This window comes from Bacillus rossius, chromosome 13, assembly GCF_032445375.1.
Source record: "Bacillus rossius redtenbacheri isolate Brsri chromosome 13, Brsri_v3, whole genome shotgun sequence".
NCBI lineage: Eukaryota > Metazoa > Arthropoda > Insecta > Phasmatodea > Bacillidae > Bacillus > Bacillus rossius.
Genome location: NC_086340.1, coordinates 47460337 through 47704129, shown reverse-complemented (window position 1 = coordinate 47704129; position 243793 = coordinate 47460337). Strand labels below are relative to the sequence as shown.

Below are 243793 nucleotides of genomic sequence, written 5' to 3'. Positions count from 1 at the left end.
TGTAAGACTTGGCAACATTCACTGGTGTATTGGATAAACCCTCTATGGGTAGGTGAGCATTTTTGCGAGGCAGACTCAAACACTGAAAACATCTTTCACTGATAAAACTGGCCTGGCTGGCAGAGTCTAGCAGGGCCCGAAACGTATGTGGGTTTCCACGCACGTCATGAATCTGAACCTGGGCTGTCGACAACAGGACTGTTGACACTGAGTGCACAGCACTACAATAGGTGACAGTGGATAATGTTGAGGTTGGATTTACGTCGTGTACAGTCAACTGTCCCTCTGCAGAGTCGGGAGCAGCATCACCTTGTTCATTCTCACAAGTTTCGTCCTCAAAATGTAAAAGTAAATGATGACGCGAACCACAAAGGCAGTTCAAACATAGTCTGTGTTGTCTGACTACAGAGTATCTCTCTGTTGGGCTAAGCTGATTGAATTTAGAGCACTTAAACAATGAGTGAGCACTGCTGCACATTTGGCAGGAGTGTGTCTCTGATTTGGCAAGGAAGGTATTTGCACTTTGGTATTTAGGCAGAACAGTACGAACAGGTGCAAAAGAGGGGAAATTTTTCTGCCGAGTGATCTGTGTTGTGGGTACCTTTCCCCTGGATGATATCACAGCCTCTTGAGCACGACAGTGCTTTTCCAGGTATTCGGTGAACTTGGCCAAGGATGGTAGGTCTTGACCGGTGAGTGTCATTTCCCACTGGGTTTGAAGTACCACATCTAATCTCTTGCAGAGAATAGGAAGCAATATTAAATCCCACTGACTGACTGGGACATCAAGTGCGGACAATGCTGCCACATTTTCCGTGATAACCGTTAAAAGATGTCGAAGTGATGCTGGTGCATCAGCAGATGCAAAAGGTGCCTGCAGAAGGGCTTCAACATGGACAGATATGATTAAGCGTTTGTTTTCATACCGATCAGTGAGTAATTTCCAGGCTACTTTAAAATTCACGTCTGTGATTGTCAACGACTGAATCAACTGAAGTGGCTCATCACTTAGTGCGGTTTTGAGGTACACTAGTCTCTCAACCTCAGTAAGGTTGGCATTCGTTGTCACAAGAGTGGTGAACAGGTTGGCAAAATTCATCCACTCCCTAGGGTTGCCATTGAAATGTGTGTAATACCCCAAAGTGTCTTAAAGAATAATTAAATAAGTAGGTTAAAAGATTTGGAAACTCTGAATACTGGGGCCCTCAAATAATAGCTATAAAAGTCAACATCAGAGGCGACACTAGGAGTAAACAAAGAAAATTTAGAGACTCCCTACGAACACTTGGGAGAAAAAGGATCGTTATTATATATTAAATAAATAAAAACAACTGTTACGTCTATAGACTTCCTTATTTTATTAAACATTGTTCTTTCTTTTTTTTATAGATTAAATTTTCCTTAGTAACATCTGTTTTTCATTGATAAGTGATCTTACTTAAATTCCTCACAATTACTCTTATTATATTATATTCTTTGAACTTATTTACTATCGGGCCGGCCCTGAATGTTTAACAAAAATAACAATACTTAAAAACATGAATGAAATCAACATTGGTAACTTTAAAGGTTGTACATATAGTCCTTGCAAAACATAACATAAATTTCTTCTCCTCGAACTGCTTTTACTGTCCGCTGTCTTAACTGGGTTACACTATTTTTTTTGAGTTCGTGAATAGAATAATAGAATTATGCGGGTATCACCCGGGGCTGTAGGTAGAAAGTGATCGAGGTAGTAGGTCTAAAGATGGTGGATTCTGCTCAGGAACCGACTCCAGAGGTTCTGGCAGAGGATTTTGGCTGCCCCAAACTTGGAACCCTGTCTGAAACAGAAGTCCAAATTCCAAAGAATTAGACCTGTTTCCAGACAGTATACTTAAATGGCGCAAAAGGCCAATAGAGGGAAATTAAAGGGGGAGATGACGTCAAGACTTACCAAAACAGGGTGTTTGTCCTGGCGCTCAGTAGAGGGCGTCTCGTCTCCGAAAACTCGAACCACGATTCGCGGTAGACACGGAAGTCATCATGATTAATTAAAAAATATATATATAAAAATACTAAGTTTCTCTACTTTTAACTAAACTACTGACTTGTTACTCTTAATTTTAGATAGGGACTTCATCCCTCTAGTCTGAGAAGACTACATAATATACGATGCGATGTCGATGATTCGCCGAAGATCGCAGTTACAAACGGTACCAGTCAGTCAGGAGGCGCGCACCGAAGTAACTTCAGCGTGGGGTATCGTCAGTATCATAAGCGCGGGGTCTCTAGAGAATGGGAGGGGGGTAGGCTCTGAGCCGAAAATTACCGAGTCCACCCGAAGGTGTCCGGCATAAAAAAATTAGATCTTACTGGAGTGACTGCGCGACTGAGGCGCTATCTTTGGTGGCGAGAAGAAGTACTAATAAATCGACTAGTGACCGACGAGAGTGTCAAGCTAGGGGGTAATGGAGTAACCAGAGGTGCCACCTAGCAGCCTGAGACATAAGGGGGAGAGAGGTTGTCATTACCTCCACGCGAGCGCTGGTGTCGGCGCTGCCGACGCCCACAAGTGGCGTTAGTGACCACAGCCGTCGCTAGATGTCGTTAAAGTCCAGAATCGTAACTGCGGCTGTCAAGCCTGAGATGGCCTTGACTTCGGTTAACATACCCGTGCGGTCGTCGCTCCTGGCTTCTCTTCTGAGAAGAAAGGGTGGGTGAGCAGGAGGGGGATGGATTCAAAAAGCGCATGGTCTGTGGGACGCAAGGCCCACGGGATCCTCCTGTCGTGTCTTGCTGCTAGTGAACCTTATACCGATTCGTGACAGAGTTAGCAGGGCTCAGCACTGCTTCACAAGCTGCTCTAGGCAAAAGTAGTCACGCGAAGAAATAAAGTTACCGGCCCCCGACGTGCCTGGAGGCGGGAGAAATATTAGCCAGAATGCTAGCCTAGCATGAGGCTGGGAAAGAAAATCAGCTCGCCTCTGGGAACAGAGGCTGAGGGCCTGGCCGTAAAGAAAATAAGATGAGAGGAAAAAAAATTTCCAAAAATATTTAAGATTACAAAATTTTAAATAAAACGTGCCTAAATCCCTAATACACGGCACATGTGGCAGCACTATTTTTGGTAGAGCAAAGTGAGAATTCCCGGATGAAATACTCTTTGTTTGCGCCTTTAAGTCTCTAGCCCTCTCTTCAATAGTGAAGGACTCCACGGCGGCCATCGCTGAATAATAGTAATTTTCAAATGAGATTATGCGAGCTACATGGGCTTCAGGATCGAAACCCGTAGCTGGGTCCACTGCAGCCTCCACAGCGAGATAGTCTGCATCAAAACCAGTTTTCACTGAAGCAAGATCACGAGCCGTTGCAAGAAATAGGCCCCTTTTATTCGGGTCCCCCGCCGCAGTGTGTGCAAGGTCCGCCGCACGTTTAACCCGGTCTTCAGCAAGTCTAAGGCGCAATAACGCCGACCGAACGTCTGCCATGATGTACTGTTATTGTGTCAAAACACGTAATCTTTATTCATTGACACAAAGAACTGTGACGTCACGCAACGGACAAAGGCAACTGCGGGATACGGCGAACAAGGCAGCGACAGGACACTAAAGGACAAAGGCAGCGACAGGACACTAAAGGACAAAGGCAGCGATAGGATACTAAAGGACAAAGGCAGCGACAGGATACTAAAGGACAAAGGCAGCGACGAGACCCCAAGGACAAAGGAGAAGAGGGGACAAACAAGGGAAAGGTCACGGACCCTGAACAATGATAAAGGACGGCGACCATAGGCGTGCCTACAGGGGGGGCCAGGTGGGCCATGGTCCCCCCTAATGTAATCACTCAGATTGGCATTTTCTCTAATGCGATCGTTAATATTCGTATATTCCTGGCACTGTGACACTCAAACTGTGCAAGTATTGCCAGATAAATAAAAATGCTTGCCAGTTTGTTTAACTTACAATCAGTGGCGGATCCAGGATTTTGGTTTGGGAGGGGCTTGACCCAGCTGAGGCTAGGCTTTGTCAAGGCAAACACTAAAACAATAGTGAACCCAAATGTTTTTGGAGGGGGCTTGAGCCCCTTAGCCCCCCTTCTGGATCCGCTACTGCTTACAATTACCTGGATATCATTATATTTCTGTTCATTGGAAAACAACTTAAAATTATGATAGATATTTCCAAGCTGTTGAGAGAAAGTTACCTTGACTTCTTTGCATGTTCGTAACCATAACTTTGGATTAACTTGAACGTAATTAAATACAGTAGAATGTTTCTAAAAATTTATTTTTGTAATCAAAACTGTTCTCAATTTGTTGAGTCTATTAAATTTTGTAATTGATTGAAAAAAATAGGATGCTTTGCAGGTTTTTAATATTTGTGTTTGTGATTGTAATCAGAACTTTGAGATAACGTTTGCGCTAACTTAATTTCGTAGAATTTATTACCATGTAAATGAAAATATTTTGCAGGTTTGTTAAAATGTGTTTTTTATAAGAACTTTATGATAATTTGAACATAATTATCTAAGTAGAATGTATTACCATGTAAATAAGAATATTTTGCAGGTTTGTTAAAATTTGTGTTGGTAATCAGTGCTTTGAGTTAACTTGAAAATACTTGAGTACAATATATCACCACATAAATCAAAATATTTTTTATGTTTTTAAAATTTGATGGATTGAACATTCATTTATTGTAAAACAAGGTCAGTTGAAAATTCAAGCTATTGTGGTTTAAAAAACATGTACCTTTTGAGTGTCGTCTGTGTCATCTATAATTTTAATTTAATTTTTTTCTTCGATAATTTATGTATTTCAAAGCAAAAAAAATATTTTAATAGGTTTGTTAAAGTTCTGTTGTCTGAATTGCTGTGCTTGCCTTCACTAAAAAGAAGTTCATTTCAAGGTAGATCTGGACTAAGTTATTGGAAAATTCGAGGGGGAAAAATGTGTAAGTACCCTTTAAACATTGTCTATGGGGAAAAAAACATATTTTGAAGATTGTAAAATTGTACGGATATAAATTTTAACTAGTAAACATATCTCGTTGATACTGCACAAAAATATAAACAAGTCATTGAGAGAATGTATTTAGGCTATTTAACATTCTAAATTCAGCTTCTGATTTAAAAATTTAGCAGGGCCCCCCCTAATGGAAATATCTGGGCACGCCTATGACGGCGACGTAATACAAAGGAGAGGTTAAAGTCACGGCGCGGCGCGGCGCACTCAGGACAAATACGATAATTTCCAAATCCGTGACAAACACAACAATAGGGTGCTTCACGTCTGATGCATTTACACGAGCAAGTTAATTGCATCAGAGTACAAAACAAATATGATCAATGCACTCCAGACGTGAACGGACCACACTCGAACTGAACGACGCATATCGACGCACGCCGACGAAGTAAACTAAACACCTACGAAACTATTTCTTGAGAGACTAAACACGCCGGCAAGATCCGGCCCGGAGGACCAAATGTTTTGACTGTGGAATGATAACACCATCTTCCTGACGGAACGACTTACCGCGGCGGCGCGATAACAAAGACTGACTAGTTGCCGGCACTGCCAGCTAGTGGCGCTACCGCAGCCAGTAGCGCGGGAAGTTCAAACACAGTCTTGATATAAGGAATATCTCAAAGTCCCAACATATTTACACAAATTTAAAAACATCACAAGTCCAAACATACACAACTCCAAACAAATACCTTACGGTAGCCCAATAAGAATGACAATATCCTTCGAAAATAGTATCTCTATACCTGACTTTACAGAGCCAAGTTGCAGTTTACTGTCTACTTTAGAAAAATAGCAACATACCAATACAGGAAGGTCCTGTATTCGGGGGTTTCTGACGACACTAGGGCGCGGGGAGAGAAGGAAATCATGCCGACGTCAAGGCGAGAAAACGTAAAATTAAAGAGGAAAATGTGTTTTAGACAGAAATATCTGAAAACAAAATACTCAATAAAAATAATTAAAATGAACAGTCCCATTTAAACAAAGCTGAAAATATTAGAAACCAACCTATTTTTATGAAGCTGGGTTGCTTACATAGTTTTTTTAAGACACATGAATGTAGATTATAATTTAGTATGTTGTATGATTAAAAATATAGCTAAAATTGTAAAAATGATCAATACTTACAATGTACATTAGAAACATAATCAAGAAAGAAAACAACTAAATTTTCAATTTTTTTAAAATGAAACTTTATTCTACTAAAATATTTTATATTGTGTTTAAATAAGGGTAAAAACAAAATATCTATAAAAAATTCAGGAAAAGCAAATTGTTTTTTAATAATTAAAAACATTATTTTTTGCTTATAGTTTCTAGTTCAAAAATCCTTTTACGAAGAATTTCATTAATCTTCAACAGCTGTCTCTCCGTAATCATGAAATCTTTATGTGACGAAGTGGCATCTTCATATTTTCTTTGGAGATCTTCTTGTTCCTGCAGAGTGACCATAAAACAAATTAAGCCTAGACAATGCTAACATCTTGGTTTCAGCATTGAATATAAATAAAAGTCTACTTATAAAAGTTGCCATGCCATAAGAATTTTTCATTGCAGTTTAGACTGCTAGAAGTCCTGCCTGACACGAGATGGCATTGAGAACGCCTCGTAAAGCTGGTGGTAATGTGCAGTGAGCAGGGAAAGTTATAATCCATTCATAATTCTGTCATCTTCCCTCTCTCGCTCTCTCTCGCTCTCCCCCCTCAAAAGCGGCGGCGGCTCCAGGGTAGGTCCGGACTGTAGGCCTATGTACCACAGGGAGTCCGGGCTCCACCATTATGATTAGGGGGAGGGGGGACCTCACCCCCATATCAGAGGGTGACCTGGGGAATTTTTAAAATTCGGTGCAAAATGGTAAGTTTTGTGGCTTTGTGAGGGTAATATATTTCTCTCTGAAGTCCAATATGCATAATATATTAACCATAAGATTTATTATAAACGTATGATTGTATGTCAACATAATACACTTTAATACCTATAAATGTCACAAAATTAATAGTAAGGATTAAACTTTGTGTTAATGCAAGGTGAATATTACAACACAACTCATTACATTAATGTAAAATGTTAAAAATCTGCAGGCGAATGTATATATTCATTTCATTGCCAACTGCCCTTTTTTTTTCCTTCAAATGATACCTAACATTTAATTTGAAATGTGTATTTTTATAAAAAGTCTTATTTCCAATTTTCAGTGTTGATAATGTTGGGTAGCCCGGGCCTAGCCGGTCTGCCCATTGGATCCACTGCTTGAAAGTAATGTTTGCTCGAGATATCTAAACTCATGACAATGAGCTTAAGGTATTATTTTTACATTTTGCAATTTATTTTATACTTAAATGGAAACTAATCGTTAACTATTAATTCTTGTGTTCTGCTATTTTAGCTGTGCTTATTTTGATTGTTATTCCAACATTAATTTAACAGAACTAAAATAAAATCTAAGCAGTGAAAATGTCGATGGCTTAACAACTTTCATCATAAAGTAAGCAACCAAAAATCTGTACATAGAAATCTAATAAAATAAGCTCATTATTTTAAGTTATTGTTTAAGATTAAATAATCTGTACAGAATTTGTTAAGTTAAAGCTGTTTCAGGAACATGTTAAAAATAATAATAAGTAAAGGACACTGTGCAGTGGTGTAGCGTTTGGCCGAGCGATCTGCTGGATGGGGATCCATACCCACTCGTACTGTTTATTCACGTTTTTTTATTGCATAGAGTATTACACTATTACCACAGAATTTAATTATGTCTAAACTGTTAAATTACATAATTGTCTGAGGTTTTGAATAAAATCACAGGGTTAATGTATTCAAACTTCAGGTGAACAAACAGAAGACAAATCTTTGCCATGGCCCTGGTGCTGTATCTTTAATAAACTGTTAAATCATACAGATCATTCTCAAAACATAGCTTGTCTTTGAAACGAGCACTTGAACTGAGAACTGGCGACGGCACGTTTTCGGACGACATCGTTTCTCGAGTCTTTTTCTTTTTCAGACATTGTGAACTTTTTGGTTTGAGGAACTCTTTTTAAAAATGTTCCAACCAAACCATTGTCAATAAGGTAACTAACTTTGCAAACACTACATCTAAAATATGTTTTTACTTTTCCATACACTTTGATCACCATATAGTCACATTGAATTATGGAGACACCAGTATTTTCATCTTGATCAGAAGTATCTGAAGAGGACAAAATCACTACCAGGTTGGACATTTACCTTCGTCCTTTTTTTCGTTGGTTTAGGGGTCTGGTCTTGCCTAAGACTTTGAAGGAGTTCTTTAAAGATCTTGTCAACAGCATTAGTGCATTCTTCAAGGTTGTACATATCCTGGTTTTTGTCTATACCAGTATCTGGAAGCATTGACAACTTATTATTGCAGTGTAGAGGCACCATCCTGCATTTCCTAAAAACTGCAGTAGCATTTTGTGCTTTCAAGGCGTGACACAAATTTTTCAAAAGCAGAGGAAATTTATCCTTGGGAACTGTTGCCTCACTTCTTCCTGGACCTTTCTTCCATTCATCTAATATTTGGTGCCAAGTAGTTTTAAGAGGACATAAAAATTCCACGTCCAGCGGTTATCTTGAAACAGGTTGACTGATTCAATGGACAGGTGCAAAGATAAATCGTCTCCAATAAGAAATTTCTACCCTTCGAGCTTTTTCAGATATGGGACAGCAACTGTAAGGACCCAATCCTCAAAGCGGAACGAATCCCATATTTCGTCCAATTATATCTCGCATATTTTGGCCCGCCTTCAGTCCAGCTTTGATATAAATGTAAAGCCTTATACACAACATAAGGGGGTAGTATAGTTCTGTCTGCAGCGGCTGCAAACATCACAGAGGTTGATGATTTTGAGGAGTTCATGACCCTTTGAGGACATTTAGTTCCCCTCCATGCGATTACCTTTTGTTTTCCTGGATCATCTGTAAGGTTGATCTTGTCATAATTTATTATATTAGATGGAGATACATCTCTATTTTGTTCATCGAAGTAACTGTTGATGGTGTATCCTGTTACCCTGGCTCTGAAGTATTTCATGTTTTTGGTCCTTTCGCACTGTCAATTTATCTTTGTGTCAATTCATAAATGATTCCACAAAATTAACAGCGGTGAGATTATCCTTAAATCTTTTTACTTCCTTCCCCCTTATGACCAGAAAGTCCTTTACAAGTCTTAAGGCTGTACAGTCAATAGAATAGCCCCATTCGCTGCATATTTCCGATATGTTTATAAAGAGTTTCTCTTCTTCAAAATATAAGGCAGTTTGTCCACCCTGATGTTTAATGTCGGGGCCTATTTTTAGATGTCTGTATAGTATACTATAATAAATCCCACGTTTTTCAGCTGCTTTCTGAAGGTTATACCAGATTCGATGTCAGAGAGGGCATTTTTTTTTATATTGACGCCACTCCCGCTGCCTGTCTATGTTTTTTAATTGATTATTAATGTTGAAAGTGATCTCAGGGGTTTTAACGGGGGTTCGGCCTCGTGGCTGCAGGCAGGAGCGCGTCGCGGTTCGAAACCTACCCAGGCTGTTCAGGCCACCCAGGACGCCTTATAAATAACTGGTAAACGATTTGACATGACACTGCACTTTATTCAGAACCGATACACTTATTGGTCCAGATACTGGCCGCTTCTGTTGTCTGACCGCTGCGACACGCGTATCTCTCTACGTAAACGGTACGCGCGACCAGGATAGGTTGCCAAGTGGTGTACACGGACTTATACAGTGGCCGATTATAAATGTGAAAGGTTCGGCGGATAGCCACAGATCTCCAGTGCTGCAAGAACTTCTACAGGCAGTTACGTTAACATGGAAAACAGCACACACAAACGGACATTCCAAAGTTATTTGCAATCTAACCTGTGGCGGACTATTGAGGTCCCTAAAATAACGTAACCCGGTACGCTGGAATCATACACGTTACAGTCACTTTCTAATTCGAAATTACTCGGTAAGATTGCACATTACAAGTTACACATTTACAGAAGATGAAAGTTAGAAGGCGTAAGTTAGCGAGGAAGAACTCGACACACGTTGCTAAGAGTCTTCGATGATAACAATTAAGTGGCTGTGAAGCCGAAACTGCGTAACTCAATTACGCTGTCCTTAATCTCTGAACACGAAATTACGTAGAAAATGTAAAGTTCCCTGTTGGGATAAAATTAATTAGTTACGAGTCGCACGAAATATCGTGCGACTGGGTGGGGTCGGTGCAGAACTGGTAAAAGGGATTTTAAAACTTACACTATTGCTGATATGTGGATGTAGCACGAAATTGAAGGCTCTGCGTTCGCGGAGCGTCCGACCCCTGCGAGCTCCCGACGGTAACTGAACTCGAGACCACCCTGTGGCCTCGCGCCTAAACGCGTGGAGCGCGGAAAAACAGATCCGGCCAGTTTTGGGCTTAAAAGACATGTTACACAATATATGATTATAAAACAATTAGACATAATTTCCCTTGGACTAGTTATCTTTAAATTGTTATTATTTAGTTGTTTTTTATTTAAAAGAATAATTGCGTATTTAATTCGGCGCATTGCCACACCTGGCCGGGTGCTGTCGTCGCTTTGGTGTTCGTCGCGGCACACGTTTACACACTCGGCAGACATCACGCTCGGGTGTGTTCGACGCACTTTAGAGTAAGTGTTGTGACATAACGGCCTGTACGAACCAGAGGGAGCACCGGCGGTTGGCATCAATATGCTCAGGACTGTATTTTTTGTAATTGCTTCCAACGATAGGATGCATATAACATAGCTAAATAATGGATAATAGGCTTTTATATAGTATTAATATGGCATACTAGATTTTTTTCTTTAAGTCTTGCTGTTGTGAGGTGAATAGAAACACCAGAATTGTTATGTTACTATTCACACCACAAACTTTAAAAACCTAACCTGAAATATTTGAAAATTCTTAGAGCTGATTTCGTTATGAGTAAAACAAAAAAAAACCCTTGTGTTTTATATTGATTCTATACGAATTTTCAATGCCATTAACTATCACATATAGATTAAATGTTTACTTTACCAAAGAAGTTCAAAGTAGGTAGGAAAATGTATTGAAAACTTTCGAGAAGACACTAGGGTAAAAGTCAACCTACAGTGCTGCCAAACAAACATAACATAATTTCCTTGTTGGTCTTAATGTTGCCAACCCAAAAGCAATACTGTTTACATATAATATCCATTAAAACTTATAGTATTCAAAGTATATGAAGTATATGAAGTTTTGTCTCTATTCACCCCATTGTACAGCACTGTTTAAGTTTAAAAAAAAAAGTTTTTTCAATCAAAATTTGTATAATTTTTAAAAGTAAACATGAAAATAAAAACACCAAAGGAAAAATTAAATTTTAGTTTACCCTTAATGTATAGATGATTAAGAAAATACATTATATCTATGATACAGGTGAAATTTAACAGACCAGCCTAAAGCATACAGCGAAAGAAGCCTTAAATGAAGAACATTCAGGAATGAAAGAGCTGTACCTTGATGTGCTCGTGCAGCTGAGCCAGAAGGCTTCGGGCGTCCCGCTGAGAGCTCGCTAGCTGAAGCTGGAGAGCATGATTAGCTGTAACACAGCACTGCACCTCCTCCTGCCACATAGCCACCTCCTGCTGCGTGGCCTCAAGGCGATTCCGCGTACTTGTTAACACTTTCTCCATTCGGGCCATCTCCATTTCGTAATCCACGCGCACAGTCAGTACAGCACGGTCAACAGCACGCATTGCCGCCTGCAGCTGAGTGTTCCTCTCGTGAAGCTGCACGGCGCATGCCATAGCCTCGTGCTGGGCCGCCCGCTGCCTCCGTAGAACCTCCTCAGCCGCCTGCCGTAACAGTCACCCTCCTCGTCATCTACCCGTCTCCTGGCCTCCACAAGTACAGCATGAAGTCATGTACACTGCTGCTGCCACTCGCCCCGCTCGCACTAGTACCTCCTCAGCCGCCTGCAGTACCAGTAACCCTCCTCGTCATCTACCCGTCTCCTGGCCTCCACAAGTACAGCATGAAGTCATGTACACTGCCACTGCCACTCACCCCGCTCGCACTAGTAGCTCCTCAGCCGCCTGCAGTAACAGTCACCCTCCTCGTCACCTACCCGTCTCCTGGCCTCCACAAGTACAGCATGAAGTCATGTACACTGCTGCTGCCACTCGCACCGCTCGCACTAGTACCTCCTCAGCCGCCTGCAGTACCAGTCACCCTCCTCGTCATCTACCCGTCTCCTGGCCTCCACAAGTACAGCATGAAGTCATGTACACTGCCACTGCCACTCACCCCGCTCGCACTAGTAGCTCCTCAGCCGCCTGCAGTAACAGTCACCCTCCTCGTCACCTACCCGTCTCCTGGCCTCCACAAGTACAGCATGAAGTCATGTACACTGCTGCTGCCACTCGCCCCGCTCGCACTAGTACCTCCTCAGCCGCCTGCAGTACCAGTCACCCTCCTCGTCATCTACCCGTCTCCTGGCCTCCACAAGTACAGCATGAAGTCATGTACACTGCCACTGCCACTCACCCCGCTCGCACTAATACCTCCTCAGCCGCCTGCAGTAACAGTCGCCCTCCTCGTCATCTACCAGTCTCCTGGCCTCCACTAGTGCAGCATGAAGTCATGTACACTGCTGCTGCCACTCGTCCCGCTCGCACTAGTACCTCCTCAGCCCCCTGCAGTAACAGTCACTCTCCCCGTCATCTACCCGTCTCCTGGCCTCCACAAGTACAGCATGAAGTCATGTACACTGATACCGTTGGTCGTACCTCTCGAGTTTGACCGCTCGCTGCCTTCATAGTACCTTATTAGTCACCTGTCATTACCAATCAGCTGGTCTCCTCCACATGTGCAGCAAGTTCTTATGTCCATGATTACTGCCAACATTAATATTCACATGCCTGTATTATGTACTATGTTGCTGGAGAGTTGGTAGCTTGCTGCTGGTTTGGATTTTGCCCACAGTGCACCTGTTTTAAAAGCAACTGCTGCATAGTATGAATTTGTTTTCTACAAAAATTCATAGCAGATACATAAATTAATGCTTAACATATTCTACCCAGAGATGGTGGTCACATGGGGAAAGTTCTAGAAGGGCTGTTTTGAATGAGAATATTGATTTGTAGTATTATTTTCATTCAGAGTTTACTTAACCCTTTCACTCTAAAATTTTTTTTATTGGGTAAAAAAATTATTGGCTATGAAATTCTTTTTTAAAATGACTTATTTACCCTAGAAATAGTTTCATAAAAACGAATATTTAATTTTTTTTATACAATTTGATTACGTCCATTGTAGTGGACATATAGAGTCAACCGTGACAATTTGGAGTGAAATTATTTTTAATGCTGCAAGTAAAAAAATTACAATAAAATCAGTAAACATACACCAAATTTGTTACAGACACAGAAAATTCAAGTCATATATTAGCATAAACACTGTTTAAGACATTTATAAGTGATATTGATCCTCAAATTGAGGAAATTACATGTTTATAATAATTCCATTTACAAAGGTTTTTATGCTTCAGACCGTGAACGCTGATTTGAAACATGTCCCGTCTTTTACAGAGCATACAAAACTGTACACTTATTACAATTACATTTATTACCCTTGTAATGTATAAAAATAAAGATAATTGTACAACAAAATTTTTTTTTCAGTCATTAGATACACGATCCATGGAAAACGTCTGTGGAAATTTCTTCAAACACATATTTGGCACAAATAAATTTACACTTATCACAAAAAATTCTTTAGCCAAAGAATAATTGTCAGTAGCAGATGATATGCACACTGAATATATCTTTCAAGAAAATTACACTCTGACTTGAAGATTTTTTCTGTAAATTTGAAGTCAAGTTTATATGAAAATTCTTGAAGCAGTTTCTTCCTTACACGAAACACAAATGAACTTTACATTTATCACAATAAACATGTGTTTTTCCAAGACATTTCTTTTCTTTACAACGTGTTGCTTCTTTGGCATCATCATACTCTGGCATATGATCTGTCAATTATTTTTGAACTTCTTCCAGTGGTCGCTTTTCAAGAGATTTGCACTTTACTGTTGGACTATCACTTTGCCTCGGGCGCCCTCGGTTTTTTGCAGAACCTGAAGTAGGTCTGTACATTTTCACCAGTGACTCGCCTAACCTCAACTTGAAATGTAAAAGATCAAGTAATTTCTTGTCATTTATGTGTTTGTTGTCCTGCTTGTACTCGAGCCATGAATTCACGATAGCCATGTCTATTGCATGGAAAACATACGTAGGGTCTACTTTCTACTCTTCAAGTAAATTCTGTAGAGTGAAACTAACATATCGTATTTGTCAACCCCACCCATGCTTTCATTGTACATTTTGACAAATTGTGGACGTTTCACATTTACATGAGATTTTTTAGTTTTGTCCCATCTCTTGACTTCATCACATTCACCAGTGCCGATGAAGTTGGATGCCAAGTGTACACTGCGGTTATCAGTCCATTTCACGAGAACTGCTTCTCCATCTCGACTCACAAGCTCTTCTCAAAATCCACGCCCTGTCTTGGCTGACTCTTTGTCACTCAAAAATTGAGGCTTACCAAACCTAGCGACACGAACAGTTCCAGCAATGTGTAACTTCTGCTGCCTGAGTTGTTCAACTAAGTTGTAGGTATGAAAATAGTTATCACAGAAGAGAATGTGATGCTCTTTTGTCAGTCTTATTGACAAGTGTATCACTATTGCTGCACAAAAACCAAATGTTTTCAGCACATTTGGGTCGATTTCAGTGCTACTACCCTGATAAAGAAGAAAACCATAACATAAGCCACTTTTCACACAAAGAACAAAGTTTTTTATCCCCCAAGGATTTGGCTTTCCTCGCATGAACTGTTTTGTCTGGAGTGTTCCTCGAAATGGAATCATTTGCTCATCTACACAAACATTTTGTTCCACATTCAACTCTAGGCAACGACAACGTACTGCATCATAAATCAGCCTGACTTTATAGAATTTGTAAGTATTATCGTTTGGTCGTTGCAAATTGTTTACAATGTGAATATGTGAACGTAGTTTGTAAAACCGATCTACTGTCATAGTATCTGGAAAAATGTTTACTTGTAGTGATTTTTCCCAGTACATGCTTATCCTGGGATACTTCAGACAACTCATGACTGCGTGCAACCCTATAAAAGCTCGTATCTCCAATTCATTTGTTGGAATAAAAGAAGTCCCTTGTTGGAGAGCAAAGATGTTGGTCATGGATGAAATAGTCGAAATGTCTTAATCTGAAATGTATCTACTAAAGTACTGAACAGGGGTCAATTCTGATATTCCACTATCACACACCTCGGAATCATTCCACTCAATACTTGGTGGGTCGAAAGGTCTTCGCCTCCACCCTATATCCTTTGTTTTGGTAAGTTGTTTGTAGGAGATGTAAAATCTCTCTGAGGAATATCTTCTTCAAGAGTGTTGTAGGCATTCTCCAATAAATCGAAAATACGTGCCACGTCTTTAGGATCCGACAGATTGAAACGTTCTGAAAAACAAGTAAACATAAAGTTAACTCTTCAAAATGTAGTAAAACAAATTATTCCTGTTTCTAAAATGAAATTTATACTAGAATTTATTTTGTAGACAGGTGTAATTATTAATTATACATTATTCATACATATATGTAAAGTTTTATAATATTTATTTGCATGTATATCAAATAAATTTCCATTCCAGTGGACAAAAGTATTTAAAAGGCTTGAAGGCGATTTGCAACTCTTCAAACGATATGTCCATTCTAATGGACAAACAATTTGAAGTCATATTATGATAAAACCTTTAGATTAACAGTGGTATACATATTTTTACAACTTCATTCTATCTTAGCAATGCAATCACAAATGATAAAACATTTAAAACCACTTAAAAATAATATTAAAAATGTAAGGACAAAATGATGATACCTTGTCTATTGCGCGCCATGACGACATGCAAGAGATAGAGTGGCCAGGCAGTTCCAACCTTCGTCACAAGATAGCACCACACGTCAGGTAGTGCGCTGGGTTGAATAAGGGTGCGTTCCAATACTTGTGTGGAGCAAAATGCCGCTTAGTTTGAAATAAAACTTCGTTCAAAGTTTGTGTCCATTACAGTGGACACCAGGAGTGAAAGGGTTAATTGTACTCTAATGAAGAGTGAGAATGTTTGAGATTATTTCCTTTAAGACAGAAAATTATTTGGAGTGCTTGAAAATTATTAGGGTATATTAGTGCAAATTTATCTCTTTGCTAGCATTTGAACACATTTTGTTAGAATGCTCGTGGTACCTAAGCAGTGTACTGATAATTGTTAAATGCAATAACTAACTGTAAAAATTACTAAATTATCTTAAAAACCTTGTGCTGGGCTGTATAATTCAATTATAAATTAAATTATTTATTCAGCTTTTAATTCTTTGTCCCCACAATAACATCCTCTAGGTTTTCAAATACATGTTACCGCCAAGGCTGCGTTCGAATGGTTGCCAATAGAACATGGCCCCAAGTTATCTAATAGTAGCTATCGTAACACCCAATTGAATTCGTTGCTTCACTGTGTATATACGTATCAACATATTTCATAGCGTTTTGATTTATGAACATTATCTTGTGATTATAAATAATTCTGTTAATTACCATCTGATATTTAATCCCTCGTCGCAGGTGTTATCTGTTAGGTTACATATCTGGAATTCAGTTTATTGATAATTTTAAGGTTCAAGAAATGTTGGTGGAGTTTCCACACTTTAATTTAACACAAACGTTCTGAATTAATGTTCGAAAAGACATGGTTTTATAGCATTTGGTAAAAATATAACCTTTTTGGTTTTTGCATTTATTATCCCATAGACATCAAATTTCTAAGATAAACTACTTAAAAAGTATAGCCATTCAAGTCAAATAAAAGCTTATAAAAATACGATACTAAATTTACTATTTAATTCTAATTTGGTGTTTTATTAATATTACAATATTTTATTTGATACAAGTATGTATTTGGCCCAGTGATATTTTATACTGAGATTAAAATATATAATTTTTTCAAACTTCCTTATATCATGTGTATGGAAAAAATGTGAGAAATGATTTTATAACTATAAAATATAATTAAAAATTATTGGTCATATTAAAATTATTACAGAAATTTAAACTAAATAATAAAAATTATTACTTATGTAATTGATTTTAACACTGATTTCGTCCGGCCGAAGGCCACCCTAAAGCCCGACCTGCAACCGCCAGTATCCGACCCCGCTAACGGAAAGCGCCCCTAGCCATGGCCCACCCGAGTCAGACGAGCGCCGCGGGACTTAGGTATTATCAACGCCCTTAACGTAATCGGCAAGACAAACCGAGTCATGTACACAGTAAATTCACTAAACTTTAATGAACCTGCCACTTTGAATTAACAACACCGTGCAACACAAGTGCGACGTAGGAGTGCCCGGGCCACTCACGTGTAGTTTTTTACTAAAACAGCTGTAAGTGCGCCCCTTGCGGCCTTCAGCCTGAATTCAATAGTGTAATATGTGACGTAACTCAAACCGCCCCAAATTAGCATTTATCATTCGCCGCTGGAGTAGTTATCAAGCAACAAATAGTCTCCAGTGTGACTCTAATAATTCAAACTTATTTTATACAAATTTATTAAATGTCATTTCTAAAACATATATATTAACTTAATCATTATGTTTTATTGTATGAATTTAGGGTCACTTAAATTTAGTTATTAATATAATTTTTTACGAATAACAGAACTTTAGAAACTCTGGCGCGACAGGGAGCTCACCCCTCCCCTCGCGCCAGGGCCAGACGCCAGTACAGCGCGACTCGCGGACCGGGATGGACGCACGTCCCACGGGGAGCCATCATCTCTTTGTCACCATTGAACTTCAATCTGGTAATTATAGTCAGACCCCGGAACCTTTTTTAAATACTCCCCATGTGCGCCCAGTCCTTTTCCGGTGTAGGGCCTAACCCAGCCGCGTCAACTTAACACGCCCCACACAACGCATTACGTGGGGCCGTGCAATATACGGTACGGGCCGACTCCCGCCACCACAGACTTTTAATTAATCGCCAAGTGCACAGGCACTGGCTACATCCAATCGTAGACGTGTTCTTAATTTAATAGCGAGCCGCGGTCCACACAGATGGGCCCGCGCGTCGCCGTTTACCAATTACGGGATTAGCCGACTCTAATCAAACACTCCCTCAACTGCGACTGGCGTGAGGACATAACGTTAGTGATGACGAGTCAGAGCGCCTAGTGTGTAATTGACAATGTACTTTATGTTAGGAAATTCGTGTGATTGTAAGTGCAGTGTAATTTGCCATCGTAATTAAACGTCCACTCCGCACACTGTGTGCGCGACGTGTGAACGACAGTGCAAAGCCGTGTACATTATTTCTGAACCTCACCAATCCAGTTAGGGATCAGCGTCCTATGCTGTGTAGGGCCAGTGGGGCAACAGGCATTAGGGATCCCTAGCATCATCACCACCGCTGCCGTTCCTAGTGGGCCATGCAGGGACTTTCGGACCTCACGACCCACCTCGTGGCTAACCACCGCGTTAGCCTGGCACCCTCCCGGACACGTTTCCCCGCAACAGAACAGCCTTCCCGCTAGGAACACCGCCGAGTCCCGAACACGAGAACCCGGGCGATGGCAACACATATACTGCTCGTTAAGAATTTAAGACAATGCCATTCTAACCAAACATTGTTTATGTTGAATTTAGAATAGCAGTAGGTCATGGCTTATGGGCAGTTGCGTCATTGTGACAAGAGGAGTTTCGTCCTTGTAATTTCTCTGACAAAGAGAAGTATCTCCTTGTACATTTAGCGAAATAAAATCAGGTACGAAATGTATGTTAAATGCTCTTCAATCAGGTGCAACACCCATGGCCACGGGACTTCTTTATAATGCATGTTAACCAACACAAGTACAGAATTGTCTTCATGTTCCGAATCGTCGTCATAACAATTCCAGTTATTTGTCCTATTAAAATACGCGAACTACACTATTAACGTATGATGTACCTACCTATTATATTCTCAACATAACCTAACAATTAATTTCAAAAACTTTTATGATATTAACAAATGTATAAAATCACTATTACCAAAATAACTACATATTCCACATTTTTAAAATATTTTTGGAGTTTAACATCAAATTAGTAAAATTTAGAGAAATAAACATTAACAAATATATGTTATGATTATTTGTAAACACTTCTGAACTGAATTTGTGATCCCTGACCAACAGCCTGAACCTATGGAACACTCGGTTCAATGTATAGTTCACAATGGCCCATGTTCACCTTTCAACAAGATATGTGTGAGGAGTCCATGTATGACTGAAATGAAAATTCTAACTTATTAGGTATAGATAGATATACATAATTATTGTTTTGTTGTTGCGCCACTCGTTGTGGCGACACTTGATGTAAGCGGGGGGTCGATCGGTCGGCTTTAAGGTGGAAGGTTAGTGGGCGCCACCACGTGGTGCGGCATGTGGACCCGGTGAGACTCCTAACTCAGGGCGTGACGTCGCCCATGTGAGACGTGATATTCCCCCTTGAAAAAATCTAGCACTAATTCCTGCCCGCTCTCAGCGTCGGGCACGCTTTTACCTACGCAGTGGGCTCTCAGGCGTCCCACACGCCGTCACACTCCACGTAGTCACACAGATGGAAAATAAAAGAAAAATACGTTAAATTCACACGCCTGATTTTTTCCGCTAATTCAGCTCGCACACGTACAGGGTTGAAACTGTACAAAACGCCCGCGGCACGAATCGGTTTAGGGGTGATGAGCCACCACGTGGTCACATATGAAATTACGTAGTACGAGGAAAAAGACCGAGACTGGCCGTAAACTAATTAATGAAGCAGTCCCCCGACCGACAGTAGCTCCGAGGACTAAAAGAAAGTGATTGAGACGAAATTAAAGTTAACAGAATTACTTGGCAGAGAAAACAAGCGGTGAGGTCCCCGGAGTGCTGATGTGTCTGCTCTCGGTCGTTGATCGCGGAAGTCTGGGGTGAGATCATGGCTCGCTCGAATAACATGGCGTCCTTCCGCCGAAACAATTGCCGTTAAAAGATATTTGCGAATTCGTGCCACGGGAATCTAAATTAACATGACAAGAATGCATTAAAAATTATGTGACATTTTATGAATAAAGAGAAAAGATTGTACAAATTATAATTATTAATATTTAAATTTAATTATTGTCTGGCTTCGGGTTTCCTCGGGAATGTCCGGAAACGCTATGATATTTTAATACATTATTTTAAATTAAAAGTACATAAAACCCTCCCGGCCGATCTGCCGTCACGTTGCACTTAGGGAATATAAAAACAAACAACACAATTATATATATTTATGTTCTTAGGGGTGCGGCGCACTGCATCTAAGCGCCCTCTTGCCGGGCGAACACACACGCACGCACACGTACGCACGGGTAGGCGGGAGGTTTGAATGGAGGGTGGATGGTGTTTGGGCGGTGGCATATTGGATTTAAAAGGGGCCGCAGGCCCGGACGATGTTAGTTTAATTTGTCAGGATGGTAGTCATCCTCATGAATTTGATCTATTGTATCAGGACATAATATAATTAAAATGTACGCGAGTTGTAAAGTTTTAAGTTTTTGAATTAAAAAGATAGTATTAAGGTTCACCAGTAGAAGCATACTGTAGCATTATGAGTATCCAATCAGATATAGACACGACTGGCTTTGAATATAACAAAAATATTTATAATTGACATACAAAATGTCAGCCATGTTGAATGTAGCATGTTGAAGGTTCACAACTTATATATTGTGTTATTAACAAACACAGTGGCGTAGCCAGGATTTGTGTATGGGGGGGATTAAGAAGCATGGTCGCCCCCCCTAATAAAGCGAGGGGTCCGGGGTCCACCCCCGGAAAAAAAAAGGGGATTTTAAGGTGTAAAATAGTGCTATTTTAGCAGTTTTGGGTACTTACCTTTAAATATTGTAATGGTAAAAATATTATTAATTTTTTAATAAAAAAATGTTTGAGTGATAAGGTAAGAAATTAATTAAAGATATTTTTATCAATACAAGTGCCTTGTCTACGTCCACTCAAAATCATAAATCATGCTCGAAGCTCGACAATAAAAAAAAAGGAATAAAAAGAGTTGGGTTTCGGCAGAACTGATCTATTCCTGGAAACAATTAGCTTTAGCTTGAAGAGTTACATGACACCATGTTGTTGTCTCAATTATATACACACACAGCGATCCTTTTTGAAGCCCAGTCCACACCTGCTTATAATTACCGCGCTGGTTAAATACAATAGGTGTAAGATATTAGAAAACTTGGGACCCGTCACGGCGTCACAACCTTATAGCTTCTGCTCGCGACAGAGATAGGGGAAGGGAAGGAGAATCGGTAGGGCTCGCTTACTCTTCCCCTCCAGTGCAGTGGCCGGTGATAGCAGTAAGACACCCAGGCTTTTAGCTAACATGCTTTCAGACAAGAAAAAATAATTTTGTTATGGGGGGGGGGGGGGTTAGGGGTTCTAACCCCCCCCCCCCCCCCCAGGCTGGGCCACTGAACAAACAATTGAATTTGCTTTTTGTAAGCCTGTGATTACTTCAAGTTTATTAGATAAAGCCAGGAGCTTATATATAGCATATGCTGTAGAGTATGTTTTGTTTTTATATACAAAGGTATAGCCTATAAAAAATATGAAACTGAAATAAAAGTTAATGGTTGTCTGTCAGTTTCTACTACTCTGACAATCATAATCATAAATAAAAAACTCTCCGGGGTAACAGCTAGCATTTAATTTATTTATGTATTTATTCTAACTCTTTTTTTTTAATTTGTAATCAGTATGTAACCGCTAGATTACGTACTGGGTAAAAGAGTACTGCTTGTTTACAGAGTCGCTGCAGGACAGACTGTATCACTCTGTACAAGAACATATGTTTTTAATAGAAATTAAAAATATATTCAAACAGTTAAAAATGTATTTTTTTTTTTGGAAAAAGGATAATTTTAATGTTTCTTATGATAATAAATAAAAAAACAGATGACATAATAATTTGATAGAATTTTTGTAAATGTTTATTTTATTCGTAATCTCACCTGAATATATAATTTAACTGTTTAAACATATTCAATTTATGTAATCAATAGTTTTAATTTTGCGAGAAATATTGAAATGTTAATGTAAAAAAGAGATCCTAGCAGGCATCGAACCCGATGAAAACTGAACTCATAGAGAGAAGCTGAATTAGATTTTGAATGTGACTGGGTAAATAATGCAAAAAAATATATGGAAAAAATAGAGTTTAAAATAACCTGTTTATTATCGATTTTACAACAAAGAGAAGTCAGAAGACAGCCACGCAATAACAACATGAAAAACATTTTGGAAACTAGTAAACACATAAACACAAAATTATCTTGCAATAGCACTTTTCCGACCAATATAATTTCATTAGAGCCGATGCAGATACTTGCTTACTTCCTCCCATTCAAAGCAAAGGCAAGGCGATGCATACCGTCGAAATTAATGTGGAACTTTACAAACCTGTTAAACAGGGCATAGGCCTATTTTAGACTGATCAAGAAAGATTAAACTCACTTTAGGCCAAACATGTAGCTATAAATTAAACAATTCTATAACTTTCTATTTTTTTAAGCAACTAACTCATTGTGTACATCTTGCTAGCTCTGTTAGTGCAACAATGTGGCCGAGTGCTTTCAAGTCGCTGGGAGACACACTCCCAGTTACAAGAACTCTGCAAGACAAAATTACCCCGCGTGCAAGCGTCCCTGTCAAAACACAGTCAAAACAGGGATGGACTACTTCGCAGGCTTCCAGTACCGGGTGGGCCAGATGTACGTGGGCCTGTACATGGGGCTGTTTATGGCGAGGTTTGTAAACACACCGTACCATACGAGCCAGCTGTGCCTTGGGTGACACAGACCCAGGACATCGCGGAGTGAGGATATTGTCACATACTCTCCACAGAAGACATTATAGTCTCGCCTAATTTCCTCAACAGGTTTACAGCTTTTAATCCTTCTGTTATGAGATAAGTATAACACATGAGCTGATATAACTATATTGCAACTCACTTAGCCCTATACTATGCAGTCCCAGAAGGACGTACACACAACTACCTATCACCAGAACAAATTCTAAAAAAAGCATAATTTTTCAAAATAGCTCAGAAGGTTATTTCCATACGTACAAATTTATAATTAAATTTTTTTACAAATATTAAAAATTTAAATTTGAATCAGCAAAGAAATATATCCAGTATTTATATTATAGTTTGTTTCCTCAGTTTAATTTTGCACAAATCTCATTTCTGAAAGCAAAATTAATTTACAAAATTTATAATTTTTATGTATGTGTCATGTTCTGAGCTAACCATGAATAATACTAATAATATAGGATTGTACATATTAAAGAATTCCAGGGAACCAGGTATATATTGTTAAATATATTTATTGTCTATGAATAGTAAAAAACTTCAAAACAAATAACACCACTGTCGTGTCCTGCATTTGGCCTCGGCCCCCTTGTGCGAGTGCTGCATGCTCATCCCTGAAACAAACATGGCTGCCCCGACACCGCAGGGTAATCTTATCTAATATATGCCCAAGCTAGTATCCTGTAAGATTGTAATGCACCCGGCGCCAATAGATGGCGCCTGCTGCAGATTGTAAGTAATTGATATTCATTGTGGCATTACTCAGGGAAGGAGTGGGTTTCCGCAGAGATCCTTACCCCAGAGTAATCTGGGGGAATAAAAATCAGGAGTATAGAATCCCGTGTGGTGCTTACTGCTCTCTCTCTCTCTCTCTCTCTCTCTCTCTCTCTCTCTCTCTCCGGGATTACGCCCTGGAATCATTCGCTGGAGCGGCCCTCGGGATTATGCTCTAGCATCCCTCTTCCCCTGGAGCGGCCTTGTGAGAATTACGTTCTAGGACCTTCCCCCTGGAGCGGCCTTTTCCTCCCTCCTCTTCCTTGATCCCTGCCCAGCAAGAGGACCAGCCACAGCCCCTCTCTGCCCGCCGGACTGCCAGACTATGGGAGCTGTTCAACAGTGACGACTGAGGACATCACCCCCACCTCAAGCCACTCCAGCACTGGACGCTGTTGCCGGAACACGTCACCACTATATTAGGTTCTATATGTCATAGGTAAAATTAACCAGCAAGAGGTCGAGAGTAAGACAGGCAGTGCGATGCCGCAGGCTGGTGCAGTGGTACCCGGTGCCAGTGATGGCGGCACTGAGTGGCGCTCTGGTGGTGTGGGTGGCACTGGTGTGGTTGGTGCTGGACGAGCCCTCGTATCCGCTGCTGCAGCTGTCGCACTTCCTGCTGCGCTTCCCAATGACGGTGGTGTTCCTGGTGGTGGGCATCGTGGCCGGGAGCTTCTGCGACGAGTCTGGCCGCTGCCTGTACCGCGCCGACCCCCCCGCCCCGCCGTGAAGGCTGTCTCCATCATACTCAAAAACGCTTTAGTAAATTGTGTAACTCGATAATAAATGTTTTTTAACATTGTTTACTCAAAACAGCATTAGGATAACCCTTTTGTGTGTAAACTGTATGTGTAAAAATTAAAACTGAACCATGTTTTGAGGAAAGGTGTTGTAAGTAAATATATGCATTAGTGCATATTGTTTGCAATGCTACCATATTTTCATATTGGAAGGCATTTAAAACACAGCGAATATTTTTAAATCAGTGTTATTGTTTTTGTTAAGCTTACACTGACACAAGTGGCTACATGCGAAGAGGAGCAAATGCTTGCTAGGCAGCAAGTATCTCAGTACACTGCAGATTCAAAGAATACTGAAAATACAATATCAAACTATGAAGCAGCAGTTTTACTTATGGACATGGCATGCAGCCGAGTGCAGAACACAAATTCCTTAACACATGACACTGCACGATCACCGCACGAGAGCAGAACACAAAGTTCCACAATCAACCACAACACTGCACGAACCACACTGCCTTGACCAACCCAATTGTAAACACACAGTAACTCCCCCACGAGCACACGATCCCTGCTGCTTCACATACCAAAATGAAAAACACAAATTACAGCAAATCGTTCACAAAACTGCACTATCCATCATAACCCGACCTGCCCGGGTACAGAATACAGAGTCCTGATAACACCCTACTCTGAATAATCTAGGAACCCAATTGCAGATAATACAGCACCGCAATCACCCAAGAAAATGCATGAAATACTACTCTGCCTCACTTTCCTTAGTGCAGAAAACACAAACCCACTGCACGATCCACACTATCGTCTACCTGTTTTAATGCATAATACACATAGTAGCTCACGACCAGTGCTGCCTCGACATGCCTTAGTGCAAACACTCTGTTCTGCACTCGCTCACGACACTGCACGATCATCACTGCCTCGACCTGCCTTAGTTAAGGTGCGTACTCACATGCGCCGCGGCTGCAGTGCAACACATTACGAACAGGTTCCGCGCGTTGTGGACGGTGCCTCGAGCAGCGCTTAGTGAACTGCGCGTCGGTTTTTACGATGTACACAAAGGGATTTTAAATACGTAATAGTAAACAGATGTAGGGATGTACCTATGTATCAGTTTTTAGGTACTGACGTCGTCCGACCGACGACCATCCCTAAGCCCGACCTGCACCCGCCAGTATACTCTCCCGCTAACGGAACGCACCCCTGGCCGTGGCCCACCCGAGTCGAGCGAGCCACCGAGCCGAACGGCCAAACCAGACATTATTATTATAAAGCACACTAAATCCGAGTGGACGAGAGACGAACCACACCCATTCCCCCTCAAACAATTAATTACGAATTTTGCGACCTTAAAGTCTCTTCCAGACGCAGTCATTTAGTTTTTAACGTAATGAGGTCATGCTTGGCGCGGCAGGGGCCGACGCGCCACCGGACGCCATGCCAGTTCCGCAGTTCTACTCGACTCGCGGACCGGGACGGACCTACGTCCCACGGAGAGACCACAACCATTGTCTTCATCGCAAGTAACGTCCGGTAAATATAGTCATTTAGCATAAACCAAACCTTTTTCTATTCACCTCTCCGTGCGTGCCCGGTCCGTTTTTTACGGTTCAGGACCTAATCCGACCGCGTAAACGTAAAGACGCCCCGCACCACACCTGGTGCGCAGGGTCGTTCTTCAGCATACGGCACGGGCCGTCTCCCGCAAACCACAGAACTTTCTTAAGGCCACGCGCCTTCGCGCGGACCACAAACCCGCAAGGGAAACTTCGCCAAGTTTAGTGGCGGTGCGTGTACCACCCAGTGGGCACGGCACCCGCGTAGAAACAATCGCTTACGGGACTGGCCGACTCCAGTCACCCACAAACTCTGTGTGCCACGTCAATTGTGCGCGCCTAATTTTCATTAAGTGTACTTTGTTAACGTAACTTTGCGCCACGTCATCTGTGCGCGCCTAATTTTCATTAAGTGTACTTTGTTAACGTAACTTTGCGCCACGTCATTTGTGCGCGCCTAATTTTCATTAAGTGTACTTTGTCAACGTAACTTTGCGCCACGTCATCGGTGCGCGCCTAATTTTCATTAAGTGTACTTTGTCAACGTAACTTTGCGCCACGTCATCTGTGCGCGCCTAATTTTCATTAAGTGTACTTTGTCAACGTAACTTTGCGCCACGTCATCTGTGCGCGCCTAATTTTCATTAAGTGTACTTTGTTAACGTAACTTTGCGCCACGTCATTTGTGCGCGCCTAATTTTCATTAAGTGTACTTTGTCAACGTAACTTTGCGCCACGTCATCTGTGCGCGCCTAATTTTCATTAAGTGTACTTTGTCAACGTAACTTTGCGCCACGTCATCTGTGCGCGCCTAACTTTCATTAAGTGTACTTTGTCAACGTAACTTTGCGCCACGTCATCTGTGCGCGCCTAATTTTCATTAAGTGTACTTTGTTAATGTAACTTTGCGCCACGTCATCTGTGCGCGCCTCTCTTGCATCAAGTGTACTTGGCCTGCATACTGTTACCCGAGAAACCAGTGCCACGAAACATTGAACATGTACCGGCCTGCACCCCGCAACGGACAAGTAGCCCTCAGGGGCATGTCTGTACTCAGTAATTGTATGGTGTGACGTCAATCCCTTGAATAAAGGCACGTCGCTACTACGGCAATCCCACGCATTCTTCTTTAACGTAAATTCCCAGGCAAGACCGCCGACGGTTCTAGCGGACCACGCTGAGGCAACGAACCACGAACCCTCATTGGTTAGACACCGAGCTAGCCTGGCGCCCTCCCGGAACATAAAACGTTAGTCAGACCAGCCACCCCGCTAGAACTCGCGCCCGGACTCGAACACGAGACAGCGGACGACGGCAGTACCTACTGTTTAAAATTTTGAGATATAAAAAATAAAAATGTTTGTGACAGATTGCCTGAAAACCACACATTCTAGGCCACTGTCGGCATGTGGGACACCGTAAGAGCCCATGTGAGTGTATAGCACAGCATAGCCAACCCATGGGAGTCGGGCGGAAGTAAGAGGGATATGAATCAAGTCTCACATGGGCCTAGAACGAGTCTCTGGCATGCTACCACGTATCCACTAACGAAACCTAGGCCACTATGGAGCTAACTTACATCAGTAGGCTGCCCTATGTCAACTTTATTCAAGCCAGGACAGATACAACATGCAAAGTCAAGAAATGGAAATAAATGACATGATAAGACAGAATTTTAAGAAGTGGTGCTGTATAAAGCAAAATCTGATGAAATTCAGTTGCCTTCCAATGCACCAATTTACTAATAGTTCTTGATTTTCTTTCAAATTCAGCAGGAACTGTGTCTTGCTGACTCAATAAAGAATCAGAAATTCGATTTCTAATAGAAGATTATATTTGACTTCGTCCGACCGAAGGCCACCCTACAGCCCGACCTGCAACCGCCAGTATCCGACCCCGCTAACGGAATGCATCCCTAGCCATGGTCCACCCGAGTCAGGCGAGCACCGCGGAGCAAAGGTAGAATTAAAGCCCATGCCCTAATCAACCAGACACCACGATTCCGGTACATTGTAAATTCAACGTAAATTAATGATAACATCACTTTTAATTAACAACCCCGTGCAAAGGAAGTGCGATGTAGGAATGCCCGGGTCACTAACATGTGGTTTTTTTATTAATACATTTGCGAGTGTTCCCCTTGCGGCCTTCAGCCTAAATTAAATAAAGTAGTGTGTGACTTAATTATAACCGCCCAATTTTTGTGTATCATTCGCCACTGGAGCAGTCAACGAGTGACGAACAGTCTCCAGTGTGACTCACATTATTCAAACTTAATTAATGTAGACTTGTTAAATCCAATTTCCAAAACGTATCTATGTATTAGGTTAATTATTATTTAATGTGTGAATTTAGAGACACTTTCAATCTCTTATTAATATAATAATTTCCGAATAACGGAACTTTAGAAACCTAGGCGCGAGAGGACGCGGAGCCCTCCCCTCGCGCCAGGGCTAGACGCCAGTACCGAGCGACTCGCGGACCGGGACAGACGTGCGTCCCACGGGGAGACTTCAACCATTGTCTGCATCGATTTCACTCCTGGTAATTATAGTCACGCTCCAAAACTTTCTGTAATTAACTCCCCGTGTGCACCCAGTCCTTTTATGGTGTAGGGCCTATCCCAGCCGCGTCAACTTAACACGCCCCACACAACGCATTACGCGGGGCAGTGCAGCATACGGCGCGGGCCGACTCCCGCTCTCACAGACGTTTGGTTAATTGCTGAAGTGCACAGGCACCGGCCACAGCGACTTAAAGACTTTTAACGAATTTCATAGCGAGCCGCGGTCCACACAGCTGGGCCCGAACGTCGCCGTTAGCAATTTACGGGATTGGCCGACTCCAATCGAACTCCCCCCCCCTCAACCTCGCTTGGCGTGAGGACTTAATAATAGTGACGGCGCGTCAGAGCGCCCAGTGTCAACCTAGTGTAATTTGTGTAGGGAAAATAGTTGAACTGTAACTGTAAGTGTAACTGCCAATTTCAATTAAACGTCCACTCAGCACACTCCGTGCGCGACGTGTATACGACAGTGCAAACCAGACTAGTGTGTGTTATTTGTGAATGTCCCCAACCCAGTTAGGGATCAGCATGCTATGCTGTGTAGGGCCAGTAGTGTATCAGTAGCCAGGGATCCCTAACACCATGACCACCGCCGCCATTCCTAGTGGGCCATGCAGGGGGATACGTACCCACCGACCCACCGACCCACCTCGTGGTTAACCACCGAGTTAGCCTGGCGCCCTCCCGGACACGTTTCACGTAGAAAACCAGCCTTCTCGCTAGGAACTACGCTGGATCTCGAACAGGAGAAACCGGGCGACGGCATATTTTAACACATAAATCATCAGAGAGCCACAAATTTACATCTCATAAAGTGCATGTAGTGTAGTGTTACATTGCTAAAGAATCCAAAACTTGGAATTTCAATCAAGATACTTATACCTTTATTTAAACAATTATCTTCACAATTTAAGAACTCACCATCAGATCTCTTTGTGGGACATGTTCCCTGAAAGCTACTCTATTTTCTACATATGCTCCTCCTAACATACACTTTGGACAACTGTAACATTCACTGTGAGATTTCATGTTTAACACAAATGATTTAGCAGGAGCATCACATATTAAGGCATTACATTACCACTATGGCTACATATTTAAATTCAACTAAATAATGCTAAAATTCATTAGCACTGAATGGCTTCTCAGTTCCATAAAATACAGTAGACTACCAAGTATCCAAGTGCTGATTAACTGTATCATATTTCACTTTCATATACCATAAACAAAAAAATAGACTATTTTTATTTTTGTGATCTATTGATGTGACACAGCATTTAAGTATTTGCTGTGATTGAAGACAAATGTTGCCAAACACAGTACATACACAGTCGGCAAGTGCAAGTGTGCATCATGAGCTCTGATACTGCTGGAGCCACGCAAGCTGTGCGTGCCCTTGTGAACCACGCTCTGGCCAGCGGCTGTGGTGACCCGCGCGAGAGACAACTGGCCTGCCTGGTCTCAAGGAAGCAGTTGCGATGCGCAGTGTTGTTTTGCAGAGGTGCCCCCCTCCCCCCGCCACGAAATTTTTTATTCCATTTTCTCAATGATTTACTCAATTATTTTATAATATTATACTTTTATAGTACTATATTTTATCACATTTTGCATTAATTAAAACTGATTTTCTAATAACAATTTTGGTCATATCAGGTAATATTTCCATCCTGAACCGACAGATGCCAAACTGCTTTTGTTGAGGAAAGAAGTGCGGGGTTGCCAATTTGATTTACAAGATCCCTTTCAATTATCAAAGCACCAGAAACGTATTTTCACATTAGAAGCTATAATTTTGTAAATAAAATATACATTTTTCTCGTCTTTTAACCACCCCCACTCCCCCTCCCTGAAATTTTAATGACGCAGTCTGCGTCGTTACCCCCCCTGTGTTTTGTCATCATCTTGAGACAGTAATATTATAATAAATGCAATCGAGTGGTACCTACTTGACATTCAACAAAAATTTTAAATGAATGACCAACCAGACAAAGAACAGCTGTCCCAAGAACATGGCTTTGGGGAACAAACCATACGTGATTTACGAAAGACAAACTGGCAATACCAGCTGCACGTTCAGCGCAAATCGCCAAGTGAGCACGTGAGCAAGACATTTTGGAATGGTTTGAACGGGACGCCATGCAGCTTGGTTTGGTTGCAACTGATGACATCGTTCAAAATATCAGTTCATATGCTGTTGTTATCAACACCACTTGGAAACATTTGAAGTAGATTTGCGGCTCCGAACCACCAAGCATAATTCGCCATTATTTGTTAACTCACTGGATTTGCAGACTCCGATCAAAACCAAGACTGTCATTGCGAAGAGCTTAACCAGGGCGACTTGTAATTTCAATATCAAACTATGAAAATAACCACAACTGTACAGGTGCAAGGTGTTAAGTTGTCTGGCAAACAATCTACTGTTATTTCCAAGTCTCCAGTCAGGGTGCTTTACGAAGATTGTGCGTCACGTCTGCAAGAATCCTTCGAGCCGATGTCCCACGCAAGCAACGCTGGGGCAGACACGGAGCTAGCCTCATGACTCCTGGACGATTACAACCAAACAGGAGCAAATAAGACTAGACCCATGCCAGGTTTTGGCACCAAACCGGGTATGATGGCAACAAGAACACACATGTTTATGGACAGTCAATAAAAATGACAAAATTAATATTCTGTATTTATTGCTTAGCTTCTAAATGTTACAACAATTACAAACATAATTTCCTACTGAACAAGTAGTGGTTTATTTTCAATCACACATGCACATAAAATATTTGTTTTATTTTGAAACAATATCACACAACTTATTTCATTAACTTACACAACAATGTTTGTGATCGCACGCCATGATGCCAGGAATGTATTGTTAACTTGAAAACTACAAATCATTTTCAACTATGCTACAAATATCACTTTAAATATTCAATTCATTAAATTTAAAGTCAGCATAAATTCAAACAATCAAGACTATTTGTATGATACATTGTAACATAAGCTGAAATTTCAGGTTAAAAATACTACCACATTACTGAATCAATTTTTTTTATCAGTTTTTCATTTTTGAAGAGAACACAAATACAGTAAAAACAAAAAGGTATTCACCAATGTACTTAGAAAAAATCACATAACATTTAATATTATTCAATACATCTAATTTTATATGTTAGTCTAAGCTAAAAAAATTTCTGTTCGAGTTATTGTCGCCAACTCTAAGAAAACACACAATACATATGCAATGTACACAGTAGACAGCCAGCCACCAGTAACTGTTCCTCCGTCAGTATCTTTGTAGATTAATAAGGTTAGTCCCAGTTCAGTTGGGTGCAGAATGGAAGAAAAGGTGGAAAATAAAAGTAGAATGCGATAAAACCAAATTCTAGTCTCGCGTAGGGCATTGTTTATTCCTTTCTGGGAATCGTTTGGACACTTTCTAGAATGCGGCCTTATTAAAATAGCATTAGTACTCCAATTTATATTGAAATCAGCTACGCATAATACAAACTGAAACATGTTGTAAATAAGGTTATTTTCACATTGTAAAATTATTCTTACCTATGAATAAAACTAAAAAAGAAAAAATTTAAAAAATGGCAAAATACTGATTGATATGCAGGAAAATGTAATATCAGAGATGTGTGAATATGGGCATTGTGTTCATACAGAATTCAATTATTTTGAACATATTACACATTTTATTATTAATAATCAATTAATAATTATTGTATACAAAAATTTAAGGATTCATTTTTTATTGATTCAAGTTAGTAACATGCCCACCAACAGCCTATGAGTTTAGTGATGGGCACAGCACATACACATTTAATAAAATTTGTTCATTTTTCAATGATGATAATGTTAAAAATTTAGAGTTTGCCAATTACATATGAGGAAGTAAGCTTTAAATCAATGAAGACTAAACAAATATTGCCACAAAAACCAAAATTTAAAAAAAAAAAAAAAAAAAAAAATTAAGAGCTCAAATATTACTTGCCCTGTAAGTTAAAAGAAATAGTGTATTTGAATATTTCTGAAATAACCACAAGCCCAAAAATTATTTTTAATTTACTTAAATTACCTGGTATTGTTTATTTAACTTATCTATATTAAGAGAATTGACTGGGTTAAATATACAATTATAAGATGCAAGAAAATTTCGACATTGCATACTCTCGTCATCTTCAACGCAAGCAACTGCACTGAAACAACATCGTACCACTGAGGATTCATGGTCGTTGAGAGCTATTTGGACACTTCAAAACCTTATCTCACTAGATTTTAAAACTGAACAGCATGTATTATTTACACTGCTAAATAATCATGCAGTAAAATGACATAAAAAAATAAAATCTCTAAAAGCGGTACTCCGAGGCGTTCGGGTAAGATAGCGAACAAGCACTGCCTTGATGGGACACAACCGTAACCTTACACACAGGCCGTATTCTAGAATGTGTCCAAACCGATTTCGGGAAAGGAAATAAACAGTGCCCTACACCAGTCTAGAATCTGGTTTTAGCACATTCACGTAGACTTTAAACAACCATCGATACAATTGTTCCGGCAAAAAATATTAAGAGATAGCAGCACTATAATATAAAAATAGAACAGTCTTTATATTTTTCCAGTAATTTTTGAAGTTGCAATTATTTATTGTTATGACTATTTTTGTGTATGAAATGTATTCCAGTATAGTTTCGCTATCATGAAGTTTAATTTGGTGCACCAACACGCTTGGTACCTCCTCCGATAATCACAAAAATGACTATACATGAGTTAATGGCACCAGATGCGGTTCAGCCATCTGGACGAAATCAACAAAAAAATGAGCTGTGCGCATGCGTGGAATTTGGGCAACAGATTGGCAATGGATGGGACAAATAAGGGACTGGCCGTGTCCTATCACACTCTAGGAATATGTTTAAGAAACAAAACGCCTTATTATTGTGTGCAACACCAGCCTAAATGATACTTGTGAGACGCAGCAAAGTGAAGTGACACACGGTGGGTCTCCTCCGACGCAGAAACAGAACAGGAGCCCAGCAGTCCACACTGTACGAGGCACATCATGTGGAGTGACAGTTCACACACATGTAACATTCATATAAAATCTAAACCACAAACATGTAAGTTAATATATATTTTCGAATAATGTTTACACTTATCACATTCACATGTGTCCAAAACACACATTATCTGTGTGCTATTAATATCAAAAATAACTTACATTACAAAAGACATTTTGTAACAAAAAAAATGTTTTAATGAAAGTTAGCCTGTTTTCAAACACTTGCAGATTTCATATGAAATGAAAATTTATTAATCACATTCAAATAAATAATGTGATAAAGTACACAAATAATTATTTCTAGCTGTCCCACAAATTATTATCGAAAATGTTTTGTCGCATAAGAAATGACCTACAATAAATACAAAATATGATATATGAAAACAAAAATGCATGTTACAGTAAATAAGTAGTATTTACAGTTTTAAAAATAAACACTATATGCAAGTGCTTGATTCTGGACCACTTACAGTTTAAAGAAAAAAACATAAAAACAATTTTTATACTATTAGCACAACCAATTTATTAGCAACATTAAATAATACAAACAGCATCCCCTTTGAAAGTAAATAAAGTTGAAAATATAAACACTAGCCTCACAAATCACAGGGACTCCGGCTAGACACATGAGCATTCAGCAGCCGCCTGCGAGCCACAACACTGAGTAGATGATTATCTTCAGTATAAATATCAAGGCTTCAGTAAACATCCCTACGAATATTTGAAATATGTAAGCGATTGAGAGGAACAAAACTCCAGAAATCTCCAACAGCAGACAGCAGACATTCGAAGAGAAAGTTGTTACCAACTGGTCACATTTCTTGGCTTGGTTGCATTTTCATTTTCTTTCACTATTTTATGAAAAATATAGTTGTGTTTATAATAATAGATGGCCTACATGTTTGTTAAAACCAAGAAAATTAATGTTATTTTATTTTTGAAAGTAATTTAACAATGAAATTTTGGAAAAATTTTTCTCATAAAGTCAGTGCATTTGATGTGTTTCGGGTAGTTTTGAAACAGTTATGATGCAGTTTGTGTAGGCAGGGAGTTAGTGCACTTGGTGTGCTACAGGTGGTTTCAGAACAGCTGCAATGCCTTGGTGCACACGGTGTGGGCAAGCTGTGGAAGCTTTGTTGGCTTATTCTGTTATTCCATGCCATGCCATGTCTCAATGGTTGGAAAGAAATAAATAAAGAAAAACCTCATTTTTATAGCAAAAATTAAGCACAAGGTTTTTCATGCAAAACAATTGACAAGTATGAAATAATAAATAAAACATGCCAATTAATACTGGAGTCAAAATGAATAAATAAAACTGACTTGTGACAGAAACATAGAATAAAGGAAGAATATGTTTAAATATAGGTTGTGCCTACTTTGTAAATCTTGGCGAACATAATAAACATAGTTGGTAACAAGACACAAGCTAAAACTTCAAGAAGCAATAATTATAAATATGTTCCTGGGTAGTTTCACTGTCAGTTTCATTTTGCTGGCTTAAGGGTCTTGCGTCCAACGGGGTTTCCCGTCAACCTTGTTGGATGAAGAGCGGACCTATGAAGTGTCGGAGCTGTAGTCGGCTCTAGTATCCGAGTGAAGCTCTCTGCAAGACCCAAAAAGGGCGTGTGATGCGAATATATAGCCTCTCCCGCTTACGGCAACCCATAGCCTTCCCGTGGCGCCAGTGTTTAAACAAATATGGGCAATTGCCGGGGGTGCCCACTCCTCTGACTTCCTCGGTATGTCGGAACGGGAATTCTGGTGGATCAGTAAGTTGGGGGTAGGTGACTACGACTTGCCCCTGCAGAAAGTCCACTGGGGGGTTTTGGACCCCCAAACCCTAGGTGGTGTCTCAAAGCATCGGATTCAAAGTGAAGAATCCAGTATGCATATGGAACAGCGAAGGGCGGCAGCGTGGCGGGGTTTCGCTCCCTGTCTGGGCACCCGGGCTCTGGCAAAGCTGTAACCTTCGGGCGGTGGATAGTCCAAGGGTCGGCAATTAAGGCAATCCATGGTATGGTGTTACCATACCTACCCGGGCTCTGGCAAAGCTGTAACCTTTGGGCGGGGGAAATGCTGATATTGAAGTACCCGAGGACATCCAAGTCCGGATTAGGGGGTGCTCTCCCGCTATGAGGCTGCCTGGGAAAGCACTATACCTGAAGATGAAGGGTGCCATGGGACTGATCCTTTACTGTGATAGTTCCCTGCTGAGATTTCCTCAAATGGCTCAGGATCAGGATTGGAGTAGGAAACGTGGTGGTTGTGGTCCTCCTATGCTTGGAGAACACTCCGAAGGGTCCCCGCCCTGTTGACGAGTGGAAGTGTTGAGCTACTTAAGCTCGGGTACTAGCCTGCTGAGCTAGTAGAGGTTGGATAGGCCTCAGCTGGATCACGAGTAACTGGGTGACCGAGGGGTCCCAGGGATGTGAGAGGTATGGTTCCGTGTCGTTGCTACTCAGATCCCTCAGAGGGGGCTGGCTCTGTTGGAGGTCAGAGGGTGGACGGCGGAGCTGGGGGTGTTTTGGTGGGGCCGAAGTTGGGATGGGTTCCCTCAACCTCTCGACCTAGCTGGGCACTCCCCAGTAACATGCCGCGATTGGAAATGGCGTATCTATTTCTCGGTTTTTAGAAACCCATGTCAGTCTCTGGAAACAGTGCTTGGCATGTAAAAGAACCATCTTTCTCCTGACCGGGATCATGCCCTAACGGGATTATCTGCCTGGGGGAGTTATGATGAATTTTGAGATGTGAATCTTTGAATCTTGTCAGTTTCATTTGGCACTCCAAAACATTTGGTATGTACCCTAATATTTTACGTAAGTGACTATGTGGGTATATGTTGCTGTACGTATGTCCGCCCTCTTTGTTCTACATTTCCGTTCGTCGATTTCCGAACTATTATCACAAAATTACTCTAACCGAATGATGTATAACAAAAGCTAAGATGTTTACACATCATAATTATAAATATGTATGTACAGTATCTAAAGGAAATTTTTTAAAAACAATAATTCTGATATTCATTTTCAGATAAGTAGTTACAGATTAGTTTATACACTTAACTCAAGTTTGAAACATTTTTTTATGACGTTAAAATTTAAAATAAACAACAAAAATTGTTTGGGTGTTAATTTTGCAAAAAGATGGAAAAACTGAAAACAAGTTGATTAAAATTTTTTATAATACCAAGTAACCTCCCTAAAACTGATAATATACGTAAAATGTTTAGTAAAACTTCAAATGTGAACAATTCTGCCTAGAATATACAGTCTTCACATCATCAGTAGAGCTCAGATTGGTGAAAGGTTTTTAAAACACCTAACTGTATGACAACATATGCTGGAAACAGGCTATTTGTCATGTTTGCCTGCCTGTTCAGCTTTGTATTTGTTGTCTGTGTGGTTGGTATTGTGGTAGGAAGACAAGCATGAAACCAAAATTACATTCTATTACATTCTAAAGAATGTGCTTGATAAGCAATAGCTACTTTTATATTAAGCTGGGATTGTCTTTGAGTAAGCAAGAGGTCACAAAACTTCTCCCTTTGCAAGTCAAAGTTTTAGAGCCATTCATAAATCATCTCTTGACGTCATCATCTCTTGACGTCGTCCGGGCCTGCGGCCCCTTTGAGCTCGATATGACACCGCCCAACCACCGTCTCAGTTAAAACCTCCCGCTCGTGCCTGTGTGTGTGTGTGTGTGTGTGTGTGTGTTTCTAGCCCGGCAAGAGGGCGCTTAGATGCAGTGCACCGCACCCCTAAATATATTAATTAATATTGTAATCCTTTTTCTTTCCGCCCCAAACAGTGTAACGATGGCTATGCATGTATGTGTTTTTAATTAATAACTTCATGGTCTTTTATTATTTAATAAGTCCAAGCACGAACAAGGACGCTCCCTAGCGGGCGACGGAGGAACTAGCAGGCAACTCATTTAAATCATGTTTTATGCTTATACGTAATTATTACAGACGGTCTGGACATGGAAGTAATTTAATAATTATTGTAAAGGGATTTATGTATTTTCTAATAGTAACCCGGGGCACGCTACAGCTAAATTGTAACGGTAATTGTGTTCGGCGCGAAGGGCGCCATGTTGCCACCTGCAAGCGATGAACTCAGCCCAGTCTCTCTCCCCCGCCGGCCGAGGGCGGACGTGTCTCTGCCTTGAGGCGACCACGTGCGTGGTTCGCCTCCTCACCTAATCGGATTCGTGCCTCGGGCGTTTTACAGTTGTATCAGTGGAGGATCGTGTAAGGACGTGTACCGTGAGTAGAATAAAAGCCAATTAACTGTGTTACGTGTTTTGTGTTCGGGGAGCCACGTGGGTCCTTAACCTGGTCAGCGGCGTGTGGGACGCCCTGAGAGCCCACCGCGGAGGAGAAGCGTGCCCGACGCTGAGAGCGGGCTTAGGTAGGGACAGGAGCTGCGTATAACATCTGGAGGGCTAATATCTCGCCGCACACGGGCCACGTAACGCCCTGAATAGAGTCTTTCAGCCGGGTCCACGTGCCCACTCATGTGGTGGCGTCCATTAATTTCCACCGATATTTTCACCACAACACCGGTACGCCCTCACTCTGAATAGACACACATTCCAGGACATGTGTGTTGTTTCAAGGTCAAAAATTCACGAAATGCACCTCTACATATGAGAAGACAGCAGTACCAAGTGTTACTAATGCCTTCACTCTTGACAAAACAACTGAAATTTAACTTTTTACTGCACTTAAGTATTTAACACTTTAACATATCTATCAGCCACACATACATCACCATCAGAACTTCAACTTTTAACTGCCGTTAGGGGCCGGAAAAATTCGCAATTTGCGATAGATGCGATTTTTTTGCGAATTTTGAGGTTAGATGCGATTTTTTACTAATTGTTGTTATAAATGCTATATTTGCGAAATCGCGGTAAAATTGCCATTATCGGGCGAAAAACCACTATAGAATGCAACAAAATGGCTTGAACACACATTCCTCAAAGTATTTTTTTTTGAAAATAGCCACCATAACACAATTACCGTAAACAATAGCTTCTGACAAGGCTTGTTGAAGGAATAAAATCCGAATCCTAACCTTTATTTATAAAACATTCCTTAACCAAATATCACGCATGATAGTATAGAATAAGTAATTTTGTAAATTTATTCTTTACGATTTACTCAAGATACCGTTGAATGTTGTTTAGAAAAGAATGTTCACACTACTTATCGACGCAGTTATTTTGTTTTGTTAGATCACATCACGTTCGCCTACGTTCGCCATTGCATCGTGTGTTGCCTGTTCATGAAGAGTATCTAACCTAACAAAACAAAATTTCCCGGGAAGCGCATCACGGAAACCAACAACCTAGAAAATATCTAGGTCGTTGACGGGATCGTAGTGAACTTGCAAAGATAAAAATGAAAATATTTTAAATGCTGAAAACTACTACAAATATTTTAGTACGCGGTTTTTTACATTCGTTGATAATCACTTTAGTCTTCAATTTTTTTTTCTGATCAATATTTTACATAGGGACAAATCATACATTTTGTGGTGCACGTTTAGCGTACTGAAGTTGGTCAACTCGAATCGTCAGTTTGTTTCCATCTGAAATTACTAGTGGTCAAACGTTTGTTTACAAATACCGTTTAATGATTTTGGTTTGTGTTAAAATTCGTCATAATGGGTATAAACACTATTACAACTTCTTGTATTGTTATGTAACTTTAATATCTTATGCAAATTTCTCAAAAATAGATGCTAATTTCTGGAAAATAGATGCTAATTTTCAACATCATAAATGCTAATTATGTAATAAATAGATGCTAATTTTTCCAGGCCCTAACTGCCGTACATATTCGACTACACCAACACGCTGAGTATATAAATAAATACGTACTTGAATAACGTTGCAAGGTAACAAACTAAATTATATTTACATATTCACACTGACACTCCAGGCTAGGCGCTGAATGCTGATGTCTTGAAAGTGACTAGAGTAAAACAATGGAGTATGAAATGTAATGTTAAGCGTACAGTAATGTTGGGGTTTAGTTGAAAAAGGCACAAGTGAAGCAAACTTAGTCCTGGATACTTCATTACACTTTAGATTATTTAATAATAATCTCTTAAGTTTATTTTTTAAAAAAAACTAAAGAAAACTTATCAATAACTAACAATTCAAAACAGCCAAGCACTGTTCCGACACTTTTGCTAATGTAAACATGAACACATATGTGCAAGTAATACTTCGTGTTTCGTTATAGTTGTTAGGCCATAAAAGTAACTCAGTAACTCATATTGCGGCTAAAAGAAGTCATAGTTAATTATAGATTCTTAACAAAACTATTACTATTTTGTGACTGCAAGCAGTCAAAGAAAAGTATCCAAGACTTGACAATTAGTTTCTCCAGCCACACAGCGTGCGAGAAGCTGTGCATTGAACAGCACATGCATGACTACCCACTGCTTTGTTCCAGGAACATGCGGACATGGTCATAAACAACTGACCACTTTACACATGAACATTACTGCCAATGACATTACTACAATACGGCCCAAACAGAGAACAGCTGACCTAGTACTAGTACGCTACTGTGTTATTTAGGATGACTTAGCCAGTACCTGATTCTAAACGCACTCACATGTGCAAAAAGTTGATGAATTTGGTTTCATAAAATTACAAATTTTCATTGGAACGAAGCACATGCTTCTTGCGTCGCTGTACAGCTGAGCGATTCCGTCCCCTCCCTTCGTCGTTTCCCCCTCTCTGCTACCTCTTCCGCTGGTTGGATTCCCCTCCGCATGCCCGCTCCTTCCCCTGCAGTGCAGCTCCAGCGCCCTCTATGTCGTGCTTGTAAGGGCCCGCGAGCTCTCGAGCAGTGTGTACTGGTCAGTATCAGCGATGCGATGACGGTAACTTGCATACTGTAACGTTACATTTCTTGCACGATGTGGCCGTGGGTTTTTTTTACATACATTTGTTACGCCCTTGTAAAGTTAACTTTAATCAGCCACGATGTTTGTTCTAGCCGTTTGGGATGTAGTCTGGGCATTTCCGTTTGTGTCTCGCTATACTGCCAGTTTTCTTACGTGGTTTGCATTGCCACTGGTAAACATACTTTTTCTTTACGCCACAAAGATATTGGCCGCCTTGTTTTGTTGTGGGGCTTTGATTAGTTTCATTTTTCTTGCTTGTTTTGTCTTTGGCCTTTAACGCCATAGGCGCCATTTGCTGCGCGAGCCAATATAGAGATTGGGCTAGTGTAATCTCTCCCCTGGCCGCACCGAATCTCCACATTTAGGGCCATATATTATTCGTTTTGATTGTCTAAATTGTTTTGTTTGTTTGAATCATTTTTTATATGGCCTGCGTAGCCCGCCAGGGTTTTATACTCCTTTAATACTGCTGTATTTTAATAATCTATTTTACTGTAACATATTCTATATTCTCAGTATTTGTTTTCATGTTGCGTTTATTGAGGTAACTTATCACATCATAACGGTTCTTGTTATATTTGTAACTTTCTTGCGGACTTGTTGCGATTGTTTTATTGCATCTTAATAGAGCACGCTTTGTTCACATACATTGTTATGCATGTATTAAGCATTTATACTCATGATTGTTATCAATAAAAAACAAGTTAACAAATGTGGTAGTCCTGTTCTATAACAACATTTCCACCTCTCCCTTTACTTTAACAGCTTGCCGTCTGGTCGAACCAGTGAGTCCACCGGGCTGCAGGAAGATAGTGCAAAATTATTACCATTTCCGTTAAACATACTTTGAAATAGCTCAGCACAAAACACATTAAGCACATTTATATTAATGGAAGCGTAAGCAGTACAGAAATAAATGTGAACAAGTCAATTGATTGGATGGAAAGGAATTTCTCCTACTACTACTGTACCCTATTGAAATTGCACCAGTATTGTAATGACCATAGTGCATCTAGCTTCAGTATGGTGGCTGGGTTGAAATATACAAACTAGGGTTGCGCAAATGCTGGTATTCTTTAATAAATATATATAAAATTAAATAATTGGTCAATATTTTCAGGAAAATGAAAAGAAATATTTTTGTTAGATTCAAAACTGAAGTTTTCCCCAAAATGATTAAAAGTTATTTTTTTTTCTGAAATATGGAAATAATATACATATATAGGCTAAGGTAATCGTATTTAAATAAAAATTATTTGTTGGCCTACTTTGCAAACTAATAATACTTGTAGAACAAAAAAAAACTTACCTACAAATTTCAAATCATAACTTCAGAACACACAAGTAAAAAAAAAAATCATACAACATGTGAAGCTGGCTACTCTTATAGCTAGTTTTAAAGTAATTTTGATTTGTAAGTTGTCATATATAACAGGGGTGCCCACAAGGGGGGGGTAACGACGCAGACTGCGTCATTAAAATTTCAGGGGGGGGGGGGGGGTGGTTAAAAGACGATAAAAATGTATATATTATTTACATAATTATAGCTTCTAATGTGAAAATACGTTTCTGGTGCTTTGATAATTGAAAGGGATCTTGTAAATCAGATTGGCAACCCCGCACTTTCCTCAACAAAAGCAGTTTGGCATCTGTCGGTTCAGGATGGAAATATTACCTGATATGACCAAAATTATTATTAGAAAATCAGTTTTAATTAATGCAAAATGTGATAAAATATAATACTAAAAAAGTAAAATATTATAAAATAATTGAGTAAATCATCGAGAAAATGGCATAAAAAAATTCCGTGGGGGGGGGGGGGGTTATCATTAGGTTAGGGGGGGGGGGGTTATCATTAGGTTAGGGGGGGGGGTGAGTCATAGTGTTTAGGGGGTGGGCACCTCTGTATATAATATGTATTTTTACTTTTGAAGTCTCATAATGTTATATATTACAGATCATCCTGTATGACTGAATAGGTATGATTTTTGATATTCAGTTTTCTTATTAGAAAAGAGAATATGTAACTCCTAACTATTAAAGTAAGCTTATATAACCAAAATTAACATTCTTAGGCACTCAAATATTAATTCAAATTGAAAAAATTTTATTTGATTGACTTTCGTTGAGAATTTATTATCGAAAACAGAAAAAGAACAGTCTCCGTGATTTAATATTCAATGCATATTTAATATGAACCAGCACCACTCTTCTGCACACACAAGGCAGGGATACGCAGTGACACAACCAGATGTTAAGTAACTAGTCTGCTAGATCAGCAGTGCTCAAAATGTTGCAGTAATAGACAAAACTAACTGAAAATATCTGCATAATAGCTACAGAAACCAAACAGTGGATTTCCATGCATATGCTCAAGAAGTATACTAATGTTATATTAGCAACATAAACTATTCTACCGTTAAAAAAAAATCTATTAGTAAGATACATGTCAAACTAAAATCATATATTTTATAACACAATTTATTAGCTCACCAAAAATAATGCAGCAGACACTGAACCTAACTGCAAGCCCAAGTCTATTCACTTTGGTTGCCTACAAAATAAAATTTAGTCAAGTGCTATCATAAAAAATAACTAACATAATAAAAAAAAAACTAAATTTTATAAAAATTTCAAAACATAATTTGCAATAAAAAGCTAAATTATTTTTCTTAAATAATAAAACATGTATTTACAATATACTCAGTAATATAAAAACATACTTAAGAATATATTCACAATTGAGTAAATTACTAAATTTATAACCAAGAGTTGTACAAAGAAATAGGTATAATAACTGACAAAAAAATAACAAACAACACAAAACAGGTACATTATTTAGCTTTTAGTATTAGTTAAGTAACAAAAGGAAACCACAATTTGGTTCAAATATTAAATACCTTCTTTTAATAACTAGGGTGAAAGAGTAATTAGCACATACAATTATTACTAAAGTATGATTACAGAAGAAAGTTGACAAAAGTCATGAGCATTACAAATATATACAAAACTAATAACAGTTATACACAGATATAAATTTATATTAAAAAATATAATATTAATTTGAAGATGCAAAGAAATAAAACAGATGAGCTATTTGTAAAATAATACAAATGAAAAATATATCTCAGTATAAATTGTAATAGGCCGAATGATTCCCACGACAACAACAGTAACAATGAACTACAACACTCACTAACAGTAACAGTATCATATGGATCATGTTCTGCACAAACTGATAGCAATTTTATAACAATAACCGTAAGAATACAAAATACATTTACCTGTCACAGAATAGAAAAATGAAGCTCATTGATTTTCTATGCTGATTCTACATAAGAGAAACTAGCATTTGCCACATATTTAGTTTACATCCGAACATGAACAGTTCAGGACATGTGCGTGCACTTCCCATGCACTGTGCACAAGCCAGCCTCACAGGGAAACTACAGACAACACCAAGCGCGACATTGGACCGCTCCGTCTGCGGCAGCGTAGAAGCACGAACCAGATCGCTCACTTACAGAATAACAATGTCTTTGTGGTGTTGCATTAAGAAAAAAAAAATTATGTTTGTGATGAGACGCAACGCGTGTGCATGTTTAATCACAGAACGTGTCCAAGGACAAAGTCAAGGTAGGAGGAAAGATGACAGTCAGCCCGCTCGTTCCGACAGGAGTCGTGATGGACGGGAATGGGATGGATGACGCACAACACACAGCTCAACCGAGCGCGGTACCTAGTGTCGACACCAGGCACTGCACTCCGACGCAGATAACCCCCGGGAGCTGTCTGCAGACAAGCGTTGCCAACTTCACACGACAACACACTCACCCTTCACCTTGCAACTGACAGGGCATCTATTGTTTGCCGAGTTACTCCGTCTTGCTGGGATTGGTAGGGCAAAAAACCTAGCACTCTGCACACTACAGAATTTTTTTAATATTGTAAACTTTACTTGAGTGCCCATATCAGCCTTAAATTTCTTAAAAAAATATTTTGAAAATGTTCCAAAATGACTCACAATGAAAATGAACAAGGTAAAAAAAATATATATTTGGCTCACAGAAGCATTTGAACTACATGACATGTATTATGGAAGCTATCACAATTAAAGGGGCTGAGCGAGCCAATACTAACACAAGGCTGTTGTTAGAACACAAGGTGTTGTTATAGCAATGGCTTACACTCAGTTTAAATGAACAACTAACGTCATAACGGAAAAAGGAGGAAGGTTTGTAAAGACCCAGGATAGATGCCTCCCAAATACTGGAGTTTACACTACATAAGACTATACTTTCATAGTATAACTCATTGACATATTTTAAGGTGATTAATAAGAATGTAGAAATTTGAGAGCTTAGGCTCAAAATTCACACACAATAAATATTTAAATGTTAGAACATTTTCGACAACAGAAAGTCATACTTAAAGATGTTTAATTTGTATATTTAAGTGAAATTTACAGACACTAAAATTTTGTAAGGGCTGCCGTTGGCTGAAACTTTGTTTGGCTCACGTATCCAGACCACACTGCGATTCTGACATGAGAGGGCGAGACGTGAAATTCAAAAATAAATAAGCAAAGCATTCAATGGAATTATTTCATCAAATTAAAGTACACATTCTAACGGTCTGCCATCGGCCTTAATGCAAGCTCTACATCGCTTCATGAGTTGGGCATACCAGCGCGAATGAATTTATTCTAACAGTTTCAATGATTCTTTGATGCTACTTGGCTGTGTTTAAAACAAGCGGTCAGTGTCGCATCTTTATAACATGCCGAGTTAGCATCGCACATGTTTTTACAGTACGAATAGTCAAAGCTACTCAAAAATGTTTTTTCTCCAGAAGTGTACCATGTTTAATTTTATTTTGAATTGTTATCAATAGTATGGTCATTTAAGAGAGTATTAAACAAAAAGAGAATAGTATTGATAGCAGTATCTGATAATTTGGTGCAAGATGAGGCTCTGTAAAGCCCCGTGCAGTAGCGAGACAGCCTCGACGCGCTACTGGCAGTGGAACGGACCTGGGGCTACCAGAGCGAGTGCGTGCGGTGCTGCCACTACAGTAACGGCACGGCACCGGCAGACGGCCCGTGCGCACGAGGAGCGAGAGGAACCGCAGCAGTAGCAACAGAAACGTACCCAACAGGAAGACCTTCACATGGCTAACCAGCGACTGCATGGATCCGGCAGTTTCAGAACAAGAAGGGTGGTTTTCACCAGACCACCGTTTCCGAGTGTGCAAGGCTAACTCCAAACATGTCAAGACGCAAAATTCAAATTTGCACGATACTGTTGGCATTCCCTACCACCCACTAAATTTATGCCATGCAAATTTGTAACAATCCTTTACAAATTAATACACATATACACAGTGAGAATGAATTTGAACAACAAACTTTGCCTGCAGGTTAATAATTACAAAATGAGTTGATGACCTCTATACTATTTATGGTCTAAAGTCCTTCCAGGTGTAGTATACGTTTTCTAAGTTGGGGCGGAAAACATTTTTATTGAAAAAAAAATATAGAGAAAGCATTTAAAAAGGAGCACTGAGAACCTAAATAATGTTTTACAACCACCGTGAATTTTGTGGATGTAGCAAAATTATTTCATTTAATTAATTAGTAGTAGGTAAAATCTTTTATTTTTTTTACATATTTTTGTGACATGTTACCAGATCAAGAAAGTAATTTTTCTACGGCCACAAAATTCCCAATGGTTAGAGAACATCATTTAAATAAACATACTCCAGACACTCAGCGCTCCATCTTAAATACTTTCTCTATTGTTTATAATGATGTTCTGCTCCAACTTCAAAGATGTATACCAGACCTGGGAGGCACTTAAGAGTTTTATACCAGGAGTCGTATGGAGGTTTTCATTTTATTTTGTCTTGATGAACCAGCAGACAAAGTTTGTTCGTCGAATTCAGACTCACTCTGTATACAAACCTATATTCGAATACATACTTATACATATACACGTGTGTGCGTGTGTCTGTGCATTTATATGTGTGTGTGTGTGCGCACGTGCGCGCTTGTGTGTGTGTGTGTGTGTGTGTGTTATGCTATTAGTGGTGGTATCAAAAAAAAATTCATTCAAAAACAATTTACATACCTACTTAATCACAAACCTAGAAGGGAGAATCTAATGGTTATTAAAGCTATCAATATTCATGGAACCCCGTAAAATTATGTGTATAAAAAGAGATTAATATCTCAAGTTAACAAACTGAAGCCACAAAGAAAGTTTAAAATTTTTTTTTTGAACAACACAATTTTAAAACTAAGATTACAAAGATTTCCTTTACTGATACAAAATGTATATTTTAAACTTTATGAACTTAATGATACTAAGTAAAAATGCCACCATATTGCCTTTACTGATACAAAATATATATTTTAAACTTTATGAACTTAATGATACTAAGTAAAAATGCCACCATATTAACAAGAATTAAGTTTTTATACTGTCAGGACACAAATTTTCCTATTCAAATACTGGTAGGAAAAATATTTTTATATGCAATAAGTTCGGTTGAATTAAAAACAAAATGCATAGAAAAACAAATGCCAAAAATTAAAAAAATGTATTGCAATACTTATTAATAAAATCTTACAAAAAAATTTTAAGTTTTTTTTTTAGTTATAACTATAAGTTGTTCAAAAAATATGTTTCCCATTAAATATGAAAAATTGTCAGAAGATCAAACACTATCAGTTTGTACCAACACACACCTATTTTTTACAACATGGACTACAGTATTCAGTTACAGGTTTACTGCATAGTCTTTGTATTACTAAATATGTACACCAATAACAACACCTTTACAATGTATATCTAAATATCAACAATAACAACATCAATAACAAATATACCAATATTTCCACACACATGCAGTATTCAGGCCACAGCATATCATGTTACACTGTTTCTAATAAGTCATGTATTTCTGTACAGTTAAACCAAAATATCAAAACTTAAAATATATATATATCAATAACAATCATATCAATAACACTGAAATAAATTTTACTTCTTTATTTTAAATAGTGAATTGAAATGATGTACAAAAATATGATATGATGTTTCTTCATAGAAAATATCTTAAACATACTTTTTCCATTTTATCTTTCATTAGGTTAAAAACATTTGCAATAATTTAAAAGAATTATACTAAATAAACCAAATTATTAAGAATACAAAATAACTATTGTTTGAAATATCACAATCCTAACAATATCCCAAATACTCTAAAAATGATTTTTTGAGACTAATTTGAACTGGCAATTATATATCACACTCGTTTGCCAGTATATATTTTAAAGTTTAATAACAAACAAAAAACAACTACAAATCTCCACATGAATTATTCAACAACTTTGTAACTCTGTTCGCAGTAAATGTTGGTAAGTTTTAAATTACTGAACTGTAGTTACTTAAGGAATAGAATTTTAAATATTGAATGAAGAAAACTATGACAATTATGATAAAGATACTACATTGATAAGTGAAGATTGAAAAATATATATTTTGTACAGGCATCACTATTGACATTTAGAACAAGACACAAAAATTATCTTTACAAAACCACAAACATTTATATTCAGTAATGAGTATTTGAACATGTCAATACACATATTTAGAGCAATAAAAGTTGTTTACAGGCTTAAAAGACACACATAACTGATCTGCAATACAATGAGTGAACACAATACATTGAAGATGTGACAATCATTAAAAAATTGCCAAGCTCAACACATTTTGACCATTGAATCACAAAACTGGGAGTTAATTTTACTTCCACAATCAGCACACACTATACAGTCAGTCACACAATAGTGTTCCAGTTGAGATATAGTAAACTTTATTAATATTAACAACGTAAAATACTTAAGTACTATTTTATACAAGAGACTAGAGTCCGTAATCACAATAAAATTTAGAATTTATATGCAAAATTTAAATTATGAACGTTATGATACAGTAGAACTTTCAACCTAACAGTAATCTCTCGACTGAAATGAAACATTGATCCGACTGAAGAACACCTTGTGGCTACTCCCGAGTGGACCCCGCACAGACGCTCGAGGTCTGAAGTCTGCGGTTCGCGTCTCCGTGCCAGTCACAGCACGGACGGCGTGCCACACAACAGGAAACAGTTGAAATGTTTGAAACCATTCTACATATTTTGATTATGTGAATTCAGTTTCTTGAGAGAGAGGTTTTTTTTCTTCTTTTCCAAACCGAGAACTAGCATTTGTAAAACTATAATACTAAAAACACTAGTGATTTCTATTCCATTCATCTTTAGTGTGTAGCACTAGTAAAAAACACCAACTATAAACTAATCTTTTAAAAAAAAAATATTAGCTAATGAAATATTTGACCCCTGGGAATCAGATCCCTATTAAGCTACAATACATTCTAGGATAAACTAAACTTGTTCAAAAGTTATAAAATAGGAAGAAACTAGGCTGATGCAGTTGTTTAGCACACTACAGATGCGAGTGCTGTACAACCTGCAGTGTATCGCCAGCCGGTGAGAGTGGTTGGTCGTATTAGCTCGTCACCACTCCAAGGACCCCGGGCCGGCACGATGTCCCAAAGCCGAGCGTCAACTACTTGGAAGATCCCTGGTTATAATAGCTCAGGAGAGACAATTCATTACTAGCCAAGGTTCAATATTTGCTTTAATTGGTAAAACAATTTTGAAAGCGATAGAAATTACTTGTTTGTAAGATTAAATTTTTATACATTTATATTACCAAAGAAATTTTGATAAGGTTTTATAATTTTATGCAACTGAAAAAAGAATTATTTTCTGCAGCATTAATTCTTATAAGACTACTTGCGTACAATCGTATTGTCCTGTATTGAAAGAAGAGTACCTATCTGAACCAGTTGTTGACTTTCCTGATGATCTATCGGCGGTTCGTAAACGGTCTCGCCGTATTTATCTTTTAGAAAATAGTCATGTCAATTTCGGCTATGTAATATTTCACCTTGATATTTTCTCGGAGTACGACAGCAGCAAATTGAAATTTATCACGTATTTTGACTATATTTTACATATCATAATTTTTTGATATGGATTCATAGCCAGTTTTGGATTCTACGTTTATTACACTTTATTTTTATTCTAAAGTTCTGATATTTTTAACAGATGTTTGACTATCGTTTTCACACTGAGTTGAATGCCATAAATTAATACAGTGAAACCTCGATTCTACGTACACTCATGGTTCACCGAAATTTGTCCTTACAACAGAGTTGTACGTACGAAACAGCGAGGCCAAATTACGTCCATTTGTGGCTATCCCCCCTCCCCCCCCACAATTTTTCCCACCGCTGCCGCGGGAAATGAATTGCCGTTGCCGTGTCCTGCTGCCACGGGAAATCACCTGCCGTGTCTATATATTATGCTGATCTATTTTCGATCAAAATTTTGACCTTTCTCCGCATACGGCATGCTATTTGCAGATTTTTTTTTTATTTTTTACTGTGACGCAATGCGTATGTAGCCCGTAAATTTTCCAGCAATTTAGTAGACCTATATAAGCTTTAAGTTGTCCCATTTTAACCTTACCAGAGATATGGAGTCACTGCGTTCATTACAACATTTTCCAAAACCTTTCATCTGGTCTCGAGATTTCGTCCTTGCTCAAGTATGAAAAACCATAGAAAAGATAGTAGTTGTCTACATCTGCTGTCAATCCATAATTGAAGCTTAAAGGCTTATATTTTATTTGTGAACATTATGATGCAGAAAACACTTAAAACTGTCATTTAGCCAGACACAGCGGTTAAAATTTTAAGTTAACTTTTCGGTGTATGAAAACTGTATTCACTTCACTTAGATGATATAAAATATACTTAAGTTAAAGGAAATTTTCATCCTCAATAGGTAAAGTTAAAACCAAAAAAAATAATACCTATTAGTAATAAAACCTAATAAAGCATTCCCTTTAAGTTTATTTAAGTGTGAATATTATTATTCAACCCTGTAACAGTATAGCAGATGGAATCTGCAGTCTTGGTTGCAAACCACCAGAAAGGAGCAGGAAAGGAATCTGCCTCTTCTCTAATTTAAAATCAGGTACTATTTTACTATTATTGGAGTAGCCACAAGTCAAATCTTTTCAATTGATCCTAAGCAGGATGTTATAACCAAAAAAGTTAAAAAATTTAGTGGTGAACAACATAAAAGTACTTCTAAAAGTTACAATGAATTGTGCTGCCAAAGCAGGGAAGTCGAAGGAACAGTCGCAGAGGCAGGAATGTCGCAGACAGCCGCCGTCTCTAGCCGAGGGGAGCGGTCAGCACAACTCGGAGGATCAGCCGGCTCCGAGTGAGTCCACGACACTTCCTTGCCTCTAACCACTGTTCAGTTATTAACAGCACGCTTCAAACAGGCCAAATAACAGTACTGATGAATTTCAATGTACTTGAAACACCAAGTTCAAAGAAGAAAATATTTTAAATATTTTCATTATAAATAGAAAGAAGATAATGTTCAATTAATTGCATATTTGTACTGCCAACACAACAAACAACAACAACTACGAATGTCAGCACATGAATCTCAAAAATGGACTAAATTAAATCTGTACACATTGCTACTGTGTATTGTTGCCTCTACGATACACAACACACACAGCCTCTACTTTACAATGTTGATTGTCTTCATAATTTCTTAATATTTACTTTGTCCACTAAAGATAGGTTATTTACAATATCGCACATCCCCAACTAGGAGGCCAGGACAGTACATTCGGAACCAGACGCAAGCAGTGGGACGTTTTAGTGTGATAATACAAGGACAGACATTAAAGGAGAAAGCACTTTCAAAATTATAAAATAATAAAAACCTCATATTTTTAATCACGTAATGGCCTTCCTCAGGAGTAAACAACTCTACTGTGTGGTACGCATTCCGTAGTGTTGGAACACTCAACTGTTTCTGATCAAATTTATGGGGTTCTATGTGAGAGTTTTCTAGTGTTTCTCCTTTAATATCCATCTCAATATTATCAAACATGTATGTTGTACCCAATGGGTATTTATAAACTTTTCTTTAACAATTTTAAACAGTCCTGTTTTATCAGTTACCTTATAAACAATAGTTAAAAGATAATAAACATTGAGGTAAAAAAAAAAAATATTACATGCAGTAACCATCACATGAAGTCAACAAGGAACTACTAAACCCAAAACTACGACATACTCTGAATAAAAAATAACACTTGTTTTATCATACAAATATGAAAACCCTTTTTTTTTTAAATGTACAAATACAAACACTTTCTTTAAATATATAAATATAATTCACTATCTTTAAAATAATAAATACCAAGGTGGTCAAAGTGATAATATGAACACTTGCTTTCTTATCTCCCTGAACTGTTGAGGCCCGCCAACCCGCGGACATGCGGTGCTTCACGGGACACCACGCAAGTGAAAGCTGCTCCGGATGTCAGAGTGATGTCTGTTTGCCGAGAGCATTCAAGAGTACGCTGAGGGTGGATAACTAGTTCTGTTTCCAGGTTTCGTTTCTAAACTTTATTTTTATAAGAGTGAAACCTGCTAAAAATGTTTTAGAATAATTTTAAATAACGAAACATCCAGGACAGATTATTCAAAGTACTCACAGAACTTTCTCCACCATATACCGTTATGATTAACTCTGAAATCCAATAGTTGCCCTATGGACAAAAAAAGATCGCTCGTCAGTCCACAACCTGGCTCTTGGAGGCCGCACTGCACTGCAGCATCGCATTCACGGCACAAACACACGCCTGGCTCGGCGGGCCCCTTTGTGCAAACTGTTCAACTTCATAACCTCAACCTCTAAAACAGTACACTTAAAAATAAGCATTACCAACTTACGTAAAAAAATTCACTAACCCGTTAGTGAAAAAAATCTTTCACAATTCAATAACTTCTTCTTAAATAAGCCAACTTGTGTAAACGTTTACTCTGTCAACCATAACAAAATGTGCTAACAGAAAACCAACTACAATGTGAAATGCAAAGAACAAGCAACTGCCTGATGTATTCATGAACACAACTTCATTTTTACCGTAATCTTGCTATTGCACAACAAGCATGAAAGATCACGTGACTTAAAATTAAAAAAAATAGGTACTTTAATATTCGTGACAACGCATGTTGGCAACCCAAATTCATTAGCATTTTGTTTCCTTGAATTGATTTACATAATGTACTGCACTGGTGACCTTCTCAGAATACCGTATACATGTCAAGTTATGATTTTTACCTATATTCACTCAAAATACTATAAAACAGCAAAACTGATTGTCCGTTTCATGTTCTGACAGCAGATTCTTGATGTGTCTGAAGTACGTAATTCACGGAAGAAGTGGAGATAAGTAGGAATCTGCATGCTACCAGAGTGAGTTTACGAACTACAGTCTACAGCACTCACTATGTTCTTGATAGTGTCTGCACTATAATACTGGGTGAACAGAGTAGTTACGTCACCTGTCAGATGACTGCTACCAAACTTCCAATATGCAGAAGGTAAGCGTGACACAAACATCTGCAAACAGTAAAATAATTAACCTATAAAACAAACACTACTTACAACAATAACAGCTGTACTGTCCATAGCATCTACAACGCTTTAAAGAACAGGGTATCAAGAGCGGAGCTGCCCCGACACTCAAACCAACGTGTTCTCAGCACTGCCGGGCCTTCCTCGCAGCCAATCAGAGGGCTCGAGCTGGCCAGATGCCGTGGCACACTTACTGTTGGCTTGCTCCCACTTCATTACAAATACTATAGAAGGCTCTGTGGTGCAGCCTTTTCAACTGTGAGTTAAGTGGCTAGTTCAGTGTTATGGCATGTGTAGTAGAGAGAGACACAGTTCTTTCTGCTGACATGCACTCCGACACTAGAGACGTCCAGTATGACCGGCACTAGGACAGACGTGTGAGCAGTGACCCGTCTCTTCATCGCCTGCTCGCTGCCGACGACAGTCACCACTCATCAGGACGGGACAAGAAATTGTTGCAAACAAAATATGTACACTGAAATAATGCCACAATAACAGCTTGACATGTGAAATTGTGATGACACTAGCTCATATTTACATTTTAAACCCAATTTTTTTCACCAGTTTCGGTTTTCAAACATCAGCTACGCAAACAAAAATAATGAATTCACTGTTAATTTAGTCTCGAATCCAGAAAATTAATTACTTTGGTTGGTTTTGTTTTTAAGTCATAACATATGTTGTGGCATGGATAAATGTAGCATGTAAGCTGCTTCTGTGTTGCTAGGTGGAAGCTCAATCTTCACTATCAATGAACACACCGTTGCACATAATCTCTTCAATTCTTTAAATATCCATGGAAATTAAATCTCATAGTTTACTGTTGTAGTCCATGGTATTTCTGGACACTGCCACCTCAGACCTACCTCGGATCTACCTGGGATCTACCTGGGACCTAATTCTGACCCACCTGGGACCCAACTTGGACATACCTCGGCCCCATGTCAGACCCACCTGGCACTGGCGTCAGGCCTACGGGACTTGCGTCGCAGAGTGCACTGACTTGATGCATGTCATGCACAGCTCTTTGCACCAAGTACCAGTGCCTCCATTCCCAAGGACCGAGTGCTAAAGGCCATGGATGGAATGTAGGGATGTGTGAATCCTTGATTTTCAGTTTGGTTTGAATCCGATTCGAATCCCTGGCAATATCTGAGATATGAATCCGATTCCGAATATTAAGCACAGAAAATTAAAAATAACTGATTAATTTAAAAATAATGTGTGTTCTCTTTTTTCTAACTGTAACTACTGGCAATTATTTATTACACTGAGATTGAAATGTTTATAATTATTTAAACTTAATTAATAATAAACACTTTAAAATATGAAAACCAAAACATATTTGATTCTCCAACTCAATCGTAATAAACTGCACGCCACAGGGAAATCTCAGTATTATAAACGTTTGAGCAAACGAAACCATTTTTTCTCCAATAAATAGCCAAGACTTTTTTTCTTGTAGGTATGTAATTGTTTTTAGTTTATAGTTAGCTATACGACGAAATTCGTAGATATAGTTTAAGCTCTCGAAATCTCGAAATTCTTTTAATGTCACTGTGTTAATTATTTAATTTACATATCTTTCTTTGATACATCATATTATAAATACTGATGTAATAGTAGCCTAATTTTATTTTTCACTGCTAGTATTTTTGAGCCGTATTAAATTAATTTATAACTTTTGTGAATATTCGTAATACTGTTTGAATTCATGTACGTACAACGATTCTGGGTTTGGGTAATTGTGGATTCAAACCGTACCCGAAAATATAGGGTACTCGCACATCCCTAGTGGAATGGCCTCAATTGCACGTGGCCATGTGTTGTCTGTTGCCGAGGGCAACTGCGCTAGCGTGTACAACGTGGAGCAACGGCATAGCACGACCAGTCTGGTGTTGCACCGAGACAGCGATAGTTTGAGAAGTAGAAGGCAAACTATTTCATATTGTACACCAAATAACATTACTTCAGAAAATTTTTTTTTGAGACTCACAATACCAGCTTTGCATCATGATGTCAATGACATGCTACTTACATTTAATTGTAATCAAAATGTTAAACTTAACTAACATTATTAAGTTCAATAACCAATAAGATATTATTTTTTTTTACTTTTTTAAAAGGTTTCAAAAATTTTATACAGAGAACAGTAGAACTCTTGTTATATATTACTTTCCTGCTCATATCATATTTTTTTTACAATCTGTGTATAACGTTAATGCAGTTCCTGCTTATAAAATTTGATTTCTACTTGGAATAGTTATGTTCCTACATTTACTAGATTTACAGAATTTTACAACATTGTGTAGTTTAACATGTTAAACCATTTACTTGAAACGTTACAAAAGTTTTTGTTTACTACCACTGCTATACCACAGATAGGATTGCATGAGAAAACAAAATGGCACCACTGGCTAGCACAGTGTATTCTATATACTGAAGGTACACACGAGGAACACTGCACACCGGGGCTGCAGTACTGTACACCGGACACGTGGTGGCCCTGGAGCCCTGAAGCACTGCCTGTTGCCTCGTTTCCTGCAGCCCCAGCCTCATACACTCACAGTTACGTACCTGTCGGCACCTTTCTCTGGGCAAAGAAAATAAATACCATTCTGGTGTGAGTTCAGGTATACGTACGTAGTTATACAATATTTTAATTTGTAAACCATTCCATGATGGCACAATAAAAAAACAAAACACAATTTCTATTGCTTATAGAAATTAATTTAGTTAGTTAGTAGTTAGGAATCCACAAAAACCCATGTTCAAGTGACGCCATCATGGGGCAGTTTTACAGTGTCAATCTTGAAGAAATATTGTTGGCCTTAAGCAAATTCATGCACAAAAAGTACCCAACAGTGGTTTTAACATCAAATTTATTTACATGGCTAGTTAAGTCCATCATTAAAAAGCTTTAAAACAGACCAGTGCTAGTTTGATATATCATGCTTATAATGTTTTCCAGCTTTTATATATATATATATATATATATATATATATATATATATATATATATATTTTTTTTTTTTTCATTTGGCCTATTGAGAAACATTATAACAGGATATCTTAATACAATTTGTAATGTTGAGAAAATTTTGCACTTATTTCTTCCCACAAACTGTCTTAAACGACATGAATCGTATTGCAGCAAATTATGTTTGAAGCATCATCGCTTGTTTGGCGAGCTTCGTGGCTGGAACTTTGTCGAGGCAAAGGCCAACGGGAAGTTAAGTAGTACGCAAGTAGCAAAGAAGTATGTCGACTACTTGGTTCCGTACGTTACCTACCCCAAAGAAAGGTGTGTGTTTAACAAGTGCTCTCACCTTTGGCTTGATGCTGAACAAGGTACTGGCTATTGGGTGACAGGAACGTCCGATGCCACGCCCTGCAAGTCCTCCTCCACTCGAGCGTAGCGTCCCTCGTACTCCCGCGCGAGCGCTGCCCACGCCTGCAACAGGCGCGCCGCTCCGTCAGCTGCAGCTACTTACTGTTCAACAAGGTTTTTGGCTAGTCATAAATTTTGACTTTAATCTTGCAGGCAATTATTTCCTATTTTGATTTATTATTATTAATATTTTCTGAATTTGTTTGGCTCTAACATGGATTTTTTAAAAAAATATTTTGTTTTTGATTATATAAGTTTTCTAACTGATGGCATACTCCCAAAAAATCAAATATTGTTTCACGCTATCACGGCATGGAGCAATGGTGTTCAGCGTTTCGAGTCGACTAGCGACAACTGATGTGATGACTAGGGACACAGCTGATCGTGTGTACGCCAGCGATAGATGCTCGGACAGACTCATCAACTGTCTTAAGAACACACCCTCTGGCTTTCCACTGCATGGCAACAACCTGTCATAACGTAAGCTCGTTAGGTCTGATTTCTAAGAAATATAAGGCCAGCAACCTTCACGAACTGACTACCAAGCCTGCATGCACCGACTACTGTACCACGTGTGTTACAAGCCAGCCAATTAATGGGAGGTGCAAAGTTTTTAAATAGTTCATCAATTGAAGACTTATGATGACAGAAATTAGGTTTCATGAAACCTGGACAAGGTAAATTTGCAGTGCGGTGTTGTACCAAATTTAAAACCCAATTTAACCAGGCTTTCATGTAAAATATGAGGCTGGCATCCGTCGTACATTGCAGCTTTGAAATTTGCACAGAATTGCAACTAGGAAAATTGCTTTCCATCGTTCACTAATTCTTTATAATACTAAAAAAAAAACCCAGGCCAGTTAGAGCTGACCTCACAGCTGCACATCTGTAGAGCACACACAGCGACCGGGACAGCCTGTGAATACACAGCACTCCTGTGGGGCGTCAGGACACAGCGAGGCATCATGGCCCGGTAAGGAGCAGCGCACCTGATACCTGCGTGCCTGTCCACGGCACAAGTAGATAGTAGACTGTATCTGCCCAAGACATACCAGAAAACTACATTATGAACTCCCTTTTCCCCCTACATTTCAGTGTTAAGACGGGAGTGTAAGGTGTGTTGCGCACGCAAGTGGGCAGAGCGTGAACCGAGACATCCAGGCAGCCGGAGGAGTGATGGTGTGGGCGTGACTAGCCAGGACGACCGACGCTCCGCTGAGCCCGGTAACTGCCCAGAACACAGAGCTGTGTGGGTGGAGCCCGTGTGACGGTGTCGTGGCGACACGTGCCGAAAGAAAACAGTTTGTTGCAGGGATACCAATACACAGAGAAAAGAAAATGTGAATGAATCAGAGTGTATTCCATTACTTCCAACTGCCTACAAGTCAAAGAAATGGAAGATGACGAATGAGTTTTTCCTAATCTGGTACCAAAATGGAACGCACCATATATGTATACATTTATTTCTTATGTTTGTATTCTTGTCTATGCTTCAAAGCATTTTTCTTCCAAAAATTACAATAAGTAGGGGGAGCACGCCGGTTCTGGGACAGTGTCAACAAAGCGACAGGTGCACCTGCACCTGTCGTGCACCTGTCGTGCACCTGTCCGACAGGTGCAGGTGTGACAGGTGTTTTTTTGACAGGTGTTATTCTGACAGGTGTTTTTCTGACAGGTGCATGTGTGACAGGTGTTTTTCTGACAGGTGCATGTGTGACAGGTGTTTTTCTGACAGGTGCATGTGTGACAGGTGTTTTTCTGACAGGTGTTTTTCTGACAGGTGTTTTTCTGACAGGTGTTTTTATGACAGGTGCTTGTCTGGGTTGGTGACGTCACGTGGAGGGTGGTTGGGTGTATTGATCGTGAGCCAACTTTGGTAGGATCGATATATCTCGTCGGGTAACTTCGGGCGTGTTCGTTGCGGCGGGGGAGGTGGAGGGTGAGGGGGTGTGTGTGTATGTTTCTAAATGAGGGAGGTAGGTAGCGCTAGTGTCGCTCACCGGAATTATTTTTACAAGTATAAAAATGTGAGGGGTGGCGACGGTTGGATTCGAACCTTCGTTTCTGGATCGTTAGTCCGTCATGCTAACCACAGGACCACGAGACCATATCGGAGAAAATAATTTCAGATGTTGTATATATATGCTTATAAAATATGTTTATTTATTTTTAAAGAGAAGGTATATATATATTTTTTTATAGTGCTAGTCGGCAAATTTAAAAACGGGCGGCGGCCATGTTTATTTTTTTATAGTGTTAAGCGGTAAATTTAAACGAGGCGCATCGGCTGCTATGCGGCCGCCATGTTTATTTTTTAATAGTGCTAGTCGGCCAATTTAAACGGCGGGAAATTTAAAAAAAAAATATGTATAGTGTCAGCTGCTAGTCGGCCGCCATGTTTTATATTTTTTTATATTGCTAAGCGGGAAATTTAAAAAAAACGGGCCGGCCGCCATGTTTATTTCAACATTGGAAAAAAAATAATAATAATTTCGACTGCTAGGAAGTAACCAGAACAGCCAACCTTGGAAAAAAAATTAAATCATATTATATATATGTATGACAATCGATTGCTGAAAGTCGCCATCTTGTAGTACAGCATACCAGGCCGCCGTCTTGTAGCATAGCACACCAGGCCGCCATCATCTTGTAGCACAGCATACCAGGCCGCCGTCTTGTAGCATAGCACACCAGGCCGCCATCATCTTGTAGCACAGCATACCAGGCCGCCATCTTTTTTTTCTTCCCCATTTATAGTCATTGTTTTTGTTTTTTTGCATTTCTCTCAAGTTTGAATATAAAAGAAAGTATTATTTCATCAGCCAATACTCTATGACTATACTAGTAGTAGTAGTAGTAGTAGTAGTAGTAGTAGTAGTAGTAGTAGATGCCAAATTTAAAAAAAAAAAAAAAACACTGAAGTGTAGCCATGTTTTCTTATAGTACTAGACCAGTATAGTTATAGTATTCTTAATTTGGTGTGTAGCATGTCTGTCTATAATAATAATAAATAAAAAAAGCTATAGGCATTACTTATGCTTATAGCATGATGATAAAAAAAATTATACTTTACGTATTTCAGCGAATTAAAACTAGGATGGGGGGTGTGGTGTGTAGTAGGTGAAAAATATTATAGTATGTATGGCGCCACCGGTTGCCGGCTCAAGATTGGGATTGACTAATCGATTGTGAGCCAACTTCGATAGGATCGATAAAAAAAAGTATGCTTATTACGTCACTTGTCATTTAAAAGAAAAGGTATTGTGCATTTATAGGCATTCTATATTTAAAAAAAAAAATTAGAATATATGTTTTCCCAAGGGGTGTTGGAGCCGCGCAGACGACGATGGCGCGTACTCCCAACGGCCCTTTCGTTCGTCCCCCCCTGTGTAATTTTTTTTATTTAAATAATGACTCAGACAGCCAGGTGTCCGCATAGGGGACGCCGCTCGCAGAGGGGTGCCGGCTGCAACCGAAGACAGCTTCGAACCCTTCGTCCCCCATTGTCATTTTTTTTATTTAAATAATGACTCATACACTGGCAGCTGTCCGCTCGCAGAGGGGTGGCGGCCGCCGCAGCCGAAGAGAACTGTATACAAATGTAATTTCTTCCAAAGTTAAAATATAACATTTTTTTCCCCCAACACTTAAAAAAAATATTACGCCTATCTGGTGTGGTAGTTACCTGTACCTGCCATTTGATTAATACCAGGTAAAAGTAACTTGTAATAATAATAATAATAATAATAATATTTAGCCATAGTCTCGTTTACGTAAATATTTCTGTTCAACTATAATGTATGTATGTATGTATGCATGCATGTATGCATGCATGCATGCATGCATGCATGCATTGTATTGTTATGCATGCATTGTATTGTTATGCATGCATTGTATTGTTATGCATGCATTGTATTGTTATGCATGCATTGTATTGTTATGCATGCATTGTATTGTTATGCATGCATTGTATTGTTATGCATGCATTGTATTGTTATGCATGCATTGTATTGTTATGCATGCATTGTATTGTTATGCATGCATTGTATTGTTATGCATGCATTGTATTGTTATGCATGCATTGTATTGTTATGCATGCATTGTATTGTTATGCATGCATTGTATTGTTATGCATGCATTGTATTGTTATGCATGCATTGTATTGTTATGCATGCATTGTATTGTTATGAATGCATTGTATTGTTATGCATGCATTGTATTGTTATGCATGCATTGTATTGTTATGCATGCATTGTATTGTTATGCATGCATTGTATTGTTATGCATGCATTGTATTGTTATGCATGCAATGTATTGTTATGCATGCAATGTATTGTTATGCATGCAATGTATTGTTATGCATGCAATGTATTGTTATGCATGCAATGTATTGTTATGCATGCAATGTATTGTTATGCATGCAATGTATGTATGTATTGTATGCAATGTATGTATGTATTGTATGCAATGTATGTATGTATTGTATGCATGTATTGTATGTATTGTATGCATGTATTGTATGTATGTATTGTATGCATGTATTGTATGTATGTATTGTATGTATGTATTGTATGTATTGTATGTATGTATTGTATGTATTGTATGTATGTATTGTATGTATGTATTGTATGTATTGTATGTATGTATTGTATGTATTGTATGTATGTATTGTATGTAATGTATGTATGTATTGTATGTATGTATGTATGGTATGTATGTATGTATGGTATGTATGTATTGTATGTATGTATGTATTGTATGTATGTATGTATGTATTGTATGTATGTATGTATGTATTGTATGTATGTATGTATGTATTGTATGTATTGTATGTATGTATTGTATGTATGTATGTATGGTATTGTATGTATGTATTGTATGTATTGTATGTATTGTATGTATTGTATGTATTGTATGTATGGTATTGTATGTATGTATTGTATGTATGTATTGTATGTATGTATTGTATGTATGTATTGTATGTATGTAATGTATGTATGTAATGTATGTATGTAATGTATGTATGTAAAGTATGTATGTATGTATGTAATGTATGTATGTAAAGTATGTAAAGTATGTAAAGTATGTATGTATGTATGTATGTATGTATGTATGTATGTATGTATGTATGTATGTATGTATGTATGTATGTATGTATGTATGTATGTATGTATGTATGTATGTATGTATGTATGTATATATTATTTTTTCACACAGCAGTTTTTTTTTTACGAGTAGCGCATTGCTACAAAAATTATATTAAATAGTACGTTTATTTTTCCAAACAAAAACAGAGTTTTAAACATTAACAGCAGTCTACCATGACCGCATAGTTCTTTACACGTATTACCAATTTTCTGCATACTAAGTTCACTCCATCAGTCTTCCAGATCGCTTCTAGAAATCCATGTTTTTACTGATTCTGGGAATCCCTTCCAGCTGACTAGATGATGTGTAGGAAGTCGCTTGTGGATTTTATTAATTAAATAAGTGTCTATATACTTCGTCACTTGAATTTATTGAGAATAAAAACCGCCCTTGATTTCATTTCCATCTTGATCAGACAAGTAGTATGTTCTAGGATAACTGTTGCGTATTTTTATCACCTTAAAAATCTCGTGGGACCAATTTACGGAATAACCTTTTGCAAATAAATCCTTATTTCTTGAGATACGTACATGATCTCCGACACTAGCTTTAAGTCGCCTGTGATCTATTTTTTTCACAACATTGTAAACCGTTTTAAGAAGAGAATTATCTTTCACCTCGTTGGGGCTCATACCGATAGTCCTATGAAATCTGCCGTTGTATATTTCCATAACTTTTGGTAAGAGCGGTAGCCATTTATAGTTTCCCTGAGCGCTCATTTCCGTAAACAAAAGCGATTTTAAACTTCTAATGAAGCGTTCAACTACCGAGGCCTTCAGCTCGCTGTTGGTTGAATAATGGTTGATTCCGTGTTCTTTCATCAATGTCTGAAATCTTCTGTTATAAAATTCGGTACTGCGGTCTGAGTGCACGTGAGTGAAACCTCCAGATTCCTTTAGAATACGTTTCATAGCTAAAGCCACAAACTCCGCAGTTTTTTTCAGTACCGGAACCGCGTAAGCCCGCTTGGAGTAAACATCAATCGCAACCAATATATATCTGAATCCTTTATTCGCACGGTGATAAGGTTGCATTTCCACCAAATCGATCTGTAAAAGATCGCCGAGACCATTAGTGATTACACGTCTCCGAGGAAAGACTTTGCGTGCGCTTTTGTGAAGTTCAAACGCAATACCGCGTCTGGCAGTCATTTTTTTTTACTTAATTTTTTTTTAATGTAGCCTGATTCAATGAGTTCTTCTAGTATGGCCAACACTTCATTGGAATGGCTCGTGTTCCCGGATTGTTGCGATGCAAGTAATAATCTAAGCCGATCACATAATTCATTTACCGAGTTCCAGTAAACATATTCCTTTCGACGATTTAAATCTAGTTTTTCAACTAAACCACTGCCTTCATGGGAAGCAATGACAGGACAAAGATCCTTAATGAGCCCGAACTTTTCATGATCGGTGTTTTTATATCGTTTAGATGACGCATCATTCCTCTTATAACACGCGCTAGTAGACCGCAGCAAGCGTGTGTATTGACGCAATGCAGCTTCTGAATACACCTTAGGTTCTTTCGAAAACAATAGCTCATATAATCCCGGCGAAGGTTGTATTAGTTCATCATCTATGCGAAGTAAATTATTAGGTAGGAAAAAAACTTCCGTATTTCCCAAGAACCAGCGATTCTTGCGTTTGTAAATTCCGTAGGTCGTATCGTTTATTTTAGAATTGAATGCGGTTAGGTAGGACCGGGCTTCCTCACCCAACGGCTCACGTGACGCAGCCGAGCGTTTACCGGAATGAACAATCAGTGGTAAATCATCATCATCATCTACTTCTTCACCTTCGCTGGAGAAAGTCTTAATCTCAGGTTTAGCGATATGTGTAGCGGTTTCTTTTTTCACCTCCGCCGATAAATTATCCGCGGCAGCAGAAGAACTCTCGAGACGCGATGTGATCGGTTTGAATACCTGTTCATTAACTGCATCCCGCGCCAGGCGCGCGCGTTTGGCCAGCAAATATTTTTCACGAACGTTTTGTATGACGTGATGGAGCTTTCTTGCTTCTGAAGCCATGACTGACTCATGTCAGCGTAAATAGAGGCTTTTATACATTAATTATGCCTTTGAAGCTCAGTAGCTGTAGTGGGTATAATGGGAAGCTCAACCGGTAGGGTAATATGCGGAAGCGGATTTGAAGATGGTCTTACACCAGACAAATTCACCGACTGACCTCTTAAAACCGGAAGCGATACAGATGGTACACCAGGCAAATTCATCGACGGACCTCTTAAAACCGGAAGCGATACAGATGGTGACTGTGCCGGCTGGTTTTCAGGTCTGTCCGCTAGCTTCCTTCCCAATAGTTTATACAATAGGTCTAGACGATTTCTCATTGCATTCAAGCTTTGATTAACGATATGTGGAAACTGAGAACATGAATTAGCTCCACTAACGAGACTATCAACTTTAGCCTCAAAACTCAATAGAGACTCCTTAATAAATTTAGCAGTATCTTCGCGTAGAGAACTCATCAAAGTATTAATTTGAAATTCCATACCGGACACTATTTCCTTACTTACAAGCTTCGGTTGCTCGCCCACGAGTGTTAAAAGCTCTGTAAACGTCGCGCGATCCGTGGCATCAACCTGCCTTAGGTACGCAGTCGTATCAGATTGTTTTTCGTTTGTAGACACCAAAGCATTTTTGATTGCTTCAAAGTGTTGTTTGTGTATATATAAATCCTCGTTGTGTTTAGTCAGAAAAAGATTCTTTAGCTCGCTAAAGTTCCTATTGCAACCACCACTTGACAGAGCCTTCAACAGCTCTAGAATCTTGGCAAATGACTCGCGTGTATCGCTATCTGCCTGACGCAAGTAACTTCCCATTCCCCTCTGCAAGTCACGTGACGAGCTAACGAGATCCTTCACATCCGTAAAAATAACTTTCAGCTCATCACTACTTACAGATACCAGATTTTTCAACTCGTTTAAAACTTCCTTCTCGGGTAAATTTCCTCGAATTTTATCTAAAACATCTGTACTCTTCTTTTCAAACTGATGTAGATACGTTAGCAAATTGTTATTAAGATCCTGTGCGTATGAGAGACTGTTTTTTAGTAGACCAAAGTCTTTTTCTAAATTATTCGCCATCGTACTAATTGCATGTGCGGTGGCACCGGAAGCTACATCTACGTAATTCTTTGTGGCAGCATCTGCCGCGTCACGTGGATCGCCTACACCGCGCAAACGTTTCCCGCCAACCTGACAGTGCCCATCTTCCGTAAGAGTCAGACATGACTGTCGCTGACGTTTATTCCCGCCGCTCCCAAATTTGGAGATGCCCAAGTTCATTCTTCACGAAGGTAACACTATGAAGTGATCGAAGCCACAGCGATAACGACCTTTTTGTAGAGGAAAATCCTTACCTATTACTAGGAAACCATAACCATCATTGCTATTCCAACAGCGAGCACAAACATCTTTAAATTTATTGAATGACATGTCGGTTGTGACGTGCTCGTGGTAAACATGTTGAAGATTTAGAAGATCCATTTTAAATAAAATTATCAAATTAGCATTATCCCGAACCAACTGTTTTCGGGTTTGGCTATACGTTTGAATTAAATAAAAACAATCGCACAATAAATGTCGCCCCATGGAAAAATACTTTTGAACTATTGCCTGTTTTTCGCACCCGATGTCATCGAAAATTATAATCGAATTGGGTAGCAATTTGCTTGGCGGCACTACCTCTTCATTTTCACGAAATAGAAAAAATTTAATACCTTGAACATGAGACAATACCTGCGCCAAACGTTTATATTTTGGTTGTTCTATGCTCTTGCTATACAAATAAATATTCTCGAAACGCACTCCGTTAGGATGTTGTATAAGCGAAAGTAAAATACATGTTTTCCCGCTGTTTGAAGGTCCGGCAATTATACATCTTATGGTATTCGGCAACAGCGGTCCGTGGCGTTGTTCCCGTTTGCTTATAAAATCATCGTGAATAATTTCGATCGGAAGACTGTCATGTTGAGGGATTACTTCCATCGTTACAACTGAAGCGTAAAAAGTATAAAACCGTCTTATTTATACCCCCCAAAGTCATTAAGCTGATATGCGTCGTGCTGGAAGGAGGGTGAAGGGTAAAGGTCTTATTAACCCTGCCATAAATAAATTACCTTTCGAGCTACATTTGCCAACTTATCAGTACTGTGGGCCCGGTACAAAACTTGAAAAACGTTTAGCACGCGGAGACCCAGGCAAAAATCAATTAGATAGAGCATGCAAAGAACACGATATTTCATACGCAAATAGTAACGATTTGGAGAACAGACATCAAGTGGACCGTATTTTAGCACTTAAAGCTAAACAAATTGCACAGAACCCTCAAACTAAGCTAGGTGAAAAGATCGCGGCTTGGAGCGTAAGTAAAATAATGAGTGTTAAGCGTAAACTAGGAGCCGGCATAAGAATCGCAAAGAAAAAAAATAAGAAAAATAAACGTGATAAAAAGGGCGGTGTTATACCATTTCTATTTCCAGCTCTGGCAACCCTCGGTTCTTTGATCGGAGGCGCAGCCGGAATCGCAAAGAGCGTGACAACCGCTAATAATCAGACTAAATTGTTGCAACAAAATGCATAACATCACAGACGTATTCAGGCCTTAACAAATCGAAGCAAAAATGGTGCGGGGCTTTTTTTACGACCATTCAAAGCCGTTGGAGGAGGCGTGGGAGGACGCAGCTGCCGCAACCGCCGCAGCCGCCGGAAGCGAAAGGGGGGAAAGGGAAGGGTGGGACGCTATTAACCCTCCTGCCACACGACCCCACGCGGGGAAGGGTCGCTCTCGCCGCAGCGACTAAGAAAGCAGTAAAAAAAAATGAGGAAAGGGTGATTTTAGCCTTGCCTCACAGACCGCTATCTACGGCGGATTTAGAAAATGCGGTATTCAAGTTGAAAATCAAAAATTTCCGAGGTGTTTTCATGAGAGATAACTTACCTTTAAAACCGAAACAGTACGAGTGCGGGATTATTAATCTAGACGTATCGACAGGAAAAGGAACTCACTAGGTTGCATATAAAAAGTCTGGCAGCACTGCGCTGTATTATGACAGCTATGGCGACCTCAGACCGCCTCCGGAAGTAAGAAAGTATCTGAAAGGCACGATGTTAAGTTACAATTACGATAGACAACAGACGATTAAATCGTGGAATTGCGGTCATTTATGTTTAAGATTTCTCGTGTCCGCGTATAAGAAGCAAAATAAATAATTTCAAACAGCACAGATACACCAGCCATTGACGCGTACAGTCTATACCAGAGTGCAACCTATCCTGGTGATCCATACTGTAGTGCAAGCTAACCTGAAATGTCAATTTCACTTATATTAACGGGAAAAAATTCTGAATTACGGTCCATATATTTTCCACTCCTTGACCTTACGAATGGAGAGTGGCAGATTGGGCTAATCAACTTTCAAACATACCATTCCATTCCGAACGTTGACGAAAAAAACAACAAATTCCGTTTTTCGAAAAACAATGGTCCTGTGTCTCAAATTATTCTTCCCGTCGGAAGTTATGAAATTTCAGATTTGGAAAGTTACATCGGAGATCTGTTACCACACGATGCGACATTTATTTTGAGAGGCAACCCTAATACATTGCAATGTAATATGCATAGTAATTACGATATCAATTTTAAAGGAAGCAATACGATCGGAAAAATGCTCGGTTTTGAACCTAAAATTTACGTGGCAGGTCGAATGCACGAGTCAACACAACCGGTCAATATTTTCCCTGTATCGGTCATACGTATAGATACAAATATTGTGGGCTCCCGCTATTTAAACAGAAACCTAGCTTGAGCATACACGAGTTTTACCCCAGCGTCCCGCCTGGTTATAAGGTCATCGAAGTACCTAAATCTGTCATATACGTTCTGGTGATCGTTAAACGAATACACGAGTTGTCTGTGAGGATAGTCGACCAAAACGGGAAGCTCATCAATTTTAGAGGCGAAGAAATAACGTTACGTCTGCATTTAAAAAAAATATGGGAGTGAATTACTTTGGCATTCATAAAGGCTCCGGCGGTTTCGAAGGCAGACCCAGTAGTCAGCGAGACGCCAAGCGGTTAACACGTAAAAATATACGCTTTCTCAAGAAACTAGGATTCAAAGTATTCCAAAATGGATTCCAGCATTCTCCAAGTCGACCAGCCAATTCAATTTGAAAATGATATCACGAAAACGGAAATACATAGCTACCGGCCATTCATTTCGGGTCCTTATGATTTAAATTCCGAGATACGTATCGCAATCCAGAATTCTGATATTTATTGTCTGCCTTGCAAAAGCCTGTTAAGAATCCGCGGAAAATTCGTCAAACCGGATGGCCAGGCCGCTACATACGCAAAAATTGTCAGAAATGGAATTTTACACATGTTTAACAGAATTGCGTACGAGGTAAATAATTTACAGATAGATGAATGTCGCGACGTTGGATTAGTCACTACGATTAAAAACTATCTTTCGCTAACGCCCAGTGAAAAAGCCGTTTCCAAGATGGCTGGCTGGGGCTTGACTGAAGACTATAGTGTACCCATTAATGCAAACGGCGATTTTGAAATATGCGTGCCTTTGAGTCGTCTCATGGGATTTTTCGAAGATTATAAACACGTTTTAGTTAACGTTCGACAAGAATTAGTGTTACTTGTTTCAAACTCTCAGAACAACGCGGTGTTAGACACGGCAGCGCAACCGTTGCCTGTGACACTAACACTCACGAGCATCGATTGGCTAATGCCTCATGTAACCGTTTCTACCGCACAGAGGATTCGTTTGCTTAAAATGGTTGAAAAAGGAAAAAACATAGACATTGCTTTCCGATCCTGGAGCCTCGAAACGTATCCGGCCCTGCCGCAATCTCAATCGGTACATTGGTCCGTGAAAACATCATTTAATACGGAAAAGCCTAGATATATAATAGTAGTCGCATTTCAAACGGGTAGGCAAAACAACGTCGCCGGTGATAAATCAAAGTTTGATCATGTTGACATTAAGAATGTGAAAGTTTTTTTGAATTCGGAATCCTATCCGTACACAAACCTGGATAGTAATTTTCCTAATGATAGCTATCTGCTGGTGTATAACATGTACGCGGAATTTCAAGACTCATATTACGGTCGTCAATCATCACCACTTCTCGATCCGGAGAAATTTAAAGATATGGCTCCTCTCTTTGTGTTTGATGTGTCTAAACAGAACGATAAGATGATTGGAGGAGTCGTGGATTGTAGAATAGAAATTACCACAACGAGAAATATTCCCGTCGGCACTCAAGCACTCGCACTAATTCTGCACGATCGATTGGTTTCGTATAACCCGAGAGACAAATCTATTAAAATTCTAATGTAACGTAAGTGATAACGCAGTCTTCCCTGGGACGTCATGCTGTATGCCAACCTCCAGGGATGCTACTCTCAGCACGGTTTCGTCTTAAAAGAGATAAGCATGGCTAATGACGAAGGGGAGATAATTACGAGAACATTTCAGCCGCCATACTCGTGGAATTACCTCCACAGAAATTACCAGAGAACAAATTCTTGGTTAACTAGACATTTCCACGGCATCCATTGGGATGACGGGTCTGTTTCCGTATACTTCGTTGCAAAACATCCTGTCAGGACACATCAGCGGAACCGTAATGGTGGCAGGCGTAGAGCAAAAAAGGTGGCTTGCAAAGTTGTGTAAAAAAGATGTTAATATTCAGGATGCTCAGACCGAGCTCGGATGTCCGTCACTGAAAGAACTGAATAAAATGTATACGCAAGATAATAGCCGTGCACGGCCCGTTACGTCACGACATAACGCCGCGCTGCTTAGGGCTTGGGCGTTGGAGCATTGCCAAGCGACGCCAGACCCTGCTTGCTTCCCCCCCGATACAATAAATTGAAAGCGTCGCTCGTGGGGAGGGGGAGCCCGGTGGGGGTGGGCACCCTCGGTGTTATAGCGTCGCTCGTAGGGATGGGGGAGCCCGGTGGGGTGGCCACCCTCGGTGCTATAAATGTAACGCGTCGTTCGTAGGGGAGCCTAGTCACCCTCCAAGCCACTCTTCGTACAAATGCAGTTTAATCCGGACACGCTGTATCGGGATGTGTTGCTCGGCTGCGGTCGCGTGAACTTCGAGACGGCGGACGGTCGGCAATGGTTGCACGTGTACACAGCGTTGGGACACCTGGTTCGCGAGGACGCAGACAAGGAAGTGATAGAGCTGCCTTGCACTCAGCAAAACTGCAGCGTAAGACTCCTACGGCCGGACACACACCTCCCATGCTCTCCGGAAACTCTGCTCGTCGAGGCCGCAGATGAGGTGGTGCAGGTGTGGCCCGGCCAGGAGCAAGGTTTTGTTGAGTTCGAGGTGCTTCGTCCCAACGGCACGGTGGTTGCCTGGAGTGAATCGTGTGATTCGTTCACACACGCAACATTCCTCGACGGGGGCAACCACTCGTGGAGTGTGCCGTGCAACCCGGACATCTGCGACCTGCACACCGCGGACGGCTCCGACGACGAGGAGGAGGAGGACGGCCGCCGTCGCGGCTAGACATCTGCCGCCAGCCGCCAGCCGCCAGCCGCCCGTCTTCGCCAGTAATAGCTCTGGTGAGTGACGTCCGCCATGTTCCCACCCATCTGGGGCCGAGACCCCATCAAGACCAAGAGGGAAAAGTCTAGACACATCCGCGGGCCGTATCCCGCAGGCTTAAGACTAGCTTCCGGTGAACATCTGGACGTTCCCATGCCGCTGTTCGAGGATGTTCGTTATTTAGATACGAACCCAGAACAATTGTCAGATGATGGTTTTAGTGATAATCAAAGTGACCGAAACTTCTATGACATTCCTATTTCTTTGGCTTCACGCCGATGGCGAGAAAAAGCGAAGAAACACAGAATAGCGGATCCTAGGTTAACTCACACTTTACCGCAGCTAATGTACGACTGCCAAGAAACTAGATATCTTTACGTGCATTCTAGCCTGCACTGTGTCGAATACCGTGTTAGATATTACGACATTGAGAAGGATTGTGAATGTCTGCCTGTATACTTTGAATCGTGTCGCGATAATATCCATTATCGCATGTGTTGGGATAAATCATTCCCATATACTACCATGAGACTGTTAACATCGTTTCACTGTGAAGATAAGAACTGTTACGTGCACTTATGCCATCCGCTGGCTAAACATCCAACAACCGTTGATGAACTCAGGACCTCTAGAGTTAAAAATGATGAAACTTTCATAGAGCGCTGTACCGGAACCGATCATTGTCGGAAGAAAACGTACAATGTTTTGTTGGGAGACGATGACGACCTGAACACACCGTGTGTAGGACACCTATGTCCTATTTACCGTGCAAAAGTAATAAAAGGGTCAAACTTTTCAGTGCCTAAATCATTACCTCTTGCGCCATATGTCGGATTCAAGCTATCGACGAAACGTAAACTTTTCTAAAAAAATTAAATAAATAAACCATGAACTGTTGTGAGTCAGCGTGTTGTAACACCCTCTGTGAATACACTGCAAGTTTATTTATGGAAGCCATACGTATAATTGCTAAAAGACAAACAGAGTCTCAGCTCAGTGTGGAGTGAGCCTCGGTCGAGTAAACATGTCGTTTAATCCGGGTAACCATTATGAAAACCTGTCTCGTGGTTTATCAATGGTGGAGTACTCAATCTGGAATAATGGCATCCTGAAGAACTATGTGGAGAGTTGTGACGGTCACTTTCACACTGTTCAGATTATAAACCCGGACACTAACGATTTACCCCTGGAAGTTAATCAGTGCAATTCGTACGGACGTTGTGCAGTTAATTACATGCGAAAATACACGCCATTGCCTTGCAGTGTCGACGAAGTCTACAATCACGCCTTGCAAATGCCAGAACTGCATTCACCCGACTGTGCATCAGCTATCATCGAGCCTGCGAAACCAGCGCGCAAGAAATGTCAGCGGAGAGTGCCCGCAACGTATGCACCGCGCAAGACTCGAACCCGAGACCTCAGCCATCTGGGACCCGTCAGTCAAGATGGTGATCACAACGTTCAGCAGAACCAGCACGAAAGAGACCTAAGCAATGCCAAAATAGCCCTACGTACTGTACTCATAGAAATGTATAACAAACTGTAAGTTTTATGACTTGTGCTTTATTAATTTAATACGTGGTTTTTGTGGAAATAACCTCTTCATATCAATTATTTGTTGTAATTTAAAACACACATAAGTGTGGTATAATATGAAAAGTTTTATATGTAATTTTGGACTCTGATTAAAGAGTCATAATATATATTTTTTAATTTAATACGTCGTTTTGTGAAAAAACCTCTTCATATCAATTATTTGTTGTAATTTAAAACACACATAAGTGTGGTCTATTATGAACAGTTTTATAAGTAATTTTGGACTCTGATTAAAGAGTCATAAATTATTTTTTTAAATTTAATCCGTCGTTTTGTGAAAAAACTCTTCATGTAATTTGTTATGTGTATAATTTATTTATTGTATGAGGAGTGGTTTGAAGAGTGACTTTTGAATAAAAACTGTAAATGTTATTACTTGTTATATTATTTGAATACTAGCCTGTTCATTGTGTTACTGGGGTGAGATCCGTCTGGAGGGAGGGGTGATAAGTTGTAAAAAAAAATTACCAGACGCAACGCGCTGCGGCGTGAGGGGTTCCCAGAGTAAAAAAAAAATGCTGGCAGCCATATTGCCACATTAGTTAAATATATAAACGCCACAGACTGTGAGGGGCCACAGTCTCTGATCAGTCGCCGCACTGCTGCTGCCGCCGCACTGCTGCTACCTCGACGAGCAGAGCTGCGCCTCCTGTTTTTTCCAGCAAAGGTAAGATAGATAGATAGATAGATACAATTTACTGTAAATGTATTTACTAAGCTGTTTGAAATGTTAGGATGATATTATTATCATCTTGTATGGAAATATTCTTTTTTTCATTTAACGTGAAAATAATATCTTACTAAGCTGTTTGAAATGTTAGGATGTTATTGTTATCATTTTGAATGGAAATATTCTTTTTTTAATTTAACATGAAAATAATATATTACTAAGCTGTTTGTAATGTTAGGATGATATTATCATCATTTTGAATGGAAATATTCTTTTTTTTTCATTTAACATGAAAATAATATTAAACTTCAACTTTCTTCACCTTTTACTACCACACAATGTTTTCGCATTTACCATCTATAATTTATTAACGTTTCCTACTTCATTAATACGTAAATGTTTTTTTTTTTTTTAGAAAATATTTCCATCTAGAGATATTCTCTAAAAAAAATTTATTTTAAAATCTTGCAAACGGATGGGAGATTTCGTGTACAATCTATCATAGTTTTCTGAAGAAATAAAATTAATTTAAAATTATTATGTCAAACCCGTACTCCATAGCTACGTCTACTAAATTTTATTCTTTTCTTTTTGTTTTAGCTTTGTGCTCACTGTTGAACGTAATTTCCCTCTCTCTCTCTCTCTTTCTTTATTTTCTATATCTTTTCTCTTAATATGTCTTCCCGTTCTTCTTCCCCCGAGGCAAAGCGACTCCGTCTTAATGAAGCTGGGCCTTCTATCCCTGACTCTCGCGATGGTGGGCGGGGGTCAGGGGTGGAGTTGGCGCAGGGGCCTGACGTCTTGCCTCGCCTGGAGGGTGTTACCTTGAACACTGCATTTGCTAACAAGATAGTGGACTTTCGAATTGGAAATGATATTGAAAATGTCGATCCGGACTTGGACCGGTTTCTACAGAGATGTAGGGTTCCCTTTCTGGACTTAACTAACGAATTAATTCGCCCCTTTAAAGTTTACGTTTCACTCTCGGCTTCATTTGTTAAGGAATCTGCGGAGGGAAACGAGAGTGAAACTTTTCATTTCACAACTCACTCAACCGCGATACTGCACTCTGATGAGGTAGGGGAAATCTACGATTCGACATTCATTCCGGAAATCAATAAACACGTTAGTGATTTCGGTGCGCGTGGCAGTGGCTGGGCTCTAAAAAGATTGATTAACATGGATGTACATGTTTCAAGCTATAGAGTTTTCACGGTTGGCGCAGCGCACACGAAATTGCCGGCGTTTTTGTACAATAGGAAAGCTTGTGTTAACATTGAGTGTCCCGAGCAGCACTGTTTCCTGTATGCCGTCATGGCAGGTGTGTCGACGGCGGAAGGCAATGTTTCTCGAGCCACTTCGTATCCAAATCCACTCGTGTATTTTAATACGAATGGCTTGACGTTTCCCTCCACTCTGCATCAGATTAAAACATTTGAGAGGAACAATGATATTTCCATTAATGTTTACGCTTGCGTAGATTCTAAGGGGAATATCGTTGACGAATGTTTTAGTGGCAAATCTGAATCCTCGATCCAGCCTCTTCGCGTATCCTCTGAGCGGAGAGAGAGACATGTAAATATACTGGCGATTCGTTCGAGTGGCGCGACAGAGCACCTACATTTTGTTTACATAAAATCAATGTCCAGATTATTGCATTCACAATTGTCCAAGACGCAACATAAGAAATGGATTTGCGAGCGCTGTCTTCAGTATTTTACAAGCGAAGACAGATTAAATTCACACAATGTTCTCTGCAGCCAGCATCAGGCAGTGCGGACCTGTTTCCCTACAGAAGAGAACAAGTATTTGCAATTTACACACTTTGCAAAACAGGACCGCCTAGGCTTTATTGCGTACTGTGACACCGAGTGTTACCTGAAGCCTTTCTCCACCTGTTTGCCCGGTGACGAGTCTTCTAGCACTACGCGGGTAAACGAACACGTGCCTTATGCATGTAGCATTTTGTTAGTATGTGGGTACGATAGCTCTTTGACCAAGTATGTGCAATTCGAGGGTGATAATTGTATTGCCGAAATGATCGCAGAATTAGTTTCAATGACACAGTGGGTTTGCGATATTTATTCAAAGACCATTACTATTAAGACACCGACCCCGGCCGTCTCTGCAAGGCTTGCGAGTCAAACACATTGCCATATCTGTCAGAAGGTATTGGCTGGGCAGACGGTGCTCGATCACTGCCATTTTACTGGTGAAATACGTGGTTATGCCCATTCTAAATGCAACCTGGCTTTCAGGATGCAAAAGAATCAACTCGTCGCGGTTTTTCATAATTTACAAAATTACGATGCCCACTTTTTAATGCAACATTTAGTTTCGCGGCGGATTGCACAGCCGGACGGTTCCTTCGTTGTGGAGAACCCCGGCAGTGTCAAAGTCCTTGGAGTTACAATGGAGAGCTACAAGTGCATAACAAAATACATACCCATTTCAGATAATGCGCAAGAAGGCATGCGCACTGTGCGTCTTAGATTCATAGATTCACTTAACTTTTTAAATTCATCTCTGGAAACTCTCGCTGGCAATCTCACGCCAGATAAATTGAAAGTCACCCGTTCAATGTTTCCAGATGACACACAGTTTCAGTTAGCTACTCGTAAAGGTGTGTTTCCCTATGATTTTGTTAAATCTAGTGAACAATTGCAGACTGCCTCGCTACCCCCTAAGGAAGCGTTCCATAACGTAATGAGTGGCACGGACGTGAGTGATCTGGACTATACTCACGCTCAAAAGGCTTGGGACGTCTTCCATTGTGCCACATTGAAAGAGTACGCACTTAGTTATCTTAAGGTGGATACTTGTTTGCTGGCTGACATATTCGAGTCGTTTCGTTTCGTTTGCTTACAATATTATTCATTAGATCCTGCCCATTACATTACCGCTCCCTCGCTCGCATGGGATGCACTTTTATTTAAAACCGGTGCGCGTCTTGAGCTGATAACCGACCCGGATATATACCTCTTCCTAGAGTCAGCCGTTCGTGGAGGTATAACAAACGTTAGTCGACGTCACGCGAAAGCCAATAATGTTCACATGTCCACTCACGACCCGAGCCTTCCGTCTTCGTACATCTGCTATTTCGATGTAAACGCTTTGTATGCTCACACAATGTTAGATAAACTTCCCGTGGGCAAATTTGAGTGGGTTCCCAGGGATGAGTATGCGAGTTGGGATTTCAACGCCATTGACATAGATGGCGATACGTCATATTTCGCGGAAGTGGATTTGACCTTTCCCCCGATGATTGTCACGACCGCCTATCAGATCTGCCTCTGGCCCCTGTGAATGGCGTACCGCCAAACGGGCGAATGAGTAAATTATTGTTAACTCTCGCGCCGCGTAATAATTATGTTGTTCATGCTAAAACACTGCGGCACTACGTTCGGTATGGGGCGGTCATCGGCCAGGTTCACCGCGTGCTGCGGTTTGAACAGGCGGCCTGGATGAAAGATTACATAACCTTTAATGCTGAGCGTCGTGCCCAGGCTGCGAATCCCTTCGAAAAATCGTTTTTTAAGTTACTATCGAATGCTGTTTACGGGAAAAGTTTAGAGGATTCTAGAAAACACAGAGACATTCGCATCGCTTCGTGTTACGAAAGTATTTATGGGGCAGCCGAGCTGATTGGTCGTCCGACATTCAAGGGTCGGCAAATCGTCGATGAAAATCTAGTTCTCATAGAGTTGCAGAAAGGTTCGATAACCTTCGATAAACCTTTGTACACGGGTGTCGCCATTTTAGATTTGTCAAAATTGATTTTATACGACTTTCATTATAACTACATGCAAAAAAAATTCCCTCCACAGTCTCTGCATCTCTTGTACTCGGACACTGATTCGTTAATTTACCACGTTCAGTGTGATAACGTTTACGATTCCATTCGACCCGACTTAGCTTCACGTTTCGACACGTCAAATTATGCGCCAGGTAATGATCAACGCTTCCCCTTAGTCAACAAGGGTGTAACAGGGGTGATGAAAGATGAAGCCGCTGGCAAGATCATTACGGAATACGTGGGTCTTCGCCCGAAACTCTACGCATACAAGATGGAGGATGGTTCTTGTATGCGTAAAGCTAAAGGAGTTAAGGCCAACGTAATCCGATCACTTCTGTTCCCTCATTACCTGGATTGCTTGCTTAAAAATTCACGGATTCTAGGCAGTCAATACCATTTCCGTTCGCGAGGCCACGCCGTGTTTACGGAGCGAGTGAACAAGGTAGCACTGTCTTCAGGAGACGATAAGTGTTGGCTTTCTGAAGACGGTGTCAGCACATTACCTTGGGGACATAAAGATCTGTGTCCTTTTAAAACTCGTGCCTCGCCCGATCCCTCCTAATAATTGTACATATTTCCATTTTTTTTTTCCCTCTGATTACGTTCACCAGTGAGACGAACACTGCTGACGTAACCTCCAAGCAGTGGTTGCAGGAACACAACAGCGCTCACCACTCCTCCCCTGCTCGGAGGGTTTTCAAGCGTGTATATATATGTGTGTGTGTGTGGGGGTTGAAGGCAAACAACAGCGCTTCTTCCGCCTCCCCCCCCCACACAAAAGAAAAAAAAACTTATCCCGAGAGGGGTGTGTTCACCTCCCCCCACCGCGCCGCGCCATGATCCTTTCCATTATGCGTGTGGAGAGAAAAACCGTTGGTATGTTAAAGAAAATGTGTAGAGATGTTTTTGAAAAAAAATATATTCCCTGTTACCATGTTAGCTTGCATATTATTCAATCTATCATGATTTAACGTAAAAATAAAAGTTTGTTTCAAGTTGCCTCTCAAAGTAAATTCAATGTATCCTGATTTATAGTAAAAATAAAAGTTTGTTTCAAGTTGCCTCTCAAAGTATATGCAATCTATCCTGATTTAACGTAAAAATAAAAGTTTGTTTCAAGTTGCCTCTCAAAGTATATTCAATCTATCCTGATTAAATGTAAAAATAAAATATTCCCCTGTTTTTTTTTAAATTTATATAAATCATCCTCTTCATAGGATGCCTGAAATTTGTGTGACGTTCTACAGATCTCCCCAACCCCAAGACAAATGGAAAGGATACCATCAGCGTTGGCGGCCTCTTTCTTCGAGGAAGAGGTGGAGGAGGGTGGGGGGACCAGTATACCAGCCGACATTGCGGCGGCCTTCTTCGCAGAAGACCTGCTGGAAGGGCCGTCGTCTCCCCCTCCTCCTCCACCGCCGGCCAAGACTTCGCCGCTGCTGTTGGTGGCGGGCCCCTCTGGGACATGTCCCTGGGGTCGGCCGCTAACAGCCGACGAAAAAAGAGGGGTACGGCTACCTGCTACGAAGCAGAAGGTGCCGGCTCTGCCTAGCGGCGAAGTCGTGGCCAAACTGATGGCAAGGAAGCCCAGCGGGGTAGGGGAGGGGGTAAAAAAAAAAATTTTTTTTTAAACTAAGTAATATCGTTGTGTTGACTACATTATTTCAATACCCATTATGTGTTACTTGTGGCTGGTAACTTAGTATGCAGAAAATTGGTAATACGTGTAAAGAACTATGCGGTCATGGTAGACTGCTGTTAATGTTTAAAACTCTGTTTTTGTTTGGAAAAATAAATGTACTATTTAATATAATTTTTGTAGCAATGCGCTACTCGTAAAAAAAAAAACTGCTGTGTGAAAAAATAATATATACATACATACATACATACATACATACATTATAGTTGAACAGAAACATTTACGTAAACGAGACTATGGCAAAATATTATTATTATTATTATTACAAGTTACTTTTACCAGGTATTAATCAAATGGCAGGTACAGGTAACTAACACACCAGGTAGACGTAATATTTTCCGAGACTATGGCAAAATATTATTATTATTACAAGTTACTTTTACCTGGTATTAATCAAATGGCAGGTACAGGTAACTACCACACCAGATAGACGTAATATTTTTTTTAAGTGTTGGGGAAAAAAAATGTTATATTTTAACTTTGGAAGAAATTACATTTGTATACAGTTCTCTTCGGCTGCGGCGGCCGCCACCCCTCTGCGAGCGGACCGCTGCCAGTGTATGAGTCATTATTTAAATAAAAAAAATGACAATGGGGGACGAAGGGTTCGAAGCGGTCTTCGGTTGCAGCCGGCACCCCTCTGCGAGCGGCGTCCCCTATGCGGACACCTGGCTGTCTGAGTCATTATTTAAATAAAAAAAATTACACAGGGGGGGACGAACGAAAGGGCCGTTGGGAGTACGCGCCATCGTCGTCTGCGCGGCTCCAACACCCCTTGGGAAAACATATATTTTAATTTTTTTTTTTAAATATAGAATGCCTATAAATGCACAATACCTTTTCTTTTAAATGACAAGTGACGTAATAAGCATACTTTTTTTTATCGATCCTATCGAAGTTGGCTCACAATCGATTAGTCAATCCCAATCTTGAGCCGGCAACCGGTGGCGCCATACATACTATAATATTTTTCACCTACTACACACCACACCCCCCATCCTAGTTTTAATTCGCTGAAATACGTAAAGTATAATTTTTTTTATCATCACGCTATAAGCATAAGTAATGCCTATAGCTTTTTTTATTTATTATTATTATAGACAGACATGCTACACACCAAATTAAGAATACTATAACTATACTGGTCTAGTACTATAAGAAAACATGGCTACACTTCAGTGTGTGTTTTTTTTTCTTCAAAATTTGGCATCTACTACTACTACTACTACTACTACTACTACTACTACTACTAGTATAGTCATAGAGTAGTGGCTGACGAAATAATACTTTCTTTTATATTCAAACTTGAGAGAAATGCAAAAAAACAAAAACAATGACTATAAATGGGGAAGAAAAAAAAGATGGCGGCCTGGTATGCTGTGCTACAAGATGATGGCGGCCTGGTGTGCTATGCTACAAGACGGCGGCCTGGTATGCTGTGCTACAAGATGATGGCGGCCTGGTGTGCTATGCTACAAGACGGCGGCCTGGTATGCTGTACTACAAGATGGCGACTTTCAGCAATCGATTGTCATACATATATATAATATGATTTAATTTTTTTTTCCAAGGTTGGCTGTTCTGGTTACTTCCTAGCAGTCGAAAATATTATTATTTTTTTTCCAATGTTGAAATAAACATGGCGGCCGGCCCGTTTTTTTTAAATTTCCCGCTTAGCAATATAAAAAAAATATAAAACATGGCGGCCGACTAGCAGCCGACACTATACATATATTTTTTTTTAATTTCCCGCCGTTTAAATTGGCCGACTAGCACTATAAAAAAATAAACATGGCGGCCGCATAGCAGCCGATGCGCCTCGTTTAAATTTACCGCTTAACACTATAAAAAAATAAACATGGCCGCCGCCCGTTTTTAAATTTGCCGACTAGCACTATAAAAAAATATATATATACCTTCTCTTTAAAAATAAATAAACATATTTTATAAGCATATATATACAACATCTGAAATTATTTTCTCCAATATGGTCTCGTGGTCCTGTGGTTAGCATGACGGACTAACCGTCGCCACCCCTCACATTTTTATACTTGTAAAAATAATTCCGGCGAGCGACACTAGCGCTACCTACCTCCCTCATTTAGAAACATACACACACACCCCCTCACCCTCCACCTCCCCCTCCGCAACGAACACGCCCGAAGTTACCCGACGAGATATATCGATCCTACCGAAGTTGGCTCACGATCAATACACCCAACCACCCTCCACGTGACGTCACCAACCCAGACAAGCACCTGTCATGAAAACACCTGTCAGAAAAACACCTGTCACACATGCACCTGTCGGACAGGTGCACGACAGGTGCACGACAGGTGCAGGTGCACCTGTCGCTTTGTTGACACTGTCCCAGAACCGGCGTGTTCCCCCTACTACAATAATAGTAAACCACTATGTATTTGGTTTTCGATGCAGGGACCCGAAAATGTGTAAGCACCAGATTGTGATAGACGTTGTTCACTCTTCTGTAGACACGGTACTTCCAGATATATTAAACTGGGAAGTAAACAACTTAACACACATTACATGCATTAAAATGTACACATTGTGTAGTTTACTTATGCAACATAGTTTTGAGGCTACTAGGTTAATTTTTTTAAGGTCATCAATGTTTATATTTTGTTACGCTTAAGTGTAACAGAGTTTTGTAAAATTTCACAGCTTTTGTATTCCAAGAATTGATTTATTAATTTCTTTCATGAAGTTTCTGCTTCAGTAATGAAAGGTTTAACCTTGATTAGGTGTTCTATCCTACCTCTGAGATGGTCACATTTGTTCAGCCCTGATTAGGGAAGTAGTACAAAAAGTTGTTTTATATAATTTCTGTGACTTAAGATCTTTGAAAAGTTTTTCCTCCTTCAGGAGTGCGGCAACTGCAGAAGCTACCAAGGCAGAGATGGAGGGCAGAATTCAATATAATTCTAGACTTATAATACAGCAACTCACAAGCAAGTGTACACGTACCTCCTTTCGAACCTCTTCCAAAGCCTGCTGCACTTCGTTGTGCTGTCTCTCCAAGTCGTATCTGCGCCTGTCGTACATCTCCGTCAGCCGTACTCGCTCGTGAACACCCTTCTCCACCATGGCACTGTCCACCTCTCGCTTGATGCGCACCATCTCATCTCTGTCGCGGTGCACCTTTGAGCGAGTCTTTATCTCGTCACGCCGCATCGCCTGCAACCGGCGCATCATGTCCTCCTTCTCTCTGTGCAGCTCCGCCTGCAGCGTCTTCAGCTGACTGGACTGCGACAACTTCATCAGCTTCTCCACCGACGAGAAGATCTGCACACACGCACCCTCAATTACCTTTTATTAAGGATAAAACCATTTCATTTTTACATCTGTAACATGCCCACCAACAGTCTGAGGTTTCAACAGTGGAGACAAACACACAGACAGAGACAGAGACAGACAGACACACAGAGAGACAAAGAGAGACACACAGACAGAGACACATACACATACACACTCAGTCAAATACAGACACAGAGAGAGAGAGAGAGAGAGAGATTAACAGGTGACAAGGGACAAGTGGGAAGTGAGGATAATGGACATTCTCCCCCCCCCCGACAAACCACGAGCAAGCAGGCACCGCTGCAAATGCAGACGGCCAACAAACGAGGTGAGGAAGCCACAAATCTGCCGCGACTCAAACCAACACAATACGTAAACAAACACAGGAATAAACAATAACAATTGCTAAAGTGGTTGCATTATATTAATAAGTGATACACTTTTGTATATGACAATTATATAGTAAAAATAATATGTAAAGCAATTATAATTGAATATAAATTAAACAAAAATTTAGATTGAATTTGTTTGGATTAGATTAGAGATTATTCTATAAATACAATTATTGAACAGTACAAAGATTTTTTTTAATTGGCTATTGAACTGGGTCACTGTACGGCCGGCATTGTCAAAAAATATTTTCATTTTATTTTACTATGGTAACAATTATAAACAAATAGAGCATCTAAATAGACTCTCCGATCAAAAAGTAAAGGTAAAGAAGGTTGGGGAAAATGTTTTAAAGTAATAATTTTCATAACTTTATTTTGGATGATCTCAAACTACTATCATTGGCATTAATGTTATTCAAGATAACAGAGCAATATTCTGACTTTGTTCTAATTAACGCATAATAAAAGGAAATTATGAAATCAATGTTATTAGCATGAAAGGTGATGTAACTAATAAGAGGAAGAGTTCTATGGGCGGTAGAAATTAAATAATCAACACATTGATGAAAGTATAATATAGAATATAGTATGACAACAATATCTTTAGTAGTTGTACTTTCAGATTTGATTTTTAGTTAATTTACAGTTGTAAATGCTAGGTTCACATCAGCTAGTATTCCTTGATGACTGGAAGGAACACGTCGGGACCGGGGACTCACCATGTCGTGGTACTTCTCCTGCAACTCCTTCTCCTGCAGGACGTGCTCCTTGCACGCCGCCAGCAGCCGCCCCGACTGGCTGCGAGGCAGGCCGGGTCTCGCTGGGGGCGCCTCCCCCTCCACGCTCTCCGAGGCAGAGTCGTCCGCTGGCGCTGCCACCATGGGCCCCACCTCCCTGCGCAGGCCACACACGTCACCTGTCAGCCCCCGCCTCCCTGCGCAGGCCACACACGTCACCTGTCAGCCCCCGCCTCCCTGCGCAGGCCACACACGTCACCTGTCAGCCCCCGCCTCCCTGCGCAGGCCACACACGTCACCTGTCTGCCCCCGCCTCCCTGCGCAGGCCACACACGTCTCCTGTCAGCCCCCTGCCTCCCTGCTCATGCAACACACACGTCTCCTGCGCTGCTACCTGTCTGCCCCCTGCCTCCCTGCTCATGCAACACACACATCTCCTGTCTGCCCCCTGCCTCCCTGCTCATGCAACACACACGTCTCCTGCGCTGCTACCTGTCTGCCCCCTGCCTCCCTGCTCATGCCACACACACGTCTCCTGTCTGCCCCCTGCCTCCCTGCTCATGCAACACACACATCTCCTGTCTGCCCCCTGCCTCCCTGCTCATGCCACACACACGTCTCCTGTCTGCCCCCTGCCTCCCTGCTCATGCAACACACACGTCTCCTGCGCTGCTACCTGTCTGCCCCCTGCCTCCCTGCTCATGCAACACACACATCTCCTGTCTGCCCCCTGCCTCCCTGCTCATGCCACACACACATCTCCTGTCTGCCCCCTACCTCCCTGCTCATGCCACACACACGTCTCCTGTCTGCCCCCTGCCTCCCTGCTCATGCAACACACACGTCTCCTGCGCTGCTACCTGTCTGCCCCCTGCCTCCCTGCTCATGCAACACACACATCTCCTGTCTGCCCCCTGCCTCCCTGCTCATGCCACACACACATCTCCTGTCTGCCCCCTGCCTCCCTGCTCATGCCACACACACGTCTCCTGTCTGCCCCCTGCCTCCCTGCTCATGCAACACACACGTCTCCTGCGCTGCTACCTGTCTGCCCCCTGCCTCCCTGCTCATGCCACACACACGTCTCCTGTCTGCCCCCTGCCTCCCTGCTCATGTAACACACACGTCTCCTGTCTGCCCCCTGCCTCCCTGCTCATGTAACACACATGTCTCCTGTCTGCCCCCTGCCTCCCTGCTCATGCAACACACACGTCTCCTGTCTGCCCCCTGCCTCCCTGCTCATGCCACACACACGTCTCCTGTCTGCCCCCTGCCTCCCTGCTCATGCAACACACACGTCTCCTGCGCTGCTACCTGTCTGCCCCCTGCCTCCCTGCTCATGCAACACACACGTCTCCTGCGCTGCTACCTGTCTGCCCCCTGCCACCCTGCTCATGCAACACACACGTCTCCTGTCTGCCCCCTGCCTCCCTGCTCATGCCACACACATGTCTCCTGTCTGCCCCCTGCCTCCCTGCTCATGTAACACACACGTCTCCTGTCTGCCCCCTGCCTCCCTGCTCATGTAACACACATGTCTCCTGTCTGCCCCCTGCCTCCCTGCTCATGCAACACACACGTCTCCTGTCTGCCCCCTGCCTCCCTGCTCATGCCACACACACGTCTCCTGTCTGCCCCCTGCCTCCCTGCTCATGCAACACACACGTCTCCTGCGCTGCTACCTGTCTGCCCCCTGCCTCCCTGCTCATGCCACACACACGTCTCCTGTCTGCCCCCTGCCTCCCTGCTCATGCAACACACACATCTCCTGTCTGCCCCCTGCCTCCCTGCTCATGTAACACACACGTCTCCTGCGCTGCTACCTGTCTGCCCCCTGCCTCCCTGCTCATGCCACACACATGTCTCCTGTCTGCCCCCTGCCTCCCTGCTCATGCCACACACACATCTCCTGTCTGCCCCCTGCCTCCCTGCTCATGTAACACACACGTCTCCTGCGCTGCTACCTGTCTGCCCCCTGCCTCCCTGCTCATGCCACACACACGTCTCCTGTCTGCCCCCTGCCTCCCTGCTCATGCAACACACACATCTCCTGTCTGCCCCCTGCCTCCCTGCTCATGTAACACACACGTCTCCTGCGCTGCTACCTGTCTGCCCCCCGCCTCCCTGCGCAGGCCACACACGTCTCCTGTCAGCCCCCTGCCTCCCTGCTCATGCAACACACACGTCTCCTGCGCTGCTACCTGTCTGCCCCCTGCCACCCTGCTCATGCCACACACATGTCTCCTGTCTGCCCCCTGCCTTCTGCTCATTCCACACACACGTCTCCTGTCTGCCCCCTGCCTCCCTGCTCATGTAACACACACGTCTCCTGCGCTGCTACCTGTCTGCCCCCTGCCTCCCTGCTCATGCCACACACATGTCTCCTGTCTGCCCCCTGCCTCCCTGCTCATGCCACACACACGTCTCCTGTCTGCCCCCTGCCTCCCTGCTCATGTAACACACACGTCTCCTGCGCTGCTACCTGTCTGCCCCCTGCCTCCCTGCTCATGCCACACACATGTCTCCGTCTGCCCCCTGTCTCCCTGCTCATGCCACACACATGTCTCCTGTCTGCCCCCTGCCTCCCTGCTCATGCCACACACACGTCTCCTGTCTGCCCCCTGCCTCCCTGCTCATGCAACACACACGTCTCCTGCGCTGCTACCTGTCTGCCCCCTGCCTCCCTGCTCATGCCACACACACGTCTCCTGTCTGCCCCCTGCCTCCCTGCTCATGCCACACACACGTCTCCTGTCTGCCCCCTGCCTCCCTGCTCATGCAACACACACGTCTCCTGAGCTGCTACCTGTCTGCCCCCTGCCTCCCTGCTCATGCCACACACACGTCTCCTGTCTGCCCCCTGCCTCCCTGCTCATGTAACACACACGTCTCCTGCGCTGCTACCTGTCTGCCCCCTGCCTCCCTGCTCATGCCACACACATGTCTCCTGTCTGCCCCCTGCCTCCCTGCTCATGCCACACACATGTCTCCTGTCTGCCCCCTGCCTCCCTGCTCATGTAACACACACGTCTCCTGCGCTGCTACCTGTCTGCCCCCTGCCTCCCTGCTCATGCCACACACATGTCTCCTGTCTGCCCCCTGCCTCCCTGCTCATGCCACACACACGTCTCCTGTCTGCCCCCTGCCTCCCTGCTCATGTAACACACACGTCTCCTGCGCTGCTACCTGTCTGCCCCCTGCCTCCCTGCTCATGCCACACACATGTCTCCGTCTGCCCCCTGTCTCCCTGCTCATGCCACACACATGTCTCCTGTCTGCCCCCTGCCTCCCTGCTCATGCCACACACACGTCTCCTGTCTGCCCCCTGCCTCCCTGCTCATGCAACACACACGTCTCCTGCGCTGCTACCTGTCTGCCCCCTGCCTCCCTGCTCATGCCACACACATGTCTCCTGTCTGCCCCCTGCCTCCCTGCTCATGCCACACACACGTCTCCTGTCTGCCCCCTGCCTCCCTGCTCATGCAACACACACGTCTCCTGCGCTGCTACCTGTCTGCCCCCTGCCTCCCTGCTCATGCCACACACACGTCTCCTGTCTGCCCCCTGCCTCCCTGCTCATGCAACATATACGTCTCCTGCGCTGCTACCTGTCTGCCCCCTGCCTCCCTGCTCATGCCACACACACATCTCCTGTCTGCCCCCTGCCTCCCTGCTCATGCAACATATACGTCTCCTGCGCTGCTACCTGTCTGCCCCCTGCCTCCCTGCTCATGCCACACACATGTCTCCTGTCTGCCCCCTGCCTCCCTGCTCATGCCACACACACGTCTCCTGTCTGCCCCCTGCCTCCCTGCTCATGCAACACACACGTCTCCTGAGCTGCTACCTGTCTGCCCCCTGCCTCCCTGCTCATGCCACACACACGTCTCCTGTCTGCCCCCTGCCTCCCTGCTCATGCCACACACACGTCTCCTGCACAATAATTCATTACCGTATTTACTCGCATAATGTCAGCAGTAATTTGGCTACATTTTTGACAAAAAAAATGGGGTGCGGACATTATGAGGTGAAGTCCGAAAAAACAATTTTTTCCTCAAAATTTTACGTTTTGTGTAGAGTATAAAAATTGTTCTCTCATAATCAGTTTACTAGCAGAGCACTGGTGACTGGCGACCCTCCGCAGCGGACGTGAGATATGTGACAGGTGTCGAGATAATTGGGTGCTGGCGATTAGTGGAAGACGCCACTTTTTTTTTTCTTCTCTCACTCGCGTGTGTTCTCTTACGTTCAGAAGCCGCAGCCAGCCTACACAAAATAAACGCTTTGCGTGAAAAGATATTTTTTTAATCTTTCATTGAGATGGCCACTGACGGCACGGGGCAGATGTCTAATGTCTTCATTAGCCGGCGCCGGCGAGCCTCCCTCCCTGTCCCTTGCCCGCTGTGTGTATAAAAAAACCGTGTGCATGTACCCCCACCACTTCTCCGCTACCTCCCCTACTTTGTGACGTGTGAGTTGTGTACTGGCTTGTGCTATATATACCCAATCCCCTTGCAACTCGCGTGACGTCGCAGGCAGCTGCGCAGTGGAGTGCGAGTTTCTGAGTCCGGACGGTTTCACCACGCTACAAACCCTCTCAGCGACCGCTCCGGAGAAATGAACTCAAGGTCAAAGCATTGTTGACAGCGTCTGTAAATTTCCATCCCGTTACTGTGCCTTTCAGGGGTGGCCAAGGTTGCTTTGTCTGGTGCGGACTTTATGCGGATTTTAAAAAATTCCATTTCAAGTATTTAAAAAGAAATGTGCGGACATTATGCGATGGCGGACATTATGCGATTAAATACGGTAAATGGTAACATGCAATCATACTGTGCCCAAGAAAACTATGAAAATATCAACACAAAAATAAACTGTTAATTTTGAGAAGTTACAAAACATGTCGTGCCCAAGAACTTATGATTTCCTTTCCAAATTTGAACTGCAAGATATTCGTTGTATGGAATAATGAGAGATAAAGTTCGGATTGTGTAAAAAAATTAGTTGTCTGACATTCAATTTTTGTTAGCTGTATCTTGTTTAATACCGCTTCAAAGGACAAAAAGAAGCGGCAAAAGGTATTATGAGTTGGGGAAAGCTGTTGTAACTATCGTCAGAAAAAAGAGCAAACATGATAAACAGTGAGGTAATACAAAAGTTAATATTTCTCACTTTTTACATATGCATGTAAAAATGAGGATGTACTGAATTTATATTTTAAACCATAGGTATTTCGCTGTTTGTTTGTTGATGTTGGCCGCATAAATTGTACTTTAGTCCAGCAATATAGTCACAGTTTTATATTTTCTAGTAATGCTTTTAATTTTGAAGGGAATCCACTATAGAGATGCTGGGTGTAATGGTCAGTTTGTTCGTGAGTTGCTGGAAAAAAGGAATTATGGCACACTCTATAGAGAGTCGTGCTTATTTCCGACATTCCGATGTCTGTTTCTACCGCAACAGCGTGACTTGCCAGCGACAGCCACCAGTTGCTGGGTCTTTAGGCGAGCCGTGTTCAACATCACCACAAAGCCATGTACAGGCTAACAACAAAGTGAAGCTAATTAAATTATTTAATTCATATTATTGTTTTAAATAATGCTAGCCACAGTTTTAATTTAATTCTTTCGAGACTAAGTGTAAATTCATTTACCTATTAAATTAAAAATGTGAGTTTCATAGGCAGTTATTTTATTCTGAAATCAAGAAAATTTAAATCCTAAATCTGATTATTTTTATTTACCATTACAGTGGGTCTCCAAGCAAAGTGCATTTCAAAATTAGTGTAACAACTGATGAGTGTAACGCCACATTCATTTTGGAACTGTCAGTAAGCAAATAAAGGAATTTTCCAGACAAGAGCATATTCTTCTGGGCTGTATCTTTGAATAATCCAAAATGATTGAAGGATATTTTCAACTCAACACCACAATAAACTTCTCCAATGTTCGCCAAACTAACCCCATCACTAGAGATGGTGATTTATAGCATTTAAAATAATAACATTTAGCATTTTGAATTTGAAATTTAGCATTTTGTAGCATTTTTAAAAACAAGGTTTAGCCAATTCTCTCATTTTATATTACTGAAGAAAAGTATATCTTTAAAATGCATTAATAATACACATTAATTATTAACAACCACAGAAATACAGATCCAACACAACTACAAAGATAGCCTATCTTGGCAGGTTTCCAAACAACTTTTTATGAGTGCAATAAATTTAATACTTAAAATTACAATAAATATTTTTTAGCCGTGTTCATGGCCATAGTTGATGTAGAGTGCACAAGTAATGTTCTTGAAACTCGTTTTTTTCAATTTTCGCCTTCTTTTGGTTTTCGATCATGCCAGAAACCGCTTGCCGTTTTACCGACTTTTTTTCTTTTTCAGATTTCTCTGTGAATCTTTTTTTTTTTTTTTGCAGCCTGACGTCCCTCAGATTTAATGTGCTTTTCAAGTACATATTTTTTTTTTCCACTCCAGACAGCGATTACATAAATTGGGCATTAAAATATTCGTATCACTTTCGTAGAACTGTTCATTTTTGTATTCATTTATGCGATCGCGAATGGAAATTACGTTTCGTCCCATTTTTACCACGAGTATGCACAAATTTGTTAACACACCACCTTCCACAGACTACACAAGAACGCGGCTTTCACGTGAAACACAGACAGAAAATTGGCGCGGCGAAGCAGAGATGTCGCAATATGGTGGCCTAAAAACTTGTACTCTGCAAGATGACGGACACTCTTCCAGCTAGTTGTTCTTTGCTTTGTTTACAATCGCGAGGCACGGATGGCCATTTTTCATTCAATATTTACGAACAATAGTGTTGTGAATGACGTGACAATAAGATACTTGTGCTGAATACACCATAAAATGATAGTTTCTTTTGATACTGAACTGAAACGATATACAATCGGTAAATAAATCGTGTAGAGTGAAGACGAATCTACGTTTTTTACCTTGAGTTCGCATTTATCTCGGAATAGTCTAGATTTCGCATTTTATAGCGGAAAAAATATAATTTAGCATATTTTCGCATCTATTTCGCGAAAACGAAAAATCATCATCCCTACCCATCACTTAAGTCCTAAGAAGTTTTACTATGTAATAACCATTATTAGTTCAATTGCAGTTTTCCTTATATTAAAGTAATTATATTTTAGTTACATAATTTTTTTAATTAAAATAATTACTTACCAGTTGTTTCAGGAAGATGATGGAGATAAATTTAAACTTTCACAATCTCTCATGTCGCGCAAACCGGTAAAGAAAGTGACAACACTGAGCTATGCAAAGGAACTTACAGCTGATTGGAGGATCTCTTCCTGCGTCTGATCTGGCCGATGTAGAACTTGGACCGACACTTGTCCGGCTCCGCGAACGCTGAACGCTCCTTCAAGTGCTTCTTGCGGAGAGACTCCAGCTTCTTCTCCAGCTCCAGCCTCTTCTCCTTCACAGTCTTGCTCTCCAGGAACCTCTCCAGCGGCTCCGCGACCAGATCCTCGCTCACCGCTGCAGCCACCCCGACAACACACACACACACACAGTTCATGTAGTGCACAGCGTATCCGGAACACGAGTCGTGAGCATATCTGCCCGTGTGACAATAAGATATCCTGCCAAAGAATTAACATAAGGTGACAATTCCATTGCCTCTTAATACTTGAGTAAACATTAACATCTTGCTGACAAGTTTCAATACCTCGGTTATGACATGGTATAAAACACACACGTTATCAGAAAAATAATTTTTTTTTTTGCTCATTTCACAACACAAGACAGCCACATAAGCAAAATCTTTTAACTGTGGCTACTGTACATTCCTGGAATAGACTACCTGAGACAATCAGGTTTCAAAATTACCTCTCAATAATTAAGAGCGTATTATTCAGTATCCTACTAAACCCATGCTCAGGTTTAGCTGTGTTATCAGCGACATCTGTGCTTGAATGTGTGTGAATATGTGTCAATTATGATTAGCAATAGTATTAGTATTTTTAGGAAAGTTTAAGTATTTTGTTAGTTTTATAAAAATTTATTATTCTTTCTTTTTTTTTATGAATTTACAGTCTGTAATAATGTCAATTATTGTTCTTTCTTTTTAATATCTCATAGGCTCTGTCATAACCGTTAGTTTTTTTTTTGTTTTTTCAATTATAATTATTTTATATTTGCAAGTAATTTTTATTTAATATGTATTGTATAAATAAGTTTTGTTTTATTATCAATTTGTATGACCTTGTAAAACAGTAAAATGGTAAAGTAAAAAACAAGACTTTGCAACATAAAATAAATAAAATAGACTAACAGACAAAAACTTTAAAAATTTGATTTCTGCATTCTCAATAATGTAAACAGCCATTTGCAATAGATTTTTTTTTTGTTATAGTATCATCAAATGTAAAGACTTTCTGCCTCTAACAGTTTTATTATTAGTATAACTAATTAATTGTTTAGAGCCAATTGGTAAATGTGGCAGTATTCCTAATCCTTTCACACAAGCGAAGGATGTGCATCAGGTCTGACTGCAGCGAGGACAAGACCCCCCTTCACCCCCCTCCACGACCTTGCTTTGCGTTCCTTCTCTTCCTCTCGTCCTTTATTTTACTTCTCTTCATGTCTCCCGGGGGGAAACATTGACAGCTGTTCTTTCATAATTAATGAAGATTTCAGGGAGTGAAATTACAGAGTTCAATATTCTGACACGGGTGTTTTAATTTAAAGTGATTTTTACTTTAAGAAAGTTTTTGTCCTTGCCTAACAACGGGATCTCCAAGCTTGCAGCAGACATGACTCTCCCAAGCCTCATCAGCTACAGAGCGTGTCTGCACCTCTCTTGCCTGTCATCCCAGTGCTGTCCCTGCTCTTCTCCGCCACACACTGTCTCTCTCGCCAGGATGTCATGTATCGGGTGGGGGGGGGGGGGGGGGGGGGGGAAGACCAGTAGGGTAACATCAGTCTAAAAAAAATTAAGTTAATGTCTTGTATTGTAGTATGAGATTTAATAAAATAGTTATACCAGGAGAGTAGATGCAAGGCCGATCAGCAACGGCCCCTCGCTACCCCTGTCCTGGAGGGTTCGGCATGTTCCCAGAGGCCCGACCATAGTGGCATTGTTCTGGGAGTTTCTGGTGTCAAGTCGACCCCGACGAGGCAGTGAAGTGGAGAGGGCGAGCGAAGGTGGACGACGGGCTTCGTGCAGCGGGGATCGAAGCAACCGGGACTGTGGCGGACGAGTGAGTAGTGCGAGGCGGTGTGCAGGGACAGAGGCGAGCCGTCAGAGGCGAGCCACTGCCGAGCAGGGCTTCAGAGGGGACAGTGAACTGTGAACCTCATGAAAGAGCAATAAATTTGCGTATGGACACGTCAGGCAGTGAGACACGGGACCTGGGCGCGCACCTGGGACGACCGTGCCCGGAGCCTGCTTGCCGGCGGGCGGCTGCGACACGGGCGCCGTGCCGCCGGGGTCCTGCTCCGCGCCGGGCTCGGGGTCCGTGCTGGCGCTCCGTGCGGTCCTCTGGCCCGGGCTGACGGAGGCCTGGCTCGCCGGGGGCAGGTCCGGCACGGACACCTTCTTCACCCCCGCGGCGGGCGGCGGCTGCACCTTGTTGCATTCCTGTGCACACGCACACGCTCGCACTTCAACAAGCAGAACATACTTCAAGACCTGCTTCACATTTCAGTTTCGACACTTTTCTCAACTATCTATTTTATTTAAAGGATGTAAAGGATGCTTGCCAATTGCTGGGCATAATCATAAATACGCATGAAATGTCAAAACAAGCAAATTTTGTTGAAAAAAAACTTGGCCCGGAAGAAAAAAAAAACCCTGCAAAGTTACGAGCGGGAACTTGGAACGTGGTGGGCCTAGAGGGACTTCTCTACCGGCCGGGAGGACGAGCCATTTCAGCGCCGCGGCGTTCCGACGCTCCATGGGACGCAGGCAGCAGGCCGCTGGGTCACTCACCGACGCATTCAGCAACTGCTTCATCCACATCAGTTCAGCCCTCGTCATCTCTAATGTTCTCGGACGTCTAAGAGACTTCATCTACAACTAATTAATTTATTGTCGATAGCAAACACTATAATCCACGCTACAGGCTTGCTTTCCACCAATCTCAATGAAACTGAACTGAAATATCAACTCAACCTCACATTTGTAAATCAAAAGTCACGTGAAATTCAAGATAAACTTTTTTTTATAGTAGTGCTTTACTTGAACTGAACCTTATTCAAAAATAAACTAAAAAGGTATATAATTTCCACTAGCCATCTCTGTGGAAAAAAAAAAATAATTGGAAAAAAATCAGTAAGTTATACATATCTTAAAGCACAACGAGCCAATTACCAATACTTCCTGATAATTAAAATGTTGGTTCCCCTACTATGAAAACCACCCTTTGCCCCTTGTATGTAGCTACATTTGAAAAAAAGAACATTTTTGAATTACTTCCTATAACCAAGCATATTTTTCAAATATGGTAGGAAATACGTAGTGTCTTATGTTAACTTAAAAATATTGTGTCATAAATTTTGCTTTCTCTGTTAAATGTGTAATAATTCAGCAGCAAGTTACAATTTGTCACGGTTCCGGGTTTGATCCTCGCTATAACCGTGTCCTCGCTATAACCCCATTGGACAGATTTTGGCCCCCAAAAAATAAAAATTAACCGAAAATAGCATAAAAATTGTGTTTAAACATGTATAATTAGAAAATAACAGGTTATATTAACGAAATCTTAATTTCTATGAGCAGATGTGTGAATTCTCTTTAAAACAATACCCCATAAGTACGGATGCGATCACCGATTGCGTCAAAATAACCAGAATACCCTACCACGCCACGTAAGTATAGCATCTCAGCCCACGGCCGACGCAGCATTGTCCTGCTATCTATTGTCGATGCGGGCTGTCTGCTGGCGGCCATGTTGGTTCGGGATGTTGATAACAGGTGGTGCTAGTGTAGCGCGACGATTTAATTCCTTACAAAATAGCAGGAGTGCGGCAACGCACGTACGCCTCAAACGAAATGGTCGCTGGAAAACGATACTTTTTTCATTTAAAGAAACCTGTTAACCTTTTTTTGAAAATAAATTTGGGATTAAATTCAAACCATTACCACCCCCTTCCCGGACAGATACCCCAACAACTGACCGAAACAAAAGTTAGGCCTACAAGAAAATTGTCTTAGCGATTCGGAAATAAATACGGTAGTGCCTACTATTTGTCAGATAGTAAAATAAATAACGTGACGTTTGTAAACGTGTCACGACTGAAATAATTCCAAACAAGTTTATAAATATTTGTGTATTATTAACGCGATCAATTAGCAACAAGTATAAAGACGGCTCTGACGTTTTTGGCCTAACATAGTTATGTTATTATTCGTTAATGAAAATGTCCCAACAAATTAATTAAGAGCATTTATATTAAAAAAAAGTGCACATTGTTATGTTTAATGGCGGGAAAAAATAGATTTTGTCTATTTTCTAAATAATAAGAAATGCGTACAAGTATATGTATATTCAAAGGCTTGGTTCATTCGAGTCGAGCATACCTTGGCCTTGAAACTTGATAAAAGTTTGATAAAAGAAAGAAAGGACGGGATTCTATTTTTAAAGCCAAGCACTTAGGTGTCAACGGAAAGATGTCTAGTGGCGAGCGAGAGGGGTGGAGATAAAGCAGACAAATAACCAAAGCGCGCTTCACACAATCACGCCGCAAGTTCCTCAAAAATACCTCGTTATAGCCGTGCTCACTATAACAGGATTCTCCTGTATTTGTACTGCAAGAATTCTCCAAAGATAAATTTGCTCGTTTCCTATTAGACGATGGAGCAGGTTCAACGTACTTTTACAGTGTTTCAGAAGTCTACAACTGGATCAATTACTATATTTTTTCACCGTCATTTAGGCAACCAGCAGTGAACTATTTTTTTTACATTTGAGCAACTTTAAACTCTATTGTGCTGCTAACGCTATTTATCATTTATTACGTGATCTATCATTAACATGATAGTTAGAGCCACCCAACAAACTTCATTTTAAGTAGTTGAGTGAAGCAAATAATTTTACTTCCTAATTCTTATTTTCAAAATACTTCTCCACTAAAAACTGCAATCAGCAAAACATAAATCCTAGCAGGTGAAGCACAGCCTTATACGTGAATTCACCAACACCATTTAAAAAATACTCTGAGGATTTGCAAAACACAAAAATTTCATCTTTCAGCTGCAAAAAATATAGTTTCGTAACCATTATCATGGTTTAGTAAATGTAAAAAAAATATTACAGTGTTAAAATGATTCAAGTAAATGACTATAATTGACCAACTGTAATATACAAAGGTTTCTGTTAAATTAAAAATTATATTGCAACAGTTTTTTTGAATACAAATCACAACTAAATGATCACATGCACCCCAAAAGTGTAACAAAACCTGTTGAAGCAAGCCAAACCGTACATTTTGCACTATTCCACTAAATGTTATAATTATTAGTTCCATGCTTCTATCTCACTCCATTATGTGCATGGTAACTAAAGCCTCAATAATTCCTGTGTTCCAGACCAAGTCACCCGCCCATCGAGGAAGGGTTGTCGAGGTGTGGGGAGGTGCGGGGAGGTGTGAAGAAGTGGGGGATGAGCCATAAATTGTCATATTCTCCTGGCTCATCTTTAGGCTTAGCATAATTTAAATAAATATTTTAAGTATTTTCTTTTCCTGTAGCCTGTTACAGCCTATCAAAATTTTATCCCAGTATTGTACTCTCCTACTTAATTTTGTCTCCGGCCGTTTCATCCACGGGCTCCCACACCACTCAGGTCCTGATTAAGCAGGCGCCTGATGTCTCCTCGCTCCTCGGCACGTACGCAAGTGAAATTTCGCACCCCTTCAGTGCTCTGCGCACGTCCTGCCACACGCTACCTCTGCTTCCGTCAGCCCTCTGAGGCACACCTGTAGCTCAAGCTACAGTTGACCGAAGCAACTTTGGTCAGGTTCGACGGCACAGGTTACGCTCGGTCCAGACACGCCTCGGGAGTCCTGTAGGCAGCCTTTCCCACTACGCAGCACTACCCCCCCTTCTCTTTTCCCCTCTATCCATTCCAGATCCTTCCATCTGGACAAACTTCCTCCCTCCCTCCTGGTCACTATAACAGACCCCAGGCCGGCGAATGGACAGCTTGCGCCATCTCCCGGTGGCACGGCGAACTAAATTACCTTCTCTTAGGCGTCGGAGCGAGCGCTCTGGCGGCCGCGACCATATTTAATCCAAGTTCCTTATCTACCCGACAGAGCTCGCACCAAGAGGGCTCCATATGGTACAAGCTTACACTAGGAGAGAGGGGGGAAAGAGAGAGAGAGGGGGGGAGAGAGAGGGGAGAGAGAGAGGGGGGAGAGAGAGGGGGGAGAGAGAGGGGGAGAGAGAGAGGGGGAGAGAGGGAGGAGAGAGAGAGGGGGAGAGAGGGGGGAGAGAGGGAGGAGAGAGAGAGGGGGAGAGAGGGGGGAGAGGGGGGAGAGAGAGGAGGGAGAGAGAGGGGGGAAAGACAGAGAGGGGGGAAAGAAAGAGGGGGGAAAGACAGAGAGAGGGGGGAAAGACAGAGAGAGGGGGGAAAGAGAGAGAGAGGGGGGAAAGACAGAGAGAGAGGGGGGAAAGACAGAGAGAGGGGGGAAAGAGAGAGGGGGGAAGAGAGAGGGGGGAAAGACAGAGAGGGGGGAAAGAGAGAGAGAGGGGGGAAAGAGAGAGGGGGGAAAGAGAGAGAGGGGGGGAAAGAGAGAGGGGGGGAAAGAGAGAGAGGGGAAAGAGAGAGGGGGGGGAAAGAGAGAGAGAGGGGGGAAAGAGAGAGAGAGGGGGGAAAGAGAGAGAGGGGGAGAGAGAGGGGGGAAAGAGAGAGGGGGAAAGAGAGAGGGGGAAAGAGAGAGGGGGAGAGTGAGCGAGGGGGAAAGAGAGAGCGAGGGGGGAAAGAGAGAGAGGGGGGGGAAAGAGAGAGAGGGGGGAAAGAGAGAGAGGGGGGAAAGAGAGAGAGAGGGGAAAGAGAGAGAGGGGGGAAAGAGAGAGGGGGGAAAGAGAGGGGGGGAGAGTGAGCGAGGGGGTAAAGTGAGCGAGGGGGGAAAGACAGAGAGAGAGAGGAAAGACAGAGAGAGGGGGGAAAGACAGAGAAAGGGGGAAAGACAGAGAGGGGGGAAAGACAGAGAGGGGGGAAAGAGAGAGAGGGGGGAAGAGAGAGAGAGGTAGGGAAGAGAGAGAGGGGGGAAAGAGAGAGAGGGGGGAAAGAGAGAGAGGGGGGAAAGAGAGAGAGGGGGGAAAGAGAGAGAGGGGGGAAAGAGAGAGAGGGGGGGAAAGAGAGAGAGAGGGGGGAAAGAGAGAGGGGGGAAAGAGAGAGAGAGGGGGGAAAGAGAGAGGGGGGAAAGAGAGAGAGGGGGAAAGAGAAGAGAGAGGGGGGAAAGAGAAAGAGAGGAGAGAGAGGGGGAAAGAGAAGAGAGAGGGGGGAAAGAGAAAGAAAGGAGAGAGGGGGGAAGAGAGAGGAGAGAGGGGGGGAAGAGAGAGGGGGAAAGGTGTGAGAGAGGGGGAGAGTGAGCGAGGGGGGGAAGAGAGAGAGGGGAAAGACAGAGAGAGGGGAAAGACAGAGAGAGGGGGGAAAGAGAGAGAGGGGGAAAGAGAGAGAGGGGGAAAGAGAGAGAGGGGGGGAAAAGAGAGAGGGGGGAAAGAGAGAGGGGGGAAAGAGAGAGTGGGGGGAAAGAGAGAGGGGGGGAGAGTGGGGGAAAGAGAGAGGGGGAAAGAGAGAGGGGAGATAGAGAGGGGGAGAGAGGGGGGAAAGAGAGAGAGGGGGGAAAGAGAGAGAGAGGGGGGAAAGAGAGAGGGGGGAAAGAGCGAGAGGGTGAAAGAGAGAGAGGGGGGAAAGAGAGAGAGGGTGAAAGAGAGAGAGGGGGAAAGAGAGAGAGGGGGGAAAGAGAGAGAGGGTGAAAAGAGAGAGAGGGGGGGAGATAGCGAGGGGGGAAAAAGAGAGAGAGGGGGGAAAGAGAGAGAGGGGGGAAAGACAGAGAGGGGGGAAAGACAGAGAGAGGGGAAAGAAAGAGATAGAGGGGAAAGACAGAGATAGAGGGGAAAGACAGAGAGAGGGGGGAAAGACAGAGAGGGGGGAAGAGAGAGAGAGGGGAAAGAGAGAGAGAGGGGAAAGAGAGAGAGAGGGGAAAGAGAGAGAGGGGGGGAAAGAGAGAGAGGGGGGGAAAGAGAAAGAGGGGGGAAAGAAAGAGGGGGGAAAGAGAGAGAGGGGGGAAAGAGAGAGGGGGGAAAGAGAGAGGGGGAGAGTGAGCGAGGGGGGAAAGAGTGAGCGAGGGGGGAAAGAGAGAGAGAGGGGGGAAAGAGAGAGAGAGGGGGGAAAGAGAGAGAGAGGGGGGAAAGACAGAGGGGGGGAAAGAGAGAGAGGGGAAAGAGAGTGAGGGGGGAAAGAGAGAGGGGGGAAAGAGAGAGGGGGGGAAAGAGAGAGAGGGGTGGAAGAGAGGGGGGGGAAAGAGAGAGAGGGGGGAAAAGAGAGGGGGAAGAGAGAGGGGGAAAGAGAGAGAGAGAGGGGGGAAGAAAGAGAGGGGGGAAAGAGAGAGAGGGGGGAAAGAGAGAGGGGGGAAAGAGAGAGAGGGGGGGAAGAGAGAGAGGGGGGGAAGAGAGAGGGGGGAAAGAGAGAGAGAGGAAGGGAAGAGAGAGGGGGGGAAAGAGAGAGGGGTGAAAGAGAGAGAGGGGGGAAAGAGAAGAGAGAGGGGGGAAAGAGAGAGAGGGGGGGAAAGAGAGAAGGGGGAAAGAGAGAGGGGGGAAAGAGAGAGGGGGAGAGAGCAGGGGGGAGCGGGGAAAGAGAGAGGGGGAGAGAGGGGGAGAGAGAGAGGGGGGGAAGAGAGAGGGGGGAAGAGCGAGAGGGGGGAAAGAGAGAGGGGGAAGAGCGAGAGGGGGGAAAGAGCGAGAGGGGGGAAAGAGAGAGTGGGGGAAAGAGAGGGGGGGGAGAGAGCGAGGGGGGAAAGAGAGAGGGGAAAGAGAGAGGGGGAAAGGTGTGAGAGAGGGGAGAAAGAGAGAGAGGGGAAAGACAGTGAGAGGGGGGAAAGAGAGAGAGAGGGGGGAAAGATGGAGAGGGGGAAAGAGAAAGGGGGAAAGAGAGAGCTGGGGAAAGAGAGAGAGAGGGGGGAAAGAGAGAGAGGGGGAAAAGACAGAAAAGGGGGAAAGTCAGATAAGGGGGAAAGAGAGAGAGAGGGGGGAAAGACAGAGAGGGGGGAAGAGAGAGGGGGGAAAGAGAGAGAGGGGGGAAAGAGAGAGAGAGGGGAAAGAGAGTGAGGGGGGAAAGATAGAGGGGGAAAGAGAGAGAGGGGTGGAAGAGAGAGGGGGGAAAGAGAGAGAGGGGGAAAGAGAGAGAGGGGGAAAGAGAGAGAGGGGGAAAGAGCGAGAGGGAGTAAAGAGAGAGGGGGGAAAGAGAGAGAGGGGGGAAAGAGAGAGGGGGGAAAGAGAGATAGGGGGGAAAGAGAGAGGGGGGAAAGAGAGAGAGAGGGGGAAAGAGAAGAGAGAGGGGGGAAAGAGAAAGAGAGGAGATAGAGGGGGAAAGAGAAGAGAGAGGGGGGAAAGAGAAAGAGAGGGGGAAGAGAGAGGAAGAGCGGTGAGAGAGAGTAGAGAGGAGAGAGGAGAGAGGGGTGAGGAGAGAGGGGAGAGAGGGGAGAGAGGGGAGAGGACAGAGAGGAGAGAGGGGAGAGGACAGAGAGGAGAGAGAGGAGAGGACAGAGAGGAGAGGACAGAGAGGAGAGTGGAGAGAGAGGACAGAGAGGAGAGAGGAGAGGACAGAGAGGAGAGTGGAGAGAGAGGAGAATGGGGAGAGGACAGAGAGGAGAGAGGGGAGAGAGGGGGGAAAGAGAGAGAGGGGGAAAGAGAGATAGGGGGGAAAGAGAGAGAGGGGGGAAAGAGAGAGGGGGGAAAGAGGAGAGGGGGAAAGAGAGAGAGAGGGGGAAAGAGAAGAGAGAGGGGGGAAAGAGAAAGAGAGGAGAGAGAGGAGAGGACAGAGAGGAGAGTGGAGAGGACAGAGAGGAGAGGTGGAGAGAGAGGACAGAGAGGAAGAGGAGAGGACAGAGAGGAGAGTAGAGAGAGAGGAGAATGGGGAGAGGACAGAGAGGAGAGAGATGAGAGAGGGGAGAGAGGGGAGAGAGGAGGGAAAGAGAGAGAGGGGGGAAAGAGAGAGGGGGGGAAAGAGAGATAGGGGGAAAGAGAGAGGGGGGAAAGAGAGAGAGAGGGGGAAAGAGAAGAGAGAGGGGGGAAAGAGAAAGAGAGGAGAGTGAGGGGGAAAGAGAAGATAGAGGGGGAAAGAGAAAGAGAGGAGAGAGGAGAGAGGGGAGAGGAGAGAGGGGAGAGAGGAGAGAGGGGAGAGAGGGGAGAGTAGAGAGGAGAGAGGGGAGAGGAGAGATAGGGGAGAGGAGAGAGGGGAGAGAGGGTAGAGTAGAGAGTAGAGAGGAGAGAGGTGAGAGGGGAGAGGAGAGAGGAGAGAGGGGAGAGTAGAGAGGAGAGAGGGGAGAGGAGAGAGAGGGGAGAGGAGAGGGGGAGATGGAGAGGAGAGGGTGGAGAGGGGTGAGGTGTGAGGGGAGAGGAGAGAGGGGAGAGAGGGGAGAGTGGGGAGAGGAGAGAGAGGGGAGAGGAGAGAGGGAGTGAGGGGAGAGATAGGAGAGGGGAGAGAGGGGAGTGGAGGGAGATGAGGGGAGAGAGGGGAGAGGAGAGAGGAGAGAGGGGAGAGGAGAGAGGGGAGAGAGGGGAGAGGCGAGAGGGGAGAGAGGAGAGAGGGAAGAGTAGAGAGGAGAGAGAAGAGAGGGGTAGTGGAGAGAGAGGGGAGAGGAGAGAGGGAGAGGAGAGAGGGAGAGTGGAGAGAGGGGAGAGGAGAGAGGGTAGAGGACAGAGAGGAGAGAGGGGAGATGAGAGAGGGGAGATGAGAGAGGGGAGATGAGAGAGGGGAGATGAGAGAGGGGAGATGAGAGAGGGGAGAGAGGGGAGAGGAGAGAGGGGAGAGGAGAGAGAGGTGAGAGAGGAGAGAGTAGAGAGGGGAGAGAGGAGAGAGGGGAGAGGGGAGAGAGGGGTGAGGGGAGTGAGGGGTGAGGAGAGAGGGGAGAGAGGGGAGAGTTAGAGAGGAGAGTGGGGAGTGAGGGGAGAGGAGAGAGGGGAGAGGAGAGAGGGGAGAGTAGAGAGGAGTGAGGAGAGAGGAGTGAGGAGAGAGGGAGAGGAGAGAGGGGAGAGAGGGGAGAGAGGGGAGAGGACAGAGAGGAGAGAGGACAGAGAGGAGAGAGGACAGAGAGGAGAGAGAGGAGAGGACAGAGAGGAGAGAGGAGAGGACAGAGAGGAGAGTGGAGAGAGAGGACAGAGAGGAGAGAGGAGAGGACAGAGAGGAGAGTGGAGAGAGAGGACAGAGAGGAGAGAGGAGAGGACAGAGAGGAGAGTGGAGAGAGAGGAGAATGGGGAGAGGACAGAGAGGAGAGAGGAGAGAGAGGAGAGAGGGGAGAGAGGGGAGAGGAGAGAGAGGGGAGAGGAGGGAGAGGAGGGGAGAGAGGGGAGGGGTGAGAGGGGAGAGAGGGGAGAGGAGAGAGAGGAGAGAGAGGAGAGGGGAGAGAGGGGAGAGGTGAGAGAGGGGAGAGGAGAGAGAGGAGAGGGGAGAGCTCAGAGTTGAGAGGTGGGAGTTGAAAGGCCGGCAGAGAGGAGCACCCACCACATCCACGTCGTCGGTGAAGACGGCCAGCTGCTGGGCTCTCTTCTCCAGCTCCGACTGGTACTTGATGGGGTTGGCCAGCGCCTCGGCCAGGACGGAGAGGTCGTCCGGCACGTAGTCCTTCACCACGATCAGCACGAAGAGCGTCGCCAGGGGCAGTGGCTGGCCCGACTCCGTCTTCAGCACCACGTGTCTGTAGCCGGGACACAGGCCCACCACCGGCAGCACGCGGTGCCCGATCAGGCGACCTGACTCCTCGTAGGCTGCCACTCGCAAGCTCGCCAGTTCTGGCAACACCACCTGCATGTTCAAATTGTGTGAATGTCATGCTTCAAGGAAAACTTTACCTACATTATTCACACATGTATACATCAACCAAACAAATAATGAATGCAACAACAGGTTTAACAACAGTACCCATTAAATAACCTTTCATGTTATTAAAAGGAACCTTGGTCACACATTTAAATGTCTTAATTGATGCTGGAATTTTGAGTACAATAAATATATAAAACATTTAAATCTAATAACTAAGGCATGTTCCACTTGTGTAACTGTACTTATACTTATATTATCTATTTTATACACATCTCTATGGAGTAAGCTAATACAGTGAAACCTCTATTTAACAAATCTCAAGGGACCAAAATTTGTTGTGTTTGTTTTAAAGGGGTTTGTTAAATGGAGGTTTCGCACGATATATTTCTAGTCATCATAAAGCTTCACATAAATGGCTAGAACTGTCTTTCTGACTGTTTAATACGATATGAGGAATTAAACATGAAAAAGTACATAGAATACACTTGTTTAATGGCCAACCATTTGATGCTTGGAAATTATCAATTCCCATCCCCAGTGCTTCCTGGCATGCCTTTGTTGATGTTTGATGCCCTAGCCTCCATTAACCAGTCAAAAAGTATATTGTCCAAATCATTTTTACATAATTTCACACGTTTTCGATTTGTCCCTACCAGAAGAAGCGTTGTTATCGATCTGTGCTCGGTTGGATAATATGGTCGAAAGTGTAGACGCCGGGATGTCGAAACGTTTAGCCATATCACTTTTTTTTTCCACCTTCATCAACTGCATTTAAAATTTCTAATTTTATTTTAACGTCAATCTGTCGCCGCTTTTTAGGATTAGAATTCATTTTAAAGTAGTAACGTGTTGATTTCCGTAACTACGCATGGAAATAAATAAACAACAGTGAAAACTGAAAAAATGGAAATTGTACTACACCATAGTTAAAAATATTTGCGTGTGCGCATCTTTAACCATAGAAACGCAAAATATACTAGCTGTTCGTCTTGCCAGAGAGATGGTACGAGAGGTTTCCGCCACTAGCGCTAAATGTACTCGCCATTTTGAACAAAGTGTGGCATGTATACACGACGTGTGTTAGCCATGATGCTTTGTTAGTTTATTGCCTTCCGCGATGGTGCTTATTATTTTAAGGTTATATGCACGTATTTTTAAGCAGTGAATGCAAAAAAATTAGTGGATATCTTGTAGGAGATGTTTATTTTTGCGTGTTTTTTAAAAGCAGCAGTTCGTTGTAAAGGGAATTTCACTATTTCGGAATAAATAAAATTCGGTATTTAGAGGTTAAAACAGCATTGATCTTATGGCGGTTCGGCGGGACCAAAATTTTATTTCGTTGCATGGGGTTTTTCGTTAAATAGAATATTCGTTAATGGAGGTTTTACTGTACTTGTGCTTCATGGTACGCTTGTCTCCACACCCGTGCAGAAGATCAGGAAGCCTGGACTAAAGAGTATAAGTGATACAGTTTACAGGCACAGCGTGTAGTTTTTCAACTAAGAGGAGGCTAGGGAGACGGTAACCAGCAGTGGTCTTAAGAGGCGTAAGTGACACATTAAACATTTAAGTCTCAGAGCCTGCAGTTTTTCAGCCTAGCTGTTCCTAACGGAAAGATACAAGTTAGCGATTACAATGTGACCCCCACTAAGTTCCTACAGTTTTGATAGAAATCACAGTGATGTATTCAGGTAAACACAGTATATAACTAGAAACAACAGGTTTGCAAATTGTGCGCAATTACACATAACTCTGTCTGACAGAACGACAGAACTATCGCAGTACTACAACACAGCATCCAGTACAATGTAATGCTAATCTCCCGCAATCAAGGCGTCACCTTCTTGAAGACGAAGGGGTCCTCGTTGAAGACGGGGTTGATGGCGTTGCCGGGAACGATCCTGGTGCGGAACCTGCGCCGCACCGTGTCGGCCGGCAGCCCGTACATGTCCACCTCCACGTATGTGCCCACCCGCTTGTCCGTGAGGAACTGGCCCGAGATCACCTGCACCGTCACGCTGCCCGCGATGATGCCGTCCACCGTGGACTCCGCGAAGGGGTCCAGGCGGCGGTCCTTGCGGCGCATGAACTCCGGCTTCAGCAAGTAGCCGCTGCGCAGGTTGTACTCGAATATGCCCAGGTTCAGCATCATCGCCAGGTCTGCGCAGACGTGCATCACCACATCACCAGTTACTGTCGCTCGAACATTCCACTTCATCACACAGTCTCGCACTACATCACCTTCACTTGAACCACAGCATTTCCTCATGAAAATAAGATTCCACCTTACGACTATACTTAAAGAAGTTCTATAATTCCTTCAGAAATGTTGTGACATAAATCCATCACAGTTAAAAAAAGTTAAAAAAAAAAGTTAAAAAAAGAGCAGCTAAAACTAAGGCTAATGCAGAACATTTAATATACGTATATAGCATAGGGAAACAATGTGGTGGGAAGCAAAGTCAGCAAACACCACAAATACTGACTGGCAGGTAGGCAAGTTTCATTTTTTTAACTTTTTAAATCAAAGTTTTAAACAAATAAGAAACTTTGAAAAGCAATTACATTTTCAGAGCCATGTTTGATAAAATAATTCTCATTGTTAAACATGAATTTAAGAAAAGTGAAAAATTTATGTTTTACCTACAAATATTAGCCTTTGAAATTCCCAGCTTGACCAAAATACAATATTATTTTTAATTGTAATTTTTAAATTCTATCCATCAGCAAGTAACCTCCGCAGGTACGCACAGAGGCCTTGCAGCAGTGGGCACCCACAAACTGTGTCCTGCCCCGGCTGGGGTGTCACTGTTCCAGAAGCTACGAGAGCTCAGAACTGACCCCACCTAAGAACGTGATGGACGGCATAAGGGCTGTGAGTAGAACAGCTCCCAGGGAGATGCCACAATCGTGCTCACCACAGCTCACCCCAGCACATAGTCTGCTTGTTCCACAAAGTGGAACATGCATGCAAGCAAAGACTTCAGGAGAGTTTGACTAACCACGAATCAATGAGCTAACTACAGAGCTACCAGACATCGGGGCATATTTCCGACCAAAAACTTCACCCAACCCGAAAATTGTCACCACTCATTTTAAAACGGAAACAAGAAGTGTTACTGAGTGTGGCGGTGTGGCGCTCACCGAGTGTCTGGTAGTTGAGAGCCACCAACTGGCAGCCAGCGTTCCAGAACACCTGGGGCATGAAGTTGGACGAGTCGAAGCGCGTTCCCCCGGGGTACACACGGCTCAGCTGGTGCTTGTTGTAGTTCACGAACTCTATGGGCTGCTCCTTCAGCAGCTGAGTGGCTTGCTTCTCGTCGAACGATGACATCTCGTAGTACCTGTTCTTCTCTACAGACAAGTGACCATTACTATTACTGAATGAATGAATAAATACATGTCGAACTTTAAATCAACAAACAATATTCTCTAGAGTAAACCACAGATAAAACATGATAACTATATCACAAACATAGCAATTTTATGATCTTTAAGCTAAACAATTCTACCAAACCCCCAAAGGTGTTTGCCTGTGATAGACAAATTAAGATATATTTGTGAAGCCTAGAGGTGCGAACTTGCTGCCGATACAGTTCAGAAATCCCTAACAAATGAGGCGCATAAAATCAAAACAAAACTTGTGTATGATACACATATGTTAGAGGAGCATATAAATATTGAAAAATGATTTGATTAAAAGAAAACATGTTTGGTAGGATGCAAGTGCAAACCTTAGCCATTAAAGGCTGTAAATTAAAAAAATAAATATATATACAATACACCCGAGCACTCAAGGGGAAGTGTCACAAAGAGGATGGATATTTTCCAGTCTTACAAAAGATTTGCATCAAACACAAAAACTAGACACAAATTTCCAAGTGGATGACAAGCATTGACAATACAAAAATAGCATTGATATGAAATATTTGTATTTTCTTGAATGCCTCCAGGACCAGCTTTGGGGAACATCACGGCAATCTAAACAGCCCGCAGCCATCTCGCATAATGTTGACAGTGGGGGCCGAAAACTAAGTTCAGAAGAAAAAATTAATTAGTTCAAGTAGCTTAGTTCAGGTGCGGCCACTACACAATTCCTCCGACATGAATCACCCGAAGACTCACTGATGTGCGGAGACCTGGCCGAAGTTACGCCCTCCAGTTTTTATAGCAGACAATTACATAAGCGTGCATGTGCGAACCTCGAGGGAGGGGCGGTAGGGGAAGGAATCGAGGGGAAACAAGGAAGGTTGGAGTGGGGGTGGAGGAGTAGGTAGGAGAGAGGGGAAAAAGAGAGGAAGGACAGGTGACGACCAAAGATCCACAATCTTCCAAAAGTTGTGCAGCGCAACTGTGTAAAATAATGCTGAACACTGCTTAGATAAGAAAAGTAAAGAAATAAGTTTCCATGCAAGTAAATAATATTTAAAAGTTAAAATTGATGGAGAAAACACACACTGTCATAACTCGCGTCATATAGCAGTATCAGTGGTTCTCGAACAGCTTTAACCTGGCCTGAAGCACAAGACATTGTCTATCGCCAAACACCTGGAGTAGAGACGAAACATTTCTAGAAACTGTTACTTACAATTTTCATTACTTTCCAGGTTCAAAGATTAGTCCATGTGTAACAGATATCTAAGATAAAGCAAGGGAAACTATTTTCCAGGTAAAGCAGTGGCGTGTATTTTGCCTCCTCATTGCATTTTACACACCGTGTGTGGTACGGATTTTTCTTAAAGTAGCAAAATATACAAGCAATTTTCCACTTTGTCTTCAGAAAAGAATTCTATCTTAGTTTTAAACTTTGACTGACTTGAAACAAGAGACCTTGCACACACCCAGTTGGAAACCAGCCTGCTGCACTTCCATGGCGTGACGCATGTGCATCTTGTTGCATTTCCCCTGCACATTCTAAGTCACCATCAATGTGCCTCAAGAAGTACAACTGCAACTACTGGAGCTCGACAATGTATGAATACAGTCAAGTCTGCACACGACTTGCATGTATAAATGCTGAACTCTGACTCAACTATGTGCAGGCTCATCCCTCTCTTATGCACATAAAAAAAAAGAGTGAAAATTCCGGACTCACAGCCACAAAGGAAGCACTTCTTACTCTCACAGCCGCTGGTCATTAACCACACTTCCCACTGAGAGCTCAAAATATAGACCGCACTATCAACTGTGTAACTTTGAGCCTCTGGCAGCTTGCATTTACATGTTTCAGTAATGAAGCAGTCTACCATTGGTGATGGTGCTGATACAGACAGCAAAACCTCAACAATAGTTAGAAAAACCATGAATGCTGGTATTTGTCATCATTTTCTTGCTATTTTTTGACTCAAATTATAATACTAATCAATGTAATGTCATTATTAATTTCAATTGTGCCTGTTTCAAGATTTTAAAAGGTGATTCTTAGTATTTTTTTTTAAAAAAGAAAAAAGAAAAATCCGCAATTTCAACATTCTGAATTTTGCTTAAAAATTTGCATTGTCACAAAATATCAATGGTTGTCCCAACAAATTATGCACAAAAATAGGGGCAGTTATCAGCAGGTTCAAGAATAAACTGAATTCAATAAACAGAAAAACTTCCAAAAAAAACCTTTAATAATTATAAAGCAAACTAAATGTGGATGTCGTACTTTCCGAGTTTTCAAAGGAGTTGAAGTGCACGGGCTGCACGTAGTTGACGAGCGCGGAGATCTCGGCGCCCGCTTCAGTCTCCTTGACCACCTTGTCTGCCGCGGCCTTGTCCTGCTTGGTCACGTCAGTCACGTCCGTCACGTCCTCCTCCGGCTCCTCCCCGCTGCTGGAGTCCTCGTCCTCGTCTGAAACCAGCCCGACAACCCGACAGTCCACAGCATGCACATTAGGTTCACACCTCAAAATAAACATCGATACTCCCCCAGGCATGTAATCCCATCAGGGAGTGGTCCTGGTAGGGAGAAAGATGGGTCTTTCACATGCCAGGCACTTGTTACCAGTGCCCAACGTGGGTTCCGAGAACCGGGAAACAGATTCGCCATTTCCGATCGCGGCATGTTACCGGAGAGCGCCCGGCTGGGTCGAGAGGGTTGAGGAGACCCATCCCGACTTCAGGCCCCGCCGACCCGCCCCCAGCTTCGCCGTTAAACCCCCAGACCTCCTGCAGAGCCGGCCCCCTCTGCGGGATCTGAGCGGCACCGACACGGAACCATACCTCTCACAGAGAATACCTCATCTGCACACCAAAGTGAAGGTGTGTCACTAGTCATCAGCCTTCACAACTACAAGCACCTGCCAAGCAAAATACCGCAACCACCATCAAATCTCTTGTGTAAGAAGGCACACAACGAGGGGCGCAACAACTAAATTTCCAAAGGGGGGAGGGGGGGGCAATATACCTTTTTATAAAGAATCATCGATCCCCTCTATTGAAGCGGGGGGTCCGGGGGTCCTCCCCCGGGAACATTTGTATTTCAAGGTGGAAAATGGTGCTATTTTTAGCAGTTTTATCATCTAAAAATTGATTACACAGTACTTTCTTTGCCCTCGTTTGCCCCCACTTCAAGGTTTCAGAGGGGGGGGGGCAAAATACCCTTCCCCCCCCCCCTGTTGTTGCGCCCCTGCCCCAACAGCCCTGATACAGATCACAACACGTCCGAGCCAGTGATGCAGTTACCGTCGTCGTCGTGGCGCGCGCTCTCCCTGCTGGGCGGACGCGACCGGGGCACGTCCCCGTTGCCCTGCGCCGCCTCCCCCCCCTCCTGCTGCAGGCTGGACTGCGAGCTGCTGTTGCCCGACGACACGCTCTTGCTGCCGTGGTGGTGGTGCTTCTTCTTGTTCTTGATGATGATCTTGCGCTTCAGCAGGCTGGGCGGGGGCAGGGGGGAGCCCGGCTCCAGCTGCGACACACGCCCCACTTCCATGCTACACTCACACCCGGGTACACCACCGTCCGACTGTATGAGTGCCGGGCTTATTCGATGCTAGTCCGGTCAGAATAAGACATTTCAAACAACAGAAATTCCGACAGAGCTGCAATTTGGCAGCGACCTCGGGTACACCGGCAGGTATAAAGTGCCACAAGTCCCCATGGATCCCACGTGTGCTAAAAAAGTTATTCAAGGTCAAAGGTCAAAATTTTCCGTTTTTATTTTTCTCAAAAAAACTGTAAGTTTTATCAAAAATGTAGCCCAGACAAAAATTGTAGATTATAAAATTATTATCTACAAAAATGGTCCTAATATTTTCTCTCTCCTAAGAATCACCATTCCTAAGATTTCGCCATTCTAAAAGTTGAAAGAGTTAGGTTATACACGTCACCCGTGAGGTCGTGAGGTCGTGTGCTGTTGGCTGTGCTGTGACGAGTCATCCCGCCGTGCTGCTCGGTAAGCCACAAGCCGACCGTGAAGATTTTACATCACACTTTGTTAAGTTTCTTAAACATCAATATATAATCAACAGTTTTATTATGTAGCGATAGCCGAATAATTAAAATAAGCATTTTCGGAAGGTCTAGGAATGTAACTTGCGACATGACACCGTTCCTCATTAGGAAGCACGATTTAATCAAAAGACTTTTGCTTAACGGACAATTTCCGGGAACGTAACCTGTCCGTAAATCGAGGACTTACTGTACTTTAAATACATTGTGCCAATGATGTAATGCAATGTGCCAATGATATAATCTCAATATAATACGACAATGATGTAATGCAATGTGACGATGTACTCTAAATGCAATATGCCCATTCGGTAAAGCAATAAGCCGATGATGTAATCTAAATGTAATCATGCCGATGATGTAATCTAAATGTAATCATGCCAATGATGTAATCTAAATGTAATCATGCCGATGATGTAATCTAAATGTAATCATGCCAATGATGTAATCTAAATGTAATCATGCCAATGATGTAATCTAAATGTAATCATGCCAATGATGTAATCTAAATGTAATCATGCCAATGATGTAATCTAAATGTAATCATGCCAATGATGTAATCTAAATGTAATCATGCCAATGTACACAAACATGTACTTGATGAAACTAAGATTTTCCATTTTTAAATTACTCGGAACATTATTCCAGGAATTAATAATAGGGCGCCAGAGGTAATCAAGAATTAACAACAAAATAACACAATAAGACTTATTTTATTGTTATAACCATAATGAGAAACCTCGAGTCATGGAAATAATAACCAAACAAACAAATATTAAATAAAGTCTATGGGATGTCGTAGATAACCTGACTCTTGAATAAAATAATACAAAATAAATAAAGTTCCTGAAATTGTTCACTGAGTAAAAGTTTTGGGGTTTTGCTCCGGCTTGCTCGAGCATGAAACGCCTAACCTAAAGACTTCTGGACTTGTGTACATATAGTTTGTGCTAATGTGAGTAAATTTGCCGTTAATCGCCGAAAGTCACTGTTCAACTAATTTTATGATAATCCAAAGTTTATACAATTACAGTTTGCATACGTTGACGGTAAAATTTATGTCAATTTTATTATATAGCGATGATGCAGACCATACCTTAACTCTGGATGATTAAGGTCGTTCGTAAAATACTTCGTCACTCACGTGAATTGAATGTGATTCTTCTGCATTCAATTAGAGGGCGTCAATTAATATTGCCCAGTATTTTGACGTAATTTCGAGACCAATAACGCCGAAATTAGCATCGCCACGAATAAAATATTCCCAGAGGGAATACACTACCACACGCACTAAATGGCGTCATTTTCCACTCTTTTTCTTCTCTCTTGCCGAAATTAAATTGTTAATTGAAAAGGGCCAATCACGGCCGCGACACGTTAGCGTCCTTTTTAATGAAGCCAATGAAATGTCAATATCAATCAAGCATAGGCTCGTTAAAGCTGTTCCAAATGCCGCGCGATTATTTATTTTAGCAGTTGTCATGACGACGCAGCACGAGCTGCGCGCGCCGCCATGCGTGAAACAAAACAAAACACTGCCGAAAGTATTGGGAAGCGGTATTAACCTCGAACGTAAAACAATAACAAACAGTTTCAGTTAGTCTGATAATACCGTAGTATTACACCAATGATGTAATCTAAATGTAATCATGCCAATGATGTAATCTAAATGTAATCATGCAAATGATGTAATCTAAATGTAATGGGCCAATGATGTAATGCAAAGTTCAATGGTACACACTTGAGAGCAAATGTCACCTTGTGGGTCTCCAAGGGTATATTTAGCAGCATGTCTCCGAAGATCTCCCTGCAGTACTGAGCAATCTTCGCTTGCTGTCTTGGGTTGCAGTGATTCTCAAAAGATAAGATCACTGGGAAGTCTGAAGTTTTGAATGCTGTTTCTGCAATTGCCTCTATTACATCCTGAAAAAAAAAAAAAAAAATAGTTATAGCAAAATCTTACTGTCCTCAAACAATTCCCTGGACTTCTGAGATAAAGCTGCTTCTTTCTTATTATCTACAAAAATCAGCCAAACTGAACTGGGCACAATATGATCAGTAGCCATTTCAAACAAACAAGTTACTAAATATTACATGTAAGACGAACATACATGCAAATACGTAACCGCCGAGTCCACACTGCGACAGTTCCAGTCTCCCGACTGGTGGAACTTGTCAGCTTCTAGAACTGGCAAGGAGAAAGTTGCTCAACGTAGTGAAAACAGTAGCTTTGTGTCTCACACGGTTCTCGGGATCGAGTGTGCGATGTGCGTGTGGCACAGAGACATTGTCGCCTGCGTCTAGCGAGCGATGTGCGTCACGCTTTGTTACCTTTGTCCTCGCACCTTTGGTTCACGAGTTATTGTGACGAAATAATTTATACTGGCCGACAAATATCTTCAAATTCTTTTATTAATGCCTCAAAGGTTTTGTGTTTTTAGCTGTACAAATGCCTCCTCGTGTAACAAGGATGCATTAATTTCTAGACCTGTATAAATACTCGAATTTTCAAATACAAATATGAATAGTTGATTAGTATTCCTACTCAATTCGAACTCATAACTAACATTTAGAAATAACGAATATTTGTTTGTTTACAAATATTTGACACAGCATATCTAGTGAGTTATTCATAAAACAACCTTCATAACAAAAAACATGAACAATAATCACTGGTTTAAACATACAACAAGTATTCAAAGTTTTTACAGTACTGTCTCGCTAAACAGTAGGGATGTGCGAAAGTGACTTTATCCACACGAAATGAAAGTGAAAGAAAATTTATCAAGTTTCGCGAAAGTGAAACGAAAATGAATTTTTCTATGAGATAAATATATTCTTAACGAAAGTTAAGCGAAATTTTTTAATTAACAAAGAAAAAAAGTGCCCCAAAATTTGCTCTTCAGTAATAAATTCTATTACATAAATCATTTTTGTACCTTTTGATGTATATATAAATATTACTATTTAATATAGTCAACATCCGCCCTAGACCACACAACACAGCCCCATGTCACTCGTAAATTTCAAGAATCAATCCAGATCTTTCAGCGCACAGACAATTTCCTTTACAGTCGTAATGTCGCAGTCTATGATAATATATTTATCACGTGCATGGTACTGATGAAAAAACACGTGACTACTGAGGAACGGCCGTCATCTTGCACCACTGTCACACATGGCTAGCTCAGGAAGCTGTAAACCAGGCAAGGGACATGGTCAAAACAAAATATAACAAATGGTTGCTGCCAAGTGACTTGTTGACCTTTTTGTCTAATTGGCTGTATATTATGAGGATTTTATATGCCAGTCAGAGTATGTAAATTTTAAATAAAGCAGACGACAATGTTTTTGTTTGGCTGTGCGCGAATAAAAGTAGGTACGTTCTTTGTTTATGTGTATACGGTAAATACTAAATAGTGTACTAACAGTTTTGGAATGTATGTTTTACGAATATAGTACCCACACTACTGTTTGAAAGCAAATGAATCAGGTAATTTTTCAAATATTGCATGATTTTGTTTTGATACCTAGGCCTACTGTAATCACGGTTGAATTTTGTTTACTTTATCTGCCATGTTTGTTCAAATTATGATTTTACCGTATTATGTTTGTTCAAATTATGATTTTACCGTATTTTCATTAACGCGAGTTTTTTTCATCACCACGTAAATTAATCTTAATGGAAATCTTTTTTCTAATTAATGTCTTTATATGATTTGCATATGTTATTACATTATTAGTAATAACAAGCAAATCATATAAAGACATTACAGTAGAATCCCAGTGCTAAGTACTTACAGGTACCTCAAGTTTTTGTACTTAGTACTGAAACATGCATACATATCTTTACAAAGAGAAAAAAATATATAAATAAATAGCTACAGGAGAGCCGCAATGCCATATGTATTCGCAACTGCGACTTGCTTTTTTCCCCTTGTCTAGTTCTCTGAGTATATCCACTTTTTCCTTAAGCGTGAATTGCTTTCGTTTCTTTTTATCTCCAGGATCATTCATATTGTAGCACAAATATAATGCGGTGTCTAAATAACGTAACCTGAAAATAAACTCAACAATAACAATAAACAATCCCGGCACAGACATCAAACAGTATTTTTAGCGTAGCGTAACACTTTTGTCTAAATAATTAATACTTCTCTCAAACCTCCGTCTTTCGATGTATCGAATGGTGTTGTATTGCTCATGTCGCATACTACGTACGGTATAATCTATGGTTGTGCGCGCAACTGTTTGTTAACTTTGTTTTGAGAATTTAGAGGTTAGAAAATACGTTGCGGTGGTATTTGTGTATCTTTGTTCTACTACATTAATCATTTAGCTGGAAATTTATTTACCAGTTTAAGTAAATTTTGATGTAGTAATGCCACGCTACTAGTAGAATTTATACGTTATAGTGAAAATATGATACTTTAAACTGAAACCGTTTTGCATGGCAAAGATACGATTTTTGGCGGGCACTTAAAAAAAATTTGTTAAGTGAAATATACTTTATAATAAGGTACGTTATTGTACCGGTATTCTACTGTACATTTTTATTAAATTACGATTTCTTTTTCAACTAGAACAAACGAACTTCGGTAAGCTATTGAACTTTCGTTTGGCTCGAAATATTTCGCTAAAAACGAACTTCGACAGATGAAATTCTTACCGAAATCGAAAATGAAAGTAGCAAAATTTCGATTTCGGTATCGGTATACCGAACATTCGCACAACCCTACTAAACAGTAATGGAAAAATCAGGAGAAAGATTTATAACATAACATATGTATTTGTGATGTATCAAACTTGAAAACAAAATATTATTTGCATTTGTTTCAACTTAAGTAGAGTAGAGGAAAAATAAATAAATAAATGTCAACAACCATGAACTATAACACCACAAAACACACACAATCTATTGTGATGACCATTAAAAATAGTGGATGCCCAGTGTTGTTAAAAGTACTCGGAAAAAGTAATTGGGCTCAATTACAATTACTGTGGTGACAATGTAACTAATTACAAGCAAAAATTACTTTACATAGAAGTAATCAGTAAAATTACAATTACTTTCCGCTACCATTTTAAAATTGACTTACGATTAAATTTTTTTACACACTTACATTAATATACATACATATATGTTTTGTTAAAAAATTATTTCATGTAATAATTTAATTTATTATCTTTAATTAAATGAATAATATTTGAGGACAAACTTGCTTGAATAACATCAAAAGACTTCATACAAGTAGCTACCTGTAGTAAAAGTACTCGCCCGGAAAAATTTGTATTCCAAGGTGGAAAATTGTGCTCTTTAAGCAGTTTTATTATCTATAAATTGATTACACAGCACTTTCTTTGCCCCCGTTTGCCCCCACTTCAAGGTTTCAGAGGGGGGACAAAATACACTTCCCCCCCCCCCCACTTGATGCGCCCCTGACTGATTGCGATGCATTTGCGAGTAGTGGACACAACACAAGTAAACAAAGTGAAGACAAGAAGGCAAATATATCTAGAACCTGACAAGCCACTTCTGTGCTTTGTCATTTTTGATCATAGATGTTGTGCATACGATCGTAGCACTACAAACGTAAAATTATAAACTTTACTAAATACAAAAATGTATGTTCTTCTTGTTCTTAATTGTATTCATTATACGTTCGGAGAATAAAAGTAACGGCAAGTAAATATAAAGTATCGATTACCTTAATGTATCGATTACAATTAATGTTATGTATTCCGATTACAAGTACCAATTACATTTTTTAAATGTAAATCGTTACAAGTATAAATTACTTGAAAAGTAATCGTTACAAGTAATCCGATTACTTGTAATTCGTTACTTAACAACACTGTGAATGCCATTGTTTTAACGGCATATATGTCAATATTCACAATCGAAAAAAACACCATGCGACACTGTAGCAAGTAGCAACTTAATTGCTGTATGTATCTATGATGAAACAAATGTGGCTGTTAAAAAAAATGAAAACATGGTTTTGGCTATCAGATGAATTAAGCAAAAATTGTGTTTATATTATTGCTGAAATAAAATACAGTTTACCTGGCTGCAGTTAACAAGAAAAAAAGTGTGAATAACCAGTGTTTAAATATGTAAACACGAGCTCATTTAATCACTAATTTGGGAACATTGCAAGATTTCACAGTATTTTGCAGTTCACGAAAATTTTCTGACTCAACATTTAGAGTAGCAGGATCTGGAAAATAAGGTGAATAGGGACTGAAATGAAATAATAGTTAATTAGGTTAACTGCATAACTAAAAAAAAAAAATTCTTTCAAAATTTAACCATTTTTACAAAATTTTACATATAACGGTTGTAGCTGACCTAACCTAATCAAACTTTCATTTGGTATTATTTAGGAATTGGATGAAAGAAGATACTGAAGAGAGCGACTATGCATATTGCCCAAGTGATTTTTTCTGGCACCTCTATTTTTCTCATTTTGACATTTACCAGAGAATGAACCTCGTTGCATGAATCTGACCAACTGGAGCACAGGCAACAGGAAGCTACGCAAGCGGCACACCTTGGCAGATATCTCCGGCACGAACGTGTAGCCGTGCACTATGATGGGCTCCTCCGTGCGGCCGTTCCAGAAGTCCAGCTCCACGCAGCGACAGCCCGCCAGCAGACACTGTCGGTACATCTCCACGGCCGACTTGCCCGTGATCTGGTGGCCTGCGCAACACGACACGTCCCTCCCCACCGTCGCTGGCGTTCGCGACACGCCCGGCGTGTTCTCGCACATTAGGAACATTTCAACCATTTCAGATTTTAAATGTGAATCAGAATCAAGATTTATGAAGAAATATTGCAAGTGGTGAGTTCTCAATGGCATTCTCTCGCAAATGAGAACACGTGATTACTAGAGACCTGTAAAATTCGCGATTTCAAATCCCTAAAGGATAGACTCCATGATCCTCTACGCACTCGTGCAAATTACATCTCATCTGCTGATTGGTTACCGACTCGTAAAACCTGTTGTCTAGAATGATCGTGATTCGCTAATTCTTCTGTTAAAGATTTTTCATTGGCCTAGAGTCCTTCAGATAAACTGTGGCCCAATCACTGAAGCAAAATAATGTCAAAAGTACTTGGACTCTATCCTATCGCGAAATGAATCCGCGAATTTTTCAGGTCTCTAGTGATTACATTAAGTTTATATCAAATTAGAAACTTCGAACTTTTTTGTTGCTTTAGTTGAAGGCATAAACATCATTAGCATTAAATTTTACTAAATTTGATAAAATTACTGAACGATAAATACAGTTATTAGCACTGCCAATGACACTCGTGAATTTGCAAACATGCAGCTACCGTGACAACTTGAACAAAGCTACTACAATGTTATTGAAATTATTTAGTTTGCAAACAGTTGTGTGAAGAATTCAACATGATGCAAAGCTTTTGACTATTGGTTATGAACTGAACTGCATGTAATCAATCACTCAATGAACACTGACTGGATGAAGGAATAAGGATGACGTGTGCTACCTGTGAGATATGTGTTGTGCGAAGAATTAATGAAGTAGTGGGGGAGGGGCTGGTCCATGTCGTGTGACAGCTCTGACATGGACGGTGACATGACGGGATTGTCTTCGCTCATCAGGTAGTGCAGGAAGCCATCGAAGCTAAGCTGACCTGCGCCACACACGTCAACTTGTTAACAAGGTTCAGCCCAAAACATTCACTACAAACACAGCACAACATGACACAATGTTAACTACAACCAAAGGTAATCAGACGTGTGATAATCATCATGTAGCTGTAAAGAGTAGCTTAAACTTTAGGTTGGAAAAAGGTATAACAATACTTTAGTCAACCTTCAGCAAATGAGAAGTTAAGTAAAAAAAATTTGGTAAAATGTAAAAAATGTGAGCGAGTCTTAAGTAATCACCAGTGATGTGAAAACATCTCACCTCGGTAATGAACAAATTCATGTGTTCTCATGTTGCAAAGAAACTTATACGTTAATTCGAAACTCTGACACAAAATTTAATGTAGAATTCTTTAAAATAATGCCAGGCATGATAAATATACAAAAAGTGTTCATTTTAGGGAAAAACTGTAAAAACTTTTCCCCCTTTTTTTAAACCTAACTATAATTCTATTTAAAAATATGGTATAGTCAATTCCTCAAAATAAATTGTAGATATCACTACATTAATTAACACGAAAATACAAATTAATGTGTCCTTACGTTATAAATAACACGAGTCCCGGGCCTCCGACACAAAATTTAACGAAGAAATAATTAAAAATAATGATGAGTGTGGTAAATTAAGAAAACTGTGTTTTCAAGTCAATTTTTTACTCGCGAATCACAGGTTAATTTTTCGCACGTCTCTAGAATTAGATGACCACACGTTAAATTGACTTGTCAACGTTACTCAGAGAGCACACACATCCGCTATGGTGACAATCAATTAGAAGACAAATATCATAAAATGGCTCTGATAAAAATTTAAAAAAAAAATGAAAAAATACTAAACTTTGGCTTGGACTTGATTGTCAACATGGCATTTTTTTAAATCTTTTGAAAATGTATTAAACAGTTAATTCAATAACATAAACATCAGTCATTATGTACTTTGTTTTGTGCTGTCCACCATAAGTAGAAGCAGTGACGTCAGCAAAAGAAAAAAGAAGGAAAAAGCTGATCAAAACAAGTTTCAGTTTTTACTTTTTAGACTATTTAAATACAAATATGCATTCAATACACACAAAACTTTAAACAGAATACGTTGAAAAAAAATAGAAAAATTTCACAAAAGGTCTTAATTCCCCAAAACCTCTAGAGTTTAAAATATCTGCAACTAAAAAAAAAAGATTTCAGATATCGGGCAAAAATGTGCCAAAAAAATATTTCAAAATGCAACAGTAAAATTAAACCACAGCACGGATTTCCCTGAAACTTGGTGGGTGAACGTTTCATTAAATATGATTAATCAAACAGAAGACAAAAAGTTCATTTAAAAACTCATTCCCAAAGAAATGTTTTTTTCCCAGTGACGAGGTTTTGGACCGCATCAAACACTAACCCTGAAGCACCACGAGCACTCTCTACTGCTGAGCTTCACAGGCGGTTAGTAACTTGCAGGATATATGTATTGTTACGAATGTGAGCTAGGCCACGACACGTGCAGGTGCACAGCTGGCTGACATCATGCGGCCGCGCAACACGAGACGTGCCGCGCACACCTGGGTCGCCGCTTCCCCTCCCTCCGGCCCTCAGCTCCCCGCGCGGCGCAGTTAGTGTGACATCCGAAACCTGACTGCTGCGGAGTTACGCGAGCCGCCGACACGTGTTCCGAGAGATTTCTGCCGTCGGGTCGGCGCGGAACGACGCGACTGGCCCCGGCCGCGCTCGTGAAGTCGAGAAGGCGCCCGGGCTGGTATGTAAGACAAGGACGCCGGCCTCAGAGAGAGAAGAGAGTTTAGTCGGGAGTTCTCCCGCGGCGGAGTTTCCGGGCAATAAAGCAGCAAAGTCCCTGGACGAAGGTTCCAGGGCAGAGAGTTCAGTTCCAGGCGATAGTGTCACGGGCGCTGCGGAGTCCCGAGCGAGGCGTCGGGCGGATCCTCGGCGAAGGCAAGTGCGTCGGCGGCGGCGGAGACCCACGAGGGGTGCTGCGGCGAGAGTTGCGCCAGAGGTGCGGCCCAGCGAGGTGTGCGGTATGTGAAAACGAGTCACTGGGGAATAGACCTTTCTTTAAGTGTAGTTAATTATTAGGCATTTTAGAAGATTGTTAGTGATGTAAATATTGGAAATCAATAAAACTGCGTGGTAGTAAAATCTTTAATTGGGCTATCCTTTACGAACCCGCGATCGTAACAGTATTATAATAATGTAATGCTAGTTTTCTTAGGTATTTTAAAATTTGTTATTACTTTTTACTATCACTATTTTTAGTCTACAAAATATATTCCAGGGAAGTTTCACTATCTAGAAGATTCATTTGGAACACCAATACAATTGATGTCGCCCAATATGTACAAATGTGACTATAAACAGGTTTATATTGCTACACTTGAGACCACTATCTTTGCGTCATATTTCTGTTCATCAATTTCCATTACATTTTCAAGAAATTACTCCTACCAAATGCCTTACGAGAGATGAAATGTTAACAAATCAAATAAAATTTTATATTTTAATTTATTGCATATATTTATATATTAAATAATATATTAATTTAGTGTGATCAACAATGCAACTGTGCCTTGGACCAAAAATTGAATGATTGGTAAAAAATTACTTAGTTTCTTGAAGGACAAGTTTACAGTTATAAAAAGCTATGATTAAGGTTTCACTCCAATTTACACAACCATCATCAAGAATCTGTACGAATTATCATCCCTACCAGCCCGACCAATCAAACTATACATCCCACACTGCACAACGCCATGTGGCACGTAGCTACTTGGTTAGGACATGTCAACAGTGGGAGATCTGAGTGCAGGCTGCACAGCTAACTGCTTGCACTTTTTACAGCTTTCAACTAATATCTTCTTAAGTATGCATTTAAACTTGATATCTTTAATTTCTAACCAAAACATTTAAAAAAAGTTCCAAAAAAAATATTTAAAAAAAACTGCTTGCTTAAAATGTTTAGTTACTTAATCGATTTTGGTCCTCGAATCAATTCCTGGCAAGAGAAAGATTTTTTTTAAAAAAATCTGTCACAATAAGGAAGAATACCAGGGAAGTATAGCAGATGGACACGAGCTATGGATCTATTGCCACTGAGAATACACAGACTCTGCTCACTCAGGGAATAACACTTATTTCTTCATATCTGTAAACTTGTAGTGGAGTAGAATTATGCAATAAATTTTATTTGTAAAAATTTTTTTATTTATTTATTGAACCTGTCACTTTTCTAGTAATTTAAATTAAATATTTTTTTTACCTAAAATAATTCTTTTTATATTAATCAAGGATCAAACCAAGGATGGATATCGAATGAGTCTATTATTATTATTATTTTAACAAGCAATTTTTTTTTAATGAATTTTGGAATTTTTCCCGAATTTCTAGGTAAATAATTACTGGTATTCAATATGGCGACCGTCCGGGCAATAAATAATTATTGCACTCCGGCATGTAAAATTAAACTAATATAATGGCAGCATACACTGGCAAACGAAAAACAATAAGTCGGATACTAGATGATTGTCTCCAGCAGATGAAAACAAGATGGCTGCCGTGACGTCATGCTTGCTGACGTAATATCTGCCTTGGCATTAGTGGGCGGAGGTCAGTCTGCCGGTGGCTTCCGTGGAGGAAGGATCAGTCGCCATTTTTAATTGAATAACCACATCGGATTTGAACCGAGGACTCCATGATGCAAGTGAGTTTTTTATTAAAATTTTATTCCCATCAAAATCGGATAACAATTATGGATTTTCAAGATAGCGGCTGTAATGAAAATTGCAACTTGTCTAGAATCTAAGATGGTGGGTGTGATGTAAGCAAGGATTTTATATCATTTTAATTAATTTGTAATTATGATTTTTAAAGTTTTCTCTCGCCGGGAATCAAACCGATGACCGAAATCGATTAAGTAACTAAACATTGAAGTAAGCAATTTTTATATATTTTTTAAAATTTTTTTTAAAATGTTTTAGTTGAAAATTAAAGATATCAAATTTACGGTCAAAGTCATGACCTCTGAAGTGGCTTCCGAGGAAATACAACTGGAATTTTTTCCCTAAAACAGGCCACCAAGATGGCCACGGCGACATCAGAGCAGTCTTGACCCCAACCAGGAACCAGTAGCAGGACTGGCCAATATATACTACTGTTATCCTTAGCCAACAGACTAAACTATTTGACAGCTAAATAAATCAAAATGCAGATTTAATTACAATAACTAACACCTGAAAACATCACAATTTCAATGCAATCATTTCATTTCTGATACAGGAAAACTATTTTCTACTTTCAGTACAGCATTGATATAAATAAAGTAAAATACATAGTTAAATTCATATCTTTTATTGATTTAGTTTCTGCCTTGGGTCTCACTCTAATTAATCCTTTATTTTCTTCAGGAGAACATCATCATCACTTAATGTTCACTTATCATAAACCTAAAGAAACCTAAAGCATGTGTGTGAAAATATTTATTTGCATTAGTTGGCGAGCAAGTATAGACAGCATAACAGAAGAAATTATTAGGTCTAAATAAATGGGAAAGATGTAAATTGTTTCTAATTTTTTAATCTTCTTAACAATGTCCTTTATTATCAAGCTTATATATACAGCAATACCTAATAATTAATTACATAAATAATAAATTTGATTTTAAGTTCTTTAAATAATTTTTTTTAAATTTTAAATAAGTTAGTTATTACTATATATATATTCTGTTACTTTTCACCACATGGGGAGTCAAATCATCACTGCACTACACCTCAACTGCTGCGGCAACATCATTCAAAAAGGGTGTATGTACTTATTTTAAAAAAGTTTATTATAGTTCTTATGTTTTAGTATTATAAAAATGTGGAAATCAATTACAATTAGCACAAAGGAATATTGAGAGATAATAATAAATTATGAGAAAGAAGAGTAAAATTTGAACAGAAAAAAATAATGTTCTCATAATTCATATTTTACAGAAAGCACAAATATTTTATTCTACTTTGCCATCATAGCGATAATAAAAGTGTGAACCGTAGTCACCGGAATACACCAGCCAATGCATACAAGTGTACAGCTAATATAAATGTATACGAGAGGTTGCGTATGCTTTCAACTACCTTGCCAGTTATTAAAAAAATTAAATCCCAAAATGAACATAATAAAGCTATTACACAACGAACTGTACCTTTCTGAGCATTGTACTTGTTGGGTTCATACTGTTGAATGAGATCTTTTGCTCGAGTCGTATTAGCATACGGATATAAAATTTCATTTAGTCTTGGATCTCTCTGCGTTTTGTTGAGGAAGTCCACGAGCTGTGCGGCTGTCATTAGTCTACGTTTCGAGGTGCCACACCTGCAGAACACAAGGAAACACTTTCTCAGTGAAACTAACGAGACACTAGAATCCACGTGAGGAATTGTATCAAAAAAGCAAAGCTTACAATTCTTCGAAGACTTTCTCAACTTCAGTCCTTTGTGTGAGATTTTTGTAGAAATTGAAAAACTCTTCAAATTGGAACTTTGGTGGATTGAGTACTTCATTCTGAAATTAATAAACAAAAAATTAACAATTTTTATGTGGCTGCAGTTTCCAAAAAAACTACAATGCAATTATAATTAACTAGGCCTGAGTGAATATCAGGTTTTTTTTTATAGTTTGAATGAAATAAAAATACTAATACCAAATTATTCTCAAATACAAATGTTGAAATTAAATACTAAGAATGAGAATTTAAATTCCACTAAAAAATTTTTTTTCACTTTTAAGAAATACACAGTAAAAGAAAAAGTATGTTGTGTAGTGAATTGTAGTGTAGTGGCTTCTGGGATATTAAGACAAATAATACTTAAATGAAAGGTTGGTTAGGTTAGGTTAGCTACAATTATATATAAAATTTTGTAAACATATTAAAATTTTGAAAGAAAAAAAATATACATATATTTTTTAACTATGCAACAACCATTATTTTATTTTCTCCTGGTTATACACTTTAAATAGAAACATTAAGCTAAAAAAAAATCTTAAGTCCCAATTACCTTGCCCGACGGTAACCCAGAACTGTCCAATGCCTTTTCCACCCTTCTTCTGTCTTCTTTGTTTTGAGCAAACATCTTTGTAATACTGTAAAAACATTTTAAAAATATTAGAATTTTTCAAATACTGCACAATCTATCAAAGTTTTTTTAAACATTTAAAATTGACACTGATACCTGCAGAAATATAAAATAGTAATTTCATCACATCATGCAACTACATGGATTTTTATTTTAAGAGTTTGAGCACACCCAGGGTGACTACTCAAATCCTAAAACTATATTCCTGTCTACTCCAGAAATTAATTTTCAATTTTCCATAATGCTAACTCATTTTCTACCCAATTTCTAGTCATTCTTCGTAATATTACGTTGCACTTGAAGATATAAAAATATAAAATTACTATACCTGCACAAATGTGGAATACATTCTGCTTAAAACATGTTTCCTTGTAAAGTATGATTAGGTTTACATTCCTCCGTGTCGGGAGTCAAAGTCGGTGTCTACATATCAGTTGAAGGATTTGCAAACACTGGTTCATAAACTGATGAACGTGCTACATCTTGCTTCATCTTCCTAGAAAATTAAACCTTCAATGTCTTCATTAAGTTATTTTAAAAATTTGAATGTCCAGCTAACATGTATCTCTTTAAAAAAGAAAGACTTTGATCTGCTCAAAAGAAAACATACACAAAACATAAAATTCTGGTGAATCCGGTAAATGCTGTACAGTTTTGTGTGGCTTCTCACATCCTCCAACAGCCTGACAGCTCACTCAGTCACTCTACTGGGCTCGAGCCGGCCTCACAGCGAAGCCTCTCAAGGCCACGGTCACACTGAACACCCTGTTGGAACAGTCGCCAACACTTGCCCCACTGCAGTCACACACTCAGGCTTGCAGACGGCACATTACAGGACACTCTCCGCTGCTAGACTAGCTGCTAGCAGTTCTAATAGACATCACAGGCTTTCACGGCCTTCGTCTGCACCTTCTTGGCTTCTGGGTGTAGCCCGTGTCAGGTAGTTGTCTTGCGACATTTCTGCAGTCATTGCAGCCGCCACCATCAGGTAGACTTAAGCCAGACTTGGTGACTTAGTCTACCTGATGATGGCAGCTGCAATGACTGCAGAAACATCGCAAGACAACTACCTGACACGGGCTACACCCAGAAGCCAAGAAAATGACAACAGTACCACTAGTATTTAGTGACATTGATCTGAAACCGTAGACTAAGGCCAGTCAAGAACCTAACACAGCATGACTTCACAAATTAAAGGTTTTAATTCAGTGCCATTTTTTTTCCAACCATTCCGTGTAACCTATAACAAATATTCAAATTGCACACCAATTTTTAATTTAACATAAAGTATTCAACTTACTGTAATAATTAATCTGAATACCTTAGCCTTGAACGATGGCAAGGCAGTACTCACTTTTTGACTGGAATCTTGCCAGTCTTGTCGGTCGCCAGGCAGAGCTTGGTGTGCGCCTTGCAGAGCAGCATGCTGGCCGAGCAGTTCGACTGGGACAGGTTGTACGCCAGCTTCAGGATCTCCTCCGTCCACAGCTGCCGGCACACAACATCTGCACTCTCCCTGCACACTACTGCAGCACTCTCTCTGCACACAACTGCACACAACTGCACACAACTGCAAACACAATCATGTATGCTTGTTTGGAAATGGTCATACTTGATTCAATCAATAATTCTGAGCGCATACCACTGCTGATACCTGATGTAAACAGTCATGACACACAAAGTTAAGCAATATTATGTGCTCAAATTTAAAAAAAAAACTTTAAAGGTTATGCAGTTGTCCATAAAAATTATGTTTTTGCAATAAAATTCAGTACACTTAATGTTGAATAAGCCAAATTATGACACTGCTAAGCTTCAAATTAGCAAGTAAATGAATGGTCTGCAAGCCAAAGTTAAAGATAAAACTGTAACAAGAGATATATATGGGTATAGTATGGACGTCCGGGAGAGAAACCATATCCCTCCCCATAATAATTACCTGTTTAATTAAACCCCCCCTCAATAATTAACCCAGAAAAGGTATTTTATCGACCTATCAAATGCACAACTCATGGCGAAGTGACTACAATGCTGGAGGGGTTGCCGAGTTACTTTGGGAAGCAAAGTGACATCGTCTGCTGAGCTACTGATCTCGAGGCGCCTACGAGATCGCATGGCGAAACGACGGCAATCTTCATTAAAACATAACAATATTACATACTTTGAGTGAATTGTAAATGTTTTTAAGCTTTAATTGTTTTATACTTTTTAGTTACATACGTATAATACATAGTATTGTTTTATATGTACATAGCTTTCTATAAAACTTGTTTTTGACCCATTTTAAAGTTGATTACGGTTAATCCGGACTTTCAGTGATCCGGACAGGGTCCGGTCCCGACAAGTCTTTAGATGTTTTCTATGTCTCTTGCACAAAGCACAATGCCTTCAGGTGTTTTCTGAGTGATCTGGTTTATTTTACTTGCCGGCAGGCAGTGCCTGGTGCAGCTGTCTTTATAAACACAATAACTCCTCTACTACGCCAGCTCCTGTTCGTCGGACGCGACCCTCCTCTTGCCATCCCGGCCTACGTGGCTTCCTGCTTTCCGCGGCAGCTTCCCGGCACCACATGGACCACTCCCAGGCTACACGAGTCCACCGGCAACCAAGCATGGGCGACGACTGGGGAGACAGCGACACTCGATGCAACTCGTGATGCGGAGCGCGAGGGAGAGCTACTGCCAGTCACAGTACGGTCACTTCAGTAAAAAGTAGAAGAATTAGGCTAGCGTGACTTTTTGGACAGACACTGGACTGAGATTCTGTATGACCATAGTCTTGTGTACGCATTCTTCTCAACCCTGTATCCGCCAGTCTTATTTTATTAAATTATTTAGTTTTACTTTTGAATGGTCCCATCAAGATAAGTAAAATTAGTTTGAAATTTCATTTTAAATTTTAATCAGGAATTTACCATACAATTATTTTTAGCAGGTATTTTTCACAATTGATTTTTCTCAAATGTGCAATTATTCTATCGTGCTTGTTACAGTTTAGGAAACCAGGATCGCAACAAGTTACACTTTGTGTGAATGAAGTACTTGCCTGGAATCAGTTCAAGGGAGTTACGTTTGTGTGTTCCCCGGTTCTCTCCAGAGTGGTGTGGTGTTGGCCAATCCTTATGGTTCATGAGAAACCCAGAACTGGCTTTGAAGATCATTTCTAATTCTTAATAAGCAATATTTCAAGTATTCCTACATTAACACTAGTAATTACTAATGAAAATATATAGTTTGTTCACGCACTAGGGAGGTGAAAAACATCCTCATCACTCGTAAATCACGACTGATATTAAAAATAGACAATAATGGTTGCTGTGTCACCATTTAAAATAACGTAGTTGCCGAACTGACTCGGCAAAGGAGGCATGTGACACTGCAGACTCCGCCTCCCGGCTATGCAGAGTATTCTTGTGATATACTTACTTTTCAGTAAGGCAGGATGTCAGCTGATTATATGGTTCACGGTCATAGTGCCCCAGTTTTTCATACTTCTTAATTTTTTTTTTTTTTAATATTTGTTGTAAATAATTTTGACATTTAATGATTTTATTTAGAAAAACCATTTAACTATAATTTTTCTGGTTTTCACATTTTTTGCTAGGCTAGAATTTGTTTAAATGCATTTTTCAATCCTTTATTTACTTTCAATAATGTTTTCATACCTATAATTTACTTTTCAATTTATTCAGAAGCTATAATTATGTTTCCAGAACATTGTACATCGTGTTGGTGACACGAAGGCGCCAGGTTTACGGACATTGTTCCAGCTGCGGAGACATGCTGGCATGTTCTGCGTGCATCTCTTATGATGGGAAAATCAAAAGATGTTCGCTCCCACAGGAAACGGTAGTATTAAAACGTTTTGTACACCAGCCAATCAGAACAAAACTGTGATTTTTCATTTTTTATTTCTTGCCGAAAAGCCTCGATGATAGGGCAAGGAAATTTGTACACCACAGTGTCCTAGTCTGTGATTGGTCAGTGAGGTCATGCATCTGCCTCTTCCCTGCGTGGTGGGGCCTCGTCTTCAATCATTGCTCGAGTGCAGTGCCACTCCGCAGCTCGTCAGAAACCAGGTTGCGAGATTAGAGGCAAACAGTTTCACGTCTGAATGCCAAGGCCATGCTGCTGCCAAGTTTTCACACGTTTTTATTCTGCAAGTTCTGGACGTTTTAATTGTAAACTAGGTCCCAGACTTGCGGTGGAGGCCCATACTGTCGGTTGGTTCACCGGGACGTAGTTCACCTAGACAACGAAGTTGCCGAGGACGTTATTCCGTGATGGCACAGTACTGTGAGTAGCGATTGTGTTTTTCCTTCAGATATATTGTGTAAAGAACATGTAAATTTTTCATTGTCAGAAGAATAAATGTCTAAATTAATTTTGAACTCTTATTTGGATTCAACTAGTAACAGACTTTCAATAACTGAATAATCAAAAACAGAACTTAATACCCAAATACCTTCAGCTTCTGAGGACATATTTTTTCAAGTGTTTATGAATGTAGTCTTAGCTGAGAAGGATTGTGATGTGTTACAACTGCCTCTATTATAAAATATATCATTAATATCTCTCTTGGATAGCATTATCCACAAAAACTATCACATTATCATGATCTAGTTTTAAATACACATAAAGCGTACTGATAAACTTTACAACTATTGTGGCCCCACAAAAAAAGATAGTTTATCAGCTGTTGTTGACAATTAAATGGTACACAGTGGCACACCAACAGCATATATGCCAGCCATTACTAGTTACTACAGATAAAATAATTAAAATAAAATTAGCAAATTACCTGTGCAATTTCCTTTTTCTTACAACAGAAATTTACAAATGCCAGGTTCACAAAATCTGAGCCATAGCATATTGTGACAGTCTTTTCTTCTAATGTGTCTTGAGAACAACCCATCGATACAATCTGCTTCAGTTTCTGATCTTTTGGAATTTTTGCAAACCTTCCAGTCCGACTGTCCCTGATCGTAGCTATGTCCAAGATTTCCATTTCCTAGAATAAAAAATTTCATCAGAAGAAAAAATATTGGGCACTAAATCTCACTCTTTTTCTGGTAAGATATGTAAAGTAAACAACTATCCAAAAGCAAGTTATACGAAAAACTGGGTTGTAAATCATTATATTTTCTTCCAGTACTTCTCTTAAACAATTTATAAACGTATAGAGAAAAAACCAAACAAGTTTTGTAAGTGGAGAGTAATGTCTATTATAGTTCTGCATCAGAAACAAACTAAAAATCATTATAGGACTAGAGTAATTTTGCAAGTTACGAGAACTATGTTATCTTTAAAAAAAGCAATGTAATGTTAAACACAGCCTAACACACACATTTGTTTTCAAAGTGACTTTGAATAACTTTGCACTGTTCGCATAAGATATGCTGATATTTTGTCCCCAAAGAAATGCCCACATAAAAGCATTAGTACAGATTGATTCTTCATGGGCCACAGACACAAACACTTATGTATACTACACACAGCATAGTAAAGAGTTCACACAGCATTTACAATGCATGAAGTTTATTCTACAACTCAGAACAAACGGTCAGATATCTCACATCAACAAGGCCATCCTGATTCCACAACCGGCCGGTCTAACCCGGGGATTCTTCGCAAGTGAGAGACGTGGCAGACGGCGCCACAAGCATGTGTTTTCTCAGGGTTCTCCCAGTTCCCCCACCATTCGTTCGTCAATGCTCCAATACAATTTCCCCCTCCTCATGACCACTAGGACCTCAATGTCATTCCACGAATGATACTCAAAGCCTTTCTTAAAAATATTTCATTGTGGATTGTAAGATTTCTGGGCAGGCAGAGTCATTGAACACATCTCATATTCTGTGTTTGTTAGCAATTACTAACCTATCAGCAACAGAAGTAGTAAAAAACCAGACGCCATGATGCATTTTAAAACCTTCACTAATAAACAGTGCAATCAGAAGACACCGTAAATGAACTTAGTCTGGACGAGTGCAAAAAAATCATAAACTAAGCTTTCCATCACTCTCAAGAAACACTTCTCCCAAGTGACATCAAGCGCGTCACCTTGTTCTGGTCGACCCAGTGCAGGTAGAAGCCGTGAGCGTCGACTCTCAGCGTCACCAAAGTTCCCACGCCGGAATCCTGCAAGTAAACAATGTGCAGTTTGATTTTTACAGAACAATCCAGATACAGAATAAATACATTCATTTACTTCCCGAATTCAACTTAACACAGAACATTCTTGTAAGAACTGCTACAGTCAAACATTTCTACAGAACATGTTTCCATCACTGTACAAAGTATTACTTATAAATAAATTTTCAAAATGTTAAGTGCTTTTTAAAGTATTTGTGTGTGTGTATATATATATATATATGTACAGTTACAGCTTACCAGATATTAAGACATAAATACACAACTAGCAAAGCTAAGTATTAGAGTTCACGAGACAGAGGAAACAGAATCAAAGAAAAAATATGGTTCTTGCTTGGTGATGTTTTAACATTATTACAGAATCTGATCCAGAAGTGAATGCTGCTGACAAATTAGACACAGAGAGTGAAGATAGCTATTTATATATTGATCCAATGAGAAAATGTTAAATTAAAGTATAAAATTCTTAGGTTAATATTTCATTATTTATTTTATTATTTATTTTTTTAGGTTAATATTTTAAAAACATTCAGTAATTTAAAAAAGTTGTTTTAAGTATGTACATTTAAACCACAAATATATGATAGGATTAGCACATAGTTTTATAATGTTTTTCAGGATAATTATGTTATTTATATTTCCATTTCATTGAAATATTTGTGAGTATTCATCTATTTTTACACAATGTCCCATTACTTAATGTCAAGCCGAGAACAAATTAAAGGCCAATTTATCACTTTATGAATCAAAAAACTGAAATTCAAAGTGTCCAAGTGTTTACAGACATTTTCACAAATTTTTAATCCCCACCCCAAACCAAATTATTAGATACTGTTACTAAAAACTTAGCAAGTTATTTACTTTAATTAGTCTTCTTTTCAAATAAATTGCTAAAGCAGTATCATAATACTTGAAATTGCAAGACTGAGTCCTAATTCCCCTTAAAGAAATGGAACAACCCTAAAAAATTAATACGTAAATAAACCCTAAAAAATTAATATGTAAATGAAAACATAAATAAATATGTACAGGCTGGCATTTATTGAAAGTATTTTGCATTTAGGTTTCATTTCTCATGCTATACAAAAATTATAATCTTAAAATCAAACAGACCAGTTGTAAAATTTCACAATGTAAAACTTGTCTTGTGAAAATCTGGTTGTCGAAAACAATTCTGTAAAGTAAAAGGTCAAAGTAAAAGGTCACACCAGAAAGTAGTTTTCTTTATTTCAAGATAACCTTGTTAAAACTAAAGACCCTAACACTTATTTATAATGCCCGGATAATTGAATAAAACATTAACTATGAATTGTTTTAAGTTTGATAATGAGACACACCTGTAACTAGGAAGATTTTAGTTCTTAACTATTAATAAATAAATAAAATCAATGCTTTTCAGAATTATAAATCATAAGTATGACATTTCTCAAACAGTACCAACTAATGACAATTATTCTAAACAGAGAAGACGACTCAATGTGCATGTTCATTCAGGTAAGTAATTTGTACCAACATGGGCTTGGATTTGAATAACAACATTTTCTTCACTAGATTATATACTTAAATAAATATACAAAACATATGGTTACAAATACTAACGTACATCTAGGGGAGTGTGATAAGATGCAGCTAAGCAGACATCTTCATTTAAAGAGTAACACAGTTAAAACAACTTCTAATTTACACCACCCTTGTACTCCAGTACAGACTCAAAGCCAGCACATAAATGTTATCAATGGAGTCACCCCTTCAAAACACTAACATACTTGTGAGCCGACTTCAAACAATGCTGACTGCTGAGGGGCATAAACAGTCGGACACTATCCAAGACTTCAAAGACAGCAAACACTGGATCTCACTTGACTCAATCCAAGCAATAGACTCGTTTGTTTACAACTGGCCGGCGAAACGACCCGGCCGCGGCAGTTTCGAAAATAATGCAGTCGCCGTGAGCCGAGACTGCTCGCACATCTTGGCACAGAAACACACTCCTGCTTGTTTTCACTCCTCTCGACCACTCACGTGACACCGGCATGCGAGAACCACATTCTCTACTCGACAGAAACTATGGACTACTGCCCTTCACTCCGAAGGACAACTGAACACTGACAAGACTGTGACAGTACGTTTAGTTGATCATTTACTTGCAATACATCCATAAGTTATATCAATTATTTTATTCTTGCTCAAACAAACATTCTTAAATAAGATCCAATCGAACATACAGCAAAACAAAATTCAATAAAAAATCATTTTTATTGTAGAAAAATGACAACTCACCCAAAATAATTTAACTAATAAAAGAAAAAAATATTTATAAATGTCCTGAATTATTATCATTAGAGTTACTTTTGACAAACCAAGCAGAAACCACTGCCGGTAAAACCTTGGCCGTGCTTCACCATAATGCTAGCATCTTGGATGGTTGTCACGTGAGAGAGAGTTGTGAAGGTTCGGCGTTAGCTTCCAGCATAATGATGTTTGTAAACACATATTTTATAAAACTATTAGATAGATAGTTCAAGCCGATGTTTTTTAGACAAGATTTTTTTAAGTGTATTTTTTTATCATTAGTAAACCTAAATAGCTGTTGCTACAAAAATTTTATTTTTATTTTTGTGCAGTAGAAATTTCAGTTAATACAAAGATAAAATTAGTGGTTTTGTGTTTTATTTTTAATTTTGTAATAGTCTAGATAGACGGTGTGTTATAAACAGGTTTAAGAGGAAGATCATTGGTCACTGTTTGCCGGCTGCATGGTGGCAAGCGAGGAGTGATGTGGCAGACGGTGGAGGAGTGAGTGACTGCTGTTCAACTAAAATATATTGTAAAAAGAAGAGGCACTGCCACACAATAATATCATTTCTTTACTTCCACTCTTTTTGCGACTTAATATTTAAATAATGTTTGCAGGCTTTCACGGGCATTGTCTGAAGTAGCTTGGCTTCTAGGTTGTAGCCGCATCCTTGAATAATTCACCAATTATTATGATTCACCTATTATATGAATTATTCGCCAAGGATGTAGCTACAACCCAGAAGCCAAGACTTATTTTATTTTGAGTGGCATCAGCACTAGAGATTTTTGTTTTACATAGTTGCAGCCACTGCTGGCAGGCGGGTGGCGGCTGGTGAACAGCGAGCAGCCGTTGCCAACTTAACTTATGTTGCAGAGGGTCACGACTGCCACAAATGTCATAATATTATCCCTGGTGTGTGTACCTTGACATCGTAAGTTAGAGGCACATCAACAAGCCCAGCTGTTAATGCTCTCCGGCTCTGCAGTATTATTCAAACACTCGCATCTCGCTGTAAATAAACACCACGTCTCCACAGCCAGCTGTATGCACCCCCCCCCCCCCCCTGCTGTTGCCCCGTGCCCTCCGTCCTGTAGAGCTGGCCACGAACTCCTTGCACCGCACTACGAACACTTGCGGAATACAGACCCAATTCCACACAGTTCCAGCAGGGAAATGAGAACCGCCAGCACCAGCCATGCGACTGCCGGAACACAAACGCTCCGCCGGGGCTGGATCACCGCAGATACACCTTCACTGTTCTGTCAGATACATTCAAAGAATAATCCTGTTGCTTCTTCTTCAAATAATTGCATCATTTTTTAAAAGAAAGTTCTGAGCGGTGTATCTTGCATGGTTGGATGTTGAGGGGAGCTACATTTAATTAAAGCCTTCTATAAAAACAACAAACATACAGCAAGACCAGAGTTAAAGTTCAAACAGTCAGGACAGACAGACGGAGGGACGGTGGTTAAGACTTCTCTGGGAACATGAGGTCAAAGATTGTCTCACGTGGCGGTGAGACTATATGTCTAGCAGTAAGGTATGTGCATGTCGATACATGCTTAGAGTGGTAGAGAAAACTTAAAACTCGTTAATGCTGTCAACTTCTGTCTTCTTGTCTTCCATAAATGAACCTCTTGGAAATCAAATAGCTGCCATAGTTCAGAAATTGACTAAACAACCGGGTACCATGAAAAATATACTTTCTTTAGCTCTTTACACAGCATGTACCTACATCAGGTTTGCAGCAATTATCAATACCATCCGCCTGGAGATAGTCCTATTATCGCTTTTGTAGTAACTTCTATGAAAGACTACCACGATGCAACATGTATGCCGACTATGTAATGGACAGGACCTTTTATAAACTCTAAGATGGTGTTGTGAATGTGGGAAACAGGTCCAGAAAGGAGAGCCCAATTTTAATTAATTGCAGTTTTATTTATTAGCAAATATTTAAACTGTTATTTAAATTACAACAATTTAGATGTCTGTCCAAAAATTTATCACCCTTTCATAAGTCAGCTATTTACGCTCCCCACCGGAGCTCGGCTCAACGGTGGCTGGTCTCTCACCTCACAGCTCGGTCCCAACACCCTGCCTCGCACTATTCACTCGTCCACCACCTACTGACTGATCTTCACCCATGAAGCCCATCGCTCGACTCACCAAGGAGTCGTGAACCTCTTCACTTCACTCAGTACCGCTCCAGCAATTCCAGTACCGCCACTAGTCTCTCTCTCTCGCCGGTGTGCCATAGCCTCTCACAAACCACACGTCAGCATCGCCTTATGTGTCTGCTGCTGTTACCTCTGGGAACCCTACAGTGTGTTGCATCATCAAATACCCAGACTTAACACTCGAAGCTGCAAGAACAATGGCATCCTAATTACTCCACTTCGCACGACGGGGCTCTAGTGACCAGTAAACTCCTCCAGGCAAGACAGAGAGGCATCTGGACTCCGCGGGAGCTCGCTAATTGGAGCTCTATGTACTGGTATGGAAAAAGGAGGGACAGGCAATAACTTGGTTACTTTAAAACATAAAACAAATATAGTCACTTACGTTTTGTTCTATAATAAATCTCAAGTTCATCTCATTCCTCATAATGTGAATTTTTTCCAACTTGCATGGCCACGTGAGCTCCAGAGTGTCTGGCGTAAGGCTAGGCTCACGCCCCCCGCGCAGGTTCACCTGTCTGCGTAAGGCACAACTGGCATAGATGTTTCTCTACGGCACTTCCAGCGGTGACATCTTCATTTTACGGCAAAATATTTTTAAAAAGGCTCTCTGTGATCTTAGCAGTTATATATTACCTTAATCATTTATAATACTACTTTCAAATTATGTTGTATTCAATGTTTTTATTTTTATGTTATTTTGTGCAGGTGTAATTATTATTCATTTCTTTATTTGAATGTGTTGCTAAATATTTTAAGACTGTTAGGTATTGAAACATTCTAGTTCTATGAATCTCAGACAGCTCCTTTTTATCTATAGTCAAGTCTTTCAGGATTAGCAACCATCCAATAGTCACACAAAAAATGTAATTCTGTTTTTGAATGCTAAAATGCATTTTATAATGATTTAGCAAATTAGTGTCAGTGTGAATTTCGGTGATATTACACAAATATTTGAACATTACAATAGTCCATGGTGAAGGTAGGATACCTATATTCTTTTCAGGTGAACCTTGGTAATGTGTACAAAAGCTTTGCTATAGATTTACAAAGATGACAAAAAAATTAGGCATTTGAGTTTTATTTCAGTATTTTTAAGTTATTTTACATCATCTATGGTGGGATTTTTCCTTGGATTCTAGGTTTTTATCATTTGATTAGTCTTCTAAGACTTGGTTTAATCATATTTGATCCTGTATGACTGATCCTGCGGTACATGATGCTTTAAATTGGTATGTCGAAATATCCTGCACATAACCAAAAAATTATAAAACAAAAATGTTAGGAAGTAAAAAAAAAAATTCAATGTTTGGATTTTTATTTTATCTGATAACACAATCATAATTACATCACATTTTTGTTCAATTCACAATCTTTCGATGTAATAAATTAAAACAGCAAGCATCATGTACCAAAGGATCAATATATTCAGGATCATGCCTTTAGGACCCAGGGATGGACATGAAAACACAATTTGAAACTTTTACCATCCTGTATTTTTCCACAACGGCTAGGTTTTTCTATTATGACTGTATTCTAACTGCAAATACTCAGTCTTTCCACCACAATTGGCTGATTTAAACCATGGTTTAAATGAAGTGATTTTTTTTTTTTCAAAAACTAAATGTTTTTTTTTAAATGTATTTTTAAAAAGAATATCTTAATAAATTTTAATGAAAGGTCTAATTCCACCCCAATAACAATAGTTTGCTCATTAATGTTTCTAGTGATTTATGTGAATACTAACTTATATACTAAACAAGATCTTTCATTTAAATTATCTGAATAAGTTGTAAATTATACCCAGCTAAACACTCTTCTAAAATTAAATTAATTAGTCAATTATAGTCAAAAGTGTAAAAATGAGGAAATAAATAATTTTGTTATTTAAAAATAAGCTACCCTAATCTGTGGGAAACACTCATTCTATGTAGAATTCTCCTCCTGTGGGGAAATACCCTTTCTGTGGTTAGGTCCCAGTCAGATGTGCGGATTTGCTGTACTTCAGTTCTTTGATGTTACAACTCTCCTGGTTCAACATGAGTGGCAGAAAGTGTATGTTGTGCGGTTTTCATTTTAACATGCTGAGAACCAAAATAACTACTATAATAAAAAAAAACCTGGTTTTAACAATTTTTTTTTTAAATTTTCCAACCCTGTTTTTCACACAGAATTTTCCACGAAGGCTATATTTTCCGAAGAGATTAGCTTTTTACATGTCTGGGTGATAATGAATAAAATGAGAGGGTTTGGTAAGGTTATATCAGCTACATTTCTAATACTATCAAATATTAGTTATATTATTAAAATTCCTGCAAAAGTGTTTATTTTTATCTCCACTAGAAAAAACTATCTAGTAAACTCCTAAGTTGAGAAGCTCCATGAAAGGAAAGAAAATACCCCACAACTCCCTTGAGTATTATCGCCATCACTATTCTCACAGTTTTAGAATAAGTGGGAATCGGAAACTGCTCCTTTGTGGTATATTGACTGATTTTTTATACAGACTGATTGTTACAGAACATCAGTAATACTCAAAACATAAAACTTTTAAGGCCCCCCCCCCCCCCCTCCCACTTATTTTCCTGTCCTTTGCAGTTAACTTAAGATTTTCTGTGCAGATTTTGCTTGCGGCCCTCATAAATTACAATTCTGGGTCAACTGAAGCATGCCACTGGCAACATAACAGAGCTTTGGCTAGGAGGCACGCAACACAAATAATTCATTTTCCAAGCCGCTTACTTAACACTGTTTGCTCGCAAGTGCCTGTACACACACAGTACCTATCCTAGACTACCCTGATGCACCGAAGTCCGCCTACATGACAATAGTGAATATCACTCTGTATTATATCATCAAACACAGAGGTATAAGGGTACCTTCAAAAACCAGGTCTGTAAAAATTCTTATATCATTGCCTTGAACAAGCTATTTTGTTACATGATGAGCCATAGTTTATGCTGTGATGTAAGCTATGTTATGAAAACAGGAGAGTAATACTAATAGGAGGAATATGTTAAAGAAAAACAACACATGCAACATTTATTGTATGATCCAACCACAAAACATACATAAACAATTTTCTTACTTCAAAATAACTTTTCTCGACAAGACAAAAACTTGTGTTTTACAAATTCCCGTAACAGCCTAGTTACCGTTACGTGATGAATTGGCTGCAAGTAACTTCGAAGCACACAAGTTCGAAATCTTCCATGATAAATTTTTACAATCCAGCAATAAAAGCAGGTAACATGCATCTCATACGGTATACACACATAATAGACATTCATTCACAGTTTACAATACTAAGAACGATGTGGAATGTGGGCAGGTAAAGAGGTACTGCAATGTAATTCTACCTCACCTCGTCCCATTTGACGAATTTCTCTCCATCCTGCAGAGACTGCGGTACGTCCACTGGTTTCCACAAAACAGCAGAAGTACTTCTTAGGTCCGACATTCTTCGACAAGAACACACCAGATTATGCCAATTAACTAAGCCATAACGATGAGAAATCTCCTGCTAATACTATCCGCAAAGTTCTATTCATTTTTATCAAATAGAAAGGTTATCTAGGGAGCGATTCGTACTTGTTGTTTTCCTGGACATAAGCCTAGATCAAGGTTGTCTTCCAACGCTTATAAATCACCTACGCACAATCATTATTTTAACGCACTAACCTCCAATCACCTGCAGTTCTAGAACACATACTCCTTGCTGCTAAAAATACATAATACTAAACAGGTATTAAATTTTGACACCTCTTGTGAAAATATTTTGCAATACGCGACCCGTTCAGCCAATCACCGATTTTGTCAGGAGGTAAATGCTGGATAGGTCGAAATCCACCAATAAGGATTCGTCACGATTAAACATTTATCAAAGGTTTCCGAAAAAATATATATAAACTTAAACTATCACAAGTCCTATTATCGGTAGCAAAAAATAAATATAAAAATTTTTATTTTAAAGGAAGAACTATTTTGAATCTAAGTGTTGGCTAAAATGATTATCAAATTTTGTTGACATTAAATCCATTGCCAATCGGTTGCCAAAATACTGCTCATGAGCAGAGCTGTTTATTCATTGATTTCGTCCAGATGGCTAACCCGTGTCTGGCGCGTCTTGTCACCTATATAATCATTTTTTGTGATCATCGAGGACGTACTAAGCATGTTGGTGCGCTGAATTAAATTTGTTCAATTTTGAATACTGCTCTATTTATATTCTATATGTAGTATTTATGTCATAACAATTGTATCGATGGTTGTATCAAGACCACCAGAAAGCGTCAAAACTAGTTTCCAGCCTCGCATAGGGTACCGTTTATTTGTTTCCGGGATACAGTAGGGACACGTTCTGGAATACGACCTCCGAGATAGGATATAGTTGTGTCCCAACAAAGCAGTGCTTATTCGTTCCCTTAACCAAATTTTTGGAATACCACTCGAAAAGTTAAAAAAAATTTCATATGTACTGGTATTCAGTCAAAAATGTTCACTATCTTTCGCAAATTAAAATTACTAGACTTAAATTTTATCTTCTCTTAATGACAATAGCAATAACTTAACGATTGACATTGACATCGTACGGTGGAAGGCCACCCCAAAGCCCGACCTGCAACCGCCAGTACTCGGCTCCGCTAACGGAAAGCACCCCTAGCCATGGCCCACCTGAGTCAAGTGAGTGGACCGCAGCCCAAGGTAGAGAATAGCGAACCATTTTAATTACACATGCAACACACTCCCGTGCCTACAAAATTCCCCACACAATAATTAATTAATCAGAAACAAACAAAAGCCCCTAACTAATAGAGTGCGACGTAGGAGTGCCCGGGTCACTCACACGTATTAAGTAAACAATACGTGTGTGAGTGCCCCCTTGCGGCCTTCAGCCTAATTTAAATACAGCAACTAATTAACATCAGTGTGCAACCCAGTGCTTACATTATTGATTAGCCCCAGAGTGGTTGACAAGAGACAGACAGTCTCTGGTGTGACGTTACAAATTCAAACTTTATTACGTGAAACACTAAATTGCAATTATTTAAGAGAGTATTTTGTCAGAACTTGTCATTAGTAATAATATTAGGAATTTTAAGCGGCCTTCAGCCTTTTGTAAACATAGTAATTTCCGAATAACGGAACTTGGGAAACTTTGGCGCGAGAGAACGGCCAAGCCCTTCCCTCGCGCCAGGGTCACACGCCAGTTGAGAGCAGCTCGCAGGCCGGGGCGGACGTGCGTTCCACAGGGAGTCATCACCCTTTGTTCACCGACCGAGTACTACTGGTAAATATAGTAATTTATAAACTCAACCTTTTCTCTTACTTATTAAACTCCCCGTGTGTCCCCGGTCCTTTTCCGGTGTAGGCACTAACCCAGCCGCTCATTAATAAAGCTCCCTGCACCAGTTGCTACGCGGGGCAGTTCAGCATACGGCACGGGCCGTCTCCCGCCACCGCAGAACTTTAACTAAAAGCCGTGTGCACCGGCACCGGCCACAACGACACTTCGATTGTGAACCTAATTTAGCCTATGGACCGCGGCCCACGCAAGTGGCCCGGCCCACAACGTAGAGACGATTTACGGGATTGGCCGACAAACAATCAAGCTTCCCCCCCCCCTACCCACCCACGACTAACGTGAGGGCTTAATAAGTAAACACACGTAGAGGCACGCAGGTGTCCCCCTTAGATAACGTGTCGAGTGTAATCGTGTACGTAAGAGCACCACAGTGTGCAGTTTTTTCAAGTGTAATCGTGTAATAGCGTAACCAAAACTTTTACGTGATCCGACGCCTCACTGGCAGTCATGTACCGCCGAGTAGATCTCGCGCCCAATGTAATGAACCAGTGTAAAACGTTGACGCCGTCCCCGCTACCTCTGACTATTTAGACGTGATTTTTGCTTGGGTTTTTGATTTCAGGGAAGGTTCGGCCTTGTGGCTAGAGGTAGGGGTTAATGCATTAGGGCCCCCCAAGCTGTTATGGCCACTCGGGACGCCTGAAGAATAACACAAAGTTTCTGGAAGATAATTGGTGAATTTAATACAGCACAGCCCAATACATGGTGCTGCCCGTTCTGGCCGTAACAGTTTGCCCGACGAGACTAGTCACACGCGCAGCTCACTTTCTCAGTGGCGGCTCACGATTTTAATGCGCGTGAGGGGCGGACTTGTACACGTGATGCGATAGTTACAAAAATACACTCTGACATGGCGCACGATATATTGACGAACAATACACTTCACTATTACCTAACACTTAATAAACTGGGCTAGTGGCACGTAGGCCCGTGTCTCCGGCGACTCTACGTGATACCTAGATGTGTCCCAGGGACTGAATCGTTATTATGTTTGGCGGCACAATGCTGTACAATGGTGATACATAAACCCTAACGTGACAGATAACACTTTGACGAGCAACTATTGCACTAATACATAACACTTAATAAACTGGGCTAGTGGCACGTAGACCCGTGTCTCCGGCGACTCTACGTGATGTCTAGATGTGTCCCAGGGACTGAATCGTTATTATGTTCGACGGCACGCGTCGCCTTCTGGCTGCCCCGTGCGGGCCAAAACTAAGTAGCCTGTAGGCTAAGTTGGGGCGTGAAGCACCGACGTAAATTCACGTAAACTTCCCACAGTACTTACGTATGACGTAGAACACTCATCTTGGAGCACTGATTTAATTAAGTTAAATACCCCATGGTAAATTGAGGCCGACCGCGGAACCGTACGTAAAAGTTTGAAAAGATATTACACTATTGAAAACTACATGTCCGTGAAATTAAAGGTTGATGGTTCCGCGTTGCGCGCAGGCTGCCGGCCTAGTTGAGCTCTCGAAGGACACTGCCGGTGTCGCTGCGCGCGACCCCCCTCCCCCGCCAGCCCTCCCGCGGAAACGTGTGAATTTCGCGGGAAACTGAACCGGCCAGGTTCGGGACAAAACACACAGTGAGACATAATTTTGACAGGACTGAATTATTAATTAATGAAAAATAATGTTTAATAAAACCCTGTGGAAAAATATAATTAAAATAATTTGTTGTAGTGCGGCGGAAGGATATGCCACACCCGGCCGGATCCTTCCGCCGGCGCAGCACTCGTTGCATGGCATTCGCCTCGTCGCACGCACTACCCTTTGCTGCGCGCACGGGCGCGTTCGGTGCACACGCTTTTGCGAGACGTTGATGAAGCATAGCGGTCTATGCGACAGAGGAGCATTGACGGTCGGCGTCAACGGGAACAATAAAACGTCCACCCCGCACCTCCCGTGCGCGACGTGCGACCCGTAAACCAACCAGAACAGTGTATGCAAATTAACCTAAACAGCCCAACCTAATCAGGAACCAAATTCCATCACCGCCGACGGTTCTAGCGGGCCACGCTGGGGCAACGAACCCACGACCATCACACGGTTAGACACCGAGCTAGCCTGGCGCCCTCCCGGAACAGAAATCTCTAAAAAAAGCCAGCCACCCCGCTAGGACTTGCGCCCGATATCGAACACGAGACCGCGGCTGACGGCAACATTTGCTTAAGATAAGAATATATGTGTACAAAAGTACTAGTGACAGATTGTGTACTGAAGTAAAACCTTATGCTGGTCCTTAGTTGTGGTGTTCACTGTAATAAATCTCCTTGCTATTGTATTATATGGTGTTCAACTCGCTCTAATTATTGATGTGTTCTCACTGGGTTCTTGGCGCCTACCCTCTTCGCAGTAAATATCGGGAACGCTGCTACTGGATGGTCTGCCCAGACTGATAATCCAGCTAGCACGTCACTGCCCTGTGTTACTGTCCAGAGAGTAATTATAAAAAGGAAATTTAGTAGTGTTGCGTGAATAGTGGAAATTTGCGTATAAATGAAATAATAATAACTGAAAAACATATGATTTTAATGGGTTCTTGAATATGGGAGTGAAGTTACGTTTAACATGTGATTAAGCGAGAACAACCAAGGTGTCAAACCTAGGTGTCGGTAATTAGATGCAAATGACGCCACTGGAACACATTGAATACCATGCCGGGTCTAGCTATACGTTGTCGGAGGCTTGAGGCTCTCTTCACAGGACCTCCAGGTGGTCTGCTGCTACACTGGAACACTGGACGCTGTAAACTGTAATTGGCGAACTACAGAAGGTCTGAGGTAGCCGGGTATCTGGCTGAAGACTCGACTTCCCTCTCGTCCTAGAAAGTCTGGTTTAATCTGGATCGGTCTCACCAATCGTCGTGGCCGATCGCAGCTGGCGCTGACCTCTGTTGTCTGGAACCACTACGGGACGAAAACGGGACTGACGCGGAAGTTGGCACTCGATGTCGCCGATACTCCCTATCTAGGACTTATTTAATCCAGATACAATTCTCTCAACTCGTAGAGCGGAGAATTCTAAGTAGTACACGATCGCGGATGACGCGAATCTTCTATTTCTCGGGCGGCAACCAAGGCTTTGGTTCGCCCCAGCCCGAGAAACATCTTCCCGCTGCAAGATGGTGATGGCGTCTCCCTTTCCTCTTCCTTATAACTATTTACTTTCAGTCCCTAGCAACCAAGGAGCTATAGCTATCAGCAAACAGAAAAAGCTGCATACTGAAATAAAAACTTGGATGTTAGAGTGTAAAAGTATCGAACTAAGACCAAATGAATAAAGTTTCCAAAGAATAATTCTTAGAAGACCCTGAAGTTAAAAGTGTGTTGTCTATGGCAAAAAGATGTGTTATATCTGTTATACCTTGGTTGTCCTCTTTACAATAAAATAATTAAATACATAAAATTCGCTCATGAAATATACAGTTAATGTTACAATAATGATAAAAAATAATAATAATATAACTGTAAACAGTTGTACTGGTTACAGAGCCGCTTCAATGTTTGTTGTGATCTTTTCTTCCAGAAAAATCAAAATAAACTTTCTAAATATACATTGAATTAACATTACTATGTTTTTCTTGAATAACAAATCTTAAATTTCTCACTTCTCTTCGTTGAAAGTCTATCAGAGTCTGTGTGAGATTAATTTCATGAAATTACTTTCTGCATATTATAAAAGTAATAATTTGACGTCCCTTGGTTTCTGGTCCTTATTCCCCTGTTTGCTAGAAATGTCTGTTATGCCCGTACTGCTCTCGTCGGAGAGGTGTGGGTCCAGGCCGACGTGGCCGGGACCTGGCAATGCGGGACCTGGAGGGATGGTGAGGTAGAATGACAGGTTGATCGTAAGAACCACTCGACGTTAATCAGTTTACGAGCTCTTTTATTGCGTTCAGAGAGCTTGTCGCGGCCTGGCGGATCCGTCGCGGGGTGCGCGCCCCTCCCACGATGACTGACTCGGACTCCCGATGACCGTCTCGTACGGCCCAGTCGTTCCGACGCGTACTGGCGGTTCTCCCACGTAACAAAGTTCCAGATAATCAACTGTTTCGCGGAGGCACGTGACGCGTGCGCGGTACCTGCGTACTGACTCGTAACGTCGGCGATGGTTCAGCAGTGAGCAACTATGTCCCCAACAAAGACACGTGATGCGTGCGCGGTTCTTACGTACTGACTCGTGACGTCGTCGAAAGTTCAGCGAAGCGTAACAAGTCTTACGCGTCCTATAAAGACCGACTCGTGACGTAACTTACGTACTCGCAGCTCGGACACCCAATCGCGTGGGCGGCACGTCGTAGGCAGCACGGCTGCCGCGAAAATGCTCGTCCTATGGCGGAGTCGCCAGACCGTGAGCTCGACAACCCGTCTCGCGATCAGCACGGAGCGGAGCGCACGTCCGCCGCTGCTCGAGTCCTGAGTTCAACTGCTCTCCCCGCCCGCCCGCGGGCCGTCGCGCGCGGGCTGCGGGGAAGGAAGGGGAAATCGGCTGGCGTGGGAGAGCGCCACCCCTCGCGTCGCGGATGAGCGCCAGGCCGCGCTTACATACAGACACTGCGGCACATTTACAAGAATTACAAGATTATTACACGATAGTTAATATATGACAATTACATTATTTACACCCTTAAAACAAAGTCACGGTCATTCGGGAAGAAAATATATACACACAGAAACATTTACACATTAACACTGGCTCACTGGCGTGCTAGGGCGCACGCGGGTGCGTCCCTGGCCGATGCACACACTGGGGGGACACTATGGAGGACGTTGACGAGGCATAACGGCCTGAAGGAGCCGAGGAGACACTTGGGTCGACGTCAAATTATTAACATAATATTCAAGATAATAAAATTTAAACATATCTCTTGTCTTAATCTAATAGGTAACAAGTTGTTATCTTTTCAATCAACATTATCACTTATTTAAAACAAATCAAATTATCATAATATATATACACAATATCACATATCATCAGTATCTAGTCCTGAATAAAGTGACTTAGTGTTTTTTTTTCTTTTGTAGATAAAGATTAATAAAATATTTAGCTGAGAATAAACATGTACATAGACACAGGTACGTAGAAATGTTATTGACGAATTCGTAGATCGTTGACAAAATACCTGACAATATTTTCAGTTCAGATAATGCACGAAGTTACAAATAACAAATAAAACATTACGTAGTTATCACGTATACACACTCGTGTTCTTGAACACTTTCTCTTTGTCGACGAAAATGCACTCACTAGTGTTCACTTTCTTTAGTTTGTCTGACAAAAATATTTTAAATAAATGGTTGTTCTCTGCTTATGCAAAATTGCTTATAATAGTATTGAAATGTCTTTATTACAAGCTCAATACTAATGGTTGAGTATAATGATTCTCAAAATTAGCTCATCAGGCAAGCTTTTTCTTTTGTAAGAAGCATGTGTCAAATGACCAATTCAGTTAAATGAATTCTCATCAGATTCATATATTCATAACAAGAGTAATGAAATACTATCTCTTTGTTTAGCTTAGCGTGTGGAGTAGGAACAATTCCTAAATAGAAAATAATATGAATGTCGAAGCTAGGAGAAATGAAACGAAGTAGTGTATGTGTATGTGCAATAGTGACAGAACGGTGTTCATATATGTAAGTATGTTGAAGGACGAACGGTAACGTGAACTATATCTCAAAAGAATCTCAGGTATTAATGATTGTGTATGTGACAGTGACGTGTTTCGCCTGACTAACAGCTGGCTCTTCTCTCTTAGATGACGCCTCTCGACGAACGCTACTGGATCTTAACGATTCATCTTCATGATCTTCAAATCTTCTATGACGTAGACATACAGCAGATATCAAATTCTTCAATAATTTCAAAGATAAAATAATTATGTGGCATGGCTTAAATCTTACGCACTGGCTAATAAAAATTCACACTACCTATAGGCGTGACAAACATCGACGACGAAAATCGCATATCCGCGAAAAATGTCCGCACTGGCCTACATGCTCAGTGGACAAAAAAAAAATCGTCGATAAGTGCTCTATGCACAGAAATGTCCTCACTGGTACTCTGACACAGTGGACACTAAATTAGCCTCAAGCATGCGTGCTTGTTTTAGCGATGCAACATAGAGATCCCTTACTGTTGGGATAAGCATTAATTAAAGCCAAACAATAAATCTACTTCATGTCGAATGTCACTGATGACTTGACCAAACATCAACTCTTACCTATACGTTATAGATCAGCGTATCTAAGCCTTAGGTTGCTTATAAAACCTTAGCTGTGTTAAATTAAATCTTCCGATGACCTTGTCACTGTCAGTTTCCTTGAGAGTGTAACAGTTCTCATTTATTCGTTTACAAACTTGAAATGGTCCTTCGTATAATAAAAAGAACTTCTTCGTCACCTGTTTCCACATGTCACTAACAGGATTAGATCGTTTAAGCACTAGGTCTCCTATATTTAACTTCGTTATTCGTTTCGGCTTCTGTAGCTTACTTCGACGTTCTGCAGCTAGATGTAGACGAGCTGTAACAACTTCTCTATTTGTTCCCTCATATCTTCGATTATCGATTCTTGTTCTTTCGCGTCTTTATCGTGGTCGGGTAATATGGTAATCGGTAACGGCTCTGATCGTTCCGCAGTAATAATCTCATGGTGTGTTAATTCTGTCTATTACCGGCGCTAAAAGTCACGATTTTTGATGTAGACTTAGCCAGTATCGGTTCTATGCCTTGTGGATTTGCATAGTAGGTTGACGCTTTCTGCCTTCTGCCAAGGTGATGTTGAGGGTGTGGAGTTGCTTCTGGGTGCCAACTAGCAATAATAGCTACGTGCTAGTGCGTAGCCGAGACTCTTGACTCAGGGCGTGACGTCGCCACGTGGCCGGCAGGCAGTAAGGGTCGTTCCGTCAGAGTTACCCCCGGCTGTTTTAGCCACCAGGGACGCTATACTACGGGCGTTGTAACAAATACGCGGGGCTCAATTCAAAGTGGTTTACTGTCAGGCACGCTATACATGCACTGCGTCGTGCATGACCCGCTTACTGGGAGCCGCGCTCTACAGGACACGTTTCTGATGTGCTGAAAACTCACGCAATTCCGGTAGAGATAGCAAGGGCGGAGGTCGAGAGACTCCGCGGGCGACTCGCGACTCGTCTCCTTGGAGGGCGGTGATTAACTGGCGATGGCTGTGACGTCCGCACGACTCCCCAGCCTCGCTCCCGCGAAGACGTGTCGTGTGCAAAATTAATCCCGGGCCATGCACGCCGCCTGATCGCGCTAAAGTCCAGAATTACAATTAATATTTAAGCATAGTCATTACTTAATTAATATTGTATTTAAGAATGCTGAAAGTTAATTTCAAAGACCAGGTAATCAGGTCACCTAACAGTACCCCCTTGGTCGACTTTCGCGCGGGCGACAGTCGATTAGGCAGGGCAGCTTACGTTCGAGGCGTTGCACCACCCTGCACCCAGGTGCGTTCACGTCGAACACGCTCGGGGCGAGGCGGCGATGCGCCATAGCGGTCTGTGCGGATTCGAGGAGCACTAATGTTTGGCGTCAGATGCCCCCCTTTTCCTGAGGCCGCTATGGTCATCGACGCCCCGATCACACGCATTGCCTCGTTGCACTGAGGCCAACACTGTCTTGGGGGATTGGTCCCGGGGCTATTGTGTTTTGGGCGAACAGGGGAAGCAGAGACATGACACTGAGGTGGGGTACGTCGGGGTGTGGTTTCCGGTCTACTGGTGGTCGTAGTGGGCGCCAAATGAACTCCCTGAGGTGCCCCGGATTTTGGCGGACCCGGGTGGACTGTCGTGGTCCCTCGGCACTAATGTTCCCCCCTCCCACTCCGGGAGCTGTCTGGTCACCACCCTCCCCCTTGCCGGGAGGAGCAATAAGTACCTCTTGGCTGCTGCCCTCGCAGCGTCCTATCGTCAGCGCCCTGCGCGCTCGGTGGGACTGCCTGACCTCAGGCTGGTCGGGGGGGTAAAAAGCCTCGGGGCATGGCTGAGCGGTCATGGTAGTTGGCCCGCTGGGGCATTCGCCCCCTGGGTTCAACCGGTCAATTAGACGCCCAAGTCTCCTTAGCTCGCTCCTCGCACTTCGGCTAAGATGGCGGGAAGTTGTGACAGGTGACATGGTCGGTGACGAGGGGCGTGTGACTGGTGATGCGAACGGTGACATCAGTTATGGTGCGTCAGCTCTGATGGTGGGTCGGCACACGTCCTGCGTGTCGGCGGTTGAGGTGATGGGTGGTGGTTGGCTGGTGGCATGGCTGGTGGTGTAGGAAGGGGAGCTGGTGATGGGGGTGGTGATGTCGGTGATGTGGTGTCCATGGTGGTGGGTTGGTGGTAGGGTGATTGGCCGACTGGTGACGTGGCACGTGAGGCTGGTGCGCTTGGGGTGGGGGCCCTTGGGCACTCCCTACCCTCAGAGGGATCCTCGGCAGTGGAAACGAGGCGCAGGTCGTCCCTGTGGATTTTTGTGGCCCTACCATTTGGGAGTCTGATGAGGTATGTGGTGGGGCCTAGACGTCGCAAGACCTCCCGGGGGGCTGCCCACTTGGGGCTCAGCCCCGCGCAGTAGTTCTTTCTGCCGGACGACAGGTGGTGACACCGGGCATAGACCATCTGCCCTGGCTCCAGTGGTGTTGGGAGAGTGGCTGACTGCGGGGTTCGGGTGGCCAGGAACTGGGCTTGGTGCCGTCGTGCCTCTTTTCTTAGGTCAATGGCTGGTGGGCGGGTGACTGCCCCTGCTGCCTCGGCGATCGCAGCTCGCCCGGTAGGGCGAGGTTCTGACCGTGGAGCAGTTCTGCGGGGGAATGGCCGGTAACGGCATTGACTCGCTGGCGCAGGCAGTAGAGCAACTTGGGCAGGTGTACATCCCATTTCGAGTGATCATCCCCCAGGCGGAGGCGCAACTGAACTTTGATGTCCTGGTTGCGTCGCTCCATCGGGTTCGCCCTCGGGTGATATGTCGGGGTAGTGTGATGCTCAACTCCCCAGCGTCGGCAGTCTGCCGCCCAACGTCTCCATGTGAACTGGGTACCGTTGTCTGTTAGTAGCGTCTTTGGGTACCCATAGCGAGGGAACACCTCGCTGTCCAGGAGGGCCACTATCGTCCATGCGCGTGCGTTGGACACGGCGAACGCCTCTGACCATCACGTGAACACGTCGGTGGTCACAACGAGGAAGCGCTTTCCCCGGGTCGTGCGAGGGTAGGGCCCCATGACGTCGAGGGCCACAGTATGGAAGGGCTCCTCCGGTCGTCGGGGGCGCTGCTGTTCTACCCCGTCCGCACGGCGCGCCTTGCATTGCTGACACTGTTGGCAGCTGCGCACATGCACGCGGACATCCCTCGCTACCCCTGACCAGTGGAACAGCTTTCGGAGTGCATGTTTGGTCTGTTCAGCCCCTGGGTGGCCGGCCAGATCATGGTCGTGAAAAAATTGAAGGACCCCTTGCCTCGCCGCAGTGGGCACATGGATCTGCCAGCTGTCCATATCACCTGGGGCCCGATTCTGCAAAACCCGTCCAGACTACGCTTATGGGGCTGAACCCCTTACCCACACACGGCCAGGTCGCGCTGCGTGTCGGGGTCATCGACCTGGCCTGCCTCACATGCTCCATTAGGGCGAGTAGGGTGGCTGGTGTGTCTTCCTGGGTGGTAGGGTTCGCCCGCTGGATGGCGTAGAGGACCGCTGGTGCGGGTGCCGTGGTGCCGCTGGCTGGTGGGTGAGGTGGTGGCAGGAGTTCCTCCCAGCCCTGGGGGTCCTGGAAGACAGTAGTGGGGTCAGGGTGACGGGACAGCTCGTCTGCCAGCTGGTTCTCCCGCCCAGGGACGTGTTCGACGGGGAATGCGAAGCCCTGGAGCATGAGTGCCCAGCGGGTAAATTTGGACTTTCGCCCCTGGGCGGAGTCCAGCCACCGCAGACACTGGCTATCAGTGCGCAGGGTGAACGGCCTCCCCTCGAGGTGGTGCCGATAGCGCCCTAGGGCCCACACCACCACAAGGCACTCCTGCTCGTTTGTATGATAGCGGCGTTCTGCAGGGCCGAACTTGGCGCTGGCATACTCGGACACTCGCCGCTCCCCGTCCCCCCTTCCTGGTAGAGCACCGCCCCCATGCCCTCTTGGCTGGCGTCCGTCTGGACGAAGATGGGTTCGTCTGGGTCCAGGCGTGATAGGGTGTGGCACTCTCTGAATCGCTGCTTCACCGCGGTCAGGGCCTGCTCGGTGGCGGTCGTCTACCGGAACTTTGACTTGGGCGATAGGAGGTCGGTCATGGGTGCGGTGATAGTGGCGAAATGGGGTATGAACGACCGCAACCAGTTGAGCAACCCCATCAGTTTCTGGAGCTGCTTCCTGGTGCGGGGTGCCTGTTTGCTGTCGATGAGGTCGAGCTGGGCGGGAATGGGCCGGCATCCCTCGGCGCTGAAAATATGCCCCAAGAATTCCAGCTCCGCGGCACCGATGTGACACTTGGGCGGCGAGCACGTGAGTCCGTGTGTGGCGAGCCGTTCGAGGACCAGCGCGAGATGGTGGGCATGGTCCTCCCACGTACGTAACCAAATGATCACGTCGTCCAGGTACGCGGTGGCAAACTCGCCGATGTACCCGTCCAGGACGCGGACCATCATGGTCTGGAACGTCGCGGGGGCGTCCATCAGCCCGAACGGCATCGCACAGAACTGGAACCGCCGCCCATCGGGGGCCGTAAACGCTGTCTTGGGGCGGTCCTCGGGACGTACTGGGACTTGCCAGTACCCCGACTTGAGGTCGAGAGACGAAAATATGCGGGCGTCCCCCAGCCCGGTGAGTGCCTCAGTGATGTTAATGAGGGGTGGTGGTGCTGGGATGGTGATGTCGTTGACGGGCTTGAAGTTAATGCAAAAACGGAGAGATCCCTCCTTTTTGCTAGCCATGACGACCCGGCAGTTGTATGGGGATTCTGTTGGCTCGATGACGCCATCCTTTAACATCTCTGTGATTTGATCCCTGATAGCGAGCCACTCACGAGGTCTAAACCCATAGGGCTTCTAGAAAGGGGGCCGGTGTGGTATGGTTGGTATGCAATGTTCTGTGATAGTGGTGCGGCGCAACAGGTCCGCGGCGACAAACACCTGGGGCTGCTGCCCCAAGACCGCATCAAACATGGGCACATGTACGGGGGGTACACCATGGCGGAGGTCCACCAGGTGGAGGGGCTCGCCCCGCGGTGGTGGGGTCCTGTAGTTGAGTCCATATACCGTCCGTCGGCCCCTGGTCCCCACATGGACCCGCTTCCCCCGGACCTCGACTTTGGCGTCCTCCTGCTCCAACCAGGGCAGACCCAGGATCAGGTCGTCGCGGAGGTCGTGCACCACTACGGCACTGGAGCTACTAACAAAATCCCTTATGCCGACCCTTACCTGGGCACGCCCCGTCGTGAACGTGCTGGCCCCAGTGGTGGCCAGCTGGACGATGTCGACCTCCCGCACCAGGTCCGCCTCAGGGATGAGGTGGGCAGCGACGTAGGTATGCGTGGCCGTGGTGTCCACCAGCGCGGTGATGGGCTGGCCGCTCAGCTCCACCGGGATGCGGATCCGCGCAACAGCCTCAGGACCCACTCGGCCTAGCCTGGGCCGACAGCCCTGGGTGGCCCCTGCAGCAGCGTGCGGGGGCGGCGCCATCGCCAGGTGAGCGGTGTCGCTCGACGGCGACATGGGGCAAGCCGCGAGGCAAGGCGGGCCGCCCCCACCAATGCCAGGTGGGTGAGACGGCAGCAGGGTGGCCCCCGCAGCAGCGTGCGGAGGGCGGCGCCGACGCCAGGTGGACGGCGTCGCTCGCCGGCGACCTGGGGCAGGCCGCGAGGCAAGGCGGGCTGCCCCAACCAACACCAGGTGGGTGAGACAGCAGCTGAGTGGCCCCCACAGCAGCGTGCAGGGGCGGCGCCGACGCCAGGTGGACGGCGTCGCTCGCCGGCGACCTGGAGCAGGCCGCGAACGGGTGAAGCGGGCCGCCCCCACCTGCGGCAGGTGGGTGAGACGGCAGCTGAGTGGCCCCCGCAGCAGCGTGCAGGGGCGGTGCCGACGCCAGGTGGACGGCGTCGCTCGCCGGCAACCTGGGGCAGACCGTGAACGGGTGAGGCGGGCTGCCCCCACCCGTGCCAGGTGGGTGAGATGGCAGCTGAGTGGCCCCCGCAGCAGCGTGCAGGGGCGGCGCCGACGCCAGGTGGACGGCGTCGCTCGCCGGCGACCTGGGGCAGGCCGTGAACGGGTGAGGCGAGCCGCCCCCACCCGCGCCAGGTGGGTGAGAAGGCAGCTGAGTGGCTCCAGCAGCAGCGTGCAAAGGCGGCGCCGATGCCAGGTGGACGGCGACGCTCGCCGGCGACCTGGGGCAGGCCGTAAACGGGTGAGGCGGGCCGCACACACCCGCGTCAGGTGGGTGAGACGGCAGCTCAGTGGCCCCCGCAGCAGCGTGCAGGGGCGGCGCCGACGCCAGGTGGACGGCGTCGCTCGCCGGCGACCTGGGGCAGGCCGTGAACGGGTGAGGCGAGCCGCCACCCCCGCGCCAGGTGGGTGAGACGGCAACTGGGTGGCCCCCGCAGTAGCGTGTGGGGGCGGCGCCGACGCCAGGTGGACGGCGTCGCTCGCCGGCGACCTGGGGCAGACCGTGAACGGGTGTGGCGAGCCACCCCCACCCACGCCAGGTGGGTGAGACAGCAGCTTAGTGGCTCCCGCAGAAGCGTGCGGGTGTGGCGCCGACGTCAGGTGGACGACGTCGCTCGCAGGCGACCTGGGGCTGGACGCGAACATCGCGAACAGGTAAGGCGGGCCGCCCCCACCTGCGCCAAGTGGGTGAGACGGCAGCTGAGTGGCTCCCGCAGCAGCGTGCGGGGGCGGCGCCGACGTCAGGTGGACGGCATCGCTCGCAGGCGACCTGGGGCTGGACGCGAACATCGCGAACCGATGAGGCGGGCGCCCCCACCCGCGCCAGGTGGGTGAGACGGCAGCTGAGTGGCTCCCGCAGCAGCATGCGGGGGCCTGGCCGACATCAGGTGGAGGGCGTCGCTTGCAGGCGACCTGGGGCTGGACGCGAACATCGCGAACAGGTGAGGCGGGCCGCTCCCACCCGCGCCAGGTGGGTGAGACGGCAACTGAGTGGCTCCTGCAGCAGCGTGCGCAGGCGGCGCCGACGTCAGGTGGACGGCGTCGCTCGCAGGCGACCTGGGGCAGGCCGTGAACGGGTGAGGCGGGCCGCTTCCACCCGCGCCAGATGGGTGAGACGGCAGCTGATTGGCCCCCGCAGAGGCGTGCGGGCGCGGCGCCGACGCCAGGTGGAAGGCGTCGCTTGCCGGCGACCTGGGGCAGGCGGTGAACGGGTGGTGCGGGCCGCCACCACACGCGCCAGGTGGGTGAGACATCAATTAAGTGGCTCCCGCAGCTGCGTGCGGGGGCGGCGCCGACGCCAGGTGGACGGCGTCGCTCGCCGGCGACCTGGGGCAGGCCGCGATTCAAGGCGTGCCGCCCCCAAAAACGCCAGGTGGGTGAGACGGCAGCTGATTGGCCCCCGCAACTGCGTGCGGGGGCGGTGCCGATGCCAGGTGGAAGGCGTCGCTCGCCGGCGACCTGGGGCAGGCCGTGAACGGGTGGGGCGGGCTGCCCCCACCCGCGCCAGGTGGGTGAGACGGCAATTGAGTGGCTCCCGCAGCTGCATGCGGGGGCGGCGCCGACACCAGGTGGACGGCGTCGCTCGCCGGCGACCTGGGGTAGGCCGTGAACGGGTGGGGCGGGCCGCCCCCACCCGCGCCAGGTGGGTGAGACGGCAGCTGATTGGCCCCCGCAGCTGCGTGCGGGAGCGTCGCCGACGCCAGGTGGAAGGCGTCGCTCGCCGGCGACCTGGGGCAGGCCGTGAACGGGTGAGGCGGGCCGCCCCCACCCACGCCAGGTGGGTGAGACGGCAGCTGATTGGCCCCCGCAGAGGCGTGCGGGCGTGGCGCCGACGCCAGGTGGAAGGCGTTGCTTGCCGGCGACCTGGGGCAGGCGGTGAACGGGTGGTGCGGGCCGCCCCCACCCGCGCCAGGTGGGTGAGACAACAATTGAGTGGCTCCCGCAGCTGCGTGCTGGGGCGGCGCCGACGCCAGGTGGACGGCGTCGCTCGCCGGCGACCTGGGGCAGGCCGCGATTCAAGGCGTGCCGCCCCCACCAACGCCAGGTGGGTTAGACGGCAGCTGATTGGCCCCCGCAACTGCGTGCGGGGGCGGTGGCGACGTCAGTTGGAAGGCGTCGCTCGCCGGCGACCTGGGGCAGGCCGTGAACGGGTGGGGCGGGCTGCCCCCACCCGCGCCAGGTGGGTGAGACGGCAATTGAGTGGCTCCCGCAGCTGCGTGCGGGGGCGGCGCCGACACCAGGTGGACGGCGTCGCTCGCCGGCGACCTGGGGTAGGCCGTGAACGGGTGGGGCGGGCCACCCCCACCCGCGTCAGGTGGGTGAGACGGCAGCTGATTGGCCCCCGCAGCTGCGTGCGGGAGCGTCGCCGACGCCAGGTGGAAGGCGTCGCTCGCCGGCGACCTGGGGCAGGCCGTGAACGGGTGAGGCGGGCCGCCCCCACCCACGCCAGGTGGGTGAGACGGCAGCTGAGTGGATCCTGCAGCAGCGTGCGGGGGCGGCGCCGACGTCAGGTGGACGGCGTCGCTCGCAGGCGACCTGGGGCAGGACGCGAACATCGCGAACATGTGAGGTGGGCCGCCTCCACCTGTGATAGGTGGGCGGGGTGGCGGCTGGGTGGTCCCGCGGCGCCTGGGTGCTTCTCTCGGTGGAGCTGGGCTGTTAATTAGGTGGTGGTGGCCAGCTGCGTCACCGCCCCCTAGACGGAGTTTCCCGGGAGCTTCACCTCGCCCCCTCGTGTTCGCCAGACTGCCTCGCGGGTCGGGCACACCGTGTGCCAGTGGTACTGCTCTGTCGCGCAGTAGCGGCAGCGGGGTGGCCGGCTATCCTGGACGCCCTGTGTCCCCCCGCGGTGGTCGTCGCGACGCGGTTGTACCACGCCACGGTGAGGAGGGCCCGGTAGGGGCATCCCCTCCCCCATTGGGGACGGGTCGGTGGGCCGGTAGTTGCCCCTCGGCGGCGGCGGGCCTTTGTACGGCACTACGGCACGTTCGTCCTCTGCGTGCGCCGCCCCCTTGGTGGACGGGGCTGACCGGGGCGTCGCGACGCCCTTGGCGCTGCGAGCTGATTGGAGGTCATGCTCTACGGCTCGTGCTCGTGCGAGAAAAAAAAATCCAGCCCGTGAGTCACTGCTTCGCGCAAGAATGGGCGAAGTTCGGGGGACACTAGCTTCACTATGAAGGGCAGTATGTCGCTAGTTTGACCCCCCGGTGTTAGGCGGCGGTATAATCTGAGCTTGTTATGAACAAACGTCTCCACCGCCTCCCCGTCCCCTTGGCAACGGCTGAACATCTCACTCCAACATGTGTTCAGAGCTCGGGTGTCATTGAAGCGCGCCTCCAGCTGGCGGGCCAAGTCCTTCCAGTCTGCGTCGTAGCTGCCCGCCTGGGTCCACCACTCGCGCGCCTCCCCGGGCAGCTGCGCGCTCACGCGTTCTGCCCACTCTTCCCGCGGTATCAGGTGCCGCACGAGCCTCGCCTCGCAGGCTCGCAAAAACACGCGCGAATCCTCGTGGTTGAGTACCGTGAACTCCGGGAGGATAATAGGCCCGGTGAGGGGGCGGGACTTGGTGGCTAGCTGACCTTATGGGTGCCCTCGTGCGCGTCGCTCGCACCCCCACACAGAAAAAGTCCGTCCCGGAAATTTACGAATTCCAGCACGTCTGCGCATGCGCGGTGTTTAATTGTTCCACACTGCTGGCATCTCACTATCTCGCCTCGGTAACCGGGACAGTGGACTGCGGCGCACTGGGGACCCGCTTGGGTTCGGGGTTGCCCCTCCATCTTGACGCGTACCGTTTCGCATGTGCAGTACAGGTGGGGGTACTCACCAGTGCTGTGGCTGGCAGTGTGCGGCTTGCCGCACCCGGCGCAATAGCTCTCCATGGTGATGGCTATGTCCGGCCTCTTGTCCATGCGCGATCCGCGGCTGTCCGACCCGAGCGTCGGGATGAAGCGTCGGTGGCGGGCGCGGGCAGATCCATTGGTGCGCCCCCTTGCGCTTACGACCGAGAGGTCTTGCCCGCACGCACGCGGCTCGCGGTTGTTTATGCGGCCGTGGCTGGTGACGTACTCTGGCGTCTCGGATATCTTCGGGAGCGCTCTTTTGTCCTCGGCGCGCAATCGGTCGGGGCAGTCCACTCTCTCGCGAGGGGTTTGGCGGGAGGGTGTGAGCGAACGATCTGCACGGCGGGGGGGGGGGGGGGTGTGGAACCGTGGAATGCGGGAGGGAGTGAGCGAACGTTATTAGAGCGGGAGGGGGGTGGTGTGGCCTGATTCCCCCGGCTCGTCCCGTTCCGCCGCGCCTGCACGTCTGCGCACGCTTTCTCTCCCCTTTGTGCTGTCCCTACGCTTAACTCTGCCGGATTTTCTGCGATTCGGATGGCGTTTGTGGCGTTGTTATGTTGCCACACTAGGTGGGCGCCATTTGACGCCTTCTGCCTTCTGCCAAGGTGATGTTGAGGGTGTGGAGTTGCTTCTGGGCACCAACTAGCAATAATAGCTACGTGCTAGTGCGTAGCCGAGACTCTTGACTCAGGGCGTGACGTCGCCACGTGGCCGGCAGGCAGTAAGGGTCGTTCCGTCAGAGTTACCCCCGGCTGTTTTAGCCACCAGGGACGCTATACTACGGGCGTTGTAACAAATACGCGGGGCTCAATTCAAAGTGGTTTATTGTCAGGCACGCTATACATGCGCTGCGTCGTGCATGACCCGCTTACTGGGAGCCGCGCTCTACAGGACACGTTTCTGATGTGCTGAAAACTCACGCAATTCCGGTAGAGATAGCAAGGGCGGAGGTCGAGAGGCTCCACGGGCGACTCGCGACTCGTCTCCTTGGAGGGCAGTGATTAACTGGCGATGGCTGTGACGTCCGCACGACTCCCCAGCCTCGCTCCCGCGAAGACGTGTCGTGTGCAAAAGTAATCCCAGTCCATGCATGCTGCCTGATCGCGCTAAAGTCCAGAATTACAATTAATATTTAAGCATAGTCATTACTTAATTAATATTGTTTTTTAGAGTGCTGAATGTTAATTTCAAAGTCCAGGTAATCAGGTCACCTAACAGTACCCCCTTGGTCGACTTTCGCGCAGGCGACAGTCGATTAGGCAGGGCAGCTTACGTTCGAGACGTTGCACCACCCTGCACCCAGGTGCGTTCACGTCGCACACGCTCGGGGCGAGGCGGCGATGCGCCATAGCGGTCTGTGCGGATTCGAGGAGCACTAATGTTTGGCGTCAAGGTGATAGGGTTGACGGGTTCTTGTCTCGCAAAATACCCTGCGTCCTGCGATGAAGATGAAGGTTGATTCTGGAATGTATTTTGTGAGAATTGAATAGCTTCATTACTGGCGGCTTCACTTCTCAGTTGGTTAACCGATAACTTGCTAGGGGAGTTTGTTTTGTGTGGCTGTCGGTTCCGCGGACTACCGGATGACTTCGCCTCTCCTCGATTTTCGTAATAATGTTTCGAGTTGTCGTAATTTTTACCCGAATATTTGGGCGAATGTCTGTCGTCCTTATATCGCGGCGACCTGGGTGGCCGTCTCGGTGAGGTAGGCGGGGTTCTTGACTGTTCGCCCCTGCCTTCTCGCCTAGGCGTTGAATCATAAATAGTTCCTCCGCGTCTGTATTCTCCGCGTTCCTCGCTGTTACACCACGAGCGGTTGTGTTTTGAGTGTTCAAACTCGCGTGACTTCGAACCTCTATGGTAAACATCGTTGTTGTTACGGCCTGAATACCAAGTGTTTCGTCTATGGGCCGGCTTATTCTTGCCCCAAATTAGACTGTTCACGTGCGGCTGTTTACGTTGGTTGTTGTCTGGATAATTTTCATTACGGCGCTGATTCCAAGGCTGATACAGCGGTGGTTGTCTGTTTACCGGCTATTTCTATTCTGACAGTCGAGCCTGTCATATGCGAGTAGCTGTTCCCTGAAATCTGCTATCCCGTCAAAGCTTCTACCTGTCAGATGTAATTGGTAGCGCATCGGAAGTTGGCCTAGAATCATTGCCACGAATTCATCGTCGCTCATGACAACGTCTAGATAGCGGGTATGCTCGAACATGTCGCTTAAATGAGCCTCGAGGGTTTTGTTTTTCTTTGGATCGTATTTTTCGCCGTGTAACTGAGCGCGTAAATTCCCCTGAATTTTTAAGCTCCAGTGTTGTTGTAGGAAAGCTGCTTTAAACTGTCCAAATGACGATATGGAAGTTTGGTGAACTTCCCACCAATAATATGCGGTACTTTTCAAGCAGTTGTTCAAACACCTCAATTTTTCTGTGTCCGAAAGATTGAATCTCTCCGCGTATTCTTCAAATAATTTTATAAATTTACGTGGATTTTCCGTGGATTTTGAGGAAAATACAGGCATTTCATCTGACCAATGCCTAGCAGGGTGATTTAAGGCTGCTGTATCCACTAGTATTACTTGTTGTCTGGTCGCAGTGTTAGTAATCACGTCTTGTGAACGGTAAGTAGGCGTAGCCTGGTGTGACGACGCGGACGTGTCTCGCTGCGCTGACGTCATCGTTTCTGCAGCAGACGCGCTCGTTGTGTCATCCTTTATCTGTGTATGCGCTGCCGCTCCAGACAATGACAAATGTTGCACGCAGTTCTCGAGCTGGATCAATTTTCTGTTCACGGTTCGAATGTTGTCTGCACTACTCGCCTCATGTCGTTGTAGCGCGGTATTTACGTTCACGAATTGTGTTTCGCTAAGCTGAACGTAATGGTTGAACTGTTCCTCTGCAGCACATTTTGCGACCTCTATGCACGTAGTTTCCGTGTTAATTACGTGTTGTTGTAACTCGGTTACTTGCGCATCAATTTCCTCAAATCTGTTCATTACCGTTTCACGAATGTTATGAACTTCCTCCTGTGTGTCGCGAATTTGTGTCGCTAGTAGTCTGGTTACGTCACCAATTTTAGCTTCTACTTTGCCTATCAATTCAAAGTGTTGTCGCGCTAGCTCTTCAGACAAATTTTTAGACTGTTCCGCCACTTCGGACCTCTGCTTAGCCATTTCGTTAGCTAGTCTTTCTGACTGTAACCTGTTTTGTTCGGCCGCTTCGGACCTCTGGGATTCTAACGCAGTATTAATTTTTCTAGCCATTTCGTTAGAAAATGCTTCCTCCTGTTCTGCCGCTTCCGCCCCCTGCCTTGTCATTTCGCTAGACATATGTTCGGTTACTTCTATACGCTGGGATTCTAACGCAGTATTAATTTGTATAGTAACCACATTCAAATCTCTCATCAAATCATCCATGGAAATATTATTCGTGTTTTCTTTAGCTGCCTGCACAACTGGTTCGGATGCGTTACTTTCCTCTATGCGCGCGGGTTTGGGAGCAAAGCTACTTTCCTGACCTGCCTCAATGCTTAGTGTGGGTGTGTCCTCTTTGTTTTCGCTTTCCACAACGCCTAGCATTTATTTCTGGCCCTCGTCTGACGTTTCATCCTTGTCAGAGCTGGTATTTTTGTGTCTCAATAAATACATACCTTCGTCGGCCATCTTGAAGTGCTTCCGACGTACTGATATGTTACTCTACAGCAAACTACACAAAAACGCTTTATGTAGCTCGTCCAATGTGTGTCGACCCTCGTCGAAGCCCCTAAGTTGGATCGCCACTGAAGTTAAAACCTTATGCTGCTCCCTAGTTGTGGTGTTCACTGTAATAAATCTCCTTGCTATTGTATTATATGGTGTTCAACTCGCTCTAATTATTGATGTGTTCTCACTGGGTTCTTGGCGCCTACCCTCTTCGCAGTAAATACCGGGAACGCTGCTACTGGATGGTCTGCCCAGACTGATAATCCAGCTAGCACGTCACTGCCCTGTGTTACTGTCCAGAGAGTAATTATAAAAAGGAAATTTATTAGTGTTGCGTGAATAGTGGAAATTTGCGTATAAATGAAATAATAATAACTGAAAAACATATGATTTCAATGGGTTCTTGAATATGGGTGTGAAGTTACGTTTAACATGTGATTAAGCGAGAACAACCAAGGTGTCAAACCTAGGTGTCGGTAATTAGATGCAAATGACGCCACTGGAACACATTGAATACCATTCCGGGTCTAGCTATACGTTGTCGGAGGCTTGAGGCTCTCTTCACAGGACCTCCAGGTGGTCTGCTGCTACACTGGAACACTGGACACTGTAAGCTGTAATTGGCGAACTACAGAAGGTCTGAGGTAGCCGGGTATCTGGCTAAAGACTCGACTTCCCTCTCGTCCTAGAAAGTCTGGTTTAATCTGGATCGGTCTCACCAATCGTCGTGGCCCATCGCAGCTGGCGCTGACCTCCGTTGTCTGGAACCACTACGGGACGAAAATGGGACCGACGCGGAAGTTGGCACTCGATGTCGCCGATACTCCCTATCTAGGACTTATTTAATCCAGATACAATTCTCTCAACTCGTAGAGCGGAGAATTCTAAGTAGTACACGATCGCGGATGACGCGAATCTTCTATTTCTCGGGCGGCAACCAAGGCTTTGGTTCGCCCCAGCCCGAGAAACGTCTTCCCGCTGCAAGATGGCAATGGCGTCTCCCTTTCCTCTTCCTTATAACTATTTACTTTCAGTCCCTAGCAACCAAGGAGCTATAGCTATCAGCAAACAGAATAAGCTGCATAGTGAAATAAAAACTTGGATGTTAGAGTGTAAAAGTATCGAACTAAGACCAAATGAATAAAGTTTCCAAAGAATAATTCTTAGAAGACCCTGAAGTTAAAAGTGTGTTGTCTATGGCAAAAAGATGTGTTATATCTGTAATACTTTGGTTGTACTCATTACAATAAAATAATTTGACGTCGTCCGGCCGACGACCACCCCAGAGCCCGACCTGCACCCGCCAGTATACGCTCCCGCTAACGGAACACACCCCTGGCCATGGCCCACCCGAGTCAGGCGAGCTGAACAGCAATTAAAGGCAAACCCGCGAAAACCTGAGTAGACAAGAGAAGAACCGTACCCATTCCTCCTGGAACATTAAATTAGGATTTTAGCGACAATAAAGTCTCTTCCATACACACCCGTTTGGAGTCTAGCGTAATGAGGTCACGCCTGGCGCGAGAGAGGCCGAGCCTCCCTCGGACGCCATGCCAGTTCGGCAGTTCAGCGCAGCTCACGGACCGGGGCGGACCTACGTCCCACGGAGAGGCAACATCCTTTGTCTTCATCGAAAGTAACGTCCGGTAAATATAGTCACTAATTAACAGAACCCCTTTTTTTACGTAACCTCTCCGTGAGTACCCGGTCCCTCTTTTCGGTCCAGGACCTAATCCGACCGCATCAATTTAAAGACACCCCGCACCACACTTGGTCAGCGGGGCTGATCTTCAGTATACGGCACGGGCCGCCTCCCGCAACTCACAGAACTTTAATTAAGGTCACGCGCACTGCGCTGACCACAAACCCGCAAGGGAGCTTGGACAAACTTAATTGCGGTGCGTGCTTCACCACAGTGGGCTCGACACCCGCGCAGAGACATTCGTATACGGGGTTGGCCGTCTCCAACCGTCCACCCCTTAATTCAGTGTATTTTTGTGTCCCGTATTTTGTATTACTAACTTACGTTACCCGAGTAACGAGTGCCACGTAATTTGTGCGTGCCCCCTTAATTCAGTGTATTTTTGTGTCCCGTACTTTGTATTGCTAACTTACGTTACCCGAGTAACGAGTGCCATGTAATTTGTGTGCGCCCCCTTAATTCAGTGTATTTTTGTGTCCCGTATTTTGTATTGCTAACTTACGTTACCCGAGTAACGAGTGCCACGTAACTTGTGCGCACCCCCTTAATTCAGTGTATTTTGTGTCCCGCCTTTGTGTTACGAAATTACGTTACCCGTGTAACCAGTGAGACGTATGAGACGTAACAGCGTACGAGGCCCACGTAACGCGGAACACAAACAATACGGCGCCACGGAATAACGAGTAAAACCCCCCCGGGGACCTCTGTAGAGTGTTGTATTGTGAACGACTCACTCCTCTGAATAAAAGGTACGACACCGTCACCTCAACTCCACGTCTCTTATTTAAACACCATCTCACGCAACACCGCCGCCGGCCCTAGTGGGCCACGCAGGGGCACATACATCCACGACCCCAAATTCACGACTAGAACGGAGCTAGTCTGGCGCCCACCCGGACAATACATATCAAGAACCGCCTTTTCCCACCAGGAGCCACACCGGGACTCGAACCCGAGACCCCGGACGACGGCAAATTAAATACATAACATTCGCTCATGAAATATACAGTTAACGTTACAATAATGATAAAAAATAATAATAATATAACTGTAAACAGTTGTACTCGTTACAGTACAAATCACCTGTTGACTTAAAATGAAGGTATCAGTGGTCTTTTTATGTGTTGCACCTCATGCGGAGGCATTTCACAGTTAAATCTATGCTCAGAGGACCATGTTACAATAGTGCAGAGCGAAGTACCCAGAAGGAGGAGAAAAGGTGTAGGAATAGCAAGGAATAAACTAATTGGAATATGATCTAACTACTCCATCTTCTGAGTAAAGGCTAATCGATCTGGAAAAAAGCAGCCATGGAAAGGGGTACCAAAAGAATTATAAGAACCAGTAAAAACGAATAAGCTTACCCAAAGAAAGAATATAAGGAACAAGAGTATGAATAAGGCTGTCATATAACTGTGTAGAGACTGATGACAACCATCGGTGCTCACCTGGCTCACATATGCTGTCATGTCCCATTGCCATTCTATTTACAACCCCCTTTATCCTCACGTGCAGTGTAATATGTGCAGTGAAACTAATTGCCCACACTGCCAACCTATCGATAGCCTCCTGGACAGTTATCGATTCATAATTGGGTATCACACTGTCAATATTTTAATGTCATAACTTAATTTAAACTATTTTATACATATTTTAAAGCACTTTAATATAATACCAGGAGGGAACCGGGCTAGTATCGGAACTCATTTGGTGTCGCCAATAGAAATTCCGAACTTTCATTTAAAAACTTTATCAATTTTACTTCAGTATGGGCTCGTGTAAGAACAGGTGTGTGAGCTATGCGCGGAAAAGTCATCGACGTGCCAGAAGTCGCGCCTCATAAAGATGCATCGGGTTATGGTGCATCTCACACTGCAATCCGGCAGCCACAATACCCCACCCCCTCCGTCCATGTGTCGAACGCAAGCGAACATGCACAAAGACAGATTTTTTTTCTAACCTAACTAAAACTAAGTGTATTTTGGAGGGGTCCGTGTTAGGGAGGGACCTAGGTGCGTCTCAGGCCGAAGCCTATACGCCTAGTCATGCTGGGATTAGCCATGCAGGGAGAGGGTCGCATGCATCATGTGCTAGGAGGGGATTGGCCAGCAATGGCAACGATTGGCGCCATGACTAACTCCCCTCACTCTTAAATCTAGTCTATAACTAGAGATAGGTTGGACCCAGGTAAAACCTGCATAGACACAGGGAAAACCCTGGGCACATTCATGCGGGATGCAAATTGGCATGCATTACGTGTAGGAATTTACAAGAGACAGAGGATGGTCTGTATGAAGTGTTGGACTGAGTAGAAAAGAGTCTACTTGCGGGGGTTGGGCACTTGGACTCGTGGTCCGCTTTGTATTTTATTTGTATCTGGAATATTTGACCAGGGACGCAAGCGCCCCTGGTGGTGAGTGGTTACACTGACCACTCACTCCGTCGCCAGTCTCATAACGATGCCAGATTCGACCGAGAGACACCCGAAACAAGCCGATAAAATCTGAGCATGGCTGAAAAAATCCAGTAACATATCAACACAGGTCACGCCAACAGGGAGTTGTGGGCTAGCTAAGACTATCAAGAACTAAATGATAGATGGGAACGCAACACAGTTAAAGTGCGGGTGGTGCTTCGAGTACCACGTATATGGCATGACGAATTGCGGCGAGCATTCAAGTCCCCGTGGCACACACAATGATCTCCATTGCAAATAATTCGCAGACTTGTGGCATACAGTTGATAGACACAACACAGCATACATTAATGTAATTCCACCTACCACTCTCTGACAGTAGTATTTCTGACACACTGCCACAGTTATTACCGCATCATATAATTTCATACGACCCACCGGAAGTGTTCTCGATCCTGGCCTTTACCATACAGATAAATTTGACAAGGCCTGACTTAGATATGCCACAAATCATGTAAATGCCACCCAGTGGCGGAGTCGCACGGTCCATGCTGCCGCCGCCGCCAATCACCGCCAGCCAACAAGCCACGACTGCCGTCACGATCCTACCCCCACAACAGGTGACTGAGACGTCAGACTATTGTTTGTCATCGTCTGAGGAAGTTACCACGAATGCAACCCCCCTCTGGTATCAATGAGACACAAAGAATGCATGTACATGCCAACACCTATATGACACCATTAATGCCACCTCATGTTGCCCCGAAGGTTGCTAGGGCGACATCGGGCCGCACCATGCTGCCAGGTAAACTCACCGGTTCATGAAGCAATGTTGGTACTGTACTGCAACATTTAATGTTTTGACAGATTAAGTTGTTATTATTTATCAACGACCTAGAGATATATAGACTGCTTATCACCCTGCTTTCAGCGCCAATTGCTGCTGTCGACGGCATACTGGGGAACTACATTCCGAGCGAGAGAGACAGAGAGATTATTTGACAGAATGGTGGGCAAAACATGGCTGTTAAAGCATTGGTTCTTATGGGAGAAAGATGCAAGTTGCTAGTAAATTCCCTACAATTGTAGGTTTTCCGCAATTTTACAGTTTTTGCGAGTAATACTTAAAGATGGAACGAGTGAAATATAATTTTAAATACAGTTTCATCGTAGGTCGATGTGTAAATTCGACATTAAAGGCACTAGAAAATAGCTAACCCTTCTTCGACCCAACGTTTGTGACCAATATGTAGATCAGTTATTGAACCTATTATATATGTATTTCGTGTAGGTAATTTGTTACATTACATGGAATTTATCTCATCACTAAGTACTGTTAATTTAAAATAATCGACTGCAATGGAATAATGACCACTTTTAAATGATTTGTGTGGGTTTGTTATTATTGTAGTCGTATTCGTTCATTACGAGTTTTAGTTGTGTCATGCAATTTTACATAATGAACATAATTCATTCCGTAATATTACATAATTAATTTAGTACACTGCTACTTTTATGCTGTCAACGTACGTCGTCTGCTAACAAAGCACTGTTTGCCCACCATTCTGTCAAATTCAATTGGAATCAAAGATGGCCTCCCACTAGCAGTCTATATATATCTAGGTCTTTGTTATTTATATATTTTATGTAATATTTACTCTCTGTATAATATTTAATTTAATTTCAAACGGTAATTATTTTTAAATGTATATCTATGAGAATGTTACTCTATGGACTGATTTGGACGTTGGAAATTGAACAATTACTGTGACCCCTCTAAGGAGGAATTGACATAAGACGGTAAACGGTAAAGTTGACGCCGTTATTTTGTAATGGAAATTATTATTTTAATATTTATGTATTTAAATTTTACTTGAAATTTTGTGTTCCGCATTATTGTTGCGCGCGGATTTCACAAGTTATTTGGTAACTGATTTTGGTTTTCGGCCAATCACGGCCCACCATTCAAAATTAAGTCGAGTATTGTTAACTGGCTTAATTTGAGAAGGTAAGAGAGAATGTAATGGCCAGCTAAAGATAGCACATCTTTGTGACGTCGGAAATTTTAAATCCTACTAAATACCTGGATAGCAGTAGTCATCCTGAATTAAGGATGAGAATTATGTATCTTGAGGGTGTATAGATACTTAAGTAGGCTTTATCTACAAAGATAAAGATCTTAGGAGTGAAAATACGTGAGAAATAAAAAGTGTAAAAATCTGTCTTCACAATCCTACACGAATCGTCACGTACCTCCTGTAAATCGTCACATCGCGGCCTAAATATATAGTAAACATTGAATTTTGAAGTTACTTAACATTATCTACGAGAAAACTGACTTTTTGATATAAATTGTTTTATTTTACACACTTCTAACTAGAGGTAGGTTGTTACAGCAATTTTCGGTATCTGTTCCTATCTGATACTGATACAGTAATGTACATAGTTACAAGTATCTGATACTTTTGTATCAGAGCCTTAGCGGTCCCAGGAAGCGACAAGGTATCTTCATTCTCGTTACAGGGTACACATCCTCCGTGCCGTCATCACCAGCCTAAAAGGTATCGGTGTCCCTGATACATTATTTATCACGCCCTGTAATTCTCTACCTCTGTTACTCTAATGCCCGCCTGATACAGCCAGTATCAATCATAGGCGTGCCCAGATATTTCCATTAGGGGGGGGGGGCCCTGCTAAATTTTTAAATCAGAAGCTGAATTTAGAATTAAATAGCTTAAATACATTCGCTCATTGACTTGTTTATATTTTTGTGCAGTATCAACGAGATATGTTTACTAGTTAATATTTATATCCGTATAATTTTAACAATCTTGGAAATATGTTTTTTTTCCATAGACAATGTTTAAAGGGTACTTACACATTTTCCCCCCTCGAATTTTCCAATAGCTTGGTCCAGATCTACCTTGAAATGAACTTCTTTTTAGTGAATGCAAACACAGCAATTCAGACAACAGAACTTTAACAAACCTCTTAAATTTATTTTTTTTTTGCTTTGAAATACATACATCATCGTAAAAAAATTAAATCAAAATTCTAGATGACACAGATGACACTCAAAAGGTACATGTTTTTAAACCACAATAGCTTGAATTTTCAACTGACCTTGTTTTACAATGAGTCAATGAATGATTGTTCAATCCGTGAAATTTTAAAAACATTAAAAAAATTTTGATTTATGTGGTGATATATTGTACTCAAGTATTTTCAAGATAACTCAAAGCACTGATTACCAACACAAATTTTAACAAACCTGCAAAATATTCTTATTTGCATGGTAATACATTTTACTTAATTATGTTCAGATTAACATAAAGTTCTTATTAAAAACAAACATTTTAACAAACCTGCAAAAGATTTTCATTTATATGGTAATAAATTCTACGAAATTACGATAATGCAAACGTTATCTCAAAGTTCTGATTACAATCACAAACACAAATATTAAAAACTTGCAAAGCATCCTCTTTTTTTCAATCAATTACTAAATTTAATAGACGCAACAAATTGAGTACAGTTTTGATTACAAAAAGAAATTTTTAGAAACATTCTACTGTATTTAATTACGTTCAAGTTAACCCAAAGTTAAGGTTACGAACATGCAAAAAAGTCAAGGTAACTTTCTCTCAACAGCTTGGATCTATCTATCATTATTTAAAGTTGTTTTCCAATGACCAGAATAATAATGATATCCAAGCTATTGTAAGGTAAACAAACCGGCAAGCATTTTTATTTATCTTGTAATACTTGCACAGTTTGAGTGTCACAGTGCCAGGAATATATGAATATTAACGAACGCATTAGAGAAAATGCCGATCTGAGTGATTACATTAGGGGGGGCCATGGCCCACCTGGCCCCCCCTGTAGGCACGCCTATGGTATCAATCAGTTCAACATTCACTGCAGTTCGCCCTGGCCGTGTATTACCATGTACATTGTTGCGGGCTGTCATGCTTTGTAGTTAGTATCTTTATAGTGAAATAAGGAATGGATAAGTGCAGGAAAAAGACTTCATTTGTGTGGAATTTTTTTACGGAAAATAATGAGTTTGCTAATTGTAATTTGTGTAAACAAAAACTGAGTTATAAATCATAATCGACTAATCTGAAGAAACATTTGAAACGTAAACATTGATATAGTATGCTAACTAATGTACGTATGTTTTTATTTTTTATTTTTGATAAAATCGTAATCTTTTAATGTATGAAAACACTAGTTACTAATTGTTTTCGGAAAAAAAAGTCCATATGTTGATTACATCTGTTATTAGTGTCAACTGAGAATTTATTTGCAATTTCATAGCTGTTAGGTGCACAAATATAAATATTATATCTTGTATTAATGTACTTTTTAATATTAAAATTTCATTAGTTTTATTATTGAACGAGACTGTGCACATACTGCGCACTGAACGTACTTTGATGTGGGACAATAAACAAAACGACTCGTAACAATTTCGCTTTGCGCCTCTCCTTCAACGCCTTCCCCTGCGCTTCCTCCCCTACATTATTTCCCTTCTTTATCCCTTATTTGTCGTTCCTGCTCCCTCCCCTTTCACAAGCTCCGCCCAAGTGACCGTCATCTGCGATCGGGTTCTGCGCACATTGGCCGTGGTGTTGTTCCAGGCGAATTCTGAACTGATACTAAAGTTCTTGATACTTTTCAAGTGTACTCGTTTGCCATTCCTGATACAGGCGCGTATCAGTGCCAAAGTATCAGGTTGATACTTTTCGACCCACCTCTACTTCTAACGTAACTCAGAGGTCTGACGAGCGAGAGACTCTGAGCTCTACCAACCTAATTTGAACCTAACTAGCCGAGGTAAAAACAATCTAAGATCCCTAATTCTACGAAATCAAACTGTGTAATATATCGTCGGACCCAAATAAAAGACTTTTGCTTGTTAACTGAATGTGCGCATCGTCACTCCTGATAGTTGGAAATATTATGTGCGTTGCGATACCAAAGAACAGTTAGGGAATTTGAGTCTAATGATTTAGTATTAATAAGGGTAAACTTTGAAATATTTTTGTTTTTTTAAATAAATAAGTAAATTTTAAATTGTGTGTTGTATTTTCATGTTATTTCTTCTATCATCTGCCCTAGTGTATATTTATGTATATTTTGTTGTCAATACCTAACTGTGGCTTAGCTATTTCAAACCCATGTCAATGGTATGTCACACAAGCAATATATTTTTACACAGTAAAAATAAAGCCCAACGTGATTATATTTTGTCTCCATAGAAGTGGGGCCATATTCGTACACAAAGGGTGGCAAGTTTCCCCACAGTACCATCCACCTTGGACTCGCCGCTACAGACGCTGCTGCCTCCAGCCATAAACCCTATCCTCCAACCGATCATATCCTACAGATGAAATCATATCCAACCATATTCTGAGATTGAATGTTTTTGCAAATATACGTTCTGTTAGTTAAATGTACTTTTTTTTTTTTAATGTGCTTCCAATTTTACTTTTTTTTTTTGTGGTTCCATATTTGCTTCCTTTTTTTTTTTTTTTTAAAAAGAGTGATTCCATGTATGTTTCTATTTCGTTGAGTACCTATGCTTCCAAATGTTCTTGAATGTGCGTCCTTTTTTTTTAAATGTGTGTTAAACGGGTTACCTCCGTCAAAACATTTATCGATCACTATAAAGTGATTTGACTTCTAATAACTCGAATATACTTAGACCCATTCTAATGAATTTATAAAATAAAAGTAAAAGAACGAATCATTTAACGTTAATTTATGGGCGCCAACAACTACTAAGAAGTTGTAATAAAATGAATATTTATATGAATTAGAAGAAAACAATAAATGTGTGTGAATGAGTTGACTTAAATATGAATGCCACAATATTAGTATTGTGAACGGAAAACAAAGGTTAGATTTCTAGATTATATAAAATACAATATTTAAATAGTAACTCAAGTTATGATAGACGTAAACATTCTGGTACTAGAAGGAAATGGTGTTTAAACTGATTTTAAGAATTTTAAATATTCCGGAGTGTTAGTTCTGCAAAGTTAGTAAATTATACGAGATTCCTTAAGAAAGATACGACCGACCTGTAGTAATAGTTCAGTGTAATAGAACTATGTAATATGGTTTCTGACTTCTTAATACTGGAACTCAGCATCGAATAACCATCTTCATCCTTGAAACACCAGCACAGCAGTTCCGCATCTTCGTCCTGGGAACGCCTCTCGGTGGTTCTGGATGGACTCGAACTGACGATTATTCAGTAGATTTCTATTTTTTCGTCCTGGGAACGCCTCAATATTTCTTATAATCTTCATAGCCGTGGTTTGTTATCTTCATCCTGGGAACGCCTGAATACTTCTCGAAATTCTTCGTATAAATAATTTATTTTCTTTTAACTGGGAACGCTTGAATAATTATTATAATCTTTGTATAATTTGTCATTTCTCTTCAAATCAATAAATATTTCCAAATTATCAGTAGTATATATTTCTCCTATTATTTTATGCAATTCTTCTAAATAATTAAAATGCCATAATTTTCAATTTCTTCTGTAATGCAATTAAACGTCGTGCTTCTACGAAGGTTCGAATATTAATTCTCGTTTTCGTTTTCTCCGTCAAAATTCCAAACAAAACTTTTATTTTCGAGCAATAGTTTTTGTTCTACCATCTTTGTCCAATACCAGAGTGTTTTACAAAATTTAGTTATATAATATTAAGCATGAAACTTGAAAATAAATTTCTTATTGGCTTAACAAACTATCTAATTACTTGAGCAAAGAAGTTTAATACTAAAAGATATACCTGCAAAATTATTAACTTATGGTTCATAGAGAAAGAAAGACACGTACACTGAAGTGAAATTATAAAATATAACACATTAATTTTGTTCCTCCATTTTGTTCTATAAAGTTTCCAAGTTCAACCTTTATAGTGTACTTTTTTTTGTGCTAAAGGAAAACCTTCTGTGGAATATTCCAAGAGACCACTTTTTACAAAGCTTTGGCTGATAACCAACTCAACTGGTTAAATCAAGAGCCAAAACTACAGGATGAGCAAAATATGCCTTTCATACTAGGAGACAGTGCTTTTGCACTAACAGAAAATGATAAAGCCATATGTCTGTAAATAGTTGGGAGTACAAAGCATGTTTCCTACTATTGACTATCAAAAGCTAGAAGAAATGTTTATGAATCTTATGTGTTGTATTTCATGTATTCTGAACTCCCATAGCGATCCAGCCCACTAATGCTGAAGTTGGTTGTAGTAATGGTGTGTGTATACCCTCATAATTTTTTAAGGAAAAGCAGTCAATCGAGATCACTGTACAACCTACATGGAACCTTCGATTCTGAAAATTTGGATCATGGGTAGCGAAGTTTCAAAATCTGTTGTTGACATTCAAGTAAAAGTTACAAATGATTCAGCTGACATTCTAAGATTGTGTATAATATCAACTTTTATTTCTCTCTGCAGTAAGTAGTTTTGCACCCGCTGTCTTTTCTTTCTTATTGTGTATAATATCAACTTTTATTTCTCTCTGCAGTAAGTAGTTTTGCACCCGCTGTCTTTTCTTTCTTTTATTTTTCTTTTAAATTGTGGAATAACACTTATTTGCTCTGTAGAAAGTAACTGTAAAATAAAAAACTAGAAGCGGCTAATGAATTTAAACAGCAGCCATCTTCATGTTCCTATTAGTTTTCTTTTATAATTTAAAAAATTTTCCTTTTATGAAAATTAATGAAAAATGCAAGTTCATAGCAAAACATAAAGAAAGAACAATCAATGTTGCATCAAACTATTACTTCCAATACAAATGTGGTGCACAAAAAAAAAACACTGCTGTTATAAAATGTTTCAGGTTCTTCAGAAGGAATTCGTGCAAAGTCAAAAAGAAGTTTATAACTCCTGTTCCACCAACATAGTCTTTTTCAGTCATATATATGCAATTCAGTTTTACATTTCCAAGACAATCAGATGAAGCTGAACTGAAAATTAAACTTTACTAGCAATATCTATTTATTATTTATTTTCAATTCAGAGTTTTCGGATAGTAGGAGAGCAAGACTTGTGTTTTTTCTATCACAGAAAATAGAGCATAAGGTATAACATTTGAAATGGAACTGGTAAACATGCAAAGGTAAGTATAAATACAGCAACTATTCCTTAAAACATCAACTATATACACAAACACACACACACTACAATACTTACACAAGTTTTACTGACCTAAAAAAAAGGGCACCAGTTCCACGTAAAAGTTTATAATGACTTTTATTTTCACAACCCTCTACCACGAGATAAACAATGTCCAGTATACATGGACCATATATGTCTGTACAGGAACATAATTTAGTGAAAGTATAACTAAAACTAAAGCATCCATTCACAATTGAATTGCATTTAAATGACCAGACAGCAGAAACAACACACAGCGTCTGACAGGCTGTCAGGTGGACATGCAGCAGTAACGGCAGTAACGGCAGACTCAACAACAAGAATGTACAATTCTCACAAGGCTGCCCATATAACATGCAATGCAGATGCAAGAATGGGCAACAATCACTACAGAAAAAATGGAACATCTGTAGTGGGGATTTGAACCTAACGGGATACCTACTGCCGATAAAACTCCAGCTAACAATACCTTTTATCGCATAATCGTCGCACCTATATGTTTGGCCGTCAAAATTGGGATAAAAAAACTTCTCGCTTAAAAGTGGAATGATGTTTCTGGTCCCGCTATTAGATGTATTAGAGGTATCTTTTCCGTATAAAACGGTGTATTTTAAAGTAGAAATTGAATATTTATTCGGAAATTACCACTTATTTAATTAACGGAAATACGAAGTTGTCTGATGTGTAAATTTTCTTTTGAAGACTTTTTAAACGTTATTTCCTTTATCTGATCATCTGCGTCGCCGCGGTGTACTGCTTATGAACATGTAGCCAGCGCTAGTTGGCCATCAATCATGTTTAGTTATATTGCTTCCCGTATAGAGTGCGCGCACGTAGTCGAATATCGATATTTCACCGATTGCATGCAGCGCGCGCTCTCTGTCGAGTGCTAAGTTAACTACATTTTATTGCCCGCATTCTTTCGTGGTAAATGTGTACTACGGCAATAGTTACGCGTTAGTTCACGTCGCAGATTCAAGTGGCCTGCGTTCGCGTTACAGTTTGGGTTTTCTATTTAAAGTTGAAGAAAGGTTTTTGTTTAATGAATTATTAATATAAATTGTTTGGCGTACTCTTGTATAATCCACCTTCTTTATTAAATAAATGTACTTTCCACGAACAGGTTTTTTTTATGAATAACATTACCTTACAAATTTTTTTTCCCCGCATAATTGTCGCACCCCTACTTTTCAAACTTGATTTTAGAATAAAATGTGCGACAATTATGCGAGAAAACATGGTACTCAGGGGCTGGAAAAATTAGCATCTATCTTTTCCAAAATTAACCTTTTTAATAAAACTTATTTAAAACTTAATAAACACACCTACATGGTGGTTCGCCCCTTACCTCGCGCCTGTCCACACACACACAGTTTAGCGCCACTCAGTCGCACTCTCTCGGTCCCATTGCTCCACGTCGCGCCACTCTCTAGGGGGTCTCTCACCCTCTTCGCCGATGTTGCACTTCCCTTCACTCGCGGAACTCTCTGGACTCTTGGAACTCCCACGGAGGCCGGCATCGTCGCTTATGTCCCCATGGAGTCCTTCTCGTAGGGACGAGAGTAGCTGTGACATGCCGCGTCATCCCGGGCCAACCCGACGCCCGAAACATCAAGAATGGCGACGCTTATTCATGCCACTCCACGCAGCGGCCTCTGCAAGACCGCTGAAGGTGGTGACAGCCTGAGGCGGGAGGGGGGTAGCGAGGACCCTTGTAATCCGGCCAGGCACGCGTGGCTTGCCTTGCGTCAGTGGACGACGCGTGACGTCAGCGGCCGAATCTGGCGTGTGTCACGGTCCAGTCTGCGTTTGTAACAATATTAACAAATAACTCTCAGTTCAGTTTTGTAGAAGAAAATATTTTTTCATGCCTTCCTAGATTAAAAAAAAAGTCTACGTGGAGTCCATGTGAGACCGAAGTGAAACTTCTTTCTTATTCTTATTAGGTATCGGTATGGGTAGAGATAAATTATAATTTTTTTTTATAGATCAAGCGATAATAATTGAGAATAGGATGCGTGTATGATCTCAAATGAACCAACTATTTTCCACACAAATAAATAAATAAATAAATTGTAGATTCTTTAAATAAAAAAGTACTATTTTTTTTTTTTCATACTTTTAAAACAAACTTGCACAACCAACTTGAAGCTATCCGATAATGAGGTAGTTTATGCAGCTTAACTAACTGTCCGTATGGACGTGTCAGAGTCTGAGGTAGGTATCTGGCGTGTGAGTGACAGCATAGCGTATGAACCGGACCTAGCTCAATGCTACTTTGTTCAGCCACAGTCACACACAGCTACACTTCGATCGAGAAACATTGACGCCTCTTAGATGGACTTAACATATTTACACATTCATGGGCTAGTAACTATGAGGGTTGGAACTGCAATAGTGGCAACACTGCTGTAGAGACGCCATGCAAAGGAACCAAATAATGTCGCTTATGCTGCAAATTAATTACATACCCACCTCACCTCAGAGCAAATGGACTATCCCTTCTCACATCACTGACGAGAAGCACAGAGGCCTTTGTTGGCTGGCCTTCGTGTTGTCACGATGTTTTCCAAACAGGAACAATGGCGTTGGATAAAGAGTGACTGTGCCAGACGTGGTTCAGCCCGACACTGTCAACAGTCTTCACGGGTGGGTCTTGCGGTGAATCTGCCCTGCCTTGCAGGAGCGGCGACACTTTCTGCAGAACCCACTCCTCATCTTGCAGGACAACGCTCGGCCGGTGGAGCTGGGAAGTGCTGTACCATCCACCGCACTCCCCGGACTTGAGCCCTTGTGACTCTGACTTGATCCCTAGGATGAAGGAACCACTTCCGAGGCATTCGCTTCAGAACTGTTCCAGAGAGTCTTCAGGCAGTAGACCGCTCCACTCGAACTACCAACGCAACAGGCGCTGCTAGAGGTATCCTACAACCTCCACATCGCTGGCAGTAGATTGTACACAATGCTGGTGACTACACTGAAGGACAGCAAAACTTGGTAGCATTTTTGTCTTTTGTATCAGTTGTAAATAAATAGTTACCACTATTATCCAAACCTCATATAATACGGTGCGTGAATTAGTTACGTAATCAAAAAATTATTTGTGACAAAATTACCAGTGTCAAACTAAAGCGTGAAAAGCATTACTATACTGTTATGACCGTCGACTTTCTCATCCTGCGTCAGCTGTAAAGATGCATGTGAGAGGAAAGTGGGACTACAAAAGGTGATAACGAAATGAATATGAGGGATCTACCGGGCTCATACTCTATTTGTGATGTCCCTAAGGCCCTACGTGGATATCAGAATACTAGGGGGAAATTCTCCATTACTCATCTTTAATATTTTTAAAAGAAAGGAAGGGTGATGAGTCTCTTTTCAAATGCGAACAAAGAGGTTAACCCTTAAAACACAAATCGGTCGGTAGACGTATTGGGTTTGTAGATCAACTGAAGTGCCGACAAGTCTTACATGACTAACATACATTAAAAAATACATTCATATGTGTTCCATAAAAAACTGTAAGGTGCGAATATAAGCTTAGTAATGGCACTAAAAGACTACAAGGAAGGTTTTTTATACGAAACAGAAGACACATTTAACACAAAATTATGAAAACTCTCATTAAGTATGTAGTAATTGTGTGGCAGTTTATAAAGGATAATTCTTTTACAAATGAACAACACTTTCAATTAATTTAGCGGAAAAAAGAATTAATTTAGAAAAATGGCTAAAATAGCAGTTTTGTTGGAAATTAGCAAAAAAAAAAAAAAAAAAAAAACCCCTTCGAAAATGTAAATTAGCAAAAAAATAGCATTTATAGCAAGATACTAATTTTTCCAGCTGCTATACAGTTTTTGTTTAAGTAATTAAGGTATAACACTTCTCATAAGATGTTTTTGCTGTGAAAAACCATTTAAGTTTTGTCAAAAATCTGTTTATGTACAAATACAATATAAGCATCCACATCTCACTATCTGTAGCTGTATAAATACATATATTTTTAATTTTGTCATGTTACTTATCAGCAAAGATTATATATAAAAAAAAATTGTATTACATGTAAAAAAAAAACTGACTAGAAGAAGACTTCCAGAGAAACAAATCACAGGAAAACCAAAGGAAACTTGCATTACAAGACTTAAGTGATACGATCTCTCCAGCTCAGTCTTTACGGTGATCAACCCCTTCTGCTGCGAGCAGACTTGCTTCACCTCCCACTAGAATTCAGACACAATCTGGTCATCCAGTCTCGGCACTGGGTTTCCTTTCAGCAACGCAATTATCAAACTGCAACAAGGAAACAAAAAAAAAAAAATACATTGCTACATATAAACCAAACACATTATTACACCATCACATGGAAACAAAAAAATTGTTATGATGGTTTTCCACAATGCGAAAATAATAAATAACATTTTATATTTAAGAACAAAAATACCTACATATTTTTAATTAAGAAGAGATAATTTATCTGATTGGTAGTAGTATGTGTTTGTGGCAGGCACAGTCTGTCTGGCAGTAGGCATAACAACACTTTTCCTACGAAACCTTCATTTCTGCAATTCATAATGTCTTAGATTATTTTTAAAATGCCACTTTGTATTCTATAAAGTTAAAAAAAAATTCAGTCCAAATCATCATCATGAGCAATTATGAATCTTCAGCAAGAAATGGTAAGAATGTCTGGCTACGAAATGAGACGCACACCCGGTCACAGCGCGCCTGGTCAGGTTGTGACGGCAGACGCACCCACGCACCAGCCAGCTCCTCAGTGACATGACAGTGTGACACGGCCGTCACGAGCAGCCACGAGCAGTGCTTGTCAACCAGAGGCTAGCAGCAGCGTGTTGTACGAGTGTGTGCGTTCTTGCATGCGTGTGCACACGGACACAAGTATACATGTGCGTGCGAGCGCCAGGAAAATGTTGTTCAAAGGAACTAAACTTCCAGGATCTCTAGCCTATTTTGTTAATTTTTTTTTTCTAATATAAATTTTACAGGGAAACTCATTTAGAATTGTGAAGAGTAGAGTTATATTTAGTTATTTATAAGGATGACTTTTTTTTTCCCCTGAACCATTTAAGCACTTTAATTTAATTTCCAATAGCTATTATTAAAATAAAAAAAATAAACTCATGGTAATTTAAAAGCTGGTAAAAGACTTGCTTGCATTAATTTATGTACAGTTTCAATTAGAATAAGTAGATTACTATTTAATTTAATTTAATTATAGTCATTAGTGGTATGCTGAAATAACTAATATTTTTACAATTTCAAAATTAATTTTTTTGACGTTATAAGCTGGAAATCAACATAAATATAATCCTGGTTTGTCCGTGTGTGCCACTATAATTCTGCAAACCACCCTCAGTTGGGGGTTGGATGATATGATAGACCTTCATCCCCCCTCCATGAAGAAGGTGTGTTCGACAATACAGGGATCACAAGAGGGCATCGCACGAGGAGTCGTCGAAGCAGCTGGGAATTGAGTGTTGAAGTGGCAGAGACTCGCCAGGATGTTCCTGAATGCTCTGAAAGTTACAAACTCTTATAGATTCATCCAGAAAGTTCAAGAATGTTCTAGGATGTTCGAGAATGTTCTAGAATGTCCCAGAAGGTAGTGGACCTTCAAAGGGATTTCCGGTTCCAGAATGTTCAGGCAAGTTCTCGAATGTTGCAGATGGTTTCCCGGTTCAAAAGGACTTCATGTTCCGGAACGTTCAAAAATGTTTTAGCAACCGGAAATGAAAGACCAGAATATTCTGGAACATTCTCAAATGTACCCTGATCTTGTTGTGATGGACTATTTATTAAGGGAAAATGTTTGGAATTAAACACACTTTTCTTACAACTGTAAACTATCAGCAACAACCCGAGATTGGGCGAGCAAAGCTGCGGCTAATTAGCTAGTATAAACAAATTAAATTTTATTTACAGCTCCAATGTACCTATGTTAACTGGTTCTCACAGGTTTTGCTTTTTTATGTAATACTGTCAGCATATGTGTTTAGTTTATTTAAATACAGTAAGTCCTCGGTTTACGTCGGGGTTACGTTCCTGAAAACCGCGACGTAAATAGAAACGACGCAAAATGAGCCATGTTTCATGCCACCGGCCGGCCACGGCCCAAGGTCGGCCGGAAGCGCTGGCATACAGACGTGACAACGGGCAATTTTATCAGCAAATGACAACCGACAGCGTGGGAAACAAGTCCAACTAGTACTTCTCAGCTTTATAGAATGGTTATTTAACCAGCTGCTTTATTACCTTTATTGATTGAAATATAAAAACAGATATATAGTCGTTTGGAAGACATCTTATGAAGAAAAAATCATAAATTGCAGTGAGCTGATACTGTAGGCCTACTACAAACGCATTTAATCACGATAAAGTTAACAACGGCACGTTTAAAACTCCGGCCAACTCAATGATATCATAGCGACTGAAGTGTAGAGCTGTAGCAAACCGTATGTATTCGTTACTGAGTAACGGGTGCGGCATCTAGTAACGAAACGTTACACACGAATGCATTTCGTTACTCGCATTTTTCGTATGTTTTACGCATGCGCGCGCTTATTCGTTACAAAGAACAATGTTTGTTTATTAAGGAAAGTATAATTTGGAAATTCGTCGTCCAAGTTTTTTACTGTTTATTAAAGGTATTGTGTGTGTAGACAAAGTTTGAGATTGGAACAGAAACAACGTAAGAAAGTATTTTTTACAAATTAGAAATATGTATGTTTTTGTTTTTTATTATCGCGTATTTTCACGTTTTTTGTTCTTATCTTAAAAGAGATATTATAATAAAGCTGCTCTAATGAGATTTTATTGTTTCTTGGTTAACAAAAGCTGTTAATTATCAAATACTTTTAATTGTTTATATTCAATTTATTATTATTTACGCGACGTCATACTGTACGCGTACGAAATACGACTCGATTCGTTGCTGTTACATAACATAGCATGTTATGCGGTATCAGAAGTAACGAGTAACGATACGAAAGTAACGAGTACTAATTGTTATAGTAACGAATACATACGGGTACACTTTTTTTAGTTACTTTTACACCTCTACTGAAGTGCCAAGGAGTTGGACGAAAAGGGGTAGGAGAAAATGCTGTGTCGTTGCGGGAAGTAGATAACACTTCTACGTGCGAGATACGTGGGTGGCCGAGCGGGCGGGCTGGTAGTATTGCATCACAGCGCGGAGAGCAGCGGAGAGCAGGAAGCGTCCCTCATGATGTATGATAAGATAAGGCGGTGAACGTGTAGCTTACGCTACATAGCATAAATTAACTACCGAAGGAAACAAAGAATTATAAACGAATTATATACGGTGTTTTGGTTAAAATAAAGATTTACGGTCATTGTAAACGACGTTATTGTGAATCGGCAACAACTTAAATTGAAACATGAGTACTCAAACATTAGCGACGTTAATCCGAAACGACGTAAATCGGTACGACGTAAATAGAGGACTTACTGTACTAGCGACCCGCCCCGGCTTCGCACGGGTGCAATGCTGATACTAAATATACTAATTATAAATATAAATATAGACTAATAACAAAAGATAATCAACAAATATCAATAACAAAAGATACCTATTCTATTCAGTTCTTTTTTGAACTTAAATACCTTACCTTAAACTACGATTTTCGATAATTAAATAAAAAAAATATTTTATACATATAAACATTACATACATACAATACATACATAATGAAATAAGCCACTGATATTTAGCCACAAATAATTTATCTAATAACTTACCAATAAAGATAGATGAAGAAAAAAATGAGGTAATACACCATGTAAATCATGCAATCCCTCATGTGCTTTTTAAGTTGACCTCGATTATGAATCTCGGCTGGATCGTACACGCCTGTGTTGAAAGTGGGAATGGTCATGTACCTGGAAACAAAGATATTTATTTTAATTTATACTATATTTAGTGTTGTAATATCCTCGTCTAAATTAAATAAACTAATTCTTGATTGAAGGATATTACAATAATTTCATTTCAGTAATTAAATTTTGAACTGCCAAAAAATAACTAAGATGTGATTCAAGACTGCATTTGTTTGGCATGTATTTGTCTCTACCAGGACATTATAAGTACTATTTAAAAGGAACAGACATCAATTCACACTTTTATGACATAACTTTAATTTATGTTTGAAAACAAGAAATTATGTAAAATTAGCAATATATAGAGTCTAAAACAACTAACAGCAATATCATAAAAAAGTCAAACTTCTTATATGAAACATTTATGCAAAATTACATAAGTGCCATTAAGAAGAAATATCATCAAATTAAAAACTAGGGTATAAAACCATGCTTGTAAGGAGAAGACACTAAATTCTTTTTCTACTATTGGAAAAATACTATTTATTCTGTTGATATTACTTACTAATATGTATAAAATGCCATTGTTTTCACTAATAGTACATAATAAAGGATGATTACGACTACTGAACGTAGGAACCTTGATGCCAATATTTTCAAAAAAATAATTGCAATCTAAATAATGTTTTAAGCAGTCAAATATTGTGTCTGAAATGTTCCTTCTAGTGCTTAAGGAGCCTAGTATAGAATTTAAGGTCTAAATTATAATTATTAAATTTTTGATTAATATAATATATAAATTTTTATTGTAATTTGTCATTTTTGAAAATGTAATTACCTAAGTTGATCCAAATAATGGGGTTATATTCTAATTTAGATCTTACCAAGGAAACATAAAGACATGAGACTGAGTTTTTATTAGAAGAAAAATAGATAATGTAATTGAACAAAGCTCAACAAAGTCATCAAATTAAAAAAAAAAAACTAAAAAAAAACAAATAAAAGGAACTCTGAATCCCACACTGAAATTTGGTATGAACTTCTGCAGGGTTGGCAGATTTAAAACACAATAGTTTAAATAACGCTTTAAACCATGGTTTAAATCAAGTGTGTTTTAAATGTATTTTTTAATAGAATACATAACTTAATAAATTTTAATGAAAGGTCTAATTCCACTCTAAAAACAATAGTATGCTCATTAATGTATCTTGTAATTTACGGGAAGAAATTATTATTTACTAATCAGTATCTTATCATTTAAAATTTTCTGAATAAGTCGTACATTATACCCAGCTAATTACTGCTCTAAAATTAAATTAATTATTAAATTGTAGTAAAAAGTGAAAAAAAAAAAGAGTAAATAAATAATTTTGTTATTTAAAAATAAGCTACCCTAATCTGTGGGAAACACTCATTCTATGTAGAATTCTCCTCCTGTGGGGAAATAACTTTTCTGTGGTTAGGTCCCAGTCAGATGTGTGGATTTGCTGTACTTCAGTTCTTTGATGTTACAACTCTCCTGGTTCAACATGAGTGGCAGAAAGTGTATGTTGTGCGGTTTTCATTTTAACATGCTGAGAACCAAAATAACTACTATAATAAAAAAAAATTGGTTGTCTGTAAAGTTGGTTTACGGATGATAGTTTAACGTGACAACGTCATAACAAAACATTGATGAAATGATTACATACTTTTATGAATAAAATTGAATTATTTTTATTTTAATAATAAAAGAATAAATACTTGAAATTATACTAGTAATCAGATTTTTAAAAGGCAAAAATAATTAAACTTTATTTCCGAAATTGTTGTTGTAATAAGCAATCAAAACCACATTAACTTTTCACTTCACTTTATAAACAGTCGACGAAACAGTTCACGTATCGCGGATAGATAGCGCGATTCGTTTGGTTCGCGTCCGTCACCGTAGGGGAATATTATTTCGTTTTTATAATACGATTTTATAACAAATACACATCCCAAATACACCAAAATTATTTATAATGTGTTACAATATTTTTTAAAACATTGTGCTTAAGATCCCGGGTGAAATTTGAATTATTATGTGTAACTGTAAAACACCATTGTTCGTACAAAAACGTATTTGAAAATTCAACATTACTTTTAAATAACCGTACCGATTGTGCTGAAAATCGGTGGACGATCGTTAAATTACATAATATTAATAATTCAAATGACGAAAACATGACTGAATAGTCAAATCGATGGTTGTTCCAATTGAGTGGAAGAGAGATGCGGCGCAAGCGTACAATGAGCGTAACGGGACACATCGTAGTGGGACAATGTGCATTATGGGACACTTTTTCGTGCGTGCAGCCGGCGTTCATCGATTTATTAGACGTTGTCACGTCAAAAAAACCCTGTTTTTCCCAACCCTTGACGGGAACACTTTAACAGACTCCCAGTGCACTGCGGGCACCCACTCGTAGAGCAGCCACAGCGCCACGGGCAGGTTGGCGAGCGTGAGCAGCCAGTGTGCATGCAGCAGCAGCAGAGCAGTCACGCACGAGTGCACGCCCAGCTTTGGCACCACCCACTGCAACACGACAAACCAATATACAATATAGCAACGAGTTTATACGTCGTTCTGAAGATCTGATGCATTCAATATGAAACTATTAACATATTTTCTGTTACCATTTAAAACGATAAAAAAGTAATACATCCGGCCAATGTATCAATGTAAACATTTGGACGTTTGTTACTCAGTCACATCTTTAATACTGAACCAATTAGGATGAAATGTGGAACAGAGGTTACGCATAGACTCAGAAATAAAAGCTAGACAATAGTCACTACGAAATCCCAACCCTAAGAAGGTGATGGGGTAGGTTTGTTACAATGAAGAAAATTTTGTAGCATGTGTGCTACAGCCTCTACCTTTGATAATGTTTATGTTGGTAGAAATGGTTAACTTATTTTATTAACCTTTTCGGATGCCCCGGTAATAAGAGTTATTTTGGATTTAAGTTTGTTATATTTTGTTTTTAAAAAGGAAATTGTAATTCTTGTTTAGCCTTATTATTTTTAATTTTAAGATTTCAAGTTATTAAATTGGTCTGGAACGTTCAAGGACACTACCGAATATTTTGGTAATCGCTGCGCTAGGCGGCACGCAGGCAGAACAGCTGAGTGTGTGACGTCAGGGGAGACTGGCGAGCGGCAGTCGCCTGGTGGGCCCGGGCGGGCGCGGACGTGAGTTAAACGCGGGTTGGCCACGGTGATGTTTCCACGTCGGAGTGACTTGCCGGTCGAACATCTGAATACGAGTGTTCCTTATTGAATATGAACGGGGTTCATAAATATAATTTAGAACGCATTGGTACGAGGAAACGCGAGTGGTTGGTGAGGCGTGTGTGAATGTCGCGAGGATTTTCCAAGGATGAATTATGTGCGCCAAACAAAACTCCAAGACGGTATGGCGAAGGATTCGTCATATCCGTACAATTACCCGCAGCTACGGTAAGGTGTTATGGCCAGGGTTTGCCATTAAAAAAAAACACTCGTGAGCAAACGAGTGTATTTGGTGACCGGACATCTCGACGTCAAAAAAGCAAGTAAGTGCCAGCAGTGCCACCACCCCGTTGACCCCTGGGGCGAAACTATAATTTGTGGATTTTGGAGATTTAAATTATTGGACTAATAACACTGAAACTGGGATTTTACGTTCAGTGTGTTCACCCAATGCCTGCCAGACGTGGAAGAAAAAAGGCGTCGACCGTTATAAAATGACTTAACTGAGAAGGGCTTGTTAACCCATAATTTGTAATTTGCTGAATTTTTTGATATTTTGATTTGGATGCTAATGTGTGTCAATTTTTTGCTAGATTTCGCCTATTTTATGGTAAATTCTGTTAATTGGTATTTACAGTAGTGCTATGCCCGGTGCGTATCTATAGTTGTATTTGTATTAATATGTTCTTATACATTTTTAATGCCTTTTTGGTAGTTACATTTAATTTTTCGGAGCTCCGAAGTACATGATCCAAATTATACCTTTTTGGGGGATTTGTTAAAGTATTTTTTTTTTTTTAGTATTATTATATAGCAATATTTTTTTATAAGTAGTAATAGGGTATGTATTTTAAGATGTATGCGCTGATTTGTGATGAAACGAATTTATGGTATATTTATATATATATTTATTAAATGTTGCCATATACTTTTTGCATCTTTTTAACTTGCTGCCTCCTCTCACTGTTCGCAATCTTATTAGTATTTTTTAAGCCTGCCATTTGTTTGGGTTTTAATATTTTTTTGGGTTTATCTGCGCTCGCGGTACGGGGCAATATAGGAGTTTACTGTGTCGCGGGTTGCGGAAGTTGTTTGGTTTGGCTGGGGTTTAGGGCCAAACTTTACAATTTCATAATGCCAAATCCCCGAAGTGGAAGTTAAAGAAAATTATAATGCATAACACACATAAAGATAATTATTATGTCTCTTTTTCATTTTTCGAAATTTGACTGCTAAGGTGATAAGCTGAAGCTAATCAAGCAGTAAGATATGGGACTTACTGGATTAAAATATCCTACTATGATGTGAAAGTCTGGATGTTTGATACTGAATGAAACGATTTTAATGGCAGTTTTTTTTAGGGAATAGCCATTAAAATCCATTTACAAAGATAACTTAATGTTTTAATAGTAAGCATACTTGGAGTGAATAGTTATTTAAATATGTAGCATACTGCTTATGTTTAAAGTGTTTAAATAGACAATTCGTTAACATTATTTGGTTTAAAATTCATAGTTGGTAAAAAAATCTAAAATATTTTTTTTTTTTTACCACTGTATGGTGCTGAAACTGGGAATGTTGGTTATTTCCATAGCTAGGTAAATAAATATGGAGCTAAGCGCATCAGAACATAAATCTAACCAGTCAACGAAGGTACCACAGCTAGTAGCTACACACACGTGTGAGCAACCACACTTGGAAAGCTGCTAATATAATTATAAACAATGTTGCTAATATGGAAAAGTGTAAATCTATTGTTTTGTAAATAAATAATCTCTAATACAAGGTGCAAGGCTAATCCACGCACAGCTGAAAAGGAGCAGGGTTCACCAGTGTTCCATGGATAACTATCTCAGAACAGCTAAACTGCCGAAGCAGATTGCCCCGAGCAGGCGTGAACGTGGCGACCACAGAAGCAACAGCACAACAGGCAGCCAGGCCTCCTCCCGCACGGAGCCGTGCTCTAGTCTGCTCGCAGCAGCGTCCCGTGTCGGGTCAGAGCCAGCACGGCATGGCCGGTGGCACTCACCACGTTCAGTCGAGAGCAGCACTGCTGGGCGTTCAGGTAGTCGCACTCCAGGTCGGACAGCGTGATGACCTGCGTCCGTCAAGGAACACACGCTCACGGCTCGCTCTCGCAACACGCAAGCCACACTCTCACCGCTCACTCTCGCGACACGCAAGCCACTCTCTCACCGCTCACTCTCGCAACACGTAAGCCACTCTCTCACCGCTCACTCCCGCAACACGCAAGCCACTCTCTCACCGCTCACTCTCGCGACACGCAAGCCACTCTCTCACCGCTCACTCCCGCGACACGCAAGCCACTCTCTCACCGCTCACTCTCGCAACACGCAAGCCACTCTCTCACCGCTCACTCCCGCAACACCCACGCCACTCTCTCACCGCTCACTCCCGCAACACGCAAGCCACTCTCTCACCGCTCACTCTCACGACACGCAAGCCACTCTCTCACCGCTCACTCTCGCGACACGCAAGCCACTCTCTCACCGCTCACTCCCGCAACACGCAAGCCACTCTCTCACCTCTCACTCTCGCAACACGCAAGCCACTCTCTCACCGCTCACTCTCGCGACACGCAAGCCACTCTCTCACCGCTCACTCTCGCGACACGCAAGCCACTCTCTCACCGCTCACTCCCGCGACACGCAAGCCACTCTCTCACCGCTCACTCCCGCGACACGCAAGCCACTCTCTCACCGCTCACTCCCGCGACACGCAAGCCACTCTCTCACCGCTCACTCTCGCGACACGCAAGCCACTCTCTCACCGCTCACTCTCGCGACACGCAAGCCACTCTCTCACCGCTCACTCCCGCAACACGCAAGCCACTCTCTCACCTCTCACTCTCGCAACACGCAAGCCACTCTCTCACCGCTCACTCTCGCGACACGCAAGCCACTCTCTCACCGCTCACTCTCGCGACACGCAAGCCACTCTCTCACCGCTCACTCCCGCGACACACAAGCCACTCTCTCACCGCTCACTCCCGCGACACGCAAGCCACTCTCTCACCGCTCACTCCCGCAACACGCAAGCCACTCTCTCACCGCTCACTCTCGCGACACGCAAGCCACTCTCTCACCGCTCACTTCCGCGACACGCAAGCCACTCTCTCACCGCTCACTCCCGCGACACGCAAGCCACTCTCTCACCGCTCACTCTCGCGACACGCAAGCCACTCTCTCACCGCTCACTCTCGCAACACGCAAGCCACTCTCTCACCGCTCACTCTAGCGACACGCAAGCCACTCTCTCACTGCTCACCCCCGCAACACGCAAGCCACTCTCTCACCGCTCACTCTCGCGACACGCAAGCCACTCTCTCACCGCTCACTCCCGCGACACGCAAGCCACTCTCTCACCGCTCACTCTCGCGACACGCAAGCCACTCTCTCACCGCTCACTCCCGCAACACCCACGCCACTCTCTCACCGCTCACTCTCGCAACACGCAAGCCACGCTCTTGCTGCTCACTCTCGCGACACGCAAGCCACTCTCTCACCGCTCACTCTCGCAACACACACGCCACTCTCTCACCGCTCACTCTCGCAACACGCACGCCATCTCTCACCGCTCACTCGCAACACGCACGCCACTCTCACCGCTCACTCTTGCAACACGCAAGCCACTCTCTCACCACTCACTCTCGCAACACGCACGCCACTCTCTCACCGCTCACTCTCGCAACACGCACGCCACTCTCTCACCGCTCACTCTCGCAACACGCACGCCACTCTCTCACTCTCGCAACACGCAAGCCACTCTCTCACCGCTCACTCCCGCAACACCCACGCCACTCTCTCACCACTCACTCCCGCAACACACAAGCCACTCTCTCACCGCTCACTCCCGCAACACGCAAGCCACTCTCTTGCTACTCACTCTCGCGACACGCAAGCCACTCTCTCACCTCTCACTCTCGCAACACGCAAGCCACTCTCTCACCGCTCACTCTCGCAACACGCAAGCCACTCTCTCACCGCTCACTCTCGCGACACGCAAGCCACTCTCTCACCGCTCACTCTCGCGACACGCAAGCCACTCTCTCACCGCTCACTCTCGCGACACGCAAGCCACTCTCTCACCGCTCACTCTCGCGACACGCAAGCCACTCTCACCGCTCACTCTCGCAACACGCAAGCCACTCTCTCACCGCTCACTCTCGCAACACGCAAGCCACTCTCTCACCGCTCACTCTCGCGACACGCAAGCCACTCTCTCACCGCTCACTCTCGCAACACGCAAGCCACTCTCTTGCTACTCACTCTCGCGACACGCAAGCCACTCTCTCACCGCTCACTCTCGCAACATGCAAGCCACTCTCTTACCGCTCACTCTCGCGACACGCAAGCCACTCTCTCACCGCTCACTCTCACGACACGCAAGCCACTCTCTCACCGCTCACTCTCGCAACACGCAAGCCACTTTCTCACCGCTCACTCTCGCAACACGCGAGCCACTCTCTCACCGCTCAATCTCGCGACACGCAAGCCACTCTCTCACCGCTCACTCTCGCGACACGCAAGCCACTCTCTTGCTGCTCACTCTCGCGACACGCAAGCCACTCTCTCACCGCTCACTCTCGCGACACGCAAGCCACTCTCTCACCGCTCACTCTCGCGACACGCAAGCCACTCTCTCACCGCTCACTCTCGCGACACGCAAGCCACTCTCTCACCGCTCACTCTCGCAACACGCAAGCCACTCTCTCACCGCTCACTCTCGCGACACGCAAGCCACTCTCTCACCGCTCACTCTCGCGACACGCAAGCCACTCTCTCACCGCTCACTCTCGCAACACGCAAGCCACTCTCTCACCGCTCACTCTCGCAACACCCACGCCACTCTCTCACCGCTCACTCTAGCAACACCCACGCCACTCTCTCACTGCTCACTCTCGTTGTTTGTTACTGCTCAGCATTCACATGCACGCTTGCTGTTCAAGGGACGTGTTAAATATCCCGTAAACACAACAGGTCTATAGTTAATTATGTTGTATGTATCCCTGCAAAAATCCCAACAGAAAAAAGTTCTAAATGAAAACTTTAAACTTTGTTGATAAACTTAAATTGTATTTTATTTTGTCTGCTAGCACCAATTACTGGTATTAAACCAAAATGCTGCTACATCCTGATTTAAGCTAGGTTTATAGGATTACCACATACAGAGAACAAGTTGCCACTTGAGTGAATAAATATGTCTTCAGATGTTTTCCTATTTCTCTAGAGTAGTGCATCTACCATATTTTTCAATTATTATTTATGACACTGAATCCAGAAACCAGAGCGATAATACCTGCCTGCCTAGGATTTAAAGACTCGTAAAGAAGTAAATTATGCCATTAATAACTGCACTATGAAAATCTGCTGCTGTAGGGTACACAACTGGTGGCAAGCAATTCTCTTTGCTTTCCTCTTTCTCTTCTCCTACACTGAACCATGTGAGAGAGTGAACATATATTCCAAACTAACTAATGGATACAAGCATTACACGCTCAAGTCCCTTCATTTATAATGCAACTCTCTCTCTCTCTCTTTCTCTCCCTCCCCATTGATCTCACCCACCCTAATGGTATTTTCAAGACGAATAAAGTGTTAAAATAAGGATCTGACAAGCACACAACAAAAATTATGGCTAATGTAAAATTGATTTGTCATAAAGGATACAAAATATACGAAAAGAAACAACACAAATCCTGTATTAAGTAAAGAGAACGCAAAAAGGACAGGATCTGACATAAACATTTCTAAAAATACTAAATACGCGGCTCAAAATTCCTTCCACACAGCGCCCTTGCTCTTTTTCTATGTTATTTACTGTTTACTGTTTACATTTCACATGGTAACCAACACTAGGATTTAAAACTATCGAGGTATGAAAAATAAGTCTATTCATTTTTGATTTACATAAATGATATACATTCCCTGGGTTTTGTAAAGCAAAATTATTATAAACAGTTTTCTTAATAAACCAAACTTTTAGAATTTTATGCTATTTATTATTGACGTAGCTTAAACAAAATCAAAGCGTATCTGTGTTATGTTTTGGTTTCTTGACCAAAACACAACAAACTCTGAGTGTAGTATATAAACGCGTTAACAAATTTAAAGGGTCGTTGCGGATAGGTTAAATGTTTTATAATTCCCAGCTGTTGAGTTAGCTGTTCACTAGTAATGTTTGCTTGGGAAATAATGAAATTAACTTGAGTCCTCATAAATAAAATAAAATAAGGTCTCTGAAAAGAGCTTTCAAAATGCGGAAAGAAGATTCATCTTCTGGCGATGGACTTATTGCAGCTGAAGTCGAGGGTAGCCCGGGACTGGCGTACTCAATATTTTCTTCGAATGAGGAACTCATGGATAAACTGAAGATATTGAACTTCGAGACAGAATTCATCAGGGACCTGAAAATGAAATCTCCGAGCAGGTTAGTTCATTTGTTACTACAAGGGCAGGGACCACGCTGGTTGAGGCGGGGAAGCAGGGAGAGGGGCAGCAGTAGTCTGGCGAGGCCACGAGGGATCGCCGGGTGATGCGAGTGTGTTGGACGTCAGGAAGAGCGGCTGTAGGGGGCTGGGGTGGCAGCGCCTTGCCACGGGGCAGTAAGCCCAACTGCAATAGTGGGGTGGGGGCATGTGTCAGGCTGTAGAAGGTACTATCGGGGCGTCCTCGCCTGTTTTACTTGCCGGAAACAATATGGCAGATGGTTGTTTTACTCGCAGGGGCCAGATGCTCTCATGTCAGTGAGGTTATGCCCTTGATGCTCCTCTTGAGGTGGAGTTGTGAGGGCAAGCCATCGCTTCATCTGCTTCTGTGTTGTTTGTAATGTTCAGTGTATTGTTATCTTTAGGACTATAAATAACTTGCGTATCTCATCACTCATTATTGAATATTTGTTTAAGATGATATTTTGGATAAAGTATTTTTGTTATCATGCATTTCTTTAATTACTGCAGGTTTTTTGGAGTATGTCCTTATTGACAATCTTATGTTTAAAAACATACAACATAATTTGATTAAGCACTTATCATTTGTCGTATTGTATTAGATATTGCCTAAGCAGTTTCACCTTCAGACAAATTTTACTTCGCAATTGCATTTTTCAAGACGTGTGCTTTGGTGCCAGGTTAAAAAAAAAAACTCTCATGTCGTTCTTTTTGCCTACATGAGAGTTACCAACTCTCTTTGACCAAGGTTCTTTTGTTGCTAACTCTTACAACTGCTAGGGAACAAAATAGCACAGGCATGTACATAGTCTGTTTGCACCCATTATTACTGTATATTTAAACATCTTTGTGGACCTTTAATTTTGCCCAATTGTTCTTAGAAGATTTAACAACACTTACAAAATTACAAAAGAATTTCATTAGTTGAAATTGTTTTGGGCCAACTGTTATGTACTTCATAAAAACTAGTACATACCTAACTACTATTTGTATTTTTTTTTGTATGTTAATTATACACATACGTAGGTAACTCAACAACACTTACCACTTTAAAACCTACCAGTTGTTTTACGATGTGGAAACTGGCGTGGCTACCGGAAAGTGGGCGTGAGAGTGCAGCAGGTGTGCAGAGCCTCTCTTGTTCGAGTTGGGATAGGAGACACCACACTCGCTACGCCTGGGTGAGAGAGACTTGGCCTCAACACTGGGGAAGAAGCCGTGAGCGAGAATCGCAAAGGATTCGTGGCTGGGTGGAAAGAGGGAAGCACAGTCTGGTAGTGAGAGATTCCCTGAACACTAAACAAGTACATGTATCGTCTGTCGGGTTCCGTGCCTGACCACACGTCTGTGTCCACGTGAGGAGGTGTGTGCGTGACTGCAGGCACTACTTCGCGGTGCAGACGAACCCCGGCGAGCAGTTCTTCCTGTTCACCTCGCTGGCGGCGTGGCTGGTCCGCAAGACCGGGGACAGCTTCGAGCAGCCCCAGGAGTTTGACGACCCCAACTCCACCATCGCAGGTCTCCTGGACAGCGTCCGCAAGACAGTACGTGCCTCGTGAAGCCCTTCGTTTCCTGTGGGGGGTTTGCTTAAATAATGTGGTCAACAGTTAGAAGTTATTTTTTATTTATTTATACATTGTTACATGCTCAACAACACTCAAAGTGAGTCTTAAAAGTTGTGCATGACGTATCAGACAGCAACAACAACATACAAAAGACAGATAATATACTAAAATAAAAATACAAAAAAAAAAATACACATTACAATACAAACCATAAACAATGTACAGATACATTGATAAAGTAATCAAAAATAAATTATATCATCAATTCTTTTGTGCATAGTTTCATCTAAACAAATTAATTTTGGCATGGTATTTGCATGCGCAAACATCATGTGGTGTATCAGATGACAGAGATATGTGAAGGCCTCAAGTCATAAAACTTTAATTCTTTTGATTTCTCCTTAAGGAAATTCGGACTGAATCAAACTTTGTGCCACTTGAACTGACTTTATCCAAACTTGGGTTGTTTCTATATTTTAATTGCTAATTGCATGAATCTTGGGACCAGGCCTTTCTGTGGGGCTGTCCAGCTCTGTGGTCTCGACAAAACGCCACAGCGGTGTCGAGGTGTTGCTGCTCCGCTGGGTCCAGTCCGGGTCCTCACGAGACAACGTTTAGAGAACCTTGCACGACACAGTAGTGAGTGATGCTGTGCTGATAGAAGTGTTCTTGACAGTGGTGTGTACTGGCTGCTTGCTTCCAGGGCACAGCGCTGAACTTCCCGCCCAGCAAGCTGAAGCAGGGCTGCGGGGAGCATGCTGTCTCCGTGCTCAACTGCCTGGCCGATGCCGCTCTCAAGGCAACGCACTTTGTGTGGCAGAAGTGAGTCTCGTAGCTCCTTTTATCTGTTCGCGGTCTGAAACACATCTTCATAGCAAATTCATAATCAGGTTTATGCTTTACACGTATTTAATGCAGTTTTGTACTGTTTGTAATGGAAAAATTCTGAAAATGTCAGTGTTGTCATCGTCGTTTCGTCCATAATACTTGTTTAGTTTCATCGTTGGTTCCGTTTGTGCGACATCAGCTGATTTAGTCTTGTTTTTTGTTAATCATTCATCTTCATATTTTTTTATTTTCAGAATATTTGCATGACAAACGGTACAACACTGCAAAGGTGTACATGTGCAGTAAACTGCACTAAACCACAACTCCCCACTGCATGAATCATGTAAAGAAGGCTGGTAACGTGAATGTTGGCCCGGCTGCCCTGTGCCCGCAGGCCGGAGCCCCCGCCGGACCTCGCGCAGGACGAGGACGACGCGGCGGACGACGAGGCGGAGCTGATCCTGGAGAAGGTGGAGGAGGAGATGGCCGCCGAGTTCTCGGAGGAAGAGGAGGAGGTACTGCTGCGAGTGGAGGACCTGGGACACTTCGGCAGCCAGGTGGGTTGTCAGCCTTCTGCATCGTGCCGACTGCAAGCACTCTGTGATATCGCTGTCGCTGTGTGTGATAGAATTGCTCCAGTTGTAAGTTCCCCCCCGCCCCCTTAAGAACTTAAAGGGTGTCCGACGATTTTTAGGCTTGCGTGGGTATTATGCTAGAATTATTCTGGATTTTGCTAGGATTAGCGCTCCGCTAAATTCGCTATGCAAGAAGAACACAATTTTTGTCTGGACAGAGGCTCAGGAAAAGGCTTTCAGGTCTGTCTTATCCACCCTTGAGGAGGGTGTGTTTAGGTCCATCGCAGCATTTGTAAAGCAGTGTAGTAAAGAGGCTGCTTAATAGGTAGTATACGTAGCTGATTCAATTTATATTTAAGTGTCTAATGATGGGTTTAACACAGTTTACTTTGTTATTGTAGTTTCCATTCCAAAGCTTCCGTCTAGCACAGATATTTTGTGATAATTTTACAGTAAAAGTTCATTAGCAGGGTTTTAATGATAACTGCAAATAAAAATGTACTAAAACATGTAAGGAACTAGTAGGTATAATTTCCTTGTAAGTCTGAAAATAGCAATACAAAAAAAAATTATAACAAATTTAAATACCTTTAAACAGCCGACAGAATTGTTACAAAAATTGTTCTTTTGAAGTTGTGAATAATAAAACAAATGTGTATGTGCAATTGATAACAAGTAAATTTTTTTCCCCCCAAAATTTGGTTATAATTATGTTCAAGTACCTGAACATATACTTTTGTAGTAACTTTCATTGAAAATATTTAATGAATAACCATTACAATATTATAGGGAGATTTTGACCTTAAGGCGATTGGTGCATGGAAAATATTACGACAAAACTAATTTAACTGTACATATTTATTTTTGATGCTTCTTTTTAAGACATAATATACCTAGGATATTTATATAAATTTTTTTTTACTGAGTTATGTCATTTTAAATGCATTTATTTTTATTCCAAACCAGAATTTTTAGAAAACACATAATTATGTTAAACTTAAGTATAGTTCAAGAAACGAGTGTACAAATAGGTTTCTGCACCTATAAAAGTAAGAGAAAAAAATTTTCATCGTCAAAATTACAGTTTAATATGGACAATTTCCATTGATCACTGCTGGACTACTTCAGGAGCGATTTAAAGAATAAATTTAAATGAAAATGAAAACATAATTGGCAGAACACTATTGAGTTATGTATATATTTTCATATCCTTTTGTTTTTGATACGATCCGACTCAAAACACGCCCTCTGGAGTGACAGTTATAGTGCTGCGTATATAACTCTCGCCGCCGGGAAGAATGTCCCCGCGACGTGGCGCTGAGGGCGGCGCTTGTCGGAACCAGGTAGTCCAGCGGAGCTCCGGCCGGCTGGCCCTGCCTGCGGGAGGGGAGGGGGAAGAATGGGGTGTAGAGGGAGGACGAGAGAGGAGGCCCAAGAAACGAAGGGTCTGTCAAGGTCGCGCTCATGGAGCTAATATACAGTAATACATCTGGAGAGGACAAGGGAAGGCCAGCAGAGGATGCGAGGTGAAGCCGGGTATCGGCGTTTGTTCCCTGCTTCCTACGCTGGAAGAAAACTAAAACGAGCCAAACTTGCCTCGCGCGGCCGAAAAATCCTCCAAACTAAACTCGCAACAGCTCCGAAACTATCAAAACAATCAAACTGAAAATTTTACTGGAGTATCTGTAAACATTTTTCCCCACATCGCTTTAATATTTTTTTCGAAACATGAATGCTTTCATTTTTAAAAATTAAATACCTATTTACTGCCAAAATTTTTTGTGAATACGCAGAGTTAATTACAACATTGAGGAAAAATTTTTGTTTGCAATTATAAGTGGGGGACACCAGCGTATGAAATAAGGAAGAAGCCTCAAATTTTATTTATATACCCCTTTTGACGCATTTAACCCCTGTGCCGTTTCAGTGCCACTTTCAGGCACAAATGTACGAATTTAAATTTAATTTTTAATTTTTAAAGAAGAAAACCAAATAATAAATTTGTAATTTTTATTTTATTAAATTTTGTTTCCATTACTGTACACTCCGACGTAATCTTGTGCAACCCAGTGCACCTGCGCTTGTTCGCAGGCTTCAAACAGATACTGTTTGCTGACGATTTGCGATCGCAGCATCCCGGCCGCGGTTCGCGTCACGCCTTCCCTATGTAACGGAACGACTTTCGCGTTAGCGAACGCTACCCCAACCCCACTGCTAGCAACTTTCATTTCTCGGAGGCAAGCATACGTAAGGGTTTTGCAAGCACGCCTCTGGACCAAGTTACAGCCAGCGGCGACGCCTCGAGACAGTCCACATGACGCCTTTCCCAGGCGACTTAGCAAATTTAAACCCCCCTTCCCTCATCACCCACCGGTGGCTTCACGGGAAGTACAACCCGGAGCAACGACCCCCAGTGAACCCCGGGCGGAGACCTGGCCTCCCCAAGGACATTCCAACTTGTCAAACGGAGCCCTCAGCGAAGTCTAGCGGCGGGAAAAATCCCTAACCTTGCTCTGAGCGCTGGTCGCGAGCGCGCCCACTGCACTCTAGCGAACGTTTCTGTGACCCTCCAGACAGGTTCTCGTCTTGGCCACCAGAGTGCAATACTCATCCCTCCCATAAGAGACAGCTTGTCACAATCGACCTTGGCAGCAGTCGCAGTGCGATTGCGATTTTAGTTCGCCTACGACTCGCGTGAGAGCGCAGTGAACAGGTTGCAGTCTGCTTCGCCCCTTCGGGCATCTCCGGACACCTTCGGGCAATCACCACCACCCCCTTCTTTGGCTGGGGGCAGTTGCTTACTTTAATTAGGCGCCCCGACGCCATTTTTGACGATTCGGCAGGCAGCACGCGGTAAGGGCGGATCTCTTCGCAGCCCGAGACAACGCACTTCTGAAAAGTCGTGAACGGCTTTCTCTAAAGCATGTAGTTGGTTATCGACAAGGCCATGTGCCTTAGCACTCAATTTTTAATTTTTTTGCTGCCCGAAATAGTTTATTTTTTGAAATAGTTTTTTGTCTTTACTTATTATTCTTCATGGCGACAGCAATCTTCCGCGTCGCGCATCACCTGGCCACCTCCAGGGACCGACCTGATCTACTCCACCCCGCAGCTTAGGTAAGTTATTTCGTCGCCCCACACACACTTTTTCTTTTCCGTTTCTCGCGGGCTTAACTTCGCCCAACATCAGCCGCCTGTTAACCAACCTAATTTGATGGGAATACTGGTTGCAGGCGGGGATCAAGAACTAGGATGAGAGATTCCGCTCCAAATTCAACTCCCATGCAGTTCATGAGTTAGTTCACCAAAATTCATCGCCTCCTGCAATCGGAGAATTTCTCAAGAGTGCCAGCTTTCAACATATTTTTCCCTGAATGGAAAAAACCATAAAATAATTTATAATTCTGAACAACCAGTTTCAGGACACTTTTATTCATTTAACGAGTAAATGTAATTTTTTTTATAATTTGTCTTATGAAGAGCCTGCGCGCTCAATATTCAATGGCCTGTAAAGTTAAGAAACCAAATGACCTTAAATTCAGTCAAATATAACCATGGTTACTTATTATAATATCTCACCCCGGGGCCTCCCATTTGGTTTATTGTTTAACAATATTTAATGTATTAAGTATAGCAAATAAGGTCAACAATTTACTTGGTATTTTAATTCGGCTGTAATGCCATGGGTTATCTTCAGTGGAATAAGGTTTGTGAAGTAGAAATAACAGCAACAAAATCATTAAGTAAATGCCAATGTAAACCAAACCAGATCTTATTATTTTCTTATCCTTGATCACGATCCACATAACCTTACCAAGTTTTAAGGAGGTTAATCATAAATTTTGTTGTGCGTGCGCTGTGCCCCTATGGGTAATGTGTTGAGTACTGTTTCTGCCTGGCGCTTCCACGGCCAATCTATATTTTTTCTTTAGACGAAATTTCATATTGATTGAGCGCAGCAGCACGTTACAAATTGGTAGCAGAGCGTGGTTTCGGTTACAATGTGGTAGCAGTTTTGTGGTTGTGGTTACTCTTAAATTGTTAACTGTATTTTGGTTTGATTTATGAGAATGCTTTAAATTTATTTGGTATAAATATTTTTTTTTTTGTTTGTCACTAAGATTTTCGTTATATAGTATTATTGTAAGTCCTAAAACTGGCACAATCTGATTCAGCCAAAGTGAGTTAAATTAAAATTCTCTCGTATTTTACGTCCCGCTGTGACTGTGTTTGCGCGCGGTGAGACACCGCGCGGCCCCCTCCCGTCGGCGCTACGTCCGTGGAGGCAGCGTGCCTTATCAGCGCGCGTGTCATTCTCCCTGTCATCCTCTTCACCCCTCCCCCTCACGCCTCACCGGCTGGAGGAGGCAAGGTCATGTCGTTGCCCCCGTGTCCGGCAGCGAAACAATGCGTTGCAATCTAGTTTGTTCCTCACGGCCGACAGTGCCCTGAGTTTGTCTAAATTCCTCCTTTTATCTGTGTTTTTTTTATAACACATCCGCCTGCAAACGAGGCCATCTTTGTGAAAAAAAAACTCATCATAGAAGTCCTTTCGGACATCGTGGTATTTTTTGTTTTGTGTCTCGGCGCCTTGCGCGCGCCGACATGTTATCTCTTCACCACATGGCAGGGCCGCCAACCGCGCGCAACTCTTCTCTACTCCACCCACGTATCACGTGTTTTGTAAACAAACTACCCATGCTTTGTATGTCCTAATTATATTATTTTTATGTCACAAAACAAGCACTATAAATAATCTATACTGCATTAAATTTAGCAGCAAAGTATTTTCTTAATCTAGGGAAACGTAAATTATAACATAATATATTTATATACCTTATAATAATATTAAAAATACAAATAATATGATAATATAAACATTTTATTTTAGCTAATGTTAAGAATCTTCTATTGTTTACATTTTCTAAGTATCTTAAAATTAACGATTAAGTATTTTAATAATACATAAAATAAATCTAAAAAAAAAAAAAAAAAGGTCCATTCATTAAGCTATATAAAATAAGAATTTGCTCATAAGTAATTTTAACAAGTACTCTAATTTCTATTGCATCGTTCACAAGCTACGTGAATATACTTCGACGTACCATTTCATTGTGTCACCATACACATCCATGTGTCTAGCTTTTGTTTAGATTTATTTCGTGATCACCCAACGAGAGGTACAATCACTCATGCCTTTAAGGAAAGGTTACTGAATTAAATTGTTTATATACACGGGTTGAATCCCCAATACATTTTACGCTAGTCATGAGGTGAGGAATTTATTGTAAGATAGAGTACTATACCTTTTTTTTAACGTCGAGTTTTCTATGAGCAATTTACCAATTAATCTAAGAATTCAAGGTAAAGGATAAATAATATTTTTGTAATTATGGATTTTGAGTAAACAATTTATTAACTTTTATATTTTTTTGGATCGGTGTTTATTTCCTTTATAAGGTGGTGTACAGCTATGTAATTTTAAACATCTAAATTTTTTTTCATTATCCATTTTTCATCCAAATTCGTTGATCTTTCGGGTTTCGAACCCGAACTAACTCAGGGGTGAAATTCCCTCGTAGGTCTCTCTGCTTCAGCCTGATGGTCTGATCAACCGTCGGAGCTTGAACATATTGAGCCTATGTGAGTTAATAAATGTAGGTATCCGGGACCGAGGTGTACTTCGCTTTTAAGCAAGTCATAAATTCATATCATTCGTCTGATCCATCGTCTGATTGTGCAGAGCTATGACTCAATGCCTTCGACTTCTTATGGACAGCGAAACAATTATGTACAGGGGTTATATTCCCAATTTAGTTTGTAAGTTACGGGTTACCATACCCATTTACAGGGATTACAATCCCCATTAGTCACTGAGTGCTCAAGGACGCATTTCCCTTGTTTCGGCCTCAGTGCTTTTCGGCCTCCCTCACAGCACCCATTTTGTGTTCCTACACGATATCCAAAATCTGAGATCAACGGGATGATTTTCATTTCATTAATATAACAACGGCATAAATAGTTGTAAGCTTACAGGTACCTTAAGGTTAAGCTTTAAATTCAATTTTTTATTTATTAAATGATTTTAAGGATTTATTTTAAATAATTCAAACAAGTTTAAATGGACTCTATTTAGTTATTAATCTTTTCTTGGACTTATAAAGTGTTACAGTCAAAGGTCATGGAATTAATTCTGCTTTATTACAGGTAGTAGGGCAACAGACATATTTTTTTATCTTTTCTTTTAGCTCATTAATAATAATAAAATCAATCATATTAAAATACGTATTTCCCAGAAATTAAGCAGCTACGAGGTGACTAGTCTCATTTTAATATTTAAGGTAATCACCGAGAGTACTGAAATACTTTCAACCCCCAACGAGAGGTCCACTTAATTAATTTGGGTATGTTTGAGCATCCCGTTTCTAGGCTAGCACAAGCTAGGTAATTTAAGATATTTTAATTTTTAATTTTTACATACGTAAGTTCAGTCTTTAACAAGCTATGTTTGTAGTGTTTTTTTGTACTGATTTTGCGTTAGTACTTGTACATGCTTATTTCTTTATTTTCCCTTGCACGTAAATGTGATGTACAGTGACGTACATAGAGTCTGAGCACTGAAGCTGTCACATCTAGCCATTTTTCTTTTTTCTTTTGCATTCTACCCCAAAGTTGTATTTCTTTTACCTCGTTATCAATGAGATTGTTTATTTAAATAAGAGCTACGTGACTTCCAGATGGCAAACTGGTTTCATTTATGTGTTTTTCTAAAATAGGAGCTAGGTCAAGCTAGCCAACGAGCGGCGCAAAAGTTAGGGTCCTCTGAGCCAACGAGCCATGACCAAGGTCCTCTGAGTGAAATATCTCATGACCATTTTCGAGTGTTCTTTGGGTTACATTCCCACCACTCACCTTTGGACGGCCTATGTTCAAACCCCCTCTCAGGCAGTGAGAAGCCTATCAGCAGTCATGGAAGATCTAACCGCTCCATTATAATTTATCCCTTTTTGATTTATAATTGTTGGTTTATTGCATTTTACATTTCTTTAAATAATTTAAGTTTGAGTGCGAAGAGTCGTTAATTTATCGTTTTGTTTGCAGAAATCTTTTGTATAATAAATATTAGTTATTAATAATAAACATCAGAGTGGTATGCGCTGAAATTTCTTAATTTATCGAATATTTAATATTTTTTAAATTCATTCTTTCCTACGGATGGTTGATTTGTTGGGGTTTTTCATCCTCAATCATTTAAAATTCTGCCAAGGGAATTCCACCCTTAGGTCCTATGTCACTCTGAAACTGAGGTTCTGTTTCGCCTTCGGGCAAGCAGCAAATTTGACTGTCTTCTCCATCGCCTGACTGTGCAGGGCTAAGTCCCAATGCCTTCGGCTTCTTATGGAAAGACTATTGTACAGGGGTTTACATTACCACTTTCATTATTTTCAGGGGTACACAAATCCCCACCTTCATAACTGGCACCCGACGGACCAAGTTCCAGTTCCGGCCCAGTGTTTTCGGCCCGCCTCACAGAGCCCATATTTAGAGTTTTTGTCACGTGACATCATTCCCAACATCTGAGATCAACTTTCCTAATTACATAATTCACCGTTAAGGGTGATTTAGACAATTATAATACACCTCCGATTTGATCAACATATTTTTTTTATAAGTAGTAGGATACAGGCGGACCTGGTACTAGTTCTACTGAGCAGTGTAAGTGTGTTTTTTTTTATTTTCCCTATATGCTCCGCATTCAAGCGGGGGAGTATGTGCCGTTTCAGTGCCACTTTCAGGCACAAATGTACGAATTTAAATTTAATTTTTAATTTTTAAAGAAGAAAACCAAATAATAAATTTGTAATTTTTATTTTATTAAATTTTGTTTCCATTACTGTACACTCCGACGTAATCTTGTGCAACCCAGTGCACCTGCGCTTGTTCGCAGGCTTCAAACAGATACTGTTTGCTGACGATTTGCGATCGCAGCATCCCGGCCGCGGTTCGCGTCACGCCTTCCCTATGTAACGGAACGACTTTCGCGTTAGCAAACGCTACCCCAACCCCACTGCTAGCAACTTTCATTTCTCGGAGGCAAGCATACGTAAGGGTTTTGCAAGCACGCCTCTGGACCAAGTTACAGCCAGCGGCGACGCCTCGAGACAGTCCACATGACGCCTTTCCCAGGCGACTTAGCAAATTTAAACCCCCCTTCCCTCATCACCCACCGGTGGCTTCACGGGAAGTACAACCCGGAGCAACGACCCCCAGTGAACCCCGGGCGGAGACCTGGCCTCCCCAAGGACATTCCAACTTGTCAAACGGAGCCCTCAGCGAAGTCTAGCGGCGGGAAAAATCCCTAACCTTGCTCTGAGCGCTGGTCGCGAGCGCGCCCACTGCACTCTAGCGAACGTTTCTGTGACCCTCCAGACAGGTTCTCGTCTTGGCCACCAGAGTGCAATACTCATCCCTCCCATAAGAGACAGCTTGTCACAATCGACCTTGGCAGCAGTCGCAGTGCGATTGCGATTTTAGTTCGCCTACGACTCGCGTGAGAGCGCAGCGAACAGGTTGCAGTCTGCTTCGCCCCTTCGGGCATCTCCGGACACCTTCGGGCAATCACCACCACCCCCTTCTTTGGCTGGGGGCAGTTGCTTACTTTAATTAGGCGCCCCGACGCCATTTTTGACGATTCGGCAGGCAGCACGCGGTAAGGGCGGATCTCTCTTCGCAGCCCGAGACAACGCACTTCTGAAAAGTCGTGAACGGCTTTCTCTAAAGCATGTAGTTGGTTATCGACAAGGCCATGTGCCTTAGCACTCAATTTTTAATTTTTTTGCTGCCCGAAATAGTTTATTTTTTGAAATAGTTTTTTGTCTTTACTTATTATTCTTCATGGCGACAGCAATCTTCCGCGTCGCGCATCACCTGGCCACCTCCAGGGACCGACCTGATCTACTCCACCCCGCAGCTTAGGTAAGTTATTTCGTCGCCCCACACACACTTTTTCTTTTCCGTTTCTCGCGGGCTTAACTTCGCCCAACATCAGCCGCCTGTTAACCAACCTAATTTGATGGGAATACTGGTTGCAGGCGGGGATCAAGAACTAGGATGAGAGATTCCGCTCCAAATTCAACTCCCATGCAGTTCATGAGTTAGTTCACCAAAATTCATCGCCTCCTGCAATCGGAGAATTTCTCAAGAGTGCCAGCTTTCAACATATTTTTCCCTGAGTGGAAAAAACCATAAAATAATTTATAATTCTGAACAACCAGTTTCAGGACACTTTTATTCATTTAACGAGTAAATGTAATTTTTTTTATAATTTGTCTTATGAAGAGCCTGCGCGCTCAATATTCAATGGCCTGTAAAGTTAAGAAACCAAATGACCTTAAATTCAGTCAAATATAACCATGGTTACTTATTATAATATCTCGCCCCGGGGCCTCCCATTTGGTTTATTGTTTAACAATATTTAATGTATTAAGTATAGCAAATAAGGTCAACAATTTTCTTGGTATTTTGTTTCGGCTGTAATGCCATGGGTTATCTTCAGTGGAATAAGGTTTGTGAAGTAGAAATAACAGCAACAAAATCATTAAGTAAATGCCAATGTAAACCAAACCAGATCTTATTATTTTCTTATCCTTGATCACGATCCACATAACGACATAACCTTACCAAGTTTTAAGGAGGTTAATCATAAATTTTGTTGTGCGTGCGCTGTGCCCCTATGCGTAATGTGTTTAGTACTGTTTCTGCCTGGCGCTTCCACGGCCAATCTATATTTGTTCTTTAGACAAAATTTCATATTGATTGAGCGCAGCAGCACGTTACACCCCATACTTTTATTTTTACAGAGAGTTGAAGTGGGAATAATGTTTCAGTGGGTAACACTACCGACATATGTCTTCGGAACGCACTTCTTTTAGTTATTATACGTCTCAAAATTTATAATTTCATACACAACGTTTATAAAAACGAATTCTAACTTACCTCATTTAATCTATTACAAAACTCTTGTAATATACGTGTATTAGTAGAAGAACCAACGTAACATGCAAACCTTAGGTAAACACTGGTAGAGAATTGTTTGGAATAACTGTAATGCTATGCATATACTGACAATGTAAGAAACTTTCAATTTTATTAATTGTTTCCATAAAAATTAATAATTTAAAAAAAATCATAGAATAGGCCTTTATAGACTGAAAACCTTTCACGTAGTTTCAAGTCGCGTACATAAAAGTTTTTTAATATATATAATTACCAAATATTGTTGAATATATTTAACATTTTTATACATGTTACAACACACATATAATAACAAACTTATATATTTTATATATAAAGACAAACGCCAAATTTTAGCATTTTGTATTTCTTTTCTCTGTGTGAATAAAATAACAGTTCTTAACGTAGTTGCTAATACTGTACTATATTTCTAAAAAAAATTACGAAAAACCCGTTCATAGTCACCATAACAATGATAAATTTGCAAAATAATTAAGGCACATGTTTTAATGCTACGAAGCACACTCTTAAGAGAAATGTTTTAAACTTATGTTGGGATGTAACTAATATCTTAAAAGCATTGTGAAACCATTGCTTTGAGGGAAACCTTAATATACCGAACACCATACCATCTTTTAATCGAGTTCGATTTTCGCTTCTTAAGACCCATTTGTCTTCAAAATGCTCTGTACTGTGTAAGTAATAAATCAGTCTTAAAATCAGTTAATTATTTTGTCTTCCTATTTCGTATTCTAATTGAGATAAACATCAGATAAGCATGTGTTACTTGTATCACGACATCAAGGTATTATTTATCAGTAATTAATATTTCATTTTATTTTTTTGTTAACTAATGTGCATAGGGCAGTGCACTATACATCACTACCTGTGTGTAGTGTTGCGTTACACTTTTTAACGCATTAGAGTTTACATAAAATGATAAATCAAAAATTTTGTTTAAAAGTATAAATATCAGCGATCAATTTAATTAATGTCCAGTATAACTCAGTCAGTAAAACATTCGTAAATATGTATAGGACCTGTTAACCTAAATATTTGTTAACAGTTAAACTGAACTAAGATGTGTTAGAGTGGTTTTTTCTCTCTCCGTGTTTGGTAAGTGATGTTTCGTCAAATGAAATGGAACTGGACAGTGCTTATCAGAATGAAATTACAGAACTACTTTTGGGCAAGGAAATGTATTTTACAAAGACATTTCAAGAGAAATCACCTTTAAATGAAATAGATCTTGCTGACATGGAAGAAATAGACTTAGATTTAGAGGCCAGGCCCCTTTCAAGTGACAAAATTTCTCTTGAAGGGCTGAAATATGTTTCTGGCTATATAGCTCACCGTTTCAGAAATAAATATCCTGACCTTGGCACTACGGATTTCAATTCGGAGGACGATAGCTGGATACATCGCACACCCAAAACAATACCGCCACAACTCAAAAATGGTCAATTTCGAGTTATACCAGTTTTCCGTGTCGAATAGTGGCCTGTTTCCCGGTGAAAAACTGCCACATCTGTATCTGCTCAAATTTCATTGTTTGATGAGATGTGTCAGTTTAGAATTCTTGTGTTTTTGTAGGTTCTGCTAACCAACACTGCCACATTTTGTTTTATGGTTATATTGCACATACACTATTTGTAATAGTAAGGTTGCTCAACACTTCAATACAGCCACATTTTGAAATGTGGCAGTTTTAATTTTTTTTCCTATAATCGTAGCATGCCTCAACTAGTGATGTGGCAGTTGAACAATGTGGAAATGTTTAAATGTGTGCCATATGTCTAAATATGGCAGTTTTAATCTGTGAAGAGAATTTTACTACAAGCCACATTTGATGTTACGTCAGTTTAACACTGTAGTGCACATTTTATCATAAGCCACATATCTACTTGTGGCAGTTTCGCATTGCTGCAGATAATATTGCTGTCTGGATGTCATGTCATTTTATATTCAATTATTTACTTATCTTTGGCAAAGCAGTTGAGATATTTATAGTACGTTTTGTAGTAGTTAGTCCCACAGTCGCTAGATAGCACTCAGTTGTTTGAATCAGTGTTTTCATACTCAGAATGACTTTTTTCAGAAGTTGGTATTGTGAATTAATAACATCAGTTATCTGTTTCTGTTTATTATGTTGTTATGATGTAGGTATATTGTTTTGGTACATCGTTGTATTGTTGTGAATGTTATGAAAATAGATTTTTTTCACGTAATAATAGGAATATTATGACGTCTCGGGGCAGATACCTCGTGAGCTTGATATTACCCGATGTTAACAACTGTGAAAATGCAGGTAACTTGTTTTATTACAATATTGCTACTACCCCAATTAGCATAACGGCTATGGAGAGAAGCACATACCATGTTGTTCTAATGTGAGGCGGTGTCTGAATTGAACATTGTTATTATATTACTAGTTTTTTACATAGTAGGAGCCTACTTGTGAAAATGTAATACAGTAAAAAGATATTTCAGACCTCATCTGTGTATAAAATCTCAATTAAATAGGTAACAGTTGGCAAACATTTTTATTTTTTACTATAAGGCAATATGAAAAAAAAAAGGCAAACCTTGTTTTGTTATATTATTCTGCAATTATTTTTACAAGAAAATAAATTAAAATCTCAAGAGTAAGGCGATCTCGGTTGAAAAATTAACTTTTTTTCTTTCCCCGGCTCATTATGAATTTATTCATTTGTGACTTGTGTAGGCTATAATTTACCATCCATTCATTCTTCTTTGATGGTTATAACAATACAGCGTTTCCTAATATGGTAATTTAATTATATTTCACAAGTTTCGTTAGGTACCTACAAAAATTATGAATCCTGAAGATCGTAGTAATTTTTTGTAGACAAAATTATGTCACTAGGAATTTTTTTCAACAAATTCTGCAGTTTCTGACACTGCCTGTATCAATTTAATTTTGTATTTTGCTTTTTGTAAAGCTTGGCTCATGACAAAAAGTGTGAAAAGAATGAACATCAAATATCATGTCTTGTTTAATTAATAAAAAAAATAATTTTGGACTCACTATTGCTTCAAAGAACACATACAAAAGAAAACCTAAGACAAGTTTTTCCAAGCAATGGTGAAAATCCAAAATTATTTTTGTATTAATCAATCAAATCCATTGCAACATACATTTAAAGATCAAACTCTTTGTGTCCACAAATAAACAAGTGCAGTACCTAACGAATGTACTATGCAAAATAAATTTGATTTTTGTGGTTACATCGATTTAGTAAGTAAATAAAAAAGTCCACATTTAAATACTAATTGTAAAAGGAAAAATAATTATAGATAGGACATTTTCCACAATACTTCAACACAATGGTAAAGAAAAAGCCATAAAAAAATTGTTTTACCTTCACTTTGGAATATACAGTAACCACTCAGGTTAATTGGAAGTAAATAATAACATTATCATTGTTTAATGTTTTCTATGTAGTTTTTAAATCCAAAGGGAATTCTTATCTGGAGAACTCACCATTGCAGAAATGTACAGAATGTTTCTGAAAGCTTGTTCAGACCACAATACCAAGCAACGCAAACTAAGCACATACACAAACATTTTTAATCAAAAGTTTAATATTGGCTTCTTTGTTCCGAAGAAGGACCAGTGCACATTGTGCGAAAAATATAAAAACTGCAATGAGGACGAGAAATTGGCAATGCAAAATGAGTTTAATCCTCATAAACGTGAAACTGAACTTTCCAGGCAAGAAAAGCAGCATGATAAAGAAATTGCTAAGAATAACAAAGATTCAACATGTGTTGCCACCTATGACCTACAGGCTGTCTTGACTACACCTTCAGCACAGGTTTCCAACTTTTACTACAGTCGCAAATTTTCGACATATAATTTAACAATTTATAATATGGGTACTTCTGAAGGACATTGCTATTCGTGGAATGAAGATCAAGCCTACAGAGGACCTAACGAAATTGGTACGTGTGTTTACTTGTTTTTAAAATCTAATTGCATTAGAAAAGAAACCATTTTCTACAGTGATAATTTTAGTGGACAACAGAAGAATAAGTACATGGCTTGCCTGTATCGTTATGCAGTTTCTAACCTGGATATTCCTTTTATTACTCATAAATTCTTAATTGTAGGCCATACACAGAATGAAGGCGATGCCGTGCATTCTCTAATAGAAAAACAAAAGAAAAGAATTTTGAAGGGTGGGTCTATTTACTGTCTGCAACAATGGGTGACAGTAATTCAGAATGCCAAAAAGAATGGAAAATCTTTTGTGGTTAATGAGCTTGTATCAGAGGATTTCATAGATGTGAAGAAGCTTGCCTAAAATATGGGAGACAACTTCACAGTAAACACTTATGGCTGCAAAGTTTTGTAGCATGACATTAAAATAATTAAAGTGACACCCAATTTGCTACAGTACAAAACTTTCTTTGAACAAGAGCATTTCTTGGAAATAAACCTGTCATCAAAAACAAGGAGCAAGAACAAGAAAAGATCAACACTCACATTGAAAAAGCTTTCTCAGAAAGTCCTGGGATACTGGAAGCTAAAAAAAAGGACCTGGTGCAACTGTGCAAATCAAACCTCATTCCAAAGAGTTATCACATGTTTTACGGACATCTGAAAACCAGGAAGAATGCTACTGTGCCTTATGATTCTGAGTAATTTATTATTGTATCTTGTTAAACTCTGAACTATTATACGGTATGAGAATGTGTTATGTATTTGCGTGTGACTTTGTGATGTCAGTAAATTGTTACTGATGAGTTTTATAATTTTTTAAACTTATTCTTCAAATGTTATTTTGGACTTTTATTTTTCTTTAATAGCATAAACTGATTAATTTGGTTGTGTACCAGTAAAAGTTGAACTCCATACTTCAAAACATTTGATATGCATTAATATTGTTAATTTGTTTCCATAATTCATGATGTAGTTTTAATTTGTCTGGTGTTAATGTTTTTTGTCTTGTACATTTGATTTGTTGCTGTTGTTAGTTCCAATTACTGGTTATTATTGTTGCAGTAATACTTACATTATGTTAATTGGACATTGCTTTTTCAATCTTGAAAAATACAAAGACGATACATCAATATTTTTAATTTTTTAGAAGTTAGAACTAAATTTAATGTTACACTACAGCAGTATGGCAGTATGGCCGTATTTTAAATTGTGGCACTTCTCCGTCCTCAATAGTGCCAAAACAATACAGCCATATTTTGAATTGTGGCGCCTTTTCATTAAAACTTGACATGTAGTGTTAATGCAATAAAGCCATATTTATAATTGTGGCACACTTACTTTGAAAATGTTAATGTAATAGTGCCATAATCACAAATGTGGTAGTTTAGCACTTGCATTGTGATACCTTTAACTGCCACAACAATAAAATAAATCCTCTCAATAATGCACCACAAACCATTTTTATTGTACTTATAGCCATTGCAATATTATATACCTGGCGAAAATATTGAGCAATTACATACAAAAATGTACTTAATAGAGCAAATTAAAATTTTCAAATGTGATTATCTCAAAACTGTATTTTTTGAGATGTGGCAGTCTTGTTTTAGGTGTGCGAAATGTACAATCAAAGGGTAACTTAAAATGTCCCACTAATGAATTTTTTGAATTAATAAAGATCGCTGAAATGTGTTTTGATAATGTTCATGGCAACAATTTGTGCAAAAAAGAGCAGATTTTTGAATCACTGACTAAAATTATTTGGGGAACTACTGAAAATAAATATCCAGAAGAAGTTATATACTGTTTTGTCAGGACAAGAACGTATATGCGTATCAAGTATTTGAACATGAAATATTTTAACGAACAAGACCAAAAACACAAAGAAAGAAATAAGATGAGGAAAACTACCCTCTAAGATTTTTCAGTGTGATAGTGTCCACTTTCCTTCACCATAATATGTATGTTCATAATTTATTTACGATGTTTTTTAATTACTATATTTAAGAAAAGCATTTATTGTGAATATCGCAGCAATTATGTAGGACTTAAGGTATTTATTGTATTCCAAATATTGAGTATGTCATTTTTATTGCCTTTATTAAAAATAATATATATGTTAACAATGTAACAAAATTGCGATATTTTTGTATTGCTATTGCAATTTCGTTTCTTGTAAACATTATTGTAGACTTTTTCATATTGAAATTAAATTTGCTATAGGGTTGTTTGTATTTTAATTTTACAGTTATAAGATTTTTTATATGTTGTTTACTGTTTACAAACAATTGAAAAATATTTCCTTAACCATATTTCCATTTCCATGACAATTGTCTTGTTAGCTTTTCGGGTAACTCTTCTACATGGATGATAAGATGGTGCGACATCTAAAACATATCACACCACCTTTACATAACTATAAAACTAAGAGGTGTTTTCTTTACATAATATTAAAGCACAATGTTTCCTTGTGGCGTAGGTTATTTAGAATTTACATTTATCTAGAAAAATGGGTTTTCAGAATGTTTTTTAACACACAGTGTTTCGGAAGGTTTTTGAAGAAAAAAATTGACTACCCGTTTTATTTTTTTGCAGCTGAATTCGGGCAAGTGCGTGAAATATAATTAATCCGTAGGAAGCGCAATGGTTTAAAGTATTGATGTTGAAGATTTGAAAAGATTTATTGAAATAGTGTGAGAGAACGAGCGAGTTGAGTGAGAAGATGTGCGGGAGTGGCAGAGGTTAGCTCTCAGCCACATGTGTGCAGTTACGGACAAAAAAATAATCCATTCCGCCTCCCTATGGCGAAGGATGAGTGAAAGAGAAACCTGCTAAACCTTCCCCTCCTCCGGGCACGATAGAACCGTATCGACTGTGTGTTAGAGGGAGAGCGAGATACAACCTTCGAGGTTTTGTTAGTTCCCGCTAGATGGCAGGCCGCAGAGCGACCGCCAGCGACACCCTTCCCGTCTGAAGGCCATCTCGCCACTGACGAGCTGGAACTAAGCTCCTGGCCTCCCTACATAGTAACGGTCACCCACATAGGCATCTAGACTCTTTAGTGGTCATATGATACAAAATTCATTGTTTTCGGGCCTGTGACCGTTTTTTACCGTGCACCAATCGCCTTAAACATTTTGGAAATTTTTCATATGAATTTAAAAACAAAAATAGATATTTTAATGGAAGAAAGTAAATATTTGGTTATGCTTTGATGTTAAAGTGTAATTATATTCAAACCTTTCAATTTTAAGAGTTAACATATGCATTATTATTTCTATAAACATTATTATTATTATTATTTTTAATTTTCATGTTATGTTTTATGTGTTCAGTGTGTACATTGTGTTAGGTTCTCTTCTCTCTACACAAGCTGGTGGTCTGATGTGCTGTGTGATGTGTGACTAATGACATATGAGTTATTACATATTCTGTTGTAGTCACTTCAGCGCACATGCAAATACAATTTTTCTGGTATTAACAGACCTACAGGCATGAAATGTTTCTTACATAACTGTTTTTTGAAGCCAGAAAGTTCGGTAGTTCACCAATATTGGACTGATTGATACTGGCGTGCTGTTTAAAGGGAGCTTGGATAATTCTTGCAAGTAGAGACATCACACTCACGATGCTCTCGCACGGAGGCTGGCTCTGCGGAGGTCGGGTCTGGGATGTGTCGGTGAATCTCCGCGTGCTCCCAAGTGTTTTCCTTGTTTGCTGCCACTTCAGGTCTACCATTTATTTAAGATATTAACATTTTGCTATCAATAAAGTGCACGACAACTGCTTTTGTTTGATATTTTGATGTACATACCAGTTTATGTTCTATCTACCCTTTTATTGGTTCTGCTTCAGTTTTCTGTTGAAACCACATACAGTTTCTCCATTATGATAGATAAATTTTTTATATAATTGAATGAGCAGTATTTTTTTATTACATGAAACTGCATTGCAATGGAGAGTTTCGCAGACACAGCAGTTTATTTTATTTCAAAACTGCTCACTTACCGTTAACTTTTTTTTTAATTTACAGTACATAGTATGTACTTAGATGCAAATGACGTTATAACGATCCAGACCTCCGACTAGGTCATAGTTGGTTTAGATTGCACATACATAAACACTAGAAGAATTTTGCTGGGTGCCAAGAACCACTTGAGTTCCATAGAATTTTTGTTTTTGAGGTTATGACTGATTACTATGAAGATTGCCTTGCATAAATAAAAGAAGTCTCAAATAAAGTTTATCTAATTTTTTTTCTCATTACCAAACACTGATTACAGCTTCCATATTGCAATTCAGTAAACTTCACGTTAATAGCACAAAAAACTCTTGAGTACAAAAAAAAAACTTCAAACAATTGGGTTCATCACTTGGGCGTGATTTGACTTAAAGTTAGCTTAATTAGATCCCGCTGTCACTTGCGACTTACGGTACAAGTGACAGACAGACCATTTTCTGCTCGGCTTGGCAACCGATTTACCAAAAACGGCTCCAACTGAGCCTACACTGCCATCTCTGGTAGAAGACTTCTAATTTGATTTGTACAGAACAATGTTAATAACAGCTCAGGCCACAGGCGTGAAATTCTTCTCAACTCTACATTAATGTTAATGTGATGTCTAACAAGCATGGCGACTTCTATTCCGAGGGATGACAAAGGGCCCTCGTGTAATATAATTTTCAACCAATCACAGAGTAGCTTTCAATTTAGTTCAGTAACAAAACACTTTTAGGCCTTGAAAACGGACTGTGATCCTTTGCAACTCCGCCCGCAACATATCACGTGAACTAATTTCTCACACACCAAATACACACCTGTGTCTCTCTAATGATGTAACTGGCAAAACTATTGTCTCAGCCTGTTTTCAGACAAAGAACCATAGCAAATGATGCAAAAGATAACACTTCAAATCACAGAAAAACTTTAATGAGTGGGAAAAATTAAGTAAAAGTACCTTTGAAACAACTTTTACATTGTAAAGTAAGCAAACCATCACAGATATTAAAAACATGATCTAAGTGTAAATGATGTTGCAATTGCACCAAAGACCAAGGATGGTAAGGACCAAGCACCCAGCCAAGTGTGATGAACGTGTGGTGAAGTGGCGGACGCAGTGGGGAGGGCAGTGAAGTACACAGCGGGAAGGGCAGTGGCGGACGCAGCGGGGAGGGCAGCGAGGTGACTGCCGACTGCCGCAGGACGCGGAGGGGCGGAAGCCGGACGACGTCCTGGTGTCGACCACGGACGGCGAGGAGTGGCGGCTGGAGCTGGAGAGGGTGCTGCCGCAGCTCAAGGTCACCGTCACGGCAGGTGGGTCGAGCCTCCGCGCCCGCTCTCCGGCTCCCTCAAGGGGGCGGTTCTTGTAATGTCTGAAACAGATCTCTTAGTATTTCTTAATACATAAAGCAGTTATCCAGAGTTTTTGTTCCCTTCCGTGAGTGAGGGATCGACAACCAAATCACCTTCCTGTCAAATTCGGAGACCACTTTACAGTATAAGAAAAGTAATATAATAACACAAATGATTTTTTCTCTGTTAGTCTGGTCATCCTCAGGGCCGGTGCAAGGTAAATTGGCGCCCTAGGCAAAAAACCTTAATGTCTCCCCCCCCCCCCCCCCCCTTCCACGGCCCGACACCCCAAAAAAATTTTCCTTGCATCAAAATACATCACGTAAGCCTAATATTTTGTCAACAATCAAATGTAAACAGGCTGGTGTTTTTTTTTTTTTTACTTTTTTACTTATTACAAATCATAAACAGGTCACCGTGGACTTTAAATAATTACTTATATCAATATAAACATTCCAAACTGTAACAAAAATCAATTTTCATCTAGTTTCAATAATCGTTAAACATATTATATGAGCTGTTATGTGTGGTGCTGCGCCGCCCCCAGCTACTTGGCGCCCTAGGCGGTTGCCTCGTTCGCCTGTGTGGACGCGCCGGCCCTGGTCATCCTGTGTGTTTCAAACTGGTGTTCACGAGCCTCGGGGTCTCTCACCGGCTTGACGGCACCGTGCTGACTGGGTAACGAGCAATGAGGTGTGAAGGGAGTGCCGTGCCGCAGGCGCCAGGGACTGGCGGGCACGGCTGGAGCAGATGCAGCAGCACCGCGCCAGCATCGAGGACTCGCTGGCCGCCACGCAGGGCCAGCTGGACCGCCTGCACGCCGACATCACGCACACCCTCGACAAGGTCGGCAGTCGCGAGAAGTACCTCAACTCCCGCCTGGAGACGCAGCTCGCGCAGTACCGCACACTGCAGGTACTGCTGCGTTCCTTCAGCACTGTACAGTTTCACAGCCAGTACGCATCACGCATCCTTTATTATCTAGTCTGAACGGCAAACTGCTTTGTTTTGCTCATAAAAAAGGTACTATACTTGTTTCAGAGCTAGTTTAGAGCACTATTTTAATAAATGTGTGATGTGATGTCCAAAAATGTCTTGGTAAAATATTACATTGTGCATACATAATACATTATGTATACATTTATCATTTCGGTATAGTTTATGGACAGTTTATCCGGCAAGGCCATTGAATTGCGTTAAAAAAAAGTTGTTTTTTTTTCTGGGGGGAAAAAAGATTTAATAATCTGTGAATTGTGTTTGTGATATATTGTCCGTGAGTTCAAGATGCTATGTGATAGTGTAGTGAACACAGATATGCTGGTTGTATGCAGGGTGGCTGCCAGCCTTGAATTTCGGGAAAAGCGGGAAATATGCATGAACTTTCGTAGTTGGAGAAAAAAAAAACCCAGAATTATGCTTGAATTACTTGTTGTCACTGAGAATTTCATATATCACTCTCGCAGGCAATATGCCTGTTAGTTTCACAGGTTATGTCAAACCCAGGCTTTTGATGATATTAGAATTTCATTTCAAATTAACAAAAAACCGGTAATAGTTTTCACAGTTGCTAATTGGTGACACTTATGCTTTAACGTGGTTTCGTCAACTTTGATTAATTCGACCAGGGCCATATTGAAAATTGGCGGATGATCACCAAACAGTTGAATACCTTCATCGTCCTTGGTCATTCGCATCGTCAATATGGCGGTTTTGTTATTGCTTAAACGTAGAGTGAATATGATTTTAAATACATACAAAAGCCACCCAACTTATTGAGACATTGCTTACGAGATGTTAATTTTACCTAATATTTTTTTTTTTTTTAATTTTCTATTGTTTGAATTTCGTATACAGCTTCCGACCAGTTTTACGGTATAAATGCCCAGAATCTTCTTTTCAGTTTTAGTTCTGACGTCGACTGGGGCTACGCCCTCCCCAAGCCCAATGTGCCTCATGTCTCGGCCGGCCCCTCCCTTCCCACCTTCTCCCTGTTTCAATCCGCCCGCCGAGTGTGTGTGGCCGCCCGGCAAGAGGAACCATAGAGCCTGTGCTGCGTACCCACAGCATAGTTGATTACACATATATATATCATTGTCATCTTTTCTTTTTCTATATTCCATTTTATAGTTATAGCATTATGTTACAGGTAGTTATAAGGTCGGAGTAGTGCCCCGTGCGGTAGTTACCAGAACTAACTCCGGCGCGGGCCATTGGCATTCATACTTAAATAAATATTAAGCAGCTTTTTAAAATTAATGTGAGACAGTAAAGTGCAATTCGCTCAGTTGTGTTACCTTAACCAGTTAGAGTGGGACGGTAAAGTGCGATTTGCTGAGTTGTGTGACCTGAGAGGGTTGGCCGAGGGGGGACGGGAATGAGGCAGCCGGGCCTGTGTGCAGGACGAGCTGGCGCGCCTGACCGAGCAGTACCGCGACGTGAGCGGGGGAGTCACGGAGCGGTCCCGCACGCTGGCCCAGGTGTCCGAGGAGCTGGAGGCAGTGAAGCGGGACATGGAGGAGCGCGGCTCCAGCATGAACGACAGAAGTGAGTCCGGCCTTCTTATACTTGTCGTCGCTGAACATTACATAGGTAGAGACCGGAAAAATTTGCGTATTCATTGCGTGATGCGCTAGAATTCAAATAATTATACCGTTGTGCGGCTTCTGCTATTGGTTCACTGTTACATAATATGTAGGACTCTTGTCCAATTAGAGACCATCACTCAAAGAAGTATCCAGTCACAAGTTACCCACTTGAGACGCCTCAAAATTCAGCGTCCAGTGAACAGGCGCCATTTGCCCAAGTAGGCGGAGGATAGTGGAGTCTATCCTGGAGGTCATTGAACTCGCGAATTAGTCCAGTCTCTATCCATAGGAAATAAATATTTTACCATAGGCTTGTCCCTCATCACATAATCAAAGCATGACAATTGAATTTCCAGCCTTTGAAATTGAGGCAGACGTGAATCCACATTGTAACACGTGTCACTGCTGATTGGGTTGACGTGACTTTCTGAACAAGGGTGAGTGATCGTCAACCCTGCAGCATGTACCCAAGTACGCCTCACGCCTCAGACCCGCATTGAACAAGGACCTGGCCAGGTGCAGCTGCTAGTTGCATGTCGTCAGTCAGGGTGGCCGAATACCTGGGAGAAACACTTTCATTTTTAAATCAATGTCGTTATTGTCTCAGCGAATCCAAACCAGGAAATGATTCATAGATTTCTTTGAGTTTTATTTATTAAATAGTAGTCAGGTTATGTATTTTGTAATTTGAATTTTCGCACATAAAAGTTTGTCAGTGCTTATTCCACCGAGATTCGACAAACGGTAAACGTGAGGAATACTACTGCGAATTCTCATCACTTTTAAAAATATCTTAAGACAATGGTTGTCTACTCGAGTGTGCCTTTGGTATCAGCTTGCTTGATGTCCTTGTAAACTGGTTTAGAAGAGAATATAGTTTCACCTCGTCGTGAGGCATGCCGATAGTTCTATGTTATTGGCAATTGTAGATTTTGGTAACTTTCCCGCAGAAGTTTCAGCTGCTTGTAACCCCTTTGAGCTGTGATTTCACGAAATGTTACATTCGAACAGGCCTAGATTCTACTGAATTCATGATTTTTTTAAAGGTTTATAAGGTTTTAGTTTTAAATTACTTCTAATTTTTTTCCCCATGATCACTTTCCCATCTGTTGTCTATCCTTAATGATAGACAATCAGACAAAGAGGATCCTGGAATGTGAACCGTAACAACTCGGCTGAAGGCTCGGTGCTGATGACCAGAGTTGTGTTTGAGGCTCCCCTGAAGTTGCAGTGTACAGTGGCTGAGCCCCGAGTGTGACGCGAGGTGTGCTGTGCCGCAGCGCCGCTGGTGAACATCAAGAAGGCCGTGAGCGGGATCCGGCTGGAGATCACGAGCATGAACGTGCACGTGGGCGTGCTGGAGCACTCTCTGCTCCAGAGCAAGCTCCGGGACAAGAGCCTTCTGCAGCAGGACCTGAACACCTCCATGCCGGCCTAGCCTCTCTGTCGCATCTGCTCCCACGTTGCAGCACGGTCTAGACTACTCTGCACTGGCCTAGCTGCACTTCAGGCGCAATGCCGCAGGCCTGTTTCAGCTAGGTGTTGGCCTAGCTGCTCATTTAGCATGGCTCTGCACCTAGTTGCTGCTTCGTATGTGCCTTCAAGATAAACAAATATTTAACATACATACTGAGAAAGAATCTGCTGATGTATTTGGAATCCTGTGTGCCTGTTTGTCAAGACATTGTACATTTGCACTGATTAAGAATAAATATTATTTATACTTTATTTTGCTTGTCGCTAGTCTGTGTTTGGTTTGTGTACTGTGTAACGGGGTCAAGGCGAACATTTCGTGGCCGCATACAGACGTGTTTGATTGTAATTGACCAAGGTGGGACATTGGTAAATTTTAGGATCCCCCTAATGGAGTACCTGATATTGAATCCTAGTTTAAACAGTTATTGTATCCCAAAAATAATTTTTATTATTTTTCACCTTTATTTTCGACGAGCATACTCATTATCCTCGCTACTAACGAAGACTGTACACAAGACAACAGTCCAGTGGAATGAATATATTATTTTTTATAGACTTCAATGGAGGCTGTATACTGTGGAGTCAGCTAGTGTAAATATTGAAATTATTTAATGTATTTAATAATTTCGGTTTCTCTAGCCTACCTCTCTCAGTTTTAAGAATTGTGTCAAGAAGCTTGTGTCTGAAAATCAAGGTAAAGTGTGTCAAAAATATTTTAAATACTAATATAGTGACTAGACCTTGTAATAACATGTAAACAAATTCAAATGTAAGGTTTATATTTGTGTGTAATGTTTTGTGACGACGACGGCAATACACAATGCAAAAAATCACACTTAATAAGAAAAACTTAACTTAAACTAATTTATTTTAAACTACAGATGGAATTTGTTATTCCTCTCAACTTCAAAGCCTCTAACAATTCTTTCACTTGAGTGAATTATCTTTACTATCAAATGTTAATTATTTGGATGTAATTTATTTTAACTAACTTCAGTCCGGTAGAGCTTGGACTACTGGGTACGAAACTTGCAGTACCAGACAACCAAAATAGCAAAACTTTATTCCAATATCAAATTCCATCTATACTAGCTAATACTATCTAGCTCGGGATCGCGATTCCGGAATTTGATTTGTAAATCTAAAGATGAACAAGTTAATCGGTTTCCTTTACAAAGAATATTCAATATAATATAACAGATTCTAGTTCTGGGAAAAATGTTCGTCTTTCTTAAATTGTAATTCGCTCGGGTACTTCTATATTCAACGAGTCTTCGGATGATGGGGTAACGGACCAAACCTTGCTGCAGGATACCCACAAGACGTGTAGGTTCTCGGAGACTCCTTGGTTCGACTTATTCAGGACTGCGATGTTGGTGTTGCTCCTCCGTCCTCTAGCGTGCGGCAGGAATACGCGCTGTCACGACTCCATCCTTCAGACTATGGGCTGCAACTGGGCTGGACTGCACGACGTTCATCCTTCCCGGGCTCGAACTGCGACTTTTCAATCTTCAACAGGATTCTTCTTTCTTCGTATTTGCAAACGGTATTTAATCTTCGTAGTTTTCAAAGCATATTAAAGTCATTTGGCGATCTCTTGAACACGGATTTTGTAGACTTCTCTTCTTAAGTAATTATTTAAAATCTTGATGTCTGAGTATTATCTTCGTCGATTAAAATTATTATTTTCTTCAAAACTCAGTTAATATTGGCATTAATAACCATTTCCAATCTTCTATAAAATATTCAATTATAAATCAATGTCAAAATCGTTGCGTTCTAGCTGTTGTCTTAATCAAGTCTCAATTCGTTCTAAAAGAATATTTTCCCCGTCACTAGTAAACGATTTTCTTTAGTTTGTTGTTAAAACAAAAACTAGTAAAATTACTAACCATTACTGACGTGTTCATCTTTAAATTAATAGTTGTTTCAAAAAATACTGCTATGCTAGCCTTGACAATATTTAAAATAAAAAATAACATAGAGTAATACATAGACAAAACGATAACCAAAGAAATTTACAGTCTGAATTAATCATAGATTACAAATATAAACATACGGAATAAAATGTAATTAAACAAAATAAATATTAAAGGAAATTAAATATTTACTTTCTATAAAGTGTAAATATTGCTTTTATAATACAGTGCACCTTATTACTACTACAGCATATAGACCAAACATCTATGAACTATGAGACCTTCATTTATATTTGGTACTAGAATGTTGAAAGTTGCTTAAAGTGTACGTTGAAAAATGATGAATTTAACAAACACTTTAATTAAATATAATAAAAAATTCAATTGCTTTTAATATTGTGCAAATAAAAATTATTTCTGATATATAAATAAGAAATTACAAAAAAAATTGAATTATTTTAATTAATTTTTTTATGTTTATAAAGTGCATCTTTGCTATTTACCGATAATTTTAGCAGCAGTATATTAAGTCGTCACAATTGATATAATATATAAACTCAAAAGGGTGTTACTACAAAAAAATATGCCAAATATAACTGTTTTGGGTATTAAAAAAAAATTCAATACAATGTTTTTTTTTAATAAAAACTTTAAAATTCAATGATATAAGCATATTAAAAAAATAAATAAGTATAGGTATATATAATTTAAAAAGTATAGGTACAAACCGTACAAAACAAAATTCAAATATCACCAAAAGATTCCCAGTGACGTAAAATTACATTTCCAAAAGGAAAAATTTTTTTCACAGTTTTTTGTTAAGAGCTAAACTTTGAGATGTAAGCCTTTTCATTAATTATAAGCATACTTATTCTTAAGGTGCCTTTTTCTCCCATTGAAAGATGATGAATATAAGAAATTCTTTAATTTATAAAAACTGAGGCATACTGGTAAAATGGTACAGAGTACTGACACTTGAACTATTATGTTTTATGCGTTTAAAATCACCAGTTTTGCTGCATCTAGATGGTTTGTTTACCTTTTTGCAATGCTCAAATATTTGGTAATTTGTGTTTCCAATTTTTCCAGACATTATTTGTTATTTATTTCAAGTGTTATTGTATGTTTTGTTATGTACTTATTATTTATTATTTGTTTTGAGGCCCGTTACTTTTATTTAATGTTTTTAATCATCATGATGTGATTGGCTGCTATCCTGGCGGTGCTGCGATTCAAGCGTTTGATTGTTTAAACCTTCGATCGCTAGGTGGAACATTGGTATAGCTTCAGTGGCACGGCGCTAAGAGATCAGACGTCACCTGATGTCGGTGCTTGTAAGTGGGCCAAATTACTGAAACAATTCACCGTTGGTGTTAAGTTTTTGGTCACCAATGACGCACATTTACGTAAATAATTGGAATTTTGCTTGTTATTTACGTGTATGCATCAAACCCAGACTGATTGTTAGGTATGACATTTGGTTGCTAATAAAATAAATCATTGGAGACACACCTCTCTGATGCCTGTCATGGTTATGAGCACTTAAAAACTGAGAAGCACACTAAAAACTGTTTGAAAACACAGATAGTGTCAATATATGTATGTGTTACAAAAGTTTAATTACTTTGAACAGGAAATAGTGCAATCAGTACAAGACCACTGGTTTTATCTACCAGTACTTAGGTTAGCTGAGCAAAACTTTTAAAGTTAATGATTTCCAGAGACACCAACACCGATTCAAGTCAATATTGTGAATTAACCTGCCTAACATTTATATCTGATAGACTCTTGATTTTTGTGCCTGTCTTACTGGCATCTCTAATTTGTTTTGGGAATTATTTTAATTTCTTATGAGGAAGGGGGGGGGGGGGGGGTTCCTGGAAGAGTTCTTGAATAAAATAATTTTACTCTATTTTGTCAGATCTTTCACTATATTTTATTGTCAATAGATTACTGCAACTGGATCTCTGAAAACACTGAAACAATTGCAGTAATAAACTTTACATATATTGTTTTAATATGTTAGTGAATCTAAGTTGTACCAATTTGAATTGTCTCTTGCAATTGCAAATTTGAAGTTAAATAATAGCCAAGACAAAATACTGTGATGTGTACCGAAAAGCAAACACATTGGAAATATAAAACATGTTACACTTTAGCAAAGCAAAACAAGTTTAAAATTGAGATGTTTTAACATGTTGGCAAGTTGGTTATAGTTGTATCATGTCCATGTGTAGTTATTGTATTGAAGTTATGGAAGCATGGTGAAAGCACAGAAGTTAGAATCAGGTGGATGTCTTGCAGGTATGAGAGTGAGAGTCTGCACATTGCAAGTGACAGTTTGGACCCACGTCAGTTGAACTGTGTAGATGAGCTTGAACATCTTAGTGGTGAGATAGCAGGAAGATGGTATTGTGTAAAAGGGAAGGGGAGGAACCAGGGAACACTGTAGCCATCGAGACGTGGTTGGACCACGTCATAACTGCAGTCTTCGGCGAGGTCGCTGTTATGGACCCCGACTGGTAGGTACCTACCCCAAGTCCGACCAGGGGGCGGAGCGGTGCATCTGGTGGGGTGCTGGCGTCGTCTCGGGAGCAGACTGCCCGAGACCACCAGGAGTCGTCGTGGGACAGTTGGTGGTGGTGTTGTCCGCTGATCCGGCACTGCTACATATTCCCTCATCCTGTAGCACTCCCGCCTCACCCCTGATCCTGCATCTTACCGTTGTGCTGCGCGATCTTCGAGACTGTCGGAGCAGCAGGTTCCGTTGCCGTGAAGAGCGCACGACGTGCAGGACTGCCCAGTCCTGTGGTCTCCCTGCGACTGAGTGCATGAGAAGTGTTAGTCGCAGCATAAGTTTCTTTTTTATCGTTGCCAAGCATCAGGCTGAACGTAGACAGTTTTGACTTTTACGAAGCGAAAAGCAAACTGCAATCACGTAGTGGATCAGTGTTTTGTTTCGTTTGGTATTTTACAGGAATGACGGCCTGTGATGAAACAAGTCACAGCAGGCAATTTAAAACTGCTTATTCATATTCAAACAACATTATTGAAGTGACAACGTCTAATAAATCTATGAATGCCGACATAAATGTACTAGTATACACTTTTGGAGCGTGACTATAATTACCAGGAGTGAAATCGATGCAGACAATGGTTGAAGTCTCCTCGTGGGATGCACGTCCGCCCCGGTCCGCGAGTCGCTCGGTACTGGCGTCTGGCCCTGGCGCGAGGGGAGGGCTCCGCGTCCTCTCGCACCTAGGTTTCTAAATTTCCGTTATTCGGAAATTATTATATTAATAAGAGATTGAAAGTGTCCCTAAATTCACACATTAAATAATAATTAACCTAATACATAGATATGTTTTGGAAATTGGATTTAACAAGTTTACATTAATTAAGTTTGAATAATGTGAGTCACACTGGAGGCTGTTCGTCACTTGTTGACTGCTCCAATGGCGAATGATACACAAAAATGGGGGGGGGGGTGTTTATAATTACGTCACACACTACTTTATTTAATCTAGGCTGAAGGCCGCAAGGGGAGCACTCACAAATTTATTAATAAAAATCCACACGTGAGTGACCTGGGCACTCCTACGTCGCACTTTGCACGGGGTTTTTAATTACAAGTGATGTTATCATTAAATTACGTTGAATTTATCATGTACAGGAATCGTGGTGTCTGGTTGATTAGGGCATGGTCTTTAGTTCTACCGTATGTTCCGGTGCTCGTCTGACTCGGGTGGGCCATGGCTAGGGGTGCGTTCCGTGAGCGGAGCCGAATACTGGCGGTTGCAGGTCGGGCTTTAGGGTGGCCTTCGGTCGAACGACGTCAACACATATATACTAGTGTGGGACTCTGTAGAAAATAACTCAGTAAAAAATAGGCAAATATAGGTTACTAAATTGAGCTGGATTATGACCCACTATAAATGAAGAGGTACTAGAAAACATGGTTTTCAAGATTTTTTTAGCAATGCTTTAAACAGATAACAAAAAAAAATCAGTTTAATACACTCTTAAATCATCTCAGTTCATAAAACTTAATGCCTTGCTCAGAAAATTGTTTATTGTTTAAAGGATAACAGTAGAATATAAATGTATGTCCAAGGCCTGGGTTCTGGGTGTGGTATGTCTGCCATCTTGGATTATGATGTCACGGCGGCCATATTGGATAACCTTAACTTTAACCTTGGACTTTAACCTTGACCTTTGAGCTCAGTCGCCATTTTGAATTCAGCCAACTGGGAATAGACTGCCCCACTCACCGAAGATTACACATTAAGAAATATATTAATATAAATTTTACTTATTCGCAAAAAATGTATGGTGAAACATGCCATTAAACTGTGAAATAATTTGGTTTCTCTATGACTTCAGGGTGTACACCCAGAGCCAGACCCTTTGAAAGGGTGCTGAAATTTTGCCTACATGAGAGCAGGCACATCAATAGAAAATAAGTATGGAAAACTGCTAAGGAAATGGGTATCGTGCGGGGCTGGCTTAAGCGACAAGGTCGCTACATAGTATATAAGTTACTTGGACCTGCGACTTTCATGTCGCTGGTAGTGGTTTGTCGCTCCTCCCTCCATTAATGTTCTTGATATATCATCAAAATCGTCTTAAAAATATTTCACACAGAAAATTATCCAACAGAGGTCAAACACACTCGCTTCCGAAATCGTTTCTACGACGTATATCAGATCTATAGGTTAATAATTAGATACAGATAGATACTTAAAAACGATCAGCGAAAGTTAATTTTCTATTTTAAAAGACTCATGCCTAAGTAGTTCTACTTTTCAAAAAACAGATGTCATCACATGTTACGTGAAGGTCAATGTGAAATATTATTCATGTGGGATGCAGGATGTTCACTTGCGATCGCAAGAGAAGGATGGCTATCAGTGGCGTCTCGTCAGGGCAAGCAAGGCAAGCAGTGCTTGCCCAGGCAGTTTCCAGACATTGTATTTTTTAAATAAATATTTTATTCAGAATAGTATTTTACTTTGGCTCTTGCAGTTAGCTGTATGTATTTTTTACACTATCTTCTTGGGACCCAATACTGTGCGCTGTGCGCTATAAAAAAAAACTCGTTGACACAAAAACATGCTGTTTTAGAAGCTTTGCTAGGTTTAGAAGCGCTGGTAGGATCGCTTTCAGCAGGAAGGCTGCCGCAGTAGTTTCCTTTCGGAAGGGGGGTGGCATGGTACAAAGGTTCAGGGAGGGGATTGGCTGGAAAAATACGCGGTAGAAGCTACGATTTTTTTTTTCCTATCCTAACTAAAACTAAGTGTATTTTGGAGGGGTCCGGGTTAGGGAGGGACCTAGGTGTGTCTCAGGCCGAAGCCTATACGCCTAGTCATGCTGGGATTAGCCATGCAAGGAGAGGGTCGCATGCATCATGTGCTAGGAGGGGATTGGCCAGCCATGGCAGCGATTGGCGCCATGACTAACTCCCCTCACTCTTAAATCTAGACTATAACTAGAGATAGGTTGGGCCCAGGTAAAACCTGCATAGACACAGGGAAAACCCTGGGCACATTCATGTGGGATGCAAATTGGCATGCATTACGTGTAGGAGTTTACAGGAGACAGAGGATGGTCTGGATGAAGTGTTGGACAGAGTAGAAAAGAGTCTACCATGCGGGGGTTGGGCACTTGGACTCGTTAGAAGCTACGAAGGTAACGCGATTTATTTTTTTTTTTCCTAACCTAACTAAAACTAAGTGTATTTTGGAGGGGTCCGGGTTAGGGAGGGACCTAGGTGCGTCTCAGGCCGAAGCCTATACGCCTAGTCATGCTGGGATTAGCCATGCAAGGAGAGGGTCGCATGCATCATGTGCTAGGAGGGGATTGGCCAGCCATGGCAGCGATTGGCGCCATGACTAACTCCCCTCACTCTCAAATCTAGACTATAACTAGAGATAGGTTGGGCCCAGGTAAAACCTGCATAGACACAGGGAAAACCCTGGGCACATTCATGCGGGATGCAAATTGGCATGCATTACGTGTAGGAATTTACAGGAGACAGAGAATGGTCTGGATGAAGTGTTGGACAGAGTAGAAAAGAGTCTACCATGCGGGGGTTGGGCACTTGGACTCGTGGTCCGCTTTTCCAGTTTTCCAGTACTGGATTTAGTGACCAGGGACGCAAGCGCCCCTGGTGGTGAGTGGTTGCAAGGTAACGCTTTCTTGCCGAACTGGAGCGAACATGGCCGAAGCAGAGGGTGGAATTTTTCCGCCGACTGCTTCGGCTATGTCCGGTACAGTTCGGCACGGCAGGTGGCGATGTCGCGTTTCAGTCGGCGGTCGTCTCTCGGGGCCAATCAGTCTCACGCGAGTTGAAACTTAAATTATAGACATTAATGAATAATTAGCTAATTCAAAATGGTCCGAAGCATGCAGGTGTAGGTTCGGCTCCCGGGAGCTCACAGCCTGTTGTGTTAGGGCTGACTCCCTATGTACGATGGGCATGGCCCGCCTGGCAGGCTTCACCTCCAGTGCCGGTTGTGTTTCTGAAATACATGGGATTTTGAATTACAAGCTTGCAACAAATGCCAGAATGCGAATAGGTCTTGACTTAATTCACCTGTAACTTTATACACCGACAGTTCCTCTATATTTAACTAGTAGTATAGTAGTAGATATTAGAGATTTGTAAATTAGTAATAAGTCCTAGATACTTAGTAATAGACATCAAAAATATATATTTCTAAAATAATAATAAAAAAATCTAAAAAAAAATTAAAAAAAATATATTTTTAGTTCTTATTTTAGTTTTATCTTAAGCACTGCACGTCCATCCCTGAGTTGGGTGTTTGCATATTTCGTAACGAAATGCCTAGTTTGTAAGTCATTTATCTTTTTTCTGTTTTAGTTTCTTAGTTTTTTAGGTGCTGACTGGCGGCGGAGTGAGTGGTCAGTGCAACCACTCACCACCAGGAGCGCTTGCGTCCCTGGTCACTAAATCCAGTACTGGAAAACTGGAAAAGCGGACCACGAGTCCAAGTGCCCAACCCCCGCATGGTAGACTCTTTTCTACTCTGTCCAACACTTCATCCAGACCATCCTCTGTCTCCTGTAAATTCCTACACGTAATGCATGCCAATTTGCATCCCGCATGAATGTGCCCAGGGTTTTCCCTGTGTCTATGCAGGTTTTACCTGGGCCCAACCTATCTCTAGTTATATCTAGATTTAAGAGTGAGGGGAGTTAGTCATGGCGCCAATCGCTGCCATGGCTGGCCAATCCCCTCCTAGCACATGATGCATGCGACCCTCTCCCTGCATGGCTAATCCCAGCATAACTAGGCGTATAGGCTTCGGCCTGAAACGCACCTAGGTCCCTCCCTAACCCGGACCCCTCCAAAATACACTTAGTTTTAGTTAGGTTAGAGAGAAAAAAAAAATCGTCTCTCGGGGCGCGCGCATCTCTCCCGCGGCCTGTTGGCTGGCAGTGCGTGGGGGATTTGTGGGCGTACGATGATACTACACTCCCACTTAGTATATAAGTAATGTAGAGTAGGTATTTTTCTATCAGAATAATGTAAGTCAATCAATATTTTTCAAAAATAATGTATTTAAAAAAAATGTCAATTTTTCTACCTGTGGAATAGTCAATGTTCAGTTAAGAAAACTACTTAAGTAGCACCATTTTGTACCTTGAAATCCATATTTTCCCGGCGGAGGGCCCCCAGACCCCCCCCCCCCCCCCCATCAACCTCATCATGTTTTGGTGTGAACGGAGTTATTGCTTCCCCTCATGTAAACCTCACGCCTCGCCACTGATGGCTATGTATACTAGTGTAATAGTTAATGATTTTCATTTAGTAATTTTGACGGGTCGTGTGCGAATCAGCCGTTGACTTAGAGGTACCATAACTGGTACATCACAACCGTCTCGCCTACTCTCCTTCTGAAAACTAAAGAGCAAGAAACAGTCTGTTTGTGCTTGGTGACGGCAATAGATATCAGTTCCTGACGCAACTGTTTGTCTTGGGAATAAGGTTTCTTGTTCGTCTGTGCCGTCGTCGTTGTGTTTTTGTGTCAAAGTTGGGCCCGTCTGTTCTGTCACTGTATTGTCCAAGGGCGTTGTCTGTCTGTGTTTTATGTTCTTGTTACAATGTCTCGTCGTTGTCAGCACACTGTGTTTGTCTGTTTCTTAATATTTGTTTTTCCTAAATAATTCCTTTCATGTTATTCTCTTTGCTGTACACGCATTCATACATTTGACAGCGGCTGATTTTGGCTTGTTTTTCTGTGTGTTTGTGTATTCATCTTTCTTGACTAGTATCGTGGTTTCTCTATGCCATACAATGAAGACCAGCAATGGCTCATGCCTATAATTGTTCTACATCAATCTGCCCCATTGCAAAAATCATTTGAAAAATGTATAGACCTAAATATCTAGATTTAACATTATTTCAAGTGTGAGGTCGTCAATAATGCTTTGAAGTCCTCCAGCAAAAATAAAGTTTAGTATTCATTTATATTTATGTGTTTTATGAATAATTTACATTGTCCATTTTAGGATTTCTATGTCGTATTTTGCAGCTATGTATGTAATTTTTGAGGAATTGCTATTTTATTTTTTTAGAAAAAAAATTGGTTGTCTGTAAAGTCGGTTTACGGACGATAGTTTAACTTGACAACGTCATAACAAAACATTGATGAAATGATTGCATAGTTTTATGAATAAAATTGAATCATTTTTATTGAATTATCACTAGTTTGTATGGATACAAAGAAGGAGTGAAATGAAATCTACAATTTAATTGATAAATTTACTTTTATTTGCAGTCATTAATTCAAATATGTTTATTACTTTAACGAACAGATTATTTTAACTATAACTTTTATACATGTTTGTTATTTAACTTCTTCCAAACTGTGTTATTCTGTTAAGGATAGGACGATGATAGGAAAAGTAGGAAACGAATGGGAGTGTTTCAAGTTTAATGTGCCTCGAAAAAGTCAAATCGATGGTTGTTCCAATCTAGTGGAAGAGAGATGGATGCGGCGCAAGCGTACAATGGGCGTAACGGGACACAGCGTAACGGGAAAATGTGCTTAACGGGACAATGAGTCATCCTTTTTCGTGCGTGCAGCCGGCGTTCATCGATTTATTAGACGTCACGTATAAAACTTTATAATTTTAAGTTACTTGGTAGCTCTCAGTAAATCAAGTTCTTTATATGCCCAAATTATCTTATATATAGTTAATCTCATCACTGACTTAATGATTGCGTAATGCCAGAGACATGTATACCTTGGAGACAAGCGTATCATGAAGCACAAGTATCAGCCATTCCATGGAGATTTGTATAAAATAGAAAATGGAAGTATAACAGTAGAGTAACATTTGAAATACAGCTACATAAGTGGAACATGACTTAATTATTAGATTAAAATGTTTGTTATATTTATCATTTTTCAACATCGCCTTAGGCACATTACAATCAAATATTCTTATAATTACTAAAAAAAAATAAAAAATTATGTCTCGGAAAGTTTTGCTCTTAACGAACAATGGTGAAAAGTTTTTCCTTTTTGGAAATCTAATTATGCGGTGTGCGTTACTGGGAATCTATTGATATTTGAAATTTTGTACATATGCCTTTTCCAAAGTATTTTTTTTTATTTCTTAAATATGCTTCTATCTTTAAAAATGTATACTTTTATATGAACGAACGTTTTTGACAAATTTTATTTTTTTTTAAGTTACAATCTTTTAATTAAATGTTTGTAAGTTATTAGATTCTTTTTTTGTGTTAGTTAAATTATTGCTGCTAAAATTATCGGTTAATATAAAAGATTAAAGTGTTTTTTTATATTCATCATTTTTCAGTGTGCGCCTTAGGCGTCTTACAGCTTTCTAGTTCTGTTATAACCAAACTAAAAACTTTATCCCTTTGGTGCGTTTATTGATGGACGTAATACAATATCAGCTAGAAGACTTTGTGGAAATAATTGCTGTCTTCCTGAAGATTACGTAAAAATTACTATATATTGTGTGTAGTTTATATTCCAGGAATTGGGAATCTGGAAACTCCAGAGTCAGAATTAGAAACACATTATTGAAGTAATTACAACAGCAGAGAAATAGCATGATCTATCTTTTGATAAAGGCGTGTTAGGTCGTTCATTGGCTGCTCATTGTTGGGTAATAATTGATTAATTGCGATCCGCTGTACTGGCCAGCACGGCTGTCTGGGGTTCGCTGGACTGTTGGAGAAATCTGCATGTCTGCGCTAGTGTTACTGTTCAGGTAACAAGGAGCGCTCGTATCTCCGTCTCTCTCGCGCGTGGGACCTCTCTTTCTATTAGGTTTGGGCATTACCGGGTAAGATAATCCCCCAAGTCCCGTGACAGAAAGGGGGCGGGCTTCCATGTTGCCAAACTAAAATGCTAGCACGTAGAGACATTCTTGGAAGTGAGGTCAGCTACCTAACTTACTCTTCGCTGCTAGACCTGCCAGATGCTGAGATCTACGAACATGTTCCGCAGGCGTAACCAAACCCGAGCATTGCGCAGTTATAGAATGTGGCGGTGTTTGTCTGTGCCCGACTCGACGTCATGAGGGTGAAGGTGGTAGGCCAGCACGGTTGCCGCCACGGAGTTAGGATTTGTCACGAAATTGCATGTCACCATCGTCTAATTGCACAACAAAAATATTGGTTGTCTGCAAAGTCGGTTTACGAACGATAGTTTAACGTGACGTCATAAAAAAACATTGATGAAATGATGGCATACTTTTATGAATAAAATTGAATCATTTTTATTGAATTATCACTATTTTGTAGGGATACAAAGAAGGAGTGAAATGAAATCTACAATTTAATTGATAAATTTACTTTCATTTGCACTCATTAATTCAAATATGTTTGTGTTTCAAGTTTAATGTGCCTCGAAAAAGTCAAAAAATCGATGGTCGTTCCAATCGAGTGGAAGAGAGATATATGCGGCGCAAGCGTACAATGAGCGTAACGGGAAAATGTGCGTAACGGGACAATGAGTCATCCTTATTTGTGCGTGCAGCGGGCGTTCATCGATTTATTAGACGTTGTCACGTCAAAAAGACAGCGGAAATGGTGCTTGACCATGCGTGTTGATCAGAGACGTCGGAACGTTTTCATGACGGGGGGGGGGGGGGGGGGGGGGGGGCGAAAAGATGTATCACACTTACCTGAGACCTAAGTGGGGGGGCCGGTGGCTCTCCCCCGGAAAAATTTGGAATTTTAGATGCAAAATTGTGCTATTTAATGATTTTCCGAACCTAAATATTAAATATACCATTCCAAGAATTTGATGACGTAGTATGTATTAAATACTACTCTGACAGTAGATGTAGTACAATTTAAATAAAATACCATCTAGGAATTTGCAATCATTTTACAGTATATTGACAATCATAAATTTGATTTTCTAATCAATGTGATCACCAATGCAACGTTTGTAACTACTGGTTGAGAAAAAAACTACTAGGACCAAACATTTATTCTGGGAAAATGAGGGGGGTGAAATGCTACTCTCGCCCCCCCCCCCCATGCTAAACAGCACGGGGGTGACTCGCCCCTGCTGTCCCCCCTGTTCCGACGTCCCTGGTGTTGGTGGTTGGTTGAAGTCACTTCCATGGAACACGGTTCCCCCGGTGTGAACCTTGCTGTGCACGGAGCGACACGTGGCTTCACGCCCCGCCTGGCAGCATGCTCGCGAGGTAGCGCACCCGTGTAGTGGCGAGTAGCGCCTGTGGCAGTGCACTAGCGCACCCGTGTACCGGCGAGTGCGGTCAGGGTCCTGTGCAGTCGGCCTTCAGGCCTCGGCCGCGCTGTCAGCACTGTGACGTCACACTCGAGCCGCCCTCATTGCCCGCTCGCTGCTTGTCAACACTGCGAGTCCACTTCCCCGTCAAGGCTCTCGTGCGCGCAAGTTGACATGCCGTGCAACTAGGTCACGGTCTTGCGTGCATAACTTTCATCTTATAAGCACATTACAATTGATGATATTATTCTAGGATAAGTATTTACAACTCTAGCTCTTTTATCAGATAGCTTAGTGAGAGACTGCATTAATCTATACTTATATGAAAAGATTATTTTAAATGATTTAAAATCCACTGGAAATGACTATTAACATTATTTAGAACACAAAAATATTGTTTCAAAATGTTTTGTCAGTTTTCCTGTGTTTGTTTGTTCCAGAATAATTTAAAATATACTGGATGCATTTTGGTTAATTTTTTTATTAGTAAGTTCTTTGGCTAACTTAAAGGCTATATATTATTACAGAATTCCACCCAAATTGGGATAAAAAAAAATGTGGTAAATATGGTCTTAAGAAAATTTATATAGGTACTTCATTTCCTAAGCTAAATGAGCATTAAAAAATAATTTGGTATCAAAATAAACATACTAAAACTACCAACTACAATTTTATTGTCCTGAGGAGTGTAAAATGGCTAGATATGGTTTTAAAACGAAAAATTATTACTTCCGAATTCTTTAGACCTATAAATAAGAGACTAAGAAATAACAACGCTTATGTAGGGTTCAGTATTTTATTTTTCCCTTTTTAACAATATTCGTCATTTAAGCGGGTGAAAAGGGGAAAAGGTATCCCCAAAACTAATAAAGTAAGACATAAAATATTTGTTAAGAATTATAAAAATAATAAAACAATTTTTTTTTAACACCTTGAGAGTCCGCCCCCTAAGAGGTGTAAAAGGGATAAGTTGGTCTTAAGAAAAAAAATGCATTCTTCCGAATCTGCTAGATCTGAAGGTAAGAAACAAAGTATGAACATTAAGCATATAGAGTTCCAAGTTGCGTGTGTGTGTGTGTTTTTTTTTTTTTTTAATTTTTGGAATTATACCTTTAAGATGTTGAAAAGAGGGTAAGTATCTAATCACGCTGGCAGTAAGAAACTGACCACGAATAACATATAGGAGTTACATTTCATGTTTTTATTTTTTCTTGAGATTGGACTGGAAGGTGGATAAGTAATTTTTTTTTTCGTAATAAACACGCAATGTACACACCGAACACGCAATGCACACACCGAACATGCCGAACATGCAATGGACACCCAATGCACACACTGAACATGCAGTCGCGAGAACTTTCTTAGAAATCAGATTTCGTTAAATAAAAAAATATAGGTATTTTAAAACAAAAAAAAAATACATTAGTTTAATTGTATACAAACGCAGGAAACGAGTCATTATTGTATGTAGCCAGCTTCCCTCAGTTCTTTGAGTACGGTGGCTGCTTCGTCGAGGTGCGAGAAGTTTCCTGCCCTGAGCAGAACCATCAGTAGTCTCGGACCGCCTTTCCTCGATGTTTCGGGTGTCGGGTTGTCCCGGGATGACGAGAGCGGCTGTGACGTCACAGCGGCTCTCGTCGGTTCGAGAAGGGCGCCCCTGAAGCAGCGACGGAGTTCCGCGGCAGTTCCGAGAGTTGGGAGAGTTCCGCGAGTGAAGGGAAGTGCGACATCGGCTAAGAGAGTGAGAGACCCCCTCGAGAGTGGCTCGACGCGGAGTGACTGGATCGAGAGAGTGCGACTGAGTGGCGCCAGACTGTGTGTGTGGACAGGCGCGAGGTGAGGGGCGAACCACTGTCGAGCCCAGCTCCAGTGAGGAGTGCGAACTGCGGAACTGGACAGACATTGAGTGACTTGAGAACAGACATTTTTAAGTGCACGTGATTGGTGATCGGACATTTTGAAGTACAAATATATATATTATTAATGCAAATGGTAGTAATTAATAAAACTGTGAAAAAAAAAACATAATTGGGCTATCCCTTACAAACCCAGTCCTCCCCACAATAATCAAGTACGGTTTTCAAATAAAAAAATGTACGAGAAAGTTAAACACATGCAGTTACGATGATGGTGGATAGAATAGATATGCCACATGGGTAAAACGTGGAAGTGATGACTCATAGGTGGTACGGTGCGATGTCGCGGGTCGACGCTCACAGGATAAGTCACAGGCTAACTGTGATGATGCAGGCGTGTGTGTATTGCCGCCGCGCACTTGGACAAGTGGCGTGACGTCACACCGCTGTCCGCCAGAGCCGAGCCGACCTAGCGGGTGTGTCAGGCATGGTGCCGGAGCCGAGCCGACCTAGCGGGTGTGTCAGGCACGGCGCCGGAGCCGAGCCGACCTAGCGGGTGTGTCAGGCACGGCGCCGGAGCCGAGCCGACCTAGCGGGTGTGTCAGGCATGGCGCCGGAGCCGAGCCGACCTAGCGGGTGTGTCAGGCATGGCGCCGGAGCCGAGCCGACCTAGCGGGTGTGTCAGGCATGGCGCCGGAGCCGAGCCGACCTAGCGGGTGTGTCAGGCATGGCGCCGGAGCCGAGCCGACCTAGCGGGTGTGTCAGGCATGGCGCCGGAGCCGAGCCGACCTAGCGGGTGTGTCAGGCATGGCGCCGGAGCCGAGCCGACCTAGCGGGTGTGTCAGGCACGGCGCCGGAGCCGAGCCGACCTAGCGGGTGTGTCAGGCACGGCGCCGGAGCCGAGCCGACCTAGCGGGTGTGTCAGGCACGGCGCCGGAGCCGAGCCGACCTAGCGGGTGTGTCAGGCACGGCGCCGGAGCCGAGCCTACCTAGCGGGTGTGTCAGGCACGGCGCCGGAGCCGAGCCTACCTAGCGGGTGTGTCAGGCACGGCGCCGGAGCAGCCGACCTAGCGGGTGTGTCAGGCACGGCGCCGGAGCCGAGCCGACCTAGCGGGTGTGTCAGGCATGGCGCCAGAGCCGAGCCGACCTAGCGGGTGTGTCAGGCGCGCCGGAGCCGAGCCGACCTAGCGGGTGTGTCAGGCATGGCGCCGGAGCCGAGCCGACCTAGCGGGTGTGTCAGGCACGGCGCCGGAGCCGAGCCGACCTAGCGGGTGTGTCAGGCATGGCGCCAGAGCCGAGCCGACCTAGCGGGTGTGTCAGGCATGGCGCCCGAGCCGAGCCGACCTAGAGGGTGTGTCAGGCATGGCGCCCGAGCCGAGCCGACCTAGAGGGTGTGTCAGGCGCGCCGGAGCCGAGCCGACCTAGCGGGTGTGTCAGGCATGGCGCCAGAGCCGAGCCGACCTAGCGGGTGTGTCAGGCATGGCGCCCGAGCCGAGCCGACCTAGCGGGTGTGTCAGGCGCGCCGGAGCCGAGCCGACCTAGCGGGTGTGTCAGGCATGGCGCCAGAGCCGAGCCGACCTAGCGGGTGTGTCAGGCATGGCGCCCGAGCCGAGCCGACCTAGCGGGTGCGTCAGGCATGGCGCCAGAGCCGAGCCGACCTAGCGGGTGTGTCAGGCGCGCCGGAGCCGAGCCGACCTAGCGGGTGTGTCAGGCATGGCGCCCGAGCCGAGCCGACCTAGCGGGTGTGTCAGGCGCGCCGGAGCCGAGCCGACCTAGCGGGTGTGTCAGGCATGGCGCCCGAGCCGAGCCGACCTAGCGGGTGTGTCAGGCATGGCGCCAGAGCCGAGCCGACCTAGCGGGTGTGTCAGGCATGGCGCCCGAGCCGAGCCGACCTAGCGGGTGTGTCAGGCATGGCGCCCGAGCCGAGCCGACCTAGCGGGTGTGTCAGGCGCGCCGGGTCCGAGCCGACCTAGCGGGTGTGTCAGGCATGGCGCCAGAGCCGAGCCGACCTAGCGGGTGTGTCAGGCGCGCCGGAGCCGAGCCGACCTAGCGGGTGTGTCAGGCATGGCGCCCGAGCCGAGCCGACCTAGCGGGTGTGTCAGGCGCGCCGGAGCCGAGCCGACCTAGCGGGTGTGTCAGGCATGGCGCCCGAGCCGAGCCGACCTAGCGGGTGTGTCAGGCGCGCCGGAGCCGAGCCGACCTAGCGGGTGTGTCAGGCATGGCGCCAGAGCCGAGCCGACCTAGCGGGTGTGTCAGGCGCGCCGGAGCCGAGCCGACCTAGCGGGTGTGTCAGGCATGGCGCCCGAGCCGAGCCGACCTAGAGGGTGTGTCAGGCGCGCCGGAGCCGAGCCGACCTAGCGGGTGTGTCAGGCATGGCGCCAGAGCCGAGCCGACCTAGCGGGTGTGTCAGGCATGGCGCCCGAGCCGAGCCGACCTAGAGGGTGTGTCAGGCATGGCGCCGGAGCCGAGCCGACCTAGCGGGTGTGTCAGGCACGGCGCCGGAGCCGAGCCGACCTAGCGGGTGTGTCAGGCATGGCGCCAGAGCCGAGCCGACCTAGCGGGTGTGTCAGGTTTGGCGCCAGAGCCGAGCCGACCTAGCGGGTGTGTCAGGCATGGCGCCAGAGCCGAGCCGACCTAGCGGGTGTGTCAGGCACGGCGCCAGAGCCGAGCCGACCTAGCGGGTGTGTCAGGCATGGCGCCCGAGCCGAGCCGACCTAGAGGGTGTGTCAGGCATGGCGCCGGAGCCGAGCCGACCTAGCGGGTGTGTCAGGCACGGCGCCGGAGCCGAGCCGACCTAGCGGGTGTGTCAGGCATGGCGCCGGAGCCGAGCCGACCTAGCGGGTGTGTCAGGCATGGCGCCGGAGCCAAGCCGACCTAGCGGGTGTGTCAGGCACGGCGCCCGAGCCGAGCCAACCTAGAGGGTGTGTCAGGCATGGCGCCGGAGCCGAGCCGACCTAGCGGGTGTGTCAGGCACGGCGCCGGAGCCGAGCCGACCTAGCGGGTGTGTCAGGCATGGCGCCGGAGCCGAGCCGACCTAGCGGGTGTGTCAGGCATGGCGCCGGAGCCAAGCCGACCTAGCGGGTGTGTCAGGCACGGCGCCGGAGCCGAGCCGACCTAGCGGGTGTGTCAGGCACGGCGCCGGAGCCGAGCCGACCTAGCGGGTGTGTCAGGCACGGCGCCGGAGCCGAGCCGACCTAGCGGGTGTGTCAGGCATGGCGCCGGAGCCAAGCCGACCTAGCGGGTGTGTCAGGCACGGCGCCCGAGCCGAGCCGACCTAGAGGGTGTGTCAGGCATGGCGCCGGAGCCGAGCCGACCTAGCGGGTGTGTCAGGCACGGCGCCGGAGCCGAGCCGACCTAGCGGGTGTGTCAGGCACGGCGCCGGAGCCGAGCCGACCTAGCGGGTGTGTCAGGCATGGCGCCGGAGCCAAGCCGACCTAGCGGGTGTGTCAGGCACGGCGCCGGAGCCGAGCCGACCTAGCGGGTGTGTCAGGCACGGCGCCGGAGCCGAGCCGACCTAGCGGGTGTGTCAGGCACGGCGCCGGAGCCGAGCCGACCTAGCGGGTGTGTCAGGCACGGCGCCGAAGCCGAGCCTACCTAGCGGGTGTGTCAGGCACGGCGCCGGAGCAGCCGACCTAGCGGGTGTGTCAGGCACGGCGCCGGAGCCGAGCCGACCTAGCGGGTGTGTCAGGCATGGCGCCAGAGCCGAGCCGACCTAGCGGGTGTGTCAGGCGCGCCGGAGCCGAGCCGACCTAGCGGGTGTGTCAGGCATGGCGCCGGAGCCGAGCCGACCTAGCGGGTGTGTCAGGCACGGCGCCGGAGCCGAGCCGACCTAGCGGGTGTGTCAGGCATGGCGCCAGAGCCGAGCCGACCTAGCGGGTGTGTCAGGCATGGCGCCCGAGCCGAGCCGACCTAGAGGGTGTGTCAGGCATGGCGCCCGAGCCGAGCCGACCTAGAGGGTGTGTCAGGCGCGCCGGAGCCGAGCCGACCTAGCGGGTGTGTCAGGCATGGCGCCAGAGCCGAGCCGACCTAGCGGGTGTGTCAGGCATGGCGCCCGAGCCGAGCCGACCTAGCGGGTGTGTCAGGCGCGCCGGAGCCGAGCCGACCTAGCGGGTGTGTCAGGCATGGCGCCCGAGCCGAGCCGACCTAGTGGGTGTGTCAGGCATGGCGCCAGAGCCGAGCCGACCTAGCGGGTGTGTCAGGCGCGCCGGAGCCGAGCCGACCTAGCGGGTGTGTCAGGCATGGCGCCCGAGCCGAGCCGACCTAGCGGGTGTGTCAGGCGCGCCGGAGCCGAGCCGACCTAGCGGGTGTGTCAGGCATGGCGCCCGAGCCGAGCCGACCTAGCGGGTGTGTCAGGCATGGCGCCAGAGCCGAGCCGACCTAGCGGGTGTGTCAGGCATGGCGCCCGAGCCGAGCCGACCTAGCGGGTGTGTCAGGCATGGCACCCGAGCCGAGCCGACCTAGCGGGTGTGTCAGGCGCGCCGGGTCCGAGCCGACCTAGCGGGTGTGTCAGGCATGGCGCCAGAGCCGAGCCGACCTAGCGGGTGTGTCAGGCGCGCCGGAGCCGAGCCGACCTAGCGGGTGTGTCAGGCATGGCGCCCGAGCCGAGCCGACCTAGCGGGTGTGTCAGGCGCGCCGGAGCCGAGCCGACCTAGCGGGTGTGTCAGGCATGGCGCCCGAGCCGAGCCGACCTAGCGGGTGTGTCAGGCGCGCCGGAGCCGAGCCGACCTAGCGGGTGTGTCAGGCATGGCGCCAGAGCCGAGCCGACCTAGCGGGTGTGTCAGGCGCGCCGGAGCCGAGCCGACCTAGCGGGTGTGTCAGGCATGGCGCCCGAGCCGAGCCGACCTAGCGGGTGTGTCAGGCATGGCGCCAGAGCCGAGCCGACCTAGCGGGTGTGTCAGGCATGGCGCCCGAGCCGAGCCGACCTAGAGGGTGTGTCAGGCGCGCCGGAGCCGAGCCGACCTAGCGGGTGTGTCAGGCATGGCGCCAGAGCCGAGCCGACCTAGCGGGTGTGTCAGGCATGGCGCCCGAGCCGAGCCGACCTAGAGGGTGTGTCAGGCATGGCGCCGGAGCCGAGCCGACCTAGCGGGTGTGTCAGGCACGGCGCCGGAGCCGAGCCGACCTAGCGGGTGTGTCAGGCATGGCGCCAGAGCCGAGCCGACCTAGCGGGTGTGTCAGGTTTGGCGCCAGAGCCGAGCCGACCTAGCGGGTGTGTCAGGCATGGCGCCAGAGCCGAGCCGACCTAGCGGGTGTGTCAGGCATGGCGCCAGAGCCGAGCCGACCTAGCGGGTGTGTCAGGCATGGCGCCAGAGCCGAGCCGACCTAGCGGGTGTGTCAGGCATGGCGCCAGAGCCGAGCCGACCTAGCGGGTGTGTCAGGCACGGCGCCGGAGCCGAGCCGACCTAGAGGGTGTGTCAGGCATGGCGCCCGAGCCGAGCCGACCTAGCGGGTGTGTCAGGCACGGCGCCGGAGCAGCCGACCTAGCGGGTGTGTCAGGCACGGCGCCGGAGCCGAGCCGACCTAGCGGGTGTGTCAGGCATGGCGCCCGAGCCGAGCCGACCTAGCGGGTGTGTCAGGCACGGCGCCGGAGCAGCCGACCTAGCGGGTGTGTCAGGCACGGCGCCGGAGCCGAGCCGACCTAGCGGGTGTGTCAGGCATGGCGCCAGAGCCGAGCCGACCTAGCGGGTGTGTCAGGCACGGCGCCGGAGCAGCCGACCTAGCGGGTGTGTCAGGCACGGCGCCGGAGCCGAGCCGACCTAGCGGGTGTGTCAGGCGCGCCGGAGCCGAGCCGACCTAGCGGGTGTGTCAGGCACGGCGCCGGAGCAGCCGACCTAGCGGGTGTGTCAGGCACGGCGCCGGAGCCGAGCCGACCTAGCGGGTGTGTCAGGCATGGCGCCCGAGCCGAGCCGACCTAGCGGGTGTGTCAGGCACGGCACCGGAGCAGCCGACCTAGCGGGTGTGTCAGGCACGGCGCCGGAGCCGAGCCGACCTAGCGGGTGTGTCAGGCACGGCGCCAGAGCCGAGCCGACCTAGCGGGTGTGTCAGGCACGGCGCCGGAGCAGCCGACCTAGCGGGTGTGTCAGGCACGGCGCCGGAGCCGAGCCGACCTAGCGGGTGTGTCAGGCGCGCCGGAGCCGAGCCGACCTAGCGGGTGTGTCAGGCACGGCGCCGGAGCAGCCGACCTAGCGGGTGTGTCAGGCACGGCGCCGGAGCAGCCGACCTAGCGGGTGTGTCAGGCACGGCGCCGGAGCAGCCGACCTAGCGGGTGTGTCAGGCACGGCGCCGGAGCCGAGCCGACCTAGCGGGTGTGTCAGGCGCGCCGGAGCCGAGCCGACCTAGCGGGTGTGTCAGGCACGGCGCCGGAGCAGCCGACCTAGCGGGTGTGTCAGGCACGGCGCCGGAGCCGAGCCGACCTAGCGGGTGTGTCAGGCGCGCCGGAGCCGAGCCGACCTAGCGGGTGTGTCAGGCACGGCACCGGAGCAGCCGACCTAGCGGGTGTGTCAGGCACGGCGCCGGAGCCGAGCCGACCTAGCGGGTGTGTCAGGCATGGCGCCAGAGCCGAGCCGACCTAGCGGGTGTGTCAGGCATGGCGCCAGAGCCGAGCCGACCTAGCGGGTGTGTCAGGCATGGCGCCAGAGCCGAGCCGACCTAGCGGGTGTGTCAGGCACGGCGCCGGAGCCGAGCCGACCTAGAGGGTGTGTCAGGCACGGCGCCAGAGCCGAGCCGACCTAGCGGGTGTGTCAGGCACGGCGCCAGAGCCGAGCCGACCTAGCGGGTGTGTCAGGCATGGCGCCAGAGCCGAGCCGACCTAGCGGGTGTGTCAGGCATGGCGCCAGAGCCGAGCCGACCTAGCGGGTGTGTCAGGCATGGCGCCAGAGCCGAGCCGACCTAGCGGGTGTGTCAGGCACGGCGCCAGAGCCGAGCCGACCTAGCGGGTGTGTCAGGCATGGCGCCAGAGCCGAGCCGACCTAGCGGGTGTGTCAGGCATGGCGCCAGAGCCGAGCCGACCTAGAGGGTGTGTCAGGCACGGCGCCAGAGCCGAGCCGACCTAGCGGGTGTGTCAGGCACGGCGCCAGAGCCGAGCCGACCTAGCGGGTGTGTCAGGCATGGCGCCAGAGCCGAGCCGACCTAGCGGGTGTGTCAGGCATGGCGCCAGAGCCGAGCCGACCTAGCGGGTGTGTCAGGCACGGCGCCAGAGCCGAGCCGACCTAGCGGGTGTGTCAGGCATGGCGCCAGAGCCGAGCCGACCTAGCGGGTGTGTCAGGCACGGCGCCAGAGCCGAGCCGACCTAGCGGGTGTGTCAGGCATGGCGCCAGAGCCGAGCCGACCTAGCGGGTGTGTCAGGCATGGCGCCAGAGCCGAGCCGACCTAGAGGGTGTGTCAGGCACGGCGCCAGAGCCGAGCCGACCTAGCGGGTGTGTCAGGCACGGCGCCAGAGCCGAGCCGACCTAGCGGGTGTGTCAGGCATGGCGCCAGAGCTGAGCCGACCTAGCGGGTGTGTCAGGCATGGCGCCAGAGCCGAGCCGACCTAGCGGGTGTGTCAGGCACGGCGCCGGAACAGCCGACCTAGCGGGTGTGTCAGGCACGGCGCCGGAGCCGAGCCGACCTAGCGGGTGTGTCAGGCATGGCGCCCGAGCCGAGCCGACCTAGCGGGTGTGTCAGGCACGGCGCCGGAGCAGCCGACCTAGCGGGTGTGTCAGGCACGGCGCCGGAGCCGAGCCGACCTAGCGGGTGTGTCAGGCATGGCGCCAGAGCCGAGCCGACCTAGCGGGTGTGTCAGGCACGGCGCCGGAGCAGCCGACCTAGCGGGTGTGTCAGGCACGGCGCCGGAGCCGAACCGACCTAGCGGTTGTGTCAGGCGCGCCGGAGCCGAGCCGACCTAGCGGGTGTGTCAGGCACGGCGCCGGAGCAGCCGACCTAGCGGGTGTGTCAGGCACGGCGCCGGAGCAGCCGACCTAGCGGGTGTGTCAGGCACGGCGCCGGAGCAGCCGAACTAGCGGGTGTGTCAGGCACGGCGCCGGAGCCGAGCCGACCTAGCGGGTGTGTCAGGCGCGCAGGAGCCGAGCCGACCTAGCGGGTGTGTCAGGCACGGCGCCGGAGCAGCCGACCTAGCGGGTGTGTCAGGCACGGCGCCGGAGCCGAGCCGACCTAGCGGGTATGTCAGGCATGGCGCCAGAGCCGAGCCGACCTAGCGGGTGTGTCACACGCCGGAGCCGAGCCGACCTAGCGGGTGTGTCAGGCATGGCGCCAGAGCCGAGCCGACCTAGCGGGTGTGTCAGGCATGGCGCCGGAGCCGAGCCGACCTAGCGGGTGTGTCAGGCATGGCGCCGGAGCCGAGCCGACCTAGCGGGTGTGTAAGGCACGGCGCCGGAGCCGAGCCGACCTAGCGGGTGTGTCAGGCACGGCGCCGGAGCCGAGCCGACCTAGCGGGTGTGTCAGGCATGGCGCCGGAGCCGAGCCGACCTAGCGGGTGTGTCAGGCACGGCGCCGGAACCGAGCCGACCTAGCGGGTGTGTCAGGCACGGCGCCGGAGCCGAGCCGACCTAGCGGGTGTGTCAGGCACGGCGCCGGAGCCGAGCCGACCTAGCGGGTGTGTCAGGCATGGCGCCGGAGCCGAGCCGACCTAGCGGGTGTGTCAGGCACGGCGCCGGAACCGAGCCGACCTAGTGGGTGTGTCAGGCATGGCGCCGGAGCCGAGCCGACCTAGCGGGTGTGTCAGGCACGGCGCCGGAGCCGAACCGACCTAGCGGGTGTGTCAGGCATGGCGCCGGAACCGAGCCGACCTAGCGGGTGTGTCAGGCATGGCGCCAGAGCCGAGCCGACCTAGCGGGTGTGTCAGGCACGGCGCCGGAGCAGCCGACCTAGCGGGTGTGTCAGGCATGGCGCCGGAACCGAGCCGACCTAGCGGGTGTGTCAGGCATGGCGCCGGAGCCGAGCCGACCTAGCGGGTGTGTCACACGCCGGAGCCGAGCCGACCTAGCGGGTGTGTCAGGCACGGCGCCGGAGCCGAGCCGACCTAGCGGGTGTGTCAGGCACGGCGCCGGAACCGAGCCGACCTAGCGGGTGTGTCAGGCACGGCGCCGGAGCCGAGCCGACCTAGCGGGTGTACAAGGCACGGCGCCGGAACCGAGCCGACCTAGCGGGTGTGTCAGGCACGGCGCCGGAGCCGAGCCGACCTAGCGGGTGTGTCAGGCATGGCGCCAGAGCCGAGCCGACCTAGCGGGTGTGTCACACGCCGGAGCCGAGCCGACCTAGCGTGTGTGTCAGGCACGGCGCCGGAACCGAGCCGACCTAGCGGGTGTGTCAGGCACGGCGCCGGAGCCGAGCCGACCTAGCGGGTGTGTCAGGCATGGCGCCAGAGCCGAGCCGACCTAGCGGGTGTGTCACACGCCGGAGCCGAGCCGACCTAGCGGGTGTGTCAGGCACGGCGCCGGAACCGAGCCGACCTAGCGGGTGTGTCAGGCACGGCGCCGGAACCGAGCCGACCTAGCGGGTGTGTCAGGCACGGCGCCGGAGCCGAGCCGACCTAGCGGGTGTGTCAGGCACGGCGCCGGAACCGAGCCGACCTAGCGGGTGTGTCAGGCACGGCGCCGGAGCCGAGCCGACCTAGCGGGTGTGTCAGGCATGGCGCCAGAGCCGAGCCGACCTAGCGGGTGTGTCACACGCCGGAGCCGAGCCGACCTAGCGGGTGTGTCACACGCCGGAGCCGAGCCGACCTAGCGGGTGTGTCAGGCACGGCGCCGGAACCGAGCCGACCTAGCGGGTGTGTCAGGCACGGCGCCGGAGCCGAGTCGACCTAGCGGGTGTGTCAGGCATGGCGCCAGAGCCGAGCCGACCTAGCGGGTGTGTCACACGCCGGAGCCGAGCCGACCTAGCGGGTGTGTCAGGCACGGCGCCGGAACCGAGCCGACCTAGCGGGTGTGTCAGGCACGGCGCCGGAGCCGAGCCGACCTAGCGGGTGTGTCAGGCATGGCGCCAGAGCCGAGCCGACCTAGCGGGTGTGTCACACGCCAGAGCCGAGCCGACCTAGCGGATGTGTCAGGCACGGCGCCGGAGCCGAGCCGACCTAGCGGGTGTGTCAGGCACGGCGCCGGAGCCGAGCCGACCTAGCGGGTGTGTCAGGCACGGCGCCGGAGCCGAGCCGACCTAGCGGGTGTGTCAGGCACGGCGCCGGAGCCGAGCCGACCTAGCGGGTGTGTCAGGCACGGCGCCGGAGCCGAGCCGACCTAGCGGGTGTGTCAGGCACGGCGCCGGAGCCGAGCCGACCTAGCGGGTGTGTCAGGCACGGCGCCGGAGCCGAGCCGACCTAGCGGGTGTGTCAGGCACGGCGCCGGAGCCGAGCCGACCTAGCGGGTGTGTCAGGCACGGCGCCGGAGCCGAGCCGACCTAGCGGGTGTGTCAGGCACGGCGCCGGAGCCGAGCCGACCTAGCGGGTGTGTCAGGCACGGCGCCGGAGCCGAGCCGACCTAGCGGGTGTGTCAGGCACGGCGCCGGAGCCGAGCCGACCTAGCGGGTGTGTCAGGCACGGCGCCGGAGCCGAGCCGACCTAGCGGGTGTGTCAGGCACGGCGCCGGAGCCGAGCCGACCTAGCGGGTGTGTCAGGCACGGCGCCGGAGCCGAGCCGACCTAGCGGGTGTGTCAGGCACGGCGCCGGAGCCGAGCCGACCTAGCGGGTGTGTCAGGCACGGCGCCGGAGCCGAGCCGACCTAGCGGGTGTGTCAGGCACGGCGCCGGAGCCCAGCCGACCTAGCGGGTGTGTCAGGCACGGCGCCGGAGCCGAGCCGACCTAGCGGGTGTGTCAGGCACGGCGCCGGAGCCGAGCCGACCTAGCGGGTGTGTCAGGCACGGCGCCGGAGCCGAGCCGACCTAGCGGGTGTGTCAGGCACGGCGCCGGAGCCGAGCCGACCTAGCGGGTGTGTCAGGCACGGCGCCGGAGCCGAGCCGACCTAGCGGGTGTGTCAGGCACGGCGCCGGAGCCGGGCCGACCTAGCGGGTGTGTCAGGCACGGCGCCGGAGCCGAGCCGACCTAGCGGGTGTGTCAGGCACGGCGCCGGAGCCGAGCCGACCTAGCGGGTGTGTCAGGCACGGCGCCGGAGCCGAGCCGACCTAGCGGGTGTGTCAGGCACGGCGCCGGAGCCGAGCCGACCTAGCGGGTGTGTCAGGCACGGCGCCGGAGCCGAGCCGACCTAGCGGGTGTGTCAGGCACGGCGCCGGAGCCGAGCCGACCTAGCGGGTGTGTCAGGCACGGCGCCGGAGCCGAGCCGACCTAGCGGGTGTGTCAGGCACGGCGCCGGAGCCGAGCCGACCTAGCGGGTGTGTCAGGCACGGCGCCGGAGCCGAGCCGACCTAGCGGGTGTGTCAGGCACGGCCCGCACAAGGATGGGGCTGGGTGGACCCCTGGGCCCCATCCAGGCCCAGCCCTGTTTATTGTTTAATGTTTAACTATTACAATTTTTTACAAATTAGAAAAAAAATACTGAATATTTCATAAATATAGCTTAGTTTGGACTTATAAAATAGTAACCATAATTAATTATACCCTATATTTGCAGGTTAAATGACATTCTAAGAAGAGTGTAGGTAAGAAATAACCATGCAATTATAATGCAGCACGTGACTGTACAATTTGGTGGGCGGGTGGGGGGGGGGGTCCAGGGCCCGCACTGGTGGAGGCGGGGGTGTCTGCATGAGGGGCGGGGACTAGCCGGTAGCAAACACCTTTAGCCTGGGCCGCCCACTGCGGCTTCCAACAGAGAGTGCAGCAGCAAGCATGCCACGAGTACTTGTGTGCAGCTGACGGCCGTGACCTGCGCGATGGGTTATCGTCGCGGACGGGGAAGCCAAGTAAGCCAAGGGTAGATGCCACAGCGGCCCGAGGTTGAAGCAGCTGTATCACGTGCTGCAACATCTAAACAAACGGCAGGTCAGTGGCATGTCAGTATAGCCTATCCAATACGTGTTACTTAGTCAGAATATAACGACTAGATTTACAGTCTCAGCAAATACAGACTTTGAATTATAGGTTGCATGTCTCTGAAAACAGCAAAATATTTCGGTGTACATCCATTTGAAAATTCGTACTGAATGATATCGGGACCGCTTAAGATGCAATGTTTACGATTGTAACCTGTTTGTAGTAAGAGTTGGGGCAGTCTTGCAGGAGGAGAGCTGGCCACGTGGAACTGGCTGTGCTTGTGGGTCCCAGGTCGCGCCTCTGTAGCGACAGCCACTGCGCCGTCACTTGTTCACAGTCTGCGGGAAGCCTTCTTTTCACAGACGAGAGAGCCAAACGCCAGATCGTGCATCTTCGGCTTTTTTTTTTTTTGGTTCATTGTAAATAAATATGGCGGTGTTGATAAAAGGAAAGACCATGAACAAGGCAACGGTATTTATTTGTAATTGTTTTTAGAGGAAAATACCTAATTGAAGAAACGTACTTCGTGGATTTGTATATTTTTCATATCGTATAAAATCTAGGAAGTCTTTGTCTTCCACTAATATTCTCGGGACGCCCCATATTCCGTGAATGTTTATTTTGGACAACTCATGATAACTAATGGTCAATTAGGTTAGGTTAGCTACATTATAAACACTTAAAAACATTGTGGACGGTTGATTTGGTTAGGATAGCTGCATTAAAGATACTGTGAAATCATGTAAACGGTTTCCTAGCCCTGGATAGCTACATATTAAAAAGTTATTTGCTAAGCATCCATAAAATGATTTGACAGTATTTTTAATGTAGCTATACTTACCTAATATAACCAACCATCCACAATGTTTTAAAGTATTTATAATGTAACTAATACAATGAGATAGAACGGGGGGAAAAAAAGCGAGCATGAACTTGGGGTAACTTGGGGTGTGGCTCTCTCGTCTGTGAAATGAAGGCTTCCCGCAGCCAGCCCGCCAGCTCACAGCCAGGAGTCTCATCATACCTGACACCGTGTTTCCTGCTGCCACTCGAGTGTTAATAGTGATGTCCTTGAGCAGGTGCAGGCGTGGACGCCACGGAGCTGCAGTAGAGGCGGAGGCCCGCCAGTGCTCCTCGCTGTGACCCCGTGTGGTGTGCTTCTGTGGGCACCGGGACACTGGGGCGACCACAACACCCCCACTGCCCTGGAATACCTGTCTGTAGGCTTCAATATCCACCTTTGAAGTGCGTTATAATCCTGGGATTGCAATACAAGGCAACAAAGTGTCTGCTGAACGAAGTGGGTGAATGCGTTTTTTTCTAACACAAAAACTACTTTAATTTTTATTCAACTTATCATTGCATTTTGAAAACAATAATAATTTATTAAATTTTATTTTTGCTTGTATTTAAAACCAATTATAATATTTTAATACGAGCTTAGTCGGTTTTTTTTTTGTTGCTTGACACTAGGTATAAATTTATATTATTTTACTTGTCTTTTACTTATAAAAAATAAATC

At 43.1% G+C, this 243793-nt stretch overlaps 5 protein-coding genes across 5 annotated transcripts; 2 read left to right on the top strand and 3 right to left on the bottom strand.

Moving 5' to 3' along the window:
• Positions 1 to 6184: 6184 nt before the first annotated feature.
• On the bottom strand, positions 6185 to 16891 carry LOC134538566 (uncharacterized). Its single transcript, XM_063379989.1, has 3 exons — positions 16681 to 16891; positions 11523 to 11861; positions 6185 to 6445 (listed from the first exon to the last, which is right to left on the bottom strand). Exons 1-3 carry the CDS (start codon positions 16681 to 16683, stop codon positions 6305 to 6307), a joined length of 483 nt encoding a protein of 160 aa, XP_063236059.1. The 5' UTR covers positions 16684 to 16891; the 3' UTR covers positions 6185 to 6304.
• Positions 16892 to 22789: 5898 nt separating this feature from the next.
• Positions 22790 to 24689, top strand: LOC134538053 (uncharacterized). Its single transcript, XM_063379025.1, has 2 exons — positions 22790 to 22965; positions 24297 to 24689. The coding sequence occupies exons 1-2, from the start codon at positions 22889 to 22891 to the stop codon at positions 24532 to 24534; spliced, it is 315 nt and encodes a 104-aa protein (XP_063235095.1). The 5' UTR covers positions 22790 to 22888; the 3' UTR covers positions 24535 to 24689.
• A 6663-nt stretch (positions 24690 to 31352) lies between these two features.
• On the bottom strand, positions 31353 to 137445 carry LOC134538538 (1-phosphatidylinositol 4,5-bisphosphate phosphodiesterase classes I and II). The gene is made up of 21 exons (XM_063379946.1): positions 136872 to 137445; positions 128939 to 129016; positions 127677 to 127886; positions 124231 to 124364; positions 122799 to 122883; positions 122204 to 122304; positions 121946 to 122115; positions 116607 to 116753; positions 115639 to 115790; positions 110843 to 111007; positions 108320 to 108542; positions 107301 to 107486; positions 104795 to 105004; positions 103491 to 103810; positions 101333 to 101632; positions 92025 to 92241; positions 89930 to 90137; positions 82599 to 82773; positions 81158 to 81475; positions 56602 to 56726; positions 31353 to 53257 (listed from the first exon to the last, which is right to left on the bottom strand). Exons 1-20 carry the CDS (start codon positions 136965 to 136967, stop codon positions 56631 to 56633), a joined length of 3591 nt encoding a protein of 1196 aa, XP_063236016.1. The 5' UTR covers positions 136968 to 137445; the 3' UTR covers positions 31353 to 53257; positions 56602 to 56630.
• Positions 137446 to 174794: 37349 nt separating this feature from the next.
• On the bottom strand, positions 174795 to 187855 carry LOC134538537 (protein cornichon homolog 4). Its single transcript, XM_063379945.1, has 5 exons — positions 187679 to 187855; positions 184018 to 184086; positions 181178 to 181290; positions 178656 to 178796; positions 174795 to 175169 (listed from the first exon to the last, which is right to left on the bottom strand). Exons 1-5 carry the CDS (start codon positions 187754 to 187756, stop codon positions 175100 to 175102), a joined length of 471 nt encoding a protein of 156 aa, XP_063236015.1. The 5' UTR covers positions 187757 to 187855; the 3' UTR covers positions 174795 to 175099.
• Positions 187856 to 187867: 12 nt separating this feature from the next.
• Positions 187868 to 215072, top strand: LOC134538536 (intraflagellar transport protein 57 homolog). The gene is made up of 8 exons (XM_063379944.1): positions 187868 to 188438; positions 189839 to 190001; positions 190726 to 190844; positions 191245 to 191407; positions 210609 to 210720; positions 211478 to 211674; positions 213159 to 213303; positions 214625 to 215072. The coding sequence occupies exons 1-8, from the start codon at positions 188266 to 188268 to the stop codon at positions 214780 to 214782; spliced, it is 1230 nt and encodes a 409-aa protein (XP_063236014.1). The 5' UTR covers positions 187868 to 188265; the 3' UTR covers positions 214783 to 215072.
• The last annotated feature ends 28721 nt before the right edge of the window (positions 215073 to 243793 follow it).

Coding starts and splice junctions, on each gene's coding strand:
- LOC134538566 (XM_063379989.1), bottom strand. Junction 6,446..11,522: donor AGCTGCACGAGCACATCAAG/GTACAGCTCTTT, acceptor GTCACTCTGCAG/GAACAAGAAGATCTCCAAAG.
- LOC134538053 (XM_063379025.1), top strand. CDS start 22,889: ATGGACTACTTCGCAGGCTTCCAGTACCGGGTGGGCCAGATGTACGTG. Junction 22,966..24,296: donor ATGGGGCTGTTTATGGCGAG/GTTTGTAAACAC, acceptor GCGATGCCGCAG/GCTGGTGCAGTGGTACCCGG.
- LOC134538538 (XM_063379946.1), bottom strand. CDS start 136,967: ATGTCGGACCTAAGAAGTACTTCTGCTGTTTTGTGGAAACCAGTGGAC. Junction 115,791..116,606: donor GCACAACACATATCTCACAG/GTAGCACACGTC, acceptor CGTGTTGCGCAG/GCCACCAGATCACGGGCAAG. Junction 103,811..104,794: donor TCTCAACTACCAGACACTCG/GTGAGCGCCACA, acceptor ACGTCTGCGCAG/ACCTGGCGATGATGCTGAAC.
- LOC134538537 (XM_063379945.1), bottom strand. CDS start 187,756: ATGTTTATGTCAGATCCTGTCCTTTTTGCGTTCTCTTTACTTAATACA. Junction 181,291..184,017: donor GCTGCTCTCGACTGAACGTG/GTGAGTGCCACC, acceptor GTCGTGTTGCAG/TGGGTGGTGCCAAAGCTGGG. Junction 175,170..178,655: donor TTCTTCATCTATCTTTATTG/GTAAGTTATTAG, acceptor TCCTTGTTGCAG/TTTGATAATTGCGTTGCTGA.
- LOC134538536 (XM_063379944.1), top strand. CDS start 188,266: ATGCGGAAAGAAGATTCATCTTCTGGCGATGGACTTATTGCAGCTGAA. Junction 190,845..191,244: donor ACGCACTTTGTGTGGCAGAA/GTGAGTCTCGTA, acceptor CTGTGCCCGCAG/GCCGGAGCCCCCGCCGGACC. Junction 210,721..211,477: donor CAAGGTCACCGTCACGGCAG/GTGGGTCGAGCC, acceptor GCCGTGCCGCAG/GCGCCAGGGACTGGCGGGCA.